The 259,340-nt window shown below is 43.9% G+C and overlaps 3 protein-coding genes across 7 annotated transcripts; 2 read left to right on the top strand and 1 right to left on the bottom strand.

Moving 5' to 3' along the window:
- The first annotated feature begins 9,947 nt into the window (after positions 1 to 9,947).
- Positions 9,948 to 15,468, top strand: FEM1B (fem-1 homolog B). Its single transcript, XM_056569236.1, is given in 3 exon segments — positions 9,948 to 10,489; positions 10,492 to 10,753; positions 13,204 to 15,468. Coding segments are annotated over 3 exon segments (2,088 nt in total). The 5' UTR covers positions 9,948 to 10,299; the 3' UTR covers positions 14,840 to 15,468.
- An 11,239-nt stretch (positions 15,469 to 26,707) lies between these two features.
- Positions 26,708 to 178,298, bottom strand: ITGA11 (integrin subunit alpha 11). 3 transcript variants are annotated; one of them, XM_056571623.1, is made up of 30 exons: positions 178,238 to 178,292; positions 149,343 to 149,454; positions 109,855 to 109,964; positions 108,695 to 108,786; positions 108,221 to 108,335; positions 105,950 to 106,077; positions 105,726 to 105,874; positions 104,875 to 105,019; positions 104,392 to 104,560; positions 100,796 to 100,866; positions 94,257 to 94,401; positions 90,526 to 90,674; positions 90,198 to 90,338; positions 78,497 to 78,700; positions 77,956 to 78,086; positions 77,504 to 77,670; positions 76,986 to 77,131; positions 73,796 to 73,906; positions 65,364 to 65,449; positions 50,831 to 51,038; positions 49,952 to 50,050; positions 47,899 to 47,975; positions 41,828 to 41,917; positions 39,491 to 39,581; positions 37,143 to 37,253; positions 36,967 to 37,053; positions 35,547 to 35,657; positions 34,990 to 35,085; positions 29,948 to 30,061; positions 26,708 to 27,531 (listed from the first exon to the last, which is right to left on the bottom strand). In XM_056571623.1, the coding sequence occupies exons 1-30, from the start codon at positions 178,287 to 178,289 to the stop codon at positions 27,472 to 27,474; spliced, it is 3,567 nt and encodes a 1,188-aa protein (XP_056427598.1). In that variant the 5' UTR covers positions 178,290 to 178,292; the 3' UTR covers positions 26,708 to 27,471. The 3 variants fall into 3 exon arrangements, with proteins under 3 accessions (XP_056427598.1, XP_056427597.1, XP_056427595.1); XM_056571622.1 differs by lacking the exons at positions 108,221 to 108,335; positions 108,695 to 108,786; positions 109,855 to 109,964 and having other exon boundaries at positions 178,238 to 178,298; XM_056571620.1 differs by lacking the exons at positions 108,695 to 108,786; positions 109,855 to 109,964; positions 149,343 to 149,454; positions 178,238 to 178,292 and adding an exon at positions 109,432 to 109,440.
- A 49,254-nt stretch (positions 178,299 to 227,552) lies between these two features.
- LOC130366867 (uncharacterized) lies at positions 227,553 to 234,579 on the top strand. Of its 3 annotated transcripts, none has more exons than XM_056569234.1 (4): positions 227,553 to 227,710; positions 228,306 to 228,477; positions 230,167 to 230,209; positions 232,901 to 234,579. In XM_056569234.1, exons 1-4 carry the CDS (start codon positions 227,658 to 227,660, stop codon positions 234,280 to 234,282), a joined length of 1,650 nt encoding a protein of 549 aa, XP_056425209.1. In that variant the 5' UTR covers positions 227,553 to 227,657; the 3' UTR covers positions 234,283 to 234,579. The 3 variants fall into 3 exon arrangements, with proteins under 3 accessions (XP_056425209.1, XP_056425208.1, XP_056425210.1); XM_056569233.1 differs by having other exon boundaries at positions 230,164 to 230,209; XM_056569235.1 differs by lacking the exon at positions 228,306 to 228,477 and having other exon boundaries at positions 227,638 to 227,710; positions 230,164 to 230,209.
- Positions 234,580 to 259,340: the final 24,761 nt, after the last annotated feature.

Below are 259,340 nucleotides of genomic sequence, written 5' to 3'. Positions count from 1 at the left end.
TTAATATTTTTATAATAGAAGTAATTTACAAATCTGTTAAACTTTCTGGAGACAGTTGATAGAGATATATATGTAGATATATAGTAAATTTGAGTAGTTGTATTAGTCCAGTGATGCAGATGCAAATCCTTTTGTGATTTGCATATATATATATATATATATATATATATATATAATCGTTTTTCCCTGGAATACCCCTTTAAAGGTTTTTTTTCAGGAAACAAAATAACTTATTCTGTAGCCCATAGATAGTTTTATCAATTGTCGATTGGTGGGTGCAAAGTCGAATGGCTCTTTGGTGACTGCACTATACTAAGAGTCAGAAGCAGCTGGCGCCACATTCCGTGTAGTGGTGGTGATGGGGTACTGCAGCCTCAGCTTCTATTCACGTCATTCTGTGGATAGGCTATCAAAGGTTATTTTTCTGGCAAACCTCTTTAAAAAGATCTTACAGAGGAAGACTTTAGTACAGTGGTCTCCAAAATGTGGACGTTCAGCTGTTGCAAAACTACAACTCCCAGCATGGGAGATGTCGTTTTGCAACAGTTGGGGGTCTACATTTGTGAGACCTAGGCTCTAGTGCATACCGGACGGTACAGTTTTTGGAAAATCATGACACCCAGAACTGTACCCATTCACATACTCTCCGACCCAGCGCACATTAGCGTCTCCCCCACATATAATGTCATATCAATATTTCTCTGTGATATTGTGGGATTTTTTTTCCTGACAAAATGAGTTTGGAGCCGAATTGATGCACCATTTTCTAAAGGAGAACCAGCCTTTTGGTGGCTGTAATACTGATCCTCCTCCAAAATCTCCACCCCCCCCCCCCTTTTTTTTATTCCACGCCAATTTCGCACCCAGCTGAAGATAGCAGATTTTCTAAATTTTCGGACCAAAAGGATTCCTCGTCAGTTCCTCAGTGTGAACATTACTCTTACAGTCTACAGTATTTATAACATTACATGATAGGTGTTTAAAAAAAAAAAAAATCCAGGGATCAAACTAGAAAGTAGGGATCGACTGATATCGATTTTTTTAGGGCCGATACCGATAATTGTGACCTTTCAGGCCGATAGCTTATACCAGAATATCGGTATAAGTTATCGGCTATTTCCCCCCACCCGGCCCCGCAGAAGCTGCTGCAGATCAATGATTTAAAGTAGTTATCCAGGAAAAAACTTTTTTTTTATATATCAACTGGCTCCAGAAAGTTAAACAGATTTGTAAATGACTTCTATTAAAAAATCTTAATCCTTTCAATAATATCAGCTGCTGAAGTTGAGTTGTTGTTTTCTGTCTGGCAACAGTGCTCTCTGCTGAGACCTCTGCTTCTCTCAGGAACTGCACAGAGTAGAAGAGGTTTGCTATGGGGATTGGCTTCTAAACTGGGCGGTTCCCAAGACAGGTGTCATCAGAGAGCACTTAGACAGAAAACAACAACTCAACTTCAGCAGCTCATAAGTACTGAAAGGATTAAGATTTAACTTTCTGGAGCCAGTTGATACATAAAAAAAAAAGTTTTTTCCTGGATAACCCCTTTAAAGCGGGCACTTTAAATCAATTAACTGCAGCAGCTTTTGCTGGGCCAGAGTCCTCCGCCCGCTTCTCTCCCCCTGTCCCCGTGGCATTATCGGCATGGTAATTGCCGATACTGATAATGTCCAAAATCGTGAATATTCCGATAATCGATAATCGGTCGATCCCTACTAGAAAGGGCCCTGGGTGCTGCCAGATTAAAAGCCTACTCATTCGACTTATATCCCCCCCATCACTGCTGTCCTTTCGGCTTCTTCCAACTTCCATTCAGGTTGTGACCTAATGCAGGAACTAGTCACTAAACCATTCACTGGATGCAGCCGTGTAGAGTGTTAACAGGCTTGGTTATAACAGGAAGAAGACAACAAGATAGGGAGGCAGTGGGACTGCAGTGGTGGGGGAATGGGGTTAGTATGCTTTATTTATTTTTTACTATTGCAGCACCTGGGGCCCTTTTAGAAAATATTTTCATCCCCGGACAATCCCTTTTAACCTAAAACTCCCATCATGCCCAAAAAACTATTAAAAGGGGGTACTTCACTGGAAAAAAAATGTTTTATATCAACTAATGCCAGAATAAACAGATTTGTAAATTACTTTTCCCTTACGTCCTAACCAGCAGCACAAGTGGGGTGTTCTGCCCCTGTGAAGCTGGCAGGACGGTGGAATTTTTAATTCCGCCCAAGTAATTAAAGACTTAATTAGACCCCCATATAAGGCCTCCTCCCTTAGGCCACATTGCTTTTTTTCTGTCCTGTGCAGGACAGCAGGACGGTGCAGGCTCTGGTTTTTTAGCAGAGCCTGCATGGATTTTCCCTTCCCCCTCTTTTTATGTGGAGAAGGGATTGTTTTTTTCTCAGGGTTGCAGCTTGCTGCCCCTTCCTTTCTGTCAGCCTGGGCGGCGTTTTTTGCGCTGCCCCAGCTGAGTTTTTCAGACTCTGTGTCTATGACCCGGGACTTCGGTCCGGGTTCGTGGATACAGTTTCTTTCTTTATTCTGACGACTTCCGGTCCGGCAACGGAGCCTTCTGGCGCAAAGAGCACTAGTTTTAATTATTATTTTAATTTAATATATTAGTTAGCTGCCCCTTCCAAGGTAAGGAAGGGGCTCAGAGCAAAGTCTTTTACTTTAGATCGTTTTTCTAGATTTCGATCTGCTAGGTGCTCTGACTTCCTGGAGGGGCGGGGCTTATTTTAAATTTGCCGCCCTCTCCCCTATTTAAGGCAGTACTGGCCTTCATTTGGCCTCTTGCTGCCTTGCTAGCTTGACTACACTTGTGTGGTTCCTGCTATTCTTGGGTTTTGTAAAAGAGCTTGTCTATTTTTCAATAGGTACTTTTTTTCCCATTTGCGCTGCAATGGTAACAGTTCTGGTGTCTTTATAACCTATTGTTTTAATTCCAGAACTATGTCCACTCCTCCGTCGAGTGATACACATGCTGGTAGTCGCAAGTCTGGTTCAAAAAAGCGCCATCTAACTTGCGCTGACTGTGGTACTCCACTGCCTGATTCCTATGAATACAACAGGTGTCCTGGATGTCGTCCACCTGCTAATCCAGCTGAACCTACAGTCCAGGACATGTTCATCTGGATGAAGGAATTCATGGGAAATTCTATCAACGAGATCAAGAATTCCCTTGCGCCTAAGAGGCCTAGGACCGAGTCTGGTCCTCCGTCTGTCGTGGAGGACTCCGTTATGTCCGTGGGCGATCAGTCGGAACAGTCAGTAGAGGAAGTGATCTCTCCGCCTCTTTTTCCTGCGGAAAAGATGCAGAGATTGCTTAGATCCATCCGATCAAGGGATCAGGATGTTGATCAAGGGGAAGCCTCAACATCCACCTCTAGAGAACCTTTGGTTTTCAAAGTGGATGATACACTTAAGAAGCTGATGAAAGCTGAGTGGAAGCACCCAGACAAGCCTGCTGTTGTCACCCAGAGGTTCAAGCTGATGTTTCCACTATCAGAAGCTGAATCGGATTCCTGGATGCCACCGCCAAAGGTGGATATGGCTGTGAACAAGCTGTCCAAGAGGGTTCTAGTTCCTGCAGATGATGGCAGTAACCTCCAGGACCCCCTTGACAGGAAAGGGGACTCCCTTCTAAGACGCAACTATTTGGCGGCCTCAGCATCTGCCTCGGGGGCTGTTGCTTCAAGTGAGGTTGCGGACTTTGTCAAAGAACGCGTACAACGCATTCAGTCTGAGATTGAAAGTAATGTTGCTAGGGAGGATATTCTGGACAGCTTCAAAACGCTACTTCTCGGGGTAGACTTCTTATGCGAATCATCCCAACAGCACCTCAAACTTGCTGCCAAGTCCATGGCGCTCTCATCCGCAAGCAGGCGCCCCCTGTGGTTGCGTCCCTGGGTAGCTGATAATACTTCAAAGTTCAACCTCTGTGGGATGCCCTTTGAGCCTAATTGGCTCTTTGGGTCTGAGTTAGACCGAATCATGGAGGGTTTTGCGGATAAAAAAGGTAAATGTCTACCTGTATAGTTCTATCGTGGCAAAGGTAGATCCAGGGGGGGGGGGGGGGGGAGTTCCAGGGCCCTTCCAGATCCCAGAGACGCCAGTCTACTCAAAAGCGTGGTGGAGGACGCGGCTGCGGTAAAGACCGTAAGGCCGAGCTATGACTCTCCTCTAAGGTCCACCAACGTTTCCCCTCTCCCTTTCCCTCTGGAAGTTCAGGTAGAGAAGCTATCTACCAATCCCCCTCCGGTCGGAGGACATTTAAGTTTGTTTCTGTCAACCTGGATGCAAGAAATCCAGGATCCTTGGGTTCTGGACATCATTCAGTCGGGGTACAAAATAGATTTCATCTCCCCTCCTCCAAGGAAATTTATTTTAACAAAACTACTTCCTCAGCCAAACAGGCTGTTCTAGAGGACTCTGTCGTACAGTACGTGGGGAAACATGCACTAGAAGAAGTCAGGGGTGTATTCCCCAATATTTCTGGTGCCGAAACCATCGGGCGACTGGCGTATGATCATAGATCTTCGCTTTTTGAACCGATTTATAAGGAAAAGGCGGTTCAGGATGGAAACCATTCGCTCAGTAGTCAGTATCCTGGACCCTCAAGATCTCATGGTTACCATCGACTTGAAGGATGCTTACCTTCATGTTCCTATTTTTCCTGCTCACAGGAAATATTTGAGGGTTGCTGTCACCATAAACGGTATGGTAAAGCATTTCCAGTTCGCTGTTCTGCATTTCGGCATCACTTCAGCCCTCCACACCATTACAAAGGTGGTGGCTCCAGTGGTCTCTACTCTCAGACTAAAAGGTCTAGAGATCATTCCTTATCTAGACGACTGGCTTCTAAAAGCCGCTACTCTAGACGTTCTACAGTCTCATCTTCACCTGGCTCTAGATTTTCTCCAGCGCTTGGGCTGGCTTATAAATTGGGAGAAATCAGAGATCAACCCGTCCACCTCAAGGAAATTTCTGGGGTTTGTTCTGAACTCCTCTCAGATGACTCTATCCCTCACTCCAGAAAGAAAAGATCGAGTCATAAGAGCTGCCGAGTTTTTGATGGTCCCTCGCAAGGCTCCCATCAGAACTCTAATGAAGATGTTGGGTCATATGTCAGCGTCTGAAGAGGCAGTCCCCTGGGCCCTATGACACCTCCGGCCTCTCCAAGATCAAGTCTTGAAGGTCTGGAATCGCAACCCCAGAGGGTTGGACAAAAAGTGCAACCTGTCGACCGAAGTCCGTGCATCTCTCAGATGGTGGACGAATCTGACAGATGGGAAGTCCTTGATTCAACCTCAGTGGATCACTTTAACCACGGACGCCTCCCTTCTGGGCTGGGGAGCCCATCTGTACGAGAATCGAGTACAGGGTACTTGGAACCCTCAGGAGAGACTTCTCTCCTCCAACATGAGAGAACTGAGAGCAGTTCGTCTAGCTCTTCTCCATTTCGCACCCCTTATTCTAGGGAAAGCAATAAGAGTTCAGTCAGACAACACCACTGTGGTGGCTTACATTAACAGACAGGGTGGCACAAAGTCCCAAGTGCTCCTCAAGGAGACCGGACTAATTCTCTCTTGGGCAGAGCTCAATCTAGCCCACCTTTCTGCTTTCCACATCAAGGGGGATCTCAACATAGTGGCAGATTGTCTAAGTCGCGGGCTTCCGGTCCAAGGGGAATGGTCCATGAACGAAGACATCTTCAAGAAGATAACCCTAAGGTGGGGTATGCCAGAGATAGATCTCATGGCAACTCGTCTGAACGCCAAGGTGAACAAGTTTTGCTCTCTTTACAAAGAGGACAATCCAGTGGCGATAGACGCTCTGTCCATTCCATGGAGGTTCAGGCTGGCCTACATATTCCCTCCACTTTCCATGATACCAAGGGTATTGATGAAAGTCAGGCAAGACCAGACCTCAGTGATTGCCATCATACCATTCTGGCCCAAGAGGTCCTGGTTCACCCAACTCATGAGGATGAGTCAGGGGTGTTATTGGAGGCTTCCCCACGTGCAGAACCTTGTGTCTCACAACACAGGCTCCTGCCTAGATCTGAGGAGACTCAATCTGACAGCCTGGAGATTGACAGGACCCTACTAAGTAGTGGGCTTCCTGCGGAGGTCTTGAGAACTATTGCACACTCTAGAGCAGAGTCTACAAACAAGGTCTATTCTAGGATAAAGAAGATTTTCCTTCGATGGTGTGCTACGAAAGACGTAGTAACCTCAGATCCTCCTCTTTCTGCAATTTTACGTTTCCTTCAGGATGGCCTTGACAAGGGTCTTAGCCCATCCACTTTAAGGGTTCAAGTTTCAGCGCTCTCTGCCTTTTAAGGCAGATCTTTATCACAAGAATCCCTAATCAGAAGATTCCTTAAGGGAGCTGAAAGACTTAAACCCACAGTTCTCAGACCCATTCCCAAATGGGATTTGACTATTGTTCTTAAGGGGTTATGCTCACACCCCTTTGAAACTCTGGAAGAAGTCGACTTTAGGTATTTGTCCCTTAAAGTCACCTTCTTATTGGCCATAACCTCAGCCAAAAGGATTGGCGAGCTTCAGGCCCTTTCGGCTTTCGAGCCTTATGCGCTTTTTCTCCAGGATAGAGTCCTGTTGAGATTTTTGCCCACCTTTGTTCCTAAGGTGCCGACGTTCTCCAACATCAATCAAGCTATATCCCTTCCAGTTCTGTGTCCTAATCCATCCTCTCCCGAGGAAGCTGCTGACCATACTCTGGACATTTCAAGAATCCTCAGAATCTACATCTCAAGAACTGGAGAATTTAGAAGATCGGAGCACCTTCTTGTTTCCTTTTCAGGGAAGAACAAAGGTCTTAAAGCCTCTAAACCCTCTCTGAGTAGATGGATTAAAGAGGCAATCCGGGAGGCTTTTGTAGCCCAGGAGTTAGCTCCTCCTGCCTTTGTCACTGCCCATTCCACTAGGGCAGTCTCCACTTCCTTTGCAGAAAGAAAAGCTGTTCCTCTAGAACAAATCTGCGTTGCTGCTTCCTGGAGCACGCATAATACATTTATTAGTCATTACAGGGTTAATGCCAAACGATCGGAAGAGTTGGCCTTCGGGCAATCAATCCTAAGTGCCACTCTGCCGTAGTCCCTCCCTATTTGTGTTGTTACTCGCTAAGTCCCCACTTGTGCTGCTGGTTAGGACGTAAGGAAAGCGTTAATTTTGAACGTAAATTTGTTCTCCCTTAGTCCTAACAGCAGCACATAAATTTTCCCGCCCGAATTGTTTTGTTTTACTTGTTATTAAGCAATGTGGCCTAAGGGAGGAGGCCTTATATGGGGGTCTAATTAAATCTTTAATTACTTGGGCGGAATTAAAAATTCCACCGTCCTGCCAGCTTCACAGGGGCAGAACACCCCACTTGTGCTGCTGTTAGGACAAAGGGAAAACAAATTTACGTTAAAAATGAACGCTTATTTAAAAATCCTAACGCTTCCAGTACCTATCAGTTGCTGTATACTCCAGAGGAAGCCATTTTATTTTTACATTTATTTTCTGTCTGACCACAGTGCTCTCTGCTGACACCTCTGTACATGTCAGGAACTGTCCAGAGCAGGAGCAAATCCCCATAGCAAACCTCTCCTGCTCTGGACAGTTCCTGAAATGGACAGAGGTGTCAGCAGAGAGCACTGTGGTCAGACCGAAAGGAAATTCAAAAGGACAATAACTGTCTCTGGAGAATACAGCAGCTGATAAGTACTGGAAACATTAAGATTTTTGAATAGAAGTAATTTACAAATCTGTTTAACTTTCTGGCACCAGTTGATGAAAATTTTTTTTTTTCCAGTGGAGTACCCCTTTAAGTTGTAAACAAATCACTGCAGCACTCCAGTACATAGTTTAAATAAAACAATTAAATAAAACAAACAAAGAAACAACTTGTAAATGTATTCACCCATGTGCAATGAGAAATTTCAGTCCATAATTTGGACGTCTTACATATGGGTGAAAAAAAACCTTTTTTTTGTTTTGTTTTTTTATTTGAAATGTTGCAAAAGTACAACATCCATCAAGCTGGACAGCTGAAATTTTACATATCTACAGCTGCCTTCATGCATGGTCAAACCTTCAACTGTCAAGGCATGATGGGAGTTGTAGTTTTGCATTAGCTACAGTGACTCCGGGCAGCATTGGCATCACATCTTGTAACTCTTGACGTGCTGTAACACTATTCGATTACTGCTACACTACAAAAAGGGGAAATCTCACATGACTATGAAGCGCAGCACAAAGAAGACTATTGTGCACCATCAGTCCTATGCCCGCTTGCCTAGGGCATTTGTCACTGCTAGGCCATAGGGCACCCACACACGTGTCCTTAGATCACCACAGTTTAGCCTGGCATGTTGAGTGGCACATCTATCATAGATGTGCAGCCTAGGCCAGGGCAGGCACATCAGAGGATGCAGCAAGTTGTGCATATTTAGCATTCCATAGGACAGAGTTTCCCAACCAGGGTGCCTCCAGCTGTTGCAAAACTACAACTCCCAGCATGCAAGGACAGCCTTATGCTGTCCGAGCATGCCGAGGGGTGTAGTTCTGCAACAGCTGGAGGCACCTTGGTTGGGAAACACTGCCATATGCCATAGGAAGTCATATACATCCTGCACATCTACAAGAGTTGCTTAACATTGAGGAACAGAAAGTTGTGTGACAAGGGGCACCAAGACAGGGGGCACCAAGCCAGTGCAGCCACATGACAAGGGGGCACCAAGCCAGTGCAGCCACATGACAAGGGGGCACCAAGCCAGTGCAGCCACATGACAAGGGGGCACCAAGCCAGTGCAGCCACATGACAAGGGGGCACCAAGCCAGTGCAGCCACATGACAAGGGGGCACCAAGCCAGTGCAGCCACATGACAAGGGGGCACCAAGCCAGTGCAGCCACATGACAAGGGGGCACCAAGCCAGTGCAGCCACATGACAGGGGGCACCAAGCCAGTGCAGCCACATGACAGGGGGCACCAAGCCAGTCCAGTCACATGACAGGGGGCATCATGCCAGTCCAGCCACATGACAGGGGGCACCAAGCCAGTGCAGCCACATGACAAGGGGCACCAAGCCAGTGCAGCCACATGACAAGGGGGCACCAAGCCAGTGCAGCCACATGACAGGGGGCACCAAGCCAGTGCAGCCACATGACAGGGGGCACCAAGCCAGTCCAGTCACATGACAGGGGGCATCATGCCAGTCCAGCCACATGACAGGGGGCACCAAGCCAGTGCAGCCACATGACAAGGGGCACCAAGCCAGTGCAGCCACATGACAAGGGGCACCAAGCCAGTGCAGCCACATGACAAGGGGCACCAAGCCAGTGCAGCCACATGACAAGGGGCACCAAGCCAGTGCAGCCACATGACAGGGGGCATCAGTCCAGTCACATGACAGGGGGCATCAGTCCAGTCACATGACAGGGGGCATCAGTCCAGTCACATGACAGGGGGCATCATGCCAGTCCAGTCACATGACAGGGGCATCATGCCAGTCACATGATAAGGGGCATCAGTCCAGTCACATGACAGGGGGCATCATGCCAGTCCAGTCACATGACAAGGGGCATCATGCCAGTCCAGTCACATGACAGGGGGCATCATGCCAGTCCAGTCACATGACAGGGGGCATCATGCCAGTCCAGTCACATGACAGGGGGCATCATGCCAGTCCAGTCACATGACAGGGGGCATCATGCCAGTCCAGTCACATAAGGGGCATCAGTCCGGTCACATGACAGGGGGCACCATGCCAGTCCAGTCACATGACAGGGGGCATCATGCCAGTCCAGTCACATGACAGGGGGCATCATGCCAGTCCAGTCACATGACAGGGGGCATCATGCCAGTCCAGTCACATGACAGGGGGCACCATGCCTGTCCAGTCACATGGCACGGGGAGCCCTTCAGGCTTCTTACATCTTGCATGCCCATCACTGCAGGATGAATAGTGCCCAGACACCATCACACTTCTGCATTTCCTATGGCTGGCACAGCACAGGGTACCTGGCCGGAGATCCCGGGGATTGGTGGTGCCGCCGGCGTACAGCGCTCTGCATCTTGATGTTGTGCGGCTCCAGTGTGATCAGCTACGGACCTGGCGGAGATAAACTACCCTAGCGCAGCAGCCAATCAGCGTGGACTAGGGGCGGTGCCAGAAATGGGGAGGGGGCGACAACCAGAACTGTAGCCATGTGACTCGTGGCTCTGGTTGCCATGGTTACCTAGCGGACCGTGTCAGTGTCTCTGGTGCAACAGGTAATACTGGAATTGACAACATGGCGCCCGGGGCAAATATGGCGGCAAAAGTGACCGGCTGGTGTGCCCCCGTCCTGGCCGCCCCGCGTCCCGTGAACACACCCCCTTCCCACTCTCAGGTTTCAATGTTGGTTACCCGGAACTCCAGTGACGTCGGAGTGTGTTTTCTGCAGGACGGACCGGAAGTGAGCACTTGCGGACTTCCTGTTGCTGCCCCGGGATGGCCCTGGAGGGGCTGTCAGTGTATGTGTATAAGGCGGCGGCTGAGGGGCGGGTGCTGACTCTGGCTGCGCTTCTGCTCCACCGAACCGAATCCGAGGTCCGGACCCTGCTCAGTTCGGTCACCCAGCATGGCGGGCAGCGCTCGACCCCTCTCATCATCGCGGCTCGCAACGGGCACAGCAAGGTGGTGCGCCTCCTGCTCGAGCATTACCGAGTGGACACCCAGCAGACGGGCACCGTGCGCTTTGATGGGTGAGGACTGTGTTGTGGGGGGACCCAGCCCTGCAGTGTGATGTCTGTGCTGTGGGGGTTTCCCATCCAGTGTGCCTCCAGCTGTTGCAAAACTTCAACGCCCATACAGCCCTAAAATGTACCTGTCATTAACAAAAACGTTTTATATAATGTAGAAAATAACGTGTATATTTATAATATACATTGGTAAACAAAAAATGTCTATATTTTTGTCCCTGCATCTGTCAGGAGATTGAATGCAGGAAGTGTGGGCAGACGAGCGGGGGCTCTGTGCACTGAGGACGAGCGGGGGCTCTGTGCACTGAGGACGAGCGGGGGCTCTGTGCACTGAGGACGAGCGGGGGCTCTGTGCACTGAGGACGAGCGGGGGCTCTGTGCACTGAGGACGAGCGGGGGCTCTGTGCACTGAGGACGAGCGGGGGCTCTGTGCACTGAGGACGAGCGGGGGCTCTGTGCACTGAGGACGAGCGGGGGCTCTGTGCACTGAGGACGAGCGGGGGCTCTGTGCACTGAGGACGAGCGGGGGCTCTGTGCACTGAGGACGAGCGGGGGCTCTGTGCACTGAGGACGAGCGGGGGCTCTGTGCACTGAGGACGAGCGGGGGCTCTGTGCACTGAGGACGAGCGGGGGCTCTGTGCACTGAGGACGGGCGGGGGCTCTGTGCACTGAGGACGAGCGGGGCTCTGTGCACTGAGGACGGGCGGGGGCTCTGTGCACTGAGGACGAGCGGGGCTCTGTGCACTGAGGACGGGCGGGGGCTCTGTGCACTGAGGACGGGCGGGGGCTCTGTGCACTGAGGACGGGCGGGGGCTCTGTGCACTGAGGACGGGCGGGGGCTCTGTGCACTGAGGACGGGCGGGGGCTCTGTGCACTGAGGACGGGCGGGGGCTCTGTGCACTGAGGACGGGCGGGGGCTCTGTGCACTGAGGACATATAGAGACATAGAGACACACGGGCAATAGCTGCAGGGACAGATTTTTTTTTACCGAAAAATATAAAAATGTAACCAATGTATATTACAAATATACATATAATGGTATTATCTACATTACATATAAAGTTTTTCCTAACTACAGGATCACTGTGCACAGTGAATTCCTCTTTCACTCCTGCTTTATTCTCTGTACTGGTCATGTGACCCACTGCCCGAGGGTTCTTCCATTTCCAGTGACTCTTTGAAGGCTCCCACTTCTTGTGTCCTCCTGATGGTGGGGACAGAGCAGAGCATGCTGGGTTTCTGCTGTGCTGGTGTCCCTTTCCAACAGAGCATTGTCATTTAAAAATAAAAACTTAATGTCATATATGTGAGCTATGTCAAAAGTTTTTATTGGCTATGCTGAGACCCTGAGCCGATCAGAAGAATTAGTGGGGATAAGCATTTGGTAGCTCTCGGCACCCTTTGTAACCCTGTCCCATGGACTTGGGCTGCAATCACACCATGTTTTTACAATACAGTTCCTGTATTAGGTTTTTGATGATAAAACGGATTCCTCAAAACCTGAGTAAACCATATGAAAACGTGTGTACACATTTTAACTCGTATACGGTTAAAAACTGTATACTGTTTGACAAATGTCAGGTTGCAAGAGGCAAAATGGACACAACTGGATGCATCGTTTGGCATACGGTTTTCAATGGAGTCAGTGCATACGGTTTTCAATATGGTTCCGTACGGTTTTCCAATTGCAAACGTATACGGGAACTGTATTGCAAAAACGTGGTGTGAATGCACCCAATGCAAAGAAAGCACAAAACAAAGATGGCAGAGTGTAGGGGAGTAAAGTGGGGGTTTCAGCACCCCAAGACATGTCAAAGCCACCACATTTTCTGTGGAAACCTTAGTAAATATGTTGTGATTTTTTATTTTTTTTTAAATGTTGGACACGCCGCCTTTTTGGCGGCCATGCCCCCTTTGTGTTTTTTTGCGTAAAATGGAGCGTTAGTCATTTAAATTTTTAGGCGCAAAATCTGTTGCAGACACAATTTGTGGCGCAATGCACCATAACAGGTCAGCTTTACAATAGTAAATCGGGGCCATTGTGATGAATGGGGATTCCACTGCCCTATTCACGTGTCGGAATTCCCATTTTCCGGATTCTGCAAAAACTATTGGACCTGTCAATAGTTTTTGCAGAATACTGCTCAGAGCCCCATTGAATTAAATAAGACTCTGAATTCAGGCTACAATCTGTGTTTAGCGCTCAGAAATTCCACACAAATTCGGCACATACTCTGCAGAACTGCAAAAAATCCGCAACCAGCTTTGCAGAACAGTACTTGAGCGGAATCACAGAAATTCTGCTGTGTGAATGAAGCCTAAAGTAAATATATGTTGGGTTCTAAAATACACATTAATGGGACATACGCATATCATAGATAAAGAATATCATATCAGATGTAGATGTCATAATTGATATTAATTTGTATTTCTTTTTTTTTTTTTCTTCCAGATATGTCATTGATGGAGCTACTGCCCTTTGGTGTGCAGCTGGTGCCGGTCACTATGACGTGGTGAAGCTGCTGGTCAGTCACGGAGCCAATGTTAATCATACGACTGTGACCAACTCCACTCCACTAAGGGCTGCATGCTTTGATGGGAGACTTGACATTGTCCGGTTCCTTGTGGAGAATAACGCAAACATTGGTATTGCCAACAAGTATGACAACACGTGCCTAATGATCGCTGCCTACAAGGGCCACACTGATGTAGTCCGTTACCTCCTGGAGCAGCATGCTGATCCAAACGCCAGGGCTCATTGTGGAGCTACAGCTTTACACTTTGCAGCTGAAGCTGGACACTTAGATATTGTGCGGGAACTGGTTAAATGGAAAGCGGCAATGGTAATAAATGGTCACGGGATGACGCCATTAAAAGTAGCTGCTGAGAGTTGTAAAGCGGAGGTGGTGGAACTGCTTCTTGCACACTCTGACGTTGATATCCAAAGTCGGGTAGAGGCACTAGAGTTGTTAGGTGCGTCCTTTGCCAATGATCGGGAAAATTACAATATTACCAAAACTTATCAATACTTGTACCTAGCAATGCTGGAACGTTTCCGTGATCCTAACAACATTCTTCATAAGGAAATTCTACCCCCAATTGGAGCCTATGGTATGAGAACTGAATGTCGCACTCCCCGTGAGCTAGATGCTATTCGCCATGATACAGATGCATTGCATATGGAGGGATTGATTGTGCGGGAAAGGATTCTTGGATCTGATAATATTGACGTGTCACATCCAATAATATACAGAGGTGCTGTGTATGCAGATAACATGGAGTTTGAGCAGTGCATTAAGCTTTGGTTACATGCCTTGCAGCTGCGTCAGAAGGGAAACCGAAACACACACAAGGACCTGTTGAGGTTTGCTCAGGTATTCTCTCAAATGATTCACCTGAATGAGCCAGTTAAGGCACACGACGTGGAGAATGTGTTGCGATGTAGTGTCCTGGAGATAGAACGGGGTATGACTAGAGTTCAGAATCCACAGGAGCCTGATGCTCATTCTGCACTGGAAAACCATGAATGCAATCTTTACACATTTCTCTACCTCGTCTGCATCTCCACCAAGACGCAGTGCTCAGAAGAGGAGCAGTCTTGCATCAACAAGCAGATTTATCGTTTGGTGCACCTAGACCCTCGCACACGGGAGGGGTGCCGCCTCTTACACTTAGCAGTCGACTCTAGCACTCCAGTTGATGACTTCCACACGAATGATGTTTGCAGCTTTCCCAGTGCCCCTGTAGCCAAATTGTTGATAGACTGTGGGGCAAATGTGAACTCTACAGACAATGTCGGTAATACCCCACTTCATCTGATTGTCCAATACAACCGTCCCATTAGCGATTTTCTCACATTGCACTCCATTATTATCAGCTTGGTGGAGGCTGGTGCTCATACAGATATGACCAACAAAGAGAAGAAGACACCGCTGGACCGGAGCACTACAGGCGTGTCTGAGATCCTTCTGAAGACACAGATGAAGCTGAGCCTTAAGTGCCTAGCTGCCCGGGCTGTCCGTCTTCACAACATTAAGTACCAGAACCAGATCCCCCGAACCCTTGAGGAGTTTGTAGAATTTCACTAAATGCCTGCATACCTAATGTGCATGTCAGTATCTTCAGGGCAGGGTGTACATTGTTACTGAATTTCCATTTGCCTATTCTGACAGTACAAGGGGCTTATCCAATGCCCAGTCCCTTATTTCACGTGTGTTGGTCTTCCAGCTTTGTACAGAACTGTAACTTAAAAACCAGGAACAGACATGCCATATGGCAGGGTACCCCTCACTCATAAATAGATGTAAGTGGGGCCCGAGTCAAGGTGCTGATTTAAGAGTGGAGATCCTGTCGGGACAGGACATCTCATCGGGGGCCCTGACCCCACTGTCTTTTTAATTCCATGTAATGAAGCTTTGCACAATTTTACGTACAATGAAGAGTAGTTTGGACATTTTCCTGAAGCAAGCAGCAGTTTTTTTATTTTTTGCTTTAACAGATGTTAATGCCTTATGGGTAGTAAAATGGAACTCCTTGGGTCTTCACATCTTTTGTGGCAGATTATGTGAGGCTTTTGAGAATTGTAATGTCATTGAATGTGTGCCATTTACCAATACTGGATGTGTTCCAGTTTAGCCATAAGTTGAATCTATTTCTGCTGGCTTTTTATATGGTCATTGTCTGGATTCTCAAATAAAATCTCAGGCTGGCTCCTAAACACTTGTATCTGCTATTTATAAGTCTCTCAGCTCCAGTCTTTCTCCATTAGGGCACAGTGAAGGAAAATGTGTCTGACCCCCTGCTGATTTTGTAGGTTTGTCCACTGACAAATAACACTCTAATGCCCATTTGAAAATAATTTTTGTGGATTTTTCTGTTCTCTCCCCCACTGTTCAAATAAACCAACCATTACAATTATAGACTGATCATTTCTTTGTCAGTAGGCAAACATACAAAATCAGCATGGTATTAAATATTTTTTTTTTCCTCAACTGTGTACTGTATCAATGATTTGGGATTCTCTCAGGTGTTCTTGTAATGGGAAATTCTAAAAACAAAACCTTTAAATAAAGCCTGGTTGATGGATGTCAGTGCTAGGTGTAGAGGTGGTCACAGACCTCTCCTGCTGGGCAGAGAAGATACAGTAATTGTGATATGATGACTGGGTTATGTGTTCTTTATTAACCACATCTTCTGGCAGTGGTAGATATAGGAGAGAGGGCAGGATATTGCTTTCAGTTATAGAGGTGGGGAACCCATGTTACCAGATTCTCACGCAGATGTAATAGGGCTCCAAGGAGGAGCTGTACAGTTAGTGCCAGGAACAGGTTCTTATCCTGTTGTGTACTTAGGAAAGGTCTTCCCTTACTTTATTTTTTTCTTTGGAAACCTCTGATCTGGTATAAAGTATTACACTTATAAAATGCCTCTGTACTGTTACACCAAAAAACATATAGGCCAACATTCTGCTCTGTATCAGCCCCTGTGTGGCACAAATGTGTCTTTTTGTATCTTCATGCCCTCATGTGATGCCTCATGTCTGTGGTGTGCAACAAATACAGTAGGACCAGGCCTGTGGTTTGTGTCGACATGTGCATAGGAACGTACTGACTTGAGTTAACAGAGACATCCTAAGTACAATCTTCTTTATGGCTGCACCCATAGGGTATATAGAAACAGCTAACTTACAGTTGCTACCTAGTAGAAATCTACTGTATGTGCTGTAAAGATTTACCAAAGATTTTAGTGAACATGTGTTATTTGTCATACCCGCGATCATTCGCCATTGTTTTCTCTATTGATCTTAAAGGGGTACTCCAGAGGGAAATTTTTTTTTAAATCAACAGGTGCCAGAAAGTTAAACAGATTTGTAAATTACTTTTATATAAAAATCTTAATCGTTCTAGTACTTATCAGCTGCTGTATGCTCCTGTGGAAGTTGTATAATTCTTTCCAGTCTGACCACAGTGCTCTCTGCTGCCACCTGAGAGGAACTGTCCAGAGTAGGACCTAATCTTTATAGCAAACCTATCCTGCTCTGGACAGTTCCTGACATGGACTGAGGTGTGAGCACTGTGGTCAGACAGAAAGGAAATTCAAAAAGAAAATAATTTCCTCTCTAATATACAGCAGCTAATAAGTACTGGAAGAATTAAGATTTTGACTGGACTACCGCTTTAAAGGTTTCACAATTCTTTAACCTAATACCCAAATCATGTGTCCTTTTCATCTTGCAGGGATACAGATGTGGAGGAAAGGAATCTTGGCAGGGATTTCCTTAATCTTCCAGTAGAAAACCAACTTCGGCACTGAGAGCGCTACACCGGTGGCGTGATGACACGGGAGTTGGGGGTAGCTTTTGTATCAAACTTTTTTGAGATCATAAAAAGTGGTAATACATAAGGACTACGCGTTTCGGAGGGGCTCCCTCCTTCCTCAGGTCCAACAGCATAAAGCCTTCTTCTGTGGATTGTAAAATCTGCAGTGCATGGATGGGAGGAAAAAATAAAATACATTTCAGGGAATATATAATGTTTTTATTTATCCCTTACATATTTGAATAAAAATAAATTCCTAGGAAGTTAATTTTTATCCTTTTAAAAAGGATGGAGAATTCCTGGTAAGTGGCAATAGCTGAGGCCTCGGGGTCTAGCAGAATTACTATAATTAAACCCAAAAGTTTTATAGCAGAAATCTACTCCAATTTATAGCTGGTGTAAAATTCAGATTGTACACAATGGACAACCAAAGATATGAGGCATTCTAATACATTTGGCGCATCATACTTTAGCATCCTTGGCTGTGGATGTTGTTCTTTTCCTAGTAGACTGTGTTTTATATATTGTCAGAAATTTATAGGAAGTGAAACAATGGAAGGTGTTCAGAAAGCATATACCGTATATACTCAAGTATAAGCCAAATTTTTCAGCACGATTATTCATGCTGAAAACGCCCCCCTCGGTTTATATTCAAGTGAACTCTCTGCCTGTCAATCCCTTCTCAGTGGTCTTCAACCTGAGGACCTCCAGAGGCTGTCCGGGCATGCTGGGAGTTGTAGTTTTGAAACCTCTGGAGGTCCGCAGGTTGAAGACCACTGCGTCCTTCGTCATCATCCAGACCCCCCTCTCCTTTAGTTTTCTACTCACCTCCCCTTGGTGGGAAGGAAGGGTGAGCTGGTCCAAGCCATCTATGCTGCAGGGACTGTCCGGTGGGGAGGGTTAGTCGTTCCGGGCTGTCCATTTTCACCGGGGGTCCTCTTCTCCGGGCCTGCCCTGGATTAGTGACGTTGCCTTGACGATGACGCACAGGAACGTCAAGGCAACGTCACTAGTCCGGGGCAGGCCTGGAGCGCGGAAAAGAGGGGCCCCCCGGTGAAAATGGACAGCTCGGAACGACTAACCCTCCCCACCGGACGGTCCCTGCAGCATAGATGGCCTGGACCAGCTCACCCTTCCTTCCCACCGAGGGGAGGTGAGTAGAAAACTAAAGGGGGGGGGGGGGGGGTCTGAATGACGATGGCTGTCCGGGCATGCTGAGAGTTGTAGTTTTGCAACATCTGGAGGTCTGCGGGTTGAAGACCACTGATGAAGGGATTGACAGGTGGTGATGATTAAGAGGGGGGGGGGTGGGGGGATGATGTATTTCTCACCCTAGGCTTATAGTCGAGTCAATAACTTCCTGGGTTTTTGGGGTGAAATTAGGGGCCTCGGCTTATACTAGAGTATATACGGTACTGTATTTTTACATTACTCTCTGGAAAATGTGAGGCATATCTGATAAATGTATTGAATGGGCATTTAATTGGATTTAGCTTTATTATTGTTGAGGCTGCTGAAGATTTGATATTTTTCTTGGAGAAGCTGCATTGTATTGTTCCTGCCCAGTAGCATTTATCACATTGTAGCCTTTGATCTCTTGGCTACTACATCTCCATGAGATTAATCAGCCATAGACCACTGTGCTACTTTACTGTACTTTATGTGGTTAATCTCCAGAGATTAATTCCTACCACAAACGCCGCTCCTAAAAAGAGACGGCCTCCTCTACTTACACTGGATTTACTGCAGAGAATGACCTCAATCTGTAATTCAAGTAGTTCACAAATTAATAGAATTACTAGAATTGGTAAGTAAGCAAAAAAATGCGTTGAATTTGTGTATGATTTACAGGCGGACTTCACTCATTTGTGTTGCAGAATTTTTTATTTTATTTTTCTTCTCTACAGCGTGTGAATGAAGTTAAAAAAAATCTCCAAAAATGTACTTTAAACTGTAATTTGTGGCAGGGTTTCACCTGCAAATTCCTTCCAAATGCTCGGTCAGTGAATGTGGCCTGAGGATATGAGGTGCTGGTAAAGAGCAGATTGTCCAAGCAAAAAAAGATATAAACACAAAGTTACATGCTTAAAGGGGTACTCCAGTTTAGGAAAATGTATCTCCAATCCAAAGGATAGGGAATAGGTGCCCTGCACGGTGCTCCAGCTCTTGTGAATATGGGGGGGGGGGGTGCACCGCATCTTAATAAGTGCTAGAGATTTTGGTTGTCCCAATGTGAACCCTTTTACTTTCATTAGCCAACACAGGGAATGTAATAGTGATACAGTGACCCATGTAGTTTTTTTGTGTAGCTCTAACCTTATGTGGAAGGATGTACAGAAGGTAACATCGCTAATATCTCTGGGGGGGGGGGGGGGGCATGAGAATGTGTTAAAGGGGTACTCGCCTTGAAAACCTTTTTTTATTTTTTCTTGTTCAATCACCTGGTGCCAGAAAGATAAAGATTTGCTAATTACTTCTGTTAAAGCAGCTAAGTATTAAGATTATTTTTTTTTATGTTCCGCAGGAAGTTCTTTTCTTCTTGAATTTTCTTTCTCCTGGACCACAGTGCTCTCTGCTGGCACCTCTGTCCATGTCAAGAACTGTCCAGAGCAGGAGAGGTTTGCTATGGGGATTTTCTCCTACACTGGACAGTTATTAAAATGGACAGAGATGTCAGCAGAAGGTTACAAATCTGTTTCATTTCTGGCACCAGTTGATTAAAAAAAATATTTTTCCAGGGGAGTACCACTTTAAAGCCAGCTTGAATCTACCTCCTATAATATCTTTGTAGCAATCACTGGGTTAAATATTTTAAAGCTATATAAGATGGGGATTTTCTGTGGGAAAAGTGTTCAGATTTTTATTCTCTATTTTTGGCCTTTTATAGTGTATTAAAAAGTAGGACTATGGATGTAGATGTGTATCTGAGAGTATTATGGCCTTCATGGTGTCAAATGGCCAACTGTGCTGGAATTTGTTAAAAAGTAGCATGGTTTGGTGTGCCATATTTACACTAAAACCTGAAAAGGTTTACTACTATCACCACTTACAATAATTTGCGGGCAGGGTTAACTGGTAGTAGGGCTGGTGCAAGGATTTTTGCCACTCTAGGCAAAAGCTAATTTTGCTGCCTCCTTCACTCTGCCCTGTGGCTCCCCCCCCCCTTTGACAAGCCCTGCCTTTTATGTAATTTTCTGGGGTGACACACTGTAACAAACCGGGCCCTTTCTCAAGTAATCTCTTTACTACTGGTGTTACACACTGTAACAAACCTCCTCCTCATGGAATCTTCTTACTACTGGGGTGACACACTGTAACAAACCTCCTCCTCATGTAATCTCCTTACTACTGGGGTGACACACTGGAACAAACCTCCTCCTCATGTAATCTCCTTACTACTGGGGTGACACACTGTAACAAACCTCCTCCTCATGTAATCTCCTTACTACTGGGGTGACACACTGGAACAAACCTCCTCCTCATGTAATCTCCTTACTACTGGGGTGACACACTGGAACAAACCATCTCATGCTGACACCTTTGTCCATGTCAGGAACTGTCCAGAGCAGGAGAGGTTTGCAATGGGGATTTTCTCCTGCTCTGGACAGTTCCTGATAGGGACAGAGGTGTCAGCAGAGAGCACTGTGGACAAGACAAAAAAGAAATTAAAAAATAAAAGAATTTCCTCTGTAGCATAGATACTGCTAAAAAGTACTGGAAGGGTAAAGATTTTTTTAATAGAAGTAATTTACAAATCTGTTTTAACTTTCTGGCACCAGTTGATTTAAAAAAAAAAAAAATTAAAAAATTAAAATTGTACCCCTTTTTAAGGAATTGTTTCTACAGAAGGAGATATAGTTTAATACATAGAATTGTCGTTGTTCTGAAGCTCAGCAGGGATGTCTGATATATCAGAAGATAGCTGCAGAATTCAGTATGTAATAGAGAATAAAGAGATCTATTACTTTGATTTTTTTTAAATAGTATTTAATCTTAATTTTTAAATAGCACAAAATACAAAAGGACAAGTGATGTGCAACATTGTGCATCACCAGAACAGGTAACTAGCAATCATAGAAAGAGAGGCCTGATTGTCCTTGCTTCATTTAGTGGTTCCACTGTATTACAACACTGACAGCAGAGAATTTGAGATGACTGTGTTCTGTCCATTCATCCTGCGTCTGTTCTGAGGACACTGACTGTATCCAGTATGCGTTATGAAGGGGTATTTGTTGAGTAAATGCTAGAATTTTATAGGAATTGTTGACATCTAGGAAGTCATATTTTAAGGGTTTGTCTAGTGAAAGAATCAATCTGTGTATGGTGTCAAAAGTAACTTACTAAGACCATGTTATTACCCCCCCAGTGCCCAGATCCCTCCATATCAGCTGAGCTGTCTGGCTTGTAGCTGTGATGTCCCATTACACTCTCTGAAAGCAGTCTGCTCCGTCCCTACCCCCCTCTGCTCAGGAGAGACCAGTAATTAGATTTTTAGTCAGAAAGAAGCCTTTATCAGTAACACTAGTTTCCGTCAGAACAGGCTTACTGCTGCCTTAAAATCTGATGAGCAGTATTACGAGCTCCCCTCTTCACATCAATGGTCTTGTCCTGAGCAGACTGCATTCAGAGAGTCTGACGGGATATTATAGCTACAAGCCAGACAGCTCAGCTGATCTTGAGAGATCTGTGCACCATGGCTAATAACATTATATTGGTAACATTCACAGGTAGTTTCTTCCAGTGGACAACCCCTTTAAGCTGGCTATGGACATAGGGGGAGATTTATCATAACCTGTGCAGAGGAAAAGTTGCTGAGTTGTCCATAGCAACCAATCAGATCGTTTCTTTAATTTTTCAGAGGCCTTTTCAAAAATGAAAGAAGCGATCTGATTGGTTGCTATGGGCAACTCAGCGACTTTTCCTCTGGACAGGTTTTGATAAATCTCCCCCATAGTGCTTAGGGTACTATACCGTATTGTGTCTGAAAAGAGGCATATATAAAATTTCTCACAATGGGAATGATATTTCTCAAGGAAAATCATTGAATCCTAAGAAATCTGCAGAGCCCAAAATGTAATTTTAGACTTTTTCCATCATATTTGTACATGCGCTGTGTTCTGATCAAGGTAACAAGAGAATTTGTTCAGAACCTTGCCGATGATTATTAAAACCATGTCTAAATATTGTTCCTGTATTCCTTGTGGCTACCACAACTGGTGCTTGGGGCAAAAAAATAGTTAAAGGGAACTTGTCACTTCATGAATTCCTACTAGCACTTATTTACATTTGTGAATGTCAATTTTGCTCCTGATATTTATTATTTGCCAAAATGGTAGTGGAGCACATAAAGAAGAAAGAAAAGCTTTCTCTTTGGGCTTAAGGTACAGCCATGTGAGAACGTATATTGGCTAATCTAATACTGAAATAGTGGGTAAAGCCCCATGTTGCGGCCAATGGCTGCACAATGTTGCAGGGATTACAGGAAACCTCATGTAGCCATTGCCCATAGCATGCAGGTATGGTCTTCTCCACACAGCACATGGCTCTGCCCTATAAAGCGTTGAGGTAATACTCAATTGTGCAAATACTTGTGCTGCATTTAGACCATCTAAACTGATATCAGAACTGTGAGGGAAGACATGACACCCTTCATACCACCCCGAATAGAAGGAATATTACATTCCATATCATGTTTCTTTATAACCACTGGATTGTAAGGAGCCATAATGATGCCTATAGAAATATGCCTTCATACTGTACATTCATATGCTCTTCAACATTAATTTCTAGTTTATTTTCTTTATCTTTTGCAGCCCATGCATAGGTATACAGCGTACAGCAGTGGGCTCCAGCCTACGGACCTCCAGATGTTGCAAAACTACAACTCCCAGCATGCTGGGAGTTGTAGTTTTGCAACAGCTGGAGGTCCACAGGTTTGAGACCACTGCTGTACGCTGTATACCTATGCACGGGCTGCAAAAGATAAAGAAAATAAAGTAGAACTTACCTACGTCGGCCTTATGCTGGGGACGGGAACGTCGGACAGCCGTCAGCCTATCACCGGCCGCAGCGATGTTCCGCCCCGGCCAGTGATGGGCTGAACCCACTGTCATGTAAGAAGCTTCTTCTTACATGACCGTGAACTAAGCCTCAGAAGCTGCTTCTTACATGACAGTGGGCTCAGCCTATCACTGGCCGGGGCGGGACATCGCTGCGGCCGGTGATGGGCTGATGGCCGTCCGACGTTCCCGTCCCCAGCGTGTGGCCGACGTAGGTAAGTTAAAGTTTATTTTCTTTATCTTTTCCAGCCCGGGCATAGGGATACAGCGTACAGTAGTGGTCTCAAACCTGCGGACCTCCAGCTGTTGCAAAACTACAACTCACAGCATGCCCGGATCCGGGCATGCTGGGAGTTGTAGTTTTGCAACAGCTGGAGGTCCGCAGGTTGGAGACCACTGGCGTGCAGTGAGTTCCAGCACCGGTGGCCCCTAACAAAGAGGAGGAGGGGAGTGCTTGCGGGTGACATGTGAGTAGTACCCCGCTGGGCTGATAATTAATTGGGGGGGGAGCAGAACAGCGCTGGCAGGTAACATGATTTCGTTGGGGGAGCAGAACAGTGCTGGTGGGTAACATGATTTGGGAGGAGCAGAAGAGCGCTTGCGGGTCACATGATTTGGGGTGGGGGTGAAAGAAATTCAGTTATATACCGTGGAACCGCCCTAAGTTACAAAAATACCGTGATGCACATATTTGGTCATACCGCCCAGCTCTACATTAACTCTTACACCATTTTATGGTGTACTATGAAGAAGTGATTCTAGGGAAAATCATCTACACAATATGATGCCACATGGAGGCATGATACAGTGGCACATTGAGTACTGATGGCTTCATAAGTAGCTCTGAAAAGTCAGGGGTAGAAGGTTCAACAGTGGATTCCCATTCATCAGCCCAGACACATCATGGAGATGTCCTAATGAAATAGAAGCCTGTCCTGGTTACAAGTTCAACCCAAGTATACTAAGCTAAAAATCAAAAAGTTACAAAAACATTTTTTCCCCCATTATTGAACAAAATTATGTCTTTCCCATCTGGTTAAGGGTTCACATAGAGCATATAGCGATGTTCTGCATCATAAACCAAACAATGGGGGGAATTTACTGACGCTGTGTCTCCATTTGGCAGTTTTTTGAGCCACAGCCAGAAGTGTATTTAAAAGAAATGGGTAATATAAAGGAAGGACTTGTACCTCTCATTCCTGCTGAATCCACTTCTGACTTCAGATTAAAAATTGCAGTGGCAATTGTCCCAAAAAACTGCCAATTGAAAACCCAGCCGAAGACGTTGTGGTCTTCAGTAAACCCCGCCAAGCTATTGGATTCAAAATATTCATTACCAGTTCCTAAGTGAACTATAGTTAATCTGCCGGGCAGTGAAGGTCCCACCCCCTGCCCACTTTTTTTTTAAATTGACGAGGGGAGTATAAACCTGCAAAAAATGTGCAAATACTTGCAGCTTTTGTATGCCAACAACAGGCGTACAAAAGATACAAGATTCCTCCCCAATGTATTTCAACTCCCCAGCTGTGGATTTACTGCAGATTTTGGTATGGAATATTCTGCAGCATATTCACCCTGTGTGAATAAGCCCTTATACGTCTAAGAAAACTTTTATATTTAGTACATTATTTGAAGGCGTTGTATAGGATTAGAAAACATGGCTGCTTTGTCCAGAAATGGGTCCATGAGTTGTGTCTGGTATCGCTGCTAAGCTTAAAGGAAAACTGTCACCAAATCCTCCCCCCCCCCCCCCCCCCCCCCCCCCGCACTTACCAGAGATACTGGCTGGTAGTGTGGGGGATGCTGATCAATATGATGCCTACCATGCCCGGATCCGTCTGCCCGTTATCTTCATTATTCCAGATATGCAAATCATCTAACTGGCACGAGCGGGGTTACTGCCATCAACTGGCACTGTGACGTCACCTCTACTCGGCCCGCAGCACCGCCCAACTTATGCATAGTCATACCCTCCCTGACTATGCCTAAGTTGGGCGATGCTGCGGGCCGAGTAGCTGTGACGTTACAGTGCCAGTTGATGGCAGTAACCCCGTCCGTGCCAGTTAGAAGATGATTTGCATATCTGGAATAATGAAGCTAACGGGCAGACGGATCCGGGCATGGTAGGCATCATATTGATCAGCACCGCCCAACTTATGCATAGTCATACCCTCCCTCCGTATCTCCCTCTCCTCCCCGCTCTGTATGTGACTCCACTGCGCATGTGCCGGGGGTTTGATGACAGTTTTCCTTTAAAGGGGTACTCCGGTGGAAAACTTTTTTTCTTTTTATAACGAACTGGTGCCAGAAAGTTAAACAGATTTGTAAATTAAAGAAATTGGGGCTCAGAGTCTTGAATATTGGATTAAATTAGAACGTTTATTAAATATGATATAAAATTGTACATATTTTAAACGAATTAATATTTAATAAACATTTTTATAATCACAATTTTATATCATATTTAATAAACATTTTAATTTCATCCAATATTTAAGACTCTTGAGGCCCAATTTCTTAAATTTGTATCTCCCCTCTTTCGGAACTGTGGGCATAGGTGCTATTTGGGTAGCTCGAGCCATTGGTCACCAGGTTAATACGAGCCTCTCTACCATTTTTTTCCTCCAGATTTGTAAATTACTTCTTTTAAAAAATCTTAATCCTTTCAGTACTTTTTAGCAGCTGTTTGCTACAGAGGAAAATCTTTTATTTTTTGAATATTTTGTCTTGTCCACAGTGCTCTCTGCTGACACCTGATGCTCGTATCTGGAACTGTCCAGAACAGGAGAAAATCCCCATAGCAAACCTATGCTGCTCTGGACAGTTCCTGACACAGACAGAGGTGTCAGCAGAGAGCACTGTGGACAAGACAAAAAAGAAATTCAAAAAGTTAAGAATTTCCTCTGTAGCTTACAGCTGCTAAAAAGTACTAAAAGGATTACGATTTTTTAATAGAAGTAATTTAAAAATCTGTTTAACTTTCTGGCACCAGTTCATTTAAAAAGAAAAAAAAAAAAAAAAATTCCACCCGAGTACCCCTTTTAAATACATTGCAATGCAATACCAGATCCAGTCTGTGGACAGATGTGGTTTTTGGAAGAAAGCTGCCATGTTTTTCTAATTTTGTACAACCTTTTTAAATGCAAAAGTCATGTAGACAAAATATATTTAGCTTATAGCAGCCACTGAGCCACATCTTGCATTTTCTAACCTGCACTGGGGAAGTGGTAACTGGAATTGCATGGATTTCTAAGAACAACTACTCCACTGTTTGACTGCATTAGCTTAAAAGGGGTTTTCCAGGACTATGGGGGAGATCTATCAAAACCTGTGTAGAGGAAAACTTGACCAGTTGCCCATAGCAACCAAACAGATCACTTCTTTTTATTTTTTAAAAAGGCCTCTGAAAAAATGAAATAAGCAATCTGATAGCTTGCTATGGGCAACCGGTCAAGTTTTCCACTACACTGGTTTTGATAAATCTCCTTCTATATGATTGTCGGTACCCTACCGATTCATGATTGATGGCTATGTTGTGCATAGGATAGGCCATTCGCCAAACAGTCCCAGAAAACCAATTTAAGCATGAAGTCTAAGGGCAAATTCTACTGGAAATCTACACCAGTTCCAAGCTGGCATAGATTTCTGAGGCTGCCGCACGGTCCACCTCACATGTGCCTGGATCTCCAAGTACTCCAGTTCTGAGATTGTGAACATTGTCTTTAACCATAGAATGAAACTGTTTATTTTATATGGATTTCCTAAGGAAGGTGATCAGTGCATGATTGTCAACTATGGCTCTATGTGTGAATATGTTCTTAGGTGAGTCCTCCTGCTTACTATCATTCTATCAGGAGAAGTCATTTCTGATCCTCTGTTCCGTGGCCATGTTACAGTGGTCTTTATATATAAACAATGGGAATAATAATGCTAGTGATTCCAGGCATCGTGTATGACGGGAGACTTCCAGGGAGGCAGGCAGTGGTCTCCACCTTTTGGTAGTGACTGGTAGGTTGATCCCTGAGCAGAACCTGTCAGAATTTGCAAGTTCAGTCTTTGGCTGTAATTTCCTTGAATTTCAGGTCAGTAAAGAAATAAATAGAGGCCAAAGAGAAAGCAGGAGCACGTTCATCCCGCTCCTGGAGGCAGCATTTGGTGGTAATGTTCAAGGTGCCATCTTGTCTTCAGGCCTGTGCAGGTCGACCTTTCTGAGATTATTGCATCTGTCCATTGTCTTTCATTTCTCAGAGTTGCAGCCAGCTTCTCTCTCTGGGCCCCTTAGGTTGGTATATATATGTATTGGCACAGGCAGTGAGCCAAGAGCTTCAGTCTACTGTGGTGGCCTCACTCCAAGACTTTATCTTCTTCCTCTCTCTCATGGTGACTACGTTTAAAAAATCCCAGCTGAACAGAGAGAAAGAACAAGCAGGTTAGACTAATGTCCCCTCTTCTCCATTATTAATAGATACATGCTTATTTTCTATAGGCAAGGATTAAAGAATAATATCTGCTCTACAATGTTCTGTCCTATAGCCAAAGCTTTGTCACACCATCTGCTAAAGGTTGATTCATTGCACCCTGGCTGCAGACCCATGCTTTACTCTGGTCAGGACAACCCGGACACCATTTCAGACTGCACCAAAGCATCGCCAGTCATCCAGCACGGAGCGAAGTTCACTCTATGCATCGGATGACTGGGGTACCGCAGCATAGATCACAGGGGTCCCCAGCGGCGGGACCCCTGCGATCAGACAATTTATCCCCTATCCTTTGAATAGGGGATAAGATGTCTAGGGGAGGAGTACCCCTTTAACTCCAACCTCTTATATCTGAAGTGTGAACAACATTATCCAAAATATGTGATGAAAAAAAAAGTAAATATACACTGCTCAAAAAATAAAGGGAACACTTAAACAACACAATGTAACTCCAAGTCAATCACACTTCTGTGAAATCACACTGTCCACTCAGGAAGCAACACTGATTGACAATCAATTTCACATGCTGTTGTGCAAATGGAACATAGAACAAGCAATTAGCAAGACACCCCTAATATAGGAGTGGGTCTGCAGGTGGTAACCACAGACCACTTCTCAGTTCCTATGCTTCCTGGCTGATGTTTTGGTCATTTTTGAATGCTGGTGGTGCTTTCACTCTAGTGGTAGCATGAGACGGAGTCTACAACCCACACAAGTGGCTCAGGTAGTGCAGCTCATCCAGGATGGCACATTAATGCGAGCTGTGGCAAGAAGGTTTGCTGTGTCTGTCAGCGTAGTGTCCAGAGCATGGAGGCACTACCAGGAGACAGGCCAGTACATCAAGAGACATGTAGGAGGGCAACAACTCAGCAGCAGGACGCTACCTCTGCCTTTGTGCAAGGAGGAGCACTGCCAGAGCCCTGCAAAATGACCTCCAGCAGGCCACAAATGTGCATATGTCCACTCAACTGGTCAGAAACAGACTCCATGAGGGTAGTATGAGGGCCCGACGTCCACAGGTGGGGGTTGTGGTTACAGCCCAACACCGTGCAGGACGTTTGGCATTTGCCAGAGAACATCAAGATTAGCAAATTCGCCACTGGTGCCCTGTGCTCTTCACAGATGAAAGCAGGTTCACACTGAGCACATGTGACTGACGTGACAGAGTCTGGAGACACCGTGGAGAACGTTCTGCTGCCTGCAACATCCTCCAGCATGACCGGTTTGGCTGCTGGTCAGTAATGGTGTTGGGTGGCATTTCTTTGGGGGGCCGCACAGCCCTCCATGTGCTTGCCAGGGTAGCCTGACTGCCATTAGGTATCGAGATGAGATCCTCAGACCCCTTGTGAGACCATATGCTGGTGCGGTTGGCCCCCTCGGTTCCTCCTACTGCAAGACAATGCTAGACCTCATGTGGCTGGAGTTTGTCAGTAATTCCTGCAAGAGGAAGGCATTGATGCTATGGACTGGCCCCGCTCGTTACATATAGCTTGAATCAGATTGAGCACATCTGGGATATCATGTCTTGCTCCATCCACCAACACCACGTTGCACCACAGACTGTCCAGGAGTTGGCAGATGCTTTAGTCCAGGTCTGGGAGGACATCCCTCAGGAGACCATCCGTCACCTCATCAGGAGCATGCCCAGGCGTTGTAGAGAGGTCATATGGGCACGTGGAGGCCACACACACTACTGAGCCTCATTGACTTGTTTTAAGGACATTACATGAAAGTTGGATCAGCCTGTAGTGTGGTTTTCCACTTTGATTTTGAGTGTGACTCCATATCCAGACCTCCATGGGTTGATAAATTTGATTTCCATTGATAATTTTTGTGTGATTTTGTTGTCAACACATTCAACTATGTAAAGACAAAAGTATTTCATATGATTAGTTCATTCATTCAGATCTAGGATGTGTTATCTTATTGTCCCATTTATTTTTTTGAGCAATATATATATATATATATATATATATATATATATATCATATATATCATCTGATACACTAGAACCGGATACAGGAACCACTGTTCTAGCAACATGCTGCTAGGGTGATGGACAAACAATAAACAGCCTAGATATGGGTCATGGAGAAGCCACTGGGGACCTCCCGATGTTTTATAGTTCAGGCAGCATGAAAGGTATGACAGGTTTCCTTTAAATCAATGATGAACCCCCACTGGCGGCAGCTCATAAAATATATGGTGCATATTATTTATGTACAAATTAGAAAAAAGAGCTAAGACAATACATATAAAGGTAGTTATTATCAATGAACTAAATGGAAAGCCTATAACTTCATATACAGTAACTGGTTGGCTTTGAAACAATACTTTCTTACCCTCCACAGAGCCAGGACTAAGAGAGCCAATAGCAGGAGCCCTCCTATCGTACTGCTGACTATAATCCATATTGGAACCTCCCACTCCTCCTGTTTGGAAATTTCAAAGGTAATCTAAAAATAATAAATAAATAAAATTTCAACTGTGCAAAATTACATAAACTAATTTTGAAACACTTCAAAAAGCACGTTTGTAATGAACACAAAGCAAAGTGATGTTTTTTCCAGTAGGAGGCAGTATAATCCTGATTCTAAGTTTAGTCTACATTGATTATAGTTTTCTCTTTCCTATATTTTACCTAAAAATTAACACCACAAAAACTGCCCTGACATTTTGCACACCCTAGTTGGATTTTTTGTGGCCTTTTTTTTGAAAAATAGTCTGTTTTAGTCATGGATTTTTTTTCTTTGCCATTTTTCCCCTGCGTTTTGTCATGAAAAGTCATGTGATTCCTTCGTCATATGACTCAAGGATTTTATTGAAGAAATTGGGGGGAGGGTAGAAAAAAATAGCCAATGCTATAAATGAAGTGCAAGGCCAAAATTTGTTGAAAAAAAATTCCATAGTCTCAATATCCTATATTGAATGCAATATTGAAAAACTGCCACTTAACCCAAAACTGCAATAAAAAAGGCCAAAGTTCAAAAATCCCTGTTGACTTTCGGCCAACATCTGACTGCAGCATTTTTTTGTTTTGTTTTTAACAAAAAAAACACTGTGCGCCATTTGTGGCTTTTTTTATTTTTGCAAAAACAAACATGAGCAAACCTAGGCTGAGCCCTTCAACTAAGCGGTGTTGAACAAGGAGATACAGTTAGCTGATGTACGACTGATATAAATGGATTGAGACAATCCTTTTCCAAAAGATTCACAAAAATGACAGCAGTTACGTACACAACGTACATAGATTGTTAAAGGGGTACTCCCCTGGAAAACATCTTTTTTTCTAAATCCACTGGTACCAGAAAGTTAAACAGATTTGTAATTTACTTCTATTTAAAAATCTTAATCCTATGAAAGCAAAAACAGTCCCAGTAATTTAGTGCCTCAAATTTTCTTAAAGCCCAGTAAGGAGCTCCACCTACAAACATGTCCAGAAAAATTTGAGGGCATCAAACAAGACTGCTATAGCAGGGGTATATTTGGCAAACACAAGGAAAACACTCACGTTTCCTATGATTTCTTGACCATCCGGTCGTTCTTTTATTATATTTCCACAATTGCAGAGGATTGAACAGCATACAGATATTCCCAGCCAAAGCACCTCCACATATCAGAGAGAGTCAGGATCTGACGCACAACGTTTTGGGGTCCACCCCCTTACACACACACAGGCATGACTGAGCAAGGGGGTGGACCCCCTTACTCCTCTGCAATTGTGGAAATACAAATAAAAAAACAACCGGATGCTCAAGAAATCATAGTGTTTGCCAAATATACCCCTGCTATAGCAGTGTTGTTTGATGCCCTGGAATCTTTTTGGACAAAATCTTAATTCTTCCGGTACTTATTAGCTGCTGTATACTAGAGAGAAAATTCTTTTCTTTTTGAATTTCCTTTCTGTCTGACCACAGTGCCCACACCTCTGTCCATGTCAGGAACTGTCCAGAGCAGGATAGGTTTGCTATGGGGGATTTGCTCTTACTCTGGACAGTTCCTGAAATGGACAGAGGTGTCAGCAGAGAGCACTGTGGTCAGGCAGAAAGTGTCTATGTGTCTATTGTAGACACAGATCTGCCCCTTTACACTGCTTGTCTAATTTACACTCTTGCTCAAGCTTTACAAAAGTACACTCCTTTGATACATTTTGTGCTAATATAGAAACGCCCCCCCTTGCTCTACTGTGCACCCCTTCTCTACCTCACACTTCACAGAGCTGTGGCATTTTCCCGCTGTACACTGCTCACATAGCTAGAAGTGCCGGAGCAGCACTGTGCGCCGAACAAAACTCTGCACAATAGTAAAATCATAAATCTTTATAAAGTACACAGAGGGGGAGATTCAAAGGGGTGAGAGTCCAGTTTACATAAAAAATTTCACACCAGCTTTTTGATAGTGTAGAAATCACAGAAATGGTTGTAGTTTTATTGTTTTTTTTTTTCTTCTCATTTTAGATATGTGAATGTGGAGGACTACGTCAGATTCAGCAGATTGCGATGATGAACAGCATTTTTTTTTAAATGTAAATAAAGGGGTTAAAGAGTGTTTTTATTTAAATAAAATATTTTTTTTCAATGTGTTGTGTTTTTTTATAATTGAATTTTCAGGCTTAGTAGTGGAAGGCGTCTTGTAGACAGAATCCATTACTAAGCCGGGGCTTAGCGTAAGCCCCAAAATCTGTTGGTGCTAACCCCCAATTATTACCCCTGTACCCACCGCCACAGGGGTACCGGTAAGAGCCGGTACCAACAGGCCCGGAGCGTTAAAAATGACGCTCCTGGGCCTATTCGGTAACAGGCTGGCGTTATTTAGGGTGGGGGGTTAGTAACAATGGTCCTCGCCCACCCTGGTAACGTCAGGCTGTTGCTTATTGGTTTGTATCTGGCTGATAATGAAAAAATGGGGAAGCCACACATGTTTTTTTTTTTACTTATAAAAAAAAACCTAAAAAACTAAACACATAGGGTTCCCCCTATTTTCATTCTCAGCCAGATACCAACCAAGCACAAACAGCCTGAGGTTACCAGGATGGATGAGGACCATTGTTACTTGCCCTCCCCAGCCTAAATAATGCCAGCCTTTTGCCGGCTAGGCCCAGGAGCGCCATTTTTGACGCTCCGGGCCTGTTGGTATCGGCTCTTCCCAGCACGCCTGTGGCGGTGGGTACTGGGGTAATAATTGTAGGTTAGCGCTAGCTGATTTTGGGGGTAACGCTAAGCCCCGGCTTAGTAATGGATTCCTTCTATAAGACCGCTTCCACTACTAAGCCTTAAAATTCAATGATAAAAAACACAACACATTGAAAAAAAATTTCATTTGAAAAAACACTCCCCTACAGCCCTCGTTAACCCTTTTATTGAAATTAAACAAACGTTGGTCATCATTGCAGTCCACAAATCTGATGTAGTCAGGTATCTGAAATGACAAGAAAAGAAAGACAAGAAATATGGGTTAGTACATTTTTGCGCTCTCCCCTGGGGAGAGAGCACATATTGCAGCGTGTTCATAAACAGTGAGACTCCAATTGTTGCTTAACTACAGGGAGACTCCAGCTGTTGCTTAACTACAGCCCCTGTAGTTAAGCAACAGCTGGAGTCTCCCTGTTTGGGAACACACTGCCAGAAAGGCTCTGTTCCTGTTATGCAAAACGCATAATGAGAACAGAGTCAGGCCTGGACTGTGTAGCTCGATCTGTCCCTCTGCCCTTGGACTACTACTCCCATCATGGGACAGAGTCTGTCCCATGATGAGAGTAGTTGTAGTACCGCAGCACTGAGGGATGGACCTTCTTCCTCCGGTTGCGGGACTTTTAGGTCTACTACTCCCATCATGGACAGACTCCGTCCATGATGGGAGTTATAGTCCAAGGGCTGAGGTACAGATCACAGCAGGTCATTCTGCTGAGACCCACTGCAATCCGTATTTATTAAGTTAACAAACCGGCGGCACATGCGGCTACATTGCACTCCCCGCCGGCTCCAGGCTCCTGTATACATCTCTCACAATTCATAATCGACACTACCGGGAGACCGGAGCTCTGATTGGTGAATAGATTTTAACCAATCAGAGCTCCCGTCTCCCGGCAGCGGCAATTATGAATTATGATAGTGTATACAGTATTCCCCGCCCGGAGCCGGCGAAGAGCGCAGTGGAGCCACATGTGGCTGCCGGCTTGTTAACTTAATGCTGATCACAGAAGGTCTCTGGAGAAACTCCCATCATGGACAGAGTCTGTCCATGATGGGAGTAGTAGTCCTAAAAGTCCTGCAGCCGGAGGGAGAAGTGCCATCCCTCAGTTCTGCGGTACCACAACTACTCCCATCATGGGACAGACTCTGTCCCATGGTGGGAGTAGTAGTCCAAGGGCAGAGGGACAGATCGAGCTAAACAGTCCAGGCCTGATTCTGTTCTCATTATACGTTTTGCATAATGGGAACAGAGCCTTTCTGGCAGCGTGTTCCCAAACAGGGAGACGGGGATGTGTAAGTGCCATCCCTCAGCGCTGCGGTACTACAGCTACTCCCATCATGTGACAGACTCTGTCCATGATTGGAGTTAAAGTACAGTTAAAGTACAGGGGCAGAAACCCATTTTCCAGAAACTTGCTGCGATTCGCATTTATTAACTGTACAATGTACAAGCGCTCCCCGGCGGCTCCTGTATAAAGCTCTCATAATTTATAATCCCCGCCACCAGGAGACAGGAGCTCTGATTGGTGAATAGCTTTTCACCAATCAGAGCTCCCGTCTTCCGGCTGTGTGGATTATGAATGATGACAGCGTATACAAATTCCCCGCCGGGAGCGCAGTGTAGCCGCATATGCCGCCAGCTTTTACAGTTAATAAATGCGCATCGCAGCGGGTCTCAGAAGAATGACCCGGTGCGATCTGCCCCTCAGCCCCTGGACTATAACTCCCATCATGGGCAGAGTTGGTCCACGATGGGAGTAGTAGTCCTAACTGTCCCAAAACAGTTTATATATTAAGTTTCCAAAATACAAAGGGGAACACAAGTTTCACATTCTCAGATGCCTTCTGACACTTTGGTATGTATCCTACGAGGTGGTGTATATTTGCAGAAGAAAAGTGCTTTTGCGCATTTTTTTTTGCGTAAAAAAAAATGCAGTAAATAAATTCAATTTTACAGTAGAAAGTGTTCTATGGTAAACTTAACCTTAGACATGGTTATGAAGAATTCTATCAGATTTTGTGCAAAAACACCGCAAAAAAAACTCTTGCGCAAATTTTTGTGTTAAAAAAGTTCCACAAGAAAAACTCTAAATAGAATGATAAATTCCCCTCATTGTGTAAAAAGCCCATAAGCCCTATTATCAGATTTATAAGAAAAAGAATTCCAGCAAGAAGAAATCTAAAATGATCACCTGGCGGCTGGGTTCCTCTTCCCGAAAAATAAAAGGACTGTGGAAATTTCGTTGTAATGCAGCAAAACTAACCAGACTGACAAAACGAAAATTCATCTGCAAAAGAAACATTAACAGCATTCAGAATTAGGTGAATCTTTTTTTTTTCTACTCCTATAAATCTGTCTACTATCTATCTATATATCAATCTATCTTCTCATATGTATCTCATATCTAATATCTATCTATTTATCTATCTATCTTCTATCTATCTAGGTGGGATGGTACACACAATTTGGCCAAATGGTAAGCGAAGCACCTCAATTTTGCATTTTTCATTATAGCAATATAGCATTTAATATTTCATCTATATCTTTGTGCTAGCAGTGTGCTGCTGTATTCTCCTGCTTGTGTATATTTAGCCTAGCGGTGTGCACCTGTATGCCGGGTCCATGCAATAGTTGTGTATCAGTATCAGTATGTGTATCTATCTCATACCTATCTATCTATGTCTAATCTTGTTTCAATACAATCCTACTGTATCTCTTATGTAGTCTTCACCAGCAGCTGAGCCTTACCACTTGGAAAGATCTTCTCCACAGATACCCATGCAGAGTAAGTGTTCCCTCTTGGTTGGAGGCCAGACTTATGGTGCACTCAATGGACACCACATCAGAGTTAGTGTGATTCTGAAAAAGATGCGAAGTGATCGGTCATTGTGAGGGGTATTACATGGACAGTGTTGGCACTGTCTTTAGAAGATAGCGGCCATGTATTCCTTATCCTGTACCGCCCCTTTAAAAATATTAGAATATTGCTTTTTCCTCATATTATGGATTTTCTCATGAAAGCATCTCCACTTCTTATAAGGTAATGCTCAAATTATGTCTGAGGTTCATGTGAGGTCTCCTTCATATCAGTATTCGTGACTTCAAGGCACAGATATGGCGGCACCATTTCATAATTGGCGGCTGATGTATATGTGCTTGGATCGGTACAGTCCCTAATAAATTCAATGACCCAAATGTAGTGAGCCAGTTGGGGTCATTTTCCAAGCTTATTAAAGGGGTACTCCCGTGGAAAACTTTTTTTTTAAATCAACTGGTGCCATAAAGTTAAACAGATTTGTAAATCACTACTAAAGAGAAATCCAAAAAAGAAATGCATTTCCTCTGATGTCATGACCACAGTGCTCTCTGCTGACCTCTGCTGTCCATTTAAGGAACTGTCCAGAGCAGCATATGTTTATATGCTATGGGTATTTGCTCCTGCTCTGGACAGTTCCTAAAATGGACAGCAGAGGTCAGCAGAGAGCACTGTGGTCATGACATCAGAGGAAATGCATTTCTTTTTTGGATTTCTCTTTAGTATACAGCCCCTAAAAAGTACTGGAAGGATTAAGATTTTAAGCTTTTCAGTTTAAGTCAAAATTCAGATATGCTCAGGGAATGATCCAAAAAATTGTCACATCCGACTATATTTAGGTCGCTGAATTGTATGGGGCCTGTGCTGACCTTGAGCACAGATATCTATGCAGTCGATTTTAAGTTGTTAAAATGGAAAACACGGGCATACATTCCGCACATATGCACAAACGGGCGGGCACTAGGACTACTCAGATATGTGGCGTCTCATAGACGACAATGCATTTCCGAGTAAAATCCGCAGAAAGAATAGACATGTCGGAAGCCAGAATCAAGATTTCTGATTTCTGGAAATTCTATTGTGTGAACAGTGCAGTGAAATCCCATAAATCAATGGAACTCTGCTACAACAGAATGTCCTGGCAAAACAATCTGGAGGAATTCCGCACGGCCATTAAGACTACATGTTTGAAGTATTCATTGATGTATACCTCTGACTATATGATCATGCAGTGTCATGCATAGGCCATTAGCAACTGTGCAATATAGTCAGATTTGTCAAATATAGTCACATTTGTAAGTGGTCAACTGTAAATAAAATGTGAACAGAGCCTAAATGCTTTACATATATTACCAGCTGTGGTATGTGAGTAAGGTCCTCTTCAGAAGGCTTCCTTCGGTAATCGGTACTGTTACCCCAGACATTGCAGGTTTCATTCCCCTATTGCAGAAAACACAGTTGTAGATAATTTACAGATACCTGGATGTGGCACCTTTTATAGCTATTCATATAGAGAAGCACTGCTATACCTGGTCACTGACTAGATCTTGTAGAAGAACCAACCGATTTCCACCGCGAGTAGCAACTGGGATAGTGATTCTAATGGTGACATCCTCTGGAAAGAAGCCTAGATTTTGGATCTACAATACAATGCACCCAATTAATAACCATTTAGAGAATAGCTTCTTAAAGAGTATGGTCATCTTTACATAGCTTTACAGTTGAATAATATATTCTTAAAGGGGTATTCCCACAATTAAAAGTATTCTCTGAACACTGCTGAGCTCCACTCCAGGCCATTCATGGTCTACTCCTTTAATTACTGGGTCCATTTCTCCCTGTATTGGTGATTGGCGGAGGTCCTAGCGGTTAACCCCCCCCCCCCCCCCCCCCCCTTGATCTTTCTGTCCTGGGGTGTAAAATCCAAATCCATAATAGAAGGTTCATTTCACATTTTGTTCTGGTACCCACTTTTTTTTAATTTACCTTATTGCCCATGGATCAGCAAAATGATAAGGGCCACGACAGTATCCACTTGGAAGTGTAGCGAGCTCCTCTCCTCTGGCAGGGCAATTTTAGGATCTATGCAGGAAATGCAAACTATGATCTGATCAGGGCCGGATTAAGAGCATCATGGGCCTGGTGCTGAAGATTTTGGTGGGCCTAAAGTTGACACGACACAACAGCTGGGTTGTGGCTATTTGTGGGTTTTAGTGCAATGCCATTTACTTACATTATGTGCAAACAGCATGATACACAGAGTGTGACGTAGGCAGGTATTTAATTGGGTTGTTGGCTGGCTAGATAGGTAGCTGAGTCAGTTGTAAGCTTGCTGGGTAAGTAGTTAGGTAAGTAGCTAGCTAGGTAGCCATGTAGGTAGCTAGCAGGTACGTAGATAGGCAGGTAGGTAGGTAGCTAGCAGGTACGGAGATAGGCAGGTAGGTAGCTGTCCCTATCAGGGCCTACACATTGGTGGGCCCAGTGCAAGACTGTAGAGGAATAGTGGTGCAGTTGCCCATAACAACCAATCAGATCGCTTCTTGCCTTTTGAGAAATTAAAGAAGCAATCTGATTGGTTGCTATGGGCAACTGCACCACTCTTCCTCTGCACAGGCAATCTGCTTATAATCCTGTATGTTTATAATAGTTGATCTATTATAACCAGGGCCAGATTAAGGCTGCCTGGAAGACGGAGCACTTCATTATGTTGGTACAGTTCCCCACATTAGGTGCAGTACAGTTCCCTCACATTAGGCGCAGTATAGTTCCCCAACATTAGGTGCAGTACAGTTCCCCACATTAGGTGCAGTACACTTCCCCCACATTAGGTGCAGTACAGTTCCCCCACATTAGGTGCAGTACAGTTCCCCCACATTAGGTGCAGTACAGTTCCCTCACATTAGGTGCAGTATAGTTCCCCAACATTAGGTGCAGTACAGTTCCCCACATTAGGTGCAGTACACTTCCCCCACATTAGGTGCAGTACAGTTCCCCCACATTAGGTGCAGTACACTTCCCCCACATTAGGTGCAGTACACTTCCCCCACATTAGGTGCAGTATAGTTTCCCCCACATTAGGTGCAGTACAGTTCCCCCTCATTAGGTGCAGTATAGTTCCCCCACATTAGGTGCAGTACAGTTCCCCCACATTAGGTGCAGTATAGTTTCCTCCAGATTAGGTGCAGTATAGTTCCTCCACATTAGGTGCAGTATAGTTCCCCCACAGACATACAGCCTTCAGACATATACAGTGTATGGCTGGAGCCTGTATGCCTGTTTACTGCCCCAGTGTTCCTACCACCGCTCCTCTGGGGGGACCGGGGTTATGATCTACTGCTATGGCCTATGGGCCATAGCAGTAGGTCCCGGGACCGGAGGTTGGAACACTGAAGATGACGTGCCGCTGGTGACTTGCCATGCGAGCGTCCTCCTCGATGCTCCGCTCTGTTTTACTCCTATGGGCGCACACATGGGACGTCAGTGATGTCCCTGCGTGCGCTACCTCCCGGCAGCCCCTGTGTTTTTAAAGTTAAGGTGGGGGCCGCTGCAGAGAGGTAACTGCCGGGACATCCTTGTGTCCTGAAAACACAGGGACAGGGATGTCTCGAATGTGACGGGGGGCCCCCTGCGGGCACCGGAAATCGCATGGCCGGCCCTCTTTTTCTGTAAATATAACTGTCGCGTGTCGCCCGTGCTATTTGATGGGCCTATTTTAACGTAGGGGCCTGGAGCGGCAGCTCCATCCGCCCCTACGTTAATCCGGCCCTTGATCTGATGACCCCATATATATTTTATCATATAACCTTTTGCTCTTCTATTATAGTTATTATACTCAATCATAGTAGCTGATATTATTTTGTTTCTCACAGTTACTTGCCTTAAAGGTGCAGTTGAATGGAGGCCCAATTGCATTGTATCTGTCAGCAGATCCCCGAGAGGTGATCTCATATTGGTCCAGGCTGGAATATCTGTGATAGAAAAAGACCTGTCAGATCCTGGTAATGACAAACACACGACAGGTCTAAATGGAAGCACCTAAGCTAGTAAAGTACGGGGAGAGAAAGAATGGGGAACATTTCCATCATCCTGTTTCCTGATCAGATTTTGATTATAAACATGTGTCACCATAAAAGAGTCATTCTCTCACATCAGGTTATAACAAATGGGATTCTATCTCATCTGACTGTACAAGAAGCTCCTGGGCGTCCAAAAATGTCCCGCTCTGAAATGTGCGCAGGCTATAAAAGTGACTTAATATGACAAGTGTGCGACATGTACAGCCAGACACCTCACAGAGAGTGCTCCTTCTGGCTCCCGAATAAAGCGCCTATCATTTCTGCACAATGCATATTCCAAGTGCATTTGGGGGTCACCCAAAAGTTTCTGAATTTCTGTGTCTCTACATAATAACTGGATGCAGATCAAGTGAAAATAAGCAGAAGATCGAGTGACACATACATCTGGAGAGATGCACTGTATCTATGTATGAAGCACAAAATACATAACAGAAGAAGACTGGGGAAGGGGCAATGGCCATGAAAATGTTACCATGTCTTATCTAATGAGAAAATAGTCACTGTTTATGCTTCTCTTAATGCTTTACAGTGCAGCTCAGCCTGTTCATACTGGATGGTGTGGATAAGCACAGGTTCATCAGAATGTTAGGAAAGAAAAAGATACATTTCGAAACACTACAGAGAGAAGATTTTCAGATGTAACAAGTGCTATAAACGTATAAAGGAAAATAAGCTTTAAAAGGAACCTGACAAATTAAAAATGATATCCAATCTGCCAGGGTCATGTTATAGAGCAGGAAGAGCTAAGGGCTAAGTAGTCAAGTGGGCGGTGCTAATCACTGATTGACAGCTTTCTCTATATGATCACTTAGATAGCAGTCACCACCAAGAAGGACCACCCACTTTTCTACTTAGCCGGCTGGGTTCACACCACGTTTTGTTAAATACGGTTCCCGTATACGGCTGGGAGGAGGGGGGCGGGGCTTAATCGCGGCCGTATGCGGTTTCCCCACCGTAGGCAAAAACGCGGTCGACCACGTTTTTGCCTGCAGTCGGGAAACCGCATACGGCCGAAAACGAAGCCGACCGGAGGCTGCGGTTCACTCCGGTCGGCTCATAGACATACATTAAATACGGTACCCGAATATGGCTGAGTGCGGGTGCCGCGATTAAGCTCCGCCCCCCTCCTCCCAGCCGTATACGGGAACTGTATTTAACAAAACGTGGTGTGAACCCAGCCTAAGCAGCGATTGATATAAATAAATGACAAGTTATCCCAGTACTTTTTCCTAGAGTTCCCCGCAATGGTTTACGTGTACAAAAGACACATATAATATGTTTGACTGAACAGCACAAACCGTATTTTTCGTATTTTTTGTGTCTTATACGGCAAATAAACATTTTGTTTGCATTAAAACCTTGTCATATCGCGGCGGTCCCTGCGGCCATCAACGGCCGGGACCCGCGGCTAATACAGGACATCACCGATCGCGGTGATGCCCTGTATTAACCCTTCAGACGCGGTGATCAAAGCTGACCGCCGCGTCTGAAGCGAAAGTGAAGCTAACCCGGCTGTTCATTCGGGCTGTTCGGGACCGCCGTGGTGAAATTGCCGCGTCCTGAACAGCTTACAGGATGCCGGGAGGGACCCTACCTGCCTACTTGGTGTCCGATCGGCAAACGACTGCTCCGTGCCTGGATCCCCTGCATAGCCGGCGCTCTCCTTCATTGTCATCACGTCGTCTCGCACGCCGTACCGTCATCCAATAGGAGCGGCGTGCGTAGCGACATGATGGCGGCGACGGAGAGCGAGGATCCTGGGCAGCTGAGATGTTCCGGAGCGACGGGGACACCCCGGGGACACGGCGACAGCAATGGGGGCAACATCCAGGGCAGCGGTGACAGGTCCGGAGCGGTGGGGACACGTGAGTATTACTTCCTATACCAGTGGTCTTCAACCTGCGGACCTCCAGATGTTGCAAAACTACAACTCCCAACATGCCCGGACAGCCAACGGCTGTCCGGGCATGCTGGGAGTTGTAGTTTTGCAACATCTGGAGGTCCGCAGTTTGAAGATCACTGTCCTATACTTTACATTGCAGTATTTGGTTCAGAATCTTTTTTTTCTAGATTTTCCTCCTTTAAAATTGGGTGCGTCTGATATGCCGGAGTGTCTTATACGGCGAAAAATACGGTACCTAGTAAACAGAAGATCGGATTCATACTTCAAGTTAAAGTTCAATAAGACTTTGTTATCGGAAATTGTACCCTCCAGTTCTTCGCTGTCACTATAGAAAGAAATAGCATTATGTAATAACCCTGTAATAGCATAGCAGAGTGATATTCATATACAATCACTACAATAATGACAGCACTCACACAGCATACACATATACTACAGGCAGTGTACAGTTATACACAGTACAGATATATAACTTGTCATTGAACAGTAAACTGATTATATCTTATACTAAGCTGAATTTTAATAGTAAATAGTAGCAATGTTTTTTTTATATTATAAATACCCCCAAAACATTGTTTAACCCTATGAACTCTGCAATGAATGCTGATCATAAGAGGGCTCATTCTTAGTATGGGCAATCAGTTAAGGGCCAATTTAACCCCTTAAGGACCAGGGTTTTTTCCATTTTTGCATTTTCGTTTTTTGGTCCTTGCCTTTAAAAAATCATAACTCTTTTAATTTTGCACCTAAAAATCCATATGATGGCTTATTTTTTGCGCCACCAATTCTACTTTGTAATGACATCAGTCATTTTGCCCAAAAATCTACGGTGAAACGGGAAAAAAAATCATTGTGAGACAAAATTGAAAAAAAAACGCTGTTTTGTAACTTTTGGGGGCTTCCGTTTCTACGTAGTAAATTTTTCAGTAAAAATGACACCTTCTCTTTATTCTGTAGGTCCATACGATTAAAATGATACCCTACTTATGTAGGTTTGATTTTGTCGTACTTCTGGAAAAAATCATAACTACATGCAGGAAAATTTATAAGTTTAAAATGGTCATTTCTGACCCCTATAACTTTTTTATTTTTCCGCGTATGGGGCGGTATGAGGGCTCATTTTTTGCACCGTGATCTGAAGTTTTTAACGGTACCATTTTTGCATTGATAGGACTTATTGAATTTTTTTGCGCGCACGCCATTGACCGTGCGGTTTAATTAATGATATATTTTTATAATTCGGACATTTCCGCACGCGGTGATACCATATATGTTTATTTTTATTTTTATTTACACTGTGTTTTTTTTTTATTGGAAAAGGGGGGGTGATTCAAACTTTTAATAGGGGAGGAGTTAAATGATCTTTATTCACTTTTTTTTCCACTTTTTTTTTGCAGTGTTATAGCTCCCATAGGGACCTATAACACTGCACACACTGATCTTAATCATTGATCACTGGTTTCTCATAAGAAACCAGTGATCAATGATTCTGCCGCTTGACTGTTCATGCCTGGATCTCAGGCACTGAGCAGTCATTCGGCGATCGGACAGCGAGGAGGTAGGTAGGGACCCTCCTGCTGTCCTGTAAGCTGTTCGGGATGCCGCAATTTCACTGCGGCTATCCCCAACAGCCCACTGAGCTAACCGGCACACTTTCACTTTCACTTTAGACGCGGCGTTCAACTTTGAACGCCGCGTCTAAAGGGTTAATAGCGCGCGGCACTGCGATCAATGCCGCGCGCTATTAGCCACGGGTCCCAGCCATTGTTAGAGGCCGTGGCCATGCGTTATAGATTAGGAGCGGACACATGACGTTCCAGTACGTCATGTGTCCTTAAGGGGTTAAGGACACCAGGACAGTATTACTAGGGCCTAAGTGTTAGGGAATATTTAGGTGGTTTTAAAGGGGTATTCCAGGCAAAAACTTTTTTATATATATCAACTGGCTCCGGAAAGTTAAAAAGATTTGTAAATTACTTCTATTAAAAAATCTTAATCCTTACAATAGTTATTAGCTTCTGAAGTTGAGTTGCTGTTTTCTGTCCAACTGCTTTCTGATGACTCACGTCCCGGGAGCTGTGCAGTTCCTAAGGGGATATTCTCCCATCATGCACAGCTCCCGGGACGTGACATCATCATTGAGCAGTTAGACAGAAAACTTCAGAAGCTAATAACTATTGGAAGGATTAAGATTTTTTAATAGAAGTAATTTACAAATCTGTTTAACTTTCCGGAGCCAGTTGATATATAAAAAAAAGTTTTTGCCTGGAATACCCCTTTAACCTCTTAAGGACCAATGACGTTGTGGAACGTCATGGCACCCTGGGCCTTAAGGACCAATGATGTTCCACAATGTCATGGCCTTTTCCGGTCTCTGCCGCTCGCCGGGCAGAGATCGGAACCGGATGCCTGCTGAAATACTTCAGCAGGCATCCAGGGCAAACGCCGAGGGGGGCCATGTAGGCCCCCCATGTCGGCGATCGCCGCAAATCGCAAGGGAAATCGCCCTTGCGATCTGCGGCGATACCGGGCTGATCGGGTCTCTGGGACCCGACCGCCCGGTAATTTCGCATGATCCCGGCTGTCACAGACAGCCAGGACCATGCTAACGTATAGGAGCGAGGTGGCAAGCCTGCCACCTCCTCCGATCCCCTGCGATCCGTCGGTTAACTAACCGACCAATCGCAGGAGGGGGGGCGGTTACTTCCTCCCGTCCTGCCCGGCCCCTTGAAGTCCGGAGAGGACGGGAGGAAGACCGGAGGACGCGGCGGGGGACGGGGGAGTGCTGGGGACCGGCCCCGGTACTTACCTCGTCCCTGAAGACCCGGATCCAGACGGCGGCAGCGGCGACAGGTGAGTTGATCTTCAGCCGCGGTCGGGCCCTTTACAGCAATGCACGTCGCCGTAAAGCGACATGCATTGCTGTAATGGGACCCTGTATACTACAACTCCCAGCATGCCCAGACAGCCCTTGGCGTCTGGGCATGCTGGGAGTTGTAGTTTTGCAACATCTGGAGGTCCACAGTTTGGAGACCACTGTGCCCTTCCAGATGTTGCAAAACTACACATCCTCAGCATGCCCTTACTGCCCAGGCATGCTTGGAGTTGTAGTTCTGTAACATCTGGCCCTTCAGATGTTGCAGAACTACAACTCCCAGCATGCCTGGACAGTTTTGGCATACTGGGAGTTGTAGTTTTGCAACATCTGGAAGGGCACAGATTGGGAACCACAGTATTAGTGGTCTGCAAACTGTAGTCCTCCAGATGTTGCAAAACTACAACTCCAAGCATGCTGGGAGTTGTAGTTCGGCAACATCTGGCTCTAAAGATGTTGCCGAACTACTACTCCCAGCATGCCTGAGAATGTTTGGGAGTTGTGGTTTTGCAACATCTGGAGGCATACTGGTTGGGAAACATTGTCTGTTTCTTAACTCAGTGTTTCCCAACCCGTGTGCCTCCAGCTGTTGCAAAACTAGAACTACCAGCATGCACTGATGGACTGTGCATGCTGGGAGTTGTGGTTTTGCAACAGCTGGAGGTCCCCCCCCCCCCCCCCTGTGAATGTACAGGGTACATGGGCAGGGGGCTTACAGCGAGTATCAGGCTGCAAGTTTGCGATGCAGCAAATTTTGCACCGCAGCTAAAACTCGCTGTAACCCCCCGCCCGTGTGACTGTACCCTAAAAACACTACACTACACTAACATAAAATAAAAAGTAAAAAAAACACTACATATACGCATACCCCTACACAGCCCCCCTCCCCTCCCCAATAAAAATAAAAGAGTCTGGTACGCCACTGTTTCCAAAATGGAGCCCCCAGCTGTTGCAAAACAACAACTCCCAGTATTGTCGGACAGCCGTTGACTGTCCAGGCATGCTGGGAGTTTTGCAACAGCTGGAGGCACCCTGTTTGGGAATCACTGGCGTAGAATACCCCTATGTCCACCCCTATGCAAATCCCTAATTCAGGCCTCAAATGCGCATGGCGCTCTCTCACTTTGGAGCCCTGTCTTATTTCAAGGCAACAGTTTAGGGCCACATATGGGGTATCGCCGTACTTGGGAGAAATTGCCTAACAAATTTTGTGGGGCTTTTTCTCCTTTCACCCCTTATGAAAAGGTGAAGTTGGGGTCTACACCAGCATGTTAGTGTAAAAGAACATTTTTTTTACACTAACATGCTGGTGTTGCCCCATACTTTTCATTTTGACAAGAGGTAAAAGGGATAAACGCCCCCCAGAATTTGTAATGCAATTTCTCCCGACTACAGAGATACCCCATATGTGGGCGTAAAGTGTTCTGGGGGTGCACAACAAGGCCCAGAAGGGAGAGTGCACCATGTACATTTGAGGTGATTTGCACAGGGGTGGCTGATTGTTACAGCGGTTTTGACAAACGCAAAAAAAAACACATGTGACCCCATTTCGGAAACTACACCCCTCACGGAATGTAATGAAGGGTGCAGTGAGAATTTACACCCCACTGGTGTCTGACAGATCTTTGGAACAGTGGGCTGCGCAAATTAAAAATTTTGTACAGCCCACTGTTCCAAAGATCTGACAGACACCAGTGATCTCAGGTAAATGCTCACTGTACCCCTTGTTACGTTCCTCAAGGGGTCTAGTTTCCAAAATGGTATGCCATGTGGGGGTTATTTTGCTGTCCTGGCACCATAGGGGCTTCCTAAATGCGACATGCCCCCCGAGCAAAATTTGCTCTCAAAAAGCCAAATATGACTCCTTCTCTTCTGAGCATTGTAGTTCGCCCGTAGTGCGCTTCAGGTCAACTTATGGGGTACCTCCATACTCAGAAGAGATGGGGTTACAAATTTTGGGGGGTATTTTCTGCTATTAACCCTTGCAAAAATTTGACATTTGGAGGGGAAACACACATTTTAGTGACATTTTTTTTTTTTTTTTTAACGTATGCAAAAGTCGTGAAACCCCTGTGGGGTATTAAGGCTCACTTTATTCCTTGTTACGTTCCTCAAGGGGTCTAGTTTCCAAAATGGTATGCCATGTGGGTATTTTTTGCTGTCCTGGCACCATAGGGGCTTCCTAAATGCGACATGCCCCCGAGCAAAATTTGCTCTCAAAAAGCCAAATATGACTCCTTCTCTTCTGAGCATTGTAGTTCGCCCATAGTGCACTTCAGGTCAACTTATGGGGTACCTCCATACTCAGAAGAGATGGGGTTACAAATTTTGTGGGGTATTTTCTGCTATTAACCCTTGCATAAATGTGAAATTTGGGGGGGAAACACACATTTTAGTGACATTTTTTTAACATTTTTTTACATATGCAAAAGTCGTGAAACACCTGTGGGGTATTAAGGCTCACTTTATTCCTTGTTACGTTCCTCAAGGGGTTTAGTTTCCAAAATGGTATGCCATGTGGGTATTTTTTCCTGTTCTGGCACCATAGGGGCTTCCTAAATGCAACATGCCCCCCCAAAACCATTTCAGAAAAACGTACTCTCCAAAATCCCCTCGTCGCTCCTTCGCTTCTGAGCCCTCTACTGCGCCCGCCAAGCAATTTACATAGACATATGAGGTATGTGCTTACTCGAGAGAAATTGGGCTACAAATATAAGTATACATTTTCTCCTTTTACCCCTTGTAAAAATTAAAAAATTGGGTCTACAAGAACATGCAAGTGTAAAAAATGAAGATTGTGAATTTTCTCCTTCACTTTGCTGCTATTCCTGTGAAACACCTAATGGGTTAAAACGCTGACTGAATGTCATTTTGAATACTTTGGGGGTGCAGTTTTTATAATGGGGTCATTTATGGGGTATTTCTAAGATGAAGACCCTTCAAATCCACTTCAAACCTGAACTGGTCCCTGAAAAATTGTGATTTTGGAAATTTTGTGAAAAATTGGAAAATTGCTGCTGAACTTTGAAGCCCTCTGGTGTCTTCCAAAAGTAAAAACTCGAAAATTTTATGATGCAATCATAAAGTGGACATATTGTATATGTGAATAAAAAAAAATTATTTGGAATATCCATTTTCCTTACAAGCAGAGAGCTTCAAAATTAGAAAAATGCAAAATTTTCAATTTTTTCATCAAATTTTTGAATTTTTCGCCAAGAAATGATGCAAGTATCGACAAAATTTTACCAATAACATAAAGTAGAATATGTCACGAAAAAACAATCTCGGAATCAGAATAATAGGTAAAAGCGTCTTAGAGTTATTAATGCTTAAAGTGACAGTGGTCAGATGTTCAAAAAATGCTCTGGTCCTAAGGTGTAAAATGGCCTGGTCCTTAAGGGGTTAAAGGCTAGAGACATCACATCACTTACCTGCTTGCTACGAGATGTATTTGTAGGGATGGAAGAAAAACGTATTTGTTGAATTCAAAATCAAGCCGGAACGCCACCTATTAGGAAGGTATACGCTGGGATCAGTAACACATATTGGCAGCCTCCCTGACACATTCCATACACCTACTGAGCTAGAACATAGTTCTTGGGAGAGATCCTTGGTCATTTATCCCCCAGCTGAGCAATACGTTTTTTGGAACAGATCAGTGAAGCACTTTAACTTAGCCGTAGGAAGGAGAATTTATGATGAAACTTTTCTTAGGTGAATATCTTTAGTGAAGATAATGTTTCCCTATTCAAAGAGGTTGTCTCTTCATTAAATACCATTTGTGTTCGGGGCTCCATACGTGTACTAGTGACAGGAAAGATTGCCTACATACCTATACAAGATCTTATCCTAGCATAGCGGTCTGAGTTGTGCCATAACCGCGCAATGAGGGCACGCCTATAGAGGGCATGCACTATAGTGAAGGAATAAAATAAGGGAGGGTTGGGAGGGTTCCACAAACGACACGTGCTCCGCCCCTGTAGGAGAGGGGGGAGTTATAAACACACACGTTCCCCACCTGTTCCTAATAATCCCCACCTGGAAGTGCAGGGAGCAATAATTACTTCCGCCCCTCGCACAAATACAGTCCTGCGGGCTTTATACTTATCAAATCAAAGCTGACCCAGCAACCAACTTGGCCTGTGTCTCCAGACACTTCCAAAGATCAACTGTTTGGGGGGGAAGAACTGTAGCAGTCACTGTAGGAGAAATGTAGTATTATATGATCCCGATTTAAATGTTTGACCAACATTGTAATACATGGTCCATGGGAGGGAGAGCCCCTCTTGGCCAATCATGGTGAATCTCGGGTGGATAATTCCTCCCTTACAATGTTTAAGTGCCCCTATAATGGATGGAAAGTGGTTCACTTCCTGTAAAATCTTCACATGTAGACAATGAACAAGGAATGTTGTTGGATTTTCTATAGTCTTTTTAAATAGATTTAATGTGGAACCATATGATTGTGCCAAATCTTTGAACACACAAATGCTAGAAAAGGTGAAGATGTATACCCTTTTAAAGGGGTACTTTTAAAGGGGTATACCCTTTTAAAGGGGTACTCCAGCACTTAGACATCTTATCCTCTATCCAAAGGATAGGGGATAAGATGTCTGATCACGGGGGTCCCGCCGCTGGGGAACCCTGTGATCTTGCACGCAGCACCCTAGTTAAAGGGGTTCTCCGGTGCTTAAACATCTTATCCCCTATCCAAAGGATAGGGGATAAGATGCCTGATCGCGGGAGTCCTGCTGCTGGGGACCCCCGGGATCATGCACGCGGCACCCTGTTTGTAAGCAGTCCCCAGAGCGTGTTCGCTCCGGGACTGGTTACCGGCGACTACAGTACGGGCGGGCGTGTGACGTCACGCCTGCGCTGGCGTGTGACGTCACGCTCCGCCCTGCAATGCAAGCCTACGGGAGGGGGCATGAGAGCTATCACGCCCCCTCCCTTAGGCTTGCATTGAGGAGCGGAGCGTGACGTCACACACCGGCTCAGGCCGGCGCATGTTCGCTCTGGGTCTGATTACCGGCGACCACGGGGCAGGCGGCGTGTGACATCACGCCTCTGCCCCCGTGTGACGTCACGCTCCGCCCCTCAATGCAAGCCTATGGGAGGAGGCTTTCTGTATTTGAAAGTATAAAATGAAAATGGAACTGACCACGGACCATGCAAAACTGTATCCAACCCAACCAGCTGGATGTTCTTTTCTGCAGGTAGATGTCCACCTTCATTAAGCTATACATTTCATGGCATGAAAAATGTGACTCTTGTATAGAAGTTTACATCTACTGTAGAGTTTATGTCAAATACGCATTCTTCTAAAACCTGTTACCAACCATTTTACTAAAATGAAGAATATTTTTTGTAGAGTCTAAAGTCATCTACTAAGTTATTTGCCCACATTCAAAGTCTAGAACCATAACTATATTTAACATGTCAATTTAGAACATTCATTCCCAAGCACAGCAACTCTCATCTCACCTTGGCTTTGGCTCTGAAAAATGGGAAACTGACATTACAGATCTTGCAGTGCGGTATACGCTCATCATTTTTACATTCAATCTTAATGTCTGATTCTTCCTGGGGGGTAAACATAGAAAAGGTGAATTTATAGTCCTTATCACATATAATAAACAATTACCATATGTTCACAGTAGATATAGGATTGCACATAGCTGTCCCTTCCAGATATAGGATATGGTACGCACGCCAGTAAATGCATACAGCGGAAATGTTGCCGGAATTATTGAGAGCATCGTGCAGCCAGAGTTGAACGCACGGGAACATGGTTTTCAGCCACATGCATTCAGGAACATGGCTTTAGATGCCCAAATAATGCTATACATTACTCATATAACAATGGCACCACATCATACAGTGCAGCAAAAAAAAAAAAAAAAAAAAGCATAAGAATCAGTAATTCAAATACCATGGAAATCTGTAATTCAAATACATCACAATTCAAATACCACGGAAATCTCTCCCCTACAATTCACTTTTCAAACTGCTGTACCAAAATATTTTTATTATCTAGTGCCAAGTGTCAAAGAGGCATTCCCATGACACTGAAGTGCTGAGGCTCCCTCCTCATCTCTGTCTCTGTTTGATTGACAGTCAGCTGGAAACCGAGCCCTTTAAAAAATGTTTAACATAAGAACATGATTTAACCAACTGGTCATTTTCTGACCCTGTTTTACATTTATAAGTATACCTTACTTATATACCTTCCTGCCTCGTTCAACCAGATCTTTTGGATCATCAGAGATTGTGTCCAATTTTTACCCATAATCCATGGCTTCATAATATCCTATTCCAGTGTTACTCCCCACCCACCATGTGAGAGACTCTGTGGCTGGTCACCTTTGTAATCAGACTGGCATACTGAAGGTTCTGGGAGTAGGAAATGTTGAGTACAGTGCTATATGCATTCTCCCCTCGGTTTTCCAATGTAACTTCCACGGCCACTCGCCTTCTGCTTCCTTCAATGATGAAGACAGAGTTGTCGAAAGAACGACTAAAAGTTGTGCAGTCTGAGGGAGACCTTCTGAGCGAGCGATGGCAAAACTCCCTGAGTGTAAGAAAAAAAAGAATATGTCAGAAATACAACAACCAGACCAATATCTGGACTCCTAATTGAGATTACAACCTTTCTAAAAGCCTACTATTACTGTCATTCCTACATGTGCTTGACTTCATTACCACAGTCTGCTCTATGTTTTTAATGTTTGGATTCCACATTTAAAGGGAACAGAATGTGCTCTATTTACAATTTTCCAGTCCCTTACTATTAAGGAAATAGCATTCTTGGAAGAGAATACACAGTCTGAATTAGAAGGCCATTGCACATTGAGTGTTTTTAAGAAACCTAACATTAGGACACATTGAGAAAAAGTAGATTTCATGAAAGAAGGTCTCTCTACTATCAGTCATAGGCTAGGTGTCCACGAACATAGATGTCATATTACTAAACCAGCCCAAAGCAGGCCCCATATTAAACAAAAATCACAGCATGTCTGAAAGCTAATCTGTCAGGGCATGCCAAGGGTCTTAGTTTGGGTTGACACATAATATTTTGGTCAGTATTTTTAGCCAAAACCAGGAATGGGTTTAAAATACAGATAAATGTCCAAATCGTTTCATTATAGTTTTAAACTGTATAAGTGCCTTTCCTGATTTGGGATAAAAAGTAATTCCGACCAAAAAGCTACAAGTGAACCAGCCTAAGTTGTGCACCAGCTGAAGAACCGTAGGTGTGAATCCACTGACATAATGGAGCTGGTAGTTTGTAATTTACATGAGAGAGACTGAGACTAAATATTAATGCAAAGACAAATAATAATAATAACTATGGGGTGCAGCTCCCTTGAGTGGTCTACATCAAGTGCAATGGAGTACATACAATAAAAGATTACTACTTGGAGATTTTAGAGATATAGGGCTTAGTAGTGGTTTGTTCTGTGTTACTGGTGGAGAGAACCTCTGTCTGGAGTACCCAATTGGTCTGTGTTCTCACCTGCATCAGAGGTTCCATTAGGATCCTCCAAAAATGCCAGACAAAATAGTGTAGCAAAATAGTGTAGCATTTATCCAGTAAAATGTGGAACGCATACCAGAAAGCCAACAGACCCCATTTAAATAAATGAAGTCTGTTGGTTGCCTTTTGTGTCCAACACATATTAGTGGCTTAGGTGGGTCAGGGCTATGGCCAGTGACCGGGTATTACCTGCATGTCAAGACTTAAACAGAAAGTGCTGATCACTGGAGATCCAAGCACCACTGAAACACCACTAGTAGTCGTGGATCAGGCAGGTAAGTATACTTTTTTTTTTTAAAGCCAGCCTGACTCCTTTTAAAAAGGAGCAAGGCACTGTCATTATTTTTATTGTTAGAATGTAAGCAAATTGACCCAACATTTATGGAGGTGAAATGAACTGTTGTTTTGAACTGTTTAAAAATATAAAGGGAACACTAAGATAACACATCCTAGATCTGAATGAATGAACTAATCGAATGAAATACTTTCGTCTTTACATAGTTGAATGTGCTGACAACAAAATCACACAAAAATTATCAATGGAAATCAAATTTATCACCCCATGGAGGTCTGGATATGGAGTCACACTCAAAATCGAAGTGGAAAACCACACTACAGGCTGATCCAACTTTGATGTAATGTCCTTAAAACAAGTCAAAATGAGGCTCAGTAGTGTGTGTGGCCTCCATGTGGCCATATGACCTCCCTACAACACCTGGGCATTCTCCTGATGAGGTAGTGGATGGTCTCCTGAGGGATGTCCTCCCAGACCTGGACTAAAGCATCCGTTGGAAATGATGTTCCAGATGTGCTCAATCAGATTCAGGTCTGGGGAACGGGTGGGCCAGTCCATAGCATCAATGCCTTCCTCTTGCAGGAACTGCTGACACATTCCAGCCACATGAGGTCTAGCATTGTCTTGCATTAGGAGGAACCCAGGGACAACCACACCAGCATATGGTCTCACAAGGGGTCTGAGGATCTCATCTCGATACTTAATGGCAGTCAGGCTACCACTGGCAAGCACATGGAGGGCTGTACGGCCCCCTAAAGAAATGCTACCCCACACCATTATTGACCCACCGCCAAACCAATCAAGCTGGAGCATGTTGCAGGCAGCAGAAGTTCTCCACGGTGTCTCCAGACTCGGTCACATGCACTCAGTGTAAACCTGCTTTCATCTGTAAAGAGCAAAGGGCGCCAGTGGCAAATTTACCAATCTTAGTGTTCTCTGCAAAATGCCACACGTCCTGCACAGTGTTGGGCTGTCAGCACAACCCCAACCTGTGGACGTTGAGCCCTCATACCACCCTCATGGAGTCTGTTTCTGACCATTTGAATGGATACATGCACATTTGTGGCCTGCTGGTGTTCATTTTGCAGGGCTCTGCTGGAGGTGGAGGTAGCGTTCCTGCTGCTGGGTTGTTCCCCTCCTACGGCCTCCTCCACATCTCCTAATGTACTGGCCTGTCTTCTGGTAGCGCCTCCATGCTCTGGACATTACGCTGACAGACAGATTGATGTGCCATCCTGGATGAGCTTTACTACCTGAGCCACTTGAATGGGTTGTAGACTCTGTCTCATGCTATCACTAGAGTGAAAGCACCGCCAGCATTCAGAAATGACCAAAACATCAGACAGGAAGCATAGGAACTGTGAAGTGGTCTGTGGTCCCCACTCCTTCATTGGGGGTGTCTTGCTAATTGTCTATAATTTCCACCTGTTGTCTGTTCCATTTGCACAACAGCATGTGAAATTGATTGCCAATCAGTGTTGCTTCCTGAGTGGACAGTGTGATTTCACAGAAGTGTGATTGAGTTGGAGTTACAATGTGTTGTTTAAGTGTTCCCTTTATTTTTTTGAGCAGTGTAGTATAATGGTGCCCGTTCTTGATCATGGAGCCCTATCTCTGCTATTTGCACCACTGACCAAGTATGTATGTGTATGAAATAAAAAAAGCTGCTGCCTCTGTAGATAACATACACAGAATAAGTTTAAAGTACAAGAAATATAAAAGAGAATTTTTGGTTTAAATGGGCACTGTCAGATCCAAAAACTTTTTATGTGTTATTACTGATGAAAATTAAAGACCTTTTGTAATATAGTTAACATTTTTTGAATATATAATAAAGAAAACGGTCCCTGAAAATTCCACCAATAGGGGTGCCCATACCTACTGGGACACCACCCAGTCCTGCAGCAGCATCAGGATTGTCCATGAGTCATAGACAAGAGATGACTCATGACAAGGCTGCATGAGCAGACCCACCAATCACCTCCCACCACAAGGAGGGACCCCCCCCCCCCTTTCCTCTGAGAGGATTTCTAACACTGTAAGCTAATGAAAAGATTTATTTTTTATAATAAATATGGGTGACGGGAGCATAAAAATTAGTACATGGTCAGGATTAGGTACTAAATAACAATTTATATATTTTTTTTTTGTGGGATCTGACAGGTACACTTTAAATACTTTATAAAGATAGACTTGGATTACTCTTGGCTACTGGACCTTTCATTGACGCCTGTTGAGCTACCAGTCAGACCTGTTGTGAAATAATGTGAAGGATGTAAATCCAGACAATGGAGTCATGTAACAGTATACTTTAAACAATCCTGTGCTACTGTGTCTTTCTTTTAGCGTTTTGAAGAATTTATGGAAACATTTACATTTCAGAAACATGTGTTCTCAATAAATCTTCACTCATTATGTGAATAACTGAAACAGTCTGGATTAGTGGATCCACTGAAGAAAACAGAAATGTATATTGTGCTACTAAAGTATATGGGGGAGAATTTATCATTGTGTAAATCAAGTTATTTCCCCACTGAGTACATCATATGTACTTGCGCCAAATGTATTAATAAGGCGCGCATTCTTCATAAATAACTAAATAGCTTAAAGGGGTACTCTGCTGCTCAGAGTTTGGAACAAACTGTTCCGAATGCTGGAGTTGGCGCCGGGAGCTGCTGACATCATGCCCCGCTCCCTCAATGCAAGTCTGTGGGAGGGGGCGTGACGCCTGTCACTGGCCCTCCCATCGACTTGCATTGAGGGGGCGGGGCTATGCCATCATAAGCTCCCGGCGCTGGCTCCAGCATTCGGAACAGTTTGTTCCAAGTGCTGAGCAGTGGAGTTCCCCTTTAAATCTAAGTGTCAAAATGTGCTGCCGGTTGGAGTGAGAGTGTGCAAAAATTAGCCACAATTTTAAATTGTTACATGTTGTAAATCGGCTATTAATGCAAAAGTCAAAGCAAATTTGGCTTCATCCTAAGTTTTTATAAAATAACTTGTGGAAGTGTAGTAGCAGAAATGTTGGCAAGAAATGTACAAAAAAAAGCCATGTAAATACAATGATCTATCCATCTATCTATCTATCTATCTATCTATCTATCTATCCATCTATCCAGCTGTCTACAAGAATTGGCATGAGACAGCACCGGGGACCAACCTGGCAGCATGTGAAACACCCAGGCAGCCAGTCTAGTATTAGTTTATGCAAAGTCCAGAAATCACAGCACCGACAGGTCAAGGATCTTCATAAGCTGGTTTCTTTATTCACCCCAAAAAGTTACAACGTTTCGGCAATAATAGCCTTTATCAAGCATGCTTGATAAAGGCTATTATTGCCGAAACGTTGTAACTTTTTGGGGTGAATAAAGAAACCAGCTTATGAAGATCCTTGACCTGTCGGTGCTTTGATTTCTGGACTTTGCATATCTATCTATCTATCTATCTATCTATCTATCTATCTATCAAACAATAGGATAAGGAAGCAGCACTCCTTGTTGAAAATAGTGGAAATGGTGGGTGCAAACGGCCGGAGTCCCAGGTCACAGGAATCACAACGTGGATATAGAAAACAGAAGACTGTAGCACTCCAAATGTGGTGAAAAAGCAGTGGCGTTTATTCCAGCTTCAATCAATGCCTTGATGTTTGAGTTGGAATAAACGCCACTGCTATTTCACCACATTTGGAGTGCTACAGTCTTCTGTTTTCTATATCTATCTATCAAAGATAGAAAAGGGGTCGAAGGTATGGATAGGACATCCACATTGGTAAAAAAACATTAGGAAAACTCAGAGTAGGATTCCCTTTACCTCAGTCTACAATCAACACAGCAATTATATCTCGAGGATTTTGAATAAATACTGGCCTATTTTAAAAAACAGTTTTCCTACGGTAAAGGAATTTTCTATTAATCCATTGATGTCTTATAGAAGAACTAGAAATTTAAAGGATCGGTTGGTACATGCTGAAATTAAGACTGAGAAAAGGGAGAGGCAGACATTTTTAACTAAACATAGATTGGGCTCCTTCCCCTGCCTCTCTTGTATAAATTGCCCTTTGATGATAAAGGGTTCAAACTTGATACACCCTAACACCCAGAAAGTTTACAATCTTAAGCAATTCTTGACGTGTAATTCTACATGGGTAATTTATGTCCTAAAGTGCCCTTGTAAAAAACTCTACATGGGTCAAACCACGTGGAGTTTAAAGACAAGAATAAACAACCACAGGTACAGTATCAGAAACGATAAGCTAGACTTACCAGTTTCTAAACAATGTGTTGAATTTAAACATTCAGAGAGGGAAATCAAATTTATGGCTATAGACCAGGTAACTGTCCCAGTTAGAGGCGGGGATAGGTTGGCGATACTAAGGAAATGGGAGTTATGGTGGATACACAAATTGAATACCCTTCGTCTTTATGGACTAAACGTAGAATTTAATATGATTTAGGGTTTTAAAAAGGAAGGGGGGCAAATAATGGATATACATATTGTATATTTTGTGTATATATATATATATATATATATATACACAGTATATGTATATATATATATATGTGTATATATATATGAGGATTCAGTAATAATATTTTAGTTTGTTTTTGTTTATTTTAAAGATTTTTCATCAAGAATATTTTGCTGGAGGATGAAATGCCACTCGCTGTGTTTGCCATTAATAATTTGAATTACATATATTTTATAACTAAGGGGAGCACTTTAATAAACTTTAAAACACTATTCAGTAATTTTATGTTTTTTTTTTTACACATTTATATACCGGTAGTTAGTTTTTTATTTCACTGAATGAAGGGATATGGTACTCGGTGGTGGACCCTTGACAATGACCATTTTTGGATACTATTCTATCTCTTAATTTTCTTGGTTTTCAAAAAAAAATTTTTTGTTATTTCACATAATCTTTTTACTATTTTCTATTTTTTATTTCTTTTTATTATAATATTTGTTCCTTTTGTGCTTTATCTTTTGAGTTATAAGTCCTAATTACCATGGTGGTCAGTGACCTGAAATTGAGTTAGCGCTGCTGAAATAGCTGGCGCCCCCTGTAGAATACTAGGTGTTGGTGGATCTATGGTGGCAGGAGACTTGAGGGGCTTAGCCTCCTTGATCCCCCATGGCGCTTATCCTCTCTGACCATAAAACAAAGTGATTTGTTGTCCCCTGGTGAATTGGGGTTAGACTCTGTACATAAAGTTCGTGTAGAGTTTGCAGACCCTATTGTTGTAGTCACTTGTAAGTTTGGCAATTATGATAGGTAAAACAACTACTCCCAGCATCACCTTACCACTGCTAAGGTCATGCCTGGAGCTCTAGTTTTAAATGGTGACAACCTCCTCTAGCGCTTTCCTATTCCTTGACAATTGGCATATTTGATTATTATACTGGAAATAATTTTCCAAAACATGCTACACCATTGGCATCCATTACACCAGGCTAAAAAATTACTTGGGGGGGGGGGGGGTTGCATGGTGTGACACCATCTTCTACCGTACCGGGTAGCTCCAACCCTGGCAACACCACTGACTACAGAGGAAGTTGTGTAGTTCTTTCCCATCTGACCACAGTGCTCTCTGCTACCACCTCTGTCCAAGTCAGGAACCGTCCAGAGCAGGAGAGGTTGGCTATGGGGATTTGCTTTTACTCTGGACAGTACCTGTCACAGACAGATCTGGCAGCAGAGAGTACTGTGGTCAGACGGGAAAGAGCTACACAACCTCCTCTGGAGCATACAGCATCTGAAAAGTACTGGAAGGATTAAGATTTTAAAATAAAGGTAACTTACAAATCTGTTTAAATTTCTGGCATCAGTTGATCTGAAAACATTTGTTTTCCACCAGAGTACCCCTTTAAAGGGAATGTATCACCTTGATTTTTATATTGATCAAAGCCAGATACTCAAATGTAGTCTTTTTTCTAATCTGTTTCTACTTTATTATTGTACAGTTTTTTGTACATTATTATGGGGCAGCCATCTTGCCTGAGCTGCTTTTACCAGTATTTAGAATCTTCTACAGCAAAAAAAAAGATTTACAGCAAGCTCCATGGACATAGGAAAAATAGTCTGGAGCAGACCCTATTCACTTACAAGGGAAAGTGTTGTGGGTATGCTCTGTAACTTGTGCAGACATCATTGTTTAGAGAGGGGAGGAGCTGAGTCCCGAACATGACCTATTGTGAGCGGCCTGATCTAATCTATATACTGGTGTCACCTTACACTGAACTTCAATCTGTATTGACAAGGAGGACACTACTGGAAAGTGATTTGTGCAGAACAATTTCAGCAGTGTCAGCTAAATATTAGGCTTAGTAGCCAGACTGAAAACAGTGTCAGGCTGTGTCAGCTAAATATTAGGCTTAGTAGCCAGACTGAAAACTGAAAGATTTAAGTTACAAGTAAATGCTACGAGATAGATAGCAACATGGAAAGTACTTGTTTTAAACAATTGTTGGTTTTCTGATGACACATTGCCTGTAAAATTGGTAAAAATAAAGTAAATAAAGTATTAATAAAATTAAAAAGAATAAAATAATAATGTGTAACAGAAGTGACATTAAGAGGCCACACATTCATATTCATTTTTACTGTGTATCAGTACAATATACTTATGCTACACTTTTGTTTCCTCTACATTTATGATTCCCCTTAACCCCTTAAGGACCGGGGTTTTTTCCGTTTTTGCATTTTCGTTTTTTGCTCCTTGCCTTTAAAAAATCATAACTCTTTAAATTTTGCACCTAAAAATCCATATGATTGCTTATTTTTTGCGCCACCAATTCTACTTTGTAATGACGTCAGCCATTTTGCCCAAAAATCTATGGTGAAATGGAAAAAAAAATCTTTGTGCGACAAAATTGAAAAAAAAACGCAGTTTTGTAACTTTTGGGGGCTTCCGTTTCTACGTAGTACATTTTTCGGTAAAAATGACAGCTTATCTTTATTCTGTAGGTCCATACGATTAAAATGATACCCTACTTATATAGGTTTGATTTTGTCGTACTTCTGGAAAAAATCATAACTACATGCAGGAAAATTAATACGTTTAAAATTATCATTTTCTGACCCCTATAACTTTTTTATTTTTCCGTGTATGGGGCGGTATGAGGGCTCATTTTTTGCGCCGGGATCTGAAGTTTTTAACGGTACCATTGCATTGATAGGACTTATTGATCGCTTTTTATTCATTTTTAAATGATATAAAAAGTGACCAAAAATGCACTATTTTGGACTTTGGAATTTTTTTGCGCGTACGCCATTGACCGAGCGGTTTAATTAATGATATATTTTTATAATTCGGACATTTCCGCACGCGGTGATACCATATATATTTATTTTTATCTTTATTTACACTGTGTTTTTTTTTTTTATAGGAAAAGGGGGGTGATTCAAACTTTTAATAGGGGAGGGGTTAAAAGATATTCATTCACTTTTTTTGCAGTGTTATAGCTCCCATAGGGACCTATAACACTGCACACACTGATCTTTATCATTGATCACTGGTTTCTCATAGGAAAGCAGTGATCGATGATTCTGCCGCATGACTGTTCATGCCTGAATCTCAGGCACTGAGCAGTCATTCGGCGATCGGACAGCGAGGAGGCAGGTAGGGGCCCTCCCGCTGTCTTGTAAGCTGTTCGGGATGCCGCGATTTCGCCGCGGCTATCCCGAACAGCCCACTGAGTTAACCGGCAGCTTTTACTTTCACTTTTAGCCGCGTGGCTCAGCTCTGAGCGCGCGGCTAAAGGGTTAATAGCGCGCTGCTATTAGCTATTAGCGACGGGTCCCGGCTTCACTATGACGCTGGGCCCGCTGTGATATGATGCGGGGTTACCGTGTAACCCCGCGTTATATCACGGGAGCAGGACCAAGGACGTACCTGTACATCCTTGGTCCTTAAGGGGTTAAAGGCAAAGTTGGGAAGAATAGTCAAAGCTCACCGATAAGCAAATTTACTTTTTGTGTGGGAAAATCATCCCCATTTACTGGGACACAAGGATGCCTGGCAGAAATAATAATATATATTACATTAATGTCATACATCATCAAGCAAAGTCAATGGAACTTTGGAAATCTGAAACTGATACTTTTTTTTTTCCCAGGGGGCTATGTATCAAAGATATATTCTTTCCATCTGCACTGGAAATACAATAAGCTATGATAGACTTTTTTTTTTTTTATATTCTGTTTGTGGCAAGTCCAGCAAAGCTGGAAAATGGTCTGCATATGAGTTATGCTTGCTATAGATATGGCTGCTGATGACTCAGAGAGGCTTCATGCAGACAGTTCCCCGGAATAACGCTATTAACAAACCCGAAAACCTAAAGTATCAGTGGCATGATAATCACAACCGTGGGATTGGCAGACGCTCACCTGAGGGTGTTTTGAACTGGAAACTATTTTGAATTGGTTGGATTTATTGTTTCTACGAAAACAAGCAGCACCCACAATTTTATGGTAACCACTAAAGAATTTACAAGTTTCTATGCCTGTGGCTCAACACGGAATCAGCTACTTTAATAATATATATCTATGGTTATTGTTATTGTTAGATAGTTGTTATGTTTATCTCCTGTAGCCAGGACAAACAGTGCAGCTTTTTACACTGTGAATGGGTCCAGCCCAGAAGAACCAGTGGCTAGTAGTCTGGAAGGCTTCTGTGGCAAGCGGTGTATCTTTAGGCCAAAGCACTTTTTTGAGGGCATTGGTGGGTGAAATTTTGGTGAGAATTCATGGCAGGGCTTCTGTAGGATATCCATAGTGGGGACTGTGGTGATATCTTTAGCAGGAACTCTGTAGGGCACTTTGAAGCATCTGTTGGTAGGATGGGCACTTATAATAATTTTAGTACTGGGCCTGCCAAAGTGTAAAATTACACTAGCTGCTTCCCCTTGGGATTTGTTTGTGTCTGCCTTTCTGTGTATAGTAAATGGGTTTTCCAGGCTAAATTTAATGATGACCTATCCTTAGGTCATCAATTTCAGATTAGTTGGGTGCCAACACCTGGCACCTGCTCATAAGCTGTTGGCACCACCATGGTACCCACATATATAGAGAACAGAGCTGAAAGCAGACAACTTCATGCATTGTGTAGTGGCCATGGTGGGTTACTGCAACTTAGCTCCCATTGATGAGACATTGACTACTTTTGGCTCTGTTCTCTGTTCATGAGGACACCATGGCTTTGGTACACAGCTGATTGGCAGGAGTTGGCACCCCAAACATATGATTTTAATGACCTTTCCTAAGGATAGCTCAGTGATTCATCTAGCTTATAAAACCCCTTTAATATTATTGCACCACATGTAAACTGTAACTGTGTGTTAGAAGATATGACACTTCCAAATGAGATAAGGCAGGATTGTCCCCTCTCCCCCTTGCTTTGGCTATTGAGCCCTTGTCCATTATAATAATGAATGAGCTTCTAAAAGATAGGGGATAAGATGTCAGATCATGTGGGGGGGGGGGTCCAGACGCTTGGATCCTTGCGCCCCACGGTGTTTCAAATACGGAAGCTTGTTCATGACATTGTACCAAGCCCCCTCCATTCCTGTCTATGGGAGAGGGTGTAGCCATCATGTCTCCTCCCATAGACATGAATGAGTGGTCACCCATCATCCAGCATGGAGCGGAGTTTGCTCCATGCACCGGATGACTGGGGTACAACGCTGGAGATCGCAGGAAATCCCTGCGGTGACCCCCTTGTGATGAGACATCTTATCCCCTATCCTTTGGAAAGGGGATAAGATGTCTAGGGGCAGAGTACTCCTTTAATATTCACCTCAATAAGATTTACAAAATCAGGATTCTGTATACTGTAAGGCTAAGTTTCCACTTGATTTTTTTCTGGCAGTTTTTGGAGTCCTGCCACTGCAGTTTTTGAGCAAAGTCAGAAGTGAATCCATAGGCGAGGAGAAGTGTAAGTCCTTCCTTTATATGTCCGATTCCTTTTGAATACACTTCTGGCTTTGGCACAAAAACTGCAGTGGCCGATATCCAAAAACTGCCAGAAAAAAAAAACAAGTGGAAACTTAGCCTAAGAGCTAAGTAGAAAAAAAAATTAGCAAAATGGTGAAGTTAAAAAATGAGACTTAAGATAGAATATGATCTTAGAGATAAAGATTTATATACATTTCTCCAATTAAAACATGGAATACTTAAAAATTAGGTGAGGGAGCTATTATCTAAAATAGATAGACAGGCAGATAGATAGATATGAGATAGATAGATAGATAGATAGATAGATAGATAGAGCTATGAGATGGATAGATAGATAGATAGATAGATAGAGAGACAGACAGACAGACAGATAGACAGATAGACAGAGTTATGAAATGGATAGATAGATAACCAAAATACAAAAGAGAATCACACTCCAAATTCTGTGGGTGCAAGCTGGCCAAGCCTGGGTCAGAGGTTTCACAATAACAAAAGTAAGAAATCCAGCAGCACACCGATGTGTGATGAATTACTGTCTTTATTCATTATCAAATGTACAGGCGACATTTTGGCTGTCTCACACAGCCATTGTCAAGCTTTTTTTTCCAAGGTAGACCCATACAGTATATAGATATTACCCTACTGTGGGAATATTTAAAATCCTGCCAGGTTTAATCATGAAGCTCCTAAAGGGGTACTCCGTTGGAAATTTTTTTTTTTTTTAAATATATCAACTGTTGCCTGAAAGTTAAACAGATTTGCAAATTACTTCTATTTAAAAATCTTAAACCTTGCAGTACTTATCAGCTGCTGTATGCTCCACAGGAAGTTGTGAAATTCCTTCCAGTCTGACCACAGTGCTCTTTGCTGCCACCTCTGTCTATGTCAGAAACTGTCCAGAGCAGGAGAGGTTTGCTCTGGGGATTGGCTTCTGTTCTGGACAGACACAGAGAGAGGTGGCAGTGGAGAGTAGTGTTGAGTGGCATAGGCCATATTCGAATTCGCGAATTTAGCGAATATATGGACGAATATTCGTCATATATTTGCTAAATTCGCATATTCGTAATATTCGCGTAAATTTTAGCATATGTGAAAATTAGCATATGCGGAAATTAGCATAAGTGAAAATTCGTACGCCAGTCTCACACAGTAGTATTAGAGCCTTCTTTACACCACACAAGCTGGAAGCAGAGAGGGGTGATCACTGTGATGTGTACTGTGAAGAAAAAAAATTAAAAAAAAACGAATATGCGTAATTGTGAATATATATTGCTATATTCGCGAATATTCCCTAATTGGAATTGCGAATTGTGAATATTCGCGAGCAACACTAGTGGTGGTCAGACTGAAAAGAACTACACAACTTTCTGTAGAGCATACAGCAGCTGATAAGCATATCAGCTGATAAGCATATTTTGTTAATAGAAGTAATTTACAAATCTGTATAACTTTCTGGCACCGGTTGATTTAAAAACCATTTGTTTTCCACCGGAGTACCCTTTTAATCCTGTTTTTTTGAAACATAAAGAATGAAACAAAGATAGGGTTAAAGGGAACCTGTCATTACTTTCATGCTGCCTGAACCACAAGTCAGTGCAAAAGTGTCTTGTAGCTTCTCCCCGCCCCTCCGGCCTTAAATGATAGATTTCTCCTTAAACCCAAAAAGGTAGAGGTCTATCAATCAAGGTTGGTTGGGTAGGGAGAAACTACCGGGGAGTGCTGCAATTACTTAGGGTTTAGGCAGCATGAAAGAGGTGACAGGTTTCCTTTAATAATCAAAAGCTTCAATGCCTGGAAAAAGATTATGGTTCCATGAACTAGAATGTGTGTTAACATTAAATATGTATTGATTAATTCTAAGAAGGAATTTAAAACCATTGCCTCATTTAATTTAATTCTCAGACTGTAATATTCCCCAGACTTTTTGTATAATATTAAAAAACAGAATGATTCAAGATGCTCCAGATGTGGTCATAGAAAGGTGAACTTCTACAAGTTTAATGGAATTGTAATAAAATTTATGTTTATTGGAAGGCTATCTATGATGACATTTTGGAAACATTGGAGATCGCTATTCTCCCTACTGCTACTGATTTTAGAGGATGATTCAGATGTTCAGATTCCATTAAGGCAAAAACAGGATGTGATTAAATACTTTTCTTATGGTTTGACTTAAGATGACACCAGATACCAGACGTAGAACCTATACAATACTTTACAAAGTCCTAAGGTTTTAATGAATGCTTGTGAGATTGCATAAAATCACAAGGACTATGGGGGGGGGGGGGGGGGGGGAGATGTATCATTGCTTTTAGAGCATTTTTTTGTCTATGTTTTGGCGCAGTTCAGGAGCAAGCAGCATATTTAGGGACTTTTATGCTCCTTTTGATATGGACAGTTTCACTCTTTTTTTCCTACCCATAGAACCTTTTCTTTTTGATCATGCAGTGGTCATGTATTTATCATTTGCGACTTTTGTCAAAAGTTGCTATTTTGTGCGCAAAGCTACTTTTTTAGGCACAAAGCTTCACCACCTACCAGTAGGCATGAGAATCACTTCTACCTTCCACAATTCAACCTTTAACCTCTTGTGGACAACAGTGTCCCACTCCCCTTCTATGACACACGCTCAGGAGCTGAGTGGTCATAGCTGGGTGGTCCTAGCTGGGTGGTCCTGGCCGCTATCTGCCACCAGGACCCATCTCTAATGCCAGACATCACCGATCACGGTGATGCCCGGCTTTAACCCCTTAGACACCGCAATCAAATTTGATTGTAATGTCTAAAATGCAAGTAAAAATGTCCCGACAGCTCTGTGAAAGTAAATAAAAACACCTAACCTGCCAAATTCAGGACCCGGGAAAGTGTCTACTTCCCTCCCTCACAAGCGTCTAGAAAAAGTGTATGTGGTAGAGCTTTTCCCACCACAGCAGAACTGCGCAAAATTCATCATCCTGCTGCACCTTCTTGATAAATAAGATGTACACTAGTCAAACCCACCACCCAAATAAACCTGGAAAATAGCTCTACCGTAGACATTCTTTGATAATATATAATTTGAACTTTAGATGTAATGACTAAGGTAAAAGTGTTACCCATTGCATAAACTCACAGTGCAGTTGGGATATCGTGTTTCACATCCAGGTAGAGATCAGGTACACAACGCTCGTCTTGATTACATCCATTCCAGAAAGGAACCTGAACCAGCAGAAAAGTCATTATCACACAAGATATCATCACTGACGTCCTGAACACCAGACCTGTACAAGCCTCATACACTGACAATATTAGGGTGAATTTATATGCGGAACAGAGGAAGACTTTTCTGCAGCCATCCCATTTACTGACTGTCATTTGGGAGAAGTAATCGTTTCAAGAGTTTTGCCTTTAAGACCTGTCTACCGGATATAAACACTCTTTACGACAGTCACTATTCTAATAATACCCTGTCTCTGAACTATGCAACTTATTGTATATAAGTAATAGTGGGTTACTGGACGAGATGCCCAAAGCAATGTGTTACATCACTAATGTCATTTTATACCGATAAATTAAACTCAACCTGTAAAAATGATATACACTGGAATCTGATAGGATGCTATGGGAAAGCATTCCTCTCAGCTTCTGCCATGTGTTGAAACCCAACCTACAATCTCTACTAGAGCAGGGCCATATGCTCTGCACAATACTGGCAGAAATCTAAGGATAGCCTTAAAAGGGTACTCCGCCCCTAGACATCTTATCCCCTATTCAAAGGACCCCAGACTTCCGATGCACGGAGCAAACTTCGCTTTGTACCGGATGACTGGCAATGTGAGGCGGAGGCTCATGACGTCAGGGTTACGCCCCACACATGACATCATGGCCATACCCCCTCAATGCAAGTCTATGGGAGGGGGCGTGACGGCCGTCACGCCCCTCCCATAGACTTGCATTGAGGAGGCATGGCCGTGATTTCACGAGTGGTGCACTGAACCTGATGCTCCAAACGAATGCTGGGTGCAGCATGGAGATTGCGGGGGTCCCCAGCGGTGGGACCCTGCGATCAGACATCTTATCCCCTATCCTTTGGATAGGGGATAAGATATCTAGGGCCGGAGTACCCCTTTAAATTTCTGCTGCACATTTCCCCATTTTTCACAGCATTTTTGGAATTGGAATAGCCCTATTCAATGGGAAAAATCAGTGCCCTGGTTTTCTTAAACATTTTGTGCATGGCATACATATAGTGAAGAAAAATAAATATTTCATCCACTGCTGGTTTTGTATGTTTGGCCACTGACAAAGGAATGATTGATCTATAATTTTAATGGTCAGTTTATTTGAACAGTGAGAGACATAATAACAATACAAAATCCAGAAAAACACATTTCAAATACTTTATGAAATGAAAAAAGCAAGGAACACGTAGGTGCACTCACCGTTCAGCAGAGACGATCAGGTGTGGGAGTCCGTTAACGGGATGCCGGGTCACGGCATAGGCGCTGATGTGTGGCGCTCGGAGGCTACGCCGGCAGTTTCGCACGTGAGTGCGTGCGTGCCTCAAGGCCGGAAGAAGCACGCACTCACATGCGAAACTGCCGGCGTATCCTCCGAGCGCCACACACCAGTGCCTATGCCGTGACCCGGCATCCCGTTAACGGACTCCCACACCTGATCGTCTCTGCTGAGCGGTGAGTGCACCTACATGTTCCTTGCATTTTTCATATTGATGCTTCATGCTTGTGTATGTGCACCCGCAGGAGACATTGGGATAGGTTGCCGAGGACCTTGCTGCAAGTTGTAGAAGGTGATATTGCTTCCTGAGTGCTCTTCCCGCTTTCTTGCTTTACTATATGAAATGATTTGCATTTTACTCAGTATAAGTATTTGATCCCCTATCGATCAGCAAGATTTCTGGCTCTCTGGTGTCTTTTATACAGGTAATAAACTGAGATTTGGAGCACTGATATTTCTGATAATGATTCCGAAATTTATTGGCAAACTTTATACGGGCCTGTATATGGGCATTCTTGAGCAGGGGGACCTTGCAGGCGCTGCAGGATTTCAGTCCTTCACTGTAGTGTGTAACCAATTGTTTTCTTGATGACTATGGTCCCAGCTGCCTTAAGATCCTCCAATGTAGTTCTGGGCTGATTCTTCACTGTCCTATTGATCATTGAAATTCCATGAGGTAAGATCTTGCATGGAGCCCCCGACCAGAAGAGCTGGAGAGTTATTGTGTGTTTCTTCCATTTGCAAATAATTGCACCAACTGCTGTAAATTTCTCACTAAGCTGCTTGGCGATGGTCTTGTGGCCCATTCCAGCCTTGTGTAAATCTTTAATCTTGTCCTTGAAATCCTTGGACAGCTGTTTGGTCTTGGTGTCAGCCTCGTCTATAGCACAGTGGTAGTGTGTATACCCTGTGTTCTGACGCCCCGAGTTCGAGTCCTGCCCGTCCCACAGTGTTGAAGATTTCTCAAACTTGGCCATGGTGGAGAATTTGGAATCTGATTGATTAATTACTCTCCCTAAGAGAGTGCTCCTAATCTCAGCTCGAACCAGAAATCTTATTGATTGATAGGGGTTTAAATACTTATACTTTACAGAGTAAAATGCAAATCAATTAATAACTTTAAAATACTTTCTTTGTATTGTTTTTTTTTGTTATTATGTCTCTGGCTGTATAAATAAACCTACCATAAAAATTATAGACTGATCATTTCTTTGTCAGTGGGCAAACATAAAAAATCAGCAGGGGGTCAAATAATTTCTTCCTTCACTGTACCTAATAAATTACATGTCACCTATTTATGCATTCCTCACACATGCATAAAATATGCTTCAAATGACACTTAGGCCTAAGTCTCTGTTTTATTGTTTTGCTATTTGGTGAAGGTCCCAAGGGTCAGAAACTTTTAATACGTTAGTGGTCTATCCCAAGGAGAAGTCATGTAAATTCCTGGAAAACCTCCTTAAAGGGGTATTCTGGGGTTAACTAACTTTTAACTATCCTGCCCATTATGAATAATTATGCTAGTTTTACATCTACTTGCTATACGGCTCTGCCGTGGATCGTTTTCTTTTTGTTCATTATATGGTCCCCCCAGGTCTTAGCGTTTCCCTTCAGGTCCTGATGACATTTGTCTCACAATCCTTTGTGGCTTGAGGAAGCAGCTGGTATTAGGGGGCTTGGCTATTTCTTGTATTTCCTCACAAGCCAGCCCTCTGATGATGTTTGCGGTCCATCTGTATGTCCTGACGGGCCGGCGTTCCCTGCATTCCCTTAGAAGATTGCCGAGATCACGGGACGCCATCACGTCAGGTGATATTGGCTTGTGAGGAAATACAAGAAATAGCCAAGCCCCCTGATACCAGCTGCCGCCTCGAGCCGCAAAGGATTGTGAGATGAACGTCATCAGGACCTGAAAGCAAACGCTAGACCTGGGGGGACGATATAATGAATAAAAAGACGATCCACGGCAGAGCTGTATAGCAAGTAAATTTAAAACTAGCATAATTATTCATAATGGGCAGGATAGTTAAAAGTTAGTTAACCCCGGAATACCCCTTTAAGAGCAGTGTCACCATAAAATGTCTGGAATATTAAAGGAAACACAAACAAATGCTACACATATGTCAATAGGCATAGGGATGTTATGTAATGTTATGCATGTTAGATGCTAATAAGTAAAACCAAACTACTTTATGTTAAAATTGGACTCGCGAAAATCCCATATATACCAAGCAAATGTTTTTACTGTGTTGTTTTCTGTCACCATCACTGCCCCCCAAGTGTGGAAACAATCCCATTAACCAGAATTAGGCAACAGTCTAATAAATGGTAGAAGATTCAATTTGGGCGGTTATAATAAGTTGCAGAAGTTGAGGTTCGTATTGAATTCATTTTCACATAATATAAGTAATGTGTGAGTCAGTGGGTGTGGTGTTCAGTTATATAGAAGCTTTCTCTTATGAGGTCTTTATATGCAAGGCTGTTTTTTTTTTTTTTGCTTTCTCCAGAATTCTCAATGTGAACATCTGTACTGAGGGTTGTGACTCTCGAGTCTTCGGAGGCTGCATTAAGAAGTATTAGCTAATATATTATGGAACTGCATTAATTAATTAGATTGATTCTTTAATAAATTCCCCATTACTGAAAAGGTTCCCTTTGGGTAGGGAAGATATGGGAAGATATGGCCCTTAGACAATGCAGAACAGCACACAAACCTAACCTCACAGTTTGCTAGATGCATTGGCATAGCCTGTTCCTAGGATGACAGGCTGCCCCTACCTAGGCTTGGCCATAGATAGATGATAAACTGTACCAGTGGTGAAATACTGGAATTATAATTATTAGAATTATTTGAAAAGGACTTAGGAGTCTTAGTTAACAGTAAATTTAGCTGTAGTGACCAGTGTCAGGCAGCTGCTGCCAAGGCAAATAAAATCATGGGGTGCATCACTAGGGGCATAGATGCCCACAACAAGGAAATAATTCTACCACTGTACAAATCACTAGTCAGACCACACATAGAATACTGTGTACAGTACTGGGAACCAGTGTACAAGAAAGATATAGTGGAGGTGGAGAGGATTCAAAGACGGGCAACCAGAGTAATACGGAGAATGGGAGGACTACAGTACCCAGAAATATTATCAGAATTGGGGTTATTTAGTTTAGAAAAAAGAAGGCTTAGGGCCGACCTGATAACTATGTATAAATATATCAGGGGACCATACGGAGATCTCTACCATGATCTATTTATACCCAGGACTGTATCTATAACAAGGGGGCATCCTCTACATCTAGAGGAAAGAAGGTTTCTACACCAGCACAGACAGGGGGTTCTTTACTGTAAGAGCAGTGAGACTGTGGAATTTTCTGCCTGAGGAGGTGGTCATGGGGAACTCTGTAAAAGAGTTCAAAAGGAATCTGGATACATTTTTGGAGAATAACAACATTACTGGTTATAGATATTAGATTTATAGGGACAGAACGTTGATCCAGAGATTTATTCTGATGCCATATTTGGAGTCAGGAAGGATTTTTTACCTCTAGTATGAGTTTTTTTTCCCTTCCTATTGATCAACTCAGTAGGGACTCATTAGGGATATAGGTTGAACTTAATGGACTCTGGTCTTTTTTCAACCTTCTGAACTATGTTACTATGTATCAAGGAGTACCCTGGATAGATGTTATATGTCCTGTTAACGTTAAATAATTCTTAGCGTGTGTAACTAAATGTACTAGATTACCCTATGTTCTTCTTTTTGTGTGGGGGTCCTATATTGATATTGCTGAACTACATACACCTGACTGCCCTTACTCCCCAAGATTAAGTGCTATATCTCTATTTATGATGTCACACCTACCTAGTGATAGAAACACATTAGAAGTGCAGTGTAATTAATACATTGGGGATCAAAAATTTGGGCACCCCAGGTAAAAATTAGTATTAATGTGCATAAAGAAGCCAAAGAAAGATGGAAAAATATCCAAAAAGCATCAAATTACAGATTAGACATTCTTATAATATGTCAACAAAAGTTAGATTTTATTTCCATCATTTACACTTTCAAAATAACTGAAAACAAAAAAATGGCGTCTGCAAAAGTTTGGGCACCCTGCAGAGTTAATATCTTGTACTGCCCCCTTTGACAAGTATCACAGCTTGTAAACGCTTTTTGTAGCCAGCCAAGAGTCTTTCAATTCTTTCAAGTCTTCCAGTTCTTTGAGATTTCTGGGCTGTCTGTCACGCACTGCTCTTTTAAGGTCTATCCATAGATTTTCAATTATGTTGAGGTCAGGAGATTGTGAAGACCATGGCAAAACCTTCGGTTTACGCCTCTTGATGTAATCCCTCGTGGATTTTGAGGTGTGTTTAGGATCATTATCCATTTGTAGAAGTCATCCTCTCTTTAACTTCAGCTTTTTCACAAATGGCATCAAGTTAGCATCCAAAATTTGCTGAAATTTAATTGAATCCATTTCTCCTTCTACTCGTGAGATGTTCCCTGTGCCACTGCTGCAATACAACCCCAAAACATGATTGATCCACCCCCATGCTTAACAGTTGGACAGAGGTTCTTTTCATTAAATTCTGTTCCCCTTCTTCTCCAGACGTACCTTTGCTCATTCCGGCCAAAAAGTTCAATTTTAACCTCATCGGTCCACAGAACTTGTTTCCAAAATGCATCAGGCTTGTCTATATGTTCATTTGCAAAGTTCAAACGCTGATTTTTGTGGTGAGGACGTAGAAGAGGTTTTCTTCTGATGACTCTTCCATGAAGACCATATTTGTACAAGTATCTCTTTATAGAGGAACAGTGTACCACAACTCTAGTGTCTGCCAGATCTTTCTGGAGGGATTGTGCAGTCAAATGTGGGTTTTGAATTGTTTTTCTCACAATCCTGCGAGCTGTTCTGTCTGACATTCCGAACAGAGGATATTGACATCTGAAAACGTTTTGCTATCTTCTTATAGACTTCTCCAGCTTTGTGAGCGCCAACTATTTTCAGTTTAAGATTTCTAGACAACTTCTTAGAAGAACCCATGGTGTTGATTGTTGGGACAAGGTCATGAGTCTGGGCATTTAAAAGCTTTGAGATTGACCTCACCTGGTCTTCCCAGATGATGATTGAGAACAATCCATGACACTGGCAGGTCTCAGCTTTGCAAAGGGGCCAGTGCATGCTATAAATTCTGTAGGGTGCCCGAACTTTTGCAGAAGCCATTTCTTTGTTTTCTGTTATTTTGAAAGTGTAAATGATGGAAATAAAATCTAACTTTTGTTGACATATTATAAGAATGTCTAATCTGTAATTTGATGCCTTTTGGAGATTTTTCCATCTTTCCTTGGCTTCTTTATGCACATTAATTCAAATTTTTACCTGGGGTGCCCAAACTTTTGATCCCCACTGTAAGGTCTCTCATAAATTGGGGTCTTTGATTCCCTCTGTTTGAGGATAAGATAAGACCATCTTCTAACATTGATTGGTGAAATATTTGTTAGGCTAAGTTTCCACTTGTTTTTTTTTCTGGCAGTTTTTGGAATACTGCTTCTGCAGTTTTTGAGCCAAATTCAGAAGTGGATCCATAAGGGAGGAGACGTATAAGTCCTACCTTTATATGTCCTATTCCTTTTTAATACACTTCTGGCTTTGTCTCAAAAGCTGCAATGGCAGTATTCCAAAAACTGCCAGAAAAAAAAACAAGTGGAAACTTAGCCTAATACTGATCTCAACAGCTAGGTGAAATATACTGACTGATTTTGTCCAGGAGCCCTGGATCAGAAATTGACCCAAGGGTACTATTTTAGATATGCTCAAATTATGGTTTTATCTTTATTACAATGAAAGGTAAAGCTTTAAAGGGGCTATCTGGCCAAAGACATCCTTTGGATAGGGGATAAGATGTCTGATTGCGGGGGGCCCGCTGCTGGGACCCCCCGCGAACTCCGTGCTGCACCCGCATTCTATGCGGGGCTGCGTCTCCAGTCTCGGGATAAAGAAACAGAACATCCCGGGAGTCCCAGGGTAAATAATAACACTGAACAACCTAAGGGTACCTCCTTAAGGAAACCCAAAACTAAAGATCCCCTCCCTAAAACTGCTTAATTTTATTGGACTCCATAGAGTATCTGTAACCAACAAATATTAAAAATCACAGCATGACTCTAGTATTTGTGACCTGTCAGGTGCACCACTGCCAAGTTTACACTATTAGCAATGATTGCGATGAAACATTATGTAACTGCTGTGCTTCTGCACAGTCAGCGTCCCTATTAGGGCTTCCATGCTGTCCTCTTGATTGTTATAGTAATGTACCACCTTAAGTTCACTGCTGCTATTTAAATTCAACATTATAGCCTCCCCGACTTTCACCGACGAATCAGCTTTGTCAAGGGCTGCGAGGCTAAAGCTCTTTCTTTCTGGGACTGGAGATGTGACGTAACACCACGGCCCCCTCGTAATGTCACGCCACGCTCCCTCCCATAGACATGAATGGAGGGGGTGGGGAGTGACGTTGCAAAGGGGGCATGGGGTTACGTCATGTCTCCAGTCCCGGAAAGAAAGAGCTTTCCGAGACTGGAGTCGCAGCCCCGCATAGAATGCCGGATAAGCCCTTTAAGCACTTCCCATATTTAATCTTGATTTATATGATGCATAGAACTATTTTGGTTTCTACATGAATCTAACAGATTGCAGATCCAAAATATCAGTGCAATCCAAAACCTGAGACCCAAGGCTTTGCTTGCTTCAAGAGATGAAAAACTTTTCATAAAGTTAGTTAATATCATGTGAAACAGCTCAGGGCATCCTTGCCAAATGATATTCCTCTATTCCTTTTACAGGTGAAATTACATTGACACAACTTCTGCAGCTGCACATTATAGCGCCAGTTACTGATTATTTGCTGAATTTATCATAGTGGAAAAACTGATCCGATGCCCAAACTTTTGCATATGCCAAATTTTGTTTTATTTTATGTTACATTTTTTCCACTCTGTTTTATGTTCCTTTTTTCAATTCTTTTATTTTAGTCTTTTAATAACATACCGACACTTTGAGAGATGTTGGCCAGCCCTCATCCAGTACAGGTCCTTGCTCTGGAAATGCCAGCTCATACTCCAAGGCGAAGGTAATGGGCTTCACATAATCTGCGGTGTCCTACAAAGAAAGAGGCAGACATGAACATAAGACACGGATTAATATGTGGAAAGTTATTCAAAGTCAGAGGAAAGATCTGTCTGATGCATTTGCGTACATATAAAAGAGAGGGCAAAAAGTCCTTCACAAATTCTCAGAAGCAAAGGAACTACCAGGACTAGGCTCCCTCTATGCAAGGGTCCCTTGGTCTGTCACTTTACAGTACAGTGATCCCTCAACTTACAATGGCCTCAACATACAATAGTTTCAACATAAAATGGTCTTTTCTGGACCATTATAACTTGAAACCAGACTCAACATACAATGCTACGGACAGTCCAGATCTGTGAAACGTGTCAATGGCTGGAAGAAATGACCAATCAGAATGGGCATTTCACTGATAAAACACCTGAATTACTGAAGCGTATGCACTGACTGACTGTCTGGTAGCGCCCTCTACAGTACAGGGAGGTATTACATGGTCTGTACTACTCTTTACCTGTACCAGGGTTAGTTGCTCCTTTGGACACCAGGTGAGGGCGGCTCCATGTTACTTTTTTAGGACATTGCGTGTACTGTACAGGACCCTGAAGAAGCTCCTGTCCTCTACATAGACAGTGATTACAGCTCCCAGCAGATCTTTCTTACTTTTATATGTAAGGATTTACTTTATCTGTATTAGTTATCTACTTAGTTTTCTTTTGGTGGCTTCAGAACCAATTACCAGGTTTCCATAGAGTTATGGTCTCAACATACAATGGTTTCAGCATACAATGGTCGTCCTGGAACCAATTAATATTGTAACTTGAGGAACCACTGTATTATCTACATCTTCAATCTAATTTTGAAATACTGAAATGTTGTATAAAAACATTACATTACTGTTAGAACATTACATCTATGGATCCAGAAGCCTTTTTTTTGTGTGCCAATGTTTGTTTTATAGGTTACTTATCTAGATATCTAACCATTCAAATGCGTGAAAGAACTTTTTTCACTGAATGAGCACAAATTTAGAGCTAAGTTCACCACATGTGTTTTGTGTGGATTAACATAGTGAAAACATATAATAAGTACTGGTGGACATTTTTTAACCTTACATTCTAACTATGTGACTTCTTGAGTAAGGGTCCCCTTTTTAGGAATCTATTGCCATGCCACGGTGTAATAATATTTTTGCTTATATTTGCTGGGCGTAGTATAAAAATAAACAATGATACTCACCTAACCTGGTCCCCTGCAGCTCATCATTTCTCCTTGCTTCTGAAACAAGATGTCTCAGCAGGACCTGCCTGCTAAGCCAATCACTGACTTGTTACACAGAGAAGCACTCTGGATAATTAGGCTGAACGCTACAGGTCCACTGGGACTAAATGAAAGAAATGACTTGTCTTCCTTTTTGTGAGTCACTATCTATCTTGTGGTTTTAATATATGTTCACATTTATATATTTTTTTTAAGTGTCTTTTTATATACTTTTGGTGATAGTTCACATTATATGTCTGAGTTGCGTTTTGTCTATTTTACATGGCTACCATCTGATATAAAAGACACTCACCACCTGAGAGAGGCGTATATCTTGGCCGGAAGAAGCATCCGTAGTGACGCGAAACTTGTAGCCTATCAGTGGTATGCCCCGCGTCTGAGAGCCTTGCCGGCCCTCGCTCCCCGCTACAGAATTGTATTCCTGTTATCTGCAGTATTAATGCTGGAATAAAAGTTTTCATAACTCCGAAGATTTGTTCGGGTGAGTACGAATTCATTTCTTTCTCCACATGGTAAATATATATTTAGGTTGAGCAGTGATATAAATCAAATAGACAGGAATAAAGACCCATACAAAGTAGACATACTTTGGCTGGATCTTCTGATTTTGGCAGGATAACCATGTAATGCTTATGGAGGTCTCCTGACTTTCTCCTGACAGATGATTTAGGGAAGGAAAGGATGGAAGATGTTGACTTTTAACTGCCTGATCTATTTGTTCTTTAGGAGTTAAGCCTTCCTTTCCCTGTTCCATTCACAACAAAAGCAATCTACAAAGAGATAGCTATTGATACTGCTACAGCAATTATTCTTATTGCAGAGGTCCAGTGGTGTATGGAGACCTATTTTTAGATAATGTTCCATGGGGAAAAGAATTATGCAAATTAACTGCTCTACAGAAGGAAGAGGATTATTCATACTAGTAAAACTAGAGCCTCCTCAAAAAGGAACAGTCACCTATCTATAGACAGCTGTTTCGGGTACAGAGCAGGGTATCGGGTGGCTAGAGAGAGGTCTTAGAAACTGCTTGGGGGATGGAGAGTTCTTGGCTTATTTTACAGAAAATGAATGTGGTGGCCGGGTACAGGAGTAGTACCCCTGTACCCTTGCTTCCCTGTCTCCCTGCAGTGTCCCCTGGGCCCCTGCACCTGTTCCCCTTGTATAGTTATCTTTATGCTGTGTATTGTATATAAAGTATTATGTCTTTAAGAACCGTTGACATGTGATTAACCAGTTTCATGTGATTGTAACCCAGTGAGGTATCAGTGACTATGTGACCTTAGGGTGACCTATGGGACCCCTTCTAGTCTCCCCCATATAAGCCCTGGGAGGAGCTAGCTCACTTTGCTGAGGTCCAGTGCCATCAAGTCCTAAGAGTGTGTCTGGAGTCCAGAGGAGGCCTTAAGTCAACCACGCAGCCACAAGTCTACAAGTCCACAACCCCCAGGTCCCAGTCAGAGCCTGGTAAGTAACAAACGGGGTATAGTCAGTCTCAGTCAAGTCAGTCAAAGTCAACCTGTCTTCAGTCAGCGTGGCCTGCATAAAAATTGTCCTAGTCCACTGCAAGTCCCAGCAAGCCCTAAGGTCTCTGAAGTCACTGGTCACCTCCATGACTATACTATCTATGAAGTAAAGCTACTGCTGTTCCGTAACTTGACGTCAGAGACATTATTGCCCCCGTGCCTAGCCCAGGATCCAGCGGTATACCTTCGGGTGGTATTGAGGATAAACCACGCCCTGGCATCACGAACACAAGGGGTTAATGCCATCTGCGCCTAAGGCAATTCCATCTGCCCTCATTACACCCTCTACCACATTAACATTCCACACCTACCAACACATGGAAATTGAGCTGCTGGCACTGGCTGTGTCCACTTGTGGCTCTGATGGTTTTAATAAAGTGCTTGTCTCCTCCTATATCATCAATCACGGCACGAGGGGTATATCTCCTCTCATCAATCGTCACATTGTACTTAATGGCTGAAAGTACATACAAAACATTATTTAGTCGTACAAACACGTTTCTGTCACTTGAATTACAAAGTAGTATAATAACTTATCTTATATGAACACAACATGATAATAGACTATAATAGATATAGATATGTTTGTGATTTTATTTCAACCTAGTATCTACCATGTGCGGGTATAGACTCAGTCAAGCCTGTACAGTTAGGTTGGATGGGATGGAAAATGCTATTTCAGTGTGATTGACAGTCAAGGTGAGTGGTCCCAGAGGTTGGCTTACACTGAACTGGCTCTTCACAGTCCGTACATATACGTATCATAGCAGCAAGAATGTCTGTAAAAACTTAAGAACTATGGATATAAAGAAAGAAAATGTGTACAAACCAACACTCTGCCCTTGAAACTGTGGAGCTTTAAACACTGGAGTGAAGCAAACAAACGCTGCCATACATGTCACCTCTCGACCATTTCTGCGGCATTCCTTGCTAAAAATATTGATTTTTGGTGGCTCAAACCTGATGGTTGCGTTGATCTGAATAACACTGCGAGTCCTAGACAATACACACAAAACAATTTAAATCACAAAAATTACAGAACAGAAAAGTGGTCGGACCCCCGCAATCAGCTAGTTAGGATAGCACAACCCCTTTAACACTACTTCTCTAGGCACGGGCCCACAGGTGCCTAGTGGCAAATACAGGCCTGACTCCATAGCAGATACACCAAAGATGAACAGTTCAGAAAAAGGCAAAAAGAATAAGTGAAAATATGTTTACAGTGATATTATCCTTTGAACATTTTTAACAACATATTTACATAGCTACTGTATAGCTCACCATAGAAGAACTGCATTTCCCATGGAACCCACTGCCAGGTCCACCAGTCCATCTTCATTCATATCCATATCACAATGAATGTTACAGCCAAAATATTCAAGTTTGGGGGACAGGTCTGCTGCAGCAATGCGCTAAAGTTGAAGAAATGTAGTAAATATGTGAGCAATGGATAACCCCCAGCTCTACCAAACATAAACACATAGGGAGGAACCTATAAATGTCTGCGCTAGGCGGAGACCGTGAAAAGTCACAGATGTTTTGCCAAACCTCCATTGTGTTCCAAAATTTTGCAACTTTTTCAACTTTATGCCTTAATCTCCAAGTGGGTGGAGCTTGACATAAAGTGAATGTGAAAGAGTACAATGCCTGATTTATAACAATTTATGCTACAGAGCTAGTGTAAATTGTATCTGAAATCCACACTAACTTGGAGCTAGCGTAGATTTCATATACATCTGATACTTTTTCTAATAGAACATATGACAAAAGGTAGAATTCTGTATATTTCTGATACATTTGTAGTGTTTCTTTTTGTTTTTACCTGTTTATACTTTTTCAAAATATTCCTCTTAAATCCATGAAATATGTAGATGGCACCTTTGTGATTATCTTCAAGAGGAGCCCCAACCACTACATCATTGAAGGAGTCTTGGTTAAGATCTGGCACAGCAGATATGGCATATCCAAAACGTGCATTCTGTGAGCTGTCAAAGTCCTGGAGAACACCATCTGGAACAAAACGCTTCTGTAACAAGAGCAGAATACAGGCTGTAAAATGTGCTAATGTGTAATTCCATGGCGGAGGTATATAGGAAATAACCTAGTGATGTAAGGAGAACAACAGCTTTTCTTTTTACCTTCATTGATGTTATTTGATAATATGATCCACATATATGAAGAGATATTTTCACTCGAACTATGTACATTAATGCGTGAATACATTCTGTAGCAGGTGACTGATTCTAAATCACCTTTAATAATGGGGTTGTCTTCTGCTAGACTCTGGTGGAAACATACTGTGCCTACTGGAGGATACTCTTGTAGGATAATCTTGTAGGTTATTATGAGGTTATCCTCAAAAAAGAAACAAACCGCGGCACTGGGAATATGATGCTAATAAAAGGGTTCCTTTATTGCGGCATAGCAGGTAACAGGAGTGAACGGTCAGGCAGCCGACAAGCGCGAGTTTCGCATCAAATGACGCTTTCTCAAGGGAAAGCGTCATTTGAAGCGAAACTCGCGCTTGTCGGCTGCCTGACCGTTCACTCCTGTTACCTGCTATACCGCAATAAAGGAACCCTTTTATTAGCATCATATACCCAGTGCCGTGGTTTGTTTCTTTTTTGAGGATTTTTAAACGCTGCTGTTTTCTCTGCTGAGCACGGAATTGCTGGAATCAACTCTGCTATACACCCAGGACTTCACTTGGCTGTGAGTAGTGCGGGGCATTGTTTCTTTGCTTGACTATTCTGAGGTTATGTTTATACTAGACATGTGCAATTCGTTTCGGACGTAATTTGTTTTGTCCGAATTGTTCATATTTCGTACATTCGGATCAATCAATATTTACATCCGAATGAATCCGAATTTGTAACAAAACAAATTGTACATGCCTATGAAATTGTGAAAAATGAATTTTATTTTTGTTTAAACAAAATTCGTTTTCATTTAGAAGCAAGGGACCATTTCATAAAGTGTGTGTGTGTTTCATTTTTTTTCTGTATTTTTTAAATTTTTTAGGTAGTACTACTACTCCCAGCATGGAACAGACTGTTCCATGATGGGAGTAGCAGTACCTGTACTAATAGACATATCACCCGGGTATCAGTCGTGACACCCGATGCGATCGTCCATAATATAGCAGAGATGTGGAGCGGCTTTATACAGTGCTCTCATCTCTTCTCCGGCCAGTGATGTGAATAGAACATCTGGGAGCTGTAGTACCTGCATTTTTAGACCGCAGATCGCAGCGAGTGTAACTTCTGACACCCACTGCGATCTGTCTATTAATGCAGGTACTACAGCTCCCAGCATGGAGCAGAGTGTGTTCCATGTTGGGAGTAGTAGTACCTGCAGTTAAGGAAAGATCACAGCGGATGTCACTCCTGACACCCGCTGTGATCCTCCTGTATAATGTATAGATGCGGCCGGCGCTCTTCTATGGTCCCCTTCACTGACGTGTATATATACACATATTCATATATCCCACAGAGAGTTGTGATTGGCTGGAACCATCTGGCCAATCACAGTTCTCTGCGGGAAATATGAATAGGTGTATATATACGGCAGTGCAGGGGACCATAGAAGAGCGGCCGGCCGCCTCTATACATTATACAGGAGGATCGCAACGAACTCCGGCGATCTGTCAATTAGTACAGGTACTATTACTCCCATCATGGAACAGTGTGTTCCATGCTAGGAGTAGTAGTACTACCTAAAAAATGTACAAAATAAAAAAAGAAGGGAAAAACACACACACACACTACATTTTTATTATTGTCGGCTACATTTTTAGTGCCCTGCCCGCCCGCATAAATTGATCCCTGTTTAAAAATTAATAAAAAATTTGTTGTAAAAAAGATAAATTTCGTTAGATACAATTTTTTCCTTCACTACTGTATCTTTTTTATTTTAGTTTTTTAATGGTTCCCTACGAAATGTTATAAAACAAAGGAATCTCCATCTCCAATAACCATAAAAACGAACAAAATCAGCCGAAAACTAAAATGAAACTAACGACATGTATAACAAATAGATCCGAACAGTTTCCGAATAGAACCGAAAAAAATATATATACGAATGCATCCGAAAACAGAATAAAACAAATTACTGTATCCCGAAGGTTTAACAGAACCGAAAAAAATTTTATCCGAAAAAAAACAAAACGAAACAAAATGTCTAGTCTAGTTTATACATTGTTTTTTGAGCAGAGATTTTAAGGCTCAAAAATAGTCAATTTTTTTCCACGTTTTGTAAAGGACTTTTTAAGAAACTGTCTGAGGTCCAACGGGGCTCCTAAATAGTAATAGGAGACTTTAATATGTCAAGGTGGTCAGTTATTGACTCTTCTTCTCCTTCTGCCTCATTCAAACCTACAAGCAGGGGTCAACTCCTGGGAAAAAAGTGTAGGAACTCACCCAAGTTTTCCACCCCAAGGGCTGGTCCTGCAGGAATCCTGTTAATGGTAGCAGTGTTCCTGCGATAGAAAAAGTGCAGGAACTCCTTTCCCATGTGTTCCTGCAGGACTTGAGCCCTGTCTATAAGTCTATATGATATCTCTCAGAGGTATTTTTCCTTTTTCTCATCCCCACATAATGTGTATTCACCTATTGATCTTATGTTGGTTGATAAGTGGCTTAAGTCAAGAAAACCTCTATAGGGATCCCTACTTGGCCAGATCATGCTCCCGTCTATGTCGAAGTTTCCAAACAACACAATGCCCTCCTGCAGTATGTGTGGCACCTGAACTCAATGACTTAGAATTTCCCTAATTACCCCTAGAATTTTTTTCAACCCTGGAGAAATTTTTCCCAATAATAATGATCAGTCTATGTCTCCATTCATAAAACTAACTCATCCCTTTCTTTACTAAGAAGTAATAGTAGTTAAAGGGGAATTTTTTTTTTTTTAAATCAACTGGTGCCAGAAAGATTTGTAAATTACTTCTATTAAAAAAATCTTAATCCTTCCTGTACTTATGAGCTGTTGTATACTCCAAAGGAAGTTCTTTTTCTTTTTGAATTTCCTTTCTGTCTGACCACAAATGCTCTCTGCTGACACATCTGTCCATATCAGGAACTGTCCAGAGCAGGATGGGTTTGCTATGGGTATTTGCTTCTACTCTGGAAAGTTCCTAAAATGGTGTCAGCAGAGAGCACTGTTGTCAGGCAGAAAGGAAATTCAAAAAAGAAAAGAAGTTCCTGCAGCTGATAAGTACTGGAAGGATTAAGATTTTTAAATAGAGAAGTAACTTACAAATCTGTTTAACTATCTGGCACCAGTTGATTTGAAAAAAATATTTTCCAGGGGAATACACCTTTAAAACTCTAAAACCAGATAAGGCCCCAGGCCCAGATGGGCTGACAAATGAAAGCATAGTGCAAAAACTAGCCTCCAAAATAATTATATAACAGTCTAAAAATAGCCCAAATTATGGCTCAAATATCAGTGGATGAACATAGGGTAAACAAAGGGCCCCTTTCCCATTTAGTTTAATAGAACTCATTTAGAAATTTTTGGCAGTTTTTTGGTTTGATTTTAGAGCTAAAATGTAAAGTGTTTTTTTTTAAATCAAGAAATAGCTGTATTATGGTTCATAAAATGGCCCAAAAAGGGATATATTAAAAAAAAAAAAAAATTATTATGCAACTTTAACCCCTTAAGGACTCAGGGTTTTTCCGTTTTTGCACTTTCGTTTTTTCCTCCTTACCTTTTAAAAATCATAACCCTTTAAATTTTCCACCTAAAAATCCATATTATGGCTTATTTTTTGCGTCACCAATTCTACTTTGCAGTGACATTAGTCATTTTACCCAAAAATGCATGGCGAAACGGGAAAAAAAATCATTGTGCGACAAAATCGAAAAAAAAATGCCATTTTGTAACTTTTGGGGGCTTCCGTTTCTACGCAGTGCATATTTCGGTAAAAATGACACCTTATCTTTATTCTGTAGGTCCATACAGTTAAAATGATACCCTACTTATATAGGTTTGATTTTGTCGCACTTCTGGAAAAAATCATAACTACATGCAGGAAAATGTATACGTTTAAAAATGTCATCTTCTGACCCCTATAACTTTTTTATTTTTCCATGTACAGGGCGGTATGAGGACTCATTTTTTGCGCCGTGATCTGAAGTTTTTATCGGTATGATTTTTGCTTTGATCGGACTTTTTGATCACTTTTTATTCATTTTTTTAATGGTATAAAAAGTGACCAAAATACGCTTTTTTGGACTTTGGAATTTTTTTGCGCGTACGCCATTGACCGTGCGGTTTAATTAATGATATATTTTTATAGTTCGGACATTTACTCACTCGGCGATACCACATATGTTTATTTATTTTTTTTTTTTTACACTGTTTTATTTTTTTTATGGGAAAAGGGGGGTGATTCAAACTTTTATTAGGGAAGGGGTTAAATGACCTTTATTAACACTTTTTTTTTTGCAGTGTTATAGGTCCCATAGGGACCTATAACACTGCACACACTGATCTTTTACACAGATCACAGGCGTGTATTAACACGCCTGTGATCAGCATTATCTGCGCTTGACTGCTCCTGCCTGGATCTCAGGCACGGAGCAGTCATTCGTCGATCGGACACCGAGGAGGCAGGTAAGGGCCCTCCCGGTGTCCGATTAGCTGTTCGGTACGCCGCGGCGGTCCCGAACAGCCCGACTGAGCAGCCGGGTCACTTTCAGTTTCACTTTAGGAGCGGCGATCAGCTTTGACCGCCGCTTCTAAAGGGTTAATACCGCACATCGCCGCGATCGGCGATGTGTGGTATTAGCCGCGGGTCCCAGCCGTTGATGAGCGCCGGGACCGACGCGATATGATGCAGGATCGCGGCGCGATCCCGCTTCATATCGCGGGAGCCGGCGCAGGATGTAAATATACGTCCTGCGTCGTTAAGGGGTTAAAGGGGTACTCCGGTGGAAAACTTTTTTTTTTTAAATCAACTGGTGCCAGAAAATGTAATTGGTTAGTAAATTACTTCTATTAAAAACTTATTACGGTAGTGGCTGTATACCACAGAGGAAATACTTTTATTTTGGGATTTCTTTTCTTTTACAACCACAGTGCTCTCTTCTGACATCTCTGTCCATTTTAGGAACTGTCCAGAGCAGCATAAGTTTGCTATGGGGATTATCTCCTGCTCTGGACAGTTCCTGACATGGACAGAGGTGTCAGCAGAGAGCACTGTGGTCGTGACAGAAAAGAAATCCAAAAAGAAAAGAATTTCCTCTGTAGTATACAGCCGCTAATATGTATTGGAAGGATTAAGATTTTTTAATAGAAGTAATTTACAAATCTGTTTAACTTTCTGGCATCAGTTGATTAAGAAAAAAAAGATTTCCACTGGAGTACCCCTTTAATGTTGGTTCTAAATTGTGGCTTTGTATTTCATTTATTTGTATTTCATTTATTTTATTTTTTTATGCCATTGTTTCGTATCAGAATTATTTTGTCTTATTTGATCTTTATTTCATGTTATACCCTTAGTTATAATAATTGCAAACATTTCCTATTGAAATATATTTTTGGTTCCTCATACTGGTGGAAGGAGTAACATTTCATGAACGCTCATGGAAGCCGGATGACATTATGTACAGCTTGTAAAATATGTCCTTATACTTTCTCTCTTTGTACTGAAGAGCATGAGAAATATGTATATGGAGAAGGTCCAAAAAGTGGGGACATAAGTTATGTCTGATTTAATGCAAACTTGAGAACTATTCATACAAATCATATGTTTAAGAACAAATTATAAACATGTTTTTCTTTTTCAAAAACAGGAAATAATTGGGGACAATGGGGGAGATTTATCACAACCTCTGCGGGGGAAAGTTGACCAGTTGCCCATAGCAACCAATCAGATCGCTTCTTTAATTTTCCAGAGGCCTTTTTAAAATGTAGAGAAGCGATCTGATTGGTTGCTATGGGCAACTGGTCAACTTTTCCTCGGCACAGGTTTTTGTTACGCCTAGCGCTCCGGGTCCCCGCTCCTCCCCGGAGCGCTCACGGCGTCTTTCTCCCTGCAGCGCCCCGGTCAGTCCCGCTGACCGGGAGCGCTGCACTGTTTTGGCCGTTGGGGATGCGATTCGCACAGCGGGACGCACCCGCTCGCGAGTCGCATCCCAGGTCACTTACCCGTCCCGGTCCCCTGCTGTCATGTGCTGGCGCGCGCGGCTCCGCTCTCTAGGGCGCGCGCGCGCCAGCTCTCTGAGACTTAAAGGGCCAGTGCACCAATGATTGGTGCCTGGCCCAATTAGCTTAATTGGCTCCCACCTGCTCCCTGCCTTTATCTAGTCTCCTCCCTTGCACTCCCTTGCCGGATCTTGTTGCCTTGTGCCAGTGAAAGCGTTTAGTGTGTCCAAAGCCTGTGTACCTGAACTTCTGCTACCCATCCTGACTACGAACCTTGCCGCCTGCCCCCGACCCTCTGCTACGTCTGACCTTGCTTCTGCCTACTCCCTTGTACCGCGCCCATCTTCAGCAGCCAGAGAGGTGAGCCGTTGCTAGTGGATACGACCTGGTCACTACCGCCGCAGCAAGACCATCCCGCTTTGCGGCGGGCTCTGGTGAAAACCAGTAGTGGCTTAGAACCGGTCCACTAGCACGGTCCACGCCAATCCCTCTCTGGCACAGAGGATCCACTACCTGGAAGCCGAATCGTGATAGTAGATCCGGCCATGGATCCCGCTGAGGTGCCGCTGCCAAGTCTCGCTGATCTTCCCACGGTGGTCGCTCAGCAATCGCAGCAGATTGCCCAACAAGGACAGCAGCTGTCGCAGTTGACCGCCATGTTACAGCAAATTCTGCCCCTGCTACAGCAGCAACCATCTCCTCCGCCAGCTCCTGCACCTCCTCCGCAGCGAGTGGCCGCTCCTAACCTCCGCTTGTCCCTGCCGGACAAATTTGATGGGGACTCCAGACTCTGCCGTGGATTTTTGTCTCAGTGTTCCCTGCATATGGAGATGTTGTCAGACTTGTTTCCTACAGAACGGTCTAAGGTGGCGTTCGTAGTAAGTCTTCTTTCAGGAAAGGCCTTGTCTTGGGCCACACCGCTCTGGGACCGCAATGATCCTGCCACAGCCACAGTCCAGTCCTTTTTTGCTGAAGTCCGAAGTGTCTTTGAGGAACCTGCCCGAGCCTCTTCTGCTGAGACTGCCCTGCTGAACCTGGTCCAGGGTAATTCTTCCGTTGGCGAGTACGCCATACAATTCCGTACTTTTGCATCTGAACTATCCTGGAATAATGAGGCTCTCTGCGCGACCTTTAAAAAAGGCCTATCCAGTCGCATCAAGGATGTGCTGGCCGCACGAGAGATTCCTGCCAACCTCCAAGAACTCATCCATTTGGCTACCCGCATTGACATGCGTTTTTCTGAGCGACACCAAGAGCTCCGCCAGGAAAAAGACTTAGATCTCTGGGCACCTCTCCCACAGCATCCTTTGCAGTCTATGCCTGGGCCTCCCGCCGAGGAGGCCATGCAAGTGGATCGGTCTCGCCTGACCCAGGAAGAGAGGAATCGCCGTAGAGAAGAAAATCTCTGTCTGTACTGTGCCAGTACCGAGCATTTCTTGGTGGATTGCCCTATCCGTCCTCCACGCCTGGGAAACGCACGCACGCACCCAGCTCACGTGGGTGTGGCATCTCTTGGTTCTAAATCTTCTTCTCCACGTCTCACGGTGCCCGTGCGGATTTCTCCTACAGCCAACTCCTCCCTCTCAGCCTTGGCCTGCTTGGACTCTGGTGCCTCCGGGAATTTTATTTTGGAGTCCTTTGTCAATAAATTCTGCATCCCGGTGACCCGTCTCGCCAAACCGCTCTACATTTCCGCGGTCAACGGAGCCAGATTGGACTGCACCGTGCGTTACCGCACAGAACCCCTCCTGATGTCTATCGGACCCCACCACGAAAGGATTGAGTTCTTCATTCTCCCCAGTTGTACCTCTGAGGTCCTCCTCGGTCTGCCATGGCTCCGGCTTCATTCCCCCACCCTTGATTGGACCACCGGGGAGATAAAGAACTGGGACTCTGCCTGCCATAGGAAGTGCCTCTCCCCCCCTCCCAGTCCCGTCAGGCAAACCTCTGTGCCTCCCCATGGTCCCCGTCCTGGTGTCACACTGCCCCGTGCCCGGCTTCGCCCTCTGCCCTCCCTCCCCATTCCCACTCCTGCTGTACTGCCTGCCGTTGAGGAAACCCTCCATTCTTTCCCGGGGTCCTCATCCCAGGGGAGGCAGTTGCCGGTCAAAGAAAAGGGGAGACCTAAGGGGGGGGGTACTGTTACGCCTAGCGCTCCGGGTCCCCGCTCCTCCCCGGAGCGCTCACGGCGTCTTTCTCCCTGCAGCGCCCCGGTCAGTCCCGCTGACCGGGAGCGCTGCACTGTTTTGGCCGTTGGGGATGCGATTCGCACAGCGGGACGCACCCGCTCGCGAGTCGCATCCCAGGTCACTTACCCGTCCCGGTCCCCTGCTGTCATGTGCTGGCGCGCGCGGCTCCGCTCTCTAGGGCGCGCGCGCGCCAGCTCTCTGAGACTTAAAGGGCCAGTGCACCAATGATTGGTGCCTGGCCCAATTAGCTTAATTGGCTCCCACCTGCTCCCTGCCTTTATCTAGTCTCCTCCCTTGCACTCCCTTGCCGGATCTTGTTGCCTTGTGCCAGTGAAAGCGTTTAGTGTGTCCAAAGCCTGTGTACCTGAACTTCTGCTACCCATCCTGACTACGAACCTTGCCGCCTGCCCCCGACCCTCTGCTACGTCTGACCTTGCTTCTGCCTACTCCCTTGTACCGCGCCCATCTTCAGCAGCCAGAGAGGTGAGCCGTTGCTAGTGGATACGACCTGGTCACTACCGCCGCAGCAAGACCATCCCGCTTTGCGGCGGGCTCTGGTGAAAACCAGTAGTGGCTTAGAACCGGTCCACTAGCACGGTCCACGCCAATCCCTCTCTGGCACAGAGGATCCACTACCTGGAAGCCGAATCGTGACAGTTTTGATAAATCTCACTCAATTTTTCTGAACTTTATTAAACATTTTTGTAGACTCATCATAAACGATCTTATCGAGAACCTATTGTCAACAGTAACGCTAGTTGTAGGGTTGGAGCTGGGGGTGGAGATTGAAGTAGGAGTTTCTAATAGAGGAGGCTTAAAAATGAATGTTTCTGTATGCAGTAATAGAGAATTTCTAGGTGAATTACATTACCTTCCATGCCCACAGACAATTTTATTGAGTACAAGATGAGCAGTCAATGGCAAGTTTTTATTCTGGTCATTACATGAAAGTGTGTATGTCTAATAACCTGCCAAGGACAAATAAGAAGGAAGTGGACTGTGGTCTATTCAAATAGGGTCACTATTGTAGATGATGTATATACAGATTAGTCCGGCACTACGTGCGTAAAAAAGGTATATTGTTCAGCCTAGGTTCACAGCTTCTACTAGTAGAGAACGGCGTGGTGCTCAGATCGTTGAAGTGCAGGTATATAGTTCAGTTCGTAGAAAAATTATATAGTTGGCACTCACCATGTTCTTCTATCTTCTTATCTTTATTAAGTGATACTCACGTATACATTTACAGGACGGGAGATGGTGCATGGAAGGGGGGGGGGGGTACCACCAGACTACAGCACTGTTTCGCTCTTTACAGAGCTTCAACGGGCCTCAGGCCCGTTGAAGCCCTGTAAAGAGCGAAACAGTGCTGTAGCCTGGTGGTACCCCCCCCCCCCCTTCCATGCACCGTCTCCCTCTTTACAGAGCTTCAACAGGCCTCAGGCGAAACAGTGCTGTAGCCTGGTGTTACCCGAAGGGGGTTCCATGCACCGTCTCCCGTCCTGTAAATGTATACGTGAGTATCACTTAATAAAGATAAGAAGATAGTGGAACCGACTTTATATTTTTTCTACGAACTGAATCACTATTGTAGATGACCTATAATGGAAGGTCTATATGTGTTAATTAAAAATATTATTAAGGATTTTTAAGGACATGTAGGAGTTGAGACAGCTTCCTTTTCAGCAGCTTTTATACATTCAATGGTGCTACCTGTGTGTACCTGGAGAACTCTGTTCTTTCTCACTGCATAACAATGGTGAGTATATAGAGTGTTGGTCAAGCAATACACTGCTCCTCTATTCAGTCTATGGTAGTATTTCCCATGCAGTGTGCTTCCAGCTGTTGCAAAACTACAACTCCCCGTATGTCTGGAAAGCCAATAGCTGGAGGCACACTGGTGTGGAAACACTGGTCTATAGGGAAGACTGAAACAGCTATAGTCCTTACAGGTGAAACTCGAAAAATTAGAATATCATGCAAAAGTCCATTGTATTTCATTAATGCAACTTAAAAGGAAAGGAAGCATGAAGTGCTCCCAAATCTCCTGGTAGACGGATGCGTTGACCCTGGACTTAATGAAGCACAGTGGACCAACACCAGCAGATGACATGGCTCCCCAAATCATATCATATATTGGGGATTTGGGGTATTCATGGGTTGTAACCATAATCATCATATGACAAATCACGGCTTGAACTATCTTGCTTTGCATGTAATGAATCTCTCTTAGTTTCAACTTTTAAAGGGAACCAATCATCAGATTTTACCCTATATAACGCTTGGCAAAGCGTTATATAGGGTAAAATCTTTATTTTCACCATTCCCGGGGGATGCTCCTGCCCCCAGGGATGGTGAAGATATGAAGTTATAAACTAGTCACCGCCGTAAGTAGTTACCTGGGCGGGGAGCTCTTCTCACCTACTCCCGTTCTTTGGCCGGGAGAGACGCCCCCTCCGCTTGATTGATGGGCCGCGTCATCACTCTGCTCCGTCTGTTCAGTGAGCGGAACAATGACGCGGCCCATCAATCAAGCCGAGGGGGCGTCGCTCCCGGCCGAAGAACGGGAGTAGGTGAGAAGAGCTCCCCGCCCAGGTGACTACTTACGGCGGTGGCGGTGACTAGTTTATAACTTCATATCTTCACCATCCCTGGGGGCAGGAGGTTCCCCCGGGGATGGTAAGGACAACAATTTTACCCTATATAACTCTTTGCCAAGCATCATATAGGCTAAAATCTGATGATTGTTTCCCTTTAAGTTGCATTACTGAAATAAATGAACTTTGCACGATATTCAAATTTTTCGAGTTTCACCCGTATATCCAGTAAGTATCGCCAAGGTTAGCTTTGTGTTGAAGCTTTTGCAGAGGACAACTGTGTAATATCTGGTGGCTATAAATCTGCCAGAGCTGCTCTTTGCATCAACTCTCTGTTCTGGTACATATACTATATAAGAGTCTGAAGGAACACAGAATGGCTCTCTATGACGTTCATTTACTAGGATTGTCCAAGACTGAACATGCCTTTTAATGTTTGTTATAAATCCCCCATACTTTTTATTTTCAGGGCAGATATCACCTATTTATACCTAAATACTAAATCCCAATATATAACATAGTGACATCTGCCCTATCCAATGCTTGAGCAAACAGTAATTTTACATAGATAAAACTATAAGAGACTTACATCTCTCAGGACATATAAATACACACGTCCACGCTCCCGCCCTTCACTGAAGAACATAGGTGCTCCAACCAATAGGACATCAGTTACTCCATCATCATCCACATCTACAGAAGCAATTTCACTGCCGAAATATGATCCAATCTGCCAGGGAAAGAAGATAACCGTAATACATCAATTTCACTTGTAAAATTGTTAGAATGGTAGTACTGGAAAGTATAGTAGGACACAAGTATGGTTGGTATATATAGCTGGACTTCTGAGTTAATGCATAATGCACTAGTGGGACCTGTTATCCTTGGAATATATCAAGAGCAATGGTGTGTTATACCTGATACCCTAGAAGAGACTGCTGGATGACAAGGTTGTCCATTCCCTGCATGCTGAAGATGATCACTTTTCCTGTGTGATTAAACCGCGGGGCTCCGGCAACATACAATCTGACACGTTGTGGTGTCATGATGGACGTCACAGTATAACCTGTCCAAGATAGAGAGAGAAGTGACATCAAGAGCTGTTAATGACAAATTTAGCAATATTTAGTTATAATCTTTTCAACATAAACAATTTATAATTTTGCAATTCACTTGGTTTAAAAATGTTGATCTCTTGAGTTGAAACCTTCAGTATAGGTTGTATATAGGAGCTTGCTTTTTGCCATACAAACACTTTGCCAAATTCACACTATGCTTTGTCAATACGTCAGCTATACTTTTTATATCAAAATCCTATCCAGGAAAATATGGTAATATACTACAGGCTTTTTTTGTGTGGATGCATCCTTTTAGATCAATGTTTGATCCTTAAAGGGCCTTAAAACAAGACTTGGGATTATTTGCCAAGCCAGTCTTTCCCTGAAGGGGCCGTAACCCATATGTAGGCATGTGTTTTTGGGATCTTGCCCCTAGTCAGTACCGAGCAGGGTGAAGCTGCCTCCAATAGGTGGAACTGTAGAGGAAGTTATTTACCTTACTGTAAAAGGGTCACTTTTCATATTTTTTCCCCAGGGAGCACGACTTGTAAGACTCCATAGGCCAGTGTGATTGATGGTCTCTTTAAAGAGACACATTACCACAATGGATACATTTTTGAAAGATGTACAATAGAAAATGATAAAACAGGTTTTGAATATACATTCATTGAACTAATTCTGATAAACTGCTGAGTCAAAACTACTAGTATTAGGAGGGGTTAATATTATAGGTAAGGAATACTTGGAATAGTCTGAGGACTTCTATGCATAGCTTGGTTTGAGACTGCTGGCTCGGTGCCTTCCATAACATTATTGTACAAGCCTGAAGTATGGGGGTAAGACAATACTAATGCAGGAGCAGCTCTCAGCGCTTACACATTCCCCCTGCAGCAAATGTGGTAGTGTGGTGAGCAACTCCAGGCAAAGGGCCAGATGTCTTTTCCACAGGACCCGAAGCAATAAGATCTATCCTGGACATTGCGGATATAAAACACTTATTTTCCCCCCTCAATTTTCCAAGCGATGTTCCAAGACATAGATCAAAATTCAGATCTGGGCATTAACCCGTAAATCCCGTAATCCTCTATTCTGAAAGTGGGCTAAGATACAAATAGGGTAAATAGTGTCATAAAAGGCCATTATTTATATAATAACTCAGTACCAAATATAATTAGGAAGAATTTAGAAGGTCACCATCTATAGCTCCCACAGGCATATTAGCGTTTCCAAGTCGATTTACAAAAAAGAAGATGTAAATTTAAAGTGAAGGTATAGACTCCGTGCATTAGATGTGGTATATGGGGCAGCTAATAAATCAAGGGGGAAATTCACAAGAAAATCTGTTATGAGCCAATAAAGTTTTCAAGGGGGAAAAGACAGGATCTGGGCAAGTAATACTGAAGATTAATTTTTGATATTAGTGGAAATTGCTTTGAGGTATTTAAGTTTGTAAACTTCATTATGTGTAACTAGGACTTGCCAAGGCTGAATGAATTCATATTATAAGCCTCATTGGTTTAGAATTGTATAAGCAGGTTTGTCCAGGTACTTATGATGCCAGGTGACACATTTGGCTGAAGAAGAGGACTTTTTATACTGAAAACAAAAAATCATTACTGATCTATTGTAAAAAAGGCCAAACTTCATAGTTCATTTAATATAACTAAGTTGTGGTTTTAGAGCCACAGGCTTCCGTGGATTAAGGCTACATGGCGGCTTTGTCCATGTGACAATGAGATTGCAACTGTTAAGATGTGAATGTGTTGATATCCAGTAGATCTGGATTTCTACCAACTGTAGAGTTGCAGGTTGTGTCAAATTATGGATTGCAGCATTACAACATTTATCATTGGTAGTGAATTAGTAATGCAGCACTGCAATCTTAGTGCATCATAGCTAAAGCCACTTTGTAGCCCTAACCAAAGTTACATTACATAAAAATGTCTACTTTGGGTTTTCAAAGCCTGAGTAGTTCCACCAAATGTTCCTTCAGTGTTGAAGAAGGTATGGTTAGGCAAAAATCCCCCAATTTCTTAACCTAATATCATTTGAAAGTTTTTTCAGCAGTGCAAACAAAACAACATAGTAAAGAAGAGCCAAAATGTTCTCGGCTACAATCTCTGATTTTAGCATTTGAGTGAGGGGTGGTTCAGTGGTCCCTGTCTGTTCTTATTGGGCTTCATAGTATAACCTGCCTGTTTTGAGGCATCTCATAACCTCGGACAACAGGTTCAAGGATTAAAAAAAATCTGATCACTTCTTTCAGTTTGTAATCTTATCTTTAAACTTTGTAAGGGTCTTCTTTTATGGGCAAACCTATGTCTTATATGAGCACCGATGCAGCGGTTTTGCATTTGTTTTATGAACCTTTCATGCGCCTTCAATATTTGCTTCACTTGCATCATTGTTTGCTGTACATCTCCTGTTAACACAGAAAGAGGTTTGGCCACCCATCAATGATATTATGGACCACATGAACCCAGTGATCAGCCAACAAATGAGCAAATGCTCATCCGTCAGCTGATCACTTTTACATGGAGCAACCATCAACCTGTTCGGCCAACAGTCACCCTGAGTAAAAGTTCTTAAAGAAAATGTATAGCCTAGATGTTCTTTTACTGATAAGAGGCAGATGGTAAAACATGTTATTCTTTTCTAATGTTTCTATTTTATGATCATTTTTTAAAATACATTTTTAGTAGAATATTATGGGGACAGCCATTTATCTGAGCTGTTAGGAACAGCATTTAGAGATATGCTATACAGCAAGCCCTATGAAATGAGGCAATAATAGACAGTAGCTGTCCCATTGACATAAATAGGAAAAGTTTCTGGGCATGCTCAGTAAACATTGGGCTGTGAACATCCTCTTTTGTCTTATCTATCTTCTGGTGTCACTGTCTATGATGATAGGACATTGCAGGGAAGTGATCTGTACAGAACAGAAAGTCTCAACTTAGTTTTAGGCTTAGTGGTCAAAATAAAAATTGCAGTATTTCAGCATTATTTTCAAATACAGATAATAAAATGGAAAAATTAAAGGAAAAAACCCCTACAATTCTTTAAAAATATGTTAAACATAAAAACTTAATTGAAAAATCTGATTTTTTTTATAGCATATTCTCTCTAACTGTGAATATGTTATATACCTATTTCTTAAATGACCAAATTCCTGATTGATTTCTTAAAGGAGTACTCCAGTATTGATAAACTTATTCCCTATCCTAAGGATAGGGGATGAGTTTCAGATCGCGGGGAGTCGACCGCTGGGACCTCCCGCAATCTCCCATATGGGGCCCTGGCAGTTCGTGGGAAGGGGGTGTGTCAACCACCGCAATAGAGCTGTATTGAGGGGGCATGTCTGGCCGGAGAGCTGGGGCCCCGTACGGGAGAATGCGGTGGGGTCCATACGGTCAAACTCCCCGCAATCTGAAACTTATCCACTATCCTCAGTATTTTCCAATACTGGACTACTCCTTTAATGTACTGTAAGTGTTACTGAACCACTTCTCACCATAAAGTATTGGGAACTTGTCCTTTATATGGAAACACCCCACAATACACCCATGAATGAATGTTTGGACTATTACCAAGATAAGCTGCGTGGTTCTTTAGCTCATCAGGAAACTCTTTAAGATAAGACTCTCTTCGCGGTATCACTTTTCCACCGCTGGTCTCTTTCAGCACAGCCCCATTCCAGTCATATGCACCAACAGCTCCAAGTAGGATCCCATCCTAAAGAAAAGGCCATGCAATGAATTTTTCACAGATAATAAATAACTTTGTGCAGAGAGGTCAAAACACTGGTCAACATCCACTCTACATGTATCAACATGGGCTAAAACATCATGTTTATATCAAGTGACCTATAGGCCATGTTCACACACGGTAAAATTGGGAATATTTTTAGCTGCAAAATGCCTGTAAAGCAGCATTTTTATGATCAAAAAAATTTAAAAAAATTTTAAGATTTTCAATGTGTTCCATTGCAGTCAATGGAAAATTATCCATTTTTCACACATAAGAATTATGTTTATTTCAACAGCTGCTAAATTACTAGAATACTCTTTATTTTGACTATGTTTGGGTAAAAACAGTAAATGTCATAAAATCGGACAATTTATATATATTTTTTTTACCAATTCCTATAAATCAGTTTATTTTACATAAATGAACATTTTCACATTCAACACATTAAAAAAACAGCTGAAAAATCAAGAAGGCTCCTCTGAAGTATCTCGCTGTTTAGATCCCAACAATCAGCAGTAATCTACGTGAGAACCTGGCAACAAGTGTTTTTAGTTCTCCTATAATGTCATAGGAAGGATAATAAAGTATTCCATGATGTGTACATTAAAATTTAATATAAGGGTGCATTCACACCACATTTTATGCCTTTTTGGTGATAGGGATCCGGCAGGAGAAACTCAAAACTGCCTACCAACATATCTCTGCCGGCCCCCATTTAATCCAATGACCTGAACACCAGAGTCACCAGTGGACTCTGTTTGGTAAATTTTCTGACCTCGTCAGACTTTTGCCTGGACTGAAAACCACAGAAGACCATGATTTTCCCTCCAGGCCAAAAGTAGCATATGGTCGGAAAAAGACCCTAAGGGAGTCACTAGGTGACTCTGTTCAGTTATTGGTTTGAATGGGGTCTGTCTTGCTTCTGGTACAGATATGTTGGCAGGGGGTTTTGAGCTTCTCCTGCTGGAGCACAAAACATGTTTCAAATACTCTCGAAGACATAGACATCCTAGGTTCTTCAGAGAAAGGCACTCTTTGAGGCTCCTATCCACTTTGGTGAATTGAAGAAGGCCCTAAATGAGGAACTCTATGTGATAAACACAGTTATGTCAATATTTAAAAAAATTTTTTGTAAACCAGAAACCCCTTTAATCATAATGAGGACCACCCCATGAGTGATGGCATTAATTATGCCATTTCACCCACATTAAAGGGGTACTCTGCCCCTAGAAATCCTTTGGATAGGGGATAAGATGTCTGTGAGCTCTCCTGCAGCACCCCCTGTCATCTGGTGCATGGAGTGAGCAGGGGCCGGAGGATCGTGACGTCATGGCTCCGCCACCTCGTGACATCACGCCTCACCCCTTAATGTAAGTCTATGAAAGGAGGTGTGGGGGCCGTCACACCCCCTCCCATAGACTTGCATTAAGGGGGCAGGGTGTGATGTCACGAGGGGGCGGGGTGTGAAGTCATGATTCTCTGGCACCTGCATCCCCAGTCATCAGGCAATATAATTGCTAATATGTAAATGTTGTCCTTTGCGCAATGGAGCTGGGACCCAGCATACCAAGTATCCCTGCCTCCTTCCCCTCTGCTCCCATATAACCACGCATTCACATGGGTGAAGGGGGTCCATGGGCGGGCATAAGGGAGCAGAGGGGACAGAGGCAGGGATTCTAGGTATTCTGGGTCCCACCTTCATTGCGCAAAGGACGACATTGACATATTAGCAATGGAGGCTAATACAATCTCTCTGGAACAGCAGCACTGATCTGGGTTAATTATACATCATTTTAATTCAGTTCACCTGCCCTATAATCCTGTGTTTTGGGTTTAGTTTGGGTGAATTGGCTTTCATTTTACCTTTAAGGTAAAATAAATATATATATAAATAATAAATAATAATAATAATAATAAATAAATACATATAAATAATAATAATATAATAATAATATATATAATATACATAATATAATATAATATATATATATATTATATATATCTATATATACATAATAAATAAAGAAATATAAAGATACATTATGCTGTTTGTTGGATCATCAGAAAAATAAGAGTCATGTGATCAAGAAATATTAGGCTGATATACAGTGGAAGCACATGTCACGATGCCGGCTGGCAGGTAGTGGATCCTCTGTGCCAGAGAGGGATAGCGAGGACCGTGCTAGTGGACCGGTTCTAAGACACTACTGGTTTTCACCAGAGCCCGCCGCAAAGCGGGATGGTCTTGCTGCGGCGGTAGTGACCAGGTCGTATCCACTAGCAACGGCTCACCTCTCTGGCTGCTGAAGATACTGAAGATAGGCGAGGTACAAGGGAGTAGGCAGAAGCAAGGTCGGACGTAGCAGAAGGTCGAGGCAGGCAGCAAGGATCGTAGTCAGGGGCAACGGCAGGAGGTCAGGAACACGGGCTAGGAACAGACAAGGGAACGCTTTCACTAGGCACTAAGGCAACAAGATCCGGCGAGGGAGTGCAGGGGAAGTGAGGTATAAGTAGGGAGTGCACAGGTGAGAATACTGATTAGGCCTGCTGCGCCAATCAGTGGCGCAGCGGCCCTTTAAATGGCAGAGACCCGGCGCGCGCGCGCCCTAAGGAGCGGGGCCGCGCGCGCCGGGACAACACAGACGGGGAACGGGTCAGGTACGGGAGCCGAGATGTGCATCGCGAGCGGGCGCGTCCCGCATCGCGAATCGCATCCCGGCTGGGGGCGGTACCGCAGCGCACCCGGTCAGTGGATCTGACCGGGGCGCTGCAGCAACGAGGATGAGGCGAGCGCTCCGGGGAGGAACGGGGACCCGGAGCGCTCGGCGTAACAGTACCCCCCCCCTTGGGTCTCCCCCTCTTCTTGGGGCCAAAGAACCAGAAGAAAAAAAAGTCAATTTTTCCGTGATGAGGTCCGATGCACATTAGGAGGGGTTCTGTGCGGAAACGCATGAGACAGTCCAATCTTTTATTGTTAATACAATAGATGTAGAGGGGTCTGGCGAGACTGGTCACAGGGACGTAGAACCTGTTGATAAGAGAGGCCAAAAAAAATTTTCCTGCAGATCCGGAATCCAAGGAGACCAAAGTAGAGAAGGAGAAGGTAGAGGCAGATATCCGCACAGGCACAGTAAGGCGTGGAGAAGCAGAGTTGACATCAAGAACTGTGTCATCTTTGTGCGGAGTCAGCGTACGTCTTTCCAGGCGGGGAGGACGGATAGGACAATCCTTCAGGAAGTGTTCGGTACCGGCATAGTACAGGCAAAGATTCTCCATGCGGCGTCGTGTCCTCTCTAGAGGTGTCAAGCGAGACCGGTCAACTTGCATAGCCTCCGCGGCGGGAAGCACAGGAACGGATTGCAGAGGACCAGAGGAGAGAGGAGCCGGGGAGAAAAAACGCTTCGTGCGAACAAAGTCCATATCCAGGCGGAGCTCCAGACGCCATCCGGAAGAACGCATGTCAATGCGAGTGGCAAGATGAATGAGTTCATGTAGGTCAGCAGGAGTCTCTCGTGCGGCCAGAACATCTTTAATGTTGCTGGATAGGCCTTTTTTAAAGGTCGCGCAGAGAACCTCACTATTCCAGGACAACTCGTAAGCAAGAGCACGGAACTGAATGGCGTACTCGCCAACGGAAGAAACACCCTGTTCCAGGTTCAGCAGGGCAATCTCGGCAGAAGAAGCTCGGGCAGGCTCCTCGAAGACACCACGGACCTCAGCGAAGAAGGACTGGACTGTGGCTGTGGCAGAATCATTGCGGTCCCCATCAAACTTGTCCGGCAGGGACAAGCAGGGGTTAAGAACGGCCGGTTGCTGCGGAGGAGTTGCAGGAGCTGGCGGAGGAGATGGTTGTTGCAGCTGTAGCTGTGACTGAAGTTGCTGTATCTGCGGCAGCAGCTGCTGTGACTGAAGTTGCTGTATCTGCGGCAGCAGCTGCTGTAACTGTGACTGAAGACGCTGTGTCTCGGAGATCAAGTATGCCAGCTGTTGATCTCGTTGGGCGATCTTTACGCCAAATTTGTCCGGCAGGGACAAGCAGGGGTTAGGAAGGACCGGTTGCTGCGGAGGAGTTGCAGGAGCCGGCGGAGGAGATGGTAGTTGCAGCTGTAGCTGTTGCTGTATCTGCGGCTGCAGCTGCTGTATCTGTGACTGAATACGCAGTGCCTCGGAGGTCAAGTATGCCAGCTGTTGATCTCGTTGCGCTATCTGTTGCGACTGCTGGGCGATCTGACGAGCTTGCTGGGCGACCAGCGTAGGGAGGTCAGCGACAACTGGCAGAGGAACTTCAGCGGGATCCATGGCCGGATCTACTGTCACGATGCCGGCTGGCAGGTAGTGGATCCTCTGTGCCAGAGAGGGATAGCGAGGACCGTGCTAGTGGACCGGTTCTAAGACACTACTGGTTTTCACCAGAGCCCGCCGCAAAGCGGGATGGTCTTGCTGCGGCGGTAGTGACCAGGTCGTATCCACTAGCAACGGCTCACCTCTCTGGCTGCTGAAGATACTGAAGATAGGCGAGGTACAAGGGAGTAGGCAGAAGCAAGGTCGGACGTAGCAGAAGGTCGAGGCAGGCAGCAAGGATCGTAGTCAGGGGCAACGGCAGGAGGTCAGGAACACGGGCTAGGAACAGACAAGGGAACGCTTTCACTAGGCACTAAGGCAACAAGATCCGGCGAGGGAGTGCAGGGGAAGTGAGGTATAAGTAGGGAGTGCACAGGTGAGAATACTGATTAGGCCTGCTGCGCCAATCAGTGGCGCAGCGGCCCTTTAAATGGCAGAGACCCGGCGCGCGCGCGCCCTAAGGAGCGGGGCCGCGCGCGCCGGGACAACACAGACGGGGAACGGGTCAGGTACGGGAGCCGAGATGTGCATCGCGAGCGGGCGCGTCCCGCATCGCGAATCGCATCCCGGCTGGGGGCGGTACCGCAGCGCACCCGGTCAGTGGATCTGACCGGGGCGCTGCAGCAACGAGGATGAGGCGAGCGCTCCGGGGAGGAACGGGGACCCGGAGCGCTCGGCGTAACAGCACATTTTACCATCTAAAAAGTATAGGATCATTTTCCTTTTATACTATGTTGTTCCTTACATATAATGTATACAACAGAGTGGTTCCCAAACCACAAACAAGCACAGAAAGTTAGGGAGTTCCTACGGAATTAAGGAACATTTAATCCATCCACTTTATAAAATGGATGTATCAGGTTGAATGTCTTTTTTTTAATGACCACTGTTGCCTAAAAGATTTGTGGCTTGCAGACTTGGACCTGACATTCGGGTTATTATGGAGTCAATTTGTGAGGCCCAGCCTGAGTAAAGGGCTGACGGTGCGGAGGTCAAGTTAGTGTTGTCTACCTCATAAATAATTATACTTTTCTCTAAATTTTGTTTTCAGTATAAAGAAGGCCTTTGGGTTAGCATATAAAGTACTATATGGACAAGGTACTCATCAATGAAGAAGCAACACTTTACGGGGTGAAGTGAAATTGTTAATTTATTGAATCATTTTAATGTTTAGGTCCTCTTGCTTTGCCTGCTGCTCACCTAGCTATTGCCTGCTGTTTTGCAAGTAATCTCTAAAGGAGTAGTAAAATATCTAAAAACTTATCCCCTCTCTGCAGGAGAAAGTGTGAGACTGCGGATGGTCTGATCACTGTGCGCCCTGGCTCTATGCATAACTGGAGTGTGTCGACCATGGCACGAAATTGTGGCCAACATGCTATTCATCTCTATGGCAGACCTGGAGATACCCAATGCTGTATCTCAGGCTCTCCCATAGAGATACATAGTCGGACCCCCGCCATCTTATGCCAACTGATGCCTTATCCTGCCAATAGGGGATAAGTTTTAGATACTGGATGTCTTCTTTCATGGAGTATTACAGTTTGAGGAATTAAGGGGTACATAAAATTTCATAACTTTCATTAACTCTTGCGTGAGAATGGGAGCAAGCAGCTATTTCACATTTTTTTACTTTTTAAATGTACTGCTGTTTACCGCTTAGCAAAAACACTGCATTACCTGTTTATAAATTTTTTTTTTTTTTTTTTGTGTGGAGTTGTGTGAAGACTCAATTGTTTGCAGGACAAGCTATAGTTTTTATTGGTACCATTTTAGGTATATATGTCTTTTGGATTATGTCATATTCTGCTTAACTGTAGCAGGGTAAACAAAAAAAAAAAAGCTATCCTTTTTTACGGTGTTCCCCATTTTTGTGTTTTCCCTTGTTGTTTTTTTTTTTTTTTACATTTGTCATAGAAACCTAGTAGTACACAGAGGATGTCCCCTTCCTTTGCCTAAACATCAAGATGGCGCAATTGCTATTAATCTTTATACTCCCCTTTTCTATATGTGATGATGACCCTGTCTATGTCCAACTTACTTCAACCACATGTGATGAGAACCCCGCCTGGGACATTTCAAGCCCAAATGACGTTTCATTCTTATTGGTTCCTGCAAATAAAATAAAGTCATGTCTTGTTTAACTGGGAAGTTTCTGTAAATTCATGTAAAAACAGCAGCTTAGACTATAAAAACAAATAAAGATATATGATTTATATATATATATATATATATATATATAGAGAGAGAGAGCAAAATCATCGGTAGTTGCAGTATCTTGTAATACCTTTTTTATTGGACTAACAAGATTTTGTAGAGACAAGCTTTCGGGATTCCTCCCTTTATCAAGTCATAAGCATTTCTGAGCTCACAAGGAGAAAACACACGTTCTATCTCACAAAATATGCAGGGGTTAAAACAACATATGTGGAGAATGGAGATTAAGTTGGGCCATAAATTGTATAGCTATAGGACGATAGACTACAGATAAGGATGTGTGTGTGTGTGGGGGGGGGGGGGTGGTTGGAGAGCAGAGGTGAGAATGGTGGTTACGCTGGACAGAGGAGAAAGGACAATTTTACTACAGAACCATAGACTGAAGATAAGACTTAGACAGGGGAGGGGAGCATGGGTGTAATGGTGTAAGAAAAGCAGGGAGAGGGAAGACAGTTTAGCAAAGGTTATATTATCTTCAGTCTATGGTTCTGTAGTAAAATTGTCCTTTCTCCTCTGTCCAGCGTAACCACCATTCTCACCTCTGCTCTCCAGCCCCCCCCCCATCCTTATCTGTATCTATCATCCTATAGCTATACAATTTAATGTCCATTCTCCACATATGTTGTTTTAACCCCTGCATATTTTGTGAGATAGAACGTGTGTTTTTCCCTTGTGAGCTCAGAAATGCTTATGACTTGATAAAGGGAGGAATCCCGAAAGCTTGTCTCTACAAAATCTTGTTAGTCCAATAAAAAAGGTATTACAAGATACTGCAACTACCGATGATTTTGCTTTTTGCATCACTGGACTAATACGGTTACTCCTAAATACTCATATATATATATATATATATATATATATATATATATATATATATAATTTAGTTAAAACCAAATATTAAAATATCAGTTTAAAATACAGTACAAAATGTGAACAAAAGTAAAAAAAAATCTAACCCAATGGTCCTTACTTGACTCCAGTAACTCCAGCTTAAGAATACACACAACTATCACATCATCTTGGCTCTTTTCCTTGGCAGGGCATTCTTCAGCACCCACTTCCTACATTCCAACCACTCCACATGCAGAACAATCCTCTTCATCTCACAGATATTAATCTACACAAAGCTCCATGGAACAAATAGCTGGAGGTCTACATCAAACTAAGGGAATCTCTTCCGTCCACATCCTCTGAACTCTCCTACCATGTCCTAAGCTTTAGCTATAGATGCCCCATTATTCTAAATAAGGCAGAGGCCTTAATTTAAGTGCATTATTGATACCACTGCATACATCTTGGGTAGATGTCTATAGTTAGTTAAAGATCCAGGACCTGTCGGATCTTTAAAATATAATTCTAGTGGTTCATCATGGCTGATTTAATGGTATAAATCTAGATACAACTATTGGGTTTACTGCATAAGAATGTAATTATGAAATATACACTGATCAGTCATAACATTAAAATCACTGACAGGTAAAGTGGCTAACACCCTCTTGCTACAATGACACCAGTCAATGGGTGGGATATGTATAGCAGCAAGTGAACAGCCTGGTCTTGAAGTTATTGAAAATGTAAGTGTAAGTAGCTGAGCGATCTAAATTGTTAGAATAGATGACTTGGTCAAAGCCTTTCTAAAATGGCAGGTCTTGTAGTGTGCTCCTGGTACACAGATATAACAAAAATGTGCAAGGAAGGACCATAGTTTCATAGTGTCATCTTGTTAAGTTTGCTGAACTTTCAAAATTTTTTCGAAAAGTTTCACAGTGGACAGGTTCTCGATGAATCGGCAATGAAATAAGCCTTAAAACACATGCATAACATTGCCAAAGAGCTCTTAAAGGGGTATTCCAGGAAAAAAAATATTTTTTATATCAACTGGCTCCAGAAAGTTAAACAGACTTGTAAATTACTTCTATTAAAAAAAATCTTAATCCTTCCAATAATTATCAGCTGATGAAGTTGAGTTGTTGTTTTCTGTCTGGCAACAGTGCTCTCTGCTGACATCTCTGCGTGTCTCGGGGACTGCACAGAGTAGAAGAGGTTTGCTATGGGGATTTGCTTCTAAACTGGGCAGTTCCCGAGACACGTGTCATCAGAGAGCACTTAGAAAAGAACAACTCAACTTCATCAGCTCATAAGTACTGAAATGATTAAGATTTTTTAATAGAAGTAATTTACAAATCTGTTTAGCTTTTTGGAGCCAGTAGATATATATATAAAAAAGTTTTTTTCCTGGATAACCCCTTTAAGGTCTGTATAACACTGCTAGGGTAACCTGGGAATGTATTCAAGTAGGTTTAAAGTGGTTTTAAGGCTAAGGGCTAAGTTAATGTCAAAGTTACGGTGACATGTGGCAACCCATGGTAACTAACAGCTTTTTTAAGAACACACTGCACTAGCAGATTTTGTATGCTTTTTTAAACTAAAATAAAGCTGCATTAAATATTCCTGTTTCTGGTAGCTGCCTGCCGGTGTTAAAATGCACATGGACGTATTAGAAGATGCAGTGGCTTTTTTTCTCAAGCCTATAGTTGCTGCAGCATGACCGTCACCTACTCCTGAGCTGATCAGACCAACAAGCCTGCAGACATCATCATCATTAACCTCATCATTCTCACTACTTCTCTCTGCATGACCTTATGATGTATGATCATGGGCTCCTTGTATACCCCAGTATATCCACCATGCCTACCACAAACTGTGCTACTAGTGCTATGCTCGGCCACTTCTTACACCTCCTCTGCAACACACTCCAAAGGCTGACTGTCCTTCCACAACTCCTCCTCATGGTTAATGCTATCCTTCTGGTTGGCACTAGTGGGACAGAGATGATGAAACATTTCCACCGCACCATGTAACTGAAGAAGATAAGGAATCCACTGACACCTGACATAATGGCATATCATCATACTTTTTTTTATCCTCCTGAGAAAACCTTGAACGAGTCAACCAGTTTACAAGGACTGTACTCTCTTTCCAAACCACAAAACACATGGAAGACAGTAAGAACTTTTGTTTGCTAATGCTGCTGCCACTATTACCACCAGATATCTGGCTGCTGCTGCTACCTGTACTGGTGCTGGTACTGCCACCAACATTCTTATTGGTAGAGGACATGGCAGGGGTGCTCTGTCCTCTACCACATTGTCCAACAATTCCTTTATCTGGCAAAGTTTGAAAGTTCTGCGAGCCAAATTTACCCTATAGTTCTGAACAAGACCAGGTTCACCAAGCTTCGCTCACTCATCTCTAGTACCTTGCACTCGAGGCATGAAGTCTAGCCCTTATTTCTGATGGTGAAAATTATCAGATCACACATCGCATCACAGTTTGCTACATATGTAGTCATTCAGTAGAAAATATTAGGCAGGTGGTTGTGACATAACTGGTCAGTGTATGTAACAGTGAAGTTTATACCTCCTTCTAGATTGAATATCCTTTCACCAAGTGCATCCACAATGTCCTTCAAGGCAGCTTCATCTGTCACATTAAAGAAATGCTTGTCATCAGGATCACTGGCAATGTACTTGATCTCATTGAGAAAGGCTTCAGGATTAATCTTTCTTCTGTTATAATATCCCAAAACCTGAGGATAAAAGAAAGCATAATATATTCTGCTGTATTGGTATTGCAGCTTAGTCCTATTAAGATACATAGGGGGAGATTTATCAAAACCTGTGCAGAGGAAAAGTTGCCCAGTTGCCCATAGCAACCAATGAGATTGCGTCTTTCATTTTTAACAAGGCCTCTGCAAAAAGAAAGAAGCGATCTGATTGGTTGCTATGGGAAACTGGGAACTTTTCCTCTGCCCAGGTTTTGATAAATCTACCCTTAACTGCAATATGAGAGACAGCGCATGAAAAAGTGTAGTGCTGGCTATATGAGTAGGAAGCTACTTACTGCTACTGCATAACGTGTTATATTGTCTCTTTCACTTCTTTCTATCACTCTCTTGAGGTCCGGGCTGTCATGGGACTCTCCATCTGTAATAACTATCATCACCTTCTTGGCTCCCTTTCGTCCACCATGCTGAAATGCTTCAGTACTATGTAAGATAATAAGTATTAATGCATATTCACCTAATTTCTCGTACAAGCATAGACTTTCAGAGATGAAATGCATACTATTCAAGGGTCAAGTCCTGGGAAAAAAGTGTGGGAACTCACCCAAGATTTCCACTTAAAGGGGAACTAGACATCTTATACCGTATCCAAAGGATAGGGGATAAGATGTCTGATCCCGGGGGTCCCGCTGCTGAAGACCCCCACGTTCTCCCTGCTGCACCCGGCGTTCGTTTAGAGCATTGAGTGCAGCACCGGAGGATCGTGATATCACAGCCCCTCAATGCAAGTCTATGGGAGGGGGCGTGACGGCCGTCACGCCCCCTCCCATAGACTTGTATTGAGAGGGCATTACTGGGACGTCACGAGCCTATGCCCCGTCTCACCAGTCATCCGGCATGGAGCGAAGCTGCACCGGATGTCTGGGGTGCCGCAGCCGAGATCACAGGGGTCCCCAGCAGTGGGACCCCCGGGATCAGACGTCTTATCCCCTATACTTTGGATAGGGAATAAGATGTCTAGGGGCGGAGTACCCCTTTAAGGGCGTGTCCTGCAGGACTCCTACTAATGGGAACTGCGTTCCTGCTGTGGAAAAAGTGCAGGAACTCCGTTTCCATGAGTTCCTGCAGGACTTGAGCCCTGATACTATTTATACTATTTCACTATATACACAAGCTCACGTCTCCTCACCAGGCTTTCTCAATCCCCAGTGCAGTACGGGTCTCTTCTCCTCCCCTTTGCTCAATACGTTTTGCTGCCTCCACCACCTCAGTCACTGAGCGAAAGTCCTTTAAGTAAAATTCATGAACTACCTTCTCCCCATACTGCAGCACTCCAACCTGTCACAAGTACAAGGGGTTGTTAGGTTAAATGTAGTTTTAATGGAGGGTAGAGGTTCCTCGTATCATTTCTACCTGTATCTGCCCAGGAGCAATGTAAAATTTCTGCAGGATGCTGATGAGGAAGCTTTGCACTTCTTCCCATGGGTAGATGCTGTTGGAACCATCCAGAACAATGACAATATCCATGAAAGTTGGACATCCTGAAAAAAATAAATAAATAAATAAAAGTAAGTTTTGTAAGTTCTCAGCATCTACAAACATTTTAGCACTTTTGTCAAATAACTGGAAAAACATATTGGGGCAGATAATACTGTATGATTGTCACGATTCGGCTTACAGGTAGTGGATCCTCTGTGTCAGCGAGGGATTGGCGTGGACCGTGCTGGTGGACCGGTTCTAAGAGGCTACTGGTGTTCACCAGAGCCCGCCGCAAAGCGGGATGGTCTTGCTGCGGCAGTAGCAACCGGGTCGTATCCACTAGCAACGGCTCAACCTCGCTGACTGCTGAGAAGGCGTGGGACAGAAGGACTAGGCAGAGGCAAGGTCAGACGTAGCAGAAGGTCGGGGCAGGCGGCAAGGTTCGTAGTCAAGATGGATAGCAGGAGTTCAGGTGACACAGGCTTTGGACAACACTAAACGCTTTCACTGGCACAAGGCAACAAGATCCGGCAAGGTAACACAGGCTTTGGACAACACTAAACGCTTTCACTGGCACAAGGCAACAAGATCCGGCAAGGGAGTGCAGGGGAAGTGATGTGATATAGCCAGGGAGCAGGTGGAAGCCAATTAAGCTAATTGGGCCAGGCACCAATCATTGGTGCACTGGCCCTTTAAGTCTCAGAGAGCTGGCGCGCGCGCGCCCTAGAGAGCGGAGCCACGCGCGCCAGCACATGACAGCAGGGGACCGGGACGGGTAAGTGACTTGGGATGCGATTCGCGAGCGGGCGCGTCCCGCTGTGCGAATCGCATCCCCGACGGCCATATCAGTGCAGCGCTCCCGGTCAGCGGGACCGACCGGGGCGCTGCAGGGAGAGAGACGCCGTGAGCGCTCCGGGGAGGAGCAGGGACCCGGAGCGCTCGGCGTAACAATGATACATAGTGTAAACGTAGACTAGCCAATCTAAAGATGCTCCTGATATATTGTCTAATACTGTTTAATGACTTTGGCGCATCTTTAGACAGTCTAGTGTAAGTTTAGGCCACCTATTAGTGTGGTGAGCTGGGTGAGGCAATGATAATGCAGGGTCTGGTGGTATTAACCCTTAGTTTGTCGTGATGCCAGGGTGCGGTTTGCTTAGTATAGAAGGCTCTGCTGCCAACCGGACCAAAAGCGGAGAACTCTGGGTACATCACATGACATTACCACATGACCCATGTCTGTACAACCATTATAATATATCACGTGCCCTAGGTAGGTCCTATACATTTTTACACTATACAGAAATACATTTATATGCTGCGACCAAGGGGCAAGCCCTGCAGGAGAGCCCTGTGGAATGGAGGGACTGTAACTGAGGGGACTTTAGACAGGGACAGGACAAGGTCCTGTACCGGGACACCACATTAGCTTATCAGTTTTTGCTGCAATTTTTGTAGGCAAACCATATACCTTTTCCGCTACACCATGTCCCTTTATCAAGCGAAAATGGTCTAAAACACCATTAGAGATGAGGCAGATGACTATTGATGATCAGTGTGGGGGGCACGATAGCATCAGAGGTGCAAAGCCCCTGGTGCAGTTAAGAGTCAATTAGCATATTGTAGATTGTGCTTTATCTCAGCAATGGCTGATTGAATTGGGGTAAGAAATAGATCGCTTTACTCAGGATTACCCAAACTAACTACCTTTATATTCAGTTAGTGGGGTTGATCCATACGTAAGATTCCCTTTAAAAATCCTGGGCTATCTTGTAGCCCCAGACTTGCTCAGAGATGACCCGATTAGGAGATGTATGTCCGGAATTCCCATGCAAGTCTATGTCTATCTCCCAATGGCAACATCTCAGGGCAAGTCTTCACCTATGAGATGACCCAGGGGATTTAAACATATCTTACTGCTGGACATCATGACAGGTACTCTATAAAAGAAACCTGTCATACTGAACATGCATTATAATCCTGGATAACTGTCTGTTTATTTTCTATAAATCTCTGCTTATTCTGGGCTGTAAGTAGTAAAGCGTTCATCAGTGATCTGATACTATCTGTGTAAAAGCACCATATTACATTGACTAAACCCTTCTTTTTTTTTTTTTAGGTAAAAATAATCAGATGGAGGATAATCCTTATCCAGTTATATGGACATCGCAGATTACAAAACATATTGAGAGAGTTTCATCTTACTTTGAAGAGCAGGAGCCACAATCCTGGAGAAACGGAAATTGGCATTGACCCTGGAGCACATCCCTGTGGTATAATAGGAGCTTCCACATTCATGAGACCAGAGTGGGCTACAAGCCTGCAACATCAAATATACCAACAATTTCATCATCCATGCTAAAATATTGTATATATAAATATATATATATATATATATATATATATATATATATATATGTATATGTCTTCTTTAATGGACAATACCCCCCTCCCCCTATACAAGAGCTATTGAGTGCAGAGCCAAGACAAAAGATGTTGCAGACCAGCCTGCCATATTGAAAGCATGGTAGTGGGAAGGGGCGGGTAACATCAATAAATCATAAACATGGTAGAAAGACCCAGACACGGCATGCAGTAATGCAGAATTATATAAGTCTGGAATATAGCTAAAAGCATTAGTAGAGAGCAGACACAATATATAACATAACAGGACATTACCACAAAGCTATTATCTTTAGGATTTGTGACTAGGCTCATTCCCAAGCGCATGTTGTCCTTTCGCTCCGAGACGTTGGACAGCGTCACCCTGCCTGAGAGACCTCCAGTTACCACAGACACAGACTTCTGAGACCTCCACAGAGACCTGAGAAACCTCTGAGTTACCACAGAGATCTTAGAGACAATCAAACTACCACATAGACCGCATTCTTAGTGTATACTTCTGAGAAGGAAAACATTCGGTGTGCCGGTGGATTATGTGAATAAGAATGCATTTCATATTTAGTGGTGCTCCAGATGCCCCATACATGTGCATGAGGATTAAGTGAGGTGCCAGTGAAACAAATCTAGTTCAGAGGAATAGGGAAAGTGGGGAAATATGTCACATTCACCGTCTTAGCTCTACTAAAGCATATGGACGTCTTTACAAACAACTTTTTTGTTGCTTCAATACATTCAATGTTAGGGCCACACAGCAACTTTGGTGGTGCAACATCACGTAGTATACAGTGAATCCTCTCCAAAACACCACCTCTTCGAGAAGACCACCCCTTACTCAGACCAGAGGATTTTCATTTTATCATTTATTATGCGTTCCTTTTTGTGACAGTCGCGGCATTCACAATCATTACTTAGTGCAATAGGACCTTGCATTCTGGGTGTCACACAACTAAAGTCAACATGTATCCTTATTAGTCTAAAATGAAAAGTGATAGAACACTGCAAATGTTTCCTACCATTTTGTGTCTACAGCTTCTATGCAGACCAATGTGTCTCCATGGTAACAGATCACAAACAGAATTTGTGTCATCTGATCCCACCGGCTGTCCGGGCATGCTGTGAGTTGTAGTTGTGCAACAGCTGGGGGCTCCGTGCTTGGGAAACACTGACACAGACAGTGATTTACAGCTCCCAGCAGATCTTTCTTACTTTTATATGTAGGGATTTTCTTTATCTGTATTAGTTATCTACTTATTTTTCTTTAATTCTCACTTTTTCCTATTTTTTTGGGATGCCATTTTGGTGCCTTTAGAACCAATTACCAGGTTTCCATAGAGTTCTGGTCTCAACATACAATGGTTTCAACATACAATGGTCGTCCTGGAACCAATTAATATTGTAACTTGAGGGACCACTGCATATGATGATATGTCACTTACCGATTCCAAGCTTGCTGCAGTCAGAGGATGTATCATTGGTGACTGAACATCTGTAGATGTCCCCTGTTCTCTGACCTCCATTGTGATCAAAGGGGGCACCAACCACCAGCCTGTAAGACATAACAAAAGGAAAAAATGCCAGTTTGTGATTTTGTAAAATTAGACATTTATTAAAGGGGTATTCCAGGCCAATACTTTTTTTTATATATCAACTGGCTCCGGAAAGTTAAACATATTTGTAAATTAGAAGGATTAAAAAATCAATTACTTCTATTAAAAAAATCTTAATCCTTCAAATAGTTATTAGCTTCTGAAGTTGAGTTGCTGTTTTCTATCTAACTGCTCTCTGATGACTCACGTCCCGGGAGTTGTCCAGCTCCTATGGGGATATTCTCGCATCATGCACAGCTCCCGGGACGTGACATCATCATTGAGCAGTTAGACAGAAAACAACAACTCAACTTCAGAAGCTAATAACTATTGGAAGGATTAAGATTTTTTAATAGAAGTAATTTACAAATCTGTTTAACTTTCCGGAGCCAGTTGATATATATAAAAAAAGGTTTTGCCTGGAATACCCCTTTAAGCTTATGCTGCATACAGTTATCATTAAGTGAAGCATGCCTAAAAGCCACATCATGATTTTAATCTTAGGAAAAAAGATGTTGATATCCTACAGAATAAGTTTGTGCGATGTGACATATCAGTGCTGGCAATAATGTCACATACAATGTAATATACATATGTATGTGCATCTGCAGAACTCTTAGCAAGGACTTTTAATGTTGGTTTTAGTGCTTTTCCTAGCTCCACATTGTTGATTTCACCTGTCCAGCATGGTACTATACCCATACGTTCACATCTTATACACATTTCTTTGACATGCGATTCACACATGGTTTTTTAGCTCAATAAACAAGTTCACAAAAGTCAAAATGAAATCCACTTGTATAAATAGTTTTTGCTTCTAGGGTCAATCTGGTTCTTCACACTGAAAATTGTTACTGAAATGGAGAAAACTGTGAAAAAATTCACAATGAATTAGTCTCTTGGTAGGTTGAGTAGGTTGAGACATAGATACGGTCAAATCAGTAGACTGCAATGCTTTAGGTAGATTCCTCTTCACACCAGTTTATGGTGACCAAATTATTCGTAGACATCTTTTTTTTAGTGTTACAGCATGTGCTATCATCCCAAAGCCAAATAACCATTCTAAATGCTTAACCGGGTTATTCGGGCAGTGAGTGGGTAGTTCCCCAAACCTGCTGTTATAACAGAGCTCTGGTCCTGGAGGGGCAAGCTGTGCATAACTAGCTTGCCCCCTGACTGGTGAGCAGTTAAGGGGTTAAGAAATGTACAGGCAAGGTTTTTTAGCCCCCCCCCCGCCTGTAAAACTTGTCAGTGGCTACAGTGGTATGTCCCATGAGTAGGGGGGGAAGGAGTGCACCAATCAGGGGTTTAATAGTTTCCTGGGCTTTCAGGGGCCCTCCCCTGGGTATTTATAGCTGGGGTGCCTCCCTTCCCCCCTCAATCTGCCCAGGACCCGGAGTTTTGCCCTCCCTCCCTCCCTCCCTTTTTTTGTATCTCTGTTTCTTGTAAGTCACAGCTTGGCGGTAAGAAGACGGTGAAAGCGGGGTCAACCCGCGGTAGACCTCCACACAGGACGGTGTGGCAGCACCTCTTGGGTTGGTAAGAAGCCAATCGGTGTCTTTGTTACAGTTAAATTGTTATTTATATAAGTAATTTTATAAATAAAGCTGTGGCCGATTCCCACCCACGGAAAAGTTAAATTGTTGTTGTGTCAGTTATTATTTAATTAATTATTGTAGTAAGGGGGAGGGGTAGTTATAGCCTGCTAGGAGCTAATTGGGTCTCAACAGTCTTGCTGTATGGTGCTTCTGGTTTTGGGGATGTGATGTCATGGGCCCACTCAGCCAATGAGCTGCCATAGAGGTGTCGGCCTTAGCCACTGGCTCATTTTCAGAAGTCAATGTGGACTGTTGTGTCTTGTAACTCACATTTTGGGAAGTGTAATGTAGTAATAAAGGGAAAAATGGATGCCCATTTGTACCAGAGTGGCTCGGCTAAGCCATTAGATGTGTAAGGTTTGTAGATTGTTTCCAGTAGCAACAATCAGAATTGAGAAGGTAACTCCAGCGTATAATATATAGTCTTTAGTTCAAAAACATTGCAAGATAAATTTTTATGCGTGTTACGTACACAAGTCGTGAACAAACTAACTGGACACTAGAGCTGTCACTTAGAGCTGACAGGAGGAGGGGCTCTAAGTACCGAAAGGTCGGGGCATAATGCAAAATGCCCGTATTCTGAGCATTTGTCTGAGCAGTGTGTGGTGCCACGGGGTGGTATTAGTGATGCCAGGGCACTGCTATTCTATACAAATTAATATAGTAACAAGTTTCTGGTGTGCCCACACCTTGTGCTACCAAGCTGCCCAAGACAGTTCAAAGCCATAGGACAGCTGTTGGTGCTGGGACACCACAAGTGGTCGGGACATCAAACAAATGTTTCCTTGGTCAAGCATGCTGCATGACTGAAACAGAGGGAATTGCTACATTTCGCTCCTTGAGCTCTGTACAGAGCGGTCTGCCATTTTGATGGATTAAAAGTGCTGACAGATTCCCTTAATGTCTGCTGAATAAAATCAGAAAGAAAAAAAAATGTCCAAAAACTGCCATACTTGCTGTATGGAGTTTTTTGGGGGCCAAAAACGCTGCAGCCATGTTTTTACTTGGAGTCAATAGGAAAATATGAAACGCCAGACTCACATAAAAATAATTTTTTTTTTTTTCACCCTTTTGTGATTTTTTTGGGCTCAGAGCTCAGAATAAATGAGAACTGTAGCCAGCGGGTGTAAATGCCCAGTCATTTGAATCCATTTGTAAACCTGTTGACTTATATTTTCCTTTTCATATATACATTGGAATGCTGTAAAATACGAAGCCGCTTCTCCCATCTTACTATCATAAATCTAGTTCTGCGTGTACATTTGGGGGGGAGCTGACACACTGGAAAAACAGAAATTGGCAATGATAGTGAAGGAAATAGACCGTCCTTCTTCAGGCTGCATATGTATGAAAGGATTTCTGATATATCTGTAAAGACATTACCAGGAGACTTGTGAGATCCAGGAGGTATGATAAAACCACAAGTGACAGGCAGAAGCAGCTTGTGGGATATACAGAAGTTTGAGGTTAGGCCCAAATCGTGTATCACATTTCTAAGCTTGATTTACAGAGAATGACTAATGTTGTCAGCAGTAAATTTACGTATTAGTTGGAGCACATCATTCTGGGAGTACAAGGTACAGGACAATGAGAAAGGTCACATCCTGTAAAGACAATTGTCATGTGTGCGCTTACACTCCTAGGCCGCCTATACACATCGGATGAAAACCATCTGAGCCTGCCAATTTCAGTGGGTCCAACCATCTTTCGAATGTAACAATCCCTAATCTGTGGCTTTCTATTTATTACAACACTACAGCTTCCAACTAGGTTTTCACTGCTCATATATTTGCTATGATTGTATTCTTTTACTCCTGTTGTCATTCCTTTATTTACTGTTATATTGTTATGAAATTGATCTCATGGAATGTTAAAGGGCTGAAATCTCCACACAAGCGTAATATAGTTCTCTGCCATCTTAAAAAATTGGCTCTGCATATAGTTTTTTAAATTTTTTTTTGCAGGAGATCAACTTAGAGTAAGGTGATTTTGATAGGATGAAAAAATGGTGGATGGGCTTGGTTGTGAGATCTGCTCCTGTTGCTCGGAAGGCAGGTGCACTTATATTGTTTCCTAAATCCTTTGCCCATCAGCTCATCTCTACCATGGCTGATGCACGGAGGCATTTATGCAGCTGACTTTGATTTATTTAATGTCTATGGTCGAATCGAAGATAACCTCTCTTTCTTTAACTCTTTAGCAGGGCTTGTGCAGCAAAGTACTGTCCGGGATCGGGTGGTAGCAGGTGACTTCAATGAGGTTATGTGTGTGGCAGAAGATAGATGACGCAACAGAAGGGGTACGACTGGACGATGGGAGTGGGGTGGAGTGTTTCTACCTAGATGGGTGACTCAGGTGGGCTTCCTGGACGCGTGGCATCTATTGCATCCTGACTCTCGTGAATTCACCCATTATTCTCACTCTCAAGATTGGCCTTGTTAGGACTGAATATGAGTCTTGGGTTGAGAGGAAGTAGAATTTGCACAGATCCTACTTAGATGCTGCTTTATTTAGGTATCGAAATAAACCTGGTAAGTTGTTAGTACACTTTGGCAAAGGGGTGTACCCACCTGCACATGTTTTGGCGCTCAAGGATAGCCAGGGACATGCAGCCACCCATCCCTGTGACATTGCTTCCTTATTTAAGAGCTATTTTCATCACTTATATACCCCACCTACTCCTTCTGTTCCTGCAGATAGGGACTGGTTAGCAGAGACACCTCTGCCCTCATTGACTGCAGATGAGAGGGAATCCCTTAATGCCCCTATATCACTGGAGGAATAGCAGGGTGTGCCTTCTTGGGAAAGGCACCGAGCACAGACGGATTCCAAGGGGAGTTGTTGTTGCCGGAAGTCTCCCCCGCCCCGTTGTCACTTTTTAATTCCTATTTGACGGGACTAATTCCCTCTATGGCCATGAATACTGCTCATATTCGGGTTCTACCAAAACCGGGAGGGGATCCCTTAAATCCGGGAGGTTATAAACCCATTTCCCTCAATGTAGATTTAAAGCTACTATCTAAAATTATGGCAAATCGCCTGGCTGTGATACTGCTACTATTACCCTCACAGGTGGGGTTTGTTAAGGGTAGGGCCACTGTAGCTAATCTACGTAAAGTCATAGCTGTATTGGAATCTATACATCTTCATCCTGAGGCTCATCTCTCCCCCGCTATCTTATCTATTGACGCCGAAAAGGCTTTTGATAGCATGAGTTGGGATTGGATTTGGAGAGTACTAGCTTGTATGGGTTTTGATGGGGCTTTTATAACTTACTTGTGCTCGTTGTACTCGAATCCTTTAACTAGGGTGCACCTTCCAGGGTTTCTTTCTGACCCATTTTCCCCATGGCGGGACACTTGTCAGGGGGTGCCCTTTGTCCCCTTTGCTTTTTAAGTTCTAAGTTCCCACCTGGCGTAAATGCAGCGTATTTCTCGCTGCGTATTCCTTGCTCACTATTCACACAGGGCTTTCCGGCGGCAGCCCTATGCATGCAGTGAGTTTTGGGGGCAGGGCCGTGTGCTGGTGTGACTGTGACGCGCGGCTCCGCCTCAAAAACTCACTGCACACATAGGGCTGCCGCCGGAAAGCCCTGTGTGTATAGTGAGCATGGAATACACAGTGTATTTCCCGCTGCTGCCGCAAATTTTGCACAGCATGAAATACGCTGCATATATGCCAGGTGGGAACACACCCTAATATAGCATTGGAGCCCCTGTGGAGGGTCCTAGCCACTACCTCCTGTATTATGGGCATTAGGGTAGGTACCCATGAGCTAAAGTCCACTCTATTTGTGGATGATAATCTATAAATGTTTTCCCATCCTGATTTACTTGTAGCCCTTGAGTTCCTTGAGGATTTTGGGAGGGTTTCGGAGTTCAAAGTAAACCCCTCTAAAAGAACTCTTTTAGATATTAAAGGGTTTTATCACTCTTCTCCTGTTTGTGGGTTTCAGATAGGATAGCTTATTCTTCCTTAAAATATTTGGGTATCCATGTGTGCTGCTCTCCTGGGTCTATTTATGCCTTGAACGACCCCCACTTATTTCAAAAGATCATATCCGATTTGCGAAGGTGGCAGTCCCTACCCCTCTATTTCCTCGCTCAGTGTTATCTCCTGAAAATGATGGGTTTTACCAAATTGCTCTACCCAATGCAAACTATCCCCCTTTTACTTACGCATAAAGATGTGGCATTGTTATGTTCTGAGTTCTCTAAATTCATATGGGCTAACAAGCTGCCAAGAATAGCATTAAGAAAATTGATGCTTCCTAGGGATCGGGGGGTATAAACTTCCCAGATGTACGATATTATAACTTAGCCTGCTTACTACGTCATGGGGTAGATTGGATGAAGGTCTCTAGCGTTTACTCTAATTTTGAACTGGAGGCTCGGATGGTGAGGCCATGGTCTTTAACGGCCTTATAAAACATGAGGTTCTCAGCCTTACCGAGACAGGTTAAGGGTAGTATGCTTTTGAGGGACACTATTGCTTCATGGAAGGCGTGTAGGGAGGCCATGAAACTACTGTTCCTTACAAGCAAAGACATGCCATCATGGTCTCACCCGGAATTTCCATTGGGGCATCAAAATCCCTTATACCGAGAGTGGGGGGAGGCAGGGGTTTTACTGGTAAGACACCTTTTCCATCCTACTGAATACTGTTATTACACCCTACCTGAATTGACGGCTCATTATGGGATAGGACCATCACACTTTTTACAATACTCGCAATTGTGGTCCTTTGTCCGCCCAAGGCTAATAGATCTTTTTTGGGGATCTGGAAATTGGGAAGCCAGACTTAGGTAAAGGTATCTTAGAGGGTTGGGTGAAAGTTCGGAAAGCGGTAGTTAGTGAGGTGTGGAGGGAGACGGAATTCAAGGTTATGCATCATGCTGTTTACGGCTTTACTTTCCCTAATATGCTGGCAACTTGCACGGTTAGTTCAAGAGAATTAATAAATGCTTCTCAGTGCGTAACCCGGGGATGAGAAAGCAGTTCACAATATGTGAGATGTTACGTTGTGGACCATCTAACCTGAGTTATAATAACTGTATACACAAAAGGGAGAAGATGTATAAGATACACAATTTAATGTAGCAGTGATGTAGTGATTGGTAGGTATAAATAATATATATATATATAAATCTCAGATAGGGCAATACAAGTGAGATACCATGGGGGGATTGTTCTGCTCAATAGAGAGGACTACATTACAGAAGCTAATCGTCTTCTCTCTGACAAAAAATACTACACCTTTCTAGACCATAATCCAACCATCAAATATCATGCAGAACTGAAGTCTTTATTGTCTAAATGTTATGAGAATGGGGAAATAACCAAACAAGAACGAAATGATTTACTAATTACAGAACCAAACACACCACTATTCTATTATTTACCAAAGGTCCACAAAAATGCAGCTAATCCCCCAGGACGCCCTATCATTTTGGGCATACATTCATTAACCTCAGACCTATCACAATATATTGATATTATTTTACAGAGATACATCACCAATCTTCCATCATACACCAGAGATACATCAGAATGTATTAAAACCATCCTGTATTAAAAATAGCCTGGGAACCCCACTATCTGTTCAAGCATAAGCTAGGGATTAGCGCTCTATCCCACTTTCTAAGCTTAGACAATACTATGCCATCCGCACAACACAATTCTATTCTGGAGGGAATACGTTTTTTCCTACATCACAATTACTTTGATTTTAATGAATGTACAGTATTTATAAACAGGAATGTGGTACAGCAATGGGGTCGCGATTTGCGCCGAGTCTTGCAAATTTATTTATGGGTTTATATGAAAAAGAGGTTATTTATACCCACCCACTGTTTTCCAAATGTATCTCTTAAAATCGTTACATTGACGATATTTTCGTCATCTGGGGAGGGTCAAGAGAGGAGTTGGAGACAAAGATCTTAATGTTAACACTTGGAATCTGGAGTTTACACATAATATTGTCTACAATGACACCAAATTTTTGGACGTCATTGTATCACATGAGGACAAATGAATAATTACTAAAACGTTCTTCAAATGTGTAAACAGTAATAGCTACCTCGATTACACAAGTGCCCACTACAACAAATGGATACAAAATATCCCCTTTAGGCAGTTTAAGAGGATCAGGTGTAACTGTACCAAAAAAGACGATTACATGGTTCAAAGTAATACCTTATCTGCAAGATTGTGTAAAAAAGGGTACTCAAAATCTCTCATAGAAAGTGCTAAACACAAAGCACTGAACCTAGATCAGAAAACTTGCCTCCTTGCGAGACATAAAAAATCCGCCACCGCTGATTTTTAAATGTAACTTTATTACTAATTTTAGTTGTGATCATAAATTAATTAAGTCAGTTTTAGAAAAGCACTGGAGCAATTTAATGCTCGATCCATACTTTAAAGAGATTATTCCAGCTAAACCTAAGATCACTTTATGTAAATCCAAGTCACTCAAAAATATTTTAGCCCCAAGTAAGTTGAGACAAAAAGACAATAAAGTTACCACATTTTTATCAGCTCTGCCGGAAGCTATAAGTGCTATATTACCGCATCTAAATGTTGTTCTAATATGGTCCATGGCACAAAGAACTTTAAATCCAATATTACTGGTGAAACCTTTCAAATCCAATCCTTTATGAATTGTGGTACCTTTTACGTAATCTATCTATTGGAGTTCCCATGTGGCCTTCAATATGTGGGTCGGACCATACAAGCCTTGAGATATCATATTAATAAATATTGGGCAAATGTGTGTAATGGGTTTTTACTTCATAGTGTGTCTCAGCATGCAGTTGAAACACATAACTGCATTTTTGGGGATTTTATACTATTCCCTATGGAATATATTGGCAGAGAAGTAAATCAGCGATTTAGTACTCTCAGAAGGAGAGAGAACTACTGGATCCACCGTCTAAAAACATTGGTTCCGATAGGTTTGAACGAGTATATAGAAGATGTGTTTTGAAATATATATATATATATATATATATATATATATATATATATATATATATATATATGCAAATATGATATGCATCCAAAAGAATAGGTAAATGGAGTGACTCACCCAAAGACACCACTGGAGTAGAATTCGTCAAGATTTTATTCCATAGAGAAACGGGGTGAAGCACACGGGAAGGCTCGGATGTACGGGTGGGGGAGCAACAGACAGCAAATGGGCCACGGTCCATAACGCGTTCTCACAGCGCTTTGTCAGGCCCCAGCTGCGTCTGTCATCAGATCCTGTTTTGTAACATCTAGTTGCCATAGTGATATCAAACAAATACAAAAAACATTGTGCAACTAAGTGAATTAAAAACAGTAATACAAAACAAAAATCTTGTCTCTTTTCAAGGAGCAACTAAGCCGGTGGCGTCCAAGCGCATAATCCACCGTGCCTCCTTCATTAGTAGTGTATCTACTAATGATACGGTTAATTATGTGCTTGAACGCCACCGGCCCCATTGGCTTAAATGACAAGAATGAATTAAGTATCTTATTATAATCTTGCCTCACCTAGTTGCTCCTTGAAAAGAGATAAGATTTTTGTTTTGTATTACTGTTTTTAATTCACTTAGTTGCACGATGTTTTTTGTATTTGTTTGATATCATTATGGCAACTAGATGTTACAAAACAGGATCTGACGACAGATGCAGCTGGGGCCTGACGAAGCGGTATGAGAGTGCGTTACGGACCGTGGCCCATTTGCTGTCTGTTGCTATCCCACCCGTACATCCGAGCCTTCCTGTGTGCTTCACCCCGTTTTTCTATGGAATAAACTCTTGACAAATTCTACTCCACTGGTGTCTTTGGGTGAGTGGCTCCATTTACCTATTCTTTTGGATGCATATTGGATTGTACGCTATTTCCTATGTGAGCACCACCCGCCTTCAAGCACACACCTCCACCTTATTTGTTTGAACGAGCCTCTACATTCATCATATTGGGACTCTCTACACAATCCCATTGACAGATTGTCTACTCAGCCCCGCCAGTGCCAGATCTGCTCTCTTTTTTTCTTTTGGTTTTTCTACACATTGTCCAAATATGCTTTTATATTTAAATTACAGTATAATTTTATATAAAAAATACAGTATTATTTTATGTTTCTTTTTAAAATATCTAAAATACTTTTATATATGTATCGCTATTTCTATAATAACTTTCAGAAAAAAAATACCCTCGATCTTGCGGGGTACTTTTGTCTCCATACGGGAGACATGGTTTCTCACTTGTATTCCTTTATCTGAGATATATACATATTTTTTATACCTACCAATCACTATATTACTGCTACATTAAATTGTGTATCTTATACATTTTCTCCCTTATGCGTATACAGCTATTATAACTTAGGTTAGATGGTCCACAACGTAACATCTCACATGCTGTGAACTGCTTTCTCCTCCCGGGTTACACACTCAGAAGCATTCATTCATTCTCTTGAACAAACCGTGTGAGATGCCAGCATCAGCCGCTCGGGCCATGTGATCTAGTATTACGGCTGTTTTCTGTTTTCATTAATGAGAAGGATACCACTATGCGGAACCTCGTGATGATTATAGTAATGAATACAGTGCTCCGGTAAGATGTAACTCTTCTGCATCACTATCACATAACATTACCCTTACAGTTTTCCCTGATGCATTCACTATAAGCTACGGGATCACAGCTGTCAGCTACGAGCCACATGTGTGTTTGTTTATATTACGGGTCCCGTCCCGGACTAAATAAACCCGCAAGCATCGGTATACGTTTCTCTTTTATTTCCTGCTGTTTACGTACATTAATTGATTTGACTGCTCGCTGCAATAAGTAGGTCAGTAAATATTTGCTATATTGTAAACAACCATATGTTATTACTATCTTTGTAACGAAATTTAGGCATGCCCCCTTCTTGTATAGTTGGCGCCCTTTCTTTGTATATAAATATGACTCTTGTGCTTTTCCTGTATCACCTACCTGCAATTTAAAAAAGGGTAATATAACACCCGCATCGCTCTTATTGATGAATTAACCGATGCCTTGGACCTTCTTTGGATTTTTTTTTTCACTTTTCCCTTGCTGTTTTACTGGTTCCTTGCCTTGGATACCAGTCAAGCTCTGGACAGCCTTCAATCCTTTCTGAGTACTCCTTAACAAGGGGTGATATGTATAACCTCAAGGGTTACACGAGGTGAGAGTCCAGCATATAGACCCTCGCCAATCCCATTCACCTGTATCCACAGTATTATACGAGGCATTGCCCTTGCTTTTTTGTATTCCTTTTCTCCTTACAGAATAGAGGAATGTCCTAACTGAGATGAACAGTGGTCTGATCTCCTCCATGGTTTAGTCACATGCTCCAGGACTCGCAACTTTTGGACCAATTTGTTTGCTGTACTGAGAGATAAATTATGGATCAAATTAGCGGCAGACCACCTTTTAATTTTATTGCTTGTGCCTGAAGAAGAGGTTACCTTGACCTTACTGATACACTTGGTGGGCAAACGTTGTTTATTGGCTCACTGGCTATCTTCTACCATGCCTTCTACCATGCCTACAGTGGGCGAGGTACTTATACAGATGAGGCGTTATCTTCATTTGGACCACTTGGAGTATGAGAGAACAGCCTCATAAATCAGTCAAATCATTCTTTTAAAAATGGAAAACTTTTATTGCCACATTTTCGTCTGATGCTGATATTGTTTCTATTGTCACTCCATTCAAAGATACAGTGCGGTACATACGCAGAGCCACAGTGGCTATTTTGGGTCGTTTGTGGCTACCTTCCACAACACAGAGAGGGTAGTGTGCACACAACATTTTTTTGTTGAGCGCTTGTGTGGAGATTTATATACCTACATCGTGATTTTCTTCTAATTCTGGAGTGAGCAATGAGGGGTGGGGGGAGGGGTGACTTGAATTTTGCAATCTTTTCCCATCATTTTCGCCATGCCTATTTGCTCTTCTGCAATATTTCCTGTCTATATTGTACTTACGGCTCCTCCATTGCTCAGTGGCGTCTTGTCTCTATCTGTTGTATTTTTTAAAATGATAAAAATCTTAATAAAGATCGGGCTGCAAAAAATTAGCCCTCATACAGGCCTGTATAAGGAGAAATAAAAAAAATTATAGGGGTCAGAATAGGACAAAATTCCCCCTGCATATGTGTATCCTGTGATGTTACCCATATATAATTAATTATTCAAATTAGCATGGCCAGTATTTTTTTGCAAGAAAGGTGGCACCTAGAGATGAGCGAATCGAATCGGACGAATCCGAATTCCTTCCAAATTTCATGAATAATTTGATTCGGACCGAATCTGAATTTCCACTCCATTCGAAATAACAAATTTCTTCATTCACTCCATTTTGTTATTACTCTAAGGCTAGGATTCCACAATTTTTGCAGTAAAAAAATTTATTTAACAAGATTTTTATTAATTTTTAAACAGGGACCAATTTATGTGGGCGGGCAGGGACCTAAAAATGTAGCCGACAATAGTAAAAATGTAGAAAGGGGCCATTTAAATGTAAAAATAATATATTTTTTAGAATTCATTTTGTTAAACTTTTTATTAGTAATGTATTTTAATAATGCATCGATGCCAAGGAAAGTGAAAACGGAGCACTCACCCAGAAGATACCCTTAGCGATAGATAGATTCCCGAACGGGGTCTTCAGCAGAGAGGCATTAGATGGAATGGGGGTAGCTCAGACGCCGGCTGTATACCTGCAACTTATACCCAAATGTACACCCATATTCCTGTATTGTATTATTCTAATTGTTACACATCCACACCGTCTATCTGGTGTAGGATTCTGTTGTGGCACTTGTAGTCCGCTGCAGGCATCCTCCATTGTATGCCTTTTTATGCTGGGGATCGCCCTTAGCAACGGACTACAAGGGTAGGATCTGCTCCCCCAGTATAAATGCACAACCGCATTTGGGGTTGAGCACCTCCAGCCATTTGAGACCACGTTTTTTGTTGTTTGTTTTATACCCAAATGTACAGCGTTCCAGTGCCTTATGTATACCACTGGCCGCAATGCAAAAATAACATATACCATATGGTCCTTTTTTTTCTTTTTCTGTCATGTCCTGAGATTCTCCAAGCTATTGTTTCTAATTATTAGATCAAACAAAAAACACAAGAAATGACCTGAATGGAGACTTCTGCTTCACATGATACGCTGACATAGTTGTAGCCATAATCAACAGAAGACAATGTAACAACAAAACTGTATGTGGTTTACATTAAAAAGTGGGAGTAAAAGAGAAAGTCACACAACTTGAATTATGTACGGTTGCCTCATATGACTCAGCTGGTGTGGTATAAGTTTGTGTCTAGGTAAGTGCTTCTATCCTTTGGGTTGCACTTTTTTAGGTGTTCCCAATATGTAGTGGTTAAAGGCGTACTCCGGTGGAATTATTATTTTTAATCAACTGGTGCCAGAAACAGATTTGTAAATTACTTCTATTTAAAAATCTTAATCGTTTCAATACTTATCGGCTGCTGTATGCTCCACAGGAAGTTCTTTTCTTTTTTAATTCATATTCTGTCTGACCACAGTGCTCTCTACTGACACCTCTGTCCATGTCAGGAACTGTCCAGAGCAGGAGAGGTTTGCTATGGGGCTTTACTCCTGCCCTGGACAGTCCCTGACATGGACAGAGGTGTCAGTAGAGAGCACTGTGGTCAGACAGAAAAGAAATTCAAAAGGAAAAGAACTTCATGTGGAGCATACAACAGCTGATAAGTACTGGAAGGATTAAGATTTTTAAATAGAAGTCATTTACAAATCTGTTTCTGGCACCAGTTGATTAAAAATAATAATTCCACCGGAGTACGCCTTTAACCACTACATATTGGGAACACCTAAAAAAGTGCAACCCAAAGGATAGAAGCACTTACCTAGACACAAACTTATACCACACCAGCTGAGGCATATAAGGCAACCGTACATAATTCAAGTTGTGTGACTTTCTCTTTTACTCCCACTTTTTAATGTAAACCACATACAGTTTTGTTGTTACATTGTCTTCTGTTGATTATGGCTACAACTATGTCAGCGTATCATGTGAAGCAGAAGTCTCCATTCAGGTCATTTCTTGTGTTTTTTGTTTGATCTAATAATTAGAATCTTTCATAGCCAGCACCCAGCTCCACCCATTCGGCCCAGGCGTTTTTAATTAGCAGGAGACTGCATAAGGGTTTCCTCCTAACATTCTCCCAGCCTCTGGCAGGGAGCACATGGTAGGGGTTCACACTGGTTCGGTGCTCTGCGGTGATCATTGTTTCTGTGGTGCTTTGTCTGTGGGGTGGAGTGGCCCGGAGATAGGGGCTTGATCGGGCAGCAGTGCGGCATGGTGTCGCGGGGGCGTGGCCGCCCCCGCGACACCATGCCCCACTGCTGCCCGATCAAGCCCCTGGCTCCGGGCCACTCCACCCCACAGACAAAGCACTAGGTCAGTGTTAGGTTACGGACCCACTCTAAATAGGTGGCCTTGAGGTGGTGAGTGGGCTTGTACTTTTTGATCATATAAGTACTAGCAACCTGTTAGTTTTTGAATTAATCCTCAGAAGCAAGTAGATCAAAATACAAATTGTGGGTGTGCGGCTGTGTTTCTTTTTCTCTTTGTGTTTTATAATTTACTAATCTGTTTAACTTTCTGGCACCAGTTGATTTAAAAAAAATGTTTTCCACTGGAGTACCCCTTTAATGCCTAACAAAATTGGAAGGACAACTATGTAAACCGGTGACAGGCTCATGAGCTCTCAAGGCATGTTAATGTGGGGAGCCATGGCTAGTTCTTCTGGTCCAATCCAACACAAAAGCTATTATAGCACAAATAGCTAAAAAAAAAAAAGTTAAAGCTGATGATGATAGAAAGATTAGAACACAGAGAGCATCACAGACAAGCACACCTTTCATGGCAGCCATGTTCCCTAATGGCGATTTCTTTCTACAGCAGGATAATGCCCTGGCCTGAAAATGTTCAGGAATGGTTTAAAGGGGTACTCTGCCCCTATTTATCTTATCCCCTATCCAAAGGATAGGGGATAAGATGTCTGATCATGGAGACCTCGCCGTTGGGGACTCCCGCGATCTTCCTGCTGCACCCGGCGTTCGTTTAGAGCATCGGGTGCAGCGCTGTGACATCATGGTCATGCCCGCTCATGACGTTGCGGCCACACCCCTTCAATGCAAGTCTATGGGAGGGGGAGTGATGGCTGTCATGCCCCCTCCCATAGACTTGCATTGAGGGGGCATGACCGTGATGTCACAAGCGGGGCGTGAACGTGACATCATGAGCCTCCACCCCACTTCACCAGTCATCTGACACGGAGCGAAGTTCGCTTCATGCACCGGATGTCTGGGGTGCTGCAGCCGAGATCACGGGGGACAATTTCTAGAGGCGGAGTACTCCTTTAATGAACATGACAAAGAGTTGGTGCCTTTCATTCAGATGTCCAAATCTCAATCGACTCTAGCGCAAGCCCATCCCTTTAAGGCCGTTTTCACAACATACTGGACTTAAAGGAACTGCTGCTAATGTGTTGGAGCCAGATACCACAGGACACCTTCATAGATCTTGTGGACTCCAAGCATTGATGGGTCAAAGCTGTCTTGATGATGTGAGGGATTCATACAAAATATTAGGCAGGCAGTTTAGCCGAATGGCTGACTGGTGTGTATAATATATATATATATATATATATATATATATATATATATATACATATGTATATATGTCACGATGCCGGCTGGCAGGTAGTGGATCCTCTGTGCCGGAGAGGGATTGGCGTGGACCGTGCTAGTGGATCGGTTCTAAGTCACTACTGGTTTTCACCAGAGCCCGCCGCAAAGCGGGATGGTCTTGCTGCGGCGGTAGTGACCAGGTCGTATCCACTAGCAACGGCTCACCTCTCTGGCTGCTGAAGATAGGCGCGGTACAAGGGAGTAGACAGAAGCAAGGTCGGACGTAGCAGAAGGTCGGGGCAGGCAGCAAGGATCGTAGTCAGGGGCAACGGCAGGAGGTCTGGAACACAGGCTAGGAACACACAAGGAAACGCTTTCACTGGCACGATGGCAACAAGATCCGGCAAGGAAGTGCAGGGGAAGTGAGGTGATATAGGGAAGTGCACAGGTGATCAGACTAATTGGAACCACTGCGCCAATCAGCGGCGCAGTGGCCCTTTAAATCGCAAAGACCCGGCGCGCGCGCGCCCTAAGGAGCGGGGCCGCGCGCGCCGGGACAGGACCGACGGAGAGCGAGTCAGGTACGGGAGCCGGGGTGCGCATCGCGAGCGGGCGCTACCCGCATCGCGAATCGCATCCCGGCTGGAGGCGGTATCGCAGCGCCCCGGGTCAGTGGATCTGACCGGAGCGCTGCAGTGAGGAGAGTGTAGCGAGCGCTCCGGGGAGGAGCGGGGACCCGGAGCGCTCGGCGTAACAATATATATATATATATATATATGTATATGTATATATATATATATATATGTGTGTGTATATAACCATAGCTACGCAGAAGAATTAAACATTCTATACCATTTTCTCATAGGCTGGGGTAAGACTTATATTCACATCCATAGAGCAAGCTGCCAGTCTCATTATATAAACTTGGCTGCCAACAATGGAAATTTCTGTGCTCTATACCTCTCTCTGCCATATGAAGTAAGATGAAACCTGCGAGAACTAGTTCCTAATACTCCAGATTGTATTTTATATCCAGACAACACAAACAGTCAATAACTCACAATCCAGTAAAGATTCACAATAGTGTATAAGAATCTGCTGCTATTCCACGTCATTGATCATCTCTTATTTGCTGATTTGTTATGTAATACTTTGCTCTATTTTCTGTATTAATTCCTCATTTTACAGCAGTTCTTTATGACCACTGAAAGGTGTAGGAGCACTTACTTTATAATGGCACCAGTAATGTAACTGGTAATTTCAGCAATGATCTTGTTGGTATTTCTGCATTCAGCTCTGATTGTCTATGGTTTAGGTTCGGTGTCCTTTTATCCCACTAATAGACTTGGGTGCATGGTCCACATAGTCACTAGAGATACAAAGAAAAAGCTAATATGTGTCAGTCTACTTAAAGGGGTACTCCGCCCCTAGACATCTTTGGATAGGGGATACGATGTCTGGTCGTGGGGATCCTACCGCTCGCTAGGGACCCCCGCAATCTCTGCTGAGGCACCCCAGCCATCCGATGCACGGAGCGAACTTCGTTCCATGCGGATGACTGGCAATGCAGGGTGGAGGCTCGTGACATCACGGCCACGCCCCACTCGTGATGTCACAGCCACGCCCCATCAATGCATGTCTATGGGAGGAGGCATGGTGGCCATCACCCCCCTCCCATAGACTTGCATTGAGGGGGCGTGGCCATAACATCACGAGTGGGGCGTGACCGTGATGTCACGAGCCTCTGGCGCTGCACCCTACGCTCTAAACGAACGCCGGGTGCAGCAGGGAGGTAGCGGGTGTCCCCAGCGGCGGGACCCCCGCAATCAGACATCTTATCCCCTATCCTTTGGATAGGAGATAAGATGTCTAGGGGCGGAGTACACCTATAAGGCATATTCTGGTGAAAAACAACTTATACCCTATCCAAAGGATAGGAGAGAAGTGTCTGATCGGAGGGATTCGACCGCTGGGGCCGCCATGACCTCCTGAATGGGACCCGGCTCTCTTAGAGAAGCACGTGCCTCTCCTTTCAGAGAGCCGGGTACTGTTCAGGAGATCGTGGGGGGTGCCAGTGATCTGAAACCTCTGCAATCAGACACTTCTCCACGTACTTATCCTGCGTTCTCATACAAATGAATGTAGCGTGTGCTGTCAGACCCTTGATTCTCATCCTGTGGATAGAGGATAAATTGTTTATCACCGGATCACCCCTTTGCTATGGCTTCACAGTTGCACGCCCATCATGGTTATATCTTATGTTAGTGTGACCATGGCGTGTCTCCAAGAAGTTCCTTACATTGGGAAAAATGTATGTGACATATGTAAAAATTCCAACATGGTCATAATTCTTGTTATCGTTTCTAGTTACCTGCTCAATGTGACAATTTATGTAAATACCCTTTGTAAACTACTTACTGTGTATAGAGATTTAATCCCCAAGCCCTGGCATTGCCTGTTTACATACATCACAAGTATCCAAACATCTGTAAAGATATGCTATACATCCCAGCCACAGAGGCTCCTGTATGGACAGTCCTATTCATAAACAATCGGCTTTTCGCCCCTGCAGCTGTGACCACAATGTATATGTATATACGGGTATTACAGATCTGAAGGTTTGTTAGTTTAGTCCTAAGTAACAAAACTGAAAACTGAAAATGTTGCTGCTTCCCTCCTCCATATATGTCAGAATCATCTTCATTTCCCATTGTGGATGCATAAGTAGAAATATGCATATAGTCTTTGGGTAGTTGCTAAAGCTTATGTGTAACAAAATGATAGTGACATTTGTGGGGACACACATTTACTATGCCTGATATGTCAGTATTTTGACTTTACTTGTGCAACAGAACTGTATAACAGCATTTAAGACACATTTATTATGCTGTGTGTTTTTTGCGAAAAGGGGTAAGCTATGTTCTGCATGGAAATTCTGCTGAATTCAACTGGATTCTGCTGCGCTGTGCACACGGCGGAATTTCTGCACCAGACGCAAATTCCAAATTCAGTGTTTGCAGAAAGAATGAACCTCTTCATTCTTCCTGCGGACTCCACACGGAATGCATAGCCGTCTATGAGACGTGGATTCCCATACGATCTTAGCGCCAGTATATTATGCGGCTGCAGCAGTCTCCGGAGATTTTACGTGCGGACATTCCTAGAAGTGAACTTAGCCTAATGGTCTACTGGGCAAAGGTGTATCATGGACTGAAAAGGCGTGGCTTTAAATGCCATGTGCCAAAATAATGTACCTGTGTCTGAAATAAGACAACTAATAGTTGGTGCCAATGTAGACTACATAGTCTTGAGATGCGCCAGTTTTTATCAATAAGCCTGAGCCGCTGTAATATATCTAGTGCATTTGAAGTTTGTCCAGCTAAATCTGCAATCTCTAAGAATTAAACACTTTTGGAAAATTTCACCCATCGTCTTGGAGAAAAGACCTGTTATAGAAGAGTTCTGGAGGCAATAAGGTGCATCTTATAGGACTCAAGGACTAAAATTGGCTGGTCTAAAACTGTCACTCTAGTGCCACCTCAAGGTAGCAATCCTGTAAGTCAATATTTCAACCATTAAGGCTTCTTTTACATATGTGCGCGTCAGTTTTTTTCCCCCTCCAATGCTGCAGCAAATGCACCGGAGGGAAAGGGAAGCAAGAATGTGATCCCATTCATTTAAATGGGACAGTTCACAATCATACGGTGCCTCAGTTTGGATGCCAGATGATTGGACTCGCTGGAACGGCACAGACAGACAGGGGAAGGCATCTTGCTGCGTTTCCCCATCTGGCGATCATAAACAATGGATGATACACAACAGATGCCAACTGATGCACTTCTGGCAAGTTTTGCCCAGTCTCGCCAGACGTCGGATATAAGTAACTCTAGGCTTAAAATCCTTCAATGTAACTAGGAATGTTATCTTATTTTCACAGTGTATGAATATGTGTTCTAAATACAATATATTACTGGGCCTTGATCTGTCACAGTAATTTCCTTCAGAACAGGCTCACTGCTGTCTTCTCTGAGAAAGGCTTCCTTCTGCCTTAGAATCTAATGAACAGTAATATGAGCTCCTCTTTTCATATTAATGTTCTCTCCCTGAGCAGACAGGAGAAGCAGAGACAGGAGCTCTAAGTGTGATGTCACAGCTACAAGGGAGCAATATGGAGAGATCTGTGCAGTATAGCTAATAACATTATATTAGTAATTTGCTTTATTATACTTTTTGACACCATAGACATTACCCCAGTAATATCAATAAGTAGTGTTACCAAATAGTCTCTTTGTAGCACAAACCTTTTACTGACACCCTGCTGAATTCAACGAGAACTTTGTAATGCCTAATTTCTTTTGAGATGGCGCTACACAGAAAATGAACACCTGCTGCCAGGTTACCCCAAAAATGATGGCTAATTGCTGGGGGTCTCAGTTACAAGACATTCTGGTAGCCGCATACTTTCAGCATCCTTTTTAACAAAAAAGAAATGTTCAATGCTGACACGTGAGAAGTTGTGATTGTTGGGAGTCCTATGACATGTCAGAAGTTATATAAATGTTTATGTACACTTTTCACATGTCACAGAGAAAGTGCTGAGATCCCCACCGATCAGGAGAACAAGGAGGTTAAACACACATTAGGCTGGGTTTACATTGTCGTTCAAATGCAAACAGCTACTACCAAGTCCCTATGGACCCCATTCACTTGCATGGGGTCTGTCGGTGATCCAGTAATTTTACAGGAATTTAGCAGAGAAAAAATAGCGCTTGTCGAGTCCGACGGCAATGTGAATGAAGCTTTAGCAAGCTTTACTCCCCTACTCATAGTGATCTTTGTCCATGTGAAAAGTTTTTTTTAAAATTATAGTGACACAATGAGAAAAAAAAACTTTTATTTATTTATTTTTATAAAAAATTGAAACTTTTCTCCAGGTCTCCAATGCAATTCCACATTAAATTACATGATCTGTAGTAAGAAAATGTAATCTCTCATTTTTGTTTTGTATCTTGGATGTATCTTGGTATTATTTTGGAGGTTCCCATCTTTACTCTGCAGTGCTGATGGAAACTGCCAACAAACAATTGCTGTTGATGGATCTGACTATACTTATTATTGCCCTGTCCTTATACATTATGCTGAGTGCATGAAGATGTACTGTATTGAATTGGCAACAGGTCTCAATGACTTGGTTATACACGAATACCATATGAAGTCCAGATCATTCACACATGAACACCAGATGCGGTCCAGCTCATAAATGCATGAATACCAGATAAAACCGGATTCACTATGCACAAATACTTATATGACTAGTCCATAAATACACCAGTTTATAAAAAGCCTGAAAAACATATGCACTGCTAATGGTTTCCTATTATTATTTTGTACATTATTATGTGCAGGGCCTACATTGGTCATGATGGCGGCACCTTCACAGAGGCAGCAAATTGGCCCTGAGAAGATTTTTAACCCCTTCCCGATCCATCACGTACCGGTACGTCATGGGTCAGGTGAGAGAAATATGACATAGGCCCATGGGTTGTTTGAAAAAAAAGTTAAAAATCATTCTTTTTTTTACTATAAAAAAATAAATCTCTTCCTAATTTAAGTTCAAATCACCTCCCTTTTCCCATTTTTCAAATAAAACACTGTAAAAAAATAAAATAATAATAAACATATTTGGTATTGTCGAATGCCTAATTGACCAAACTATTAAAGTCCAAAAAATTCCCAATGTTAAATTTGCTGATTTTTGGTCACATCACGTCCCAGAAAAAATGTAATAAAAAGTAGTATAGTTATAATAAAAAGGTCACACAAAAGTAGTATAGTTAAAAACTTCAGCTCATGGCGCAAAAAATAATAAAGTAACACTAACGTAGCTTTGTAGGTGGAAAAATAAAAAGATTATAGGGGTCAGAACACGGCATTAAACAAACTTTTTTTATTTTTTTTACCTTAAAACAAAACAAAAACTATCCAAGAACGGTATCAATGGAATCGTACTTACCCATGGAAAAAAAGTTTAGCATGATGTCAGAATTGGGGGGGGGGGGGGGGGGCCGGTTGGGGGACAAGGGGTTAGGACAGCATTTGAGCATTTGTTAAATTTTATAATCCTCCCAGTTCACTGCCCCCATCATGATATATTTCCCACTGCCTTAATTTTTATTATTTTATAGTTTTCTACCTTGATATTGCTCTGTATTTTCTGCTCAGTCTCAGTCAGATTCACAGACTGGGAAGGGGCATTCCCGAGCAGGAGTGACATCATCTGAAGCCATACAGGGGAGAACTTCCTCCCTCACTCTGCTACACACAGCCCAGAGCAGTTCAGCGTGAGATAAGCTATGATTGGCTAAGGCTGCACTTCTCCCCCCTCAGCGCTCCAGACTGCATTTCCTGATTTTGGATTTCTGCCAGGCCAACATGAGTCCAAAGTCTGTGCAAGAGATAGGGGGAAATGTGCTCTAGACAAATAAGGTACACCTAGTGGCAGATTTTTAAAACACAAATAAAACATAGAAAACTAAATTTTTTAAATCAAAGTACATTAGAAAGATTTTTTACTTACCATTAAAAAAAGTTCAATAGCAAAAATGTGTTTTAATGAGTGCCCATTTAACTGTGTCACATGACTGAGATGGAACCATCTCTTTTGAGTTTATGGAATCATCTCTTTTGGATAGACACAGGGCTGTGCTTCTCTCCACACTCATTCTAGTAATTGGTCAGGGTGCTTAGACTCTGACTGTTGAAAACTTTGGATATGTCTCTAGGACATCTTTTGTAATGACAGGTACACTTTAAAGTTTTGAGGAACGTCAGTATTATTTACATATACAAAATAACAATAATTTATGTAAGCACTGGTAAATCTCCAAATATGCTTTTTAGTACAGAATTAACTTTTTGTATGTAGTTTACATTGAGGAAACACTACTAATACTGTCTGGTTACAATAGGATGCAGTTATTCATTGCCCCAGTATAAGCTTCCCCGGTAAAATCTATTGACTCCATAATATTGTCTTGAAATCAGCATTGAGGAATTCGCTGCACGTTTATAGTTCATAGCAGGTTGGTAGCGGATAAGATGTAATTTAATTTTATAGGTTTTGGTTCATTTTTTGGCAGACAAAGAGGGTTTGGGAGTCTATCCATGAGACTGGGAAGCAACAGCCAAAGACTACTTACAAAACCAGATGTGAGGGGAGTGTGTGTATTGGCTCATTGGGCAACAATGAATTTAGCAGGAAACGTAACTCTATGAACGATGGATTATATTCTCCAAAACACATGAAATGTGCTTTTTCACCCAAAAGTGTGCTCCTATCTTCTGGGCCCTATAATGACTTGCAGTGATGAATCCTTGATGTCTCCCCACACACAAACAGACAGGACCGCATGCTGCGCACATGTGGCCACGCTAGAGATGGGGACATTCCAAAGCGACAGACATAAAGGAGAAACCTTCAAACATCTGGTCAAAGGGAGCAGAGCCAGGAAAATATAAACAGCAGCAGAATTGTAGCCCAGCAATGGGTAGACTCATGAAACGATGATGTGACCCCTTCAAAATGCATTTAAGTATCCCCGGATCTGTAGAGATGACACCCAATAAAAGGACTGACTTCATTCCACATACTATAATTCTATGGGATCCTCATAAAAGCACGGTATGCAAGTTATATCCTAGGAGTTGTCGCTGCTAGGATCAGCTGTTAATGTAGACTGCTAATCCAATGACATCATTTGTGACACCTTATAACGAAAATTACAAGAAATTCACTAAATATCAAAATTTATTGTGAATTTAGCAGATAGTTTGTTACAACTCATAAAAATAACAAAAAATGACAAAGAATTCACTGAATATCACAATTTGTTGTGAATGTATCTCAACTGATTGATTGAAAATGAATTCATTCATAGTGCTTAACAATGACCATTGACCCTGTTAGATACTGTCATGAGTCATATTTTAGGCCTAAACTACATGGTGACTTTTTGTAGAAGTATCATGTTACAGCTGTCTATAGTAGTCTATGGAGAGCGGGAGTGGCTAGAGAAAGGGAGGCTTGGGAAAAGGATGGGGCCTAAAATGCAACAAATTGTGCCAAAATTCTTTCACTGAATATTGGTGCAAAGTATACAAATCAGTAGTGGTATAAAAGGTAAGAAAAGCCTTGAAATGTGCCAAATTTGTCATAAAGTATGAGCCCCTCTGAAAAAGCATTTTGAAGCGTTTTATGACTGTCTTGTCTATGTTCATGCTTTTTAAGTATTATACAGTATTAGTATATCTGCCCTAGTATGTTTTGTGGCATGAGCAGCTCACCGCACAAATTTAGGTTGTTAGGGTTTTGGAAGAGCAGATGATACATTGCACAGGCTTAATGGGAATTTTCTTTTCGTCATGGCCTAAAAGGTTCATCCACCTTGAACAATCCCTTTTTGTTAATAGAGACCCTAATAATAAACTGATTACAGGATGTCCCACTATCAAGATCAGCTGCAATCTGTAAACAAACCTGGTAGCAGGTGTTCAGTTGTCTTACAGCGCCTCCACAGGGAAAACAAAGTATTGCTCAACTCCCATTAAAATCAATAGGCTGTCTATACAATGCATTGCCTCATGGGTGAAGGCTGTGAGCACAATAATGAATAGCTATCAATTAGATCACTTGGTAAATAAAGATATTTGGTGTTTAATACTACTCCTTAAGGGTGGATTCACACATGGCAGATTTTGCTACAAAAATTTCTATGTCCGTCCCAATGACCTTAAAAGAACTTGAAGAAACTCACATGCTTGCCCCCAAAACATTCCACATCAGATCAAATAAATGATTTTCAGTTACAATAATTTCTTCAACAAAATCTTTTTGTACCTTAGACTACTCAGGACACCTATAAAGTATCATAAAATACACATAGTGCACATAACACAGGACTGATGTACCATACATTGACTTAAAGGGCGACTGCCACGCCCTGTCCCATAGACTTACATTGAGGGGGCGTTGTGTGCCATCACGAGGGGCGTGGCCATGACATCACGACTCCTGCAGCCTGCACCCATCATTCGGAACACAATGTTTCCAAAGCTGGGGAAGTGGAGTACCTCTTTAAAAAAAAACTCCAAAACAACACAAGCTAAGGGGGAATAGACCATTTTTTGTAATGTAGTTTCAATAAGGCTGGGTCCACACTACGTTTTGTCCCATACGGGAGCGCATACGGCAGGGGGGAGCTAAAAGCTCGCGCTTCCGTATATTACCGTATGCGCTCCCGTATGTCATTCATTTCAATGAGCCGACCGGAGTGAAACGTTCGGTCCGGTCGGCTCATTTTTGCGCCGTATGCGCTTTTACAACCGGACCTAAAACCGTGGTTGACCACAGTTTTAGGTCCGGTTGTAAAAGCGCATACGGCGCAAAAATGAGCCGACCGGACCGAACGTTTCACTCCGGTCGGCTCATTGAAATGAATGACATACGGGAGCGCATACGGTAACATACGGGAGCGCGAGCTTTTAGCTCCCCCCTGCCGTATGCGCTCCCGTATGGGACAAAACGTAGTGTGGACCCAGCCTAAGATGGTGAGGAGCTGCCAAATCACATTCAGTATAGTGCCAGCATCAAGACAAAGCCCAGGCCTTTACCAGAAGGAAGAATAACATCCACATCTCCTCTTTATCTTAACTGACGTGGTGTCTGGGCCTGCACTGATCACATCGCATTGAATAGAATCACTTGAACTGTTGTATCTCTTCTCCCCCACATCAACTGTATCCAAGCTGTTGTTTACTAAGAATTCTTATTACATCACTCTTTATCCTGAAGGCAGAGCAGAGCTGGCACATCTCGTAAACTTTACGCCTTCTGATCTAGGAAACTTACACATCAAATGAACTCATTCCATATCCCTTCCATTTAGTTAGTAACTTCCCATGGGTCAACTTCAGTTTACCCCAAATCCGGGCTCAGGAATACTTGTTACATAACAGACATGGTATCTCAGCATCTGTACTCCTCACACTTGACCAACAGACTCCATCACTGGCCCAGAGGGGACATGACTAATTCCTGAGCCTTACCAGATGACTGGATTACATAATTCTGTCCTTCGGATTAACTTCTACATCATGCACGTGTACATGAGGATTGGGGAAATTAAACTATGGCATTAAAAATTCATACCAGAAAATCATGGAATTTATGACTCCCCATGTAAATAACTAGCACTGCGATCCTATCTGCAGGTTCTTTTATGGTTATCCTTTGTAAAAACTAGATCTCAAGGTTTGGCTGCATGAATGCCATATTCCATGACATCGACTATACAACTGGTGACTCTTTTTCTGAATGGCTGCCCAAAATGTCATAATCACCCTATTGATCCTATTGTGCTTTGCTCACAGGAACTGTGTACATCAAGGATAGGTTAAAAGAGAGTGCATCTGCAGCGTATTTCCCACTGTAGATGTGCTGACGGGAGTCACAAGAGAGAGCTCCCTGCTGCGGCCGGGTAGCTATGTGTGTTCACTTGTGGCGGAGGATTTCCCACTGTGCATCTGCTACAAGTAAGCACTGTGTCTACAGTGGGAATTCTGCCTCTACAAGCGGACTCGCAAAGCTACCCAGCCGCAGCAGGAAGCATGCTCTAGTGACTGCTGTTGGCACATCCACAGCATGTGACCCTACCCTAAATCTGGAATACTGTGTGGAATTTTTTTTTTATGATATTCTGGAAAAGATTACAGCAAGTGTTTTATATCTTATCACAGGAATTTTCTACAGATATAAAGTTAAGGTTTGAAAGTCTTCTTGTTGACCCAGGGTTACACTTTAAAGTAGATCTTAACATGATAGCTACGCATCACTAACTCTAACCAAAAGCCCACAAAGACTTAAAGGGGTATTCCGGGATTTTTTTTTATTTGACTATGTTACAGGGGCTGTAAAGTTAGTGTAGTTCATAATATAGTGTCTGTACCTGTGTGTGACGGTTTTCTCACAATTCTTATGGGATTTTCACCCCAATATTTTTTTTTAACAGCATACAAAATGACTGCTGTCTCGGATTTTTCCCAGCTTGCAATGCGGCCGAGACCTGACTCGCTAGTCAGCTGATGACAGGGAGCCTGTCTGCTTCAATGGGTGGAGGGATCAATCTGCAACTAATGCAACAGCTGTAGGCACCCTGATTGAAGACCACAGGTCTGCAGCTAATTTATGTTTCAATGGGAGGGGTGGCTGATGTGTGGGAGGGAGGAAAATGGAATTGTGGGATTTGTAGGCAAACAAGAAAACTGAAAACAGGAAATACAAGTTCATAGAAAGCTAGCCACAGTGTTATGGTAATCTCACAACATAGTCATTTAGCCCCAAGACAAGCGCAGATCCTTCCTAAGCATGTCCATTACTGTCTGCCAGGTACGTACTAAAATCACCTTAGGGTAGATAACCCCTTTAAATGTTGGCAGAAGGGTCCTTGCTTAGCTACTTTCCTCTTCTGTCTAGACAATTCTCTATCTTGGAGCAGGAACAGGATTTTAGAGATGCAGTGTAAACTGCAGACAGTCTTTGGTGAAACTTCCTGAACACCACACATTGCCATGATCACTGTGCCAGACTCAGATCCGACTTAGGTTAGACTCTAGCAATTAGAAGTGGATATTGGTTCACTGACAAAGCCATGGATTGCTTATTTGCTTGAAACAGGCTTAGCTGAAAAGCTGGAATCATTCTTCTCCTCACATGACTTAGCAGAGAACTAGAACTTGTAAGACTGCTTCCTCAGACCTTCTAGCAGTTTTTGTATAGAAACTGGATGAGAGGAGTCATGTGACCAATGTTCTGTGCAACCTTTACAATTATAGTTCACCAGTGGGGGCAGTAAAGAGTACAATGTTAACCCTTGCACATCCTTAATACCACAGTGTATGCAGAGATGGAAATGTGACACAGAAAATATCAAGTTTAACGATACTGAGGTATAAATTCGGGCACTTAGAGAGAGAACTCTTCAGCCACATGACAACTATTTACTTCAGGAGTTGTGAGACGGTACAGGGACAATACATTAGCTAGTACTGTCAGCTGGTGTATGTGTATTAAAGGGCTTAGCTGTACTTGTCAGCTCCATAGTGCCTATCCAGTCAACCTCTCACCCTGGATTTGCAGTAAAGAGGAACTTGGGGACCATTCTAGTGATCAATGTGGGTGCCTGTGGTGGGGCCCTTAGCAATCATATACTCAGCACTGTCACGATGCCGGCTGGCAGGTAGTGGATCCTCTGTGCCAGAGAGGGATTGGCGTGGACCGTGCTAGTGGACCGGTTCTAAGTCACTACTGGTTTTCACCAGAGCCCGCCGCAAAGCGGGATGGTCTTGCTGCGGCGGTAGTGACCAGGTCGTATCCACTAGCAACGGCTCACCTCTCAGGCTGCTGAAGATAGGCGCGGTACAAGGGAGTAGACAGAAGCAAGGTCGGACGTAGCAGAAGGTCGGGGCAGGCAGCAAGGATCGTAGTCAGGGGCAACGGCAGGAGGTCTGGAACACAGGCTAGGAACACACAGGAAACGCTTTCACTGGCACAATGGCAACAAGATCCGGCAAGGAAGTGCAGGGGAAGTGAGGTGATATAGGGAAGTGCACAGGTGAAGACACTAATTGGAATCACTGCGCCAATCAGCGGCGCAGTGGCCCTTTAAATCGCAAAGACCCGGCGCGCGCGCGCCCTAGGGAGCGGGGCCGCGCGCGCCGGGACAGGACCGAGGGAGAGCGAGTCAGGTACGGGAGCCGGGGTGCGCATCGCGAGCGGGCGCTACCCGCATCGCGAATCGCATCCCGGCTGGAAGCGGAATCGCAGCGCCCCGGGTCAGTGGATCTGACCGGAGCGCTGCAGCGGGGAGAGTGTAGCGAGCGCTCCGGGGAGGAGCGGCGACCCGGAGCGCTCGGCGTAACAGTACCCCCCCCCTTGGGTCTCCCCCTCTTCTTAGAGCCTGAGAACCTGAGGAGCAGACTTTTGTCTAGGATGTTGTCCTCAGGTTCCCAGGATCTCTCTTCAGGACCACAACCCTCCCAGTCCACTAAAAAAAAAGTTTTCCCTCTGACCTTTTTAGAGGCTAAGATCTCTTTGACAGAGAAGATGTCCGAGGAGCCGGAAACAGGAGTGGGAGGAACAGATTTGGGAGAAAAACGGTTGAGGATGAGTGGTTTAAGAAGAGAGACGTGAAAGGCATTAGGGATACGAAGAGAAGGAGGAAGAAGAAGTTTGTAAGAGACAGGATTAATTTGACACAAAACTTTGAAAGGACCAAGATAGCGTGGTCCCAACTTGTAGCTAGGGACACGGAAGCGGACATATTTAGCGGAGAGCCATACCTTGTCTCCAGGGGAAAAAACGGGAGGAGCTCTTCTTTTCTTATCTGCGAACTTCTTCATGCGTGATGAAGCCTGTAAGAGAGAATTTTGGGTCTCTCTCCATATGATGGAAAGGTCACGAGAAATTTCATCCACAGCGGGTAGACCAGAGGGCAAGGGGGTAGGGAGGGGGGGAAGAGGGTGACGGCCGTACACCACGAAAAATGGGGATTTGGAGGAAGATTCAGAGACTCTGAAGTTATACGAGAATTCGGCCCATGGAAGGAGATCTGCCCAGTCATCCTGGCGGGAGGAAACAAAATGTCGCAAATAATCACCCAAGACCTGGTTAATTCTTTCTACTTGTCCATTGGACTGGGGATGATATGCAGAAGAAAAATTTAATTTAATCTTGAGTTGTTTACAGAGAGCCCTCCAGAATTTAGACACGAATTGGACACCTCTATCCGAGACGATCTGCGTAGGCAACCCGTGAAGACGAAAAATGTGTACAAAAAATTGTTTAGCCAACTGAGGCGCTGAAGGAAGACCAGGAAGAGGGATGAAATGTGCCATTTTGGAGAATCGATCAACGACCACCCAAATAACAGTGTTGCCACGGGAAGGGGGTAAATCAGTAATAAAATCCATACCAATCAGAGACCAAGGCTGTTCGGGGACAGGCAGGGGATGAAGAAAACCAGCGGGCTTCTGGCGAGGAGTCTTATCCCGGGCACAGATAGTGCAGGCTCGCACAAAGTCCACAACATCCGTCTCCAGAGTCGGCCACCAATAGAAGCGGGAGATGAGTTGCAGAGATTTCTTGATGCCCACATGACCTGCGAGATGGGAGGAGTGACCCCATTTGAGGATTCCGAGGCGTTGGCGTGGAGAAACAAAGGTCTTTCCTGGAGGAGTTTGCCTGATGAAGGCAGGAGAAGTGGAGATCAGGCAGTCAGGTGGAATGATGTGTTGCGGAGAGAGTTCAACTTCTGAGGCATCCGAGGAACGAGAGAGAGCATCGGCCCTAATGTTCTTATCGGCAGGACGAAAGTGAATCTCAAAATTAAACCGGGCAAAGAACAGAGACCACCGGGCCTGGCGAGGATTCAGCCGTTGGGCAGACTGGAGGTAGGAGAGGTTCTTGTGGTCGGTGTAAATAATAACTGGAAATCTTGATCCCTCCAGCAGATGCCTCCATTCCTCAAGTGCTAATTTAATGGCTAGAAGCTCTCGATCCCCGATGGAGTAGTTCCTCTCCGCCGGAGAGAAGGTCCTAGAAAAAAAACCACAAGTGACGGCATGCCCGGAAGAATTTTTCTGTAGAAGAACAGCTCCAGCTCCCACTGAGGAGGCATCAACCTCCAGTAGGAAGGGTTTGGAAGGGTCAGGTCTGGAGAGCACGGGAGCCGAAGAAAAGGCAGACTTGAGTCGTTTAAAGGCGTCTTCCGCTTGAGGAGGCCAGGACTTGGGATCGGCATTTTTTTTGGTTAAAGCCACGATAGGAGCCACAAGGGTAGAAAAATGTGGAATAAATTGCCTGTAATAATTGGCGAACCCCAAAAAGCGTTGGATAGCACGGAGTCCGGAGGGGCGTGGCCAATCTAAGACGGCAGAGAGTTTGTCTGGATCCATTTGTAGTCCCTGGCCAGAGACCAAATATCCTAGAAAAGGAAGAGATTGGCATTCAAACAGACATTTCTCAATTTTAGCATAGAGTTGATTGTCACGAAGTCTCTGAAGAACCATACGGACATGCTGGCGGTGTTCTTCTAGATTGGCCGAAAAAATTAGGATATCATCCAGATATACAACAACACAGGAGTATAACAGATCACGAAAAATTTCATTAACAAAGTCTTGGAAGACAGCAGGGGCGTTGCACAGGCCAAAGGGCATGACCAGATACTCAAAGTGTCCATCTCTGGTGTTAAATGCTGTTTTCCACTCATCCCCCTCTCTGATGCGGATGAGGTTATAGGCGCCTCTTAAGTCCAATTTAGTAAAGATGTGGGCACCTTGGAGGCGATCAAAGAGTTCAGAGATGAGGGGTAGGGGGTAGCGGTTCTTAACCGTGATTTTATTAAGACCGCGGTAGTCAATGCAAGGACGTAGGGAGCCATCTTTTTTGGACACAAAGAAAAATCCGGCTCCGGCAGGAGAGGAGGATTTACGGATAAAGCCCTTTTTTAAATTTTCCTGGACGTATTCAGACATGGCAAGAGTCTCTGGGGCAGAGAGAGGATAAATTCTGCCCCGGGGTGGAGTAGTGCCCGGGAGGAGGTCGATAGGACAATCATAAGGCCTGTGAGGAGGTAGAGTCTCCGCTTGTTTTTTGCAGAAAACATCCGCGAAGTCCATATAGGCCTTAGGGAGACCGGTTACTGGAGGAACCACAGAGTCACGGCAAGGGTTACTGGGAACCGGTTTTAGACAGTCCTTGGAACAAGAGGGCCCCCAACTCTTGATCTCCCCAGTGGACCAATCCAGGGTTGGGGAATGAAGTTGAAGCCAGGGAAGTCCAAGGAGAATTTCCGAGGTGCAATTGGGGAGGACCAAAAGTTCAATCCTCTCGTGATGAGATCCGATGCTCATTAGAAGGGGCTCCGTGCGGAAACGTATGGTACAGTCCAATCTTTCATTGTTTACACAATTGATGTAAAGGGGTCTGGCGAGACTGGTCACTGGGATGTTGAACCTGTTGACGAGAGAGGCCAAAATAAAATTTCCTGCAGATCCAGAGTCCAAGAAGGCCACAGTAGAGAAGGAGAAGGCAGAGGCAGACATCCGCACAGGCACAGTAAGACGTGGAGAAGCAGAGTAGACATCAAGGATTGTCTCACCTTTGTGCGGAGTCAGCGTACGTCTTTCCAGGCGGGGAGGACGGATAGGACAATCCCTCAGGAAGTGTTCGGTACTAGCACAGTACAGGCAGAGGTTCTCCATGCGGCGTCGTGTCCTCTCTTGAGGTGTCAGGCGAGACCGGTCGACCTGCATAGCCTCCACGGCGGGAGGCACAGGAACAGATTGCAGGGGACCAGAGGAGAGAGGAGCCGAGGAGAAGAAACGCCTCGTGCGAACAGAGTCCATATCTTGGCGGAGCTCCTGACGCCTTTCGGAAAAACGCATGTCAATGCGAGTGGCTAGGTGAATAAGTTCATGAAGATTAGCAGGCATTTCTCGTGCGGCCAGAACATCTTTAATGTTGCTGGATAGGCCTTTTTTAAAGGTCGCGCAGAGGGCCTCATTGTTCCAGGATAATTCTGAAGCAAGAGTACGGAATTGTACGGCATACTCGCCAACGGAAGAATTACCCTGGACCAGGTTCAACAGGGCAGTCTCAGCAGAAGAGGCTCGGGCAGGTTCCTCAAAGACACTTCGGATTTCCGAGAAGAAGGAGTGTACGGAGGCAGTGACGGGGTCATTGCGGTCCCAGAGCGGTGTGGCCCAAGACAGGGCTTTTCCAGACAGAAGGCTGACTACGAAAGCCACCTTAGACCTTTCAGTGGGAAACAGGTCCGACATCATCTCCAGATGCAGGGAACATTGGGAAAGAAAGCCACGGCAAAACTTAGAGTCCCCATCAAATTTATCCGGCAAGGATAGGCGTAGACCAGGAGCGGCCACTCGCTGCGGAAGAGGTGCAGGAGCTGGCGGAGGAGATGACTGCTGAAGCTGTGGTAGTAACTGCTGTAGCATAACGGTCAGTTGAGACAGCTGTTGGCCTTGTTGCGCTATCTGTTGTGACTGCTGGGCGACCACCGTGGTGAGGTCAGCGACAACTGGCAGAGGAACTTCAGCGGGATCCATGGCCGGATCTACTGTCACGATGCCGGCTGGCAGGTAGTGGATCCTCTGTGCCAGAGAGGGATTGGCGTGGACCGTGCTAGTGGACCGGTTCTAAGTCACTACTGGTTTTCACCAGAGCCCGCCGCAAAGCGGGATGGTCTTGCTGCGGCGGTAGTGACCAGGTCGTATCCACTAGCAACGGCTCACCTCTCAGGCTGCTGAAGATAGGCGCGGTACAAGGGAGTAGACAGAAGCAAGGTCGGACGTAGCAGAAGGTCGGGGCAGGCAGCAAGGATCGTAGTCAGGGGCAACGGCAGGAGGTCTGGAACACAGGCTAGGAACACACAGGAAACGCTTTCACTGGCACAATGGCAACAAGATCCGGCAAGGAAGTGCAGGGGAAGTGAGGTGATATAGGGAAGTGCACAGGTGAAGACACTAATTGGAATCACTGCGCCAATCAGCGGCGCAGTGGCCCTTTAAATCGCAAAGACCCGGCGCGCGCGCGCCCTAGGGAGCGGGGCCGCGCGCGCCGGGACAGGACCGAGGGAGAGCGAGTCAGGTACGGGAGCCGGGGTGCGCATCGCGAGCGGGCGCTACCCGCATCGCGAATCGCATCCCGGCTGGAAGCGGAATCGCAGCGCCCCGGGTCAGTGGATCTGACCGGAGCGCTGCAGCGGGGAGAGTGTAGCGAGCGCTCCGGGGAGGAGCGGGGACCCGGAGCGCTCGGCGTAACAAGCACCATTCTGTGGATAGGTTATGAATGTACAGTGGTCCCTCAACATACAATGGTAATCCGTTCCAAATGGACCATCGTTTGTTGAAACCATCGTATGTTGAGGGATCCGTTCAATGTAAAGTATAGGACAGTGGTCTACAACCTGCGGACCTCCAGATGTTGCAAAACTACAACACCCAGCATGCCCGGACAGCCAACGGCTGTCCGGGCATGCTGGGAGTTGTAGTTTTGCAACATCTGGAGGTCCACAGGTTGTAGACCACTGGTATTGGAGGTTATACTCACGTGTCCCCGCCGTTCCGGAGTGTCACCGCTCGTCACCGCTGCCCTGGATGTTGCCCTCCATCGCTGTCGCCGCGTCCCCGGGTGTCCCTGACACTCCGGCAAGGCCTCTGCTTCCCCGGCATCCTCACTCTCCGTCGCCACCATCACGTCGTTACGCGCGCCGCTTCTATTGGATGATAGGATGGCGAGGCGACGTGATGACGACGATGGAGAGTGCTGACGATGCAGGGGATCCCGAAGAGGACGCACGGAGCCCCGAGGACAGGTAAGTGATCGTCAGCGGACCACACGGGGCACCGTAAACGGCTATCCGGCGACAGCTGAAACAGTCTGCGCTGCTGGATAGCCGTTTATGCGATGGCCCCGACATACAAAAGCATCGTATGTTGATGCTGCCTTCAACATGCAATGGCCTCTGAGAGGCCATCATATGTTGAAATGATCGTATGTCGGGGCCACGTAGGTCGGGGGGGGGGGTCACTGTATTTGTATAAACACAGAGTTAGAATTACTGCTTGCAGGATTCTTGTACTTCTGCTTTCACAAAAGTCAGAGGAGTATTTAACAAATATTGGTAAAGGCCCAGTGACGGGGTTAGAGGTTAAATTCCTGGCTTTCTAGGTCAGTTGAGAGTTAAAACGCTTAAAATGTTGGCAATTCTTAGAATTCTGACTACTGAAACATTTGTGGGAACTGAATATTACTGTCATGCAGCTTTCTTACCGATATAACAAAGAAACAGTTGAAGAGCGTTTTTAGACTTTACTTGACATTTTAATGTGATTCTGAGATGGCCCAAGATATAATATAGAAAATGAACGTAACGCTTAACATTTCTTTGAAGTAAATGTCATTTCCAGTTAAGGAATATTAAGTAATTTTCAGATCTTGAGTTCTTTAATAAGTTATTAAATAAAGATGTGATCTAAAAATCCTGTGGTGAATCCTAGTGATGAGTAGCATTGCGTTTATTTGAATTTGCGATATTTTGCGAATATATAGACGAATATTCGTCCTATATTTGCGAATTTTGCGCATTCGTTATATTCGCATATTCGAGGAAGAAAACAAGGAGGGGGTGGGAAACTTTACTATTGGTTGTTAGGGATGTTGTTAAGAACCTCTGACAAGTGTATTTGCATCATTCTAATTGACCCACAAGTGAAAAGAAGGAATATGCGCATATGCGGCAAAAAGTGAATATTTGTAATTTCGAATATATAGTGAATATTCGCGATAAAAATGTGCGCCCAACACTAGTGAATTCCATGGAAGCCCCCATTAAGGGAGAAATAGAAATAATTCCAGATAATACAATGTATGAGTAAGAGTCTCTAAAGTTTAATTGTAACTATAGGAAGTGCCGCTTAAATGTAGCCCTAGAGCATAAAACTGGATTATTACGTAGGGAACAAGTGGGCAGTGTATTATACTAACGGTACATGTACACTTTAGCTACTCTCTCGATTCCTCATGCTTACTCGCCTATGGTGGTAGCTTATCTCCAAAAGAGACAAAATGATCTGGTGTTGATATTCACCATGACTATTCCTTCTTTACTCCAACATCATCTCTTAGGATGCCGCCATACACATTAGATATTTGTCCAGTCTTGGCAAAATTGTTGGGTTTTCACCAACTTTTTTTGTTTATCTGGGGACTTCAACACTATATCCATGTCTGAAGGACACTTTCTCACTGATCCCCCACTGCTGGTGCCCTGACACTCACCGGGTCCCCATTGATCACCACTTCCTGGTCCTGTTTTGATGCAGGTAACAGCTGAAAATACACGCTCAGCCAATCACTGGCCAGAGTCACCTACTAAAAACATATGTATCCTACTGGAGAATCCCTTACAGGAAAGATGAGGATCACATGATTGCATATAACTCAATGAGCGGATTTACTTATGCTTTCTAATTCTATGGGCCATATTTATCCCAGTGGTATATTCAACAGTTCTAAAGATTTTCCAGATTTATTAAGGGGGTAGTCCAGGGAACTGAACTTTTTAGGGGATAAGTGTCTGATCGTGGATTCTCCTGTACAGCGTCTCAGCTGCTTATATGTCCTCGATGTGTTCTGGCCCTCAACTCCCTGGACAGATTTAAGTGACAGCCTACTTAGCCAATCACCAGCTGAGACAGGACATCACTGCAGCTGGTGATTGGCTAAGTGGGCCGTTACTTGCGTCCATCCAAGAAGGTGGGGGCCATTGTGCGCAGAGGATGTGTAAGTAGCTAGGGCCCCAAACAGAAGATTGTGGGGGGTCCTAGCAGTAGCACCCCCTGCGATCAGACACTAATCATCTATCCTGTGGATTTGGGATGAGTGTCTAAACAAATTCAGTTCCTCTGACTACTCCTTTAAACTTACTTTGAACAAAATTTCTCTCTGAATTAGATGCATTTAAAGGGATACTCTAGTGGAAAACAAATGGTTTCAAATCAACTAACTGGTGCCAGAAAGTTAAACAGATTTGTAAATTACTTCTGTTTTAAAATCTTATACCTTCCAGTACTTTTCAGCTGCTGTATACTACAGAGAAAATTGTTAAGTTCTTTTCAGTCTGACCACAGTGCTCTCTGCTGACATCTCTGTCCATGTCAGGGACTGTCCAGAGCAGGAGCAAATCCCCATAGAAAACCTCTCCTGCTCTGTACAGTTCCTGACATGAACAGAGGTGTCAGCAGAGAGCACTGTGGTCAGACTGGAATAATTACACAACCTTCTGTGGCGCATACAGCAGCTGATAAGTGCTGCAAGAATTAAGTAATTTACAAATTTTCTGGCACCAGTTGTTTTGAGAAAATGTGTTTTCCACCGGAGAACCCCTTTAAGCCAAGTTCTTGCTGCACAACTGCACCTTTTCTCTGTCCATGTCCTCCTATTACATGCAACATTTTTAAAACATAAAAAATCTTTCTTAAATGAAAATATCTCAGAATGCTCCATAATTTACCCCAAAGCTGAGGTGCAAAGACACTGGTCAAGCTCATATGTTCCTTCGGATATGTTTTTAGCCTCGGCCTTATTGATCCAGGTGCAAGAAATAAAACATATTAGCTCAGCAGGCTGGTTTCACATACACACTTTTTGAGAGAAAAGCTGCAGTTTTGCCAGTTTTTCTTCAGTTTTTTTGAGCCAAACTCAGGAGTGGATTCAAAATGAACAAAAGATATTAAAATAATGTATACTCCTTCTTTCTGGATCTACTTCAGGTTTTGTCTAAACAAAAACCTGCATAAATAATTGAAGGTGCATTAAAAAAAATGCAGTGGTAAAAAAAAGCCCACAATACCATAAAAAAAAAAAAAAAACTAGAATTTTCCTGACATTTTTGTTGTTTATGAAGGGCTCACATTGAACTTTCCAGCTCATACGGAATCATGGCCAGAATCTAGGCTCCTCCTCAACCTAATTCCTTCAGATAAGATTTAGCCAACGCTAGAGATTCCTACAGATCCCAGATGAGATACAAACGCACCACAAAAATGCAAACATATGTAAGACACTTTTTGGCCTTTTCTTCTTCAAATAAACTTAACCCTTTCATTGTATTGATTTCACAATGCTGAATATCCTGTTGTGGACGGTGTTGAATACACAATGGTTAAAGTGTCTTGTTCTGTTCATGTAACACCAGAACTTATGAAGACCTGGAACCATTTTATTATGTAGAATTAATATCTTAAACTGATTCATAAAATTATCTTACATACTTTGTAAGTATGAGTGGTTTGTTATAGGGCTATACTTTTTGTTTGAAGCTGGCCCGGCATTCAGCTGAGGTCATCCATTGGTTTCCCCAAGCCAATTTCAGTGTTGCTTACCAGCTTCCATATAGTTAACCATGTAATAGTTAACCATGTAACCATGCATAGTTGGACTGGGTCTACCAGAGCATGGGTGGAGTGGCTCACACTAACGGATAGTAAAGCATAATCCTGGGTGAGGAAACCCCCATCAATGACATCCATATTTTGGGATAAGGGCTTGTAGAAATGGATTGGCTCCATAAGGCAGTGACTCAACAAGCTTGCGGTGTGCATGTGCGTCTGTTTAGTGAAAGTTTTGACTTATCACGTTCAAACATTGCTTTTCTTTGTCTTAGTTATTTCTCCATTGAGGAGAATGTCTTACAGTATGGTCCCACATGTTGTATTTTGCTGCTGTGTATTTTCCTTGCCATTGAAGTCAAGCTGATTTTGCTATCTATTGACTTTAATGGATAGGAAAATACACAGCAGCAATTAAGCAGCAAAATACTCTTAGGGTACAGTCCCACATAGCGCTTACGCAGCGTATTTCATGCTGTGCAGCAGGAAATATGCTGCGTATTCTCCAATTAGCGAACACACAGGGCTACCCGGCGGCAGCCCTGGGTGATCAGTGAGGTTTGGAGGCGGGCTGCGGGGACTGTGATGCGCGACCCCGCCTCTAAAGCTTACTGAGCGCACACGGCTGTTGCCAGGTACCCCTGTGTGTATGCTGATCTGAGAATACGCAGCGTATTTCCCACTATGCAGCATGAAATACTCTGCGTAAGTGCTACGTGGGACTGTACCCAAAAAGAACATTCTCAACCTTACTACCTATGCTGCTATATTACTTAGACCCACAATCCTAGAGGCATATGATGGTTCTCCTTTGGTAGAATACCCATAAAATCCGAAAGAACAAATATCATGACTTGATTCTCTTGCAAGGTCAAATATTTCTGTAAGATTACGGCACACCCAGCCTAATGCTACACATATTGCTTGTAGCCAGATATTACAGTGTGTCCCGATTCTACATTGTACTTACAGGAAGATCTCTTTCCCACAATGCAGCACTAGTGGATGGATCCATGCACAACACAATCTATTACATTAAAATATTCAATCTAAAAAAGGTGGGGGAGATTTTATCATGTAACTTAGAGCAAATAGAAAGGGGTTTATTTAAATGTACAGTGCTTTATAAAGAGAATGAATATGTTTCATAGCAAGTGTAAAAAAAGACATTCCTGCACTCACCGCAATCCGCAGTTCACTATGAGGAAGCCGTAATGGAGGTTCGGGACTTGCACGGGGGCTCAGAGGCCTCTGAGCCCCCGTGCAAGTCCCGAACCTCCATCCACCTAGGTCTGCTCATTTCCTAGCACCACCGTACCACCTCATAGATTGAATGGGAATTTGATTTCTACAAATTCAAATTCAATACATTGGCCCTCATTTACTATTGCAAACCCGACATGTTTTGTCGGGTTGCACGCCAGATTCTGTCGCATTGCGCCAGAAATTCTGTCTGCGCCAGATTTTGCGCCAGAATTTGCATCAGAATTGAAAAAACCTAGACTAACTCTCCATTTTGCTAAGAAAACCCGAAAAAGGGTCGTGGTCGCCGGGGAAAGGGGCCGTGGTCTGTGAAAAGGGGCGTGTTCCCGACATTTTCACAAAAAAACAACATATTTACTAAGGTTTCCACATAAAATGTGGAGGATTTGAGCTGAGGAAAACCAGACAGATCAGAGCATGTGTAAAAAAAAGCAAAGTGTAGGGAAAATGGAAAATGTAGGGAAACCTTTGTAAATACCATGGAAAATAAATTGTAGGGAATTAAAACCCACAAAGAAACCTACACAACACTCTTAGTAAATGAGGGCCACTGTCTATAAAGTCACCCCTGTACATGCTTTTATTTGTAAAGAAATGGAGAGATAGAAAACATCTTAGGTTACCACCTCCAAAAATGATGTGATAGATACAACTAAGTGAGAGCTTCTCCCATATTCCAATGGACCCAGGAACGATATATACTATTATTAGGGTGGTTGTGGGGTGATCAGCACTTACCATTTCTTGCCTCCAACCAGATGCTGCTGTACTCTATAGCCAAAGAATGCGTCCTTGGATCCTTCGATGATCCTTGGTTTCTTGTCATCAATGTTGAATGTGTCAGTCAGACCTGAAAGAGAAAATAAGAAAAGATGGAGTACAATAATTGATCTTGAAAACTGGCATGGTCCGTTGTCCCAGTTCCGCCTTTATCCTGTTACTTTGGTGACATATCTCCTTTCTACTCTTATATAATCCTGCTAACAATCATATTTTTAATATCGTTTTTTAATATTGCACTTTGAGAGTGTAATGTACAGTATTTCATTATGTAATGGGCACCACGTCCTCTGCTCTCCACCTTCCATGACACTGTGCAGGTTCGCCCTAGTGTGGCTACCATCCTAGGCTGGTGAGCCAATCAGGGAGCAGTGGCACTGGGCCAATCCCACTTAGCGTCCCATGAGCTCATGGCCCAGGCCAGATTAACTGGCTTCTGATTATGATAGGTTTCTATAGCCCCACTCGCCTTCTCTTCTTGAAATTGCCTTAATGAGATTATGACTCTCTACCTGGAATTCCAGTTTACACTTCTGCCTCTTGATCCTCTGGATTGTGACATTACCTCCTGGGTACCTGCACCCAGACTTAGCTGGACTAGCCACTGTCTCAGATTGTGCTCTTACCTACACTGGTTTACTGACCCTTTGACTATGCCTATGCTGTGTTCTAGTTGTCCCTTGCACTTGTCCTTGGACCTTCTCTGTAAGTGGGGTTGGTCTAATCAGGGTAAGTGCTCTAAGTAGGCAGGGCCCGGAGTTTAGGTACAGATCAAGGCTGCACATCCATTTTCCCTTTATTACAATGAGATTTTTTTGATATTGTTCTATTTTGGAGCATTTTGGGCTATTATTAGTACAATTTCTGATTCTTACAAAGATATTCTTATGGCGTAATATGTTGCTCAGAACATTGGACACAGTTGCTGTATGGGGAAGTTTGCAGCTTATTGGGGAATGGTCCCTCTAGAATGTTTATAGTTTAGGTGTTTTTAAATGTTTTTTTAGGGTTAGGGTCACGCGTAGCGTAAATGCAGCATATTTGACTCGCGTGCGTTTTTTAGTGCCAACAAAGTATATGGGTGTTTATTATTACTCCCATAGATTTTGCTAGCACAGAGAAACAACGCACGTGCGTCAAAAACGTACATGCGTCAACTATGCAGTGTTTATGCTATGTGTGACCCTACCCTAAACGTGTTTTGGTCTGTCTATACATCTTTTTGAATAGCAATAAAATTGTCTACTGTTATATACATCCTTTGACTGTAAATCTGTGAGCCTTTACGTTGTAGAGTCCCACTATTTCTTCCATGTAAAGCTAGCATTACAACTAGCATTCTCTCATTACAGTTTGTGGTGTAAGCACTTTTTCTCTAAATAGATAAAACCTGAGGATATTGAAAATTGGGCTGACTCTACATTTTAAACTTTTCCTTAGTTGGTCTGAGAATCCAGCCATGCGTAGATAACAGATAAGGCCATCTGTTATTATTTAAAGGACAAGTATCATGTAAAAAAAAGTTATCCACTATCCAAAGGATAGGGGATAAATTTTTGATTGCGGGGGTCCGAGCGCTGGGGCCTTCCGCAATCTCCTGTTTTGAGCCCTGGCTCTCCTATACAGCGCCACCATGCCCCCTCCATATAGCTTTATGGGAGAGCCATTCGACAATCTTCGGCTCTCCCACAGAACTATATAGAGGGGGCGTGGTATCCCACGTTTTAGGCTGGGGTCGTGATGCGCCGCTGTATAGGAGAGCCCGGGCTGTACACAGGAGATCGTGGGGGACCCCAGCACTCGGACCCCCGGCAATCTAAAACTTATTCCCTTTCCTTTGGATAGCGGATGAATTTTTTACATGATACTTGTCATTTAACTTAAAGCTCGAGGGCCCCAATGCAAAATATGTAACAGGACCCTCATCTACTGCTTATAATATGGATAACTTCCTATCGTTGGACCCACCAAGGCACCAAAGTCCAGGTACAATTGCTACCTCTGGACCCCTGTATGGCTATGTCACTTGTTAAGAGGTCACACCTAGCTTTTGGTATTACTGTAGCCAAGTTGGAAAGTGTAAATTTTGACTAGACAGTCAAAGAATGTGTTCGTCAAAATGGCTCATGCTGTATAATAAATCTCGTGCATTTTTAGACAAGTCTAAGTTTAGACCACCCATAAGTTGCTTACATTACCCCACAATTGTGCACCAAATTTGGTCACACAAAATTGCATTCAATCCACGCTCTTTCCTACTAAGCCGTGCTTTTTTTCCACAAGGCCTTGCTCTATTGTTAAGTGTCGTCCAAACATGTCTAAAAAGCATTCAAAACACCTAATACTGTAGATAAGGTACGAGGTATGTTCTCCAGTTTTTGGTACAAGCTACAATAGAAAATCTGCCCATAGGTTCTAATAAGATAGGGAGTATAACAGTCCTTATGGCATAGAATCATGATGACACCTTTTTTAATGCATACATATTCTGTTAGTGCTTAGAAGATGTACTATCAACTTGTAACTATATGGCTATATGTACTATCAACCTGTAACTAGATGGCTATATGTACTATCAACCTGTAACTATATGGCTATATGTACTATCAACCTGTACTATCTGTTGCTATGATGAAGCTTTACTTGTTAAAACTCAGGCTTTAATTTTCTCCAAAAATAACATTTGCCATTTACAACAGACATTTTTTACAATTCTTCCACTATCCACGGAACAATCTGTAAATAGCGTTATAGATCATTGACGTGGTTTGTGGCAAAGCTGAGACAAGGGACAATGTTTGTTTTAGGCTTTCTTTGGTGTTTAATGTGGATTGTAGTGGGTTTCTCTGCTATATCCTCCCATGAGGACTAAACTCTGTTATGTCTTTATTTATGGGAGGATTATCTATCATGATGTTAGAAAATGATGTTAGAAAGTGCAAGTGACATAGAGGAAAGCCATATGTGTTGACAAAGGGATTACAGTATTACAAATGACAATGTATAATGACAATGACAGTTTTCATAGTCGATTTTATACAGGGTATCTATAGACAGCATTAGTACGGTGTCCATTTTAGGACATCGTCAGTTGTCAGCCGTACCTCCGTCCTTCGTCAGGCGAAACAGCATCCTGCCTCCTCCCTCGGACCAATCTCCGTCAGGCATCAGCCGCAACTCCCTCCTCCCTCCTTTGTCATCCTAAAGTCTCTCATCCAAAACTCTGTCATCCTAAAGTCTCTCATCCAAAACTCTGTCATCCTAAAGTCTCTCATCCAAAACTCTGTCATCCTAAAGTCTCTCATCCAAAACTCTGTCATCCTAAAGTCTCTCATCCAAAACTCTGTCATCCCTCAGATGAAAAACCTTCCTGTCGGCTCTCTGCTATACAGGTTCTGCTGTACATGCTATTCAATGTCGGCTCTGCTATACAGTGCAGTGCAGCATCGGCTCTGCTATATGAGGGAGAATCGTCTGAGGTATGACGGCGTTTTGGATGAGGGACTTTCGGATGAGGGAGTTGTGGCTGAAGGATGACAGCGATTGGTGTGAGGGAGGAGGCGGGATGCCGTTTCGACTGACGGAGGACGGAGTTGCGGCTGACGACTGACGGCGATTGGTCCGAAGGAAGAGGTGGGACACCGTTTCACCTGCTGGAGGACAGAGGTACAGCTGACGACTGACGATGTCCTAAAATGGACACCTTACATTAGGTTGGGTCCGGCACTGCTCTTCCTATTTATGGCAGGAAATTCACCTCTAATGTCCGCATAGACTTTCAATAGCCAAACATATGCCAAAACGGTGTCTGCACCAAAACAAAACAAAACTGCAAAAAAAAAAAATATAAAATAGATGGTTCATGGTTTTTCCATAAGGGATCAACGCAAATGTTTGTATAGGCCAGTGTTTCCCAACCAGGGTGTCTCCGGCTGTTGTAAAACTACAGCTCCCAGCATGCCCGGACAGCCTTTGGCTGTCCGGGCATGCTGGGAGCTGTAGTTTTACAGCAACTGGAGGCATCCTTGTTGGGAAACACTGGTGTAGGCATATGTCTGGAGCATATGTTTAGCTTCCTAATTTTCCCCACCAAATGTAATGGCTAATCCATGGCATAATAATAATAATAATACTGGTTTGCCTTACTCTGGAGTCTTCATCAGACAGTCCTAGTACTAGCGTGTTGCAGAAACTGTGGCACATCTGCTTTTATCATGTGCTCAGTTTTATGATTCTCCCAATGGAGTCTGCAGCACAGATTTAGGTAACAAATAAGATTTTAAACTTATTAACTATTTCATGGGGCTAAGGAAACCATAGAAATCTTCTGGGACCATTCTGAATACGAAATTCTAAAGCTTCTCTTATGCTACCTGATGGACCCCATTATACGTCAATGAGATCCGATGCGAATAGAGCCCTTATTGTACAAATTGTATATGTGGCATACGGTTATTATCTATACCTACTGCCATGATGCCATGTATTATTACTTTTGACAGATGTATTTAAGAACTTAAAATAAACTTAATCCCTTAAGGACGGAGGATTTTTCAGTTTTTGCATTTTCGTTTTTTCCTCATCACCTTCTAAAAATATTATCACCTTCAATTTTGCACCTAAAAATCCATATGATGGCTTATTTTTTGCGCCACCAATTCTACTGTGTAATGACATCAGACATTTTACCTCAAAATCTACAGTGAAACGGAAAAAAAAATCATTGTGCGACAAAATGGAAGAAAAAATGCCCTTTTGTAATTTTGGGGGCTCCCGTTTCTACGCAGTAAATTTTTCGGTAAAAATGACACATTATCTTTATTCTGTAGGTCCATACGGTTAAAATGATACCCTACTTATATAGGTTTGATTTTGTCGTACTTCTAAAAAAAAATCATAACTACATGCAGGAAAAGGTATATGTTTAAAATTGTCCTCTTCTGACCCCTATAACTTTTTTATTTCTCCATGTATGGGGCGGTGTGAGGACTCATTTTTTGCACCGTGATCTGAAGTTTTTATTAGTATCATTTTTGTTTTGATCAGACTTTTTATTGCTTTTTATTAATTTTTTTATGGTATAAAAAGTTAAAAAAATACGCTATTTTGGACTATACCGCGATGGTCCCGATCAGCCCGACTGAGCTGCCTGGAAGCTTTTACTTTCACTTTAGACACGGCGATGACCAACTTTGATCGTCGCGTCTAAAGAGTTAATGCCGGACATCAGCCCGATCGACGATGTCCAGCATTAGCCACGGGTCCCGGTTGCTTATAGCAATTGGGACCCACCGTGTATAATGCGCGCTCACCTGCTGAGCACGTGTCATACCTCAGGAAACGCTTATGGACGTTCATAAATGTCCATATGCGTTAAGGGGTTAAAAATAAAACAGATTTTATAAAACTATTGTAATTTTAAAGACTACTACTAAGCAGAGACACAATGACACCATAATGTTGGTTCCAGTGATCATGACTAGTGATGAGCGGCACATGCCATATTCGAATTCACGATATTTCCCAAATATATGGACGAATATTCGTCCTATATTCGAGAAATTCACATATTTGCTGTTATTTTTGCTTTGCGTCACGTGACATTCGTATTAAAATGTGACTATAACTATCTACCTATCTATCTATATAATCTATCCATCCATCCATCTATCTCATATCTTGGTCTATACAGAAGTGATAATGGGTCTATGACATTTTTCCTTTTGAATATTGCCATGTCATATTCGTGAATATCGTCACTATCTATCTACCTATCTAATTTTAGTGACGATATTCGCGAATATGAGGATATTCGCGATTATGAGAATATTTGCATATACTCATATTTGTGAATATTCGCTCTCCAGTCTAATACCGTAAATAGTATAGGAGCCTTCTTTAGACCACAAGCTGGAAGCAGGGCGGGATGAGATCACTGTGATGTGGTCTGTGGGGGGAAAAAATTACAAATATTCGTAATTGCGAATATACAGCGCTATATTCACCATATTCGCAAATATAGCGAATATGCAAAATTTGCGATAAATATTCAAATTGCGAATATTTGCGCCCAACACTAATCCTGACATCTGTAATAACAAAGCCGACAGTTTGGGAAAGCTATTGAACGTGTCAGCCATAGGCTTGTCCTTCTGGCTGATCTGAATGGCCTTGACAAGTTATCGTGGCATCTGGCAAACCTGGTGACATCATTCTCGGTGGGCTATTTTCACTTTACTATAATGATTTCAGTGATGGCCCCTACGGTCTATCCTATACTAAGGTGACTCGTATTTTCACTTTTTTCTCTAATTGAATCCTAATATCTGAAAAAAATTTCCCACCCATGAGGGCAATTGGTGCAAAATTTGGATCCGATCAGACTATATCTTCAGTCTTTACTATGACTTTCATGTTTTATGTGGGAAATGTACCTTAAGGGTGCATTCCCACGTGGCGTATTTTGCTGCGTATTTGCTGCATATTTGGTGCTGCATATTTTCCTACCCATTGACTTCAACAGAGAAAATAAAATACGCAGCAGCAAATACGCAGCAAATGCGCCATGTGGGAATGTACCTTAAAGGGGTTATCCAGGAAAAAACTTTTTTTTTATATATCAACTGGCTCCAGAAAGTTAAACAGATTTGTAAATTAAATGTAATAAAGAAAACATACGTGCATTCACCGTATCACAGAGACAGTCAAGCCTGGAGGTCCGGTGGCGAAGACGGGTTGCCGAGTCTCGGCTTCGGCGCTGGAGTGTGATGCTCGGAGGCTACGCTGGCTGTTTCGCAGATAGATGCGTGCTTCTTCGAGGCCGGAAGAAGCACGCATCTATCTGCGAAACAGCCGGCGTATCCTCCGAGCGCCACACTCCAGCGCCGATGCCGAGACCCGGCACCCCGTCTTCGCCACCGGACCTCCAGGCTTGACTGTCTCTGTTATGCGGTGAGTGCACGTATGTTTTCTTTGTTACATTTACGTTGTATACTTCACACTGCCACATGTGCACCCCGCAGGAGACTCTGACAGAGGTCACCGTGGACCGCTTTGCTTGCATAAGGTGATATTGCTCTTAGAGTGCTCTCCCCTTTTTCTGTTGCTTTTGTAGATTTGTAAATTACTTCTATTTAAAAATCTTAATCCTTTCAGTACTTATGAGCTTCTGAAGATAAGGTTGTTCTTTTCTGTCTAAGTGCTCTCTGATGACACGTGTCTCGGGAACCGCCCAGTTTAGAAGCAAATCCCCATAGCAAACATCTTCTAAACTGGGCGGTTCCCAAGATATGTGTCATCAGAGAGCACTTAGACAGAAAAGAACAACCTTAACTTCAGAAGCTCATAAGTACTGAAAGGATTAAGATTTTTTAATATAAGTAATTTACAAATCTGTTTAACTTTCTAGAGCCAGTTGATATATAAAAAAAACAACCAGACCAGTTTTCCCTGCCTGATAACACAGTGCCAGGGTGGTCACTAAATAACCATGTCATACACTGACAGAGGAGAGGACTGTAAAGCTTGTGACAGAGGTGTCCGCCAGAGTATGTAGCACATCATCATCAAATTCTATCTATTCTCTTATCCAGACAGGACTTGCCCAAATTTACAGTAAGGGTCAATTGGTCACCAACTTTTTTTTGCTTAAAGGTGTGCTCTGTCTGTGTCATGAACTGTCTGAAGCAGGAGATGTTTTCTATGGGGATTTGCTCATGTTCTGGACAGTTACTGACAAAGACTGAGGTGGCAGCAGAGAGCACTGATCAGACTGCAAAGAACTACACAACTTCCTCTGGAGCATACAGCAGCTGATAAGTAATGGAAGGATTGAGATTTGTAAATAGAAGTAATATACAAATCTGTATTACTTTCTGGCACCAGTAGATTTGTTTAATTTTTTTGTCCTCCAGAGTACCCCTTTAAGACCACTCAGATTAGGTTGCACAAGTTTTAAAAGGGGTACTCCCTTGGAAAACCTTTTTTTTTTTTAAAATAAACTGGTGCCAGAAAGTCAAACAGGTTCGTAAATTACTTCTATAAAAAAACCGTAATCCTTCCAGTACTTTTTAGGGGGTATATACTACATAAGAAATGCTTTTCTTTTTGGATTTCTCTGATGTCACGACCACAGTGCTCTCTGCTGACCTCTGCTGTCCATTTTTGGAACTGTCCAAAGCAGGAGAAAATCCCCATAGCAAACATATGCTGCTCTGGACAGTTCCTAAAATGAACAGCAGAGGTAGGCAGAGAGCACTGTGGTCATGACATCAGAGAAATCCAAAAAGAAAAGCATTTCCTCTGTAGTATACAGCCCATAAAATGTATTGGAAGGATTAAGATTTTTTAATAGAAGTAATTTACAAATCTGTTTAACTTTCTGGCACCAGTTGATAAAAAAAAAAAAAAAAGTTTTCCATGGGAGTACCCCTTTAAATCTAGTTTGTTGGTAGAGTAAAGCTTTGGAGGAGTCCAGAATGCAGCCACCACCACATGGTGGCCTCTGGGTGCCCCTCAGGCCTGCACTAGACATAACATAAAATTTAAGAGGAACATGAGGTGATAAGCTTAGAATGATAGAAGACCTTTGAAGAACTGGAGGCTTTTCAGGGATAAATCTTAGGAGCCTGGCACCACACATGAAGATTAGGGTCAATTGATGACTCTGCAGTATTTACTCCTGAGAGGCATACATATGGAATCGCTGCGATTCAAGTCTACGCCCTCTTCATACAGTGATGATCTAATAAAACAACAATTTAGTCATTTGGGTAGAAATGTGGATTGTAAGCACAGGCAGACATGTAGCGCTCCGAACAAGACTTCATATAACCACAAACCAAAACAGCTTGTTTCAGCAATAAAATAATGCTAGATCTAAAACACACTGGAATAAGTCTACTATGTCCAGTTCTTTTTGTATGCTATAGAAAAAGAATAACAAAAAGGTATTCATGGCAGTGATGGGGGCAGCAACTTTATGAGCACCACTATGAAGTATGTGTGGTGTCCCGGTACCGTATTGCATCCAGTACCTAGTGTAGAGGTCCACAAAGTCAGAGTAACTACGTTCAGGTAGGGTTCCTCAGGTGGGACAGCCCCTAGTCGCCTCTCCTTAATTCTAACTTTCATGTTAATAAATGTATATATTAATAATTATATCTATATTGTATAGTACTTACTAAGGGAGCTGTGTCCAATTATTGCTCTCTGGGGTTGCTGCTCTCATGGATGCCGGACTAACAGGACGGTGCTACGCAACTTTCAAAGACATGCTAGGCCTCAAAACCTAAAGCCTCAGTGGAACCAAAACCGTGAGTTTTACTCTAATTCCTCCTAATACTAGCCTGACTACTGGAAATGAAGAAAGTAAACTCCAGCTCGGCTCAGGAAAATGTGGCTTTATTCACATCAACGAGGCAACAGGTACAGAGAGGAAGTGACGCGTTTCAGCCAACTAAGGCCAGCACCTGGCCGAAACGCGTCACTTCCTCTCTGTACCTGTTGCCTCGTTGATGTTAATAAAGCCACATTTTCCTGAGCCGAGCTGGAGTTTACTTTCTTAATTTCCATTGTTCTGGGTGAGGTCCACACCTTCTCCTTGCTCGGGATCCAGACCAGGGATAGAGCCGGAATTTCTCTACTTTTTCATATAGTCTGACTACTGGACCGCAACTAATTCCCCTAAATCTAGTGGAACAGTGCAATATACTAGAGACTCTTAAAGCTAAAGTCCCAACCATTGTCAATCTCCAAAAGAAAGCGGTTGTATTGATGAAAGACTGTTATGTTAATGTAGTACAGAAAATCTTCAGTAAAGTTAACGCTGTTTGCAGAAGCTATCCGGTTGTGGACAATCCATTATTACTCTCTACTTAAACTCAGTATCATCTACCTCCCTATCGTTCCTGGGAAGGGCGGCCGTAGGAAAAGCTTTATTGAGGAGCCCTCACCCTGGCGTCATGAATAGCAAGGGTTAACAAGCACCCTTTAATACCTGCACAGCTACACTCCCCATACCCTACACCCCCCAAGCTACCACATATGCAGAGAGGCATGACTGGAAAGATGATAATGTATAATATTATCAATGGAGGGGCATAACTATAGGGCAGTGGTCTTCAACCTGCGGACCTCCAGATGTTACAAAACTACAACTCCCAGCATGCCCGGACAGCCGATGGCTGTCCGTGCATGCTGGGAGTTGTAGTTTTGCAACATCTGGAGGTCCGCAGGTTGAAGACCACTGCTATAGGGGATGCAGAGATAGCAGTCACTCCGGGGCCTTGGGGGCTCAAAGGCACATCTGTCCTATAAGGGACCAGAGTTATAATTGGCACATGGGGCCCTGTTGCAGATTTTGCATCGGAGCCCAGAAGCTACAAGTTACCCCTCTGTATCAATGCATACCAATACGCCAGTGTTTGGCAACCAGGGTGCATCCAGCTGTTGCAAAACTACAACTCCCAGCATGCCCAGACAGCCTTTGCAACAGCTGAAGGCACACTGGTTGGGAAACAGTACAAAGACAAGCCCTTTAAAATATGAACAACCAATATGACAAGTGCCCCCCTCCCTTATTGCCTTTTCTAACCGAGATGTAAAAAAACAGATGACTAAATCTGCAGAATAACTTAGGGATTTTTACAGGTGATTTCTTTTTTATTTAATCATGAAATGTTATTTAATGTTGCACGTAGAAGAAAAACACCGTACTGCCAAAGTGCAAATGCATTACACAAACGTATTCACTAGGAAAGGGAAATACTTGTCACTGTTACATAATAAAAACACCGGGTAAAAGTGACATGGAAAAGACATTTTAATTGACAGTAAATGTAACCGTAGCCGCCAGTGTCAGGAAGGGGCATAGATATACATGACAGAGAAATAATTCTACCGCTGCACAAATCACTAGTCAGACCACACATAGAATACTGTGTACAGTACTGGGCACCAGTGTACAAGAAAGATATAGTGGAGCTGGAGAGGGTTCAAAGACAGGCAACCAGAGTAATACGGGGAATGGGAGGACTACAGTACCCAGAAAGATTATCAGAATTAAAGGGGTACTCCAGTGAAAAGCTTTTTTTTTTTTTTTTTTTTTAAATCAACTGGAGCCAGAAAGTTAAACAGATTTGTAAATTACCGGTACTTCTATTAAAAAATCTTAATATCCCCTGATATATTTGTACATAGTTATTAGGTCTCCCCTAAGCCTTCTTTTTTCTAAACTAAATAACCTTAACCTCTTAAGGACGCAGGGCATATGGATACGCCCTGCATCCCGAGTCCTTAAGGACGCAGGGCGTATCCATACGCCCGTGGGAATTCCGGTCCCCACCGCTAGCCGGTTGGGGACCGGAGCCGGATGCCTGCTGAAATCGTTCAGCAGGCATCCCGGCATATCGCCCAGGGGGGTCATTATGCCCCCCCATGTCGGCGATCGCCACAGATCGCTGGACAATTCAGTCCGGCGATCTGCGGCGATTCCGGGTCAATCGGGTCTCCAGTGACCCGGTGACCTGGAATTACTGGCTGTTCGGGGCCGTCTCTGACGGCCCCCAACAGCCAGAGCCTGCAGGGGTGAGGTGGCACTGGTGCCACCTCACGATCGCCCTGATTCGTCGGCCGGATTACCGGCCGACCAATCAGGGCGCCTGCTGCGGGCGTCACTCCCGCACCCGCTCCGCCCCTCTTCCGGAGGGCGTGAGCGGGTGCGGGAAGACGACCCCGGGTGCTGGGGACCCCGATCCCCGGCGTCCATGTTGGGATCGGGGCCCCAGGAGCGACGGCGGTGGCGAGGGACAGCCTGCGATGGAGCAGCAGCAGGAGGTGAGTGACAGCCTCCTGCTGTTGCTTAGCAACAGCTCCCAGCATGCAAAAAGGGCATGCTGGGAGCTGTAGTTATGCAACAGCAGGAGGCAGACCACCACAACTCCCAGCATTCCCTTATGGGCATGCTGGGACTTATGGTTTTGCTACAGCTGGAGGCACATTTTTTTTTATGGAAAAGTATACCTTCAGCTGTTGTATAACTACAACTCCCAGCTTGCACAAACAGCTAAAGTGCATGCTGGGAGTTGTAGTGGTGCATCTCCTGGTTGCATAACTACAACTCCCAGCATGCCCGTTGGCTGTCGGTGACTGCTGAGAGTTGTAGTTTTGCAACAGCTGAAGGCACAATGGTTGTGAAACTCAGTTATTTTTTTAACTAACTCAGTGTTTCACGACCGGTGTGCCTCCAGCTGTTGCAAACTACAACTCTCAGCAGTCACCGTACACCATGCACCGTACATGCTGGGAGTTGTAGTTTTGCAACAGCTGGAGGCACACTGGTTGTGAAACTTAGAGTTTTTTTTTTACCTAACTCAGTGTTTCACGACCGGTGTGCCTCCAGCTGTTGCAAACTACAACTCCCAGCAGTCACCTTACACCATGCACCGTACATGCTGGGAGTTGTAGTTTTGCAACAGCTGGAGGCACACTGGTTACAAACTCCGTGATACATAACCAGTGTGCCTACAGCTGTTGCAAAACTAAAACTCTCAGCATGTACAGTCTGTCAGCGCATGCTGGGAGTTGTAGTTTTGCAACAGCTGGATGTCCCCCCCAATGTGAATGTACAGGGTACACTCACATGGGCGGAGGATTACAGTAAGTATCCGGCTGCAAGTTTAAGCTGCAGCAAATTTTCTGCAACAGCTCAAACTGCCAGCGAGGAACTACTGTGAACCCCCGCCCGTGCGACTGTACCCTAAAAACACTACACTACACTACCACAAAAAATAAAATAAAAAGTAAAAAACACTACATATACACATAGCCCTACACAGCCCCCCTCCCCTCCCCAATAAAAATGAAAAACATCTGGTACGCCACGGTTTCCAAAACGGAGCCTCCAGCTGTTGCAAAACAACAACTCCCAGTATTGTCGGACAGCCGTTGACTGTCCAGGCATGCTGGGAGTTTTGCAACAGCTGGAGGCACCCTGTTTGGGAATCACTGGCGTAGAATACCCCTATGTCCACCCCTATGCAATCCCTAATTTAGGCCTCACATGCGCATGGCGCTCTCACTTTGGAGCCCTGTCGTATTTCAAGGCAACAGTTAAGGGTCACATATGGGGTATCACCGTACTCGGGAGAAATTGGGCTTCAAATTTTGGGGGGTATTTTCTGCTTTTACCCTTTTTAAAAATGTAAAGTTTTTGGGAAAAGAAGCATTTTAGGTAAAACATTTTTAATTTTTTTTACATATGCAATAGTCGTGAAACGCCTGTGGGGTATTAAGGTTCACTTAACCCCTTGTTACATTCCCCGAGGGCTCTAGTTTCCAAAATGGTATGCCATGTGGGGTTATTTTGCGGTCCTGGCACCATAGGGGCTTCCTAAATGCGGCATGCCCCCAGAGCAAAATTTGCTTTCAAAAAGCCAAATGTGACTCCTTCTCTTCTGAGACCTGTAGTGCGCCAGCAGAGCACTTTTCACCCCCATATGGGGTGTTTTCTGAATTAGGAGAAATTGGGCTTCAAATTTTGGGGGGTATTTTCTGCTTTAACCCTTTGTATAAATGTAAATTTTTTGGGAAACCAAGCATTTTAGGTAAATTTTTTTTTTTTTTTTTTTTACATATGCAAAAGTCGTGAAACACCTGTAGGGTATTAAAGTTCACTTTACCCCTTGTTACGTTCCCCGAGGGGTCTAGTTTCCAAAATGGTATGCCATGTGTTTTTTTTTTTGCTGTCCTGGCACCATAGGGGCTTCCTAAATGCGGCATGCCCCCAGAGCAAAATTTCCTTCAAAAAAGCCAAATGTGACTCCTTCTCTTCTGAGACCTGTAGTGCGCCAGCAGAGCACTTTTCACCCCCATATGGGGTGTTTTCTGAATCGGGAGAAATTGGGCTTCAAATTTTGGGGGGTATTTTCTGATTTTACCCTTTTTAAAAATGTAAAACTTTAGGGAAACCAAGCATTTTAGGTAAAATTTTCTTTTTTTTTTTTACATATGCAAAAGTCGTGAATCACCTGTGGGGTATTAAGGTTCACATTACCCCTTGTTACGTTCCCCGAGGGGTCTAGTTTCCAAAATGGTATGCCATGTGTTTTTTTTTGCTGTTCTGGCACCATAGGGGCTTCCTAAAGGTGACATGCCCCCCAAAAACCATTTGACGCTCCTTCCCTTCTGAGCCCTCTACTGCGCCCGCCGAACACTTTACATAGACATATGAGGTATGTGCTTACTCGAGAGAAATTGGGTTTCAAATACAAGTAAAAATTTTCTCCTTTTTACCCCTTGCAAAAATTCAAAAATTGGGTCTACAAGAACATGCGAGTGTAAAAAATGAAGATTGTGAATTTTCTCCTTCACTTTGCTGCTATTCCTGTGAAACCCGTAAAGGGTTAAAACACTTACTGAATGTCATTTTGAATACTTTTGGGGGTGCAGTTTTTATAATGGGGTCATTTATGGGGTATTTCTAATATGAAGGCCCTTCAAATCCACTTCAAACCTGAACTGGTCCCTGAAAAAAAGCGAGTTTCAAAATTTTGTGAAAAATTGGAAAATTGCTGAGGAACTTTGAAGCCCTCTGGTGTCTTCCAAAAGTAAAAACTCATCAATTTTAGGATGCAAATATAAAGTAGACATATTGTATATGTGAATTAAAAAAAATTATTTGGAATATCCATTTTCCTTACAAGCAGAGAGCTTCAAAGTTAGAAAAATGCAAAATTTTCAAATTTTTCATCAAATTTGGGGATTTTTCACCAAGAAAGGATGCAAGTTACCAAAAAATTTTACCACTACGTTAAAGTAGAATATGTCACGAAAAAACAATCTCGGAATCAGAATGATAACTAAAAGCATTCCAGAGTTATTAATGTTTAAATTGACAGTGGTCAGATTTGCAAAAAATGGCCGAGTCCTTAAGGTGAAAAAGGGCTCAGTCCTTAAGGGGTTAAAGGGGTACTCCGGTGAAAAGTTTTTTGTTTTTTTTAAAATCAACTGGTGCCAGAAAGTTAAACAGATTTGTAAATTACTTCTATTAAAAAATCTTAATCCTTCCTGTACTTATTAGCTGCTGAATACTACAGCGGAAATTCTTTTCCGTTTGAAACACAGAGCTGTCTGCTGACATCACGAGCACAGTGCTCTCTGCTGACATCTCTGTCCATTTTAGGAATTGTCCAGAACAGCATATGTTTTCTATGGGGATTTCCTTTTACTTTGGACAGTTCCTAAAATGGACAGAGATTTCAGCAGAGAGCACTGTGCTCGTGATGTCAGCAGACAGCTCTGTGTTTCAAACGGAAAAGAATTTCCGCTGTAGTATTCAGCAGCTAATAAGTACAGGAAGGATTAAGATTTTTTAATAGAAGTAATATACAAATCTGTTTAACTTTCTGGCACCAGTTGATTTAAAAAAAAAAAAAAAGCTTTTCACCGGAGTACCCCTTTAAGGTTATTTAGTTTAGAAAAAAGAAGGCTTAGGGGAGACCTAATAACTATGTATAAATATATCAGGGGACAGTACAGAGATCTCTCCCATGATCTATTTATACCCAGGACTGTATCTATAACAAGGGGGCATCCTCTACGTCTAGAGGAAAGAAGGTTTCTACACCAGCACAGACGGGGGTTCTTTACTGTAAGAGCAGTGAGACTGTGGAATTCTCTGCCTGAGGAGGTGGTCATGGAGCCTGGATACATTTCTGGAGTATAATAATTCTACATATAGATTATAGGTCGAAGATTTATAATCCAGGGATTTGTTCTGATGTCAGATTTGGAGTTTTTTTTTTCCCCCAAGGTGAGAAAAATTGACATTTGCCTTTTGGGTTTTTCTGAACCTTCCTGCTGTTCAGCATTACAGGATAATAGACTAAACTGTATGTCTTTTTGCAGCCTTACAAACTATGTAACTATATTATACTGAAATATTTTACTCTATGTAAGAACTTTATATAATGCCACAAATGTAATTATATTCTTCCAGAGCAAGGCATCTGCCCTTCCCAAAATATTTACTCAAATAACAGTATATAATAATAATACAAAATAAAGCAAAATATCCATGTAAAAAGTACCATCCAACAACAGCCAAGCCTTTTGTACTAGTATCCCCGGTTTGGACCATCAGACATGGGCTGGTGTAAGCACCAGGTAACTCAGGACAGATGATAAGACTGCTCGGGAAGCCTATGCAGCAGCTTAAATAGTGTCCACACCTTTCTATAGGATGGATGGTAAAGGTTAAAGGAGTACTGCAGCCATAGACAACTTATCCCCTATCCACAGGATAGGAAATAAGTGTCTGATTGCGGGTGTCCTACCGTTGGGAACCCTCGCCTTCTCCCGTACGGACCCCCGGAACTGCCGCGGCTCTGCATGGCTAATGTTTGTATCATCGACCCCTCCTTTCAGATCTATGGGAGAGGCGGGGATGCATGAACACTGCATCTCCGCCTCTCCCATAGAGATACATGGGGCGGGGCGGGGCGTGTCAGCCATAATATTCCGCACGGACATTCCACTGCAGCAGAGTCCCATTGATTTTAATGGGATTTTGCTGCACTGTGCACATGGCAGAATTTCTGCCACGGAAATCCTGATTTCAGCGTCCTCAGAAAGAACAGACATGCCTATTCTTTCTGAGGATTCCTCTCGGAGCACATTGCCGCCTATTAGCCTGCACATTTCCAAGTGGTCCTAGTGCCCACCAGATCATTTAAAAGTGCGGAATGTCCTCCCGTGTTTTCCAGCCGGACATTCCGCACATTTACTGCTGTGTGAACCCGACCTTAGTCTGAATGTATCCTAAGGAGGCCAATTAGATGGCCATTTCTCTTCCACCTGCAATGAGCTTGTGGACGTTGGATCCCTCAGCTTCTTGAGCTTTATGTTGTAGGAACATTACTTTATTATACATGTAGTTGTTATAGGCTTCCATAGAGGTACACAGGGCTTCTGAGGTCTACCTCTTATTTTATACTAATACACATGTTTAGATTTGTTCTGCTTTAGAAGTATACCTGTGGTGAGCTTGAGGGAGAGGATGGTGTCTGGGGTGTTGCGGAGTGGTAGAGTAGGGTATAGGATTAACCCTTAATTGTCGTGACGCCAGGATGTGGTTTACTTTAGGCTAATGATCCTACCGCCAACCATCCCAGAAACGGTAGGGAGAAATAATTTAATGTCCACAGCAGAAGATGATGAAAAAACGGAATAAATTTTACTGTATATTTTATGCAACTGCAGGTAACATAACAGTGTTTTAGCAGAGGACCATGGTACAGGCTCCTCACAGGTTTGCTGGGACTTCAGAGGTTAATGAGCTTAGGTTTGCTAGCCACTGTGCTACTGAATTTAGGGTATTTTGGAGTTGCAGTAGTCACACAGGATTTGTAGTTTTGAGCTGGATAACTGACGGTTTAGTGGCTGCGGAAGATTTAGGCTTCAGGTCTAGCTGGAATTGATGATTGTGCTGAGATGTGCCTTCTCTGATAATCCGGAACTAAGAGAGATGTTACTGCTTTTGAGTTCAGCAGGAAGAGAGCGATTTAGTGGCAGCAGTTCCTTATATATTAAGGGGCTGGGACAGAGCTCATTGGTTCTGCAAACCTGTCAGTCCTGACCTAAGGAACTATGGGTATGTCACATGACCCAAAGGTCCTTGAACCTTAATATAACCTAATGTATTTAAAGGCACGTGACCTCTAAGGTCCTATACAGAGGTTTGCTATAATTAAATATATAAATATATACACCAATATACGTTAATACACATTTATATGAGGCGACTAGGAGTTAGCCCTCCAGGAGAGCCCTACTAGCATGGAGGGACTCTGGCTGAGGGGACTTCAGACAAAGGGACAGGACCAAGTCCTGTACCAGGACACCACATACCGCTGCACTTGAAGAAGCCTATGCAGCAGCTTAAATAGTATCCACACCTTTTTATAGGATGCGGGGAGTAAAGGTAAAACCAGTGGGGCGGGAGGGAGGTTTGACTACTACAATCTGGTACCCCTATGTTGGCAACTATTAGAAGGAGTTGTCCAAAGCATTGGCCAACCATATGCATGGCCCACTCCATAATATAGATATACAGAAGTAGATGAAGAATCCTATCAGTATTACCATGTGTTTTTCTGCTGGGACCTTTGTGAGCTGTAGGTCAGTTTCCAGAAAATCCCCATACACAAATACTACATTCAGAAAATCATCTATTTTGCCTTTGCTAAGAATAGTTAGTTAGTCACACAATAATGTCCTGAGAAAACCTCCAGACAGAAAGTGCACAACCCACAGGAATGCCGTAAAAAAGGATCTGAACGGGAGCTGATGTTGAATTAACCCATAAGTGCTCTTAGGAAAGGATTTGGGCTGCTCTGCTAGCCCTACCATTAGTCCTCGTAGCTGATATGACAACAGGGCAATGACATGGGGCGGACGGGGTTATGGCAGGCAGGGTGACAATCAGAAGACACTAATTCTGCATATATCTGCTCTACAAGACAGTCTTGGACATTTCTTTACACTTCTCCTTCTTAGATATATGTCAGAACTTTAAATGATATATAGTATTAGAATCTATACTTCATTTCTATGTTTCTTAGTAAAATTACGAAAGATCCAATGTTGCCAACGATAGGTATAAATAAATGTGCGGAGCGTGTTCTCTGATCCGGGAGGGGAGATTGTAAACTATTTTGTCAACGTGTAATCTTTCCACATGTTTCATGTTAAATGAGAGCCAGGATCTCCTCTATGACTATCAGTATATATAGCTCTAGAAGAATTAAAGGGACAATAGAGGTTTCTATATTGTGCTTGGTAAATTATAAGCTAAGAAGAAAAAAAGGGGACACCTGGAGAAGAGTCTTGTTCTAAGTGCTTCCAGATGTGGCAAAACTACAACTCCCAGCATGCCCGGACAACCTTTTGCAACAGCTGGAGGCAGCCTGCTTGGGAAACACAGTACTAAAGCCTTGGTTTCTAAACTGTGGACCTCCAGCTTGGCTGTCTGGGTGTGTTGGAAGTTGTAGTTTTGAAACAGCTGGAGGCACCCTGGTTGGGAAACACTCTACTAAGGCCTTGGTCTCCACACTGTGGACCTCCAGCTTGGCTGTCCGGACATGCTGGGAGTTGTAGTTTTACAACAGCTGGAGGCACCCTTCTATTGGGAAACACTGTACTAAGGCCTGGATCTCATAACTGTGGACCTCCATCTTGTCTGTCTGGGCATGCTGGAATTTGTAGTATTACGACAGCTTTGAGGGTGTACATAAATGAAGCTTCCTAACTATGACACGTTTTCAAGCTGTTTGTTGTTCCTGAATGTTTCGTTACAGTATACAGTATCTAGAGCAGTGGTCTCCAACCTGCAGACCTCCAGAGGTTGAAAAACTACAACTCCCAGCATGCCCGGACAGCCGTCGGCTGTCCGGGCATGCTGGGAGTTGTAGTTTTGCAACAACTGGAGGTCCGCAGGTTGAAGACCACTGATCTAGAGGCTGAAACTCATGAAGCCTAGCACTTCTCACAGATCAGAGCATACCCCAATTGTATCCAGTCCTCTGTGAGTCAAATACCTTGGACTCTGGATACAGTGTTGTAGCTGATACATCCAGGCAAACTCTCAGGACAGGAGGAAGATATGAGCAGTGGATGTGTTTGGCTCACAGAGTATTGAATGCAAAAGGACTAAACTATCCTCACTTTGTAAGTAGTCTCTGGATAATATCAAGAATGTTCCCATTCACTGCTAGCAAAAAGAGATCATGAAAACAATGAGCGGTTTTGCTGCAATAGTTTCAAATGGATCTATAAGGCTTTACAGGAATAGTGCAATAGATTTTTTTTTATGGGAATCTCCCCCCAGGCTAGCAAGCCTACCCTTTCAACTGCAAGGACATCCTTAGGACACACATGCAGATGAAAGCTGATGTAGTAAAGATCCATTGACCAATTATTCCATCGCTTACTCTGTAGGCTGCAGACTGCCTTGGGCCTGACCTACGAGATGCCAGGAGCAGCATAAGATATCTGTGTTCTGTCCCAAGATGAGATGCATGGATGATAATGCATTCATTCTGCATGTACCTTCACCAGGAGAAGTCCCTGAGAGGGTGGTAGTGGAGAGGAGGTGAGTATGTAGTTTTTGTTTTGGTTAAAGGGGACCTGTCTACAATTTAAGCAACGACCTTCAGGGGGGCACCTGTCTGATAAAAACATTTATTCCAGGCGTGTTTAAATTGATTGTGGATTTACCAACCATATCATCTTTGTTCCAAACATCTACTACTCTTTTTTTATGATTTTGCATGTCTGTTTTTGAGTATAGCTTCTTACTCTTTAAAATATTTTAAGGTATCGATCATGTCCACCCTTTCCCTTCTTTCCTTCAGACTATACAGATTTAGTTAATGTTTTTCCTGATAGGTTTCATACTTAAGACCTTCCATTGTTTTTGTAGCACATTTTTTGACCTGTTGTATTTTATCAATCCCTTTTTATAGGTAAGGTCTCCAGAACTGGACACAGTGGCAAAATATTTAAACTGGGTTCTGCCACTGATTGTGGATTAATTCATTACTAGTCTGCCTGTATTCCTGACCTGACCTCTTGCCTGTGATCTGACTATTCTCCTGCCTGCCAATTATGTGCCTTGTAGTCCTCCTGGTTTGACCCTTGCTTATTTTGTTTCTGTGTTTGGTTATGCCGCTGTTTAGATCGAATCGTCCAAGTAGGTAGGAACATTGGTCTGAGGTGAGCCCCAGGGTGCACTGCTCCCTACCTACCATGACAAGATAGATTTGCAGTAGTAGTAACTCCACCACTTATTATCAGAATCAGTGCAGCACTAGTAAGATCAATGCAGCACTAGTAGCCTTAAAGGGGTACTCTGCCCCTAGACATCTTATACCCTAGACACCCAGCATTCATATAGTGCCTCGGGTGCAGCGCCGGGGGATCGTGACATCACGGCCACGCCCCCTCAATGCAAGTCTATGCGAGGGGGCATGACAGATGTCATGCCCCCTCCCATAGACTTGCATTGAGGGAGCGTGGCCATGATGGCATGAGTGGGGCGTGGCCGTGACGTCACGAGCCTTTGCCCCGCATCGCCAGTCATCTGGCATGGAGCGAAGTTCTCTCTGTGCACCGGATGTCAGCAGCGGGACCCCTACGATCAGACATCTTTGCATATTGGATAAGATGTCTAGGGGCAGAGTACCCCTGTAAGGGAGTATTCACACACACCACATCCGCTGTGGGTTTGAATTTGCGGATCTGTAATTGCTTAGAAAACCTTGATGAACTCTGCCTGAATATATGTGTATTAAAGGGGTACTCCCCTGGAAAACATTTTTTTTTTATCAACTGGTGCCAGAAAGGAAAACAGATTTCTAAGTTACTTCTACTTAAAAATTCTAATCCTTCCAGTACTTATCAGCTGCTATATGCTCCACAAGAAGTTCTTTTCTTTTTGAATTTCCTTTCTGTCTGACCACAGTGCTCTCTTCTGACACCTCTGTTCATTTTAGGAACTGTCCGGAACAGGGTAGGTTTGCTATGGGGTTTTGCTCCTACTCTGAACAGTTCCTAAAATGGACAGAGGTGTTAACAGAGAGCACTGTGGTCAGACAGAAACAAACTTCCTGTGTAGCATACAGCAGCTGATAAGTACTGGAAGTGTTAAGATTTTTAAATAGAAGTAATTTTCAAATCGAATTAACTTTCTGGCTCCAGTTGATTTAAAAAGCAAACAAAAAAAAAGTTTTCCAGTGGAGTACCCCTTTAACAATGACACCTGCTCCCAGCTGTAGAGCAGTGCAGCCTACACTCCCCACAGTTTACCTGATTTCACAGACTATAGTAAATCCTAAATCTGTCTACAAGTGTCTAGCAGGGAAGCCTCAGGGAGCCTGAAATTCCACTAAATACTTTGAGGATAAGTAGAAGCACCTGTTTTACTATAGGTTGCACAACTTTACAATCCGGAGAATTCTCCTTTGCAGCGTTCACATTAAGCCTCTTTCTTGTACTGCTAAACTCACTGGAGGGATGGAGATGGCTGGAAGTGGGAAACGAATCCATCACCAGAATGCAGTACAGTAGAATCTCCCAATAGCGGACACTCACGGGGAATAAAAGAGTGTCCGATATTGAGAGATGTCCCTTATTGGGAAAAGGCAAAAAATTCTTCCTAAATGACAGAATACTGTCCTGTACTCACTTCAGAGTGTTAATACCTATAAAACACAATAAAAAGCAATATTACAGTAGAATCTCCCAGTGTCGTTTAGTCATCCCTCCCCTGTATCATTTCATCCCCCTTTTATACCCTGTGCCATCTTATTTCTCCATGCATTGTGCCTAATTACCCCCCCCCTTACCCCCTGTGTCACATCATTTGCCCTTGATCCCCCCTCCCCATGCCATTTCATTCCCCCTTCATTACCCTCTGTGTAAATTCATCACCCCCCTCCCTTCATGAAGTGGCAAAGGGGATAAAGGAGAATGAAATGGCAAAGCGGGTGGTAAAGAGGGGGTGATAGTTTTGCACAGAGGGCAATGAAATAACACAGGGTGGAATCAAGAGGAAATGATGTGGCACAGAACATAATAAGGGGGGGATGATTTGGCACAGGGGAATAAAGTGGCATGGGGGGGAATCAGAGAAGGAGGGGGGGGGGTGAATGACGTGGCTGGCAGATGTACAGAAGCAGGAGACCATTGTTTAAATAGCGGTCTTCTGCTTCTGTGCTTGGGCTTCTGGGGGGGGGGGGGGGCAGCGAGGTCCTGGGCCCCTTACTGGGGTATTGGCTGTGCCCCTGGCAGCGGCCCTGTGTACAAGGTAGGGCCGGCACATAGGCCTGGTTGTCCCCTATTAGGAGTGTTTTGTCCCCTATTGGGAGTGTTTTGTCCCTAATGGGAGTGTTGTATCCCCTATTGTACCCTTTTGGCTGTGTCCGCTACTGGGAATGTCCCCTATTCGGAGGGTACAAATACATTGTCTTATGGGACTCTGCCGGGTAATTAAAAACTGTCCGATATTGGGAGTTGTCCCCTATTGGGAGGTGTCCGCTAAAGGAGATTTTACTTTATATGCCTCCTACATTACAGAGGGCTAGGGGTCAGTTCTGATTGTGGAATAAACATTATTTGCTTCTATCTTTGTGAAGAGACTATTTTAATGGCTCAGTTACCCCTATGCCTTTCTACATTAAAATGTTCCTATAGAAAGTTGTTGTGCCTGTTTTAACTTGAGAGCAGGAACTGTCCAGGGCAGCATATCTTTTCTATGGGGATTTTCTCCTACTCTGGACAGTTCTTAAAATGGACAGAGGTGTCAGCAGAGAGCACTGTGGTAATGATGTCGGCAGAGAGCTATGTGTTCCAAAAAGAGAAGAATTTCCTCTGTAGTATTCAGCAGCTAATATGTACTGGAAGGATTAAGATTTTTTAATAGAAGTAATTTACAAATCTGTTTAACTTTCTGGCACCAGTTGATTAAAAAAAAAAGTTTTCCACCAGAGTACCCCTTTAAACCCTCCAGCCTGCCAGACAGGAGCATTGTTGTATGGGAACTGATAGTTCGTAGAGGGTAAAATGATCTGTTCTGTACATTTTGCTTTTGAGCCTGGCTTCCCCTGACCACAGCCTAGGTAACTGGTGTCAAATTGAAGTAACTTCTGGCAAACAAGATTTCTATGTCACTCTGTAGAGTCAATGCTTTCATTCTTTTATTTAGTGTATGACTAAAATATTAAATCCTGAAGACTTACTTTTTCCTTTTTACATAGCTCCCTACATTTTATATGATGAAAGTATGATAGTTAAATGGGCACTGTCACCAACTTTATTTTTTGATATGTTGTAGTACTTATGTACTACAACATATCTCTAATATACTTTTATTTATTTTTTTTAAATTAAAATTGTTTAATTTACATTTGAAAACCGGCCACTAGGGGTCTCCCTCCTAGTGGCCGGCTGCAGCCTGGCGTGACGTCATGCCTGAAAAAGGACCAATGCGGCCGGGCATCGGTTCTTTTTCATTCAGCCTGCGCTCGCTCGCATTGACTCCCCGGCCACTGGCTGGGAGGCCACTCCTCCTGCACATCGCCGCCGCCGCCGCTGTCCCTGCACGCCCGCTGTCCCTGTACGCCCGCTGCCGGACTCTGCAGTAAGTGTAATGGGGGGGTTGTTGTGATGGAGGGAACGGGGTATGGTGCAGGGCGGGAGGAGGGAGACAGAGGGGAAGGGCTAGCGCCGCATGTAACTAATAGTTTATCTACACAGGGTGCCTCCAACTGTTTCAATGCTACAACTCCCAGCATGCCCTGACAGCCAATAGATGTCAGGGCAAGCTGGGAGTTGTAGTGATGAAACAGCTGGAGGCACCCTGTGTAGATGAACTAAGGGCGGAAGCCCCCCCCCCCAGCAGGCATCAGTGACGTGGTGCCTGCTGGGGAAGTCTGCCTGGTAGTGAGCACACTGCCAGGCAGACAAAAAGCATTTTTAATATAGTAAAAATAAAAATTAAAAACAGGGAGGGGGTTAGGGGTAGATTGGCAATAGGCAGGGAGAGAAAAAAAATAGGATGGTGGGAGCTACTCTTTAAAACTGGAGTGCGCCTTACAACACCATGTTGTTTTTGTTGTCAAATAGTCTGTTCATTTTTTAATATATATTAATAGCAGACCAGGTACATTTTTATGATACAGAGCTCAAACTCTCCTGCACAGACAGGGTCTGTCCATCGAAAACTAACTTATCCGCTATCCACAGGAGCTGGGGGCCTACCTCTGGGACCCCCCTTGATCTCGGGAATGGGGCCCCAGCTGTCAGCAAGGAATGCATGCGGAAAACGGCATGCACCACATTAATTTCTATTGGAGCGCCGAAGAGACCTGAATACAGCGGTCCAACCGCCGGGACTCCTACGATCAGCTACTTATCCCCTATCCTGTAGATAGAGGATAAATTAGTTTTTGCAGGACAACCCCTTTAAATAATATACTGGTTGCTTGAAACCACCACTAGAGGGACATAAGGTGCTTAGTGCATACTGTTACATGATTGAGTTCAATGTATAAATGAAAAAGTAGTTCTTAGCTCCCCCTAGAGGTTTCTATAGAAAGACAGAATTTTATAATTAAAAGGGGTTGTCTCTCAATTTCCCTTGTCCTAACATGTCGTTTTCCATCTGTTTTAAAACTACATCTTCCATCATGCCCTGTCATCCGCTGAGTGTGGTTGAGCATGCATGTTGCCACTCCATTCACATGTAGCACTATTGACCACTGTTTCAGTTATCCATGGGGGTCCCAGAATTTGGACCACAACCAAACAGCTAGTTATCCCATATGTTGTGAATAGGGAATATCTTTATCTCGGGATAACCCCTTAAAAATGTATCATAGCTTTTCATTGTTCCTAACATTTGTTGATTAGATGTGTTGCTATTTCCTACAATCTACTAATATAAAATACTCCATATATCAGTAAAATAATCCATAAGAAAATGATACACTTTAAGCTATAATATTAATCCATACTGATACAAGATATTGACATAATTTCCAAATCTACAGTAAAGAGCATTGTAAGTGTGAAGCCTAATTAGGCTGTATTTGTGGGAGGGGCGTGAGGTATATAACGCACCACGCCCCGCATCCAGGTGCGTGTGTTGCATTTGGCGAAACCCACCCTTTCCCCCCCTCTCTTTTTCATAAATCCTTACATAGGGGATGCCCACTTAAGGCTGATCCTCGGTCACGGTTTCCAGGCACAAGTTCAACCGTATATACATGAGTATTGGTATTTAATGTTTTATTACAGGTGAAGGCGAGTTCATTACATACAGGTAAGTCATTCTTACTCCTTCCCAGACCTTAGCACGCGGTTAGCACTGACCACAAACAAGTTAGTGATGAAATCCTAGAAGGCTATTAGTAGTACCTGATCTGACATTAAACCTCTCTAGCCATACATGGAAAAGTAGTGTTGCTGTTAAAATCACCTAACCACCACCAAGTTGTCTTCTTTATTGTCACTTATTTGCTAAATAAAACCATTCACTTAATAAATTAGCCCATAACAAGCAAAGTAGTCAAGTAGGCGGTCCTACTCACTGATTCAAGAGAATCTGTGCCCAACCTAAAAAATGAGTTTTCCTTATAATTAAATATCTTAGGGTGCCCTGATCACATATCTTTTCATAGTTTCTTGATACGCCCTTCTTTTTCTGAGATAGGAGGGTTTATAGTTTGTCTTATTCAAGGAATAAGTCAGATGGGCGTAAACTTAATTTTTATAATAAAGATGAATATCAGGTGATGGGTGGGATTATACGTTTACCTAATACACACCACTCACAGTACAATATACACACACCCTGTCTGTATAATCCCACGCATCTCCTGATATTTAGTCCCTTCTTTAAAATAAATTCACACCCATCTGACTGATTGTCTCATATCTCAAGAACGGAAGGGGTATCAAGACATTTTCAAAAGCAATTTTATGACAGTAAAACCTAAAGTTTTGAAGTCCTCTTTAACAGCTATCTCAACATGCACACTTATACACACAGATTTCTGTCAATGAGTGATTAGGACCACCTGAATGACTACTTAAGTTATTATGGAACTTTTCCAACAAAACTATATATCAATCTACTCAGCTTCTTCTGTTCTATAACATGATGTCTGCAGATTGGACTGTATTGTCAATGCAACAGGTTCCCTCTTGAGTCATGTCCACCACAACTCAGAAGTTGGTGCAAGTTCTTATGTGTTGGAAAAAGTCGTACAGTAGTACCCAATCTCAAATAAATCAAAGCACCCATAAGTACACTGGGCTGCACCTATTAAAAGCTCAGAACAAAGAACAATATGAGTCTACTCTAGAATCGTGCCTTTTAGGGTGCACAAACTACAGGTTGAGAACGTATTCTCAAGATGACCATCACAGAAGCATTCAGTGCACTTGTGCATCCTATGTTCCAACACAGGTACCTTATTCCCAATTTATTTGAACCAATATGACTTTTACAAAGCAAACTGAATAATAACTTGCTTCTGTTACCTAAGGTGCAATACAAGTTGAATAGTTGATGGCCAAGCACTCATGCAGCCATTGTTCAGCTATTTTTCCTGAACCTGCTTCCCATACACATTGTTCAGCCGGGTGGGCATGTTTATTCATTGGGGAGTGGGGAATAGGCTGGTCTCAGATACTTCTAGTGGGGGCTTATCTCCAGGGAAAACAAAAGAATTGGGTGTTGAAATTCAGTATGTTCTATCCTTCTTTCTCTGAACATCATTTGTGAGTGAGAGTAATTTGGCCCCATACACGTTGGTTGTCTGGTTTTGCCAAATTCGAAGAGTTCAACTGAATTTTGTGTAATATGTATGGAGGCTTCTCTAAGTATAACCACTGCCACTTTGTTACTAGGTATTGTACAGTAAAGTCTACAATGAGAAAACAACAACAACAAGAAACACTGCCTCATCAGTCCAATTACTCTGTCTGGTACTGTTGTGCATCCCCATTCAAGTGGATGCAACTGAACTGCAATGCCAGACACATCCCATTGGCAGATGAGGTGCTGTTCCTGGAAAAAAAAAGTTTTTAGCTTTTTTTTAATCCTTAACCGGCACTTTAAAGCACACCATAACTGATTAAACACCAAATAACTAGGGGGGACACCAGTATCACAGAAGAGATATCACGAGAGGGGCTTTTTCACTTGTCAAGCCTATGTTCCAGCAGATTGTACATAACCTTTCCCTCCAGGTATTACTCCTCCCATCATTTATATGCCCTCCACAATGACACATGAAACCTTTCCCCATCTCTACTGCTCAGCCGGATGTGACAGTCTCTCCTGACATACTTGTGGCTCCTAAAGTAGCTGAGATGCATCCTGACCTGTCCTCCACTGCCTCCTTTCGGTCCTGATCTCCCCCAATTCTGCAATATCATCAGAAGATGCCAAGCCCAGCACCCCTGCCCTCCTGTCCAACTCTGTCCACCATTCTCATCTTTCATCTTCCAAGCCCCCTGTTCCTCACATTTCTGCTATGCTATGAAATTTTGGGCTGACAGCAGATTTTGTTTCCAGTTGCTGCCAGATGTTGCTCTCTGGAAGCGTCCGGCTTTAGACAAACAGGGAGGATTCCTCCTTATTAAAGGGACAACGTCTGTGATCCATAATGCAGCATGAGATCCTTATCCTAATGCAAAACCTGGCAGTGTCTTCAATCGCAGAAGTACTACATCTATTGGCAGCTGATATGGCAAAGCTAATAGTCAGTGGTTGAGTGCCTCTTAGTTCCAGTCTATAAATCTAAATCTGGTATATGCCATTCATTGCATCAGTGTGAACAATCACTCTCATTCTGCAGGACATGGATATAGTCATATGTGTTACATTATTCTTCATCAGCAGAAAAGTGTCTCAACGGAAAAGCCACTAATCCTGGAAAACTTTATTATCCTTAAAGGATAACTATCACCTGCAAAAACATATGACATGTCAAGAAAGCTATAGCTACCCTGTAAAATCAGGTGGATCCTATACACAGATCACTATGGCGAGGAATGAATGCCTTTCTTCCTAGCACTATTTTTATTTTTGCTCTTGTATCAATGCCTGTATTCGGTACACACATGGTTACTCATGCAAAGTCTTCTCAGTTACTTAAAGCATACTCAATGAACTGGCTTATGTCATGCAATCTAATGGCAGCAATAGAATACATTTCTCTGAGTTCATCAGGGGATATGTCTTTACTATGGCTGATATCTGTGGTCCTGCTGGTTGTTCAGCTCACCTGGTAGGAAGAAAAGAGCCCAGGCAGTGAGGAGCCCCCTCCAGTCATCCATGATGCAAACTCTCATTCTGTCTGTGGGAATTCCTCTGCCAGACTGGTAGCTGGAGAAGCTGCCACTTTCCCACTTCAGTCTCCGCTATTCCCTGGCTCCCAAACTTCAGTTACATAGTAGACTGAGGAAGTGGGAGGGCCAGACTCTGGGAGGAGGTGTAAGTGGTACAGAGGACAGGACCAACAAAATAGCAGGCTGTATGAGGACATCAATCATAAGGTCATCAATAAAAGACCAAGAATGTGAACTTTTCCGTGTGGCCCCTTGAATAGACCCATGAGTCACATTATAGAGTGAAATCAAAGCGGAACCACTATTTTTGCTTCTGTGTTGCAATACTATGGTCACCTGCTTTTGTTTTTAGTATTTTTGGTGGGTGTCGGGGGGGAAGAGTCAAGTAGAATATGCAGTCACTCTGATCTAATATCTGTTATGAAATGATTTTTGGATGCATCATATTACACAATAACAGCCTTTCCTCAAGACAGTGCACTACTTCCAGACCAGAAAATGTCACTGCTGATAGCTAGCCAGCTTCACTGTTTCATGCAGTCACATTTTAATGTTGATACTGTGACCACAACAGCCAGACCCCTAGGTTTTCTTCTGAACCAAATTTAGATCCCTATAGCACACTATACTTAGGGCTCATGAGTCATGTACGGCAGTGCACGGAGACTGTACGGATGTGAATAGCGAACCTTTCTAAGGTATATACACCATTTTAGCTACATATTCACACATAATACTGTGCAAAAGGTTTGGGTAGCTGTAAAAACATGAGTGCTAATAGTTTATTTGTATCATTTGCAACAAAATGGAAAGTGAATGAAAAAAACATCAATTATTCTAGGTAGACTCATCAAAAGTTGGATTTAGAAGGATTAGTCAGGGAGTTTGTGGGCTTTTGTAGGATAGTCAGGTGACTGATTAACCAGTTATACCAAACATATGATAATGATCAGCATTTTTATATGTAGTTTGAAACACAGTAATTAACTGAAAAAAAACAGCTGTGTAAGAAGCTTAAAACTAGGCGAGGAACAGCCAAACTCTGTGACGAAGGCAAGGTTGTGGAAGACAGTGTAATGCCACAGGTTATACATGGTATTAAGACTGAGCACTGCTCCAATGCAAAGATTTCAAAGGAGACTGAGAGGGTTTAAAGAGGTACTCCGCCCCTAGACATCTTATCCCCTATCGAAAGGATAGGGGATAAGATGTCAGATCGCGGGGGTCCCGACGCTGGGGACCCCCTGGATCTCGGCTGCAGCAACCACCTGTTGCGGCTTCCGGAAACGTTGGAGGCTTCGGCTCCTGACCACGGTGACGTGAGATTGTGACGTCACGACTCCACCCCCGTGTGTCGTCATGCCCTGCCTCTCAATGCAAGTCTATGGGAGGGGGCGTGACAGCGGGGCTTGACATCACACGGGGGGCGGAGTCGTGACATCACGATCTCACGTCACTGTGGTCGGGAGGCGTTAGGATGAGAGCCTCCAGCGCTGCCAGAAGCCGCAACAGGTGGGTGCTGCAGACGAGATCCCGGGGGTCCCCAGCGGCGGGACCCCCGCGATCTGAAATTTTATCCCCTCTCCTTTTGATAGGGGATAAGATGTCTAGGGGCGGAGTACCTCTTTAAACCCTCCCAGTCTGCTTTGAAATCTTTACATTAGAGAAGTGCTCAGTCTTAATACCGTGTATAACCTGTGGCATTACACTGTCTTCCACAACCTTGCCTTCGTCACAGAGTTTGGCTGTTCCTCGCCCAGTTTTAAGCTTCTTACACAGCTGTTTTTGTTTCAGTTAATTACTGCGTTTCAAACAACATATAAAAATGCTGATCATTATCATATGTTTGTATAACTGGTTGTCTAGGGGTGGAGTACCCCTTTAAAGATATGCTTTTGAGATCTTTTGAAGAAGCAAAAGGAAATGTTTAATGTTGTGCAGCAGATAAAAGATATATCATGCTTACTTCCCTTAGAAATCAGAAGATGTCCAGCAGTCGGACAGAGGGTCAGGGAAACTGACAGAGCAGAAAAGAAGAGGTGCACAGGGATGGGAAACAGGAAAACCAACTGAACATGTGTGAATCAGACTTTTTAGGAACACTGTAGATATAACCAAGGACAACAACATGTATACCAAGCCAGGCACATGGGCAACAGATAGGGAAATAACTACTTTTGAACAAGACAATAAAAAACAATAAAAGTATTATTTAATATTGTTTTCTTGGCAATAACTTTATTATCACATATATTTAAATTGGTGGGACAATCCCTTTAAGTACCCTAGTAAGCAATAGGATTCGGATAGAAGGGTGTAAGACTGCAGAACCAGACTGCAAAGGTTGACTTTGTAGTCTGTAACCATGAAAACACTTAAAGAAGGTCTGCTTAGGAGAAGAACAACATTAAACTCATCCCAGTAGCTCCTGAAGAGCAATGGGGAGATCTCTCTAAGCGTATGGTGTAAGCGTTGACTGGCATAATGAACCATTTTTAAAAAGTAATTTGGGCATTTCTTTAAGATAAAGTATTCATATGGGACAGGTCTATTCATTGAAATTACCAATTTGTGAATGTAGAAGAGTGGGGAGAACTCCTAACCAAGGCAATGGTTTTCCTGGCCATGAAGAATGTTTCATTAAAAATTTCAGACAGTAGGAAATTCTCACAGCCAGTTCTAAACATATCCATAGTCAAACTCATACTAAGCTCTTCTCACACACACACACACAGGTATGTTCTCTAGCTCCAAGTGTTCTAGAGCATGCTTCTGTTCTGGAAAGAAGAAGAATATTTTTAAGGGGTACTCCACTGGCCACCAAGCCCCCTTCAAAAAACTTGCATTGAGGGGCGGTCCTGACATCACGAGGGGGCGTGGCCGACCCACGCAGAACGCACACAGCGTTCGGAACTAAATGTTCAGAACGCAGCCGAAAGGCTGGCCAGTGGAGTACCCTTTTAAGGATCATGTTTGTGACTGCAAGACACAGCAAGATCAGCTCTAAAAATATAGGGGGAGATTTATCAAAACCTGTGTAGAGGAAGAGTGGTGCAGTTGCCCATAGCAAACAATCAGCTCGCTTCTTTCATTTTTAAAAAGGTCTTTGAAAATGAAAGAAGCAACCTAATTGGTTTCTATGGGCAACTGCACCACTCTTCCTCTACTGTTTTGATAAATCTCCTCCATTTAGTACAAATTTACTAAAAAGAAGCCCCCCTTTTTCTTGGAGGAAGCTCTTGTCCTCACACATGGCTGAGTGTTCTTCCTTGGAGAATTTTACATCATGCTCCTTTTCTTGACAGATGAATAATATTTTATAAGGATCTTTTCTGTGACTACAAGACAATAAACATTGATCTGGCTTTTACAAACAGCACATTACCAATGATTTCCTCCATGGCCAGAGAAGGGCTTATTGTTCTTTATATGACCTGCGAATGTGTCGTTTGGCAGAATTCATTGTGTTCCATGCAAGTATTAGTAGTACAATCTGCTGTTAGTATAAGTAGGGGTGAAGTAAAGATTTATGGCATTCTGTACACCCCCATGCAGCGCTAGAGCTGTGGTCATCACTCTGTGTATTTTTTTGTTATACCTTATGCCTAGATCCATAGAATGGATATGGACATACACAGACAATAAAATAGCTCTCCCACCTCCTTTATAGCCATTCTTGATGTCTTTACACTGCTCATAGCATGGGAAAAATCCTTTGTTATTCAAATTAAACAACCTTTATTATAATGCTATAGTGCAGGGATTGACAAATCCCAGGCGCCAGGTCCCCATGGCAACTAAGAAAATAGGCAAATGAGGTGACATTATTAACTGACACACAACGTGGAGATAAGGGGATATTAATAACTGTGATACACTGGGATAAATGAGGGGACAGTAATGACTGGGACACACAGGGGGGAGATTGGGGGCCAGTAATAAGTGATACACAGGGAGAGATGAGGGGCCAGTATGGAAGAGATGAGGGAACAATAATGACTGTGACACAAGGGGGAGATGATGGGACAGGAAATACTGTAGCACACAGGGAGGAAGAGGAGTAGACAAGAATGACTATGACAGGGGGAGATGAGGGGACTCTAATGACTGTGACGCAGGGAGAGATGAGGGGGACACTAATGATTGTGACACAGGTAGAGATGAGGGACACTCATGACTGATCATATGATATCACATAGCATTACATGACGTGCGGCATCCTGGCTCTTAAAGTGTACCTGTCAGATTTCCCCCCCCCCCACACACACACACACAAAAAACTGTTATATGTTGCTCAGTACCTCCTCCTGATCATGTAAATCTAATTTTTATGTGTCTACGACCTATATTTCTCTCAGAATTACCTTTCTTTACTGGCCATCATTGCTCAGTGAGGTTTCTGTCCATGCACAGGCATGGGGGCGTGTCTCTCTCTATTCTCACTGTGATGACTCTTCCCCCTCCTCCCCCTCCCTCACTCTGCTCTGACTCACAGAGGGCTCTGGACCTGCCTGCAGCCCTGTCAATCACTCATGGTGTCCATGATGTGGATGACCTCTGGACACTGCAGGACTGGTATGTGTCCCAGGAGGCAGATGCACTCCCTAGTGGCCACTTTTTTGACTGGCTTTTTCAGTATGAAATACTGAACATTTTTTTGATAAAAGCAATTGCTAAACATATTGTTGTTTCATGCTTCATAACAATGTAACCTTTTTTTGTTGTCTCCTACAAATTTTTCAGTCCCTGCTATGGTGGTCTTTCTATTTAATCAGTGGTCTCTAACTTGTGCCTCTCCTACTGCTACAAAACTATAACCTGTGGCCTTTGGTTGTTGGGGCGTGCTGGGAGTTGTAGTTTTGCAACAGCTGGGGGGTCACAGGTTGGAGACCACTGTACTTAATTATATGTTGTCTTCCTTTTTGCAAATACCTGAGACCTTCCTTTCTAGTAAACCCTCCATTTTAATTGAACCATGTTTGTTTGCATTGGCACTAAGTTGACCTCAGTCCAATAGTGTTTAAACCATTAGGATAAATGAAGGATTAACCAGGATCAAGAAAAGGTCATTCACAGACGTTCAATTGCATCTAAAAAGGTTTGGAAACAGAAGTTAAGAAGCTTATACTCAATAGTTCAATGGTATTTAAGTAGAGGTCATTCATGGAACTCCAATGAAAATCCTAAGGTATATTATCATAGCAGTACACCCCCTGTCCATGTGGCCCATGCTAGCAGCCAGCCAAAGATACTGTATTTTATTTTTTTTGGTCAGATAGCAAGTAGAAGTTGAACAGAAAAGTACAATACTGTATTATTGTATTGTTAACCTCTTATGGTTTATGTGGCCTAATGTACATATAATAGATAAATCATTGTTTATAATAAAATATTATTTCATACTATGTCAGACCTTATACATTTTAATTTAATGTACCTGAGCGTCCATCAACCCCAATATAGACATAGACTTTACAGAAAAGGATCTCCAGCTAAACTGAAAGATCATATTGGGTTACACAATGTAAACAGGTAATGGGACAAAGTTACTAAATCAGTGGAAAGAATAACGCCATCCATGTGCTTTCTCCTTTACTGGACATTCTGTGCCAGGTCTGAAATAACCCACAAATAATGAGGCATTTAACCCGAAAAAGTGTTTGTGGCCGGGGTGAGTTCATCTCCCTACAAGGACAACGTCTGTGCCCTCAGGAAGAGTTAATGTGATTAAATCACAGCTCTGGCTGATGTGAGGTTGGGGAAAGAATGTGCGCACGGATATTTTATCCGTTATAGTTTACCTTGCGCAATGCAAGGGACAGACAAGAATGTTCTGAAGAGAGATGGAACAGCCCTCCTAGGACAGATGTGGATCAGAGGAAGCATCTATAAATCAGCACTAACCCTTCCAATAAAGGGACTGATGATAAACCCTTGGAATGTCACAATGTGCCATGGCTATGACCTAACCACAGATTCATCTCCATCATCAATAATTTTTCCTCAAAGCAGTGGAATGTTCTAAGCTGCAGCACAATAGTTATATAAACTGGACCCATTAACCCCTCATACACCAGGTGTTGTAGCCTCTAACAAGACCTAAGGGAGAAAAACAGACTTATTTGTACATATTAATCCAATTCCTAACCTATATTGCTACAAAATAATTCATATAACAATGGGCAACACTATTTCCAAATGTCTGTGACTCTAGAGCCGAATGGGCTGACATAAGTGAATAGAGAAAATCTGGATGTACACATTACGTTTTAGCCGAACCCAATTGGATCAGCTAACCATCCAATGTGAAAATTGACCTCCTGACTCTATGTGATAGTCCGGGGAAGGTAAAGATATCGGGAAGGTAAGGATTGGGCAACTGGTATTTATCTGTGTAATCCTTTTCTTCATGGGGAGATAACCATCTGCCAGTGGATTACCCCCATTTCTCCATACATGCACATTTGGGTGAGCATACAGGTGTATGAGGAGATTGGGACAGCCAAAGGCCAAAGGCTGTCCGTGCAAGCTGGGAGTTGTAGTTTTGCAACAGCTGGAGGAAACCTGGTTGGAAAACACTTGCAATGTCCCAGTATGGGATGTGGCCCCGTACTGTTCTTCTGCCCTATCAGGCAGAGTCCCTGCATATCCCCAGGGTTCCCCTGCAGCATACCCCCATTATGTACATGGATTGTGTATAAATGATGTACTGTTACTTTAATGTTTATATCACATGATTGTTACCCAGAGGGCTCCAGTGACCAGGTGACCCCCCAAAATGACCTATAGGCTCCTTGCACAACCCCCCTATATAACAAGGGGAGGGGCTGCAATCTCTCTCTTCTGCTGTATGCTGAGGTCCAGTGCAGTCATCTCAGTGTGTGTCCAGAGCATTGGAGGCATCAAGCCTAAAGTCCTGCAGCCACAAGTTGGTCATCAGTAAGTCAAGTTATCTTATTGTCACCATCTCTGTCAAGTCAACTCTATCTGTAGTCACCGTGGCCAGTCTAACTACTGGTCACCTCCCAGGGATATTTGGCTGTACTGCAAAGACTATGGGGGGTATTTATCAAAGGATTTATGTGTTTTTTTTCACGTAACTTTGGCGCAATACTTTGGTGCAGTGTCTTTTTGTGCCAAAGTTTGGCGCAACTTCTCCACTGTCATTTTTACAACTTTCTCAAAATCACACGGTCCTGTGTGCGATTATAACTTTAGTCAGTAATTCATCATTTGCGCCAATCAATCTTTGGCGCAATTTTGCAACTTCAGTTTTTTTGGCGCAATTCACCGCCAAGAAATTTTGCACATGGAAAACACACTTAGCAATGTCAGAAAATGTAAAGGCGTCAAAATACATAAAACATTTTTTTTCGGGAAAGCAGCGACGCCTCCAGGGCTGCTCAATACTTTCCTGCGACATAATTGTCTCTGAGGGACCTTCACCCTCCGTTGTGCCAGCATTGGACATGGCCATACAGGTTCAGGAAAGGTAAGCACTAAAGTGGTATCCAACCTGCAGACCTCCAGATGTTGCAAAACTACAACTCCCAGCATGCCTGGACAGCGAACGGCTGTCCGTGCATGCTGGGCAGCAGTGGCGTTGCTAGGGTTGGTGTCACCCGGTGCGGTAGAAAATGGTGTCACCCCCATACCTCCCCCCAGTAAGTTTTTAGCCTGTTGTGACAGACACCACTGTTGTAGCGCATTGTGAGAAATTCCAGTATAATAATCAGATATACCAGTTGCCACAGAATGGGAAAGTGTTAAAGAAGTTTTCACCATTTAAATATACAGCTCTCAGAATTACCTAAAGGGGTACTCCACTGGAAAACATTTACTTTTATATCAACTGGTGCCAGAAAGTTAAACAGATTTTTAAATTACTTCTATTTAAAATCTTAATACTTACAGTACTTATAAGCTGGTGTATGCTCCACAGGAAGTTGTGTAGTTCTTTCCAATCTGACCACAGTGCTATTTGCTGACACCTCTGTCCATGTCAGGAACTGTCCAGAGCAGTATAGGTTTGCTATGGGGATTTGCTCCTACTATGGACAGTTCTTGACATGGACAGAGGTGTCAGCACAGAGCACTGTGGTCAGACAGAAAAGAAATTAAAAAAGAAAATAACTTCCTGTGAATCGCTTATACAGCAGCTAATAAGTACTGGAAGGATTAAGATTTTTAAATAGAAGTAATTTACAAATCTGTTTAACTTTGTAGCACCAGTTAATTAAAAAAAATGTTTTCCAGTAGAGTACCCCTTTATGCAGTGGTGAGGTTATGCTGGGAGTTGTAGTTTCACTGACCATAACTGTAGAACTGACAAGCGACTACAGCTCTGATAGGACATAGAGAGGAGAATGTACAATGATATCAGTGACGTCTTCTCTATAGTCTTACCTTATCTAATTCAGATGGTACATACCGCCTGGTCCAGCTAAAACTTCTCTCTGTAGAATGTGACGCCCAGACGTCTCCTCACTATGTCAGCGCATTCTCATCCTCTATATGAAAACAATTATTATTATAAACCTGCCAGACACTGTATCCTCTAAATATAATACTACTATACACTATACTCTTTGATTATAAACCTTCCATACACCATACCCACTGAATATAATAATACCACACACTGTACATTCTGAATATAATACCATCACATACTGTACCCTCTGAATATAAATCTGCCACATACTGTACCCCTGAATATAATACTATCACATACTGTACCCTCTGAATATAATACTACCATATACTGTACCCTCTGAATATAAATCTGCCACATACTGTACCCCTGAATATAATACTATCACATACTGTACCCCTGAATATAATACTATCACATACTGTACCCTCTGAATATAATACCAATACATACTGTACACTCTGAATATATTACTACCACCCACTGCGCCCTCTGAATATAATACTTAATGAGCAAACTACAGTAAATTCAACTCGTCACAAACTTCTCGGCTCGGCAGTTGATGGCTTTTCCTGCATAAATTAGTTCAGCTTTCAGGTGCTCCCGTGGGCTGGAAAAGGTGGATACAGTCCTAGGAGAATCTTTCCTATGAATGTATCCACCTTTTCCAGCCCACCGGAGCACCTGAAGGCTGAACTAATTTACGCAGGATAAGTCATCAACTGCTGAGCCGACAAGTTTGTGACGAATCGAATTTACTGTAAGTTCGCTCATCTCTAATAATACTACCAAAAACTGCGCCCTCTGAATATAATACTACCACACACAGCGCTCTCTGAATATAACACTACCACAAACTGCGCCCTCTGAATATAACGTTGCTATACAGTGCACCCTCTGAATATAATACCACAACCGCAGTAACACCCCTCAACATCTGTTAGCTGATGCTATTACCACGGGAGGGGGGTATTGGTGGTGTTGCTAGTGGATGATCGGGGTGCTACTACTGGGGGGGGGGGGGTGTTGCTGAAGGATGATGAGGGTGCTACTGGCCACCCCCCCTGGCAGTATCACCCCCATCATCCATCGGCAGGATCATCCTCCTGGTAGGAGCACCGCCATCATCCACCATCCACCATCAGGATCTGCTGATGGAGGTGCTGCGGGGGGGGGGGGGGGGGTGTAGTTGCTGGCGGATGATGAGGGTGCTACTGCCAGGGGGGGGGAGCATTAGGTAGGCAGCAGTTCCCCCACATTAGGTAGGTAGCAGTTTCCCCACATTAGGTAGCATCTTTTCCCCACATTAGGTAGCATCTTTTCCCCACATTAGGCAGCATAGATTCCCCACATTTGGTACCAGTTTCCCCACATTAGGTAGGTACCAGTTACCCCACATTAGGTAGCAATTTCCCCATATTAGGTAGCACAGATTCCCCACATTAGGTAGCAGTTTCCCCACATTTGGTAGCACAGATTCCCCACATTAGCTAGCATAGACTCCCCACATTAGGTAGCATAGACTCCGCACATTAGGTAGCATAGACTCCGCACATTAGGTAGCATATACTCCGCACATTAGGTAGCATAGACTCCCCACATTAGGTAGCATAGACTCCCCACATTAGGTAGCATAGACTCCCCATATTAGGCAGCAGGTTCCCTTGCAGGTTCCCCGCAATGCGTCAAAGTCTCCCCACACACACACACACACACACACACACACATACACACACAAAAAAAAAAAAACACATACAACACAGAGAGACACACACACAAACACACACAGTCAGAGAGACACACACTCACAGACAGACACACAGAGTCACACAGTCACACACACAGAGTCACACACAGAGTCACACACACACACACACAGTCACACAAACACAGTCACACACAGAGTCACACAAATACACAGAGTCACACACACACTCAGAGAGTCACACAAACACACACAGTCTCACACACACACACAAACACACAAACATAGATAGAGACAGACACACACACTCACCCATCCAGCGCAGCGATCCTTCTCACCGGGCGCAATGCGAGTGACGTAACTGACGTCCCCCTGCGCGGCCATGCGGTGTGACGTCAGGCCGGCGCAGACGTGGGAGCGGAGGCCGGGCACAGTACTTGTGAAGGTGAGAGGGGGGGGGGGCGGCGTGATGACGGACGGGCGCACTGAAAAGGGGGGGGGGTTGCTAACGGACGGGCGCACCGCACACACAGCACGGGGGGGGGGATGTGCTGACGGATGGGAGGCCGGTCGGGCACATAGGGGGGTGTCAGTGTAGCTGGGGAGGGGGTGTGGGTGCTGCGGAGCGTCTTGGTGTCACCCCATTAGGTTGGTGTCACCCGGTGCGGGCCGCACCCCCCGCACCCGGGTCGCAACGCCACTGCTGGGCAGTGCGGATTAACGTAGGGGCTGATGGAGCTGCAGCTCCAGGCCCCTACACTATGCTACATGCAGGGGTCAGAGGCTTTGACATGCCAGACAGAGGCTTGGCGCAGACGTGCGTGCCTACGCGGTGCACGTCTACTCCCATGAGCCCCTGACCTGTCAATCCAACCCGGAAATTATTGCAATGATGATGAGGTGGAGGGGTGTGCTGGGGGGGTGGAGGTTGCAATGATGAGGAGACTGAGGATGGGGCTGGGGGGGTGCAGTTGCAATGATGAGGAGACTGAGGATGGAGCGGAGGGGGGGATGCTGAGGAGGAGGGTGGAATGATGAGACTGAGGTTGGGGTGTTGGGGGGGGTGCAATGATGAGGAGACTGAGGTTGGGGTGTTAGGGGGGTGCAATGATGAGGAGACTGAGGATGGGGTGTTGGGGGGATGCAATGATAATGAGGAGGAGGAGGGGAAGCTAGGGGGCGTGCAATGATGAGGAGACTGAGGATGGGGTGGGGGGGGGAATGCGATGATGATGAGGAGGGGATGCTGGGGGGGTGCAATGATGAGGAGGAGGGTGGAATGATGAGGAGACTGAGGATGGGGTGTGTGGGGGGGGGTGGTGCAATGATGATGAGGAGAAGGAGGATGGAATTATGAGGAGACTGAGGATGAGGTGTGTGGGGGGGGTGCAATTATGATGATGAGGAGGGTGGAATGATGAGGAGACTGAGGATGGGGTGAGTGGGGGGTGGTGCGATGATGATGAGGAGGAGGAGGGTGGAATGATGAGGAGACTGAGGATGGGGTAGGGGGGGTTCAATGATGATGATGAGGAGTCTGAGGATGAGGTGCGGGGGGGGGTTTGTAATGATGAGACTGAGGATGGGGGGGATAATATGGAGTGCGGGAGTGAAGAGCCAAGGATGGGTGGGGTGTATGGGGTGATGAGAATAGCGAGGATGTGGCAGAGGGGAGGGGGCATTGGGGTGATAAGCTAACCAAGCATGGGGTGGGGGGGTTGATAAGACAGAGGATGGGATGAAGGGTATGCAGTATTATGGCAGTATTATTTTTGGGGGGTAAAGTGTGTGGCAGTATTATAATCAGAGGGTAAAGTGTGCGGCAGTTTTATATTCAGGGTTTACAGTGTGGGGCAGTATTATATTCAGAGGGTGTAGTGTGTGGCAGTATTATATACAGGGGGTTCAGTGTGTGGCAGTATTATATTCGGGGTAAAGTGTGTGGCAGTATTATATTCAGGGGTACTGTGTGTGGCAGTATTATATTCAGAGGGTACAGTGTGTGGCAGTATTATATGCAGGGGGTACAGTGTGTGGCAGCATTATATTCAGAAGGTACAATGTGTGGCAGTATTATGTTCAGACGTACAGTGTGTGGCAGTATTATATTCAGGGGGTACAGTGTGTGGCAGTATTATATTCAGGGGTACAGTGTGTGGCAGTATTATATTCAGGGGGTTCAGTGTGTGGCAGTATTATATTCAGGGGTACAGTGTGTGGCATTAATATATTTAGAGGGTACAGTGTGTGGCAATAATATATTTAGAGGGTACAGTGTGTGGTAGTATTACATTCAGGGGCACAGGTTGTAACAGTATTATATTCAGGGGTACAGTGTGTTGCAATAATATATTTAGAGGGTACAGTGTATGGCAGTATTATATTCAGGGGGTACAGTGTGTGGAAATAATATATTTAGAGGGTACAGTGGTAGGCAGTATTATATTCAGGGGGTACAGTGTGTTGCAATAATATATTTAGAGGGTACAGTGCGTGGCAGTATTATATTCAGGGGGTACAGTGTGTGGTAGTATTATATTCAGGGGGTACAGTGTGTGGTAGTATTATATTCAGGGGGTACAGTGTGTGGCAATAATATATTTAGAGAGTACAGTACGTGGCAGTATTATATTCAGGTGGTACAGTATTTGGCAGAATTATAATGTGTTATTATGAATATTGTCTTTATATGGAGGATGATGATCTGCTGACAATGTGAGGAGCCTATGATGTCCGGGCATCAGACTCTGCAGAGAAGATGGAGCTGGAAGAAGTCCTGGCGTCTGGACCAGATAAAGAAGGAAAGGAAAGACAACAGAGAAGACATCACTCAGGTCAGTGATATCATTGTGTTTTCTCCTGACTGTCCCATCAGCTCTGGAGTCCCTTTTAAGTTCCTTAGTGATGATGGGTGGCAATTAGGGATCGACCGATTATCGATTTGGCCGATATTATCGGCCGATAATCACGATTTTGGGCATTATCGGTATAGGCAATTACCTTGCCGATAATGCCCCGCCCCCTGCACCGCCCCCACCGCACCGCGACCGCCCCACCACCGCACCGCCCAACCGCACCACGTTGCACCCCCACCGCACCGCCCCGGCCCCTTTGCCTCCCCCATCTCCGGTTTTATAATTACCTGCTCCCGGGGCCCGGGGTCCACACTACTTCTGGCTCCTGCTGCATCCTGCGTTACACTGTGCACAATGACGAATGACGTGACGCGACGTCACCGTCAGTACGCACAGTGACAGCTCAGGAGGCCGCCACCGGAGCCAGATGTAGAGTGGACCCCAGGCCCCAGGGAACAGGTAATTATAAAACCGTGGATGGGGGAGGCAATGGGGCCGAGGCGGTGCGGTGGGGGGTGCAATGCGGCGTGGTGGGGCGGTAGGGGGCGCGGAGTGGCGGTGGGGGGGGGGGGCGGTTGCGGTGGCAGTGATAGGACTCAGGACTGCAGGAGGGACTCCGGAATGGCTGATCTACAGGGTAAAATACGCTGTCCTCTGTGGTGGTAAGTTCTGTGTAAAAGGCGCTGTGAACAGCTGATTTCAACATTTGAGCCAAAATTACTAACAACTTTCACCAAATTATACATTTAGTGCATGTCCACGAAAACCAAAGTGGAAAACAAAGGGTAAAAAGAAACTGTCAACAGGCAAAATTGATAAATACCCCCCTATATACCTGTCTTGCCTCAGTAAAGCTGCCGTTATCCTTAATTTGGCGCTGGTGTCTTCATTGCCCCGCCAGGATCAGCGGTATAACCTTCGGGTGGTTAAGGCTAAACCACGCTCTGGCGTCACAACAAGAAGGGGTTAATCTTATCTGCCCCTTGGGCCATAACATCTGCCCTGCATCTACCTTTCATTGCACCCCCGACTCCACACACTGATGTAGATTAAAGCGGTATTCTGGCTTTATACACCTTATCCCCTATGCGCTGGGGACCCCCACGATCTCAGTGCAGCCCTCGACATTCTGTGCCGGGCACTACCTGCAAGACGATGACATGACGTCATGCCACACCCCTAGTGAAATCACACCACGCCCCCTTCCATTCATGTCTATGTGAAGGGGGCGTGGCATCACTAGGGGGCGGGGACATGACGTCACAATCCCATCTCAGAGGCAGCGTCCAGCACAGGATGCCAGGGGCTGTACCGAGATCGCAGGGGTCCCCAGCGGCGGGACCCCTGTGATCATACATCTCTCATCTATCCTTTGGATAGGGGATAAGATGTATAAAGCCAGAATACCCCTTTAAAAGGTTTCACAGATAAACTTCACTAACAGCTAAATCTTCATGGGTATGAAGTAGAAGCCAAATTCCTTCATATTGGGACATTAAGAGCCTCTGCCATGGGCCTGTACTGTATACAGTGTTCTACTATTATTCCTCCTGGAAATGTATGAAAAACTGCCACTTGGGTCAATGGGGGATGCTTCAAACATTGTAGATTTAGATTATAAATGACAAAAGCAACTGTTGGGACTATTCACTGCAGATATGGTAAAACCATACTGGCTTTTCAAATATATTTTCAGAAGGAATAACAGAGGAGCGGCACAACATACTGAGAGGTCCACTTTAGACACCAATTATTGCATCTAAAAATACTTTGTTTTTACACACAAAATTGCCCAATTCCATACAGGTTATAATTGCCATGAAAAACTGTGTAAACTTGGCCATACACCATGGAAATGTATTTTATCTAACAATTATTGTTGCTGTGGTTTATGGCTCCTTTTACTAATGTCGAAAAGTGGAGCAAAAAAAAAAATCTACTAAATGGATTACTCTGTTGTTGTAGACTAATTCCTTGAGAAGAACTGAAGAGCAAAAAGATAATCAACTGGGCTTGGCTAACTTGTAAGAAGCCTATACAGGTGCTAGGAACCCTAGTGAAGGGGCAAATCCAACACTTCCTGAGGCGTGTTTAAAGAGTACCTTTCATATCAAACAAAAGAAAATTAGATGTTATTCAGTACCTATTTTTATGCATCTAGCACCTATATCTCTCTCACAAATACCATCTATCTGTTGCTCACTTGGTTTGCCATTCTGTGCTCTAAAGGGGCATGTCCCTACTCTGCATTACTTATCTTACTTCCTGAGTCTTCTGTGCTGTGCTAGGTCTCTTAATCTAATCACTGCAGGCTGCTCTGTAGCCCCCTCCTCTCTGTTATTATTCTGCAGTCTGATAGGACAGGAGAGCACAGGGGAGTGATAGTCAGCTAGGACAAGGATGATTCTGCAATTGGACAGAATAATGTTCTGTATGGTATGGGGTGGTGTTTTTTGTAAGCCATGATTTCTATAAAAAGGAGATACCATTTTCTTATGAAGTATATTAGAAAGGTTAAAGGGGTATTACATTTTTTGACTGTGCTACAGGGGCTGTAAAGTTAGGGTAGTTCGTAATATAGTGTCTGTACCTGTGTTTGATGGCTGGTCTCACAATTTTTTGCCCTGATGTTCATTTTAGCAGCATACAGAATGAGTGTTGCCTCAGGCTTTTCCCAGGCTGCAGTGTGGCCTGAGACATTACATAACTAGTCAGGTGTTGAAAGGGAGCATGACAGGGCTTCAGTGTGTGGAGTGACTGATGGGTGGTAGTGAGATCATTCTTAACAGGGCTGCAGGGAGTTGTAGTTTTAAGCTCAGCATGCATTAAAGGGAGCCTAGCTGTGCTGCAATGGGTTGGGTAGCTAATTTGTGGGAGGGAAAAACAAGGGATCCTGGGCTTTGTAGTTGGAGGGAGGGAACTCCAACAGGAAATAGCCATTTCACAAAACGAAAACAGCAGTGTTATGGTGGACTCACAACACAGCCATTTAGCTCCAAGACAATCAGGGATCCTTCCTAGGCATGTTCATTACTCTCTGGCAGTTAAAGGGGTACTCCGGTGAAAACCTTTTTTCTTTTAAATCAACTGGTGGCAGAAAGTTAAACATATTTGTAAATTACTTCTATTAAAAAATCTTAATCCTTCCAGTACTTCAAAAACAATCTCTATTGAGGAAAAGCATAAATAATAAAATTTAACTTTTAATAGACTAGTTAAAATGGAGCTTGGACCAAAAACACAAATAGATTATTGTGATAGTAGTATTAGACGTGCTGATCAAACAAGGGTGAAGATTAAGCACAGTTGTGAAAATGGGTACAGGTATGTGAGGGGATAGTCAGTGAGTGTGGGCCGTTAAGGATGTGATCCTATTTCTAAACTCACCCTATATCTCACCATAGACCTCCCTTCTTGGCAAGTGTTGCATCGCCCTTAGAAGGGCGGCCCCACACAGGAACCTGACCCTAGGATTTCCTTTATATACCCCTAGATTCCCTACGTGTTTCTTCTGCTTGTGTCAGCAGAGTCCTCAGGGGAAACAATTGGAGATATTATAGCTTGAGATATCCAAAAGAAGAATCAAAACATGAATCAATAAATACATATGGAATTGAATCCACACAGGTATCAATTAGGTCCAGTAAAAAGTTGCGGATGCACTATTCCGCATGGGTGCATCATACGCAAAAAAGATGTTTCTGTTACCACTGTTACACAGACAGTGATATTATAACAAAAACCAAGGAGTACATAGTGATCTCTCCTAGTGTCAACTTATTTCTAAATATGCCCTTGGTGATGGGACATTGCAGTCTATTTTTCACATGCACAAGAAAATTATTGTTAGACACTAATTTAATTATTCAAAAAAAAAAACAAGGTACTCACGATACCCAACATTTCACGGTCCGAGTACCCATGGTATAGGGGGACTTGAATATCCGACCGGGCTGATGTTACCTAAGATGAACAAACAATGTGGGTGCAAATACATTAGTCCCAAATACAAAAATTAACCCCATTGCTGTTGACAAGACCAACTATTCCAGTTCAAAGAGTATTACCTTATGCCTGGTCTGGAGATAGGACTCAGTGAGCACTGTGGTGCTCCCGGTGGAGAGATCACCGCTCTTGCCGGCTCAATGGTAGCGGGCTGAGCGGTAACTACTCGGAGACTCGCTCCGAGTTAAATGGCGTGCGGCGTCTGACGTCACATCCGGGTAGGAGGATCAGGTGCCGCACTCCAGCTGCCACGTCATAGCTGGGCGCGGCCAACTCCCGTGGGTAGTTACGCCCACGGGAGTTGCTGCTCCTCCGTCCTATTAACCCGTGTAAGTGCCGGTTACTATACAAAGAAAAGGTATGTATATACAAACTTCCAGTACTTATTAGCTGCTGAATGCTACAGAGAAAATTCCTTTCTTTTTGGAACACTGATGACATCACGAGCACAGTGCTCTCTGCTGACATCTCTGTCCATTTTAGCAACCATGCATAGCAGATGTATGCTAAGGGCAGCATGGTGGCTCTGCTGCCTTGCCGTGCTGGGGACTTGGGTTCAAATCCCACTAAGGACAACAATAAATAAAGCATTATTATTATAATAACGTCAGCAGAGAGAACTGTGCTCGTGATGTCATCAGAGAGCATTCCAAAAAGAAAAGAATTTCCTCTGTAGTATTCAGCAGCTAATAAGTACAGGAAGGATTAAGATTTTTTAATAGAAGTAATTTACAAATATGTTTAACTTTCTGCCACCAGTTGATTTAAAAGAAAAAAGGTTTTCACCGGAGTACCCCTTTAAGTACTAAAGTCACCATATGGTGGATAATCCCTTTAATGTTTTCCAAGATGTATAACATATCAAAAGTTTGATTCTAACAGTGCCCATTTAAGTCTAATATTACAGTAAAGTTTACACCTACTCCAGGACTACATTTACTTAATTTTTTTTCTTTTTTTTAACCATTTCATTTGCAAAAGGGTAACCGTACTTTTTAGGTAAGGCCACATAGATTCCTTGCCTATGGCTGAAGAAATCCAGATGTGGCCCTTTTTTGACCTATTCAGAAACTGTACCTTTGGGATATATCACTAGTAAAGAAGGAAGATGAGGTGTAAGGCTGGTAGCAAAATGTGAAACCGATGGTGGCAGGAGGATAGTGAACGCATTCTTATCTATCTGCAGAACCTTAGATAGTCTATAACAGGATAGTCATTCAGCTTGTGGGACATCATGAACACTTCATGTTTTTTTCATGAGGTTTTGAAGTCTCCCCGCTATAGACAAGGCTAGAGAAGGCGAGACCATATCTGATTCTACCACGACTTGTGAGTAGAGCATTGTGAGAAGGCCAAGCGGACTGTCCACTGGGAAAGAAAAGGCAGGAAAACAGGAGCCTGAAGGAGACTTACATGACAGTTCATCATATAAGGAATCTTTTGTGTGAATTGTTTCTCTTTTAGGCAGCGAGTATTCAGATTAGTGAGAATGCAAAGTGTATTTTCACCTAAGAACATCATTTACTGCTTAGATTTAATCTACAGAAATGGTCGGAACAAAAACAAACTTCTCAACTATTGCTTGTAGGAAAAAGATCTATCCACAAACATATAATGTACTATATTTTTCTATATAAATTCATGTGAATAGAAACTGAAAAAACTTACTGTCTATCATCTTTATGCAAAATATTGGCTCTGATGATGGTCACTTGCATGAATGTGGTCCAATAATATATATGTATAATAAACATAGTGCATCATAACTGTGCATTAAGTTACTCAATATAAAGAATCTGAACCCAAACGCTTTCTATGTTGGGTTTAGATGAGCCATTTCTTTTATATAGGTCATGTACACTTGATCATGTTTACATAAATCTTTAAAGTTGTGTGGTGTATGAGAATAGTTCAGCTGTCTATTAATAAAAAATACCACATATCAGTTACACTTATGTTACATTATCCATCCCTCTTAACGTGTCCTAAACTTATTACAGGTCAAAAATGCAATGTCAGTAGTTCCCTAGTGGCTTCTATACAGGCGGAATTGTGCCATTCTAACAGTTATGTAAATAAATTATGATTTTTTTCCAAGAAATACCACAAATATCCTTAAGATTTCCTGTTCTGGACTAGAAATCTTCTAGTAGAGATTTAAGAATATAGCGTGAGCAGAGGTCTGTTTGTCATCCATCATGGAGTTTAATCCAAAACGCATTAATGTCACTTAGCAGTGCAGTCTAGAAACAGACATACAGGAGATTCATATCTATGTATATTTCATTACTATAACACACAGACAACCTTGATCTTAATACATAGATTGGACATTACTGCATGAAATTCCTGTTTCTTTGATCTGGGACAACTGGACTAGTCAAGATAGCAAGTCTGCAGTATAGCTGTAGAAGGCTGAACAATTGCTGGAGGGCGCTAGAATAAAAATAAATCACCAGTGAATGAGTTTCCTCTAAACTGGTAACGTTTTTATTTAGATGTACTATACCTTCATCTTTATCCAAGGCTGGGATTCAAATTCTGAACTACAGGTTCCCTACTTAATGGGAAACAGAAGACATACAGAATCACAATAGAGATACAAAGACACCTTACATAAATACAAATACAATATATACATGCTGCACACCCATACATGTATGATAATAGATACAAAGACACCACACATAAATGCACACACATACACACACTATAATAGACATACATGGCATTGCAGATAAATACACAAACACCATATACATGCTACACACACATTTATGAATATGATAATTGCTATTCGAAGACACCATGCAAGAATACACATACACCATATACATGCTACACACACACACACACACACACACATACCATAATAGACATACAAAGACACTGCACATAAATAACACACACCATATACATGCTACACACATATATGTGATAATAGATACACATACAAAAATATGATAATAGACATGCAAAGAGAGTTCTAAAAGTAAATAAAGAAAACCAAACCAAACAAATAAGTTCATTTGACTTGGTTATATACAGGCCAAAATTGTTGATACCCTTCAGTTAAAGACAGAAAAATCCACACTGGGCTCTGAAATAACTTGAAACTGACAAAAGTAGAAATGAATAAGAAAGCACTAAAAATGTACTGATGAAAATGCTTCTGAGAGAATGTTTTTTGGACAGATGGGACAAAACTGGAGCTTTTTGCGTTTGCTTACGCAATAATGACCCAAAACACACAATTGAAAACCCCCACTAATGGCTAAGAGAAAAACATTGGACTAAAGCGGCCTTTTATGAGCCCTGATCTGAATCCTATTGAAAATCTATGGAAGAAGCATTCTGGACAAGGCACCCTTCATACCTGAGACAGCTGGAGACAAGTGCAGAAGTCTCATTGAGACTAGGTTTCCTCACAGTTTTATCAGGTGTTTTTTTTTTTGCAGTTTTTGAGCCAAGGTCAGAAGTGTTTTCAAAAGGAATGGGAAATATAGAGGAAGGACTTATACTTCTCCTTCCTGCACAACCCACTTCTGTCTTTGTGTCAAAAAATTGCAGTGGCAGTTTTCCAAAAAAAAAAACACCAGAAGAAAACCTGTGTGGAAACTTAGCCTGAGAGTCCCAGAAATGTCATGGTTGCAGTGACTGTCTTAAAGGCTAGGTTTCCACTTTTTTTTTTTACACCTAAAAAAACACCAGCAAAATTGCCAGAAAACTGCCACAGCTTTTTCCTGTGTTTTGGCCGTTTTTCTGTCATTTTTCCTGGTGTGTGGAAACAACCAAATTTGTACCCAGTGGCAGTTTTTTTCAGTCTTCAGGGTACCATTCTGTGGGTCGGATGCTGAGCGCCCGGTCCACAGAGTGTAAGGGGGTGAGGAGTGATGTATAGTAGAGATGAGCAAAGTTACAGTGATTCGGTTTGTCACGAACCTCGCGGCTCGGCAGTGCATAAAATAGTTCGGCTTTCAGGTGCTCCGGTGGGCTGGAAAAGATGGATACAGCCCAGCGGAGAGCGCCAAAAATGTCTAATTTTTTTGTTTCTTTTTTCTTCTCATTTCAGATCCGTGTATGCTGAGGATTACGGTAAATTCGGAGGACTACTGCAGATGAACTGGATTTTTTTTACTTTTAATAAAATGGTTAACGAGGGCTGTGGGGGAGTGTTTTTTTAAATATAATATTTTTTCCAATGTGTCGTGTTTACTTTTAAATTGAATTTTCAGGCTTAGTAGTGGAAGCCATCTTATTGACCAAGTCCATTATTAAGCCGGGGCTCAGCGTTAGCCCCAAAAACAGCTAGCGCTAACCCCCAATTATTACCCCAGTACCCACCGCCACAGGGGTGCCGGGAAGAGCCGTACCAACAGGCCCGGAGCATCAAAAATGATGCTCCTGGGCCTAGGCGGTAATAGGCTGGCGTTATTTATTTAGGCTGGATTATTAGTATCAATGGTCCTTGCCCACCCTGGTAACATCAGGCTTTTGTTACTTGGTTGGTATCTGGCTGAGAATAAAAATACGGGGAACCCTATGCGTTTAAAAAAAAAAATGTATAAGGGTTCCCCGTATTTTTATTCTCAGCCAGATACCAACCAAGCAGCAACAGCCTGACGTTACTAGGGTGGGCGAGAACCATTGTTATTGGCCCTCACCAGCCTAAATAACCTATTTTATTAAAAGAAAAACAATCCAGTTCATTCGCAGTAGTCCTCCGAATCCGATGTAATCCTGCATACACAGATCTGAAACGAGAAGAAAAAAAAAACACAAAAAATTGGTTAGTACATTTTTGGCGCTCTCCACTGGGGAGAGCGCCCATAATGCAATGTCTTCCCAAATAGGGAGCCTCCAATTGTTGCAAAACTACAACTCCTAGCATGCTGGCAGTTGTAGTTTAGCAACAGCTGGAGTCTCCCTATCTGAGAAGACACTGCCAGATGGGTCTGTTCATATTTTACAAAACGTACAATGTGAACAGGGCCTCACACCCATACAAACCTGGCTCCCGTCTGAAGCTCTGCCCCTAATGACATCATCAGACCCATATAGTGGCTGAATGACACAGCGTGGAGGTGGCGGAAGCATGAGGAGACCATATAGCCTCAATAGGGGTGTAGAACACTTTGCCTTGTCCTAACATGCATAGGGAGTATGCTGTGTTAGTGAAATAGTACTGTTATTCAGTATGACATGCAAATTACAGGCATCGCTATTAGAATCACTGACGCAGAGCATCTGGATGTGGCAGCAGGGAGACCATATGGCGTAAAAATTGAAGAGAATAAAGAGAATTTTTATGTAATTTTTATATAATTTAACTTGAATTTGAGTACCCATTCTGGTGAGCATCGAGCTGGCGGTCCTCTGCCAAGCGAGATTCCACCTGTTCCAGCCCCTGCCTCTCTGCGCCCCCCTGACTGTGAAAATGCGAATGTTTCATTTAAAAGACGATATCCAACAAGGAGTCACATGTCACATGGCGGCACAATGACAGAGCCTAGAGGTGGCAGCAGCATGAGGAGACCATAATCTGGCAGAATGACACAGTCTGGAATTGATGGCAGCAAGAGGAGACCATATAGTGGCTGAATGACTCAACCTGGAGTTGGCAGCAGCATGAGGAGACCATAGGGCCTCACAATCCCTAAGATAAAAAGATGAATTTTCAAATTTTAAATGAAGATTTATGGTAGCTAGTGCTACCATACAAAATGTTTAGGTAATGTCCCAGCAGCATGAGGAGACCATATAGTGGCTTAATTACACAGCCTGGAGTTGGCAACAGCATGAGGAGACAATAGGGCTTCACAATCCCTAAGAGTAAAAGATGGGAGAAAACACAAAGCGCTGCTATGTGCAGAACCAATAATTTTCAATTGAATTGGTAATGGTGCTGTGTACGCTAACCTTGTATGGTTGTGCAAGACAAGGCATAACACTCGTGTAGGCAGGTCACAATGAAGTGGATTCCGGCTGCAGCAGACTTCCCACACTAGCTTGGCGTGCAGACAGTAGAGGATTTCACACAATGGATTTCGGAACTTTGCGTCTGCACTGCCAGTGGAGTAATGATTCCAAAGAGACTTGACCAAAAGGGGTAAGAAGAATTCTGTTTTATTCACACACAATAATAATAAATATACAAGTAGAAGGATAGAGAACCGTAGTTTATATTGACTATCTCCTATGTCACCCACTGTGGGTAATAATGTATGTATAGGGCTCTATATAGTATATAAGCACTTTATGTGAACTCCTAATGGTATGAACAAGAAGCAAAGAAACATGGAGTCACTTGTAGAAATGTATACCAATAGTTTACTAAATAAATAAAGAATAGGGTCTATCTCTGACCTAAAAACAGGTACATATATATTATCAGGAGATTATCAGCATCAAACAATGGTGGGGCAAATACCATTACATGTATAAAAGTGGTCAAGTGGCCATAAAAAGTACATATAGAGATATATAGTGAACTTGATAATCAGAACAGGCTCAAAGTGGCTATATATTGCACATATATCCAAATGGTAAGCCAATCTAAATACATATATAAATATCCATATGAGAGAGAAAAAGAGTAGAGTAGGCACTGCCGGTTTTTCAGCATAAAACGCACAATGTGGATAGGATGCGAGGTGGCAGAGGATAGATGCACACTGTACTATGACGGTGGTGCTCAGTTCAAAGTGAAGTAGCATACAGTTCATCAATCGACAAGGAAGAAGAACGAATGAACGGCACTCACCTAAATACATATGTAGCACAGAAGACCATCAAGTAATGAGTAATACCCACGATGATACACGAATGCCCCCACTCCAATGTCCGTTTCAGCCTATGCCGGCTTCTTTGGGGAGTTATTCACACACAACGCGTTTCTGGACCACTGTGGCTGAATGACACAGCCTGGAGTTTGCGGCAGCATGAGAAGACCATATGGTGGCTGAATGACACAGCCTGGTATTTGCGGCAGCATTAAGAGAACATATGGTGGCTGAATGACATAGCCTGGAGGTGGCGGCAGCATGAGGAGACCATATGGTGGCTGAAGGACACAGCCTGGAGTTTGCGGCAGCATGAGGAGACCATATAGTGGCTGAATGACACAGCCTGGAGTTTGTGGCAGCATGAGGAGAACATATGGTGGCTGAAGGACACAGCCTGGAGGTGGTGGCAGCATGAGGAGAACATATGGTGGCAGAATGAGACAGCCTGGAGGTGGCAGCAGCAGCATCAGGAATTCTGAAAGTGACCCAGTGACAGAGTGGTTCAGTGGGTGGCAATACCAGTACCCTGTGACGAAGTTGGGTGAAAAAAGGTCTGATGCAGAGGAATTTTTGTAACTGGGGAGCAGCACCTTAAATCTGTTTTGCACTATCCATATTTGTGAAGTGTTGGTGTGGCACCATGGTCAATCTACTCGTATGCATCAGGCATTGGTGGGTGGAAATCTTGGCTGATCCATGCCTTATTCATCTTCACAAACATCAGTCTCTCCACATTTTTCATGGACAGACGAGTTCTCCTTGGGGGGACTATGGCCTCCGCCGCACTAAACACCCGCTCTGATGGCACACTACTGGCCGGGCAGGACAGCTTTTCCAGCGCAAACTCTGCTAGTTGCGGCTACAAATCAAGTTTGACTGCAAAGAAGTCCAGGGGTATCTTCAAGGTGTGTTGGCATGTGCATGTCATGGTATGCAACCACCTGCTGGTTCAGGTCCTACTCCAGGTCTTCCTGTTGCTGAGTTGCTTCATTATGCGGGTGAAGAAAGGTACTCATCAGCGACTGTAGACTCAGGCTGCTGCTGATGGATCTGGTACTGCTCCTGCCACCCCTCCCCAGCAGCCATGGCAGTGGAAGGTGTGCGCAGAGGGCCGCCCCGAGTCAGACCTGTGAAAGGATGGAAGATAGGCATCCGCCAAATGACTATGTAGGATGTCTCTGTAGTAGGTCAGTTTGTCCTCCCTCTCAGTGGGTGTAAAAAAGGCCCCCATTTTGTACCGGAAGCGCCGATGGATGAGTGGGCGCATACTGTTGTCTCTTGGACATGGCTTCACCGATGGATTGTGGATTGCTGGCGGAATGACTGACTCAAAGTAGGATGAACAGGAACATCTGGAGCAACAGAAGGAGGGTATGACACACAGCTCCCTTCGGCTGAGGTGGTGGAGCCTTGGCTGGCTAAAACATGGAGCGGCGTGCCACTGGGTGATGCAGCAGGCTGGACCACCACATCGGAGCCACGGTTCTCGCAGGCTTTCTGGTGGCGCAGAATATGTTGACACAGGGCCGTGGTGCCAATATTGGGACCCTGGCCACGCTTCACCTTCTGCCAACACATCTTGCATGTGGCTATGTTAACCTCCTCCGGATGCTTAATGAAAAACTGCCACACCACCAAATAGCTGATTTTCCTACCAACAGTCCACACTAATTGACTGCTATTGCTGCCGTCTCCAGGAACCCCTGTTCCATTACCTCCCAAGAAGGTAGGCTGCCGCAAAGCAGGTCGTCTCCCCCAGGCACATTTGACTCCAGAATTTCCACTTCTGCCACTATTCTGACTGCCAACCATGCTACCACCTTGCTAGCTCAGCTGCTGCATCCTGGGCAACATGCATCCCTCTTCTGATCATGATGAAGCCCCTTCTGGACCCGGCTCCCAATTGCAATCGGCTTCATCATCATCATCAACAAGTGTCTGCACGTCACTGACAGTGTTGCTCGCGAATATTCGCAATTCGAATATTATTCGCGAATATCGCATATTCGCGAATTCGCGAATTTCGCGAATATAGCGCTATATATTCGTAATTACGAATATTCGTTTTATTTTTTAATTTTTTTCTTGACAGTACACATCACAGTGATCACCCCTCTCTGCTTCCAGCTTGTGTGGTGTAAAGAAGGCTGTAATACTACTGTGCGAGACTGGCGTGCGAACATTCGCATATACGAAAATTAGCATATGCTAATTTTCGCATATGCGGATTTTCACATATGTTAATTTTCACATACGCGTATTTTCGCATATGTGAAAATAAAACGAGAATATAACGAATATGCGAATATTCGCGAATATATGGCGAATATTCGTCCATATATTCGCGAATATTCGCGAATTCGAATATGGCCTATGCCGCTCAACACTAGTCACTGATTCCTCAGGTTCCTCAACAGTGTCTGCTTCAGGACCCTGAACCCTGGCAACACCACCTCCCACATCACTCTCCTCATCACTACTTGCCCACCTAGCGGAGGAAGCGGCGTATGTCTCCTCCATTTCTTCGCTGGGTAGTAGCTGCTGACTGTCCTCTATTAGATTGTCCTCACTGAATAGTGGAGCTGAACCCACAGCAGAAGACACTTCTGTAGGGGAGGGAACAACATAGGACAGAGGCAATGGGATGACAGGGACTGCTCCCGGGCCATGCCAACTGAGGGTTGTGTCTGTGAAACCCATAGACTGTTGACTGGGGGTATCAGATGTCACTCTCTCTGCAACTCCTGCTTCCCCTCGCCTCTAGTCTGCTGCAACCTCTGCCTGTGCCTGATAAATTTAGGCGTCTGCCACTCCTCTGTGCACATCCTGGCACTTCTCTGCCTGACATACTTAGTGCGTATATGAGGGGAGTACAATACACTTCACTACGCTTAAAACAGTATTTGTCTAGAACTCCAGCAGGTGTGTACTTTGGCTGGCCTTTCACAGTAACTAGGCCCTTAAGACTTTATCAGGAACAAAATGGTACAACACTTAGATGTACATATGTCGTATGCACTTATGAGGGCAGTAGAATGTGCTCCACTACACTTAACAGTATTTGTCTAGAACAGCAGCAAGTGTGTACTTTTGGCTGTTCTTTCCCAGTATCTAGGACCTTGAGACTTTAAAAGGAACAAAAAAGTGTACCACTTAGATGTACGTATGTGGTATGCACTTATGAGGGCAGAAAAATGCGCTATAGTACGCTTAAAAAGTATTTGTGTACAACACCAGCTGAAGAGTACTTTTGCCTGGCGTTTCACAGTATCTAGGCCCTTGAGACTTTAACAGGAACAAAATAGTACACCACTTAGATGTAGGTATGTGCTATGCACTTATGAAGGCAGAAAAATGCGCTACAGTACGCTTTAAAAAGTGATTGTGCACAACACCAGCAGTACACACCAGTGCTGCAGCACACAGTCTCTGTGTACTACACCCAAAATTGAACTTTCTCTCTTAATCTCACTCCCTTACCTATCAGTGCTTCTAGGCAGGATTTGTGATGGAGCTGAATCGCTGCTGTTCTTCTGTGCAACACACTGCTCTATGTAATAGATCGCTGTAGACAGTGACTGGGATGTAAATCGCTTCAGTAAGAATGCTTTTCTGTGAAACACACACTGCCCTCTTTCCTTCTCTCTGTGCAACAGAACGCTGACTTGACTAGAAGGTGAATCGCAGCTGGAAAAAGCTTTTCTGTGCAAGACACAGCGCTGTCTGTCCCTATCTATCTCTCTGCAGTGAAAGGCTGAAGTGACTGGCTGCAATATGGCTGCCGATTATATAGGGCTGTGACATCATAGGGGTGACTGGCTGCTGAAAGGCTGCATCCTGCATGTGATTCAGGGTCATCCCGCCTACCCTTGCTTCCGCCTTCCCAGGATTCCTTGCCCCATGTCTTCACATGTGGATCCGCCATTTTAGATGCCCTGGAGCCTGGATCACACTAAATGGAGTTTAATGAAGTGATAGAATCACAGCGATATTTGCATTCGTTGCGAATAAAATTTTTCCTGAAATTCGTAACGAATTCGGATTCGTCACATTCGATTTGCTCATCCCTTACAATAAACCCAGAACTATTGAACTATGAACCTGCTTGTTTGGTTCTGTTTGTTTGGTGGAAAGACGGTTTGACGGGTCCCATTCTACAGTGTTCACAAACTTTCAAGCACCACTGTATATATTCTTGTGGTGGCCCAGTACAGGAGTTGCACCCCTCTACCCTTGCTGACCTGTCAGGCTGACTCTATTCAGTTACCCCTGGACCCCTCTTTTGTCTGTGTTCCCTAAGTAACCTGTGTTATCTAATGTAATGTATATAACTTGTCATATACTTTTGACCCCTTAACGACGCCGGATATAAATGTTCGTCCTGGTGAGCTGGTATTTAACGCACCAGGACGTTCATTTACGTCCTATGCATAACCGCGAGCATCGGAGCGATGCTCGGGTCATGCGCGGCAGGTCCCGGCTACTCATAGCAGCCAGGTACCCGCCGGTAATGGCGGACATCCGCGATCGCGCGGATGTCAACCATTAACCCCTCAGATGCCCTGATCAATACAGATCACGACATCTGCAGCATCGCGGTCACTGAAATGGATGATCGGATCGCCTGCAGCGCTGCCACGGCGATACGATCATCCAGAACGGCAGATGTAGGTCCCCTTACCTGCCTCCGCTGCCTTCAACGGTTCTTCTGCTCTGGTCTGCGATCGAGCAGACCAGAGCAGAAGATGACCGATAATACTCATCAGTGCTATGTCCTATGCATAGCACTGAACAGTATTAGCAATCGAATGATTTCTATAAATAGTCCCCTATGGGGACTATTAAAGTGTAAAAATAAGAGTAAAAAAAGTTTTAAAAAAAATTAAAAAAATTTGAAAAAAAACCTCCCCCAATAAAAACGTATTGTCCCATTTTTCCTATTTTACCCCCAAAAAGTGTATTAAATTATTTTATATACATATTTGGTATCGCCACGTGCGTAAATATCCAAACTATTAAAATAAAATGTTAATGATACCGTACGGTGAACGGCATGAACGTAAAAAAAATGTCCAAAATAGCTGCTTTTTATAACATTTAAAAATTTATTAAATATTTATTAAAAGTTTTATATAAACAAATATCACAGCACAAAAAATGAGCCCTCATACCGCTGCTTAAACGGAAAAATGAAAAAGCTATAGGTCTTCAAAATAGGGGGATTTTAAACATACTAATTTGGTTAAAACATTTTTTTAAGCGCAACAGTAATAGAAAAGTATGTTATCATGGATATCATTTTAATCGTATTGACACAAAGAATAAAGAACACATTTCATTTTTACCATAAATTTTACGGCGTGAAAATTAAACCTTCCAAAATTTGCAGAATTGTGGTTTTCTTTTTAATTTCCCCACACAAATAGTATTTTTTTCGTTGTGCCATACATTTTATGGTAAAGTAATGGCATTACAACGGACAACTGGTCGCGCAAAAAACAAGCCCTTATTCTAGTCTGTGGATAAAAATATAAAAGAGTTATGATTTTTTGAAGGCGAGGAGGAAAAAACGAAAATGTAAAAATAAAGTCCTTAACCCCTTAAGGACCGGAGGTTTTTCCGTTTTTGCATTTTCGTTTTTTGCTCCTTGCCTTTAAAAAATCATAACTCTTTCAAATTTACACCTAAAAATCCATATGATGGCTTATTTTTTGCGCCACCAATTCTACTTTGTAATGACGTCAGTCATTTTGCCCAAAAATCTATGGTGAAGCGGGAAAAAAAATCATTGTGCGACAAAATTGAAAAAAAAACGCTGTTTTGTAACTTTTGGGGGCTTCCGTTTCTACGTAGTACATTTTTCGGTAAAAATGACACCTGATATGTATTCTGTAGGTCCATACGATTAAAATGATACCCTACTTATATAGGTTTGATTTTGTCGGACTTCTGGAAAAAATCATAACTACATGCAGGAAAATTAATACGTTTAAAATTGTCATCTTCTGACCCCTATAACTTTTTTATTTTTCCGTGTATGGGGCGGTATGAGGGCTCATTTTTTGCGCCGTGATCTTAAGTTTTTAACGGTACCATTTTTGCATTGATAGGACTTAGTGATCACTTTTTATTCATTTTTAAATGATATAAAAAGTGACCAAAAATGCACTATTTTGGACTTTGGAATTTTTTTGCGCGCACGCCATTGACCGAGCGGTTTAATTAATGATATATTTTTATAATTCGGACATTTCCGCACGCGGTGATACCACATATGTTTATTTTTATTTTTATTTACACTGTGTTTTTTTTTTTATTGGAAAAGGGGGGTGATTCAAACTTTTAATAGGGGAGGAGTTAAATGATCTTTATTCACTTTTTTTTTTCACTTTTTTTTTGCAGTGTTATAGGTCCCATAGGGACCTATAACACTGCACACACTGATCTTCTATGTTGATCACTGGTTTCTCATAAGAAACCAGTGATCGACGATTCTGCCGCATGACTGCTCATGCCTGGATCTCAGGCACTGAGCAGTCATTCGGCGATCGGACAGCGAGGAGGCAGGAAGGGGCCCTCCCGCTGTCCTGTCAGCTGTTCGGGATGCCGCGATTAGCCGCGGCTATCCCGAACAGCCCGACTGAGCTAGCCGGGAACTTTCACTTTCACTTTTAGCCGCGCGGCTCAGCTTTGAGCGCGCGGCTAAAGGGTTAATATCGCGCGGCGCCGCGATCGGCGCTGCGCGCTATTAGAGGCGGGTCCCGGCTTCACTATGACGCCGGGCCCGCCATGATATGACGCGGGGTTACTGTGTAACCCCGCGTTATATTGGAAGAGCAGGACCAAGGACGTACCGGTACGTCCTTGGTCCTTAAGGGGTTAAGGCCCGAATGGGCTGAGTCCTTAAGGGGTTAAATACTGTTGCCATGTGTTGTAACCAAGGAAGGTACCAGTGATCACGTGACTAATAGGGTGACCTATTGGACCCCTCCAGAGTCTCCCCCATATAAGCCCTGGGAGGAGCTAGCTAGTCAGTTCAGTGCTATGCATGCTGAGAAACAGTGAGGTCAAATCCTGGTGTCCTGAGGAGGCCTAAAGCCTACCACGTAGCCACACTTCCACAAATTCAGTATCCCACAGGTGAACATCAAAACCTGGTAAGCTACATATGGGGTGAAGTCAGTCTAGTCAAGTCAATCAAGATCAGTCTGTATACAGTCAGCATGGGCCTGTAGCAAATTGTCCAAATCCACTATAAGTCCCAGCGAGCCCTAGAGTCTCTGAAGTCACTGGTCACCTTCTTGGAACTAACTGAGCAGTCAAGACTATTACACCTGTCTACCTCATTAAAGCTGTCGTTGTTCTGTAACTTGTCGCCGGAGTTATTATTTGCCCCGTGCCTAGCCCAGGATCCAGCCTTATACCGTCGGGTGGTGAAGAGGTTAAACCATGCCCTGGCATCACGAACACAAGGGGTTAATGCCATCTGCCCCTAGGGTCATAACATCTGCCTTCATCACACCCTCACCACATTCTTATGTACATGTATACAATTTATTGGTTATACATGCTCATCAGACTTTAAAACCTACCTACAAAAATCTGAAATCCCCAACATATTAAAGGGGTAGTCCAGTGGTGAAAAACGTATCCCCTATCCTAAGGATAGGGGATACGTTTGAGATCGCGGGGGGTCCGACCGCTGGGGCCCCCTGCGATCTCTCTGTACGGGGCCCCGGCTCTCCGCCGAGATAGCGGGTGTCGACCCCCGCACGAGGCGGCGGCCGACACGCCCCCTCAATACATCTCTATGGCAGAGCCGGAGATTGCCGAAGGCAGCGCTTCGGCTCTGCCATAGAGTTGTATTGAGGGGGCGTGTCGGCCGCCGCCTCGTGCGGAGGTCGACACGCCCCCTTCCCGCGGGCTGTCGGGGCTCCGTACAGGAGATCGCAGGGGGCCCCAGCGGTCAGACCCCCCGCGATCTGCAACTTATCCCCTATCCTTAGGATAGGGGATAAGTTGCTCACCACTGAATCACCACTGGACTACTCCTTTAATGCTTGGCCTGTCAGAAGGTTATTGCAAGCACGGAGAAGAAACTTCTTATGGAAGCACAGAAGTGCAGACTGATCCAGGCTACAATAATAAATATCAGACTCTGTACATGTTAACATCTGTGTATATGAGTGTCCACCAGATCTAGGAGAAACAGTAAAAGGCCAAAGCTGTGAGGAAACAGGCAGGAATTTTAGAATCCTACAGATGGAAAGTTTAGAAATTGCAGATTTAAAATACTATGCGTTCATAGAGGTAGTCTGTGGTGGCGATAGGGAATCTTATTTGGATTGGCTGCTCCCCCTACTTATAATCACCTTTAAAGGGGTACTCCTGTGACATCATGGCTATGCCCCCTCGTGATGTCACACCACGCCCCCACCATTCATGTCTATGGGAGGGGGCACGCTCCCTCTCATAGACATGAATGGAGGGGGCGTTGTGTGACATCACGAGGGGGCATGGCCGTGACTTCATGACCACTGCCACAGGAACCTGGAGTTTGTTTAGAACGCCAAGTGCTGTGGGAGATCGCAGGGGGCCCCAGCAGTGGGCCCCCCACGATCAGACATCTTATCCCCTATCATTTGGATAGGGAATAAGATGTCTAGCAGCGGAGTACTCTTTTAAATCCTCATTACATACTCTTTGGGAATTGCCTCAGAAAGTACAAAACCATGCAATAGAATTGCATCTCATTGCAACTCTGCCCTCCCCCACCCAGCACAGTCACCGTTCTCACCGTTCTGGTGGACTCAAACCATCTTTGTACAATATGAATCTTCTAAATAGCCACCATGAAATACTACTTTTTCCAGCAGCAGGACCTACAGAGGAATTGCTTGGCAGATTGCAGCTTTACTGACTTAAAGGGTTACTCTGGCGCTAAGACATCTCATCCCCTATCCAAAGGATAGGAGATAAGATGCCTGATCACGGGGGTCCCGCCGCTGTCACGCACCCTCCCTGTCACGCCCCCTCCCATAGGCTTGCATTGAGGGGGTGGAACGTGACGTCACACGGGGGCGAGGCCGTGACATCACAATGCTCTGGCCCCAGTGAGCGCCAGTAATCAGACCTGGAGCGAACATGCTTCGGGGACTGATTATAACGGGGTGATGCGTGCAAGATCACGGGGGTCCGTAGCGGCGGGACCCCCACGATCAGGCATCTTATCCCCTATCCTTTGGATAGGGGATAAGATGCCTTAGCGCTGGAGTACCCCTTTAAATCTGCTTATAAGACAACCAGTTATTGGTGCAATTTGCCTGCCATGTCTATCCTAACTAGTGTAGATCTCAGCAAGTAATATCCCTAAGTTCACGGTGTGGATCGGCTCAGAGTCTTGCACTAACCTCAAGCTGCAATTCAATACTAAAACAGGAAGGCAGACAGTGACTCAATGGAAAGAATATAAGTAGTAACAGATCAAGTGGGGCATGAAGGAAGTATAAGTCACACATTTCTTTGGTAGACTTCTATAGCGCTAGTCTTCTATATCACGATAACACTGCTCAGCAGATCATTGAAGAGGAGGCACAGATGGTTTCCTTTTACATTCAAAGCTGTATTGATTTGACACAACTGCAAATAATGAACAGTATCGTGGACTTCAGAGGGGTAAAATGGTCACAGATCAAAAAGACAGCTCTGAAATCAGGTGTATTTTCACATCAAAGAGCACATGCTGGTTACAGTGGACGTGGTGCTCCGGGGTATTATGGAGCACCGGGTAATCTTGATAGTAAAGTACAGTATAGTAATGTTAGTACTTTGTAACTTGCTGCGTTGTGTGTGGGTGGTATGCGAATAAAAGTGAAGTTCTATACATTCTTCAGGACATAGGGTGTAAATGTATGCCCTTGTTCCGCTCCTGTTGTATGAAGTGTGCCAGGAGTTGAAGGTGCTTCATACTCGGTGGGTCCCAGTTGCTATCAGTAGCCAGGACCCACGTTAATGCCGGACATCACTGAAAGGGGCGATGTTCACCATTCAGCCTTTTGATGCCAAGATCAAAGCCGATTGCAGTGTCTAAAATGGGACAAAAGTGTTGGCGGTTAACTCACGGAGTTGATCAGGACCACCCCAACAAAATAGCAGCTGCAACTAATTGATTGCATGTAATAAAGATTATAACTAGTAACTAAAGATTGCATGTAATAGTCCCCTGTGGGGACTGTTTTGCCTGATGTAATCCTGTATGCCCTAAGGAAGGACTGCTTTCCAACTGTAAGGAGAACGACAAATGGCAGTGTTAAAGGTCAGCAACAGTCAGGACATTCTGGGACTTATTCTTCTCCAACACGGGAATAGGAAAACAATATTTGCCCTCATTTCCTATTGCAAACCCGAAATGTTTTGCACCAGATATTGCGCCAGAATTTGTGTCAGAATTGAAAAACCCCAACTAACTCTCCATTTAGCTAAGAAAACCAGAGAAAGGGGCGTGGCTACTGGGGAAAGGGGAGTGGTCTCCGAAAAGGGGCGTGTTCCCCCGGAGCGCTCGCAGCGTTCTCCTGACAGCAGCGCTCCTGTCTCTCTCTCTGACCGCGAGTGCTGTTGTGTTCGTGCCGGGCGGGGACGCCATCCGCGTGGCGGGTCATATCCGCTCGCGGATCGCGCCCCGTTCCACTCACCCTCCTCCTCCAGTGTCGGTCTCGTCCCAATGCGCGTGGCCCCGCTCCCTAGGGCGCGTGCGCTGGCTTTCTAAGATTTAAAGGGCCAGTGCACTGCTAATTGGTGCCTGGCCCAATCAGTCTATCACCTCCCTAACTCATAAATAGCCACTTCCCCTTCTTGTCCTTGCCGGATCTTGTTGCCTTGTGCCCTGAGAAAGTGTTTAGTGTGTTCCCTTGCCTGTGTATCCAGACCTTCTGCTGTTGCCCCTGACTACGAACCATTGCCACCTGCCCTGACCTCCTGCTGCGTCTGACCTTGCCTCTGTCCTTGTGTACCGCGCCAGTCTCAGCTGCCAGAGAGGTCGAGTCGCTACTGGGGGACACGAACTGGTAGTTACCGCCGCAGCAAGGCCATCCCGCTTTGCGGCGGGCTCTGGTGAACACCAGTAACTACTTAGAACCGATCCCCCAGTACGACCCGCGCCATCGCCTCTATGGCACAGAGGATCCACCTCCTGTGTCCTAACCAGCCGCCAATCCAGATCCTGACAATGAGTAAATCCTATTGTGGCTGAATGAGACAGCCTGGATGTGGCGAAAGCATGAGGAGACCATAATCTGGCAGAATGACACAGCCTGGAGTTGGTGACAGCAAGAGGAGACCATATAGTGGCTGAATGACATAGCCTGGAGTTGGCATCAGCAAGAGGAGACCGTATAGTGGCTGAATGACACAGCGTGGAGGTGGCGGCAGCATGAGGAGGCATATAGTGACTGAATGACACAGCGTGGAAGTGGAGGCAGCATGAGGAGACCATATAGTGGCTGAATGACTCAGCCTGGAGGTGGCAACAGCCTGAAGAGACCATAGGCCCTTGCAATTGAAAAGATTAAAGATATTTTTTAACATTTAAATTGAAGATTTCAAATAGATGAACCTAAAAAGTTTTATTTCATGTGCCAGCAGCATGAGGAAACCACATTGCGGCACAGTGACACAGCCTGGAGGTGGCAGCAGCATGAGGAGACCATAATCTGGCAGAATGACACAGCTTGGAGTTGGTGGCAGCAAGAGGAGACCGTATAGTGGCTGAATGACACAGCCTGGAGGTGGCAAAAGCATGAGGAGACCATATAGTGGCTGAATGACACAGCCTGGAGGTGGCGGCAGCATGAGGAGACCATATAGTGGCTGAATGACACAGCCTGGAAGTGGTGGCAGCATGAGGAGACTATATAGTGGCTTAATGACACAGCCTGGAGGTGGCAGAAGCATGAGTAGACCTTATAGGGGCTGAATGGCACAGCCTCGAGTTGGCGGCAGCAAGACAAGACCATATAGTGGCTGAATGACACAGCCTGGAGCTGGCATCAGCATAAGGAGAACATATGGTGGCTGAATGAGACAGACTGGAGGTGGCATCAGCATGAGGAGAACATATGGTGGCAGTATGAGACAACCTGGAGCTGGCATTAGCATGAGGAGACCATATGGTGGCAGAATGAGACAGCCTGGAGCTGGCATCAGCATGAGGAGAATATATGGTGGCAGTATAAGACAGCCTGGAGCTGGCATCAGCATGAGGAGAACATATGGTGGCAGTATGAGACAGCCTGGAGCTGACATCAGCATGAGGAGAATATATGGTGGCAGTATAAGACAGCCTGGAGCTGGCATCAGCATGAGGAGAACATATGGTGGCAGTATGAGACAGCCTGGAGCTGGCATCAGCATGAGGAGAACATATGGTGGCAGTATGAGACAGCCTGGAGCTGGCATCAGCATGAGGAGAACATATGGTGGCAGAATGAGACAGCCTGGAGGTGGCATCTGCATGAGGAGAACATGTGGTGGCAGAATGAGACAGCCTGAAGGTGGCATCAGCGGCATCAGGAGTCCTGAAAGTGATCTTCTGACAGAGTGGGGTGGTGGGTGGCAATACCAGTAACCGGCGACAAAGGTGGGTGAAAAAAACTTGGCATCAAATGTGTGGCATCAGGCGGGTGGCAGGATCAGAATAGTAGCTGAGGCAGGTAGGCCGAAGAAAATGGTCTCTTTTGTAAAAAGTGTTATTGAGCATATGCATTACGTAAAACTTAACTTTGAATAATATTGTTAGGATAAAATATATATACCCCAATTTTATATTTTATTAAACAAAAGGAAAGGTGTGCAAAATACACCATGTGCCACCTACACCACTAAGTTTTGATGTGATGCAAAGACCTCTAAAAGGAGGAAGGGAAGAACGCATGGTCCATTGTAAAAGGTGGGGGGAAAAACTTCCCCTGTAAGGCCCTACTCTTGCACTATTAACCAGCGTTCCTTGCCCCATGTCCTGACATGTGGAGCTGCCATCTTAGATGCCCTGGAGCCTGGACCACACTAAATGGAGTTTAATGAAGCAATTCATGCGATCGAATCTCGGCAATATTTGAATTAGTTGTGAAGCAAATTTTTCTTGAAATTCGTAATTAATTCAGATTCGTCAGATTCGATTTGCTCATCCCTAACTGATATAGCTGCTCAGTCTATTCAAGTGACTGAAGCGGATTTTATGAAAGACAGGAAGCGAACATTATGCATTTTATCTCTCTTTATTGAACTCAGCTGCAAAACATTTAGTATGGAATACAGAGCAAAAAACTTTTGCGTAAGCATCATGCTATTAACATACAGTAACCAATCAGAGTAGAGGCTATGTGACATAAGACGGTGTAACTGAAGCTATGCCTCTTTCTTTGCAATGGTACAAGATAAACAACACACAAGTTCATAAATAATGGTAGATATGAAGAAATCTTCCAACATTCTGTGAAGATAGGAAACTGGAACTCGAAATGAGGTTCTGCAAGGATCCAAGGTGTTTAGATTAGAATGAGATAGCCATAACAATAGGTATAAATCTGTAAATCAGCTTTGAAGAATGGAAGATCCATCGATGAGGTAGTATTCCACGAAGATTAATCAGCTAAAAGAACAATCTATGAATATGTTATTAAAAGGGTAAGGGTTAACAAAGGGAGGGATAATGTTCGCCTCCTGTCTTTCATGAAATCTATATTTTCCATCACGAAGAGTAGGAAAATCTTCAATTTCAGTTTTCACTTTGCAGTGCTCAGGGATTTATCAAATGAAAGGGAACACAAAAAGTCGCAACCGCCTCCAAAGCAGCGTAAATGTAAGCCAGCCCGGAGCTGTCTTGCAAAACTTGCTTAGGAGAGCGGGATTTCATATTTCCCGCTGGGAGCCGAGTTCATGGCTCCGGCGAGAAATATGAAATCACAGCTGTACAAAGGAGCCCGGACAGGCATCACTCTGCAGCCGCTCGTCTTACCCCCCACCCCACTGTCATCTCCTGTCGACTCCCCCCACCCTCTCATCTCCCCCTGGTCATCCCCCACCCACTTATCTTTCCTCCGCCGCTGATCCCCCCAGCTCGCCTCCCCCTGCTCGTTTATCACACGCAACTCCCTGCTTAAATTTTCTCCGCCACTTATCTTTCCTCTGCCGCTTATTTTTCCTCTGCCGCTGGTCAGCTTCATCTTGCCGCCTGAACATCTCCCACCCCGCCACTTGCTGTTACAGGACTACAACTCCCAGCATGTCCTTTCAGTGAGGACATGCTGGGAGTTGTAGTTGCAACAGTGAGGGGGCCAGTGGTAGATGCAGGCCGGCCGGTCGGAGCTGTGATTGGCTGAGACTGACCAGCCAATCACAGCTCAGACCGGGAGATATGAGATTACACTGTAGTTTCATATTCCGTGGAGCCGGACAGCCTGCATCTACCACCGGCCCGCTCACCGCTGCAACTACAACTCCCAGCATGTCCTTACTGAAAGGACATGCTGGGAGTTGTAGTCCTGTAACAGCAAGTGGTGGGGTGGGAGATGTACAGGCAAAGATGAAGCTGACCAGCGGCGGAGGAAAGATGATAAGCGGCGGAGGAAAGATGATAAGCGGCGGATGAAAGATGATAAGCGGCGGATGAAAAATGATAAGCGGCGGAGGAAAGATGATATGCGGCGGATGAAAGATGATAAGCGGCGGAGGAAAGATAAGTGGGGGGTTGTGGGAGGGAGATGAGCTGGAGGGGGATATGAGTTGGGGGGGTTGGGGAGATGAGCTGGTGGGCGGGGGGTGCTCTTGCTAAATTACAAATGATGGTGATTGTAGTTTAGCAACAGCTAGAGGCCCCTTGTTTGGAAAAGCTGGTTTATGGGCGTTTTCCCAAAGGAAGGGGGCCATAAACGTACAAACCAATTTCTGTGGTTTTTTTCCTTATAATTTCAGATCCATGTATGCAGAGGACTTCTTCGGATTCGGTGGACTACGGCGATGACCAGCGTCTTTTTTTGTTAAATATTAACAAAATGGATAATAAGGGCTTGTGGGGAGTGTTTCTTGGAATAAAAGTTTTTAAAAAGTATTGCTTTTTTATTTACTTTACAGGCTTAGTAGTGGAAGCTGTCTTATAGATGGAATCCATTACTAAGCCAGGGCTTAGTGTTAGCCCCAAAAACTGCTAGCGCTAACCCCCAATTATTACCCTGGTACCTAACGCCACAGGGGTGTAAGGAAGAGCCGGTACCAACAGGCCCAGAGCATCAAAAATGGTGCTCTTGGGCCTAGGCCTCGCCATCCCTGGTAACGTCAGGCTGTTGACGCATAGGGTTCCCTGTATTTTCAGTATCAGCCAGATACCAACCAGGCAGCAACAGCCTGATGTTACCAGGGTGGGCAAGGACCATTGTTTCTGCCCTCCACAGCCTAAATAACACCAGCCTGTTACCGCCTAGGCCCAGGAGTGCCATTTTTGATGCTCCGAGCTTGTTGGTACTGGCTCTTCCTGGCACCCCTGTGGTAGTGGGTACCGGGGTAAAATTTGGGGGGGTAGCGCTAACTGTTTTTGGGGCTAACGCTAAGCCCGGCTTATTAATGGATTTCGTCTATAAGACGACTTCCACTACTATGCCTGTAAAGTAAACTAAAAAAAAACACGTTTAAAAAACTTTTTTTTCCAAAAAAACACTCCCCCACAAGCCCTCGTTAAACATTTTATTAATATTAAACCAAAAAAATGTGGTTCATTGTAGTCCACCTAATCTGAAGAAGTCCACAGGATGCACGGATCTGAAATGAGAAGAAAAAAACAAACAAACAAAAAATGGGTAAGTACATTCAGGGGGAAAAAAGTTGTAAAAAAAAGTAATAAACACACACATATATATATATGTATATATATATATATATATATATATATATATATATATCTCAAATTTTTTTCACAGCTGCGACTTGAGGTGGAGTGACAAAGGGCTGTTCTAAAGTCATTTATTGGTTTTTGCGTATGTGTGCTAAAAAAAATGGTATTCAAAAGTGATTTATTGTTTTTTGCTTATGTAAGCCAAATATATCAACCCCCTGTGATAGTATAATAAATATGTTGCACATAAGCAAAACCAAAAGCAAGAAAAGTGCCTACAGAAATTGCCTACCAAAGCAACGATGATAAATACCCCCGATGGCCCTTTGGGCCCAGCCTCTAAGTGGATCTATCAATCCCCTTCTTAGGGTTAATGCCAGATTTTTGGAGATACCTGACTAGGATAGGATCTACATCAGGTGTCTGGGAACCAAGAAATGGAAGAGAGGGATGGGGGTATTCCGCCCTCAATTTATTACGGGCTGATCTATCCAAGCCCTTTCTAATTCAAGTGTTTAAGAATTGAGCAACAGGAGGATTGGGTGTCCACTCTCCTGATATTATAAAAACAAGAGAGAGCGCTCCATAGCGTAAAACCACCCTGGTGAACGTGAGAAAAAGGTTGCTTTTAATGAGCCTCTTACCCTAGGTGGTTGTGTGAGCTCACACACAACAATGGTCAGCGTGGGTGAGTAATATGGTCCGGTCTGCAGCCTCCCAACCAAGTAGACAGCAAATGGGGATCGACTTCCAGAGGATGGCGGGTCTCCACGGCGCTGACCAAGGACAGACACGTCCGGTGAGTAAAAAGGGATTTTATTTGGATAATGCAGCGCGTTTCACTGCACTTGCGCGGCTTCATATGCGTTGCATTTTCCCAATAAAATCCCTATTTACTCACTTGACGTGTCCGTCTTTGGTCAGCGCCATGGAGACCCACCATCCTCTGGAAGTCGATCCCCATTTACTCTCCTGATCTTGGATTGCGTACATGGGCCGGGCCAAAACATGGAGAACCAGAGCTATCCCGTAGGACAGAATTATTAGCGCTGTCCTCATCAAAATTATCACTTCCCTCATCATCAGGCTGATAAGAGGGGTCATTAAAATTAGAGTTCTATGAATTGTCTGAGGACTCACCATCTGACTCAACAAAAGAATTGGGTTTTGTCCAGTTAGAGCTTTTTGTGCCCATTTTGATTTACCTTACTTACGGGTAGAGGTTTTGGAATGTATATGGGAGACATTGGTAATATGGCTGCATTAGGGTCGAGCAGTGGCATCGCTAGGGGGGGGCCAGAGGGGGCCATGGCCCCTCCTAGATCAGGCCGTGCCCCCCCAATTTAAAATAAATAGGGATGTCCCGATACTAGTATCGGGGCCAGGGGTGGACTGACCGCTGGGTGCTGCTGAGGATGAAGGTACCTGATTATGGCTCCGCCCCCAGCACAGGAGAGGACGGGGCCAAGAGCTGACAGGCCTCCGGAACACAGAGCAGCTTCATGTGAGGTGAGTGATGTCCCCTGTCCTCCCTCTCTCCCCCTGATCAGCAGTCTATCCTTGGGCTGGGTCATGTGTATAGTAACAGTCCAGAGGGGTCACTTTCCCTCCTTCAGTGTCCACAGGTCACATTATCAGAACAATTTTTGGGAAAAATCGCGGCAAAATTGCGCGGTTTTAACTAGATTTTTCGTAAATCGCGGTAAAACCGCACAATTTTTGCCGCGATTTTGCCATAAATTGTTCTGATAATGTGACCTGTTGGAGACCTGTGGACACTGGAGGAGGGACAGTGACCCCTCTGGAAGGACAACATGTGAACACATTGCTAGTTTATCATTAACCCCTTAAGGGTACATTCACATGTACAGGATCAGCTGCATATTTTTGCTGCATATTTTGTGCAGCTGATTTTGCAACCCATTACCTTCAATAGGTAGCAAAATCAGCTGCAGAAAATATACAGAAGATCCTGTACGTGTGAACGTACCCTAAGGGCTCATTCAGGGGTGGATCCACAGTGTATTTTATGCTGCAGATCCACCGACAATGGACCCTACAGTGCTGCCTCCATTTGTACCTGCTCATGACGGCAATCCTCCGCTACGAGCAGACACGCTTTGATTTGTATACTCGTGCACATCATGGCCGCTCCTGCTCTGTGAGCTAGGCCAAGAGCAGCCGCGATGTGTGCGAGTATACACATCAAAGCATGTCTGCTCATAGCGGAGGATTGCTGTTTTGAGCAGGCACAGATGGAGGCAGCACTGTAGGGTCCATTGTCGGGGGATCCGCCGCATAAAATATGCTGGGGATCCATCCATGTAAATGAGCCCTAAGGACACAAGGCGTCTGTGTACGCACAGTGCCTGCTCCCACTGTGTTGTATAAATCATTAGCTAGAACCCTCAGCTAATGCCAGACATCACCAATCAGGCTGATGTTTGACATTAACACTTTAGATGCCGCTATCAAAGTTGATGGTAGTGTCCAAAAGTTTTAACGCCTTAAGGACATAGCGTTTTTCTGTTTTTACACTTTTGTTTTTTCCTCAACTTTTAAAAATCCTAACCCTTTCAATTTTGCACCTAAAAATCCATATGATGGCTTATTTTTTGCACAACCAGTCATTTTACCCAAAAATCTATGGCAAAATGAAGATTTTAAATGACATTTTTTTACATTTTTTTTAATTAAATATGTTCTGCACAGTGTGTGTGTATTTATTTATGATATATATATATATATATATATATATAAATAAAAAAATAAAAATAAAAATATATATATACACATTCACACACACGTTTTAAAATTGCCCCCCCCACTTTTGTCACTGGCCCTCCATGTGCCCCCCTAAATATGAATGCTGGAGATGCCACTGGGGTCGAGAGCCATCAGAGGTATCTTGACCGGTCCCTTTAGGGATCCCTTTCCTTAAAGGGGTACTCCGCCCCTAGACATCTTATCCCCTATCCAAAGGATAGGGGATAAGATGTCAGATCGCCGCGGTCTCGCTGCTGGGGAGCCCTGGGATCCCCGCTGCGGCACCGCGCTCTCATTACAGCACAGAGCGAGTTCGCTCTGTGCGTAATGACGGACGATACGGGGGACGGAGCAGCGTGACGTCATTGCTCCGCCCCTCGTGACATCACGGCCCGTCCCCTTAATGCAAGTCTATGGGAGGGGGCGTGATGACTGCCACACCCCCTCCCATAGACTTGTATTGAAAGGGGCGGGCCGAGACGTCACGAGGGGATGAGCTGTGACGTAACGATGCTCCGGCCCCTGTATCGCCCGTCATTACGCACAGAGCGAACTCGCTCTGTGCTGTAATGAGAGCGCGGTGCCGCAGCGGGGATCCCAGGGCTCCCCAGCAGCAGGACCGCGGCGATCTGACATCTTATCCCCTATCCAAAGGATAAGATGTCTAGGGGCGGAGTACCCCTTTAATTTATGGAAAGGAGGGTCGTCCTTTAGTATACGTTTCTTCAAGGCAGATGATTTAGGAATAGGTACAGGCATAGTAGAATCATCTGCTGATATAAAATTGTCAGAGGGAGTAGAAGGAACATTCTAAGCAGCAAAGAAAGAGGCGTAGCTTCAGTTACATCATCTTATGTCGCATAGCCTCTACTGTGATTGGTTACTGTATGTTAATAGCATTTTGGTTACGCAAAAGTTTTTTGCTCTGTATTCCATACTAAATGTTTTGCTGCTGAGTTCAGTAAAGAGAGATAAAATGCATAATGTGAAGCCTTCCTGTCTTGATATAAAATTGAGCAGTAGCTGTGGTGTGAATGTTGGCCACAGACTTTAGAAAAGTGTTGGCCAAGCATTCGTTCATTGTACTTACAATCTGATCTAAGCTGCAATGTCCTTTTTAGGGTGCAGGTCATTCATCTATAGTGTACATCCACCTTATCTATAGACCCTCAATAAGATTTGAGCTTGGAAAGTCTCTTCAGCAGTGATGCTAGCATGTATAGCACACAAAAGCTAAGGACAGTGATTGGTTGCAGTGGTCTGGGGGGTTTATGTAATTGCTGCAGAAAAAGTAAACAAAGACTGGTGGGGACCACCAAAGCACCAGAGTGGCAAGGGATTTAATAGAGTAAACTCTATTAATTTATTTAAAAAAATTAAAAAAAACTTTACATTTTTAAAACTTTTGGACAACCACTATATCTCTGTTTGCTGTCAGTGATGGGGATGACATTTGACACAAACGTAAAACTCCACACAGCTGACACATTCCTGCAGTTGTATTCAGTAAGCAATTCCCTGTGGGTTAAATAGTTTGAACTTCAGCCTGATACATTTTACCTAGACTGATACATTGAAGCAAACTATCAGGACATGAATAAGATTTGTGCTGCTGCTGATCTATTTAGCTTGCAGATAATGTCCTGAAATAGATACACTTGTAAGAAGTATTACTCTCTATGGATTTACTGCCTCTCGATGTTTAAGGGAATTCTTCTGTTCACTGACAGTGTTGTATTAGATTTCATTATACAATAATAAAGCTATATTTTATATAGGGCTGGATAACCCATTTAATTTACAAGGACAATGTATCATTGTGACCTGTGGCAGGATACTTACTTGACATCATGGGTATAACATTCGCAAGTAGCAACTACTGTACAACATTGCTTATCATGGAGGAACAGAAAAAGGCCACAGACCTGCTGAGCTCAACAGCTATTCCTAGTATGTATTTCATCATTATTTAGAGTTGGTATGGTTCACCCTTTCTGAGCAAGTAGTTAATAAAATTTTGTATACATTTTTAATCACCTTGTAAAAAATTGGATTATTTATTCCTATGTAAAATATCTCCAATTACTATACTGTATAATCCCAGCCATTAGTCACTCCTATTATTAAAATTACGTTCACGCCCATTTGACTTACTCCCTGATTTGTCAGACGAAATATAAACACTCATATTTGGGAACAGGAGGGCACATCAAGAAACTGTAAAAAGGCGTGTGATAAGGGCACCCTAAGGTATTTATTGATCATTTTCTGGGGGTAGGTCACAGGTCCTCTTTAACCCCTTAAGGACCAGGCCCATTTTGGCCTTAAGGACCAGAGCGTTTTTTGCACATCTGACCATTGTCACTTTAAGCATTAATAACTCTAGGATGCTTTTACCTTTCATTCTGATTCTGAGATAGTTTTTTCATGACATATTGTACTTTATGTAAGTGGTAAAATTTCATCGATACTTGCATCATTTCTTGGTGAAAAATTCCAAAATTTGATGAAAAAATTGAAAATGTAGCATTTTTCTAACTTTGAAGCTCTCTGCTTATAAGGAAAACAGACATTCCAAATAAATTATATATTGATTCACATACACAATATGTCTACTTTATGATTACATCATAAAGTGGACATGTTTTTACTTTTGGAAAACATCAGAGGGCTTCAAAGTACAGCAGCAATTTTCAAATTTTTCACAAAATTTTCAAAATCTGAATTTTTCAGGGACCAGTTCAGTTTTGAGGTGGATTTGAGGGGCCTTCATATTAGAAATACCCAATAAATGATCACATTATAAAAACTGCACCCCTCAAAGTATTCAAAATAACATTCAGTAAGTGTGTTAACCCTTTAGGTGTTTCACAGGAATAGCAGCAAAGTGAAGGAGAAAAGTCAAAATCTAAATTTTTTACACTCGCATGTTCTTGTAAACCCAGTTTTTGAATTTTTACAAGGGGTAAAAGGAGAAAAATCTTCCTAAAATTTGTAACCCAATTTCTCTTGAGTAAGGAAATACCTCATATGTGTATGTAAAGTGTTCAGCGGGCGCAGTAGAGGGTTCAGAAGGGAAGGCGCGACAATGGGATTTTGGAGAGTGAGTTTTTCTAAAATGGTTTTTGGAGGGGCATGTCACATTGAGGAAGCCCCTATGGTGCCAGGACAGCAAAAAAAAAAAAAAAACACATGGCATACTATTTTGGAAACTAAACCCCTCAAGGAACGTAAAAAGGGGTCCGGTGAGCCTTAACACCCCACAGGTGTTTGATGACTTTTCGTTAAAGTTGGATGTGTAAATGAAAAAAAAATTATAATTTCACTAAAATGCTGCTTTTCCCCCAAATTCTACATTTTTACAAGGGGTAATAGTAGAAAATGTCCCCCAAAATTTGTAACCCCATCTCTTCTGAGTATGGAAATACCCCATGTGTGGACGTCAAGTGCTCTGCTGGTGCACTACAATGCTCAGAAGAGAAGGAGTCACATTTGGCTTTTGGAAAGAACATTTTGTTGAAATGGTTTTTGGGGGGCATGTCCCATTTAGTGAGCCCCTCTGGTGGTAGGACAGCAAAAAACCCTCACATGGCATACTATTTTGGAAACTACACCCCTCAAGGAAAGAAACAAGGGGTACAGTGAGCCTTAACACCCCACAGGTGTTTGACGACTTTTCATTAAAGTTGGATGTGTAAATGATTTTTCTTTTTTCCACTAAAATGCTGCATTTCCCCCCCAAATTTTGCATTTTACAAGGGGTAATAGGAGTAAATGACCCCCAAAATTTGTAACTCCATTTCTTCTGAGTATGGAAATAGCCCATGTGTGGACGTAAAGTGCTCTGCAGGCGAACTACAATGCTCAGAAGAGAAGGAGGGCCATTGAGCTTTCGGAGAGTGAATTTGTTTGGAATGGAAGTCAGGGGCCAAGTGCGTTTACAAAGCCCCCCGTGGTGCCAGAACAGTGGACCCCCCACATGTGATCGCATTTTGGAAACTAAACCCCTCACAGAATTTTATAAGGGGTGCAGTGAGTATTTACATCCCACTGGCGTTTGACAGATCTTTGGATGAGTGGGCTGTGCAAATGAAGAATTTAATTTTTCATTTTCACGGACGACTGTTCCAAAAATCTGCCAGACACCTGTGGGGCGTAAATGCTCACTGTTCCCCTTATTACATTATGTGAGGGGTGTAGTTTCCAAAATGAGGTCACATGTGGGGGGGGGTCCATTGTTCTGGCACTATGGGGGCTTTTTAAACACACATGGCCTTCAATTTCAGACACATTCTCCCTTCAAAATCCCAATGGCGCTCCTTCTCTTCTGAGCATTGTAGTGCACCCGCAGAGCACTTTACATCCACATATGGGGTATGTTCTTACTCAGAAGAAATGGGATTACACATTTTGGGAGGCTTTTATCCTATTTTCCCTTGTGAAAATGAAAATTTTAGGGTAACACCAGCATTTTAGTGAGAATTTTTTTTTTTCATTTTCCCATCCAACTTTAATGAAAACTCTTCAAACACCTGTGGGGTGTTAAGGCTCACTATACCCCTTGTTACATTCCGTGAGGGGTGTAGTTTCCAAAATGGGGTCACATGTGGGTATTTATTTTTGCGTTTATATCAGAACCGCTGTAAATTCAGCCACCCCTGTGCAAATCACCAATTTAGGCCTCAAATGTACATAGTGCGCTCTCACTCCTGAGCCTTGTTGTGCGTCCACAGAGCATTTTACACCCACATATGGGGTATTTCCGTATTCGGGAGAAATTGCGTTACAAATTTTGGGGGTCTTTTTTTGCTTTAACCGCTTGTGAAAATATAAAGTATGGGGCAACATCAGCATGTTAGTGTAAAAATGTAATTTTTTTTACACTAACAGGCTGGTGTAGACCCCAACTTTTCCTTTTCATAAGGGGTAAAAGGAGAAAAAGCCCCCCAAAATTTGTAGTGCAACTTCTCCCGAGTACGGAAATACCCCATATGTGGCCCTAAACTGTTTCCTTGGAATACGACAGGGCTCTGAAGTCAGAGAGCGCCATGCGCATTTGAGGACTAAATTAGGGATTGCATAGGAGTGGACATAGGGGTATTCTACACCAGTGATTCCCAAACAGGGTGCCTCCAGCTGTTGCTAAACTCCCAGCATGCCTGGACAGTCAGTGGCTGTCCGGAAATGCTGGGAGTTGTTGTTTTACAACAGCTGTAGGCTCCGCTTTGGAAACACTGCCGTACAAAACGTTTTTCATTTTTATTGTAGGGGACAGTGTAAGGGGGTGTATATGTAGTGTTTCACTCTTTATTATGTGTTAGTGTAGTGTAGTGTTTTTAGGGTACATTCGCACTGGCTGGTTTCGGTGAGTTTCCCGCTAGGAGTTTGCGCTGCGGCAAAAAATTTGCCGCAGCCCAAACTTGAAGCAGGAAACTTACTGTAAACCTGCCCGTGTGAATGTACCCTGTACCCTGTACCCTGCAAACCTCCAGCTGTTTCAAAACTACAACTCCCAGCATGCTGGGAGTTGTACTTTTGCAACAGCTGGAGACACACTGGTTGGAAAACCATCAGGTAGGTTCTGTTACCTAATTCAGTATTTTCCAACCAGTGTGTCTCCAGCTGTTGCAAAACTACAACTCCCAGCATGTACTGATCACCGAAGGGCATGCTGGGAGATGTAGTTATGCAACAGCTGGAGGCACGCAACTACAACTCCCAGCATGCCGAGACTGCTGTTTGCTGTTTGGGCATGCTGGGATTTGCAGTTTTGCAACATCTGGAGGTCCACAGTTTAGAGACCACTGCACAATGATCTCCAAACTGTGGTCCTCCAGATGTTGCAAAACTACAAATCCCAGCATGTCCAGACAGCAAACTGCTATGTGGACATGCTGGGAGTTGTAGTTTTGCAAGATCTATAGGGTTACAATATAGAGATCACTGCAAAGTGATCTCCAAACTGTGGCACTCCAGCTGTTGCAAAACTACAACTCCTTGGGCATGCTGGGAGTTGTAGTTTTGCAACATCTGGAGGGCTACAGGTTAGAGACCACCGTATAGTGGTCTCAGACTGTAGCCCTCCAAATGTTGCTAGGCAACTCACCGGCTTCCGTATGATCCAGGGAGCCGCATAGCCGCCCTCTTCTGCCATCTGCTGCCACCACCGATCGCGTCCCGCTGCCATCGCCGAAGGGTAAGTAGACTTCGGTGCCCGGTCCTCTGTCATTTCCCCATTCTGCCCCGCCTATTGTGGGTGGGCAGAACTGGGAAAATGAAAGTAAACCCCCCCGCCCCCCGATCTGTTTTTGTTGTCGCTTTTGACGACCAATAGCAGGGATAGGAGGGGTGGCACCCCTGCCACCTCACTCCTATCCCTTCAGGGGGATCGTGGGTGTCTTAGACAACCGCGATCCCCCTTATATTCCGGGTCACCATAGACCCGTATGACCCAGAATAGGCGCAAATCTCAAGTGTGAATTCACTTGCGATTTGTGCCGATCGCCAACATGGGGGGGTCTGATGACCCCCCTGGGCATTTGCGCGGGGTGCCTGCTGATCGATATCAGCAGTCACCCCGGTCCGGTCCCCACCCGGCGCGTGGCAGGGACCAAATTCTCCATGACGTACGCGTACGTCCATGGTCCTTAACAGGTTAAACAAAATATCAAGTTATATAAAAAAGTTTTTATTTAACCACTCATGATGAAGGTATGTTATGGTCAGCTGTGAAGTTACTGCTCCATGATGTGCATTTTCATCTTGGAGCTCTCACCAGTGCGGTCCATACACTGTCAGGATCAGCAGCAAGAGTAGGAGGTAATACACAGCCTGGCTCCTGCAGCAACTGCCAGGATCATAGACAGCTGCAATCCAGGCAGTTTAAACTGTTAGGTGCTGCAGGCAAAAGTGACCATGGCATCTAGATGGTTAAGGAGGGGGCTCCCTCAGTCATCCCACTGATTGTAGTACATCAGAGGTAGGTCAGGGAATCCCTCCCACCTCCACTGCTGGAGGAGGAATTAATAAAAAAGAAATCACACTTTTCTTTTATTAAAAATGTTACTTTTATCAACCCCATAAGGGCAATAGACATAAATGTACATCCTGGTATGCCCTGGCACCAGGACATACATTTACCTCTCCCCTAATAGAAATCCAAATCCCCCCTCCTTTTCCAATAAAAAAAAAAAAATGTAAACAAAAAACTTATTTGATATCGTCGTGTGCTAAAATATCAGACTTATAAAAATATAATGTTAATGAAACCACATAGTGAATTGTGTAAACATACAAAAACACCAGAATTGCTTATTTTTGGTCACTTAATACATAAATGAAAATTCACTGTCTCCTCAAGGGGTTAAATCATTTTTTTCCACTTCTGTAAATTTACATGCTATGGGATGTATTAGCTTTCCAGGTAAACAAAGGATAGAGCTAATAGATCTGATCATAACATGAACAGTTGGGATTTTAACTACTCGTGATACCAAGGTCTGCCATATTTAGGAAGCCCACAGTATATTATAATGTGTTAGGTGCTTAACTACATGAATAAATCTCTTTTTCAGCATCAACTGTAAACTGGAAATGGGGCAATGTCCATCAAATGTGATCACTGACATCCTTAATAACATCCAAAAAGTCTTAATATATGATCCAGTTACCTTCTTCTTCATAGCAGTTAATATCATCTACAAACTATTTGTATGGGCCTACTTATCCGAGAAGACCACAAGAAAGGTAGGAGAGAGAGAGAGAGAGGAGAGAGAGAGAGAGGAGAGAGAGAGAGAGAGAGAGAGGAGAGAGAGAGAGAGAGAGAGAGAGAGAGGGAGAGGAGAGGAGAGAGAGAGAGAGCACGAGAGAGAGAGAGAGCACGAGAGAGAGAGGAGAGAGAGAGAGAGAGAGAGACATTGTCAATGAAATGTTTGTACCTTAATGGTCTATTCACACATCCAGTATTCTGCTGCAGATTTCAATGTGAACTAAATGACTGAACACAGCTTGAAATTCAGCACATCAAATCTGTACAAAATACTGTACGTTCAGAAGAGCGGATTTACAGCGCGTATTTTGTTGCAGATCCGCCGCTGAAGGACCGCTGTATCATGCCTTTAGATGTGCCTGCTCAGACACACTGAAGCGGTGTGCGAGTCGTCGCACGCATGCGCACTATACTCGCACATCGCGGCAGCTCTTGGCTTAGCTCATAGAGCAGGGGGAGCGGCCGCGATGTGTGCGAGTACACCGCGCATGCGCGGCAACTCCCACATCGCTTCAGTGTGTCTGCACGTAGTGGCATATTGCCGCTCTGAGCAGGCACATGTAAAGCAGCATACAGAGGTCCTTCAGCGGCGGATCCACAGCGTAAAATACGCTGTATATCTGCTCGTCGAAACGTACCCTAAGGGTGTGTTCACACGTACACAATCCACTGGTGATTTCCCGCTGTGGGAATTCCGCTTGTTTATTTTCAGCTGCACAGTTTGAAGTCAATGGGTAGCAACATAATCCACAGTGGATGTGAATGTACCCTTAGGGCTTGTTCACATGGACGGATTTCATTACCAGTTAGCAGCATGTTTCCCACTGCAAATTTTTAATGGTAAACATATTTAATGGAAAACATATTTAAAATAGTTTGCAAGTATAACAAAACATATATAAAATTGGTGTTTGGTGAAAAAATCCACAACACTGGATAAAGTGCACACAGGAGAAAGGTGCTAAGCGGTTTATCTCATATAATGGACACTGGTGGGAATAAATAATGCTATAATAGTCCAGCTATGGCTATTTGCTAGCTCTACAGGGGTAACACATTCAATGCTCCCCAGTCTGGACAAGTGCAAGTGCAAAGATGTCTAAACCAGCTCTATTGTCCAACATCACTTCATAAACAGTTCTTACCCATGTTAAAAATGCCACCGCACCTCTCCGGCCACGGCGCACATTTCGGTTATGTCTCAGGAGGCCTTTTTCTGGACAGGTTTTGATAAATCTCCCCCAGTCAGTCTATGGATGCCCTGAGTGCCCAGATCTGCAACCACTCCATTATTTGGAGGATATAAAACATTTGTCTCATGGAGACAACCCCATTTAAAAAAAGGAACCCTGCAGGACAATCATTTGGTGTGTCCACCTTTGCTAAACTACATGAAGGCATAAATCTATCCTACAGAGGCCACTGTATGGAAAATGTAGCATAACATGTAAATAAAACCTTGAAAAAATTGTTCCATTTTCTGAAATCTAGATATGTGAATGAAATAACGAATGAAATTACATTACAAACAACATTTTATAGATTTCAAGTTCTTTCCTATTAGAATCGTAATGCCACGTAGTGGAGTTATACAGTATATCTAAACACAATATATAGTGTTGTATGTATATAAGCTAATGTTTCTCCACAATCTCTTCCTAATGCAGACTAATCTCCAGTTTATGAACTGCATAACCTGCAAAAACAAAGGTATTCTATTTAATGATGCTTTTTTTTTTAAATATAGTTTAACTATCTACACAACCTTTAAAGGGGTACTCCACTGGCCAGCGTTTGGAACATTTAGTTCCAAATGCAGCATTCGAGCTGCGGGGGTCAGCCACGCCCCTTCAATGCAAGTCTATGGGAGGGGGTGTGGCGGCTGCCAGGCCCCATCTCAAAGACTTGCATTGAAAGAGCGTGTCATGAGGGGCATGACCGACCCCCGCAGCGCGCACACTGCGTTCAGAACTAAATGTTCCAAACGCTGGCCAGCGGAGTACCCCTTTTAAGGATGATAAAGAAGAATACACCAATACAGCACCTTGCCATGTCATGGAATGGGAATAGAATAGGATTCACTGAACATTTTAAACACAATACTGCAGAAAAATATGTGAACCCAGACTTACATATTAATCTATAGTAGATGCAAATGGACCACTTTAACCAAAGTAATCGTTCATTGTGTGAAATGTAATAAGGAACAATCATTAAACTGACCAATGATCTTTCCTCCACAAATGTTCCTTCAGGAAAGAATGTTCTCAGAACGTTCCAATACATCCTTTGCCTGATGTCGTTCATCATTTTAGACAAATTTGAACAACTCTACCCAAAATAGACTGAAATGTTTATGGCTGATTTTCTCAAAGTGATGATTTATCAGACAATTGTTGACTGAAGCTGTTGGTTAGCCATCAACTACTTCCACTTCCATCTAAGGGTGCATTCACATCTCGTTTTACCATTCATTTCAATGAGCCTCAGTTAGTGACTCAGGTTGGCTCATTTTCTGACTGTATACGGCTTTTGATCCAGACTGAAAATCGCAGAAGACCATGGCTTTAAGCCAAAAACCTGGATACAGTCGTAATCAGAGATCAGTGATCTTTTTTGGGAAACATTCTTTTATGGAAAGGTCATTTGTGGACTATTGACTAGATCAGATGATGATGTCTGTCATCCATCAACCAAAATAATTGTTCAGTCAATATTATATTACCCAAAAAATGTTTTTACTAACTTTAACATGTATGAATACGTTTAGAATTACAGTACAGCTTTTAGAGCCCAGCATTTGAATATCTCTCACCTGAGACCAGGTTACTTACTTCTAGTCCTTCATAGTTTAGTTTTGATGCTCATGTGCAAATTTTAGGCAGTTTTGTTGATAGGCAGGAGTCAGCATCGGCACTATGACCAGTTCGTGGCTAAACAGCCCCTTATGAAGCAAGATTTGACATATTGTGCCTGCAGACACCTTTCTATCATAACTAGCATTGCTTTTTGAGCAATTTGTGCTGCAGAATATTGACTGTGGAATCTTAGGATAGTCTTTCCTTCAAGCACACATTATTGAGCCTTAGGTGCCCATTATCCTGCAGTCAGTTCACTGGCTTTCCTTCCTTGGATCAATTTTTGGTAGCTGCTAAGCACTATAGGGAACACTGCAGAAGAGCTGCCATTTTGGAGACATTCATCATTTATCCCTTGTCAAAGATTCTTACGTTTACCCATAATTCTGCTTCCAACACATTCCTTTCAAGAACTGACTGTTTACATGTTACCTAATGTGATAGCCTGGGGGTGTAGGGTATGGGGAGTGTAGCTGTGCAGCACCTAAAGGGTGCTTGTTAACCCTTGCTATTCGTGATGCCACAGTGAGGGTTCCTCAATAACGCTTTTACTACCGCCACCCTTCCCAAGAGCGATAGGGAGGTAGATAAAAAGTATAGATTGTCCACAACCGGAGAGTTTCTGAAACAGCATTAACTTTTACTGAAGGTTTTCTGCGAGCTTCAATAATACAACAGTCTCTGAGCAATAACAACAGCTTTCCTTGGAGATTGACAAAGGTTGGGACTTTAGCATTAAGAGTCTTTTAGTACTATGCAATGCTCCACTGGATTTAGGGGTTAGTTGCGGTCCAGTAGTGACGCTAGCATAAGCAGGGATTTAGGATTTGAACTCACGGTTTAGTTCCGCTGAGGCCAGAGGGTTTTGAGGCCTAGCGTGTCTTTGAAAGTTGCGTAGCACCATCCTGTTAGTCCGGCATCCACGAGAGCAGCAACCCCAGAGAGCGATAATTGGATGCAGCTCGCTTATATGGGCAGGGGCTAGACTAACGCTAAGTGGTCCATACTGATGTCATTCACCATTACAGAGATTTGTGGGTAACATGTGACCCAAGGACCTCCTAAGGTCCTACAACATACCATAGAGGTTACTAGCATGGTCACATGACCAAAGGTCCTGCGACGCTGAACAAGGTAAATACTATACATTACTATAGAATACATATAATTATTAAATATATACATTTATATTAACGTTAGAGATAGACTCTAGGAGGGGCGACTAGGGGCTGTCCCATCTGAGGAACCCTACCTGAACTGTTACTTTGAATTTGGGGACCTCTACACTAGGTACTGTATGCAATACTGTACCGGGACACCACACTAATATATCCCACCCTTTGCCCTTTGAGAGGAACCATAATCACAAGATAACTAATCTCATTCTTATCCCCTGTCATTGGTTTTGATGTTATGGCAGCATATAAACGAAAAAAATGTATTTATTTTATACAAATCATTTTAAGTTCCTTTAGAATAATTACCAAATTTTACTGAAAATTCAATTGAAAAAAAAAGATAATTCTTTGTTTATGTTCTGCAGAATGTCTTCGCTATGTAGAACCATCTTTGCGTCAAGGTCAATCCCTTAACATTCACAATGTACAGACCAGTGGGGCTTTAAAATCAGCAACAATGAAAAGGTCCATCAAAAAATGTATATTAGGAAGATCTGTACCACCAGAAAATGTATTTAAGGTGACCACTGGAGATACCTTGACTTCTAAATCAGCTGCGCTTAATGTGAAAACAGATGAAATGAAAAAAAGCAAGAGCACTAAAGCCACATCTACTTACAAGAGGACAATTGATGGTCATTTAAAACTAAATGAAACAAAGTTCAAAGAAATTAACCAACTGCTTGTGCCACCAGTTTCCACCAATTCCCAAGGAACCCAGGAATCTGGGCAAATGATAAACATGCCAGGACTTGAAAACCAAGAACAAACAATTTCTTCACAAAAATGGTCAGTCATAAATGTTTCAAAACTCAGAATACATTTCCTCAGAAAATTTTTTGAAAATTTAACAATGACATTCCCTGAAATTGTTCAGAAGTCAGTGCAGATGTATAATGAAAGTGCTAAATTACCTACAAGAAAGGAAAGCATCAATGCCTCTAAAGAAAACATCAATAATAATGGGTCAGAACTCATCCCAAGAACCAAGAATGACACCCACGTCCTAAGTTTAGGACCCTTATGTCTAAACGTACACTCTGACTTCTTAACTGTAAACAACCAAATTCAAAGATCTAAGATGACCATTCCAACTATGGGATATTGCTTCAATGATATAGCAATAAATGCACTAACGCCCATTCAAGAGAGAAATTACAATACGGTAATGTTAAAAACGAATTTTAAAAGATGGAAGAGACCCTACAAAGAGGAGACAGATTTGCCAATAGGTAACTTATTACATATTGGAATAATAAAAATTATACAGACCTTATCTCCTGAAGTCTGCATATATAAGTCTTCTCAGCAAATAAAGAATAGTATACCACTACAATTAAAGAAAGAAACCGATTTCCTAGAGCCTGGAATAAAGAAAGATGGGAAGGTTCCAAAATCAAAATTACAAACCCCAAAGACAAAAAATAAAATGGAGATAATAGAAAGCAATAGGGTAATTTTTTCAAAGGCTATGATGCCACCACATGTCACCAGCGATGACTATTCCAACTCTCTGCAAGAACCAAAACTCATATATAATTCTAAAGTTGATGGAAATATTCCTATCACAATGGTCCGAGAGAATATACATTTATGTCCAGATGAAAACATCTCAACACAGCTTTTCCAATGGACAGACCCAAGGGAAACATCTACAGCCAGGCTTCCTGAAGTGTTTACATCTTTCAAAAGTTTCCTTCTGAAAACCATGAAGCCACGTCATCTGGTGAGAAGGCTGCACAGATAAAGAACTACAAGAAAGAAGAGCCAAATCTTTCCACCGGAACATCCGTAGGAATCATTTTCTTCTTGTCACATATATTTACTATCAATACATCAAGGTTGCTTGGCTTATTTTGCTTTTGAATAATTTTTTTGTTATCTTATGTTAGTGTGGGAGAGAACAAACAGTAGTATAATGTACTTGTCAGTTGTTGGATGGAGATTCTTTGGGCCTACCTGAAGAATAATTTTTATGGCCAACCCTCCATCGATCCATATGAAGATGATCACCATTAACACTTACTAATACGGCTATATTGTTGCTGAATAAAATCAAATATACAAAAGACCAATATTCCCACATACGTTCACCATATAGAGGTAGATACCAGCTGTACACAGGATCTGTATACCATATAAGTGATTATACACAGGAACATATAGAGGTAGATACCAGCTGTACACATAATCTGTATACTATATAAGTGATTGTTACGCCGAGCGCTCCGGGTCCCTGCTCCTCCCCGGAGCGCTCACGGCGTCTCTCTCCCTGCAGCGCCCCGGTCAGACCCGCTGACCGGGAGCGCTGCACTGACATTGCCGCTCGCGAATCGCATCCCAAGTCACTTACCCGTCCCGGTCCCCGGCTGTCATGTGCTGGCGCGCGCGGCTCCGCTATCTAGGGCGCGCGCGCGCCAGCTCTCTGAGACTTAAAGGGCCAGTGCACCAATGATTGGTGCCTGGCCCAATTAGCTTAATTAGCTTCCACCTGCTCCCTGGCTATATCACATCACTTCCCCTGCACTCCCTTGTCGGATCTTGTTGCCTTGTGCCAGTGAAAGCGTTTAGTGTTGTCCAAGCCTGTGTTACCTGATCTCCTGCTATCCATATTGACTACGAACCTTGCCGCCTGCCCCGACCTTCTGCTACGTCTGACCTTGCCTCTGCCTAGTCCTTCTGTCCCACGCCTTCTCAGCAGTCAGCGAGGTTGAGCCGTTGCTAGTGGATACGACCTGGTTGCTACCGCCGCAGCAAGACCATCCCGCTTTGCGGCGGGCTCTGGTGAACACCAGTAGCCACTTAGAACCGGTCCACCGGCACGGTCCACGCCAATCCCTCGCTGACACAGTGGATCCACAACCTGTAAGCCGAATCGTGACAGTGATTATACACAGGAACATATAGAGGTAGATACCAGCTTTGCCCAGGATCTGTATACCTTATAAGTGATTTTATACAGGACCATATAAAAGTATACACCAGCAGTACACAGGATCTGTATACCATATAAGTGATTAAGGATACGTTCACACAGGCATATTTTATCTACTGCAGATGTTGCTACCCATTGAAGTCTGAGTAGCAAAATCTACTGAATCAAATCTGCAGCAGACTTGCAGCAGAAAATACACACATGTGAATGTCCCCATAAAGTTACATCTAGGGACTCAAAGGTAACGTCTTTTCTGATTGGTGGTGTCCTCTTCCCTTTTCTTCTTCACCTAGATCAGACTACCATTATCACTTCTTCCAGCCAAAACTTCATTTCTTCAGCATCTGCGGGACAAACATGTTAGACTCCACATTTTTCCAGTACTCTTCCTACCTCTACACATCTCCACATCTGTAGGACACCAAACTATAATAATACCCCCCTACTAAGTGCCTTGTTTAGTAAAAGGGCAGTTATGTAGGTACTTAGGTAATCAGGTATGTAGGTTGGTAACTAGCCAGGCAGGTATGTAGGTAGGTAGTTAGATGTGAAGTTATGTAGCAAGGTAGTTAGGTAGTTTTGTAACAGGATGCCCCCTGGTTGGGAAACAGTGACCTACCTACATACGTTACTATCTACTGCAGTGTTTCCCAACCAGGGTGCCTCCAGCTGTTGTAAGACTATGACTTCCAATATACCTGAACAGCCTTTGACTGTCAACTGGGCACTTCCTCTTCTACTCCAGCTCTAGTTCTTTTTCACAGTTCATCTTCTTTGGCTCCTGTTCCTGTACAATGATATTGTCTCAGTATTGATCCTGACCTCCAATTTGTTCCTGACTTTGCTTCTGCCTTGTCCTTAGAGTATCTATATACACTGTTCAAAAAATAAAGGGAACACTTAAACAACACAATGTAACTCCAAGTCAATCACACTTCTGTGAAATCACACTGTCCACTCAGGAAGCAACACTGATTCAATTACACAATGCTGTTGTGCAAATGGAACAGACAACAGGTGGAAATTATAGGCAATTAGCAAGATACCCCCAATAAAGGAGTGGTTCTGCAGGTGGTGACCACAGACCACTTTTCAGTTCCTATGCTTCCTGGCTGATGTTTTGGTCACTTTTGAATGCTGGTGGTACTTTCACTCCAGTGGTAGCATGAGACGGAGTCTACAACCCACACAAGTGGCTCAGGTAGTGCAGCTCATCTAGGATGGCACATCAATGCAAACTGTGGCAAGAAGGTTTGCTGTGTTTGTCAGCGTAGTGTCTAGAGCATGGAGGCGCTATCAGGAGATAGGCCAGTACATCAGGAGATGTGGAGAAGGCCGTAGGAGGGCAACCACCCAGCAGCAGGACCACTACCTCCACCTTTATGCAAGAAGGAGCAGGAGGAGCACTGCCAGAGCCCTGCAAAATGACCTCCAGCAGGCCACAAATGTGCATGTGTCCACTCAAACGGTTAGAAACAGACTCCATGTGGGTGGTATGAGGACCCGATGTCCACAGGTGGGGGTTGTGCTTACAGCCCAACACTGTGCAGAACATTTGGCATTTTCCAGAGAACACCAAGATTGGCAAATTCACCACTGGCACCCTGTGCTCTTCACAGATGAAAACAGGTTCACACTGAGCACATGTGACTGACGTGACAGAGTCTGGAGACGCCGTGGAGAATGTTCTGCTGCCTCCAACATCCTCCAGCTTGACGGTGGGTCAGTAATGGTGTGGGTTGGCATTTCTTTAGGGGTTCGCACAGCCCTCCATGTGCTTGCCAGACGTAGCCTGACTGCCAGTAGGTACCGAGATGAGATCCTCAGACCCCTTGTGGGACCATATACTGGTGCAGTTGGCCCTGGGTTCCTCCTAATGCAAGACAATGCTAGACCTCATGTGGCTGGAGTGTGTCAGCAGTTCCTACAAGAGGAAGGCATTGATGCTATGGACTGGCCTGCCCATTCCCCAGACCTGAATCCGATGCAACATATCTGGGACATCATGTCTCGCTCCATCCACCAACACCACGTTGCACCACAGCAGTTTGCGGATGCTTTAGTCTAGGTCTGGGAGGAAATCCCTCAGGAGACGACCTCATCAGGAGCATGCCCAGGCATTGTAGAGAGGTCATAGGGGCACGTGGAGGCCACACACACTACTGAGCCTCATTTTGACTTGTTTTAAGGACATTACATCAAAGTTGGATCAGCCTGTAGTGTGGTTTTCCACTTTGATTTTGAGTGTGACTTCATATCCAGACCTCCATGGGTTGATAAATTTGATTTCCATAGATAATTTTTGTGTGATTTTGTTGTCAGCACATTCAACTATGTAAAGATGAAAGTATTTCATATGATTAGTTCATTCATTCAGATCTAGGATGTGTTATCTCAGTGTTCCCTTTATTGATTTGAGCAGTGTAGTATGTGTAGTTCAAAATCTGGTTTTGTCCCTTGACCCCCTCATACTTTTTACATCCTAATACTCTCCAGGTGATGAGCCCAGGCTACATCCCTGACTATGAGACTACTACTACAAGTGCATTCCTGCTCATTCTGGGTTTAGGTCTCTGGTGGGCAGTTTCATCAGTGAATGACGGCTTTCCTTGTATAAATATATAGTTGTGAATCCATGCAGAGACCTACTGTATCCTAAGCCCAGAATGAGCAGGGACTTAAAGGGGTACTCCGCCCCTAGACATCTTATTCCCTATGCAAAGGATAGGGGATAAGATGTCTGATCGCGGGGGTATCGCTGCTGGGGACCCCCGCGATCTCCCTGCTGCATCTGTGATTCGTTTAGAGCATCGGGTGCAATGCCAGGGGCTCGAAATGTCATGGTCATGCCCCACTCATAACATCACATCCATCCCCCCTCAATGCAAGTCTGTGGGAGTCATGCATGGCATGGCCGTGACGTCACGAGCGGGGCGTGACCGTGACGAGCCTCCACCCCGCATCGTGAAGTTCACACCATGCACCCGATATCTGGGATGTCGCAGACGTGATTGCGGGGGTCCCCATCGGCGAATGTCTAGGGGCAGAGTACACCTTTAAAGGGGTTATCTAGGAATATAAAACCAGAGCCAATTTCTTTCAAAAACAGCTCCACGTCTGTCCCCAGGTTGTGTGTGTTATTACAACTTGACTCCAACTTGGCTGAGCTGCAAAACCACACCCAACCTGGAGACAGATGGGGAGTGGTTTAAAGAAGAAATGAGCTCTGTTTTAAATCGATTAATTTAGAATTACACTGAAATCTTTTCACACAACACAATATATTTATCTGGTCAGCTAATCCTGATCTATAACATAATGGCAGCAGATTATATTGCGTGTTCAAATTGACCATTTCGCTTTAAGTATCATTGTTAAATCTTGCTTTAAAATGTGGATTCCATTAGGAGTTCAGTTTGGATCTTCAGATAAATGGTGCTTTAGGGAATGTCTGCCTTTGGGTAACTACTCATAAGGTTTCTTTTTCTAAGTAAGGTAGGAACCAAATAAAGTCTGCAGAACTAATCTTCATGTTATTGTGTCCATAGCCCTCACAATCCATCTGGCAAAGATGAGTTAATAAGCATCTGGCTTCAGGTACATAGTATTTTTAAATCATCAATAGAAGACTTCAAAGGGAACAACTTCAAAGAATACAACCACATTATTACTAAATATTCAGTTGTGTATGTGAGCCATCAGGGTCCTCCCAAAATGTTATTGATAAAGAAATAGCGTGCATGGCAAATATTCTTATGAGGGTTATAGAAATCAATATATAATACACTTTCATTAGGTCCCTGGATGATAAGGGTTAAGTAACATGGACTTCTACATATCTCAGAAAGTGTTGTGACAAATTGTAGGAATTACAGGTAAATTTAATCTAACTATCTTTGTGCAAAACCACCAGTGCACAGCCCAGGGAAACACCACTTGAGAGGCAACAGGACCTGCAGGCTGGCTGGACTTTGCAGTGCTACAGCTCTACACAGTCAGGGAACTTTCTATTATATGTGTTAGATGCTGTGGAAGTTAGGGTGCCCTAATTATGTGGTTTGAAATAAACAAAGCCAGTCTCTCTTTACATGATCCAACTTGACAGGAGTACCGTATTTTTCGCCCTATAGGACGCACCGGTGTATAAGACGCACCCAATTTATAGGTGCAAAATCTAAAAAAATAAAGACTCTGAACCCAATAGTGGTCTTCAACCTGCGGACCTCCAGATGTTGCAAAACTACAACTTCCAGCATGCCCGGACAGCCGTTGGCTGTCCGGGCATGCTGGGAGTTGTAGTTTTGCAACATCTGGAGGTCCGCAGATTGAAGACCACTGCACAGGAGGTAATACTCACGTGTCCCCGCCGCTCCGGACCCGTCACTGCTGCCTTGGATGTCGCTCCATCGCTGTCGCCGTGTCCCCGTCGCTCCGGAACGTCTCTGCTGCCGGCCGGGTATCCTCGCTCTCCGTCGCCGTCATCGCGTTGTTACGCACGCCGACGCACGTACGCGACGACGAGGAAGGAGAGCGCCGGCCATACAGGGGATCCCTGAACGGAGAAGACACCGAGGAGGCAGGTAAGGTCCCTCCCGGTGTCCTGTAAGCACTAACCCAGCTATTCAGTCGGGCTGTTCGGGACCGCCGCGGTGAAATCACGGCGGTCCCAAACAGCCCGACTGAACAGCCGGGTTAGTGTTATTTTCGCTTCAGACGCGGCGCGTCTGAAGGGTTAATACAGGGCATGTGGAGATTCATAAGCTAAAAGCACTCCACTGGGAACTCTGGGAAGAGGGAATATGCAAAGCGCCATGCTTTTTCCATTTTAATAATGCATACAATAATCACTGAGTGAAGAAAGTCTCCTGCATGGACTAGCACTATGCAGAGAGTTATACTGCCCTCTGCTGGACTCCATTATAATGCAGATAAAGCAGATAGGAATCACAGCACTCATCTCAATCTGGAGAAATCTTCTTAAAAGGGCTATCTTAGTTATCCTATTTTGCAGTGATGACTGTCCTTGTGCAGAGCTCCATATCCTTTTCCTGATTGTAAAGTCCTGGTTTACAGGAGGGAGCATTTTGGTGCATGCAGACTAACTCCCAGCTCTGTCCATCTCCTTCATTCATAGTCTTCAATGTGACAGCTACAGGGCATGCGCATTAGCAATTTCTATGTAGATGTGGCCATACATTTCCGATGCAGTGGAGATCTGCATTGGGAGAGTGCACGTTCATCGCCATGATGCTTGCATGAACAGTCAATCTGGCATCGGCGTCCCATTACCCATTCAGCTCTGTTAAAGATAAGTGGTGCGTAGCAGGGTGTATTTACACGTACAGTATCCTGCTCATATTTGATGCTGCTGATTTGAAGTTGCTGATTTTGTGGTGCAGATTTCATTGTTAACTAATTGACTGAACACAAGTTTAAATCTGCAGCTTCAAATTCTGTGCATTAAATATGCACAGGATACTGTAGTGTGAATACACCCTTACGCTTTCTTTAGCTCATACAAGGACAGGTAAACACAGATAAGAATGGAGGTGCCCCCGTCATGTGCCCAAGGCTGTTTTGCCATTATCGGGGCATTTTTTACATGCATCTCAAAATGAAAAATCACGTTGGGTATTTGATATAGTGATTTTTTCTCGTATTTTTTTTCAATGTGGGCGTTTGGGCAAGTTTATAAGATACTTGTTTTTTATTTATTAATGCTGGCACACTGTGAGTCAGTCTGTCCTCCAGTGCAGCATGCATAGACCTAGCACAATGTCAGGTCAGACCTGGAAATGCTTTTCACAAAAGTACAGAGAGTCACTGTGAAACCACGCCGACGGTTTTCTACACATTTTGGGAAGGTCAGAGAAGTGACACATAAATATGTCTTGTATGATGGCTCGTATAATATTTTTATTTCAAGGTGTACCAAAAGACATTAATATATGCTTTGTAAATTTTCTATTAATTATAATATAAAGTTTATTTTTTACAAATTCTACGAAAAACAAAAAAGGAATGTGCAAATGAATGTACCGTACATTCTTTTTTTTCTATATAATGTTATAATGACACATTTTATGCCCTAAGCTGTCACTCTTGGTTGTCAGCAGAATCTTCATCCCAATAATTGTCCTTTTTAACCCCTTCAGGACCAAGCCCATTTTGGCCTTAAGGATCAGAGCGTTTTTTGCACATCTGACCACTGTCACTTTAAACATTAATAACTCTGGAATGCTTTCAGTTATCATTTGATTCCGAGATTGTTTTTTCGTGACATATTCTACTTTAACATAGTGGTAAATTTTTGTGGTTACTTGTATCCTTTCTTGATGAAAAATGTAAAAAAATTTTGCATTTTTCTAACTTTGAAGCTTTCTGCTTGTAAGGAAAATGGATATTACGAATACATTTTTTTTTGGTTCATATATACAATATGTCTACTTTATGTTTGCATCATAAAATTGATGAGTTTTTACTTTTGGAAGACACCAGAGGGCTTCACAGTTCAGCAGCAATTTTCCGATTTTTCACAAAATTTTCAAACTCGATATTTTTCAGGGACCAGTTCAGGTTTCAAGTGGATTTGAAGGGTCTTCATATTAGAAATACCCCATAAATGACCCCATTATAAAAACTACACCCCCAAAGTATTCAAAATGACATTCAGTCAGTGTTTTAACCCTTTAGGTGTTTCACAGGAATAGCAGCAAAGTGAAGGAGAAAATTCAAAATCTTCATTTTTTTACACTCACATGTTCTTGTAGACCCAATTTTTGAATTTTTGCAAGTGGTAAAAGGAGAAAATTTTTATTTGTAGCCCAATTTCTCTCGAGTAAGCACATACCTCATATGTCTATGTAAAGTGTTCGGCGGGCGCAGTAGAGGGCTCAGAAGGGAAGGAGCGACAAGGGGATTTTGAAGAGTACGTTTTTCTGAAATGGTTTTTGGGGGGCATGTTGCATTTAGGAAGCCCCTATTATGCCAGAACAGCAAAAAAAAAAAACACATGGCATACCATTTTGGAAACTGGACCCCTCAGGGAATGTAACATGGGATAAAGTGAGCCTTTATACCCCACAGGTGTTTCACGACTTTTGCAAATTAAAAAAAAAAAAACATTTTTTTACCTAAAATGCTTGTTTTCCCAAAAATGTTACATTTTTAAAAAAGGTAATAGCAGAAAATACCCCGCAATATTTGAAGCCCAATTTCTTCCGATTCAGAAAACACCCCATATGGGGGTGAAAAGTGCTCTGCTGGCGCACCACAGGTCTCAGAAGAGGAGTAGTCACATTTGGCTTTTTGGAAGCAAATTTTGCTCTGGGGTCATGCCGCATTTAGGAAGCCCCTATGGTGCCAGGACAGCAAAAAAAAAAACACATGACATACCATTTTGGAAACTAGACCCCTCGGGGAACATAACAAGGGGTTAAGTGAACCTTTATACCCCACAGGTGTTTCACGACTTTTGCATATGTAAAAAAAAATATGTTTTTACCTAAAATGCTTGTTTTCCCAAAAATTTTACATTTTTAAAAAGGGCAAAAGCAGAAAATACCCCCCAAAATTTGTAACACAATTTCTCCCGAATACGGCGATACCCCATATGTGACCCTAAACTGTTGCCTTGAAATACGACAGGGCTCCAAAGTGAGAGCGCCATGCGCATTTGAGGCCTAAATTAGGGACTTGCATAGGGGTGGACATAGGGGAATTCTACGCCAGTGATTCCCAAACAGGGTGCCTCCAGCTGTTGCAAAACTCCCAGCATGCCTGGACAGTCAACGGCTGTCCGACAATACTGGGAGTTGTTGTTTTGCAACAGCTGGAGGCTCCATTTTGGAAACAGTGGCGTACCAAACGCTTTCATTTTTATTGGGGAGGGGAGGGGGGCTGTGTAGGGGTATGTGTATATGTAGTGTTTTTTACTTTTTATTTTGTGTTAGTGTAGTGTAGTGTAGTGTTTTTAGGGTACAGTCGCACGGGCGGGGGTTCACAGTAGTTTCTCGCTGGCAGTTTGAGCTGAGGCAGAGAATTTGCCGCAGCTCAAACTTGCAGCCAGATACTTACTGTAAACCTCCGCCCATGTGAGTGTACCCTGTACGTTCACATTGGGGGAGGGGGGTACATCCAGCTGTTGCAAAACTACAAAACTGCACTGACAGACTGTACATGCTGAGAGTTTTAGTTTTGCAACAGCTGTAGGCACACTGGTTATGTATCTGTCACGATTCGGCTGGCTGGAGGTGGATCCTCTGTGCCAGAGAGGGATTGGCGTGGACCGTGTTGGTGGACCGGTTCTAAGTTGCTACTGGTATTCACCAGAGCCCGCCGCAAAGTGGGATGGTCTTGCAGTGGCGGTAGCAACCAGGTCGTATCCACCAGCAACGGCTCAACCTCTCTGACTGCTGAAGATAGGCGCAGTACAAGGGAGTAGACAAGAGCAAGGTCGGACGTAGCAGAAGGTCAGGGCAGGCAGCAAGGATCGTAGTCAGGGGCAATGGCAGGAGGTCTGGAACACAGGCTAGGAACACTAGGGAACGCTTTCACTGGCACAATGGCAACAAGATCCGGCGAGGGAGTGCAGAGGAAGTGAGGTATAAGTAGGGAGTGCACAGGTGATAACACTGATTAGGCCTGCTGCGCCAATCAGTGGCGCAGTGGCCCTTTAAATTGCAGAGACCCGGCGCGCGCGCGCCCTAAGGAGCGGGGCCGCGCGCGCCGGGACAAGACAGACGGGGAACGGGTCAGGTACGGGAGCCGGGACGCGCATCGTGAGCGGGCGCCTCCTGCGTCGTGAATCGCATCCCGGCTGGGAGTGATATTGCAGCGCACCCGGTCAGCAGGTCTGACCGGGGCGCTGCGAATGAGAGGATGCTGCGAGCACTCCGGGGAGGAGCGGGGACCCGGAGCGCTCGGCGTAACAGTACCCCCCCCCTTGGGTCTCCCCCTCTTCTTAGAGCCTGAGAACCTGAGGATAAGACTTTTGTCTAGGATGTTGTCCTCAGGTTCCCAAGATCTCTCCTCTGGGCCACAGTTCTCCCAATCCACCCCAAAATTTTTTTTACCTCTGACAATCTTGGAGGCTAAAATCTCCTTCACAGAGAAGACGTTAGACGAACCGGAAACAGGAGTAGGAGAAACAACTTTGGGAGAGAAACTGTTAAGGACGAGTGGTTTAAGGAGAGAGACATGGAAGGCATTGGGAAAACGGAGAGAAGGAGGAAGAAGGAGTTTGTAAGAGACAGGGTTAATCTGGCACAAGATTTTGAAAGGACCAAGATAGCGTGGTCCCAGTTTGTAACTGGGGACACGAAAGCGGACATACTTAGCGGAGAGCCATACCTTGTCTCCGTGAGCAAAAATGGGGGGAGTTCTTCTTTTTTTATCAGCAAATTTTTTCATCCGGGATGAAGCCTGTAAAAGAGAAATTTGGGTCTCTTTCCATATGGTGGAAAGATCACGAGTCACTTCATCCACAGTGGGCAAACCAGAGGGCAAGGGAGTAGGGAGGGGAGGAAGAGGGTGACGGCCGTACACCACGAAAAATGGGGATTTAGCAGAAGATTCGGAGACTCTGAAGTTGTATGAGAATTCGGCCCATGGTAGAAGATCTGCCCAGTCATCCTGGCGGGAGGAAACAAAATGCCGTAAATAGTCACCCAGGACCTGATTAATTCTTTCTACTTGCCCATTGGATTGTGGATGATAAGAAGAAGAGAAGTTTAATTTGATCTTGAGCTGTTTACAGAGGGCCCTCCAGAATTTAGACACGAATTGGACGCCTCTATCCGAGACGATATGCGTGGGCAAACCGTGAAGGCGAAAAATGTGTATAAAAAATTGCTTTGCCAACTGAGGCGCTGAAGGAAGGCCAGGAAGAGGAATAAAATGTGCCATCTTGGAAAATCGATCAACGACCACCCAAACAACTGTGTTGCCACGGGATGAGGGCAAGTCCGTAATAAAGTCCATACCAATCTGTGACCAAGGCTGTTCAGGAACAGGCAGAGGATGAAGGAGACCAGCAGGCTTCTGGCGAGGAGTCTTATCCCGGGCACAGACAGTACAAGCCCGCACGAAATCAACGACATCAGTCTCCAGAGTCGGCCACCAATAAAATCGAGAGATGAGTTGAAAGGATTTTTTGATGCCCGCATGGCCTGCGAGGTGGGAGGAGTGTCCTCACTTGAGAATCCCGAGACGCTGGCGTGGAGAAACGAAGGTCTTCCCTGGAGGAGTTTGCCTGATGGAAGCTGGAGAAGTGGAGATCAGACAGTCCGGAGGAATGATGTGTTGCGGAGAGGCCTCTACTTCAGAGGCATCAGAAGAACGAGAGAGGGCATCGGCCCTAATGTTCTTGTCAGCGGGGCGAAAATCGATTTCAAAGTTAAAACGGGCAAAGAACAACGACCACCTAGCCTAGCGAGGTTTCAGTCGTTGGGCAGACTGGAGATAGGAGAGATTCTTGTGATCAGTGTATATAATAACTGGATATTTTGATCCCTCCAGCAGGTGCCTCCATTCCTCATGCGCCAATTTAATGGCCAGTAGTTCTCGATCACCAATGGAATAGTTTTTCTCCGCCGGAGAGAAGGTCCTAGAAAAAAAACCACAAGTAACAGCATGCCCGGAAGAATTTTGTTGTAGAAGAACTGCTCCAGCTCCCACTGAGGAGGCATCTACCTCCAATAGGAAGGGTTTAGATGGGTCAGGTCTGGAGAGCACGGGAGCAGAAGAAAAGGCAGACTTGAGATGTTTAAATGCGTCTTCCGCTTGGGGAGACCAGGACTTTGGCATTTTTCTTGGTTAGAGCCACGATAGGGGCCACAATAGTGGAGAAGTGTGGAATGAATTGTCTGTAATAATTGGCGAACCCCAAAAAACATTGGATAGCACGGAGTCCGGAGGGGCGTGGCCAATCTAACACGGCAGATAGTTTATCTGGGTCCATTTGTAGTCCCTGGCCAGAGACCAAGTATCCTAGGAAAGGAAGAGATTGACATTCAAAGAGACATTTTTCCATTTTGGCATAAAGTTGATTGTCCCGAAGTCTCTGAAGAACCATACGGACATGCTGGCGGTGTTCTTCTAAGTTGGCAGAAAAAAATCAGAATATCGTCCAGGTAAACCACAACACAGGTATATAGGAGATCACGAAAAATTTCATTAACAAAGTCTTGGAAGACGGCAGGGGCGTTGCACAGGCCAAAGGGCATGACCAGATACTCAAAGTGTCCATCTCTGGTGTTAAATGCAGTCTTCCATTCGTCCCCCTCCCTGATGCGGATGAGATTATAAGCACCTCTTAAGTCCAGCTTGGTAAAGATGTGGGCGCCTTGTAGGCGATCAAAGAGTTCCGAGATAAGAGGTAAGGGGTAGCGTTTTTTTATCGTGATTTTATTAAGTCCGCGGTAATCAATGCAAGGGCGTAGGGAGCCATCTTTTTTGGATACAAAAAAAAATCCAGCTCCGGCAGGAGAGTAGGACTTGTGGATAAACCCCTTTTTTAAAATCTCCTGGATGTACTCCGACATGGCTTGGGTTTCTGGAGCAGACAGAGGATAGATTCTGCCCCGGGGTGGAGTAGTACCCGGGAGGAGGTCAATAGGACAGTCATAAGGCCTGTGAGGAGGCAAAGTCTCTGCTTGTTTTTTGCAAAAAACATCAGCATAGTCCAGATAGGCCTTAGATACCGGGGGAACCACAGGGTCACGACTGTGAGTACTGGGAATCGGTTTAAGACAGTCCTTGTGACAAGAAGTACCCCAGTTCTTGATTTCTCCTGTGGACCAATCAAGGGTTGGGGAATGGCGTTGAAGCCACGGTAATCCAAGAAGAATTTCTGAAGTGCAGTTAGAGAGGACCAAAAATTCAATTTTTTCGTGATGGGGTCCGATGCACATTAGGAGAGGTTCCGTGCGGTAACGCACGGTACAGTCCAATCTTTCATTGTTAACAGAATTGATGTAGAGGGGTCTGGCGAGACTGGTCACCGGGATGTTGAACCTGTTGATGAGAGAGGCCAAAATAAAATTTCCTGCAGATCCGGAATCCAAGAAGGCCATAGCAGAGAAGGAGAAGGTAGAAGAAGATATCCGCACAGGCACAGTAAGGCGTGGAGAAGCAGAGTTCACATCAAGAGCTGTCTCACCTTTGTGCAGAGTCAGCGTACGTCTTTCCTGGCGGGGAGGACGGATAGGACAATCCTTCAAGAAATGTTCGGTACCGGCACAGTACAGGCAAAGATTCTCCATGCGGCGTCGTGTCCTCTCTTGAGGTGTCAAGCGAGACCGGTCAACTTGCATAGCCTCCACGGCGGGAGGCACAGGAACGGATTGCAGAGGACCAGAGGAGAGAGGAGCTGGGGAGAGAAACTGCCTCGTGCGAACAAAGTCCATATCCTGGCGGAGCTCCTGACGCCTTTCGGAAAAACGCATGTCAATGTGGGTGGCAAGATGAATAAGTTCATGCAGGTTAGCAGGAATTTCTCGTGCGGCCAGCACATCTTTAATGTTACTGGATAGGCCTTTTTTAAAGGTCGCGCAGAGGGCCTCGTTATTCCAGGATCACTCGGAGGCAAGAGTACGGAATTGGATGGCGTACTCGCCAACAGAAGAATTACCCTGGACCAGGTTCAGCAGGGCAGTCTCAGCAGGCTCGGGCAGGTTCCTCAAAGACACTTCGAATCTCCGTGAAGAAGGAGTGTACAGAGGCAGTGACAGGGTCATTGCGGTCCCAGAGCGGTGTGGCCCATGACAGAGCTTTCCCAGACAGAAGGCTGACTACGAAAGCCACCTTAGACCTTTCAGTAGGAAACTGGTCCGACATCATCTCCAAGTGCAGGGAACATTGCGAAAGGAAACCACGGCAAAACTTAGAGTCCCCATCAAATTTATCCGGCAAGGATAATCGAAGGCTGGAAGTGGCCACTCGCTGCGGAGGGGGTGCAGGAGCTGGCGGAGGAGAAGATTGCTGGAGCTGTGGTAATAGCTGCTGTAGCATCACGGTCAGTTGAGATAGCTGGTGGCCTTGTTGCGCTATCTGTTGCGACTGCTGGGCGACCACCGTGGTGAGGTCGGCGACAACTGGCAGCGGGACTTCAGCGGGATCCATGGCCGGATCTACTGTCACGATTCGGCTGGAGGTGGATCCTCTGTGCCAGAGAGGGATTGGCGTGGACCGTGTTGGTGGACCGGTTCTAAGTTGCTACTGGTATTCACCAGAGCCCGCCGCAAAGCGGGATGGTCTTGCAGCGGCGGTAGCAACCAGGTCGTATCCACCAGCAACGGCTCAACCTCTCTGACTGCTGAAGATAGGCGCGGTACAAGGGAGTAGACAAGAGCAAGGTCGGACGTAGCAGAAGGTCAGGGCAGGCAGCAAGGATCGTAGTCAGGGGCAACGGCAGGAGGTCTGGAACACAGGCTAGGAACACACAAGGGAACGCTTTCACTGGCACAATGGCAACAAGATCCGGCGAGGGAGTGCAGGGGAAGTGAGGTATAAGTAGGGAGTGCACAAGTGATAACACTGATTAGGCCTGCTGCGCCAATCAGTGGCGCAGTGGCCCTTTAAATTGCAGAGACCCGGCGCGCGCGCGCCCTAAGGAGCGGGGCCGCGCGCGCCGGGACAAGACAGACGGGGAACGGGTCAGGTACGGGAGCCGGGACGCGCATCGCGAGCGGGCGCCTCCCGCGTCGCGAATCGCATCCCGGCTGGGAGTGATATTGCAGCGCACCCGGTCAGCAGGTCTGACCGGGGCGCTGCGAATGAGAGGATGCTGCGAGCGCTCCGGGGAGGAGCGGGGACCCGGAGCGCTCGGCGTAACAGTATCACTGAGTTTGTGACCTAACTCAGTGTTTCACAACCAGTGTGCCTCCAGCTGTTGCAAAAGTACAACTCCCAGCATGTACGGTGCATGGTGTACGGTGACTGCTGAGAGTTGTAGTTTGCAACAGCTGGAGGCACACCGGTCATGAAACACTGAGTTAGGTAAAAAAAACTCTGAGTTTCACAACCATTGTGCCTTCAGCTGTTGCAAAACTACAACTCTCAGCAGTCACCGACAGCCAACGGGCAAGCTGGGAGTTGTAGTTATGCAACCAGCAGATGCACCACTACAACTCTCAGCATGCACTTTAGCTGTTTGTGCAAGCTGGGAGTTGTAGTTATACAACAGCTGAAGGTACACTTTTCCATAGAAAAAATGTGCCTCCAGCTGTTGCAAAACTATAAGTCCCAGCATGCCCATAAGGGAATGCTGGGAGTTGTGGTTGTCTGCCTCCTGCTGTTGCATAACTACAGCTCCCAGCATGCCCTTTTTGTATGCTGGGAGCTGTTGCTAAGCAACAGCAGGAGGCTGTCACTCACCTCCTGCTGCTGCTCCGGGACACAGGTCAGTCCCGCCGCCGCCGCTGCTCCTGGGGCCCCGATCCCAACATTGACGCCGGGGATCGGGGTCCCCAGCTCCCGGGGTCCACGTCCCGCACCCGCTCACGTCCTCTGGAAGAGGGGCGGAGCGGGTTGCGGGAGTGACACCCGCAGCAGGCGCCCTGATTGGTCGGCCGACGAATTCGACGAATCCGGCCGACGAATCAGGGCGATCGTGAGATGGCACCAGTGCCACCTCACCCCTGCAGGCTATGGCTGTTCGGGGCCGTCAGAGACTGAATTGTCCAGCGATCTGCGGCCATCGCCGACATGGGGGGGCATAATGACCCCCCTGGGCGATATGCCGGGATGCCTGCTGAACGATTTCAGCAGGCATCTGGCTCCGGTCCCCAACCGGCTAGCGGTGGGGACCGGAATTCCCACGTGCGTATGGATACGCCCTCGGTCCTTAAGGGCTCGGAATGCAGGGCGTATCCATACGCCCTATGTCCTGAAGAGGTTAAAGGGGTACTCCACTGGAAAAAAAAAATTTTTAAATCATCTGGTGCCAGAAAGGTAAACAGATTTGAAAAAAACTTCTATTAAAAAATCTTAATCCTTCCAGTACTTATTAGCTGTTGTATGATCCACAGGAAGTTCTTTTCTTTTTTAATTTCCTTTCTGTCTGACCACAATGCTCTCTGCTGACACTTCTGTCCATATCAGGAACTGTCCAGAGCAGGAAAGGTTTTTTAAAGGGATTTGCTTCTACTCTGGACAGTTCCTAAAATGGACAGAGATGTCAGCAGAGAGGACTGTGGTCAGACAGAAAGGAAATTCGAAAAGAAAAGAACTTCCTGTGGAGCATATAACAGCTTATAAGTACTGGAAAGATTAAGATTTTTAAATAGAAGTAATTTACAAATCTGTTTAACTTTCTGGCACCAGTTGATTAAGAATTTTTTTTTCCAGTGGCGTACCCCTTTAAAGACGCAGCTCATTTTCACCTTAAGGATGCAGCCCTTTTTTGCACATCTGACCACTGTCACTTTATATATTAATAACTCTGGGATGCTTTTACCTTTCATTCTGATTCCGAGATAGTTTTTTTGTGTGCGATGTTCTACTTTAAAATAGTGGTAATTTTTCATAGTTTTTTCTAACTTTGAAACTCTTTGCTGGGAAGGAAAATGGATATTCCAAATACATTATATATTGATTCACAAATACAAATGGGGAGATTTACCAAAACCTGTCCAGAGGAAAAGTTGCCCAGTTGCCCATAGCAACCAATCAGCTCGCTTCTTTCATTTTTAACAAGGCCTTTGCAAAATGAAAGTAGGGATTTTATTGGTTGCTATGGGCAACTGGTCAACTTTCCTCTAGACAGGTCTTGATAAATCTCCCCCAATATGTCTACTTTATGTTGACATCATAAAGTTGACATGTTTTTACTTTTTGAAGACATCAGAGGACTTCAAAGTATAGCAGTAATTTTCTAAATTTTCACGAAAATTTCCAGATCTGAATTTTTCAGGGACCAGTTAAATTTGAAGTGGATTTGAGGGGCCTTTCTGTGAGAAATACCCCATAAATGACCCTATTATAGAAAGTACCCCCCTTAAAGTATTAAAAATGACATTCAGAAAGTTTGTTAACCCCTTAGGTATTTCACAAGAATAGCAGCAAAGTGGAGGAAAAAGATCGAAAGCTGCATTTTTTACATGTTTTTACATGTTCTTGTAGCCCCATTGTTTTCATTTTTAAAAGTGGTATAAGGAGAAAAAGCCCCCCAAAATTTGTAGCCCAATTTCTCTCGAGTATGGAAATACCTCATATGTTGACATAAAGTGCTCTACGGGCTCACAACATGGCTCAAGAGGGAAAGAGCAATTGTGTGATTTTTTTAAAGAATTTTGCTGTCATGGATTTTGGGGGCCATGTTGCATTTAGGAAGCCCCCATGGTGCCAGAACAGCAAAAAAATATATATATAAACAAAACACATGACATGCTATTTTGTAAAACTACACCCTCAAGGAATATAACAAGGGGTATAGTGAGCCTTAACACCTCACAGGTGTGTGAAAACTTTGCATTAAATTTGGACGTGAAAATGGAAAATTAGATTTTTAACACTAAAATGATGGTGTTACCACAAATTTATCTTTTTCACAAGGGGTAATTGGAGAAAATGGACCCCAAAATTTAAAGCCCAATTTCTCTCGATTAAGAAAACTCCCCATATGTGGACGTTAAATGCTCTGCTGGCGCACTACAATGCTCAGATGACAAGGAGCAAAATTTGGCTTTTTGAAAGAGAATTTTGCAGAAATGGTTTTTATCGGGGTATGTTGCATTTAGGAAGCCCCCATGGTGCCAGAACAGCAAAAAAAAAAAAACATATGCATACTATTTTGGAAACTGTACCCCTCAAGGAACGTAACAAGGGGTATAGTGAGCCTTAACACCTCACAGGTATTTGACGACTTTGCGTTGAAGTTGAATGGGAAAATGAAAAATTTTATTTTCAACACTAAAATGATAGTGTTACTCCAAATTTTTCTTTTTCACAAGGGGTAATAGGAGAAAATGGACCCCAAAATTGGAAGCCCAATTTCTCCCGATTAAAAAAATGCCCCTTATGTGGACATTAAGTGCTCTGCTGGCGCACTACAGGTCTCAGGACAGATGGATTGGACTTTTGGAGAGAGAATTTTGCTGAAATTGAAGTCGGAGCCATGTGCATTTACAAACCTCCCATGGTGCCAAAACAGCAGAAACTCCCCACATGTGATACCATTTTGGAAACTACACCCCTCCTGGAATGTAACAAGGGTTACAGTAAGTACTTACACCTCACAAGTTTTTTGAACTGTGGGCTGTAAAAGTGAAAAATTTGATTTTTAACACTAAATTGATGGTGTTACTCCAAAGTTTTAATTTTCACTCGGTGTAATAGGAGAAAATGGACCCCAAAATTTGAAGCCCAATTTCTCCCGATTAAGAAAACGCCCCATATGTGGACGTTAAGTGCTCTGCTGGTGCACTACAGGTCTCAGAACGGAAGGAGTGCCATTGGTCTTTTGGAGAGAGAACAGCAGAAACCCCCCACATGTGACACCATTTTGGAAACTACACTCCTCCAGGAATGTAACAAGGGTTACAGTGAGTACTTACACCTGACAGTTTTTTTGATCGATGGGCCGTAAAAGTGAAAAATGTGATTTTTCGCACTATATTGATAATGTTACCCCAAATGTTTCAATTTCACAAGGGGTAATTGGGCAAAAGGCCCCCCAATTTTTTAGTGCAATTTTGCCTGAGAAAGAAAATACCCCATATATGGATGTAAAGTGCTCTGCAGACACACTGCAATGCTCAGAATAGAAGGAGTGCCATTGGGCTTTTGGAGGGAAAAGTTTGTTGGAATTAAAGTCAGGGGCCATGTGCGTTTACAAAGCCCCCATTGTGCAAGAACAGTAAATACCCCACACATGTGACACCATACTAGAAACTACACCCCTCAAGGAATGTAACAAGGGTTATAGTGAATACTTACACCGCACATGTTTTTTTGAACAGTGGGCCGTAAAAGTGAAATAATTAATTTTTAATACTGAATTGCTGGTATTACCCCAAATTTTTTTCGTTTCACAAGTAGTAAGAGAGAAAAAGCTCCACAAAATTTGTAGCACAATTTCTCCAGAATAACGAAATACCCCATTTATGGCGGTAACGCACTATACAGGTGCAAAACAGGGCTTAGGAGTGAGACAGCATCGGTGAGATTTGAGGCCTAAAGTGGTGCTTTGCACTGCAATGGTTGAGGTTCTGACATAAAATCTGAAAGAAAAAAAAACCCTGGCAAGTGACCACAAATTTGAAACTACACCCCTTAAGGAAGGTAACAAGGGGTACAGTGAGTACCGTATTTCTCGGCGTATAACATGTACTGGCATATAACACGCACCCCCATTTTAACAGGGAAATTTAAGTTAAAAAAATAAAATGTAAAATAAATGACTTGGACTAAATGCCACATCATCCCCCCCAACTTTGTTTTCTTCTGCACCTCAGTTTGGTCCTGTCCCCTCCAGTGCCACATGATTTCTTCCCTTTTATCAGTCCCTGTGCCACATTTACCCCTCTCATCGCCACCCCCCATGTCTCATCATCCTCCCATGTCTCATCATTTCCCCCTGTCATAGACCACCACAAGCCATACAGACATTAAGCATTTAGTGCCTCCCCCACCATCATTTCCCCCCTCATCATCCCCCACCCTGTCCCATCATGTCCCCCATCATTCCCCCCCTTATCATTTCCCCCTGTCTCATCATGTCCCCCCATCATTCCTCCTGTCTCATCATCCCCCACCCTGTCTCATAATTTCCCCCCATCATTCCCCCCTCATCATCCCCCCACTCTGTCTCATCATGCCCCCCACCCTCTCATCATGCCCCCCATCATTATCCCCCACACCCTGTCTCATCATGTTCCCATCATTTCCCCCTCATCATCTCTCCCACCCTGTCTCATCATCCCCTCATCATTTCCCCCTGTGTCATCCCCCCCATCATCCCCCCCCCTTCATCATTTACCGTCGCATCATCCCCCCAGTGGTCTTCAACCTGCGGACCTCCAGATGTTGCAAAACTACAACTCCCAGCATGCCCGGACAGCCAATTGCTGTCTGGGCATGCTGGGAGTTGTAGTTTTGCAACATCTGGAGGTCCGCAGGTTAAAGACCACTCTTCCCCTTTCCTTACCTGTCTGCACTTCGGCAGATTAGGTCAGGCGGGGGGGTCTTGCGGGCTGGGGGGTCAGTGAAGCTGATGAGTGACTTGCCGTCGTCTCTGCGCGCCATCACGGATCTCACTTTTCGGCGGCGACTACAGGAAATGAAAAGTGAGATCCGTGATGCCGCGCAGAGAAGCCGGCCGAGGAAGTCACTCATCAGCTTCACTGACCGCAGCCCGCAAGACCCCCCCCCCCCCCCCCCCCCCCCCCCCGAAGCCGAAGCACAGACAGGTAAGGAAAATAAACAAATCTATAAAAAAGGGGGAATGATGAGGGAGGGGGGAGGTAGGGAAAAGGGGGAATGATGAGGGAGGGGGGAGGAAGGGAAAAGGGGGAATGATGAGGGAGGGGGGAGGAAGGGAAAAGGGGGAATGATGAGGGAGGGGGAGGTAGGGAAAAGGGGGAATGATGAGGGAGGGGGGAGGTAGGGAAAAGGGGGAATGAGGAGGGAGTGGGGAGGTAGGGAAAAGGGGGAATGATGAGGGAGGGGGGAGGAAGGGAAAAGGGGGAATGATGAGGGAGGGGGAGGTAGGGAAAAGGGGGAATGATGAGGGAGGGGGGAGGTAGGGAAAAGGGGGAATGAGGAGGGAGTGGGGAGGTAGGGAAAAGGGGGAATGATGAGGGAGGGGGGGAGGTAGGGAAAAGGGGAAATGATGAGGGAGGGGGGAGGTAGAGAAAAGGGGGAATGAAAAGTGAAACTCACTTGTTTTCTCCCGCACTATCCACAGGAACTGATCTGGTGGATAGTGCGGGAGACGCTGATTAAAAGGTAGGGCAGATCCGGACAAGGTAGGGCTCAACGTCTCCCGCACTATCCACCACACCAGTACCTGTGGATAGTGCGGGAGAAAACAAGTGACAGTGCGGGGAGGAGACGCTGCTGGTCACTGATTTAACCCGATAACGACCATGGACGAGTATAGACGTCCAGGTTGGCGGGCGTTCCCGCACCTGGACGTCTATACTCGTCCATTCTTCTCGTGGGTGCTGCCCAGTGCACCCACGAGATCGCGGCAGGGACTCGGCTGTATCACACAGCCGGGACCCTGCTGCACTGCCAGGACCGAAGTAAACTTCGGTCCCGGCAGTTTTAACCCTTACAGCCGCGGGCTGTAAGTGTTATGACAGAGGGAGGGAGCTCCCTTTGTCTCCTCTGCAGCACCCCGCATCGCGATCGCGGGGTGCTGTGTGTAATACAAGGCTGGCCGGGGCCTGCCGCACTGCCGGGAGTGAAGTTTACTTCACTCCCGACGGTTTAACCCTTACAGCCGCGGTCAGAAGTGACCGCGCGCTGTAAGGAGTTCTGACAGAGGGAGGGGGCTCCCTCTGTCTCCTCTGCAGCACCCTGCATCGCGATCGCGGGGTGCTGTGTGAGGCCGCACTGCCGGGAGTGAAGTTCACTTCACTCCTGACAGTTTAACCCCTACAGCCGCGGTCAGAAGTGACCGCGCGCTGTAAGGAGTTCTGACAGAGGGAGGGGGCTCCCTCTGTCTCTCCTGCAGCACCCCGGAGCATCGCGGGGTGCTGCTGCATACCTGGGCAGCCGGGGGTCCTACAAAGACCCCCAGGTCTGCCCTGGGTATTGCCTGCTAGTGAAATATGCTGCCTGCTAGTGAAAACTGGCAGGCAGCATATAACTGCAATGCTTTGGAATACTAAGTATTCCAAAGCATTAAAAATTGTAAAAATAAATAAATAAATAAAATAAAAGTGTAAAAATAAATAAAAATGTAAAAAAATGTAATAAAAAAATATATATAAAATGTATAAAAAATATATAAAAAATACATTTATTAAATGAATCTAATAAAAAAAAAAAAGCATAATGTGTAGGATCGCATTGGCGGACATCCGCAGCATGAAATATGCTGCGGATGTCCGCCACGTGATCCTACACATTATGCAGCAGTCACGGTAATGAGCTCCCTGCTGCGGCTGGGTAGCTTTGTGCGTCCACTCATAGCGGCGGATTTTCCGCCAGCAGTCATGAGCGGACGCACTGAGCTACCCATCCGCAGCAGTGATGGATATATTCGCCATGAGCGGGTGCTTATTCCCACAACATGGCGGATATATCCATCAGAAGCCTTAACTGTCACAGACAGACGTGTTATACTGCCAGCCGACCAAGGACCAATCAGAGAGGTCCCTGGTCCAGCCAATAACTTGTAGGGGTGCGGTATATAAATGGGGTCACTTGTGGGGGTGGGGGTACTGTTCTGCATTTGTGAAAAATTGCAATTTTCGAATTTTTAACACTGACTTTGTAATAATTCCTGCCAAAAAACTATGGTGTTAAAATACTCACTGTACCCCCTAGCGAATACCTTGAGGGGTCTAGTTTTTAAAATGGGGTCATTTGGGGGGGTGTTCCTATGTTCTACTACCTTTTAATTTCTGCAAACCTTGCATAGCACATAAAAAAAGATGTACTTTTCAAATTTTCAAAATTTTCTAAATTTCAAGTTAAATTGTTAGGCTTCTAACTAATTTAAAATGTTAATTAAAAACAAAAAAATGACGTCAAAATAAAGTAGACATCTGAAAGTATAAGTTTCATAAACTATTTGGTCAGTATGTATAAATATATGCAACCAATTAGTGTTAAAATAGCAAAAAATCTTAATTTTTTGTAAAAATGTCATGATTTTTTGCATTGTAAAAAAAACCTACAAATTATATTGGCTTACTTTTACTATGTACATGAAGGACTACTTGTGACAAAAAAACAATGTCAGAATTATCGTGATTGGCAAAACGTTACCAGAGTTATTCTCTAATAAAGACAGACATCCCCGATTTGAAAAAACAGGCCTGGTCTTTCAGGGGCGTACAGGTTTATTTGCATTGGTCCTTAAGGGGTTAAAGTGGCCACGGCCGTGCTGTTAATACTTAACAAGCAGCCGCTGCTTGTGAGCCTCCCCCTAGGGAAGGTGTATAGGGGTGAAGTGGAGATTTGGAACAGATGGGTGTTACCTAAATGTACTATGATGAAGTGTACTATGAGAATTGTAATTTTAATACTGATATGCCAATTATTTTCCCAGAATGATGACCCGGAGTATAGGCGAAAGTAAAAATGATGCCCGCCCCAATCTCTATGCTCTGAATCATCATTCTGGGAATGTGATGTGTGTGGCCGTCCCTATTCTGTTACCTCATATGCGCACCCCGCTCTGGTAGGGAGAGAGCACTGCACATTTGAGGCAACTGCAAACCCCCAATGCTGTTGACTCTGTGTCCCATGATCCATTTTTTTGGGGGGGGAAAAAAAGATATCGTCGGTATTGGGAAAGAGGTTTTGGGAGTTTTTTTTTTTTGGAGGGGTGTTTGGGTTTTAAATTTTGAAGACAATATACTCTGGACTGGTACAAGGGGTGTCCTTCCGAATCCCCCTCTTGCGACACACTCTGCATTTTTTCTGGGATCGTCCCTTCTCTCCAGCGTGGGGGACCTCACTTTGAAAGTGTTGGCCAGGGACGATCCGGGGGCCCACATTTCCAGAGGTGCTCTGACCCACTCTTTGGCGGTCACCAAAGATGAGGGCCTTTGGAACTTTCTCTTGGAAATGCAGGTATGTCCCTGTGTTGCCAGCATACTGGGACAGTACAAAAGAGTTATACATGGCAACCTGTACCATGTTTTTTGCATGGCATTATATGACTTAAGGACTTGGGGAAAGATCAACTCCCCCCATATACCGATTGTAGTCCAGAATACAATCGGGCTTGAGGACCGGTCCCGCAGTACCTCGCACAGGGAGAGGGGTGCTGCCGTTCCCATGAATTTTGGTGAGCTTAAGGACATCCCTCTTGTCCTTATACCTGACCAGCAACAAGTTTTCATGGGTAAGGGCACGGGACTCACCCTGGGGGATAGGAATTTGGAGGGGATAGGAAGGCCTCTTTGATTCTTCCGGACTGTCCCACAAGCGAGCGTGGATCTGTTGGCGAGGGATGTGAAGAGAGGGATACTAGTATGAAAGTTATCCATGTAACCTTTATCTAGTAATGGGTGCAAAAAGCCCCAAATTATTTTCCCGCTAACACCCAGAGTGGGGGGACATTCTGGGGGTTCAATACGGGAATCTCGTCCCTCATACACCATAAACTTGCAAGTGTACCTTGAGGTACTCTCGCAAAGTTTATACATCTTCACACCATACCGCGCCCGCTTGAATGGGATGTATTGCCGGAAGCGGAGTCTCCCCTTAAAGATGATGAGAGACTCATCAATATCAACCTTCCTTCCAGGGACATAGGCCTCCCAAAATATGGCCCCAAAGTGATTGTTGACCGGCCTGATTTTATACAGGCGGTCATACGCGGGATCAGTTCGGGGGGACATGCCGCATTTTCAGTATAATGCAAACATTTCCGAATGGCCTCAAACCAGGGACATGCCATGGCCATATTGTAGAGCAGGGTCTGGTAAAGGACGTCCCCACTCCAATATTGCCTGACATTGGGTTTTTTGACTAGGCCCATATGCAGCACAAGGCCCAATAATGTCCTCATTTTGGCTGCATCGACTGGGAACCAGCCACCGGGCCAAGCCAAAAGTGAGCTCGGGTTTGCGGCGACGAACCGTTGGGCATACAGATTCGTCTGCTCAACCATCAGATTGACAAAGTCGTCACTCAAATAATAACTAAAAAAGTCTATTTCAGTGAACCCAACGATGTCAATCTTG

The sequence above is a fragment of the Hyla sarda genome, chromosome 4 (assembly GCF_029499605.1).
Source record: "Hyla sarda isolate aHylSar1 chromosome 4, aHylSar1.hap1, whole genome shotgun sequence".
NCBI lineage: Eukaryota > Metazoa > Chordata > Amphibia > Anura > Hylidae > Hyla > Hyla sarda.
The sequence above is the reverse complement of the archived record's forward strand: the minus strand, read 5'-3'. Positions and strand labels throughout refer to the sequence as shown.

Bases quoted from the DNA above. Each gene is read 5' to 3' on its own strand.
- ITGA11 (XM_056571623.1), bottom strand. From the start codon at position 178,289: ATGGATGACTGGAGGGGGCTCCTCACTGCCTGGGCTCTTTTCTTCCTA. The intron at 104,561-104,874 runs GTAAGTAGCTTC...TTTTATCCTCAG, and splicing joins TAACACGTTATGCAGTAGCA to GTTTTGGGATATTATAACAG. The intron at 47,976-49,951 runs GTGAGATGAGAG...CCTTCCTAATAG, and splicing joins TTTTCAGAGCCAAAGCCAAG to GTGGCGTTCCGGCTTGATTT.
- LOC130366867 (XM_056569233.1), top strand. From the start codon at position 227,658: ATGGTTAAGGAGGGGGCTCCCTCAGTCATCCCACTGATTGTAGTACAT. The intron at 227,711-228,305 runs GTAGGTCAGGGA...TCTCTTTTTCAG, and splicing joins CTGATTGTAGTACATCAGAG to CATCAACTGTAAACTGGAAA. The intron at 230,210-232,900 runs GTATTCTATTTA...TATGTTCTGCAG, and splicing joins CATAACCTGCAAAAACAAAG to AATGTCTTCGCTATGTAGAA.